The sequence below is a fragment of the Neoarius graeffei genome, chromosome 22, assembly GCF_027579695.1.
Source record: "Neoarius graeffei isolate fNeoGra1 chromosome 22, fNeoGra1.pri, whole genome shotgun sequence".
NCBI classification, from domain to species: Eukaryota; Metazoa; Chordata; class Actinopteri; order Siluriformes; family Ariidae; genus Neoarius; species Neoarius graeffei.
Window position 1 is genome coordinate 35,216,305 of NC_083590.1, and position 243,793 is coordinate 35,460,097.

General features: G+C 42.3%; 5 protein-coding genes across 10 annotated transcripts in view; 2 read left to right on the forward strand and 3 right to left on the reverse strand.

The window, feature by feature from the left end:
• The window catches only part of thrb (thyroid hormone receptor beta), a 395,543-nt gene extending 380,285 nt beyond the window's left edge, over positions 1-15,258 (forward strand). For all 4 annotated transcript variants that reach the window (XM_060904763.1, XM_060904762.1, XM_060904765.1 and 1 more), the window contains 2 exons: positions 6,175-6,433; positions 10,456-15,258. In XM_060904763.1, coding sequence (XP_060760746.1) covers positions 6,175-6,433; positions 10,456-10,697 — 501 coding nt within the window. In that variant the 3' untranslated portion in view covers positions 10,698-15,258. The remainder of the gene's footprint in view (positions 1-6,174; positions 6,434-10,455) is intronic.
• A 17,695-nt stretch (positions 15,259-32,953) lies between these two features.
• nr1d2b (nuclear receptor subfamily 1, group D, member 2b) lies at positions 32,954-89,204 on the reverse strand. 3 transcript variants are annotated; one of them, XM_060904766.1, is made up of 9 exons: positions 88,821-89,204; positions 68,766-68,990; positions 66,748-66,836; positions 64,078-64,107; positions 56,892-57,036; positions 47,082-47,764; positions 46,740-46,925; positions 42,601-42,811; positions 32,954-35,114 (listed from the first exon to the last, which is right to left on the reverse strand). In XM_060904766.1, the coding sequence occupies exons 1-9, from the start codon at positions 88,837-88,839 to the stop codon at positions 34,918-34,920; spliced, it is 1,785 nt and encodes a 594-aa protein (XP_060760749.1). In that variant the 5' UTR covers positions 88,840-89,204; the 3' UTR covers positions 32,954-34,917. The 3 variants fall into 3 exon arrangements, with proteins under 3 accessions (XP_060760749.1, XP_060760751.1, XP_060760750.1); XM_060904768.1 differs by lacking the exon at positions 88,821-89,204 and adding an exon at positions 85,903-85,949; XM_060904767.1 differs by lacking the exon at positions 64,078-64,107.
• A 13,664-nt stretch (positions 89,205-102,868) lies between these two features.
• rpl15 (ribosomal protein L15) lies at positions 102,869-119,218 on the reverse strand. Its single transcript, XM_060904769.1, has 4 exons — positions 119,156-119,218; positions 111,431-111,612; positions 108,397-108,533; positions 102,869-103,230 (listed from the first exon to the last, which is right to left on the reverse strand). Exons 2-4 carry the CDS (start codon positions 111,600-111,602, stop codon positions 102,925-102,927), a joined length of 615 nt encoding a protein of 204 aa, XP_060760752.1. The 5' UTR covers positions 111,603-111,612; positions 119,156-119,218; the 3' UTR covers positions 102,869-102,924.
• Positions 119,219-119,284: 66 nt separating this feature from the next.
• Positions 119,285-170,963, forward strand: nkiras1 (NFKB inhibitor interacting Ras-like 1). Its single transcript, XM_060904770.1, has 4 exons — positions 119,285-119,531; positions 143,606-143,711; positions 147,420-147,661; positions 167,444-170,963. The coding sequence occupies exons 2-4, from the start codon at positions 143,618-143,620 to the stop codon at positions 167,684-167,686; spliced, it is 579 nt and encodes a 192-aa protein (XP_060760753.1). The 5' UTR covers positions 119,285-119,531; positions 143,606-143,617; the 3' UTR covers positions 167,687-170,963.
• Positions 170,964-176,660: 5,697 nt separating this feature from the next.
• On the reverse strand, positions 176,661-243,291 carry ube2e1 (ubiquitin-conjugating enzyme E2E 1). The gene is made up of 6 exons (XM_060904772.1): positions 243,119-243,291; positions 242,238-242,434; positions 234,149-234,199; positions 193,620-193,752; positions 183,339-183,486; positions 176,661-176,834 (listed from the first exon to the last, which is right to left on the reverse strand). Exons 2-6 carry the CDS (start codon positions 242,423-242,425, stop codon positions 176,737-176,739), a joined length of 618 nt encoding a protein of 205 aa, XP_060760755.1. The 5' UTR covers positions 242,426-242,434; positions 243,119-243,291; the 3' UTR covers positions 176,661-176,736.
• Between the last annotated feature and the right edge of the window lie 502 nt (positions 243,292-243,793).

The following is a 243,793-nucleotide window of genomic DNA, read 5'->3' on the forward strand; positions in this document are numbered from 1 at the left end:
GTCGCACATCGACTTCCTGTTTAACGACTGAATGTATTTACGAAACATATAGCGTGGATTTACAAAATTTTCGTAACATTTTTCTCAGCAACTACAAACCACAACTGTTTGATATTTGGTACTGAACTTCAGCTTGGGGTTCTATACCATGTATACCATTTTCAGGTCTGTCGCACATCGACTTCCTGTTTACCGACTGAATGTATTCACAAAACATATAGGGTGGATTTACAAAATTTTCGTAACACTTTTCTCAGCAACTATAAATCACAACTGCTTGATATTTGGTAACAAGCTTCAGCTTGGGGTTCTATACCGTGTGTACCGTTTTCAGGTCTGTCGCACATCGACTTCCTGTTTACCGACTGAATGTATTCACAAAACATATAGGGTGGATTTACAAAATTTTCGTAACATTTTTCTCAGCAACTACAAATCACAACTGCTTGATATTTGGTACTGAACTTCAGCTTGGGGTTCTATACCGTGTTTACCGTTTTCAGGTCTGTCGCACATCGACTTCCTGTCTACCGACTGAATGTATTTACTATACTTATAGCATGGATTTACAACATTTTCATAACATTTTTCTCAGCAACTACAAACCACAACTGTTTGATATTTGGTACAAAACTTCAGCTTGGGGTTCTATACCATGTATACCATTTTCAGGTCTGTCGCACATCGACTTCCTGTTTACCGACTGAATGTATTCACAAAACATATAGGGTGGATTTACAAAATTTTCGTAACATTTTTCTCAGGAACTACAAATCAAAACTGTTTGATATTTGGTATCAAAGTTCAGCTTGGGGTTCTATACCGTGTATACCATTTTCAGGTCTGTCGCACATCGACTTCCTGTTTACCGACTGAATGTATTTACAAAACATATAGGGTGGATTTTGACACTATTTCAAGAAGCAAAATGCTATTTCAAAATGGTAGTTTACCAGGATGCTATTTGAAATCCCTGGGGAGAGACACTGCTCTTTACTTACTTGTTTCAGGGTTAATTATTGTTGAAGTCAACATTCATAATAAGTGTCCTATTCCTTCGATTGCTTGCATTCTGATATAAGTGAGAGCAGGGAGATACATAAGTGAGCAGAAGCTCACAGTTGATCTTGTTTTTTTCCAGATAGAGTGGTTCTCATAGGTACAGGTTTTGATACTGATACTAAAATGAGTAACCTACTCAATATTAATCAATTTGCGGTGTCATGGAACACATTAGCTTCTGCTGTGTGCTGCACACAAACAAGGAACTCCTCATGCTGAGCTTTACATTTAAGATGAGCACAGACTGCTATAGACCCTGGCTAAAGAAGCCCACGTGTCTCAGTGCTCACAGAGCTGAAGTGCTCACCCAACAGTTTCTTGCACACTCGCGTCACTGTGCCACACTCAAGATCCCAATACTTTTGTGCATATTAGATCCCGAATGATAAATCGGCGTATGAATATTTTCAGCCGATATGAGCTACTTGCAGATAAATCGGTATCAGCGTTTACGTTGGCTGATAAACGACAATTAAAAAAGAAATGGCGAGACAGAAGATGGATCTTTCAATGACGTTATGAGTGTTGTCTTTGCATGGTTTGTCCACCAGAGGGCACACTGAGTCTTGAATCTGCACTGTTGACAACATGAATGTTTCGAATGCCACAAATCGCAACAATCAGCTGACCCAAGCAAGAGTCAAGCAGAGCTGAGTAGCGTCATAAGCCAAGAAGAGTAGCACACTACGGAGGTCATATAGACTGAATCGGGTGTTTTTATACATTTGACTCTTATTTATCAAAACTTTAATATACAGTACCAGTCAAAAGTTTGTACACCCTGACTTATTCATGGTTTTTTTCTGTATTTCGTATTTTCTACGTTGTAGAACAATACTGAAGACACCAAAACGACATCCATCATTTCTTTGACATGACGTGACTTTTAATTCATAAAAATAAAGTAAAAACATTGAATTCGAAGGTGTGTCCAAACTTTTGATCGGTATTGTACTTTGTTGAAAATAAGTTCATGTTTGATGTTATCTTGGAAAATCTTGATTTATGTTATGTTTAAAAAAATAAAATTAAAAAAACATTATCGGTCATAAAAACTCCTATATCAGTCAGGCTCTACCCTATCAGAAATATGGGTACAGTAGGAGTCCATTTCTGTCCCCCAAGGTACAAGCTACACTAATGTACCCCCTAGGGCTCATTATTGGACCTCAAGATAATTGTGTACCTTTTTAGGGTCAAAATGGTACTTATATGTTCCTAAGTGGTATATAATGGGTGCAAATAAATAAGTACCTTAGAGCACTGTTTCTCAACCACTGGGCCGCGAAGCACCATCTGGTGGGCAACAATTTTTTTTTTCAAGTTTGAAGCCAAATACTAAATAGTTAAGGATGTCAGAGTGTCCCGAATCCGGTAGCTGGTTTGCCGAAAACTTTTTGAGTGGAATAAATACATTTGTGGGTCAATTAAGACAAGCAAGCCTTTATTTTGTCTACATTCCTCCTCTACATTTAACCCGCACATGTGCGCACGCACATACACACACACACAGAGTGAGAGCGCTATAAATAAATACGTTTGTGAGTAAATTCTATGGATCTGTGATGCCTGCTGGAAGAGAAGAGCAGGGAGGATTGAGAATTGAACAGCTGTGGTTTGTTTACACCCGATACTAAAACTTCTAGCATCCTAGCAACCATCGCAAAGACACGTACAAAAAGCCTAGAAATTCCTCCTTACCTGGGCAAAAATGATACAAGATTTATCTTGTAGTGTCCGGATCCCCAGATCTTTAACCAGCCACATATAAAAAGTTGTTCTCCTCCATGCTCTTCCAGGTTTTCATCTGTGTGTCCGTGTATAACGATGTCTGCAGCACCAGGTAGTTTGAGATGTCGGGGAACTCAACGGATGGATCATTTTCCAGCTCATGATGAATGAATGAATGAATGAATGAATGAATTACTTTATTTAAACATGATAAGTTGATCAGCAGAGCTGGTGGGGTCGTGCATGTACAGATACAAATAATTACAAATACAAAAGACTAAAAATAAACAATCTTTAACAAAAACTTAAATCTGTTAATTATCTTCACATTAAGTTAATTAATAGTATGCATAACTATAGTCTTTGTATTTAATTACGGCTACAATAGGATCAAAATTTATTCTGCTAATGTCAAATTTAGATAGTAAATTTTCCTTTCCAAGGAAAAATCCTTCTTTGTTAGCGTGTAAGGATCTGATCCCATTGAGCGGTTTCTATATCCACTTCTTTTGAGTGAACAACTTGGTTTTAATAACTTGCTTGTTTTCTGAACACAAACATGGCAATAAGTTCTTGTGTTAATGGACCAGACTCCACTTTTGGATCATTAATCCCTTTTGACTGAGAATGACCTGCATGCTTCTGGGACATCCGTACAGTTTTAAATACAAATACCTACAATAAAAACAGTTTGTTTATTGCATTTATTTAATTCCCATCTGTAACAGGGAGTGATGTTGTATCCCATTAATACACTTTACAATAGATTATTAGATTCTAATAGAATAGATGAGCCAAAATAATTGGGGATCTTTTTTAATGGGCCCCGACTCGTTACAAGTATGGATAGGTGGGCCTTGAAGCAGAAAAGGTTGAGAACCCCTGACTTAGAGGGTTCTGCCCCAGTGACAAGCCATTAGTACCCCTAAAGCTACAATAATGTACTTTATTTTCTGAGAGTGTAGTGTGTATGTAATACACGGTATGTTGCGCTCATTTTAAAGAACTATGCTCGTTGATACTGGTCTGAACGCTCATGACACCGGCCCTCACACCATCTATTAAAGATGCTGTTTAAACAGATGAAGAAATTTTGTCAGGTTACTTCTACTGTAGGAAAATACTTATATTTTCAGAAATCTGTGCACAGTGCATCAATTGTTGATGAGCTTATGCTGCACTCTGAAACACTGGATCAGATGTTAGTATTGGATCGGGGGGGGTTACAAGTAAAAGATAACAGTATCCGTATCAATGCATCTATTGTTATATTGGATTTCTACTTTTTACTGTTCATTAGAGCAGGGATGGGCAATTATTTTTTCCATAGGGCCACATGAGAAACAGAAAATTTTGTGGAGGGCCGGACCATAAGGCTGAACTAAATTCTGCATAATATTAATTGTATTTCTTTATATAAAGCAATAAATATCATTGTTTTTACAAGCTGCTAAGACTGGTAAGAGTATGGAAAAAACGAGTTTGCCTTACAAAAAACGTCATTTATTCAATCAAATTTCCCAAAACAATGGTTAACAAAATGTAAACGTTTGTACCATTTTTTTTCAGTCACATTCACCCCAAAACACAATAAAGACATCACAATATTGTCTTTCTACTCCAAATATCAAACAAGATACATCATATTATAATAATGATGTCCACATTTGTAGTCTAATCACCTCATTTGGTGTTTTTTATTTGTTCAGCGAGAGAAATCTAGTCTCTGTTGGTGTTTAACGAGTGCATCAGAGTCAGGTTGAATGTCTGAGGTGGAGATGCGAAGCACAGCTGACAGATGATCATCAGTCGATTCGGTGTAGGAATCAGATCTACAGATCGGCTCGGGCTCCGGCGCCTGCTGGTGACGTCACACTATGTGATTGGCTGGACCGTTTGAAGGATGACGTACAAGTTTGTGGTTGGTCTGGACAAATTACGGAAGTAGTTATCGCGGGATTAGGTTTCGTGGGATTTCATGTCATGTTCATGTCGCGCGCATTGCGTTTTTGTTGAACACAACTTCAAAATAAAAGCAATCCACATTCAGTCCATGCATGAGGTAAAATTAGAAAATACGTTTATTTTGTAATTTCTAATTAACCTTACGCGGGCCGGTCAGAATGAACCAAAGGGCCGGATGTGGCCCGTGGGCCGGAAAATGCCCAGGTCTGCATTAGAGTAATGGAAGTGCTGTAGAGTGGATACCTCCACCAAGCCACATATTTGGATTTGCATCAAAATCTGATCAATCGTTCCTTGGCCCGTGCCTCACCTTTCCTCCAAATTTCATCAAAATCCATTCACTACTTTTTGAGTTACATTGGGACAAACAAACGGAAGCAAAAACATAACCTCCTCCAAGAAATATGGCGGAGATAATAAAAATGTTCTCCAGGTTGTATGATTCCTGTAAGTTGTTCATGCTTTTTCATGAAAAGCTAAACAGTAGTGTCTCAGGTGGATAAGGCGCCATACCATAAATCTGGGGACCCAGGTTCGATTCTGACCCGAGGTCATTTCCCAATCCCTCCCCGTCTCTCTCTCTCCCGCTCATTTCCTGTCTCTACACTGTCCTATCCAATAAAGGTGCAAAAAGCCCAAAAAAATATCTTTAAAAAAAAAACAGTAGTGGTTCATTATTTTGTGTAGAATGTCACTTATCACTCACAAAACTCATGCAAAATATTTAAAAGCAGTGAATTATTTGAGGAAGATTTCAGCTCATAAACGACGTCCTTGCTAATAATAAATAATCTTTTTTTAGTAGTATGGGAGGGCGGTACGGTGGTGTAGTGGTTAGCACTGTTGCGTCACAGCAAGAAGGTCCGGGTTCGAGCCCCGTGGCCGATGGCAGCCTTTCTGTGTGGAGTTTGCATGTTCTCCCCGTGTCCGCATGGGTTTCCTCTGGGTGCTCCGGTTTCCCCCACAGTCCAAAGACATGCAGGTTAGGTTAACTGGTGACTGTGAGTGTGAATGGTTGTCTGTGTCTGTGTGTCAGCCCTGTGATGACCTGGCGACTTGTCCAGGGTGTACCCCGCCTCTCGCCCGTAGTCAGATGGGATAGGCTCCAGCTTGGTTGCAACCCTGTACAGGATAAGTGGCTATGGATAATGGATGGATGGATGGATGGATGGATGGATAGTAGTGTGGGATTGAGCTACGAGACGTTAGCCTACACACTTACAATGAATGAACTGTGAATTTAATTAATTGAGGTATTAAAATGTTACTAGAGACAGCTTCTGGGAGGTAACTTTGGGACTAAACTTTTAATGTTTAGTATTATTTTATCTTTAAAAAACACACACACACACTCAAAGATTAATGAGTGGTGTATGTGATGTGTGGTATAACCCTAATGCCAGTTTTGTGCTCCAGCTGCCTTGTGAAGATCAGATCATCCTGCTGAAAGGCTGCTGTATGGAGATCATGTCTCTGCGTGCGGCAGTGCGTTATGACGCCGAGAGCGAGACGCTCACACTCAACGGCGAGATGGCAGTGACGCGCGGCCAGCTAAAGAATGGCGGCCTGGGTGTGGTCTCGGATGCCATCTTTGACCTTGGGGTTTCTCTGTCATCCTTCAACCTAGACGACTCAGAGGTGGCGCTGCTACAAGCTGTCATTCTGCTCTCTTCAGGTACGTATTAAGTCAAGTGACTTTAAAAAACAGCTCGCTGGTGTTTTACTGAGTATTGGAGAGGTAAAGAAGTAGCAGAGACTAAACTGAAACTTACATTTAGTGTTTTAAGCTGCTTCAGGGGTCATTATTTTTGGCTGTAAAGGGACAGAGGACCATACAGTTCAACAAGCATGTTTTCCAAACCTGGTAATTAACCGGAAAGTTGAATCAAGTGACCATGAGTTAGGAAATTAACAAACTGATGACTCATAATGTTACAACACTTTTTTTCTTTTTCTTTTTTTATTACACTCAACCGAAACTTAGTCACTCAAGTTTCCTTTACTTCAAGGGGAGTTTGTAAAGTAGCTATTTTTGCCATGAAAAAAAACCCTGAAGGGCTGCACGGTGGTGTAGTGGTAAGCGCTGTCGCCTCACAGCAAGAAGGTCCGGGTTCGAGCCCCGTGGCTGGCGAGGGCCTTTCTGTGCGGAGTTTGCATGTTCTCCCCGTGTCCGCATGGGTTTCCTCCGGGTGCTCCGGTTTCCCCCACAGTCCAAAGATATGCAGTTAGGTTAACTGGCTACTCTAAATTGTCCATAGGTATGATTGGTTGTTTCCCAAGCCCAGAAAAGGGAGGGTTGCGTCAGGAAGGGCATTTGGCGTACCACCAGGCATTTGGTGTGTCACCAGAGAGTCCAGCTTCATGCCGACCACAGAGCCGGCCTGCCTGATCAGTTTGTCCAGCCTGGATGTGCTGCCCCCCCAGCACACCACGGTGTAAAACAGGACACTGGCGACCACAGACTGATAGAACATCCACAGGAGTTTCCTGCAGATGTTAAAGGACTGCAGCCTCCTAAGGAAGTATAGCCTGCTCTGTCCCTTCCTGTAAAAGTGTTTGGTGTTGCAAGTCCAGTCCAGCTTGCTGTCCAGCCACAGCCCGAGGTACTTGTAGGAATCCACAACCTCCACCTCGACTCCCTCGATCAGAACTGGTCGTGACCTTGGTCTGGACCTCCCAAAGTCAATGACCAGCTCCTTGGTCTTCGAGGTGTTGAGCTGCAGATGGTTCCTGTTGCACCACACAGCAAAGTCCCTCACCAGACTCCTACACTCCTCTCTGTTGTCACTGATACACCCAACGATGGCTGTGTCATCGGCAAACTTCTGAATGTGACACAGCTCCGAGTTGTAGCAGCTTGTAATGCGACAAAACAGGACAAACACCAAGGGGGATGAATACTTTTTGCAAGACACTGTATACTCCATCTTGCTCCTACTGACTTTCATTTCCCTTCTCTCTGGTGCACATCTCTATCATGTCTCTCAGTTTTGCAAGCAGTAGAGGGATCGAAAATTCTAAACCCCCACGTGAAAATGAAAAATTTTTTTTAATTGAATTGAAAGTCATCAAATGAAAACTAAGAATATTTGTCCAAATTGTGAACTCAGATTGTTCATAATCCCTTCACTCAAGACTAGTTGAGCTGTGTATGATGACACTAACTGTTACTAAAATATAATCCCTCTATAATCCCTATATAATCCGTGTTTTTCCATATAGCTTTGGACTTGTACTGGGAATGTATTTAAGAGTTATTAGATCAGCTATGGCAGAGCTTCCCAGCAGTGATTACCCCGTATTACACAGGTCACTCAAGGGAAACCACTCAGAGACTCAGATTAAAATGTGATTACGCTTCAGCCACAATAATCACAATCAATAGTTCAGATCAAGATTGCAGCGTCAGTCTCTCTCTCTCTCTCTCTCTCTCTCTCTCTCACACACACACACACACACACACACACAAACAGCTACTATTTTATCTAGTTTCATATGAACAGATGTCCCATGTGGACAACTAAATCAATGACAATCAAGTTACTTAGGCTGCTGTGCTTTTTAAGTCCTTAACAAATTAGTTTCCTTCAATAATAGTGGGGCTTTAAAGGAACAGTCCACCGTACTTCCATAATGAAATATGCTCTTCTCTGAATTGAGACGAGCTGCTCCGTACCTATCCGAGCTTTGCGCGACCTCCCAGTCAGTCAGACGCAGTCAGACGCGCTGTCACTCCTGTTAGCAATGTAGCTAGGCTCAGTATGGCCAATGGTATTTTTGGGGGCTGTAGTTAGAAGGCGTACTAACACCTTCTGCGTGCTTCGGCAGCGCATTGATATCTGAGCTCCGTATCAATGCGCTGCCGAAGCACGCACAAGGTGTTAGTACGCCTGTCATTATAGTGCGGACTTTCCATAGCATAGAAAATCGCTACATTTCAATTTGTGTAACTGAACTTGTTTCATATCACTGGTCATATAAACCTATGTAAACAGGAAAAACGCGGAAGAGTTTGGTCGCATCTAACTACAGCCCCAAAAAATACCATTGGCCATGCTGAGCCTAGCTACATTGCTAACAGGAGTGACAGCGCGTCTGACTGACTGGGAGGTCGCGCAAAGCTCGGAGAGGTACGGAGCAGCTCGTCTCAATTCAGATAAGAGCATATTTCATTATGGAAGTACGGTGGACTGTTCCTTTAATCCTTCTGTATTGCTTACAGTCAGCTCACTCCAGAGTCACTGGGACCTTAACGAACATGAACGAAACGTCAATCTAAAATGAAATGAGTGATTTTGCAGTTGCACTACCGTTCAAAAGTTTGGGGTCACCCAGACAATTCTGTGTTTTCCATGAAAAGTCGCACTTTTATTTACCACCATAAGTTGTAAAATGAATAGAAAATATAGTCAAGACATTTTTCTGGCCATTTTGAGCATTTAATCGACCCCACAAATGTGATGCTCCAGAAACTCAATCTGCTCAAAGGAAGGTCAGTTTTATAGCTTCTCTAAAGAGCTCAACTGTTTTCAGCTGTGCTAACATGATTGTACAAGGGTTTTCTAATCATCCATTAGCCTTCTGAGGCAATGAGCAAACACATTGTACCATTAGAACACTGGAGTGAGAGTTGCTGGAAATGGGCCTCTATACACCTATGGAGATATTGCACCAAAAACCAGACATTTGCAGCTAGAATAGTCATTTACCACATTAGCAATGTATAGAGTGGATTTCTGATTAGTTTAAAGTGATCTTCATTGAAAAGAACAGTGCTTTTCTTTCAAAAATAAGGACATTTCAAAGTGACCCCAAACTTTTGAACGGTAGTGTAAACGAACTGCTCTTTGATGCAAGTTTGTAAAATGTTCTGTGTTGAGATAAATCCTAAAAATGTTTAAGTGTTCGCCCAATTCATCAAAAGATCGCAAGTTCGAATCCCGTTGATGCCACAGCCATGAGTCTGAGAGAGTAAAATTGGCTCTCCAGGTGGGAGGGATGGTCAATCACAGCCACACAAGTCAGTCATGGGCGTCTGTGAATTCATACCTGCGGAAGGAGGCTGATCATGCTCTTCTGTGAGTGTGTTCAAGATGAAAAAATGTGGTTGACTGGATTCACACAGCTGTTAGCTGGTAGAGGAGCGCTAACTGGTGGGTTGGGGTAGCACGGTGGTGTAGTGGTTAGCACTGTCACTTCACAGCAAGAAGGTTCTGGGTTCGAGCCCAGTAGCCGACAGGGGCCTTTCTGTATGGAGTTTGCATGTTCTCCCCGTGTCTGCGTGGGTTTCCTCCGGGTGCCCCGGTTTCCTCCACAGTCCAAAGACATGCAGTTAGGTTAACTGGCTACTCTAAATTGTCCATAAGTATGATTGGTTGTTTCCCAAGCCCAGAAAAGGGAGGGTTGCGTCAGGAAGGGCATTTGGCGTAAAACTCTGCTCCAGTTAATATGACCTGTGGATCAATAGAGTCCACATGGACCCCGACCTGCTGGACAAAGGAGATGATGATGATGATAACTGGTGGGTTGCCAAAAACACAATTAGGGAGAAAATTTGCGAATGTAATTCATTTTCTCTATCGTTTTGCTTCATTGATGATAACAATTCTGGAGTTGACCATTTAAGCAAATGCAAATGTTTCACCACCCTGATGGATTTCATATTTTCAGACTGTTCCTATTCTACGCCCTTTGCAGATCGTCCAGGACTAACAAGTGTGGACCGGATTGAGCGCTGCCAGGAGGAGTTCCTGCTGGCCTTCGAGCACTACGTCAACTATCGCAAACACAAGGTGGCGCACTTCTGGCCCAAGCTGCTGATGAAGGTGACAGACCTGCGCATGATCGGTGCGTGCCACGCCAGCCGCTTCCTGCACATGAAGGTGGAGTGTCCCACCGAGCTGTTTCCTCCCCTCTTCCTTGAGGTGTTTGAGGACTGACCAAACCCGCCCATCATCATGCGACCCCACATGCCAGTGGCTCGTAACTACACCCAGCCCTCTTCGGACATATTCGCTGAACTCCGTTTTCTCACTACTGAGTGCCGTTGCATTCCACAGATTGAAAAGTAGCTCTCGGCCCTCGTTTCTAGACGGACCATTCCTTTTACGATGCGGGTACATGTGAATAGCATTTTTTTTCCTCTTCCTCTTTCTCTCTCTCTGTCTTGTACATTGTTGTTCTCAGTTACTCGAGGTGTATTTTTGTTGTACAGTTTGGTGAGTGAGTATATCTACTCGTCGCTGGCGTTGGCTCATCACGCACTCGGTTGTGTGGTCTATGCATTTGTATCATGCAACATTCCACATCTAGTAGAAGTCAGATCTGCGTCCCACTTGGGGAAAGATATTAAAAAAAAAACAAGCACACAAGAGGAACCTCTGCTCCTTAAGGTTTTCACACTATCTATATGAACTCGGATCAAAAAAAACGATTTGAGAAAATACAGTAGTTTCATTCATTCACAAGTTTACACACACAAAAGTGAGTTCTCATGCACTGTTCACAAAACATCAGAACACGTAAAGGATGTAATGTAAGATGTAAGTGTAATTTCCCACAAAACTGAGACAGATCAAAGCACCGGAGCTTATCTAGATGCCAAAATCAGCTTTCATTGAAGATTGCCACTGTTTAGGTGCCAAAAAAATTTTGAGGATTACAACAACGTGTTCCCGAAGACATGTTTTTCCTGCTCCATGCCCATCCAACTTCAACTTCAGATCCATCACTCTGCCGGACTGTCTGTGACTGTCTCTTTTACCTCGTAGGAACTCTTATCCGTTTTATATATTTTAACAAGTTAGACAAAGGTGATGCCTCCGCTTGGACTTGTTGGTGCTATGATATGAGTTTGTCTATTTATACCTCTTTTCAGTCAGCCTCAGAATTTGGATGGTTCACACACACACACACACACACACACACACACACACACACACACACACGTACAGCAGTGAGTGGTCAGGCATGCTTCATAACACAATGTGACCTCTGAGGTATAGGGGATATGTCGAGGAGACACTTTCAGTTTGTCTTTTTCTTTGTTTTGTTTTATGTTCTTTTATTTCCTACGTGACATCATCCTCTGACATCATCCTCTGATGTCATATTGTACTGCGAAACATTTTTCACGTCACATACCTCTACCGTTCATTAGGAAATAATGATAACTGGTCATTTTGTATAAAAAAAAAAAAAGCAACCGCAACAATTTGCCTCAAGCTTGATTTTCTCTGTAAAAAGTGATGCCTTTCGTAAGCAATAGATTTGCTCCAGTGTTTCAGCTTATTTATGATTTTACACACACACACACACACACACACACACACACACACACACACACACACTAGTATGTGCACACGAAGCACAGACTCAGAGGAAATGCACAGACAATCAGTATGTGAGGTGAGGGACAGAGAGAAAGGTGCAAAAGCTGAAGATCTCAGCTGGTATTCAATGAATAGTTCAGTCAGAAATCTTAATGCTTATAACAGTGAATGGACCCAAGTAGCTACCTGTTAGCATTATGCACATGACATCATGCTATTAGGTCACGACCATTCACCGTTAGCCGTGTTAACGTGATTGTATGAACACTTCCAATAAGGTCATATATTCAACTCTCATGCTCCACATAGTACTGTACTGCATAGTGTGTCGAAAAAGAATGACAACGCAGGCAGTCTACGAGTTTTGCGCACTGTTTAAGTATGGTAGTATGTGGTTTAAGACAGAACCAAATGTCATCCCTGGCTGCAGCCCCATCCGTCTGGATGTACAGAGAGAGAGAGCGAGAGAGAGAGATAGAAAATATGTCCATTTACAGAGTTACAGTGAAAAGGTGAAAATGAATTATTTTACAGTATAAAAGTTGTATATTTTTTGCAGATATTTTTACAGATTTGCATATAATGCTAAATTTCCCCATTTCACCAACAATGATAAAGTTCTATTCTCAGAAGCCTAGCAAAATCTCTTACTGTCGATAAGGTGGTTAAATGTGTTAGAGTTATTTGTGAATTCTTTCCAGTGTTACTTCTCACCATTCCAAAATGAACAAGCCAGTTAGCGTCACAAAGCAACTCGTCCTGAACGACTGTGCCAGAATAGAGGTGTGTATCGGGACTGGGATCTCATGGGGCCCAAAAAAAATGGCTCAGGGACTCTGATATGAAACTTGTAGGATAAATAAAGGCCATGTTCTTTAACATGGAAGTGTATTTTTAATCACATTTATCACATTCATTCATCCATCCATCCATCCATCCATCTTTCAGTACCTGTTTTATTCTGGTCAGGGTCGTGGCGGTTAAAGAAATATTTAAACTTGTTTATATTTTGGGAAACACAACCAGTTTAAAAGAATCAACCAGGAAGCAAGGGGTATTGGTCCAAATTTCTGCAGGAAAACACTGGATAGATCAAACATTCTGCAGGAGCAGGTAGGATTCGTCATAATTTCTGCAGGAGCCAGGGGATTAGTCATACTACAGGAGCTGATGGGATTAATCAGATTTTTTTTTTTGCAGGAACAGGCGCAATTAGTCAAACTTTCTGGAGGAGCAGGTGGGGCTGGTCAAACTTTTTACAAGAGTCAGTGGGATTGGTCACACTTTCTTCAGGAGCAGGTGTGCGATTTGTCATGAATTCTACAGGAACCAGGGGATTAGGTCATACTGTAGAAGCTTGTGGGATTAGTCAAACTTTTTGTAGGAACAGGTGAAATTAGTCGACCTTTCTGCGGGAGCAGGTGGGGCTGGTCAGACTTTCTACGAGAATGAGTGGGATTGGTCAAACTTTGCAGGAACGGGTGCGATTTGTCAACATTTCTACAGGAGCTGGTGGGGTTAATCAAATTTTCCATAGGACCAATTGGGATTAGTCAAACTTTCATCAGAAGAAGATGGGCTTCGTCATAATTTTTGCAGGAGCCAGGGAGAATTCGTCAGACTGCATGAGCAGCTGGGATTAGTCTGACGTTCTGCATGCTCGTGTGGGATTAGTCAAAATGTTCTGCAAGAGCAGGTGTGATTAGCCAAAATCTCTGCAGGAGTAGTTGGGATTGGTCCAGCTTTCTGCAAGAGTGAGCAGGAATTGTCAAACTTTCTGCAGGAGCAGGTGGGGCTGGTCAAATTTTCTGCAGGAGTGAACAGAGTTGGTTAAACCTTCTGCAGGAGTGAGGGGGATTAGTGAAACTTTATGTGAGAGCAGGTGAGATGACTCAAACTTTCTTCAGGAGCAGACAGGACTGGTCAAACTCTGTAGGAGCATGTGGGACTAGTCAGACTTTCCGCAGGAGCAGGTGGGATTAGTCCCACTCTCCACACGAGATTGTGGGATTAGTCACACTTTCCCCACACCTGTTGATTAGTCTGACTCACGTACTAGTTTGTGGGGTTAGTCTTATTTTACATATGAGCGAGTGACATTGGTCAAACTTGTCACATAATAAATTGGGATTAGTCTTACTTTTCATCTGATTATGCGGAAGTAGTCCCACTCACCATATACATATATGGGATTAGTCCCACTTTCCACATGACTATGTGAGATTAATCTCACTTTTCACATGAATAGGTGGGATAAGTCCCACTTTCCATGTGATTGAGAGGGATTAGTCCCACTTTCCACATGAGTAGGTGGGATTTGTCATACTTTCCACTGGAGCAGGTGGGATTAGTTATACTTACTGAAAGAGCAAGCCAGATTGGTCAAACTTCATAAGGAGCAGACGGAATTAGTCAAACTACCTATAGGAGCAGGCAGGATTGGTCAGAATTTGTTTGGGGCAGGATTAACAACAGTCCCGTGCACACCTCTACCCCTGTAATTCCATGTCCTTTATAGTAAAATACAGCACTTACCTCCCTCTTCAACTGTTTAGACTAAATTCAGGAGAGGGACCATTAAGAACAGCGTCAGATAATGCATTCTGTTTATCCTGCATCTTATTGCTTCGGCAACACATTTTATTTGATATCATGTAGATTCCAGAGTGTACAGTGAAGCTGGTTTACAAGGTGAATGAGCTGGCTGTGGATTCGATTTAACGGCGCGCTAAACTAAGCTGAGCAGCGTAACCTAAATGAGTGTCCCATGTGATCCTGGGTATTTTTCCTAAAGTGTCTGTTAGCTCACAAACCCATAGACATATAGCTTCATGGTAAATCCTCCTGTCTAACTGTGAACATGAGTGAGAAAAAAGGTGAGTGTAAATGTAAAGGTTGAGCTTTTTAAACTGCATTTAATGTGTCACACAAGGCCACTGTGAGACAGTGAAGCCAGGAAATAAAGTTGAATTTTGCAGGTTTATGCAATGATGCAATTTGGGTACCCTGGAAGAAAAGTTGCACTAAAGAACACAATTCTGTATCTGATGGTGAATGTAAAAATAACAGCGAAAGAACTGACAATGAATGAGAACAACGACGATGGTAATGTTTGTATTTAAAATAAACTGGCTCTGGGAATAAAGATGGTTTGAGAAAATGCTTGAAAGATGTGGTGTTTTTGCATAGACCTGGCTTTCTACGTAAATGTTATCCATCTCCCTGAATATTCAGCAGGCTAAAGAATCTCTACAAGAGCCCACTATTAGGACTACAGACAAGAAAACTTCTCGAAGAGTTTTGCCATTGGACATTTTGACTTCTTGTTGCTGATGCCAGCTCTGAGGCCTTTTATTGTACGGTGTTTATAGCAAGTGCTGCCGAATGATTTGTAGCACTTGTGGGTCAGTCGTCCATATTTGCTGTTCCATTATTTTTACTTAAACAATACTCACAATCAGGGCGGCACGGTGGTGTAGTGGTTAGCGCTGTCGCCTCACAGCAGGAAGGTTCTGGGTTTGAGCCCCGTGGCCGGCGAGGGGCTTTCTGTGTGGAGTTTGCATGTTCTCCCCGTGTCCGCGTGGGTTTCCTCCGGGTGCTCTGGTTTCCCCCACAGTCCAAAGACATGCAGGTTAGGTTAACTGGTGACTCTAAATTGACCGTAGGTGTGAATGTGAGTGTGAATGGTTGTCTGTGTCTATGTGTCAGCCCTGTGATGACCTGGCGACTTGTCCAGGGTGTACCCCGCCTTTCGCCCGTAGTCAGCTGGGATAGGCTCCAGCTTGCCTGCGACCCTGTAGAACAGGATAAAGCGGCTAGAGATAATGAGATGAGATGAATACTCACAATCAGACAGCAACTGGAGTTAGAAATCAAGTACAACTGTACATATTGTCAAGTGAAAATTAACATTTAACATCCAGAAAGGGTAGGCAGTGGACAAAACCTGAAAATAACTCACACACACACACACACACACCTTAAGAAAAGGTCTCTGGAAATTGACCTTAATAGGTACAGTGGGGCAAAAAAGTATTTAGTCAGCCACCAATTGTGCAAGTTCTCCCACTTAAAAAGATGAGAGAGGTCTGTCATTTTCATCATAGGTACACTTCAACTATGAGAGACAGAATGGGGGAAAAGAATCCAGGAAATCACATTGTAGGATTTTTAATGAATTAATTGGTAAATTCCTTGGTAAAATAAGTATTTGGTCACCTACAAACAAGCAAGATTTCTGGCTCTCACAGACCTGTAACTACTTCTTTAAGAGGCTCCTCTGTCCTCCACTCATTATCTGTATTAATGGCACCTATTTGAACTCGTTATCAGTATAAAAGACACCTGTCCACAACCTCAAACAGTCACACTCCAAACTCCACTATGGCCAAGACCAAAGAGCTGTCAAAGGACATCAGAAACAAAATTGTAGACCTGCACCAGGCTGGGAAGACTGAATCTGCAATAGGTAAGCAGCTTGGTGTGAAGAAATCAACTGTGGGAGCAATTATTAGAAAATGGAAGACATACAAGACCACTGATAATCTCCCTCGATCTGGGGCTCCACGCAAGATCTCACCCCGTGGGGTCAAAATGATCACAAGAACGGTGAGCAAAAATCCCAGAACCACACGGGGGGACCTAGTGAATGACCTGCAGAGAGCTGGGACCAAAGTAACAAAGGCTACCATCAATAACACACTACGCCGCCAGGGACTCAAATCCTGCAGTGCCAGACGTGTCCCCCTGCTTAAGCCAGTACATGTCCAGGCCCATCTGAAGTTTGTTAGAGAGCATTTGGATGATCCAGAAGAGGATTGGGAGAATGTCATATAGTCAGATGAAACCAAAATAGAACTTTTTGGTAAAAACTCAACTTGTCGTGTTTGGAGGAGAAAGAATGCTGAGTTGCATCCAAAGAACACCATACCTACTGTGAAGCATGGGGGTGGAAACATCATGCTTTGGGGCTGTTTTTCTGCAAAGGGACCAGGACGACTGATCCGTGTAAAGGAAAGAATGAATGGGGCCATGTATCGTGAGATTTTGAGTGAAAACCTCCTTCCATCAGCAAGGGCATTGAAGATGAAACGTGGCTGGGTCTTTCAGCATGACAATGATCCCAAACACACCGTCCGGGCAACGAAGGAGTGGCTTCGTAAGAAGCATTTCAAGGTCCTGGAGTGGCCTAGCCAGTCTCCAGATCTCAACCCCATAGAAAATCTTTGGAGGGAGTTGAAAGTCCGTGTTGCCCAGCGACAGCCCCAAAACATCACTGCTCTAGAGGAGATCTGCATGGAGGAATGGGCCAAAATACCAGCAACAGTGTGTGAAAACCTTGTGAAGACTTACAGAAAACATTTGACCTCTGTCATTGCCAACAAAGGGTATATAACAAAGTATTGAGATGAACTTTTGTTATTGACCAAATACTTATTTTCCACCATAATTTGCAAATAAATTCATTAAAAATCAGACAGACAATGTGATTTTCTGGATTTTTTTTTTCTCATTTTGTCTCTCATAGTTGAGGTATACCTATGATGAAAATTACAGGCCTCTCTCATCTTTTTAAGTGGGAGAACTTGCACAATTGGTGACTGACTAAATACTTTTTTGCCCCACTGTATACTATGTTGGAAAACGTTTGTGGTTCTTCCCCAAACTGTTGCCACAAAGTTGAAGAAGAAGAAGAAACCTTTATTTGTCACATGCACACTTCAAGCACAGTGAGATTCATCCTCTGCATTTAACCCATCTGAAGCAGTGAACACACACACACAGAGCAGTGGGCAGCCATACTACAGCACCCGGGGAGCAGTTAGGGGTTAGGTACCTTGCTCAAAGGCACTTAAGCCCAAGGCCGCCCCATGTTAACCTCACTGCATCTCTTTGGACTGTGGGGGAGCACCTGGAGGAAACCCATGCTGACATGGGGAGTACATGCAAACTCCACACAGAAAGGCCCTTGTCGGCCACTGGGCTTGAACCCAGAACCTTCTTGCTGTGAGGCGACAGTACTAACCACTACACCACCGTGGATGTATTTGTATTCTATAGCACTGCAATTTCCTTTCATTGGAACCAAGAAGCCCAAACCTGTTCTAGCATGACAATGCCCCTGTGCACAAAGCAAGCTCCATGAAGACATGGTGTGTTAAGGTTGGAGTGGAAGAACTCGAGTGTCCTTCACCTTAACCTCACTGAACACCTTTTTAGGATTAACTGGAACACTGACTGCATCCTCAACCAATAACAGTTCCTGATCTCACTAATGCTCTTGGAGCTGAATGAACACAAATCCCCACAGCCATGCCCCAAAATCTAGTGGAAAGCCTTCCCGGAAGAGTGGAGCTTATTAGAACTCCAAAGAGAGGCCAATTCTGGAGTAGGATGTTCAACAAGCACATACGGGTGTGATGGTCAGGTGTCCACATATATGTGAGTTCAGGTGTATATTTAACATAATGTAATTTCCATGAAGGGGAGCCCAACGCTTCAGAGCAAAGCAGCTGAACATTGTGTATGCTCCAGACTAATAGTTTAATATAATCAAGATACAGTTAGGTCCATATATATTTGGACACTGACACAAATTTTGTTTTTTTACCTGTTTACTGAAACATATTCAAGTTATAGTTATATAATGGACATGGACATAAAGTCCAGACTTTCAGCTTTCATTTGAGGGTATCCACATTCAAATTGGATGAAGGGTTTAGGAGTTTCAGCTCCTTAACATGTGCCACCCTGTTTTTAAAGGGACCAAAAGTAATTGGACAATTGACTCAAAGGCTATTTCATGGGCAGGTGTGGGCAATTCCTTCGTTATGTCATTCTCAATTAAGCAGATAAAAGGCCTGGAGTTGATTTGAGGTGTGGTGCTTGCATTTGGAAGATTTTGCTGTGAAGAAAACATGCGGTCAAAGGAGCTCTCCATGCAGGTGGAACAAGCCATCCTTAAGCTGCGAAAACAGAAAAAACCCATCTGAGAAATTGCTACAATATTAGGAGTGGCAAAATCTACAGTTTGGTACATCCTGAGAAAGAAAGAAAAAGAAAGAAAGAAAGAAAGAAAGAAAGAAAGAAAGAAAGCACTGGTGAACTCATCAATGCAAAAAGACCTGGACACTCACAGAAGACAACAGTGGTGGATGATCGCAGAATAATTTCCATGGTGAAGAGAAACCCCTTCACAACAGCCAACCAAGTGAACAACACTCTCCAGGAAGTAGGCGCATCAATATCCAAATCTACCATAAAGAGAAGACTGCATGAAAGTAAATACAGAGGGTTCACTGCACGGTGCAAGCCACTCATAAGCCTCAAGAATAAAAAGGCTAGATTGGACTTTGCTAAAAAAGCATCTAAAAAAGCCAGCACAGTTCTGGAAGAACATTCTTTGGACAGATGAAACCAAGATCAACCTCTACCAGAATGATGGCAAGAAAAAAGTATGGCGAAGGCGTGGTACAGCTCATGATCCAAAGCATACCACATCATCTGTAAAACATGGTGGAGGCAGTGTGATGGCTTGGGCATGCATGGCTGCCAGTGGCACTGGGTCACTAGTGTTTATTGATGATGTGACATAGGACAGAAGCAGCCGGATGAATTCTGAGGTATTCAGAGACATACTGTGTGCTCAAATGCAGCCAAACTGATTGGTCGGCGTTTCATAATACAGATGGACAATGACCCAAAACATAAAGCCAAAGCAACCCAGGAGTTTATTAAAGCAAAGAAGTGGAATATTCTTGAATGGCCAAGTCAGTCACCTGATCTCAACCCAATTGAGCATGCATTTCACTTGTTAAAGACTAAACTTCAGACAGAAAGGCCCACAAACAAACAGCAACTGAAAACCGCTGCAGTAAAGGCCTGGCAGAGCATTAAAAAGGAGGAAACACAGCGTCTGGTGATGTCCATGAGTTCAAGACTTCAGGCAGTCATTGCCAACAAAGGGTTTTCAACCAAGTATTAGAAATTAACATTTTATTTACAATTATTTAATTTGTCCAATTACTTTTGAGCCCCTGAAATGAAGGGATTGTGTTTAAAAAATGCTTTAGTTCCTCACATTTGTATGCAATCATTTTGTTCAACCCACTGAATTAAAGCTGAAAGTCTGAACTTCAACTGCATCTGAATTGTTTTGTTCACAATTCATTGTGGTAATGTACAGAACCAAAATTAGAAAAATGTTGCCTCTGTCCAAATATTTATGGACCTAACTGTATCTCCATCAAGGCAGTCCAACTTACAGGTTCTTTCCTTAAGCAACATTCTGTTTCCCCTCTTATCCTTATCTGGTTAATATTATAATCATGAATTAGAAATAGCCCTGTAAATAGATTGGCAACGTGCCCAGCGTGTACCCTGCTTCTTGCCTGAAGCTAGCTGGGATCGGCTCCAACTTCTACCGCTGGCCTCAAACCCAGAACCTCCTTGCTGTGAGGCGACAGTGCTAACTACTACACCAGTGTGGATGTATTTGTATTCTATAACGCTGCAATTTCCTGACCCTGATGGATAAGCTGGATGGATGGATTGATTAGAAATAGTACATTATGTAAACTGTGAAGAATAAATCTAAAATAATGTAGCAAGCCATCTAAAAAGTGTGATCTCATTTTTTTACTGACTGTAATATCTTTTCAAAATATTGTGTTTATAGGAAAAGATGAGCAAGGGAAGGATGTGGCTGAGGGGCTGACCTCATTTCACACAAAAAGCTGCTTTAACACTGTTTATACACTTCTGCCATCTTTCGGTCACACATGGCAATTGCATAGTTCTGTAATTCAGTGATTTCAGTGTAATCCTCCGAAAATTACAGATTACACTGGCCACCAAAAAAACCTCACACAATGCAAGATACAGTGCCTTGCAAAAGTATTCATCCCCCTTGGTGTTTGTCCTGTTTTGTCGCATTACAAGCTGGAATTAAAATGGATTGTTGGAGGGTTAGCACCATTTGATTTACACAACAGGCCTACAACTTTAAAAGGTGCACATTTTTTTTTTATTTATTGTGACACAAACAATAATTAAGATGAAAAAACAGGAATCTGGAGTGTGCATAGGTATTCACCCCCTTTCCTGTGAAACCCCTAAATAAGAGCTGGTCCAACCGATTCACTTCATAAGTCACATAATTAGTTGATTAAGATCCACCTGTGTGCAATCAAAGTGTTACATGATCTGTCACATGATGTCTGTATAAATCAACCTGTTCTGGAAGGACCCTGACTCTGCAACACTACTAAGCAAGCAACATGAAAACCAAGGAGCCTCCAAACAGGTCAGAGACAAAGTTGTGGAGAAGTATAGATCAGGGTTGGGTTATAAACAAATATCCCAAACTTTGAATATCCCAGGGAGCAACATTAAATCCATTATAGCAAAATGGAAAGAATATGGCACCACTACAAACCTGACAATAGAAGGCCCCGCCCACCAAAACTCACAGACCGGGCAAGGAGGGCATTAATCAGAGATGCAACAAAGACACCAAAGATAACACTGAAGGAGCTGCAAAGATCCACAGCGGAGATGGGAGTATCTGTCCATAGGACCACTTTAAGCCGTACACGCCACAGAGTGGGGCTTTATGGAAAAGTGGCCAGAAAAAAGCCATTGCTTAAGAAAACACGTTTGGAGTTTGCCCAACAGCATGTGGCAGACTCCCCAAACACATGGAAGAAGATTCTCTGGTCAAATGAGACTAAAATTGAACTTTTTGTCCATCATGGGAAATGCCACATGTGGTGCAAACCCAACACCCTGAGAACACCATTCCTACAGTGAAGCATGGTGGTGGCAGCATCATGCTGTGGGGATGTTTTTCATCTGCAGGGACAGGAAAGCTGGTCAGGACAGAAGGAAAGATGGATGGCACTAAATACAGGGCAATTCTGGAGGAAAACCTGTTTGAGTCGGCCAGAGGTTTGAGACTAGGACGAAGGTTCACGTTCCAGCAGGACAATGACCCTAAACATACTGCTAAAGCTACACTGGAATGGTTTAAATGGAAACATTTAAATGTCTTGGAATGGTCTAATCAAAGCTCAGACCTCAGTCCAACTGAGAATCTGTGGCATAACACCAACGCAACCCATCTAACTTGAAGGAGTTGGAGCAGTTTTGCCTTGAGGAATGGGCAAAAATCCCAGTGGCTAGATGTGTTAAGCTAATAGAGACATAGCCCAAGAGACTTGCAGCTGTAATTGCAGCAAAAGGTGGCTCTATAATGTATTGACTTTGAGGGGCATGAATACCTATGCAAACTCCAGATTTCTGTTTCTTCATCTTAATTATTGTTTGTGTCACAATTAAAAAAAAGTGCACCTTTAAAGTGGTCGGCATGTTGTGTAAATCAAATGGTGCTAACCCCCCAAAAATCCATTTTAATACCAGCTTGTAATGCAACAAAACAGGACAAACACCAAGGGGGATGAATACTTTTGCAAGGCACTGTATCCAATGGACCCAAGATTCCTGTACATCTTGCCCATAAGAGCCCCACATGTAACTCCATCATTCTAATAATATAAGGGGCGTATATGGGGCTTAGGGATGGTGAGTCCACCTGTAGCCCACCTAGGCCTCACTAATGGCCCACACGTTCTAACAAAAATGGGGTTCATATGATACCCACAGTCAAATTTTTGTGGGCCTTATTTGGGTGGTCTAGCTGGAGGCAAGTGGGGCCCACATGGAAATGTTGGCTAGGAACATAAACAATAAGAATTAAATCTACTTTAATTCAATCCATATCTAAATCAGGATTGCCAGATTGACTCGACTATTCAAGCAAATCATGGTTTAAACCTCTCTCATTTAATGACAAACTATTTATAATATGGCCACTTCTAAACTAATTACCAGCACAATAATATCTTTTCCAGATCAGCTGGATTAAGAAAACTGTCCCACATTTGTGAGATATGATCTGGTAATCTTGAGAGAAACACAATTTCTATCAGTAAGACAGTATTTAATGAGCCAGCATGACAACATTCATTACATTACAGGCATTTAACAGAGACGCTCTCATTCAGAGCGACATACAACATACCCAGAGCAGCCTGGGGAGCATTTGGGGTTAGGTGCCTTGCTCAAGGGCACTTCAGCCATTCCTGCTGGTCCAGGGAATCGAACTGGCAACCTTTTAGTCACAAAGCTGCGTCTCTAACCATTAAGCCATGCCTTCCTTCAGAAACTGTAAAGCAAACTTCCACTCACAGGCCACTTTATTGTGGACATCTGTACATTTTTGCAATTATCCAAATCAGCCAATCATATGGCAGCAGCACAACGCATACAAATCCTGCTGCAGTTAAGAGCTTCAGTTAATGTTTATATCAAACATCAAAATGGGGGAAATGTCTTGTTGATCAGTGAGATCAGAGGAGAATGACCCGAGTGAAATTGACGTCAAGGACCAACTAAAAGGAACACAAATAGGAATAACAAAACTGATTTTGGAAAGGGAGTAAAGTCATTCTGATAGATTTCACTGAACTGGTGAAACCTCAGATGATTGGAAATGGGGCAGTTTCCAGCAATCCTGCTGTTCTGAGAACCTGACTCAGTTCACTGTGTTCGCTTCCATCTGCTACCAGCTTTCACAAAAGATCAGTGCTCCAGCCTTACAGGCTTTTTGACTTTGCTCCTTAGAAATGGCTGTAAAAACTAAATACAGGTTATTAAGACGTTTTTCAATATTCTTCTTTAATTTTAGAAGGTATCTGTAGTTTGTTTCACCCTAGCTGTACAGACACAGGCGGATTGGGGCGGCGTCAGCAGTAATGCGGGCGTTGTACCGGACCATCATGGTGAAGACGGAGCTCAACCGGAAGGCAAAGCTTTCAATTTACCAGTCAATCTACGTTCCAACCCTCACCTATGGTCATGAGCTTTGGGTAGTGACCAAAAGGATGAGATCGTGGATACAGGCAGTTGAAATGAGCTTTCTCCGTAGGGTAGCTGGGCTCACCCTTAGAGATAGGGTGAGGAACTCCGACATCCTGAGGGATCTTGGAGTCGAGCCGCTGCTCCTTCAGGTCGAAAGGAGTCGGCTGAGGTGGTTCGGGCATCTGATTAGGATGCCTCCTGGGCGCTTTCCTTTGGAGGTTTTCTGGGCACGTCCAACTGGGAGGAGACCTTGGCTCAGGGTAGACCCAGAACACGCTGGAGAGATTATACAGAATATCTCATCTGGCCTGGGAGCGCCTTGGGATCCTCCAGGAGGAACTGGAAAGCATTGCTGCGGAGAAGGACGCCTGGGATACCCTGCTTAGCCTGCTGCCGCCGCGACCCGACTTCAGATAAGAGGAAGAAAACGGATGGATAAATGGATGTACGGCCACTTTAATTGAAAAAGTGATGTAATATAAAAACATTGTACATTTTTGGTTGAGTCTAAGTGCAAACTGTGAATAAAGCAGTGGGATGAAAAAAGTGAAGCCACAGGTTACAAATAATTGGAATTTGAATTTAACCAGGAAACATGTTTCAGTTACTATGTGCTCACAATATCATCCAGGGGCACTAATAATTGCCGCACGTGTTTTTGTTTAAAATAATTATTTCTTGATGAGGGATTTGTTTTTCTCTGAATAAATTTATTTCAATTAAAAGGTTGGATTTTTCGCATTTTTTCAGTGCGAGATGAAGCGACTTCACCAAAAGGTGGAATTTTTCTAACCCTTTTTACTCATTTTTACAAGAGGTGAGGCACAGTGGTGTAGTAGTTAGCACTGTCACCTCACAGCAAGAAGGTTCTGGGTTCGAGCCCAGCGGCCGGCGAGGGCCTTTCTGTGCGGAGTTTGCATGTTCTCCCCGTGGGTTTCCTCCAGGTGCTCCGGTTTCCCCCACAGTCCAAAGACATGCAGGTTAGGTTAACTGGTGACTCTAAATTGACCGTAGGTATGAATGTGAATGGTTGTTTGTCTCTATGTGTCAGCCCTGTGATGATCTCGTGACTTGTCCAGGGTGTACCCCACCTGTCAGCCGGGACAGACTCCAGCTTGACAGTGACCCTGCACAGGATAAGCGGCTACAGATAATGGATGGATGGATTTACAAGCGGTGCCAGTAATCATGGAGGAAACTGTATTAACAACATTACCTACAAAACAATCAATTTTTTTTTAAGTACACTACCGTTCAAAAGTTTGGGGTCACCCAGACAGTTTTGTGTTTTCCATGAAAAGTCACACTTTTATTTCCCACCATAAGTTGTAAAATGAATAGAAAATATAGTCGAGACATTTTTCTGGCCATTTTGAGCATTTAATTGACCCCACAAATGTGATGCTCCAGAAACTCAATCTGCTCAAAGGAAGGTCAGTTTTATAGCTTCTCTAAAGAGCTCAACTGTTTTCAGCTGTGCTAACATGATTGTACAAGGGTTTTCTAATCATCCATTAGCCTTCTGAGGCAATGAGCAAACACATTGTACCATTAGAACACTGGAGTGAGAGTTGCTGGAAATGGGCCTCTATACACCTATGGAGATATTGCACCAAAAACCAGACATTTGCAGCTAGAATAGTCATTTACCACATTAGCAATGTATAGAGTGGATTTCTGATTAGTTTAAAGTGATCTTCATTGAAAAGAACAGTGCTTTTCTTTCAAAAATAAGGACATTTCAAAGTGACCCCAAACTTTTGAACGGTAGTGTATACATTTCCAAAAATGTAAAAATCATTCAGCTTTGAGAAGATATCCTAAAGCCCGCACCGCACCAAGTTCCTACTCGTATTGTTTGAGGTTTCACCTATGAACATCAATTCCTTGAATTTTGTTTTTGAAATTAACTCAAAATGTTTGATCCTTGTCAAAATGCTGCACAGTGTACCAAAACCTTAAGTGATGAAGCAAATACTGCCTTCAAATCCAGTTATACCAGAGTATACAGTGCCCCCAGGGCCAAGAACACTTACACACAGCAGATTGAAGATCGCTTCAAGAATACAGACAGATGACACATATGGCAAGACATTTAGGTCATCACAGAAGGAAAGATGCCTCCCCACCAGGCATGGATATCTCACTCGGCAAAAAACTCAACAGCTCCTTTGCTTGCTTAGAAAAATATGGAAACGCCAACAAACACTCCACATCAGATAGATGACCGAATACTCACAACATGCCCCAATCAGTCAAACAGTCCAGCAGTCAGCACTGCATTCGGACTTCAGCAATCAGCTATTACGCTGGGACTTAAGTGAACAGTTAGTGCTGTTAGAATTTCAGCAAACAGATCAGCAGTGTGTACTGCATTAGGCCTTCAGCAAACAGTTCAGAAATCGGTGCCGCATAATATATTCGCAACCAATCCAGCTGTTGGCACTGTATTAGGATTTCAGCAAACAGCCCAGTAGTTGGCGCTGTATATATAATCTATCCTTGACTTGCAAGTGACGTCAAAGCAAAATAGAAACCTGGATGTCAGCCATGTTGGTGGATATACAAATGCAGGGTCAAGCGACATTCCATACAAAACAGTAACGCGTGCGCAACTCTCTTTGTTTTTCCACTGCTTTAAGCGTTCTTTTCGCTCTGCCATATCTTTGTGCCGTATATGGTTGTGGTCACAACAGTCCTCGTGACCATGGCACGTTCTGATTTTTTAGAATCCCGTCCGTGATGAAAGAGGGTGAGGAAACTCTGAGGCTTAGTACGGAGAGGAGGCGAGCATGGTTGAACAACATTGACAGGGCTGATCTAACAGAGGATAAACCCAAAACCGCTCGTGTTTGCAGTGATCATTTCATCTCAGGTGAGATTCACAAGCTCCCTCGATAATATCATGGAAGATTTTTATTTCGTGTTGCTAGAATTTTGCTAGAAAATGAGCGTTCTCTTGTCATGGTTTACTTGGTCATTATTCTAATTTTAACACGTGTATTACCATTTCACTTCGAGGAGCGCCAGCAAAATTATATGATAGAAACAATCCAGACTGGGCACCCACTCAGAAAACGGGCTACGTTTCGTCCAAGGTCGGACTTGATTCTTCAGCAGCCGAACCAGATAGAACGTGATATCTGGGTACTCGATGGTCAGTAGAAGCGTCTTATCTTCAGAAAAGTCTGACTTTTTTAAATAATATGGGTCAAAACCACACATATCTATCTTCTCTTTGTATCGAATCTTCGCTCGACTGTTCAAATCGTCCTAATACTGAAAAAATTCAGCATTGTTTACAGACACGCTTTCAGCAGCTGCCGTCCTAGTTGCTTTGTAGATCCACCATCATAGCGGACGCTCATGACGTAGCACGTTTTGATCACGTGGTTGCACGTCATCTATTAGCAAACAGTTCAAACTTCCACAAACAGTCTAGCAGTCAGTGCTGCGGAATCTATCAGCAGAGTCCAGTAAAGCATATTACGCAGTCAGGGCTGCATATTAATGAAAACATATTCAGACTCACTAATGAGGACATTTAAAAGGACTTTAAAAGTAGACCGCCTTTCAGATTTTTCAAGTGTAGGTCATAAAAAGAATTTTCCCCGACACCCAGTTATTTTTGTTCAGTGGACTGAAAGCTACTAAATTCGAATCAGACTTCCAATTTTATTCGTTTTTTTTTTTTTTAAACAGAACAATTAATGAATTTAAGGCCATGTGGCCCTAAATTCTCTGCTATTTTTTTCCTGCTTCACCATGACCCAATTCAAGATACTATGTCATGCATGACGTGGTGGGCTTTCCCCGTTTGCGCAAGGCATTGTGGGATACAAATTTGAAACAGGAGAGAAAAATAGAGGACGTGAGTGTGCGAATGAAACGTGAAAGACCGACTACAGTAACGGAAAGAAAGTGAGAAGAAAGGACGTTATGTTATATACGAAGGAAAGGAAACACAGGACCAAATTAATAAATATCGGCGCTCAGCGAGCACCTCGGTGTGATCAGCTGTTCGTTTAGCGACAGAATGATGGAACTGTCAGTGCACGCTCAAAGGTAAACCTGCGCATGCGCGGCACACGGACTTCCTCTGTCTTCTTGACTGCGCGAAGAAGCAAGCGATTTCATGCACATTATATGCTTTAATCCACTCAAATTAAATAACTTCGCAGCCACAGAATGGCCTAATATTTTGTGAGATATTACAGAAATAAACATAGATCACAATGACCAAATTTCAGAGGGAACTAAATTTCACCGATTTTATGAAATCGAAAGGCCATCTAGCTTTAACATTTTGTATTTGGGTTGTTAAGATATACAGTACCAGTCAACACCTGTTTGGAACATTCTCCATGTAAACAGGTTAACTGGTAATTGGACAGACTCACCCAAGTCATTCACAAGCAAGGATGGGCTGAGGTTCACCGCTGTGTGAAAAATTGTGTGGGCAAAAAGTCAAACAGTTTAAGAACAACATTTATCAGTGTACAATTGCAAGGAATTTAGGGATTTCTCCATCAACATCCATTATATCATCAAAAGGTTCAGAGAATCCAGGGAAATCTCTGCACGTAAGGAGCAAGGCCAAAAACAGACATTGAACGCCTGTGACCTTCGATCCCTCAGGTGGCACTGCATTAAAAACCAATAGGATTGTACAAAGCATATTACTACATGGGCTTGGGAACATTTCAGAAAACCATGGTCCAGTGGCAATTGTAGTTTGTATGGCACCCTGAGCAAACCCCCTCCTTTCAGCACCCATGCCCCCAAATTATGAGTCTGACATCCTAAATACATTTGTTGCACAATTCATCAAACTTTCAGAATAGGAACCAAATGAACCACACAACCTTCTTGTCTAATTCTTGGCACAAGATATGCAAAATACTCAATATATCACAAAAGATACAAACTATATAGGGCGGCACGGTGGTGTAGTGGTTCGCACTGTCGCCTCACAGCAAGAAGGTCCTGGGTTCAAGCCCAGTGGCCGGCGAGGGCCTTTCTGTGCGGAGTTTGCATGTTCTCCCCGTGTCCGTGTGGGTTTCCTCCGGGTGCTCCGGTTTCCCCCACAGTCCAAAGACATGAAGGTTAGGTTAATTAGTGGCTCTAAATTGACCGTAGGTGTGAATGTGAATGGTTGTTTGTCTCTATGTGTTAGCCCTGCGATAACCTGGCGACTTGTCCAGGGTGTACCCTGCCTCTCACCCATAGTCAGCTGGGATAGGCTCCAGCTTGCCTGCGACCCTGTAGAACAGGATAAGTGGCTACAGATAATGGATGGATATAAAATATCAGCATAATATAGACATTAGTTTGACAGGTGAATTCACCCACACTGTGAAATGATGACATGACATGCAAATGAGCAATAGCAAACTTATCGCACAAATATCAGCCTTACGACCAACATCCAGAACCACCGCCAAATTCTCTGGGCCCAAGCTCATTTGAGACGGACTGACATGAACTGGAAAACTGTGCTGTGGTCTGACAAGTCCAAGTTTAAATTTTTTTTTAGAAATCATGAGCATTATGTCCTCCGAATTAAAGAGGAAAAGGACCATCCAGATTGTTACAAGCAAAACATTCAAAGGCCAGCATCTGTGATAGCATGGGGGTGTTCGTGCCCAAGGCAGGGGTTACTTGCACATCTGTCAAGGCTCCATTAATGCTGAAGGATTGGGAGCAGGATTGGGAGCAACATATGCTGCCATCCGGATGACATCTTTTTCAGGAATGTCACTGCTTATTCCAGCAAGACGATGCCAAGACACATTCTATAGTACTCAGCGTAAATGAGTACACCCCCTTTGAAAAGTAACATTTTAAACGATATCTCAATGAACACAATTTCCAAAATGTTGACAAGACAAAGTTTAATATAACATCTGTTTAACTTATAACGTGAAAGTAAGGTTAATAATATAACTTAGATTACACATTTTTTCAATTTTACTCAAATTAGGGTGGTGCAAAAATGAGTATTTATCTGCTTGCCTAGAGTTTGCCAGGGCCCATGCTGACAAAGATGAAGACTACTGGGACTCTATACTCTGGAGTGATGAGACCAAGATAAATGTTTTTGGAACTGATGGCTTCAAAACTGTATGGCATCGCAAAGGTGAGGAATACAAAGAAAAATGCATGGTGCCTACAGTGAAACATGGTGGTGGCAGTGTCCTTATGTGGGGCTGCATGAGTGCTGCTGGTGTCGGGGAGCTGCATTTCATTGATGGCATCATGAATTCACAGATGTATTGCTCTATACTGAAAGAGAAGATGCTACCATCACTCCGTGCCCTTGGTCGTCGTGCACTTTTCCAACATGACTAAACACACATCTAAGGCCACTGTTGGATTTCTGAAGAAGAACAGGGTGAAAGTGATTCAGTGGCCAAGTATGTCTCCTGATCTGAACCCAGTCGAACACCTATGGGGAATTCTGAAGAGACAAGTTGAGCATCACTCTCCATCCAGCATCCAGTCACTAAAAGAGGTCGTTGTTGAAGAATGGAAAAAGATTGATGTTGCAAAATGTCGCCAGCTTGTTCATTCCATGCCTAGAAGACTTGGTGCTGTCATTAAAAATCATGGAGGCCGTACAAAGTACTAGATGTAGTAGTTTTTGTTGTGGGGTGTACTCATTTTTGCACCACCCTAATTTGAGTAAAACTGAAAAATGTGTAATCTAAGTTTATATTATTAACCTTACTTTCACATTATAAGTTAAACAGATGTTATATTAAACTGTGTCTTGTCAACATTTTGGAAATTGTGTTCATTGAGATATTGTTTAAAATGTTACTTTTCAAAGGGGGTGGACTCATTTACACTGAGCACTGTACATGTTATAACAGCATGGCTTCATAGTAAAAGAGGGCAGGTGCTAAACAGGCCTGCCAGCCTCCCATTTAAAATGCGTGGTGCATTATGAAGTGCAAAATATAACAGACCCTGAACTGTTGAGCAACTTTAGTATTATATCAAACAAGAATGGGAAAGCATTTCACATTCAAAATTTTAACAATTAGTGTCATCAGTTCCCAAATGCTTACGGGGTGTTGTTTTTAAAAAAAAAAGAAAAAAGAAAAAAAAAGGGTGATGTAACAGTGGTAAACATGCCCATCCCAACTTTTCTGGAACATGTTGCAGGCATCAAATTCAGAATAGTATTTGTTTGCTTTTAAATAAACACTCAATGTTTATCAGTTTGGACATTAAATATCTTGTCTTTGTATTGTATTCGATTGAATAAAGGTAAAAAAAAATAAAAAGGATTTGCGAATCATTGTATTCGGTTTTCATTTACGTTTTACACAGATTCTCTTTTTTTGGAACTCGGGGTTAAAAATAGGATTGCATATAGATAGAACAGCTCTGACCTCTTGAGGCATGGACTCCACAAAACCTCTGATGGTGTGATCTTTTATTTAAATTATTTTACCAATTCACTGTGTCAGTTAACCAATGTACGGAGGAGTTGGGTATTCAGTGAATCTAGCCTCAGGCCGTTTGGTCCACTTCTGTATTCAGGCCACACAGTTCACCATGAGGCTCGATTCACGGATAATGTTTGCCCAATGTACTGTGGATAATATTATGCTCGGAAATCAGATTTGGCCAGCCCCCCCATGTGCAGTATTGGCATGTGTCGACAAAACTAGGACTCTTAGCAGTGATCGCGCTAAACTTGTTGGCACTTTGGGCATTTCAGAAATGGGTGATGAGCTGGACCCCAAATGATGTGTGCAAAAACTTGTGAAATGAACACAACAGATGGAAGAGTTTTATATATAGTTTTTATTTTATATGCAATATATATATTATCTGTATGTATGTGTGTGTGTGTAATACCAGCTTTTGCCAATCCAGTGCTGACAGATGTTCAAAATGGATACTGAGAGGAAGCTTAAATGCAGTCAGTACCTTAGGACACAAACTACAAGGAAATTTAAATGTAAATCAACACTACTATGACTGAAAACTACATCTTCACTGCCACTGCTATTCTCTTCACTGCAGATACAATCAAGTGTCAACAGCACTACAATCATTATGAGGTAAGTTTGATATTTCAGTCAAACCAAAAATCAGATTAAAATATTTTCATCTTACACATTCTTATCAGTCTTGAAGTGAAAGCACAAGTCAGAAATTGGAATATGTGCTCCAGCACCTCGTTTGCCTCCTGTGATCACTCCAAGTTCCCTCTCGGTCGGTCTTGTGATATGCTTGCGTGTTGCACAACTGATTGAAAAATGAGCCAAAAATAACTCTACAGGGTTTGCACTGAACATACTTGGCCAGAAAAAAAAAAAAAGATAACCAAACTGAAATACAGGTGGGTGACAAACTAAAAGGAAACAACAACGCCGCCTTTGGTGCTGGGTGAAACAAGCTCAAGAGCAGCTTCAACAAAACTTGACATAGGTTGTACAAGTCTCTGGAAACATACTGGAAGGATGGACAGTGTCCTTCCAACAGGTGGAGCGTGATAACACGCAGGTTTAAAAAAAAAAACTCCCAGTGGTGTTTAATTGAGCCAAGACGTGGTAAAGGCATGTTATTTACATAATTTTCATCCTCATCAAACCATTCAGTGGTGTGAATCAGTGTTGTAGTCAAGTCACTAAACCTCGAATCCGAGGCCAGTCTCGAGTCCCCAGTGTTCAAGTCCAAGTCTCATCTCATTATCTCTCGCCGCTTTATCCTGTTCTACAGGGTCGCAGGCAAGCTGGAGCCTATCCCAGCTGACTACGGGCGAAAGGCGGGGTACACCCTGGACAAGTCGCCAGGGCATCACAGGGCTGACACATAGACACAGACAACCATTCACACTCACATTCACACCTACGGTCAATTTAGAGTCACCAGTTAACCTAACCTGCATGTCTTTGGACTGTGGGGGAAACCGGAGCACCCGGAGGAAACCCACGCGGACACGGGGAGAACATGCAAACTCCGCACAGAAAGGCCCTCGCCGGCCACGGGGCTCGAACCCGGACCTTCTTGCTGTGAGGCAACAGCGCTAACCACTACACCACCGTGCCGCTCCCATTTAAAAAAATAAATAAATAAATTTGAGTCAAGTCCACTACTGATCCAAGTCAAGTCTGAGTCCAAGACTCCGTCTGCACCGTGAGACGGTGGCTGTTTTACTGCCGTTAACATTAGTTTGTTCCTGAACAGGTGAATGTGCTTCTCTTTATCAGGGAGTGTGAAGTATTCCGTCAGAGATGGTTGGGAAAAACAGGCGATAGGTCGAGCAAAACAAGGCCTGTTTATCTCAGCAGAATCAAAGACAAGAAACAGAAAATCAGGAAACCAAACAATGAAATAAGGCTCGGTAATGTATCAGCAACGCAACTCAATACCTCGCAAAGTAAGTGTGTTTTCACAGTTTTTATATAGCCGTGCTGATCGTGCCTTAATCCTGTGCAGGTGCGAGTTGTTTACGGCACGTGCCAAGGTGCGCAGGTGTGACACTCTTGCACGAAATTACTACAAAAATTAATGTAGATATAAATATATCTTATGCCAAATTATTATGGCACGTTATAAAAAATAAAAAATCCGAGTCCTTGTTTCCAATTTATGAATCCGAATGCAGTTAACGCACGAGTGTGAGTCCAAGCCATCAGTGCTCAAGTCCAAGTCGAGTCCTTAAAATCGGCACGAGTCGGACTGGAGTCCGAGTCCTGGACCTGAGTACGACAAGCCTGGTGTGTAGATGGGGCAGGGTCATCCTCCAAAGAACCACTCTGAATTAAGGTGATCAGTCAGAAGACTTTGTATTGATTGGAAATGACCCTTCCCCTCAGCGGACATGTGAAACCATGCCAGCAAAATGGTCCAATAGCGCAACAGTGCTACTGTTTTGTTTTGTTCCCTTAATTTGTCACCCATCTGTCCAGAATAGAAATCACTACTCCCAAAAAAAAAAAAAGTCAGGACTAACATCTCATTCTAGTTTTCAAACCCACCACTTCAGTGAAAAGACAAAAATGTTTTATAATTTTTAAACACATTAAATCCTGCCGTTGCATACTGTATACGATCCAACAGTGTCAGCCATCAGTTGAGTGTTTGACTCGTAAGGGTTTTCAGAATATTTTGATTGGGTCCCATTGCTGATCATTGGACAGTGCATGCAGGCTACCAACTTCTCAAGTCTGTTTCTACTGTAAATCTCTGTAAATATAGAAACACTGCCAGAGTGTTTTTATTCAATTCTACCAAATATAGTCCTATAGTTCACAAAACATATACACAGCTGCGCCATTATGATAAACTAAAAATGAGCATCGTTTTACTCGGCTAGGAAAAAATACATATATATTTTATATAAGCTTTAATTGAGCAGCTTCTTCCACATTCATCTCATCTCTGGTACTAGCTATCCTTTACTTGTGTTCAGCGTAACAGAGGATGTATGGAAATATCTTTCCATTACCATACTCCAAAAAATATATATCGGTTTATGTTAGGCACCAACTACTTAAATGAAAGAAACATTCTCCTATGGTAACAACATCGCAGTATGTAGACAGCAGCATCTCTCAAACCAAAACATGAACGGTAAACACGAATCACATATTGCACAGACAGTTAAACAGTTGAAGTCTAAAATGAAATTCAAGAAGGTGCCTCTGAAAGAGGACTGCATACACACACAGTCTCGCAAGAATTACAGGCCCTCTGTATTCCGTCTCCTTTACCACAAAAGTCACACCGTACACCTTTACAGTACACCGAACTCAACTTGTTGCTCCCTTCTAGATCAGGCCTCCAATTTGTAAAGTGGAAAGATTCGATTCGATAAAAAGTACCGAATCTGGAGGTTCTGGTGGTGAAAGCAGTCGCACAGTTACAGGACGAGAAGAACTGCTGTTCATGGTTGGACCTTGAAAGCCAAGAGCTGCTCCGAGTGCATATTGTTGAGTGAGCGTAGCTCAGGCAGTTTGAGAAGCAGTTTGGTGAAGACGGCGCTCTCGTTCGGGTGGCTCTGCATGATGAGGCTGCGCAAGGCGCGGATCAGCGACTCCTGGAGCGCTTCTACCGACTTTGCGTTCTCCAAGCCTGAACGGTCTGAGGAAACACCAGCATGTTGAGGTCAGTTTCTTAAACCCTTGTTAGCAAAAATACTGTATTTTGAATATGGACAATTTCAACTAATTATTAGATTATAAGGCTAGTAAGCCTATTTGTACAACCCAGATTCCAAAAAAGTTGGGACAAAGTACAAACTGTAAATAAAAACGGAATGCAATGATGTGGAAGTTTCAAAATTCCATATTTTATTCAGAATAGAACATAGATGACATATCAAATGTTTAAACTGAGAAAATGTATCATTTAAAGAGAAAATTAGGTGATTTTAAATTTCATGACAACACCACATCTCAAAAAAGTTGGGACAAGGCCATGTTTACCACTGTGAGACATCCCCTTTTCTCTTTACAACAGTCTGTAAACGTCTGGGGACTGAGGAGACAAGTTGCTCAAGTTTAGGGATAGGAATGGTAACCCATTCTTGTCTAATGTAGGATTCTAGTTGCTCAACTGTCTTAGGTCTTTTTTGTCGTATCTTCCGTTTTATGATGCGCCAAATGTTTTCTATGGGTGAAAGATCTGGACTGCAGGCTGGCCAGTTCAGTACCCGGACCCTTCTTCTACGCAGCCATGATGCTGTAATTGATGCAGTATGTGGTTTGGCATTGTCATGTTGGAAAATGCAAGGTCTTCCCTGAAAGAGACGTCGTCTGGATGGGAGCATATGTTGCTCTAGAACCTGGATATACCTTTCAGTATTGATGGTGTCTTTCCAGATGTGTAAGCTGCCCATGCCACACGCACTAATGCAACCCCATACCATCAGAGATGCAGGCTTCTGAACTGAGCGCTGATAACAACTTGGGTCATCCTTCTCCTCTTTAGTCCGAATGACACGGCGTCCCTGATTTCCATAAAGAACTTCAAATTTTGATTCGTCTGACCACAGAACAGTTTTCCACTTTGCCACAGTCCATTTTAAATGAGCCTTGGCCCAGAGAAGACGTCTGCGCTTCTGGATCATGTTTAGATACGGCTTCTTCTTTGAACTATAGAGTTTTAGCTGGCAACGGCGGATGGCACGGTGAATTGTGTTCACAGATAATGTTCTCTGGAAATATTCCTGAGCCCATTTTGTGATTTCCAATACAGAAGCATGCCTGTATGTGATGCAGTGCCGTCTAAGGGCCCGAAGATCATGGGCACCCAGTATGGTTTTCCGGCCTTGACCCTTACGCACAGAGATTCTTCCAGATTCTCTGAATCTTTTGATGATGTTATGCACTGTAGATGATGATATGTTCAAACTCTTTGCAATTTTACACTGTCGAACTCCTTTCTGATATTGCTCCACTATTTGTCGGCGCAGAATTAGGGGGATTGGTGATTCTCTTCACATCTTTACTTCTGAGAGCCGCTGCCACTCCAAGATGCTCTTTTTATACCCAGTCATGTTAATGACCTATTGCCAATTGACCTAATGAGTTGCAATTTGGTCCTCCAGCTGTTCCTTTTTTGTACCTTTAACTTTTCCAGCCTCTTATTGCCCCTGTCCCAACTTTTTTGAGATGTGTTGCTGTCATGAAATTTCAAATGAGCCAATATTTGGCATGAAATTTCAAAATGTCTCACTTTCGACATTTGATATGTTGTCTATGTTCTATTGTGAATACAATATCAGTTTTTGAGATTTGTAAATTATTGCATTCCGTTTTTATTTACAATTTGTACTTTGGCCCAACTTTTTTGGAATCGGGGTTGTATTTGTTTCAAGCTTTAAAACGGTCATATCCTATCGGCAGATAATTTCACTCATTTTAAGCACCGATTTCTAGAAAGAAGAAAATTATCTGCCTATAGATGAAAACCATTTTAAGCCTGAAATTAGCAAATGTGTAGAAAGATAATGAATATGTTATCTTTTATATATATATATATATATATATATATATATAAAATGAGAAATATTAGATGACTTCACTCGCATCATTTTTGCACGTATAACTATTCCCTCTGCCACAGTAGGATTTGCTCGTGTGAGCAAGCCTAAGCAAGACTGCACCAAAACTACTCACCTGATTTCCATGAAACTTGGTGGAAAGGTGTAACATGGGCCAAGGAAGGACCCAATAAATTTTGGAGTAGATCTAATTTACGGATCTATGAATTTAGTTTCACTTTTGCTCTCGGAAGTCAAGGGCAACAATGCCATACATATCAAAATCAAATCAAGTAGATGGCAATACAGTTCACATTCAGGGGTACCAGTAATGCTCTGAGATACAGATGTAGGCTAGTTGCTCAAAAAAAAAAAAAAAAGATAAAGAAAGCAGTCATCATGGAGCACTCGGGGACAGTGGGTTCAAAATGTGTCCAACTGTGAAACATACAGGTGGATGTGATTGTAGATCAGTCAACTATTTTCCTTGGCAGAGGTCCGAGATCTCCGGGTGCCCTTCTGGTTTTTTGTTCTTTTTATTTGATTGCATTTACTGTACCAACCATGTACTGCATTTATTTCCTTTTTAAAGTGCCATTTATTTATGTCCTTGATGGCTGGAGCCCAGTACAGAGGGAAGTTTCCCAAAAGCCTCTTAAAGTGTATGCAATGCCTTATTGTAATGCTTTAAAATTAATATACATCACTAGTAACGACCAAAATTAATTAATAAAGCAGGGGGGGAAATAATATGAATTATTTATTTTATTATCAAGCACAAAACTATCAATAAATCGTGGTGTCAGGATCCCGGAAAAAGGCAGCCTTGCCCCAGGGCTAATCTCGCAAGATGTCACGCGTAGAACCCCGGGTACCTGGGTCATTTCGGTTCATCTGACTCCGTGCTTGTTTACTCGCTGAAATTGGATATTGTTGTTGGAATCTTACAAAAATAACGATGGGAAAGCGCTGAGTTGTGTTTGGATGTTCAAATCCATATACAGCAGGACATTCAGTTCACAAATTTCCGAGAAATAACTAATCTAAAGCGACAGTGGGTGGGGTTTGTGCAAACGAAGCAGGCAGACTTTGTATCGCCTTCTAATAATAAATCTGATTCATCAAGTGTTCATCACCACCAGAACGACCACATGGGAATTATTGGAGCAAAAAAAGAAACCCATTTATTTAATAAATGACATTTGATCTGACATTTGGACAGTTCATCGATTCCCCTATTATCACCCACTTCATATTTTCTTTCAGTGATTACACTGAATAAGTGTACGTTTCTGCATTTATTGAGGTACATGCAAATATTTTCCGTATATTTTGCAGCAGCCAGCTTAGAATAAAAATCCACAAACCAATCTGTGTTCCCAATTCTCTCTGGCTGGTGGTGCGCTATCGGCGGTGAGCGGGACTGTCCTGAACTGAGTGAACTGGCATCTGTTTCTTGTCTTGGGGGCTCGAAAAGAACCATTTACTCCAGAATATCCTTGATAATCATCTGCCCCTTCATCCAACGTATAAGAATCCCAATCACTGTCAGAATTCTCTCCAAAACGTGATTCCATACCGAGACTGGTCTAACCACTGCTGCGCACGGGAACGAAATTGATACCTGGATTGTTACACGTGACGTCACGCACTCCTTCGGGATCTTCCAGTTAAATCTCAGCAGATTCCGTGAAAATCAGCTGATTTTATTGATTTTCCATTAATTTATGGTCTTTTGGATCAGCTATGGTTCGAAAACACGATCAGATCAACATAATGATTGGTGCTTTGTACAAGGAAAAAGTGGGGTTTAGGGACATTTAATTCACTTTAACGCTAAGAGCGTCTTAAAATAGGAGAAAGAGCATTCATTGTGCTGCTCGCTCTACTATTTAACGATAAATTCAGGTCAGTTTGGTAATTTCCTTGCTTTTAAAAGAAAAACAAACAAACAAACAAACAAACACTGACCACACCTACCTACCGTACCTGATAACTAGGACTTTGAATCAGGTGTCTGATAACTTTTTTTTTTTCATCTCACTGTGCACAGAAATTGTACTTTATCTTAAAAACACTGACACCATCTTACAGTGTCACGTGTCACTGGAACGTTTTACATTTCCTAAACTAAGAATATTTACTGCATCAATAAATACACTACCGTTCAAAAGTTTGGGGTCGCCCAGACAATTTTGTGTTTTCCATGAAAAGTCGCACTTTTATTTACCACCATAAGTTGTAAAATGAATAGAAAATATAGTCAAGACATTTTTCTGGCCATTTTGAGCATTTAATCGACCCCACAAATGTGATGCTCCAGAAACTCAATCTGCTCAAAGGAAGGTCAGTTTTATAGCTTCTCTAAAGAGCTCAACTGTTTTCAGCTGTGCTAACATGATTGTACAAGGGTTTTCTAATCATCCATTAGCCTTCTGAGGCAATGAGCAAACACATTGTACCATTAGAACACTGGAGTGAGAGTTGCTGGAAATGGGCCTCTATACACCTATGGAGATATTGCACCAAAAACCAGACATTTGCAGCTAGAATAGTCATTTAGCACATTAGCAATGTATAGAGTGGATTTCTGATTAGTTTAAAGTGATCTTCATTGAAAAGAACAGTGCTTTTCTTTCAAAAATAAGGACATTTCAAAGTGACCCCAAACTTTTGAACAGTAGTGTAAATCATGGATTTTTCATTAATAAGCTATTAGTAAAGGTTTAACAAAAAGTTATGCGTTATTTAATTGACATTTGTAAAAATTTACATAAATACAACATGTTTATAAATGATGACGACGACATGCTCAACTTTGGTCTCCAGGTTTAATAAATATTGTGCGTTGCTTTTCAGCCTCAATTCTTAATTTTACCAATTACCAACTACGAACATGTTCATTAAGTTGTTGCCTCATATCAGCCATTGTATCCTTAATTTTATGTACAGACTGGATAAATGTTGGTTTACGCAGATGTTGATTATATGGCTTACTTGTTTGTTGTTATTAAAAAAAAATGGACACTGAATAAATGTTTTAACTAGTGCTGTCAAAAATGTCGCGTTATTAACGCGTTAACTTGATTCAATTTTAACGGCGATAATTTTATCGCGAGATTAACGCTCTGTGACATGATGTAGGTTTTTCCATAAGCTTTTGAAACTGCCAGGAACTTGCAACAGAGACAAACGATAGCAGCTAGACTGTAATGCCCCGCACAGCCAGAGTCCTCTGTCCTCCTCCCAAATAACCAACGCGGGCAGGGCGCGCTAGTAGAGATGGGATTTATGGCTCTTTGATGGGATCCGCATCTTTGTGATCCGTTCTTTGAAAAGAGCCGTTCAAAAGACTGGCTCATTTGGCTCTTTTTAAATATTTATTCAGTTTTAAGAAGACAGCGTCTAAAGAAGCCAGATCCCTCTGCACTGTAAACTCAATGCTATCCCAGAAATCCTTCCTGTAATATGCAAATTTGGCCGCCTCTGATTGGACAGCGCGACGCATCAACAGGCAGAAAGTGTAAAAGTACAAAATGTGTTAAGTGAGCTGAAACAGTAAAGATCAGATTCAATGCAATATTTATCAACGAACAACTTAAAGTTAATATAATAGTGTACTTTATATTATAATCAAGCATGTCAAGCCTACCGTCACTGTGTAACCTGTCTCTCTGAGTTGTAGACTAACTCAAGCAGTAGATCACTTCACTCATGGTTCTTTTGCCAGCCCCGGTGTTCGGCTTAGGTTTCACTTTGCAGTGGCTGTGTCAAGACATGTTATGCTTTGCAATACAAAGCAAGCCCATTCACGTTTTTATGCTGATAAGAGAATTACAATGGTTTTTCATGTGACAAAAATGTGCGATTAAATTGCGATTAATCGCGAGTTAACTATGACAGTCGCGACATTAATCGCGATTAAATATTTTAATCGCTTGACAGCACTAGTTTTAACATTATTTATGGTGTATTAATACAAAAGTGCACGGTTTGTTCATGTTCACTAATGTGTGAAATAATGCGAGTTAAGGGAAACCTATGTAATATAACTATACAGACTAACGTATTATAGCACTATAATTATGTAAACAGAGTGTGCCGTTTAAAAAGAAAAAACAAAAACACTATTCCCATTGTGCTTTCATTGATATTTTTGGAATGGGAAGTTAGTTATGCTGTCATAGTTAGTTGCCGGAGTCCCTGCTTGTACTCAGTGCAATATGTATACTGTTCCTACTTATTCAGGTGACATTGGGCATACCTAACAACCCGTGTTTTCTTTCCCTCTCTCTCTCTCTCTCCCCCCCAAAAAAAATCTGTCCCTCTGAGTTACATGGAGTCAACAGGAAATCTTTTGGTGGAGAGGGTGGAGACCTCGACTGGCTATCGTAGCCTGCAGGGAATCGGCCGTCAGACATTCTGTCGCATGTCCCAGACCCGGTGAAATGTAACTGAATTGTCTTGGCCAGCCCTAAGGGTCCTATCTGCATCTCATCATTGCTGAGGAGTGTGCTCCCATCACCCAATCAAGCATCCAGCCAGAGCAGGTCATGATATTTTTTTAACCATATTAACACGCCATTGTTGTGTATTATACCTGAGGTCAAGACTCTCGTCTCTGCGAGCCTACCACACAGATTTAATACTTGTGTCATTTTTAGGGCATACCTAACAACCTGTGTTTTCTCTCTCTCCTCCCCCCCCCCCAAATCTGTCCCTCTGAGTTACATGTTGGTCCTGAGATTGAGATGCTGGCCTCTTCTGCCCCTCGGACCTGCTTGATCCATCCTGATGCCCTGTGTCTGGTCGGAGTTTTATCGCATCGCTCCTGTGAAGGACGGCCCCATGAGGACAGTTGAGGGTTATACCTGGAGGACGCTCTGGACTCTTACAGTAATGCTTTTATGGCTGAGGACTACAGTTGACTTGCTAACTTTAGGACTGCAGTTGTCATGAACAGTTTTGCACTCAAGTTTCCATCAATGAAGAGTTTATAACATCAACGAAACTGACTTCATGTTAAAACTGTTAATGTTATAGTCAGGCTGTCTGTTGTTGCCCAAATGAGGCTGGGTTCCCTTTTGAGTCTGGTTCCTCTCGAGGTTTCTTCCTCATGTCGTCTGAGGGAGTTTTTCCTTGCCACCATCGCCACAGGCTTGCTCATTGGGGATAGATTAGGGACAAAATTAGCTCATGTTTTAAGTCGTTCAAATTCTGTAAAGCTGCTTTGCGACAATGTTTATTGTTAAAAGCGCTATACAAATAAACTTGACTTGACTAAGAACAGGAAATCACATGATCGTATGATTTTTTTTTTTTTTTTAGTGAAACCTGTTCAGTCCAGTGTGAAAGTGTTGAAGCGGCGATACAAACATAATGAGCAAATGCATTCATTTGTAGAGGAGAGGGAAGGGTGTAGGATTTATTACTGGCTGTTGATCACTACTCGGACTATAACGCTGTAAGAGTGGTATTTTCCTATAAGGATAAGTGATGTGTGTGTGTGTACGTGGATGCAGGCATGCATTATCTGTCTGCCAGATTGTGGGGGGAAATGACAAAACAGGATGGAAATAGTACCTGCAGAGACAAGTACAACAGCAGTAAAGAGGCTCATCTCCTCCTCACTGAGGTCCAGGGCACGCAGCTTCTCGCTGAAATCCAGCATCGAGTTGAGCAGGTCACCAGCACCCATAGAGCACAGCGTCTCCACACTGTACTTCTTCCCACTCAGAAAGGTCACGGTGCGTTCCTTCACATCAAACAATGATGCAAAACGGACCACCAGCACCTGCCGCGGGAACACAAAGCATCACATTTTTATTCAGAACAAACTCACGTCATGCGCTCACACACATACAGTGGTGCTTGAAAGTTTGTGAACCCTTGAGAATTTTCTATATTTCTGCATAAATATGACCTAAAACAACATCAGATTTTCACACAAGTCCTAAAAGTAGATAAAGAGAACCCAGTTAAACAAATGAGACAAGAATATTATACTTGATCACTTATTTATTGAGGAAAATGATCCAATATTACATATCTGTCAGTGGCAAAAGTATGTGAACCTCTAGGATTAGCAGTTAATTTGAAGGTGAAATTAGAGTCAGGTGTTTTCAATCAATGGGATGACAATCAGGTGTGAGTGGGCACCCTGTTTTATTTAAAGAACAGGGATCTATCAAAGTCTGATCTTCACAACACATGTTTGTGGAAGTGTATCATGACACGAACAAAGGAGATTTCTGAGGACCTCAGAAAAAGCGTTGTTGAGGCTCATCAGGCTGGAAAAGGTTACAAAACCATCTCTAAAGAGTTTGGACTCCACCAATCCACAGTCAGACAGATTGTGTACAAATGGAGGAAATTCAAGACCATCGTTACCCTCCCCAGGAGTGGTCGACCAACAAAGATCACTCCAAGAGCAAGACGTGCAATAGTCGGTGAGGTCACAAAGGACCCCAGGGTAACTTCTAAGCAACTGAAGGCCTCTCTCACATTGGCTAATGTTCATGAGTCCACCATCAGGAGGACACTGAACAACAATGGTGTGCATGGCAGGGTTGCAAGGAGAAAGACACTGCTCTCCAGAAAGAACATTGTTGCTCGTCTGCAGTTTGCTAAAGATCATGTGGACAAGCCAGAAGGCTATTGGAAAAATGTTTTGTGGATGGATGAGACCAAAATAGAACTTTTTTTTGGTTTAAATGAGAAGCGTTATGTTTGGAGAAAGGAAAACACTCTATTCCAGCATAAGAACCTTATTCCATCTGTGAAACATGGTGGTGGTAGTATCATGGTTTGGGCCTGTTTTGCTGGGCCAGGATGGCTTGCCATCACTGATGGAACAATGAATTCTGAATTATACCAGCAAATTCTAAAGGAAAATGTCAGGACATCTGTCCATGAACTGAATCTCAAGAGAAGGTGGGTCATGCAGCAAGACAACGACCCTAAGCACACAAGTTGTTCTACCAAAGAATGGTTAAAGAAGAATAAAGTTAATGTTTTGGAATGGCCAAGTCAAAGTCCTGACCTTAATCCAATCCAAATGTTGTGGAAGGACCTGAAGCGAGCAGCTCATGTGAGGAAACCCACCAACATCCCAGAGTTGAAGCTGTTCTGTACGGAGGAATGGGCTAAAATTCCTCCAAGCCGGTGTGCAGGACTGATCAACAGTTACCGCAAACGTTTAGTTGCAGTTATTGCTGCACAAGGGGGTCACACCAGATACTGAAAGCAAAGGTTCACATACTTTTGCCACTCACAGATATGTAATATTGAATCATTTTCCTCAATAAATAAATGACCAAGTATAATATTTTTGTCTAATTTGTTTAACTGGGTTCTCTTTATCTACTTTTAGGACTTGTGTGAAAATCTGATGTTGTTTTAGGTCATATTTATGCAGAAATATAGAAAATTCTAAAGGGTTCACAAACTTTCAAGCACCACTGTATATGGTGTATATTATAGGATTATATCTTCGCACAACTGTATAATGTTGTTTATATCGATACAGCCACCAAAACCACACACAAGTTAGTCAAAAGAATTTTAAGTTTGAACCAGTTTGCCATGTTGACAACACGCCTCTAGTCAGCAGGAAAAAACATTAGGAGTGATGTCATCGGAGTGAAATATCAGGAATTATTATACATACGGGCCACTTTTTCCATGGAATAAAAAGCATATGTTCTATTCCCTTCTAGCGGGTTTATTGATAGCATGCAATATTGTTATCATATCGCTTATTCTCCATGTATTACGCCACTCTTCCCAATGGAGAATGAGTGTGCAATATTGTTATAATATTGCACGTTGTCAAGACAAGAAGTCACACATCAGAGCTCATGTGAAGATCCAATGACAAAATTTTTCTGCTGCACATGTGCACAATCATTTCTTTGTCGGCCGGGAAAGAGAGAAAGAGAGAGAGAGAGAGAGAGAGAGAGAGAGAACACAAGGCTAATCCAGTGCTACTGCTAAGATTAGCCATGCTATAATTCAGGACTAAATAAATAAACTGAAGATGCGCTGAACATGTGAAGGGCTACCAAAACTTCATTAGATATCCTTCACACATATTTACAAGAGAAAAACATACCAACAGACATCGAAAAACTGGAAAAGACACACATCGGAGACATAAAACTTCCGCACTAGCAAGTGATTGTGGCAGTTTGTAAACAAACATGGCCGCCAGATTTGTTCTGTTAAAAACAGAAGATTTTGAGAGAATTTTGGCTGCCAGATCGCTATATAATAATAATAATAATAATGCTATTATTATATAGCCAGATCGCTAATAATAATAATAATAATAATAATAATAATATTATTTGACTTGACTGCGCTAGCATTGGCCTTCGCTAACACTACAGTGGCTAGAAGGTAACTGCACTGCCACGCTAACAGCACCGAGTCGCAGGTAAGCTAGAGTTGGCCTTTGAGAATACTGATATGAAGAGAGTATGTATAATAATAATATTGGCTGGCTTCTTTTTGTGTTCTCTCAGATATATTCCATTCAGCTACTCGTCTTTGACTCATTCAGTATCATGCTAGCTGAATGGAATATATCTGATAGACCACTCAAAGCCAACCAATATTATTTAAATACATGTCACTCAGAGCCGCAATGTAATTTGTATAAAAAAAATGCATATTTTTCAACACGAGAAGATAAACTTCATATCTTCCAGCCAGCATGTGATTTTCTTTTTATTATATCGACACATTCACAGATGAAAAGTACCCAAATTTATCAAAAGAATAATAATAATTAATCGATTTCCTCACGAGTGAAATATATATATATTATTTACCAGCTGGGAGGTCCATATCGTGAAATATCATGACGGAGGTCCTGAAAGTACTGAGCGAGGCCCTCTGGGCCGAGGTCAGTATTCAAGGCCGAGGTCACGGTATTTCACCATACGGACTGACCTTAAGCTGGTAAATAATATATTTATTTTTTTCTTTACCAAATTCTAACAGAAAACGAGAGCGCCCGAAAGGGAAAACCGAGCTGAGCTGCCATTTTGAATCCTCATTCACGGCTGTAATGCAAATTGCTTCCTCCTCGGTATACAAGTGCACTTCCATGGCAGGAAAAAAACTACATTTTGCCACCTATGTAGTCCCCTATTTATACAAAAATTGAGTCATTCAGGATTCAGCCATGTTTTTGCTCGGCGTTAGCAACAGTTAGTGGTTTTTCGCTTTCTCCTGAAATGTTTTCTTTTATTTCTTCTTCCTCAGGGTAGTAAAACTCGCTTTCGCTGTGAACACTGTTGTTATTGCTATCCATGCTGTAAAATTAATGCTATTCTCCTGAGAAATGCTGGCAAAAATTTATAAGATTTTTGATAATCTTATAAATAAATCTTATAAAAAAAAAAAAGATAAATGTTGACAAAAAATGCTACTATGTTTGTTGTTGTTGTGAACGAGCGAGTTGCCAGAGGTCCGTAACCAGGGTCCGCTCGCCAGCCAATCAGAGCGCGGGATTTGATGGAAACCGGACCGCGAAAAAAAATAAAGAGATTTATGTCTCGGTTTTGGTTCTCCATGTCCCGGATGTAGCGTGTATGAAAAATACGAGTGGCGTATTTCCCAGTAAAATGCTCGTGTCCATATAATATAAATCAGGTAGTAAACAAAAACTAGTTAAATAAATAATAAACTTAATGAAATGTTTGAGAAGCACACACCTCAAAAGTACCAGCTTTGAGGAGACTAATCTGGTCGTGCTGCGACAGTTCCCTGAATCCGGGGATGCGTTTGGCAAACTCTACCACCTCCCTTACAGCAGGAGTGAAGCTCATGGAGAACTCTTCCCAGATAGCGTGGCCAGATTTATGTGGGTCCACATAGGGAGAAGTGTTCATGGGACACACCTGGTACAGGAAGCAGCAGACATTTTGGAATATAATGCATCAAATGCAGGAATGTAAATCTTATTGCAAAAATTGCATGATACATTTTGAAAGAAAAAAAAAAAGAGAAAAAGTCTACGGTGCTTACATTTTCTTTAAGAAGTCAGATATACTCACCAGATGCATCCTATTGCCTCCGTTCCATGCTGGACCAGCATAGCTCCCATTGGCTCGGGTTCCGTTGGAGTTGTGCGCCTGGAGTGACTGGCCAATGACAGACCCAGAGGCAGAACACGAGTGACTCAGGTCAGCATTGGCGAGCAGCTGGACATGGCCCTGACCACTGGAGACATCGCTGTTCGCTCTAACAGGACACCGGCTGAGAGAATTATTTTCCTGTGGTGATTCGCGAGGAGCCTGAGGAGTGCAGTGTAACCGTGTGTGCTGGTGCGTTACTGTAGCTATGTTGTTATGATAGTTCCAGACCTCTTGCGTGTCCTCCATGACGCGTTCAGGTCCGTGGCCTGGCCTCGTTCCTGTGCCAAGGACCTCTTCTTCTCCACTGTCTATGGCACTGGATGAGTCAGAGCTTGGGCTTGTGTCCATTGCAAGAGAAGGCTCAGGATCGTTGCTCAACTCTGATTGGCTGCTTTGAGGGGAAGAAGCAGGAGAGAAGGAAGGAGGAGCAAGGGGTGTGGCCCCAGAGGCGAGCTTTACCGGACAAGGCTGAGTCTGGCTGCTGGAAACTGGTGGACTGCTGCCATGCAGCTGGCTGTTGTTCATCATGTTGCTCATGGCGCTCTGCATCTCCAGCAGCATGCGCTGTTTCTCTCGTTTGGGGATTCGCCCGAAACGCACAGCTGGGGAGCACAGAAAATGTTCTTAGCAAACTTCCTATACATTTAGCGTCCTGGGGAAACTCTTCACAAGGGCAAATTCCTTTGTGACATTTTCTACCGTATATATAGTTCTGAAGCTGACACGTGTTAGACCAGGGGTTCTCAACCTTTTCTGCTTTAAAGCCCACCTATTCAGAAAAGTTATTCATTCATTCATTCATTCATTATGAGTTGGAAAATTATCCATCTGTTGAGTTCCCCGACATCTCAAACTACCTGGTGCTGCAGACATCATTCTACACGGACACACAGATGAAAACCTGGAAGAGCATGGAGGAGAACAACTTTTTATATGTGGCTGGGTTAAAGATCTGGGGATCAGGACACTACATGATAAATCCTGTATCGTTTTTGCCCGGGTAAGGAGGAGTTTCTGGGCTTTTTGTACGTGTCTTTGCGATGGTTGCTAGGACGCTAGAAATTTTAGTATCGGGTGTAAACAAAGCACAGCTGTTCGATTTTCAATCCTCCCTGCTCTTCTCTTCCAGCAGGCATCACAGATCCATAGAATTTACCCACAAATGTATTTATTTAGGCGGCATGGTGGTGTAGTGGTTAGCGCTGTCGCCTCACAGCAAGAAGGTCCGGGTTCGAGCCCCGTAGCCGGCGAGGGCCTTTCTGTGCGGAGTTTGCATGTTCTCCCCGTGTCCGCATGGGTTTCCTCCGGGTGCTCCGGTTTCCCCCACAGTCCAAAGACATGCAGGTTAGGTTAACTGGTGGCTCTAAATTGACCGTAGGTGTGAATGTGAGTGTGAATGGTTGTCTGTGTCTATGTGTCAGCCCTGTGATGACCTGGCGACTTGTCCAGGGTGTACCCCGCCTTTCGCCCGTAGTCAGCTGGGATAGGCTCCAGCTTGCCTGCGACCCTGTAGAAGGATAAAGCGGCTAGAGATAATGAGATGTATTTATTTACTCAGCCTACTGTGTGCGCACACTCTCTCTCTCCATGTGTGCGCGTGCACATGTGGGTTAAATGTAGAGGAGGAATGTGACAAAAATAAAGGCTTATTCTTCTTAATTTAACCACAAATGCATGTATTCCACTTGAGAAGTTTTCAGCAAACTAGCTACCGGATTTGGGACACCACAACATCCTGAACTATTTAGTATTCGGCTTCAAACTTGAAAAAAAAAAACTTGAGGGCCACTAGATGGTGCTTTGCGGCCCACGGCCCAGTGGTTGAGAAACAGTGTATTAGAATATATTAAACTTCTATAAAATGTCATATTAAATAAAAATCCCTTTATACTGTGTTGTATTTAATACATTCATATTTTAGTATGATTGTATGGTCATGTTTTCCATTGTTTTGAGCTTACATGGGGTAAGACCTAATTTACATAAATTATATTCTTTGAGGGCGGTACGGTGGTGTAGTGGTTAGCGCTGTCGCCTCACAGCAAGAAGGTCCTGGGTTCAAGCCCAGCATGTGGAGTTTGCATGCTCTCCCTGTGTTCGTGTGGGTTTCCTCAGGGTGCTCCGGTTTTCCCCACAGTCCAAAGACATGCAGGTTAGGTTAACTGGTGACTCTAAATTGACCGTAGGTGTGAATGTGAGTGTGAATGGTTGTCTGTGTCTATGTGTCAGCCCTGCGATGACCTGGCGGCTTGTCCAGGGTGTACCCCGCCTTTCGCCTGTAGTCAGCTGGGATAGGCTCCAGCTTGCCCGTGACTATGTAGGACAGGATAAAGCGGCTACAGATAATGAGACGAGATGAGATTCAGTGTTTGATCCCCCCCCCCCCCCCCCAAAAAAAAAACACCCATAACTACGGAAGCCGCGAGAGGCCCTTCATATAATCTTTTTTTTATTCACCTTGTTATCCCGAGATAACGACATAATTCAGGATGTCGAGAAAACACAACTAATTCGAGATCTCGAGAAAACAAGACAGTTATTCCGTGATCTAGAAAACACAGCTGAGATTTCTAGCAGAGCTGCGCCCCCCTGTGGGTCAGACAACAAAGACTTAGAAATTGGCGGACATGTAACAGAGCAAGCCCTGTGATGACCTGGCGACTTGTCCAGGGTGTACCCCGCCTTTCGCCCGTAGTCAGCTGGGATAGGCTCCAGCTTGCCTGCGACCCTGTAGAACAGGATAAAGCGGCTAGAGATAATGAGATGGGATGAGATGTAACAGAGCAGAAATGGCTTTTTATGATGCCTTGAGAGAGAGGGGGGCCAGTCTTCTGCGGACGTGCCGCGGACTAATTTTGAAATTATCCCTTATTAAAAGGCTTAATGCAATCTCTCCCTGTGTCAACCCCTGATCAAAATATTGCTTTATTAGGTGATCGATTATTCCAGACATTCTAATGACCAAAGTTGCGTCTATACAGAATGAGAAATAGCCCCAAAGTCAGCATATCACAAGTCTCTTGGCGCACCTGAATGAACCATTTCTCAGCTGTTTACTCGAGATCACGGAATAATTGTTTTGTTTTCTCGAGATCTCGAAATAACGGTTTTGTTTTCTTGAGATCTCGAATTAGTTGTGTTGTTTTCTCGAGATCCTGAATTAATTATGTCGTTATCTCGGGATAACAAGGTGAATAAAAAAAAGGATTATATGAAGGGCCTCTCTCGGCTTCCGTATATAACCTATATTTTTAGACTTTATGTTTCTAAAGGCAAATTTTAGCCTTGGGAACGTCACAGCAACGAAAAAGACAAAAAACATTTGCAAAAATGCAAATTTATTAAATACGCCACAGAAAAGATGTGAATATATTTAAAAAAACAAAATTACAAGAACTAAATTAAATATTCACATACATTTGCCAGAATCCAAGCTCCATATTAAAAGTAAAGGCTTTTTCCAAACCGAAACTTGCTTCTCTTTTGCGTGTAGCGCAATCACAAGTAATGTTTCAACACCTGCTTAAGTCCAAAGGTGAAAAAGGGAATTAATGCAGTTAAAAATATTTCATTCTGACTGCAGCACTGAGCGTCACAGACATTTTCACAGCCGGTATACGATTATAAAAGGAACTGATCAGGCTTATGTCTGTTTGCGACACTTGTGACATTGACTGTGCGAGAAAAATCACACTGCACGAACAAACTTTTAGACATCTGACGGATTTTACTGCTGTGTTTTTTTGAACTGGATCCTTATACAGCATGATCAACATGAGGAAAATAACCTAGACAAGATTTAAATGAATTAATGATTCGCCACATCATTAATTTCTTAAAGAAGAGCCGTCCAAATTATGTTCAGACACAGGTTTCCTTTTCTTTGTCTTTTTTACAGGAATTCAATCAGTGACATCTGATGGGTTTTCCAGACCGCCACACAATTAAAAAAAAAAAACCACCCCAGGATGTCACTGACATCACAACTGCTTCACAATAAAACTTATAACATACTGGTGCGCACACAAGACTACCAGTCAAAGGTTTGTACACCCCTACTCATTCATAGGTTTTTCTGTATTTTCTACATTGTAGAACAAAACTGAAGACATCAAAACTATGAAATAACATCTGGAACATGTATGGAATCAAGTGGTTGAAAAAAAAAAAAGTTTGATATTTTAGATTTCTTCAAAAGTGGTCATCGTTTACCTTGATGACGCTTCGCACACTATTGGCATCATCTTAACCAACTTCATGACGTCGTCACCTGGAACGCTTTTCAATTAACAGGTGCCTCGTCAAAAGTTAATTAGTGCAATTTCTTGCCTTCTTAAAGGAGAACTGAAGGCAAATTTATCATCAAAATTCTATTTCTCTTATTTTATTAAATATCGGAATGCATTTTTGATCGCTATTTTGTCGCTGCTATAGCAAGTTATGAGTGTTTGAAATATGCTGTGTAATATATCAGTCCATATGTCAAAGCGATGCCCGTAAACAAGATTCGTTGAGACCTGTGCGAGACATCGTAGGACGGAAGTAAAACGTACAGCGGAAATCAAAGTCACCAACATCTGCCGACGTTGTCAAAAGACGCGCGCGCCCTCTTTCGAATGCTGACGTAATCAAGCCGGAAGTTTTGTTTGTTTTGATAGCAATCAGGAAAGTTTGAAAAAAGTCGGCAGTAATCGTCATTTAAACTCGTTTTTGTGCAATACTTCGTTTGGAAAACCGTTTTCAAAATGGCAGCACTGACACCTGGCTGACACTTGACGTTTCGAAGTCTCACACAAGTCTCGTGAAGATCGCGCGGATAAGCGACGCCTGCCGTGGACCAAACGAACTAAATTCAACACGGCTAAAAACCAAACAGGCCGATAAGTATAATATTTAAATCGCAGTTAGTTGCCAATACGAGTCACGACATAAGGTTACTAAAACTGAAAACGTAATTGAATAACACGTTAAGAAATAAAGCAAGTTTAAAAATGACTTCAGTTCTCCTTTAATGCGTCTGAGATCAAACAGTAAATATTAAATAATAAAAATACTATAAGTAAATAGCCCTATTCAACACCACAACTGTAATAATCCATATTACGTCAAGAAGCGCTCGACTAAGTAAAGAGAAACGACATCCATCATTACTTTAAGACATGCGGTGTCTTTTAATTCATAAAAATAAAGAAAAAAAAAACATTGTATTAGAAGGTGTCCAAACTTTTGATTGGTACTGTACAAATCTTAAACTATTCATTTCACAGCCAGATTTAATAAATGTTCCAGAGTCGAATTGAGCAAAACAAGATCACAGCTCACGTCTCGTCACTGTTTCTCCTTAACCCTCGTCCTTCACCATGGAAGATACGGTCATGAAGCCTTCATCCCAGCATGTGGTGTGGTTCACAGCGTTACATCATCATCATGTGCTTTTGTTTATGTCATGAGCTCGTGTCTGAACATGTCTGTTTTGCATTGATTCTGACTCTTCTCTGCACCAGTGCTGTGATATCGCGGTATGTTCCCTAACTGTACCCACCCGTTCTCTGTTTCAGCCCTTGATTACTTTATCCGTTTAATCCCTCTTGTATCCTTGACCCTCACTTATGTTTTCTCAGTTTTGATTGTTATTTGCCTGTCTTGGTGGGGTGTTCTGGGTTTTTTTTGGCATGGTTAGCTACTCGGCATGCCAAAACCATACTGATGACATGCCCTGACATGGTCCATACTAGGGCTGCGTACCTAAATGTAACATCAGGTACAGAGGTTTAGGTACAGGTCCGGACCTGTACCTGAACATCTCATCTCATCTCATCTCATTATTTCTAGCCGCTTTATCCTGTTCTACAGGGTCGCAGGCAAGCTGGAGCCTATCCCAGCTGGCTACGGGCGAAAGGCGGGGTACACCCTGGACAAGTCGCCAGGTCATCACAGGGCTGACACATAGACACAGACAACCATTCACACTCACATTCACACCTACGCTCAATTTAGAGTCACCAGTTAACCTAACCTGCATGTCTTTGGGGAAAACCGGAGCACCCGGAGGAAACCCACACGGACACGGGGAGAACATGCAAACTCCACACAGAAAAGCCCTCGCCGGCCACGGGGCTCGAACCCGGACCTTCTTGCTGTGAGGCGACAGCGCTAACCACTACACCACCGTGCCGCCCCTGTGCCTGAACAATTTGACAAATTCTTCTGAACTTCTTTAATAATGACAAACATTAATAAACTGTTGACAACTTGTCAGTATCTTTATTCAAAGAAAACCGAACATAACTAGGTTTCCTACCTCACTTCTCAGTCACCCTCTCAGTCTCACACTATAGTTAACTTGGGACAAAAAGTCATAAGTTGTCTCACAGCGAGAAGTGACTACACTAGAGTACTATAGACTACGCGCAGTCCGCGGCCTTTAACTTGCACGGCAAAATTACACAAAGCAGCAAAGGCCGCCAATGCCAGCAAAGGAAAAATGGCTGACCTTATTTTGAGTCTTTTTGACCAATCAGAACGCTGGATCAGCCAAGCTCTCGCAATGTCTCGTGAGACTACGGCGAGAGGATCTCAAATCAAAGATGGCTCTGATTTCAAGTTTCAGCGTAGCATTTTACGTCTTTTCCAGTGCTAAATTTTCGTCTTTGTGGTAGGATTTACGCATCTTCAGTCACAAAATAAGCAGATACTTGGTGTAAATTTATATCGGTACAGTACCGGTACTTCATGATCCGGTATTTTGGACCTGTACCGAATCGATTTTCACGGTACAGTACCGGTACACAGCCCTAGTCCATACATAGTAGTGGGTATTAATGCTCTCTGAGTGCGCCTTAAAAATGTAAACACTTGCTTCGGTTAACATTTGGAGCGACGGTAAAATTCAAGAGCCAGACAGCATTCTTAAATAAACAGTTTAGTTTTACTGTGAATGAGAATCTGTACACCAATCATTCAGCCATGTAGATACAGTGTACACACCCCATTAAAATGATTGGTTTTTCTGATGTAAAAGAAACCACGATAAATAACTTCAAAACTTTTCCCACCTATAATGTGACCTATAACTTGTACAATTCAATTGGAAAACAAAAATCTGTTAGGTTGAAAAACATAAAAAAAAAAAAAAACATACAATAAGCTGGTTGTGTAAGTGTGCACACCGTTAAACTAATACCTTGTTGAAGCACCTTTTGATTTAATTACAGCATTCGGTCTTTTTGGGTCGGAGTCTATCAGCCTGCCACAGCTAGACTTGGCAGTATTTGCCCACTCTTCCTTGTAAAAGCGCTCCAGATCTGTCAGATTGCGAGGGCGTCTTGTGCACAGCCCTCTTCAGGTCACCCTACAGATTTTCAATTGGATTTAGGTCTGGGCTCTGGCTGAGCCGTTCCTAAACTGTTTTGGAAAATTTCATTGTCGTGCTGAAAGATGAAATTCCTCTTCATCTTCAGCTTCCTAGCAGACACCTGAAGGTTTTGGGCCAAAACTGACTGGTGTTTAGAACTGTTCATAATTCCCTCCACCTTGACTAAAGCCCCTGTTCCAGCTGAAGAAAAACAACCCCACAGCATGATGCTGCCACCACCATGCTTCACCGTGGGGATGGTGTTCTTTTGGTGATGCGCAGTGGTGTTTTTGCGCCAAACATACCTTTTGGAATTGAGGCCAAAAAGTTCAACCTTGGTTTCATCAGACCATTACACATTTTCCCACATGCTTTTGGGAGAGTTGATGATTTTTTTTTTTTGCAAAATTTAGCCGGGCCTGGATGTTTTTCTTTGACCCTACATCATAGTCCAGACATACGGAGAATACAGGAGGTCACGTAGTACACAACCAGTACTTGGCAGAAATTCCTGCAGCTCCTTCAGTGTTGCTGTCGGCCTCTCGGCAGCCTCCCTGACCAGTTTTCGTCTTGTCTTTTCATCAATCTTGGAGGGACGTCCAGTTCTCAGTAATGTCACTGTCGTCCCATATTTTCTCCACTTCTTGATGACGGTCTTCACTGTGCTCCATGGTGTCTCTAATGCCGTGGAAATGTTTTTGCACCCTTCTCCTGACTTTCAACAATGAGATCCTTTTGATGCTTTGTAAGCTCACGTGGCTTTTGCTGGAGGAGGCAACTGAGTAAATGTCTGAACTTTATTTGGGGTTAATCAGAGTCATTTTAATTGATGGCTGGTGTGAACCCAAAAAGACCGAATGCTGTAATTAAATCAAAAGGTGTTTCAACAAAGGATTGGTTTAAGGGTGCGCACACTTACACAACCGACTTATTGTACTTTTGTTTTTCCTCATAACAGATTTGTTTATTTTTCAATTGAATTGTACAGGTTATAGGTCACATTAAAGGTGGGAAAAGTTTTTAAATTATTTATCGTGGTCTCATTTTTTTTTTTTACATCAGAAAAACCTATTATTTTAACGGGGTATGTACACTTTTTATATCCACTGTAAACACTACCCCACAAGAATGCTTAGGAAGTATATGAAGTGTAAAATTAAATATCTACAGTATTAGCATTAGCTAATAAAATGTTATTGGACCATCTGGTGCTCAGATTGGTTGCTAAAAAAGGTATAGTATGAACAGTCAACATCATATAGTACGACAATTTAGGTTTAGTCTGTACGAATGCATGACGAGGCTAATAATAATTCTCTAAATAAATAAATAAAAATTCTTACCATCAAATATTTTTATTCCAAATTTTGTTGCTTTTTTTTGTATTTTTGGGGGGTTTTTTTCGAGTAGATTTTTTATTTCATCCTCAGTTGGTTCAGCAACACGCGCTGCCATTTTGTTTTTCTCTACTCACGATATATGAGCTGATAGCTGATGAGATGCGTTGTGCTGAGTTGGCTATAAGTCATGTACGATGAGATTGAGTGGAATAACTGTTTTATTATTTCCACATTCACTGGATTTTGAGAAACAGAGCGTTTTTATTTTTAGCAAATTCGATAAATAAAAACTTTATACAAAATGTCCGACAAAATCATTTCCGCTTAGAATGTAAACAAACTGGCAAAATGACAGGAGCAATTTGTATTTAAAAAAAAAAAAACAATAATAAATTCTTGAAAAAAAAAAGATACCTTCTTACCATCAAATATTTTTATTCCATATTTTGCTGCTTTTTTTTGTATTTTTGAGGTTTTGAGTTTTTACTTCTTCCTCAGCTGGTTCAGCAACACGCTCCGCCATTTTGTTTTTCTCTACTAACGGTATATGAGCTGATTGGCTACTCTACTACTAGGCTACCAGAGTGCGCATTTGCTCATATCCAGTGAACGTGGATAGAATAACCAGAAGTACAGCAAAGGCTCGCCTACTCAGAATAAAGCAAACATAATTTCACGTTGCATTAAGACAAAAGCTCAAAGTTCACATTAAAAAAAAAAACCCGGGGGAGAAGGCCTTGTTTGGGTGGATGTTAAAATGTGGTCTTCATTACGTACAGTTCATTACTTTTGGAGATGTCTGAAAACATTGAAGTTTTTTGTCAAATTTTTCGTCAAAGGTAGAAATTAAAAAAAAAAAAAACTCCTCATGGCGAATACACGTATGCAGTATGGGCACGGGATCGCCTTTACTTTTGGAGATGTTTGAAAATGTCTAAGTTTTTACAGACAGACGGAAAAGTGACCTCTACGTCTCGCAAAACTGCTGCGCAGGCGAGACAACAAAGACTTGTACGACAAACTGAGTGTGCTCACCATCTCTAGACATGCCGACGAGGAGACACTTCTTAAAGCGACACTGCTGGCATCGGTTCCTGTTGATGCGCATGATGGGGCAGTTCTCGTTCTTAAGGCACTTCTTATACTGGATGTTCTGCTGGATGCTCCTCCGGAAGAAACCCTGGTTGAAAGCGAGACAGACAAGAGAGGAGATGAGCAAACCAGCCAGGGACGTATGAGGTGGTCTCCTACACCCCAAAACAGCAGACCTTTGGGATTAAAAAAAAAAATTAGCCCACAACTACACTACCGTTCAAAAGTTTGGGGTCGCCCAGACAATTTTGTGTTTTCCATGAAAAGTCACACTTTTATTTACCACCATAAGTTGTAAAATGAATAGAAAATATAGTCGAGACATTTTTCTGGCCATTTTGAGCATTTAATCGACCCCACAAATGTGATGCTCCAGAAACTCAATCTGCTCAAAGGAAGGTCAGTTTTATAGCTTCTCTAAAGAGCTCAACTGTTTTCAGCTGTGCTAACATGATTGTACAAGGGTTTTCTAATCATCCATTAGCCTTCTGAGGCAATGAGCAAACACATTGTACCATTAGAACACTGGAGTGAGAGTTGCTGGAAATGGGCCTCTATACACCTATGGAGATATTGCACCAAAAACCAGACATTTGCAGCTAGAATAGTCATTTACCACATTAGCAATGTATAGAGTGGATTTCTGATTAGTTTAAAGTGATCTGCATTGAAAAGAACAGGGCTTTTCTTTCAAAAATAAGGACATTTCAAAGTGACCCCAAACTTTTGAACGGTAGTGTATTTTGTCAGAAACTGGCATCTCCTGGAGTTAAGACTGCTATGAGAAGCAGGTTGATCTTTTCAGTCGTGGACAAATTTTACAGAAGTGCTGACACTGGAGACTCCTTCCATAAATATGAGATAAATACCTCTTAATATCAGTGACTGTTAAATAACACTTTTTTTTTTTTTTTGTTAAATGTTTACTGGGCACCCACTGAGCTGCTCATTTCCTCTAAAAAGTACAATTTATATAGCGCCTTTCTCAAAACCCAAGGTCGCTTTACAATTATAGAGGGGGAAAAAATAGTTGTTGTTTTTTTTAATTAAAAAAAAAAAAACAACTCTATACAACATCCATATGAAGACTTGGCTTAACGCATCTCATTGCTGTGTGTGTAACTGGGAATACTGTGAAATGAGATTATTTTGTTAAATCCGTCTGGTTTTTTGGGGGTTTTTTTTTTAGTTCATTGCATTGATGATGGAAAAACATTCTGTATTTTTGTATGGATGGACATTAAAAACAGAGGTGGGTAGTAACGCTTTACATTTACTCCGTTATATGGACTTAAGTAAAGTTTTCCAGTAAATTGTACTGATAGGAGCAGCTTTAATGCATAATACTTTTCATTCTTACTCAAGTACATTTAGGATTTAAAAATAATAATAAAACATATCATTACATTTGACGACACACGTCTTGCTACTTTTATTTAATTTATTAAATTGTTTTTATTCACATGGGTACAGCTTCTATGACGTCGACTGCTTTGATACACAGGGTCTGAACACACAAATGGACAAACGGAAATAAAGACCAGGACTGTGTTAAGTTTTATGAGTTTAAACAGTGGTGTGACTTTGGTTATTGGTTTAAAAAAAAAGACGTGCTTTATTTTCGTTCATTTATCAGCAATTTTAGTTTATTCAGCACACACACACACACGTTGCTCCGTGGCTCCCGTCTCTCTCCTCTTTACTCGAGACGATTTATGAAACAAACCTGTGACAAAATTATCTTAATTTATATTATTTGGTAAACATATAACTTATCATAATTATGTATTTTTAAAATTATAGTACTTGAATGAGCGGATTTTATGTTGTGTTTATTAGACAAGCAGTTGAAATTTTTATTTTGAACTTAACAGATATTCTGATACTTTTGAACTTAATACAGTAGAGATGGAAGAAATCATCATATGAACTTACCCGCCATTTGAGAAATTATTTAATGAGATTCTTTGTTCATTCATACTCAAGTCATTATTTTGATGAGTGCTTTTACTTCAACAAGAGTCATTGTGATTATATAAAATCAGTGGAGGAAATAATTATTTGATCCCTTGCTGATTTTGTAAGTTTGCCGACTGGCAAAGATATGAACAGTCTATAATTTTAAAGGTAGGTTTATTTTAACAGTGAGAGATAGAATATCAAAAAGAAAATCCAGAAAATCACATTTTGTAAAATATATAAATTGATTTGCATTTCGTTGAGTGAAATAAGTATTTGATCCCCTACCAACCATTAAGAGTTCTGGCTCCCACAGACCAGTTAGACACTCCTAATCAACTCATTACCTGCATTAAAGACACCTGTCCACAGAATCAATCAATCAATCAATCAATCAATCAGACTCCAACCTCTCCAACATGGGCAAGACCACAGAGCTGTCTAAGGATGTCAGGGACAAGATTGTAGAGCTGCATGAGGCTGGACTGGGCTACAAAACCATAAGCAAGAAGCTGGGTGAGAAGGAGACGACTGTTGGTGCAATAGTTCGAAAATGGAAGAAATACAAAATGATCATCAATCGACCTCGGTCTGGGGCCCCACGCAAGATCTCACCTCGTGGGGTATCAATGATCACGAGAAAGCTGAGAGATCAGCCTAGAACTACACGGGAGGAGCTTGTTAATGATCTAAAGGCAGCTGGGACCACAATCACCAAGAAAACCATAGGTAATGCATTATGCCGTAATGGATTAAAATCCTGCAGTGCCCGCAAGGTCCCCCTGCTCAAGAAGGCACGTGTGCAGGCCCGTCTGAAGTTTGCCAATGAACACCTGAATGATTCTGAGAGTGACTGGGAGAAGGTGCTGTGGTCAGATGAGACCAAAATCGAGCTCTTTGGCATTAACTCAACTCGCCGTGTTTGGAGGAAGAAAAATGCTGACTAGGACCCGAAGAACACCATCCCCACTGTCAAGCATGGAGGTGGAAACATTATGCTTTGGGGGTGTTTCTCTGCTAAGGGCACAGGACTACTTCACCGCATCAACGGAAGAATGGACGCGGCCATGTAGCGTAAAATCCTGAGTGACAACCTCCTTCCCTCTGCCATGACACTGAAAATGGGTCGTGGATAGGTCTTCCAGCACGACAACGACCCAAAACATACAGCCAAGGCAACAAAGGAGTGGCTCAAGAAGAAGCACATTAAGGTCATGGAGTGGCCTAGGCAGTCTCCGGACTTTAATCCCATAGAAAACCTATGGAGGGAGCTGAAGCTCCGAGTTGCAAAGCGACAGCCTCAAAACCTTAATGATCTAGAGATGATCTGCAAAGAGGAGTGGACCAAAATTCCTCCTGACATGTGAGCAAACCTGGTCATCAACTACAAGAAGCATCTGACCGCTGTGCTTGCCAACAAGGGTTTTGCCACCAAATACTAAGTCATGTTTGCTAGAGGGTTCAAATACCTATTTCACTCAAAGAAATGCAAATCAGTTTATATCTTTTATATGAAGTTATTTTCTGGATTTTCTTTTTGATGTTTTGTCTCTCACAGTTAAAATAAACCTACCATTAAAATTATAGAATGCTCATTTCTTTGCCAGTGGACAAACTTACAAAAATCAGCAAGGGATCAAATAATTATTTCCTCCACTGTATAAATTTGAGGGGCCTACAAAGCCTTTACACCACATACCCAGCCATGACCTACTGTAGGTGTTAGATCATCTCTGCCTCATATCTGAAGATATACAGATCACCTGCAACCACCAACCCTGTGTCTGAAATCGCTCACTCAGTCACTACTCCCTATACAGTGGGGCAAAAAAGTATTTAGTCAGCCACCAATTGTGCAAGTTCTCCCACTTAAAAAGATGAGAGAGGCCTGTAATTTTCATCATAGGTACACTTCAACTATGAGAGACAGAATGGGGGGAAAGAATCCAGGAAATCACATTGTAGGATTTTTAATGAATTAATTGGTAAATTCCTCGGTAAAATAAGTATTTGGTCACCTACAAACAAGCAAGATTTCTGGCTCTCACAGACCTGTAACTACTTCTTTAAGAGGCTCCTCTGTCCTCCACTCGTTACCTGTATTAATGGCACCTGTTTGAACTCGTTATCAGTATAAAAGACACCTGTCCACAACCTCAATCAGTCACACTCCAAACTCCACTATGGCCAAGACCAAAGAGCTGTCAAAGGACACCAGAAACAAAATTGTAGACCTGCACCAGGCTGGGAAGACTGAATCTGCAATAGGTAAGCAGCTTGGTGTGAAGAAATCAACTGTGGGAGCAATTATTAGAAAATGGAAGACATACAAGACCACTGATAATCTCCCTCGATCTGGGGCTCCACGCAAGATCTCACCCCGTGGGGTCAAAATGATCACAAGAACGGTGAGCAAAAATCCCAGAACCACACGGGGGACCTAGTGAATGACCTGCAGAGAGCTGGGACCAAAGTAACAAAGGCTACCATCAATAACACACTACACCGCCAGGGACTCAAATCCTGCAGTGCCAGACGTGTCCCCCTGCTTAAGCCAGTACATGTCCAGGCCCGTCTGAAGTTTGATAGAGAGCATTTGGATGATCCAGAAGAGGATTGGGAGAATGTCATATGAAACCAAAATAGAACTTTTTGGTAAAAACTCAACTTGTGTTTGGAGGAGAAAGAATGCCGAGTTGCATCCAAAGAACACCATACCTACTGTGAAGCATGGGGGTGGAAACATCATGCTTTGGGGCTGTTTTTCTGCAAAGGGACCAGGACGACTGATCCATGTAAAGGAAAGAATGAATGGGGCCATGTATCGTGAGATTTTGAGTGAAAACCTCCTTCCATCAGCAAGGGCATTGAAGATGAAACATGGCTGGGTCTTCCAGCATGACGATGATCCCAAACACACCGCCCGGGCAACGAAGGAGTGGCTTCGTAAGAAGCATTTCAAGGTCCTGGAGTGGCCTAGCCAGTCTCCAGATCTCAACCCCATAGAAAATCTTTGGAGGGAGTTGAAAGTCCGTGTTGCCCAGCGACAGCCCCAAAACATCACTGCTCTAGAGGAGATCTGCATGGAGGAATGGGCCAAAATACCAGCAACAGTGTGTGAAAACCTTGTGAAGACTTACAGAAAACGTTTGACCTCTGTCATTGCCAACAAAGGGTATATAACAAAGTATTGAGATGAACTTTTGTTATTGACCAAATACTTATTTTCCACCATAATTTGCAAATAAATTCTTTAAAAATCAGACAGACAATGTGATTTTCTGGATTTTTTTTTTCCTCATTGTCTCTCATAGTTGAGGTATACCTATGATGAAAATTACAGGCCTCTCTCATCTTTTTAAGTGGGAGAACTTGCACAATTGGTGACTGACTAAATACTTTTTTGCCCCACTGTATAGGGAATTACTATATAGTAAGCTCATTGGTAAAATGAGAAAACGCTTTCGGACGCTACTCCGTCGCGCTGGTATTTACGTCATTACTGTCGCACAATTAAACCGTGCCAGATCAGTCGGCTGGTGGGTTTTCATCCAAAATAATAAATACATGCATGTATTTTTGTGATAAATCCATATTATACTGAGCGCATTTCCTACATTAATCAATACAGAGTTCCTGCAGCTTTCCGTTCTTTTAAATCAAGGCTGAATCCTTTCTTTCTTCTTCGCCGCTGCATTTTATTAAATCAAATTTGAGGCTTTCGATTAATTCCTCGATCTACACTGTAACTTTTATTCTTGTATTTTATCCGTCTTATTCGATTTTAGATTTTTTTTCTATTATCTTACTATTTTTAAATTGTACCTGAATGTCTGTTTAATGTGTCTCTTCCTCCGTCCGTTCACCCCAAGACACTTTTTTTTCCCCTCTCTCCGCAATGCATGATGGGATATATTGCTTGGTTGTACACTACTTTTCACGGTGCATTGTGGGATACTTTGAGTGCACTATATAGGGTGTAATAATTCTCAGTGTATATTCAGACAGCACTAGAAAATGCCGAACTCACTATATAGTCCACTATACAGTGAGTAGGGAGTGATTTCGGACACAGGGCACGACAGTTTAGAACCAGTGCCTAATGGCAAACCAGTTCTTCACGTTTCGACGGCCAAAGAACTGTGTCTCGGCCAGGAAAACTGGTCTGAGAGCGGCACCAATGCTTTACTGGTCTAGAACCAAGAACCAATTACATCAGAGGCTGGAGGCGGGAGTATCATGACCAACTAAAACTTTGTGGCCACCATTTTTATGCGTTGGACCAGTCAATGTAGGCAAAGCCAGGAGCAACACTTGTACAGAGACGATGTAGCGAGCTATTGTAAGTGACACTAGAATTGCTTGGAACTTGGAGATGTATACAGACGTAAACAGCAATGTAATGACGTGACTCTCTAGTCCGCGGAAAAGCAAACAGTTTCTTAGAAGGTTCGCAAGTTTAGCCAACTCAAAACCAGCACCAGAACCAGTCCACAATGAGCACCTAGTTCATGTTGGTAGAAAGAAGGTAAAAGATAGATAGAAACTGTTTAAATCTTAGATCACGCCATTAAATAGTATTTTTCCATCATCTTTTGGAGAATCGACTGCCAAAAGCCATTGACAGAATGACGTGTTTAAGAACATGGCATTTATGCCAATGTTAACGCCACAAAATAGTGCATCATAGGAATTGGTTCCATGTAACATCGAAAGAAGCCTGGATTGCAAAGTGCTGTACAATAAACAAAATGACAGGAGACGGACATAAAGGAATACAAGAGACTATAAAACAGGTGATGAAAAGGGTACGAGGAAGCCGTCATTCAAGGAAGTCTCTCTCTCTCTCTCACACACACACACACACACACACACACACACAAAAAAAAAAAAAAAAATTCTGAAATGCAATTCAGGCTACACCGGTCCACAATGTCATTAATACTTGATTTGAGCTTAATTTTATTTTCCTGGATTGTTCGGCTACAGAATACGCTTCACGTGATCCTTCGTCCAATCAGAAAAGAGTGGGAATAATTTCACTGATTTATAAGCTGACCAATTTTAAATCAAATGTTATTTTGCCAGTTGGTCTGAATGCTGGAGCAAACTGTTATACAACATTCATTCATTCATTCTCACAAGTGTAGTGTATATTTAGTTCACTTACAGTTTTTTGCTTTTTCCCCTCTTGTAAACACTAAAAGTACAAAGTAAATAAATACATCAATATATAATCCATGACATTTATATTCAGTTTTCATTGTGACATTGCCATAGCTGTTTCCACACCTGATCAGCGCAGGATGAAAAGGTTTCTTTAGGGATGATCCATTTTACAGACGAGCGTAAAGAGCTGTCGGACGTTCAGGATTTTTGTCTGCGTGTTCGGGTATTTTAGAAAAAAAAAATATATATATATATATATGTGTGTTTAAGCAATTAAGAAAGAATGTGTCTTTAAAATGAGGGACAGAATTTCATTCAGTATTTTGGCAGTTTAAGTCCATGTGCTGTTCTGGATAGGATCAAAGGATGGAGGGAAATGATGGGGAGATGAAGAGATTGGAAACTGCAGAGCTGGAGAAAGTATGGCATTTGTGTACATTCCTTTCATACACACACACACACAGACATATACATACATACACGTGTGTGTGTGTGTATATATATATATATATATATATATATATATATATATATATATATAGACACGAGTGTTTACTGGGAAATACAGCACTCGTATTTTTCATATGAGCTCCATCCGGGACATGTGCCCCTTTTCCACCAAAGCAGTTCCAGGGCTGGTTCGGGGCCAGTGCTTAGTTTGGAACCGGGTTTTCTGTTTCCACTGACAAAGAACTGGCTCTGGGGCCAGAAAAACCGGTTCCAGGCTAGCACCAACTCTCTGCTGGGCCAGAGGAAAGAACCGCTTACGTCAGCGGGGGGGCGGAGTTGTTAAGACCAACAACAATAAGACCGCGAAAGATCGCCATTTTTAAGCGACGAGAAGCAGCAGCTGTACAAACGCGAAGTCATCCATTATTAATTGTTGTTGTTGTTGCTGCTGCTGCTTCTTCTTCCGTGTTGTTTTTGCTTCGATATTCGCACCAAGGTTTATGCAAACGTAGCGACGTAACTGACGCATACAGCGACGTAATGACGTGGCTTCCCTTAGCACCGCGAGCTATGGAAAAGCAAACTGGTTCTCAGCTGGTTCGCAAGTTGAACGAGTTGTGAACCAGCACCAGCACTGGCCCCGAACCAGCCCTGGAACTGATTTGGTGGAAAAGGGGTAATGGAGAACTAAAACCGTGACATAACTATCTCTATATCTCACTTGAGAGGAAATCGATGAATTTTTTTGATAAATTTGGGTACTTTTTGTTTGTTAAAAAGAAAAATCACATGCTGGCTTGAAGATATTAAGTTTATCTTCTCGTGTTGAAAAAAAAAAAAACCCTCACGTTTTTCCGTATGAAATACATCGCGGCTCTGAGTCACATAATTAAATAATATTGGCTGGCTTTTTTTTCATGGTCTATCAGATATATTCCATTCAGCTAACATGATACTGAACGAGTTGAAGACGAGTAGCTGAATGGAATATATCTGATAGACCACGAAAAAAAAGCCAGCCAATATTATTATTATTATACATACACACTTCATATCAGCATTCTCGAAGGCCAAAGCTAGCTTACCTGCGACTCGGTGGTGTTAGCGCTGCAATCCAATTACCTTCTAGCCAGTGTAGTGTTAGCAAATGCCAATGCTAGCACAGTCAAGCCAAATATTATTATTATTATTATTATTCCTGTATAATTTACTTAGTTACTTTTAAAATCAACATCGATAACTACACACAACGGAGCGACCTGGCAGCCAAAATTCTCTCAAAATCTTCCGTTTTTAACGAAGCAAACCTCGCAGCCATGTTTGTTTACAAACTGCCACAGTCACTCGCTAACACCGAAGTTTTACATCTCCGACTTGTCTCTCTTCCAGTTTTTCAATGCTCGTTGATATGTTTTTCTCTTGTAAATATGCATAAAGAATATCTAATGAAGTTTTGGGAGCCTTTCGGGTGTTCAGCGCATCTTCAGTTTTTAGTTTATTCATTTAGTGTTGGATTACAGCATAGCTAATCCTAGCAGTAGCACTGGATTAGCCTCGTCTTCTCTCATGCGCAGCAGAAAAGTTCTGTCATCGACTCTTCGCATCAGCTCTGACATCGTGTTGTCTTGGCAACATGCAATATTGTAACAATATTGCACGCTCGTTCTCCATTGGGGAGAGCGGCGTAATACATGGAGGATAAGCGATATGATAATATTGCATGCCATCAATAAACCTGCTAGAAGGGAATAGAACACGTGTTTTTATTCCATGGAAAAAGTGGCCTGGATGTATAATAATAACAACCAATATTTCACGCCTAGTGTTTTCCTGCTGATTAGACGGGCGTCGTAAAAATGGCAAACCGGTTCACAATTAAAATTCTTTTGATTAACTTGCATATTTTTTGTGGATGTGTCTGTATAATAGAAAGACGATTACACGGTGGTGCAAAGATATGAAGTTTATCTTCTCGTGTTGAAAAATATTTCACTCGTGGATATGTTTACCACTCGAAGATAAACTTCATATCTTCACACAACCGTGTAATATCTTCCATATGAGAGAGAGAGAGAGAGAGAGAGAGAGAGAGACACATGGTTTTCATAGGCAATACAATTTGAGAACTGATTCATCATCTCATTTGCACAGAAAACATCAAGCTCGTGATTTGTGGTCGGAAACATCACACGTTCAGGTTTCTTTAGATACGTTTTCTCACCTTGCAGCCTTCGCAGGCGTGAACACCATAATGAAATCCTGAAGCCACGTCTCCACACACTTTACACAGCAACACCAGGCCACTGATCTCTGCAAGAGCATCAAAATCAATCAGAGTCATGGAGCACGAGGCTGCAATAATGCACGAAGCACGGTTTTTCACAGTGAGTTAGTACAACCCCGATTCCAAAAAAGTTGGGACAAAGTACAAATTGTAAATAAAAACGGAATGCAATAATTTACAAATCTCAAAAACTGATATTGTATTCACAATCGAACATAGACAACATATCAAATGCTGAAAGTGAGACATTTTGAAATTTCATGCCAAATATTGGCTCATTTGAAATTTCATGACAGCAACACATCTCAAAAAAGTTGGGACGGGGCAATAAGAGGCTGGAAAAGTTAAAGGTACAAAAAAGGAACAGCTGGAGGACCAAATTGCAACTCATTAGGTCAATTGGCAATAGGTCATTAACATGACTGGGTATAAAAAGAGCATCTTGGAGTGGCAGTGGCTCTCAGAAGTAAAGATGGGAAGAGGATCACCAATCCCCCTAATTCTGCGCCGACAAATAGTGGAGCAATATCAGAAAGGAGTTCGACAGTGTAAAACTGCAAAGAGTTTGAACATATCATCATCTACAGTGCATAATATCATCAAAAGATTCAGAGAATCTGGAAGAATCTCTGTGCGTAAGGGTCAAGGCCGGAAAACCATACTGGGTGCCCGTGATCTTCGGGCCCTTAGACGGCACTGCATCACATACAGGCATGCTTCTGTACTGGAAATCACAAAATGGGCTCAGGAATATTTCCAGAGAACATTATCTGTGAACACAATTCACTGTGCCATCCGCCGTTGCCAGCTAAAACTCTATAGTTCAAAGAAGAAGCCGTATCTAAACATGATCCAGAAGCGCAGACGTCTTCTCTGGGCCAAGGCTCATTTAAAATGGACTGTGGCAAAGTGGAAAACTGTTCTGTGGTCAGACGAATCAAAATTTGAAGTTCTTTATGGAAATCAGGGACGCCGTGTCATTCGGACTAAAGAGGAGAAGGACGACCCAAGTTGTTATCAGCGCTCAGTTCAGAAGCCTGCATCTCTGATGGTATGGGGTTGCATTAGTGCATGTGGCATGGGCAGCTTACACATCTGGAAAGACACCATCAATGCTGAAAGGTATATCCAGGTTCTAGAGCAACATATGCTCCCATCCAGACGACGTCTCTTTCAGGGAAGACCTTGCATTTTCCAACATGACAATGCCAAACCACATACTGCATCAATTACAGCATCATGGCTGCGTAGAAGAAGGGTCCGGGTACTGAACTGGCCAGCCTGCAGTCCAGATCTTTCACCCATAGAAAACATTTGGCGCATCATAAAACGGAAGATACGACAAAAAAGACCTAAGACAGTTGAGCAACTAGAATCCTACATTAGACAAGAATGGGTGAACATTCCTATCCCTAAACTTGAGCAACTTGTCTCCTCAGTCCCCAGATGTTTACAGACTGTTGTAAAGAGAAAAGGGGATGTCTCACAGTGGGAAACATGGCCTTGTCCCAACTTTTTTGAGATGTGTTGTTGTCATGAAATTTAAAATCACCTCATTTTTCTCTTTAAATGATACATTTTCTCAGTTTAAACATTTGATATGTCATCTATGTTCTATTCTGAATAAAATATGGAATTTTGAAACTTCCACATCATTGCATTCCGTTTTTATTTACAATTTGTACTTTGTCCCAACTTTTTTGGAATCAGGGTTGTACATTCATCTGCTAACGCAGGCTTTCCTGACAGAGTTCACTGTTGACATCTCTTAATAACCAAAACCTGACAAAGTTCTTGGCTGTGGGTGCAAATGTCTGGATTTAAGCATCTCTCATTGTCTCTTATTCAGTCAGATTATACTTGCATTCAGAAGGCAGAAAAGAAATGAGAGGTCGTTACTACGTGTTAACAAAGACCACGGCTTTTTAAAAGTGACATTTCGTCAGCGTACTCACTGGTGATCCCAGATTTGGCAGTAGACGGCGAGCGCGTCTTGGTCGTGCTGTGACTCTGAGGCTGGGAGAAGTTGGCCGCATCCATCTGCTGTCCGTTGTGGCGGTTGGAAAAGGACGCACTCGGTGAAGAGGATGAAAACTGGTAGCTGCTGTTGGAGCTGTCGCTGTGGCATGACTCGGGGCTGGAGGCCGAACTCGAGGAGCTGATGTAGGCTATAACGCCCCCTGGTGGAGAATCACATTGGTGACGAGAGCTCTTTTGAAACTGAAATGCGCCCAGTTGTGCTTCCGAATTAAAATCTGAACACACAACCGAGGCTGCGTATGTTGCATTCATTCAGTTTTTATTTTCAAATGAAAATGGGAAAACAATGAAACGGCTTTTTATTTTGTTTTTCTTGGCACGCAGTAAAATAGGAAATTAAAATAATCAACTCGTAACTAATTATTTCTACTTTTTTTTTTTAAATCACAGTCTAGAAATCACTCACTCATCAATCTAAATATGAAACATTCACACTGCTGTACATCTCAGCATGAAATATGAGTCAACCTGGAAATAGCCTAAAAACGAAGCTATGCTACAGGCCACTCAAGGTTCCTCTCAGCAAGTTTCAGCTCACTACCTCAAACTCTCTAGCGCCACCAACAGCTCAAACTTCCAAATTTTGATTGCGAATAACTCAATAACCGTACATCGTACGCGGGCAAGCAATATATCAAAACGTGCGGCTCGATCGGGCTCGGTGAGCTATTACTTTGTATGTTATTGTGTGAGTTTTTTGCGCCGTAGGCGCGAAAGAATCACCCGAGATTTCCCATTCATTTCCATGGAGTTTTTGGAAAAACTCCACACAGTCGTCTGAAACTTGGCACACTGTCTCTTGACAAACTCAAGGTTCCTCTCAGCAAGTTTCAGCTCATTACCTTAAACTCTCTAGCGCCACCAGCAGCTCAAACTCGCAGGTGCATTTCTGCTTGCAACTTTTGAACCGTTCGCCCGCCCTTTGGCGTGTCTTCACAAAGCCTGGCTAAGTGCGCTGCATCACTCTCACAGTTTCCCCCAGGGGAACTGTTGTCTCTGGTTACCTCGCCCGGGACGGCATCCACCAGGGGGCGAGGTATTGTTTTCAAGTTTCTTTGTTTATGATATTACAGGAAAACGGCTGGATCAATCTTCATGAAACTTTCAGGATAGATGCGCATTGGTCTCAAATAGAACCTCCAACATTTTGAGGGTCATCCAGTCAAGGTCACCAAAAAGGTCAAATTCGTTTTTGTTGTGTCTACTGCCTCATATAGAGGCGCTAGCCACTACGTCATCGTACTGTAAGAATGTAACGATCGCACACTGCGCATACACGTGTTCCGATTAAAATGGACAGTGAGTATATACAATTCGGTTCACCATTTGAAATAAATGGACTAGACTAAAGAAATCGCTTTCAGACACGTTTATGCTTATTACGGAGGGAAAGTGTGTTCCACTGAGCTCTAGCGCCGGGCCATTTCCGGGAAATAAGAGCTTGGGTCATGGCGACAACGTGTGTATGTCAGCCTCAGTTTCGAAAACTGTAAGAGTAGAATAATATAAAGTACAGACACTTGGTATATTTTACTTCTGTGGTTTTTAAATTGTTCATTTTTGGATTACGCTTCATTTTTGTGGCTACTGCCTCATAGAGTAAATATATATGCTATATTTACTGTATGGACATGGGATCGGAAAACTATTTTATTTATAAATATTTTTATTTTATTTATACGGGTCCCCACATGGACCCATAGGGTACCTATTTTTTTTCGCCATATCTTCCTTCATATTCATCATAAGTGCTACTGGGCGAGGTTTGTTTTGCCTGGCAACACTTGTTAAGATGTGCACTCTGGAACATTATTATTATTATTATTATCTTTTTTTTTTTAAATTAAAAAAATATGCAATAAATGGGATCGACAAATCCATGGATCGATTTTGGGAGATTAAAACTGCAGCACCTTGAAAATCCTGCTGGTATTTTCAGCCACAGTGTCGTCCTCCTTTACTGCCAACCTCATGCTATTTTTAAAAAGCGCACAGTGACGCATATTAGCCGTACATCAGGCCCTGTCTAATCTACCCTTCTTGTTACCCAGTTATACACACACATCCAGGTCATTCACGATCATTCATTTACTTTAGCCTCAGTATGAATCTCACTTGAAATGGTGAGAAAACAACAAAGGAGAAATACGAGCATTACTATTATTATGCACCTTTTTCTATATTAAAACCAAAAACTGAACTTTTCTTTCCCGTTTAGAAACAGAAAACAAATTAATTTAAAACACAGACCCAAGTAAGCAACTGGTGCAATAATGTAGGCATAATCAGGTGAAAATACAAATTCAATCCAAGCTGTGTGAAACTGCTCTCACTGAATTCAGAATTAAATGCTGAACAACATAGTTTTTACAGAAAAAAAAAAAAACAGCCGTAATATTCTGTATGAGGATCACATGGTCCAAAATGGGCCTCATTAACCATCTCATCTCATCTCATCTCATTATCTGTAGCCGCTTTATCCTGTTCTACAGGGTCGCAGGCAAGCTGGAGCCTATCCCAGCTGACTATGGGCGAAAGGCGGGGTACACCCTGGACAAGTCGCCAGGTCATCACAGGGCTGACACATAGACACAGACAACCATTCACACTCACATTCACACCTACGCTCAATTTAGAGTCACCAGTTAACCTAACCTGCATGTCTTTGGACTGTGGGGGTAACCGGAGCACCCGGAGGAAACCCACGCGGACACGGGGAGAACATGCAAACTCCGCACAGAAAGGCCCTCGCCGGCCCCGGGGCTCAAACCTGGACTTTCTTGCTGTGAGGCAACAGCGCTAACCACTACACCACCGTGCCGCCTTAATAACAATTGATTAGTACTAAATATAACTCGGCCATACATAGAAATCTCTACATGCAAAACGAACATGGACTCCACAAGACCTCTGAAGGTGTTCTGTGGTATCTGGCACCTAAGACTTTCGCAGCAGATCCTTTAAGTCGTGTAAGCTGCGGGGTGGGGCTTCCACATTTCAGACTTGTTTGTCCATCACATCTCATGTTACTCTGCTGAAAGAGGCCACTGCAATGAGGGAATACCGTTGCCGTGAAGGGCGGTACTTGGTCTGCAACTGTGTTTAGGTACATGTCAAAGTAACATCCACATGAAGGCCAGAACTCAAGGTTTCAGAGCATCACGCTTCCTCCGCCGGCTTATCTTCTTCCCATAGTGCACCCTGGTGTCATCTCTTCCCCAGGTAAGTGACACACACACCCGTTCCACGTGATATAAAAGAAAATGTGAGTCATCAGACTAGGCCACCTTTTTCCACTGCTCTACAGAACTGCTTATGCTCACACGCCCTTTGTAGGCACTCCAATCCTTATACTCACCCATTTTTCCTTCTTCCAGCACATCAACTTTGAGAACTGACTGTTCTCTTGCTGCCGGATATAGCCCAGCCTTTAACAGGTGCTACTGTAATGAGATAATATTATTCACCTCACCCGTCAGTGGTTTTAATCTTCCCGCCGATTGGTGTACATATAACGCTTGTTGATATGTCTCGTCTCGTCTTCTTCCGCTTATCCGGGACCGGGTCGCGGAGGCAGCAGTCTAAGCATGGAAGCCCAAACTTCCCTTTCCCCAGACACCTCGGCCAGCTCCTCGGGAAGAACACCGAGGCGTTCCCCGGCCAGCCGAGAGACATAGTCTCTCCAGCGTGTCCTGGGTCTTCCCCGGGGCCTCCTCCTGGGGGGACATGCCTGGAACACCTCCCCAGGGAGGCGTCCAGGAGGCATCCGAAAAAGATGCCCGAGCCACCTCAGCTGGTTCCTCTCGATGTGGAGGAGCAGCGGCTCTACTCCGAGCTCCTCCCGAGTGACTGTGCTTCTCACCCTATCTCTAAGGGAGCGCCCAGCCACCCTGCGAAGGAAACTCATTTCAGCCGCTTGTATCCGCGATCTTGTTCTTTCGGTCATTACCCAAAGCTCATGACCATAGGTGAGAGTCGGAACGTAGATCGACCGGTAAATTGAGAGCTTCGCCTTTTGGCTCAGCTCCTTCTTCACCACGACGGACCGGTAAAGCGACCGCATCACTGCGGAGGCTGCACTGATCCGCCTGTCGATCTCACGCTCCATCCTTCCCTCACTCGTGAACAAGATCCCGAGATACTTAAACTCCTCCACTTGAGGCAGGACTTCTCCACCAACCTGGAGAGGGCAAGCCACCCTTTTCCGGTCGAGAACCATGGCCTCGGACTTGGAGGTGCTGATTCTCATCCCAGCTGCTTCACACTCGACTGCAAACCGCCCCAGTGCATGCTGAAGGTCCTGGTTTGAAGAAGCCAACAGGACAACATCATCCGCAAAAAGCAGAGATGAAATCCTGTGGTTCCCAAACAGGATTCCTTCCGGCCCCTGGCTGTGCCTAGAAATTCTGTCCATAAAAATTATGAACAGAACCGGTGACAAAGGGCAGCCCTGCCGGAGTCCAACATGCACTGGGAACAGGTCTGACTTACTGCTCCGTTCGTACAGGGACCGGACAGCCCTTAGCAAAGAGCCCCAAACCCCATACTCCCGAAGCACCCCCCACAGAATACCATGGGGGACACGGTCGAATGCCTTCTCCAGATCCACAAAGCACATGTGGACTGGTTGGGCAAACTCCCATGAACCCTCGAGCACCCTATGAAGGGTATAGAGCTGGTCCAGCGTTCCGCGACCAGGACGAAAAACCTGCTTGTTGATATGTGATTTTATTTATTTATTTATTTATTTATTTAAACCTGTACTGAAGAGGTGTGTGGAATTTATTCCTAACAGTTCAAAAAGTCCCTGACTGCAAAATATTGAAGAACGTCTGGTTAAATAATTGCATTGTGCTAGTACTGTATATTGTAACGCGACATACTGTACCAGTGAAAAAAAGTTTGTACACCCGTACTCATCCTATATAGTAGAACAATACTGAAGACCTCAAAACTGGGAAACTCGAAGGGTGCCCGGTAGAGTAGATACCGCCGCCAAGCCGCATATTCAGATTTGCATTGAAACCTAAAATCAATTGTTCCTTGTCCCACAGCTCACATTTCCTCCAAATTCCATCAAAATCCATTCACTACTTTTCGAGTTACATTGAAAACAGACAAACAAAGGCAAAAACATAATGAGGTAATAATGTATTAGACCATATATGGAATTACGTCGGAAAGAAAAAAGCGTCAAAAAACAAAAAAAAAAAGACTTCATATTCAAGATTCTTGAAAGCAGCCACCGTTTACCTTGACACTTTGCACACTATTGGCGTTATCTTAACCACCTTCATGAGGTAGTCACCTGGAATCCTTTCTGTTTAACAGGTGTGTCTCGTCAAAAGTTAATTAGCGCAATATATCTTACTTCCTTAAAGCTAGAATGCCTTTCAGATTTTTCAAGTGTAAGTCATAAAAAGAATTTTCCCCGACACACAGTTATTTGTGTTCAGTGGACCGAAAGCTACTGAATTCGAATCACAGACTTCCAGTTTTATTATTTTTTTTAAAAAAATAGAACAATTAATGAATTTATCTCCACATGGCCTTAAATTCTCCACTATTTTTTCCTGCTTCACCATGACGCGATACAAGATACTACATCATGCATGACGTGGTGGGCTTTCCCCGTTCGCGCAAGGCATTGTGGGATACAAATTTGAAACAGGAGAGAAAAATGGAGGACGCGAGTGTGCGAATGAAACGTGAAAGACCGACTACAGTAACAGAAAGAAAGCGAGAAGAAAAGACGTTATGTTATATACGAAGGAAAGGAAACGCAGGAAATATCAAACTAATAAAGACCGGCGCTCAGTGAGCACCTCGGTGTGATCAGCTGTTCGTTTAGTGACAGAATGATGGAACTGTCGGTGCACGCTCAAAGGTAAACCTGTAGATGCGCAGCACACGGACTTCCTCTGTCTGCTTGACTGTGCGAAGAAGTGAGCGATTTCATGAGCATTATTTGCTTTAATCCCCTCAAATTAAATAACTTCCCAGCCACTGAATAATGGCCTGTTTTTGTTTTTTTGTGTGAGAGAGAGATTACTGTACAGAAATAAACCCATCACAATGACCAAATTTCAGACGGAACAAAATTTCACCGATTTTATGAAATCGAAAGGTTGTCTAGCTTTAACGCGTTTGAGATCAAACAGTGAACAGCCCTCTTCCACAACTGCAGTAATCCATATTACGTCAAGAACCGCTCGACTAAGTAAAGAGAAACGACACCCATCGTTACTTTAAGCCATGAAGTGTTTTTTAATTAATCAAAATAAAGAAAAAAACATCTAATTCCAGTACTTTTCACAGGTACTGGACACAAAAGAAAGTTCAGTTTAAAGAAAATCTGGGACTCCTTTGAGGAAGAAATGACATAAATTAGACTCGAGTGTGTCTGCTTCCATTCTCCATCGTTATATAATAATAACTAGAAAAGCACTCGGAGAGCGCAGACCTCCGCCAAGAATCCTTTAAAAAATTCCGGGATCCAGAAGGTGATCCGGATCACCGCCAAAATTTAATGGCTTGTTACTTGTGCCCAGTCACACCTCTGGAAAAAATTTCAGAGCAATCCGTTCATAGCTTTTTCTGAAATGTTGCTAACAGACAAACCAACAAACAAACAAACCAACGCTACCGAAAACATAACCTCGTTGGCGGAGGTAATAAATTTCATAATGGCGCTTTCAGAAGGGTGCAGCTGAACAGACTACAATTATTACAAGTTGAAAAATACCTGAGAAACATGCGTCAGTGATGTCGTTTGTGCGGAGGGGTTTGCTTCAACCACGTGATGAAAAACGTGGCTAAAAAGGTGTGACAGATTTTCTATTTCGAGTATCCATCCATCATCGGTAGCCGCTTATCCTGTTCTACAGGTTCATGGGCAAGCTGGAGCCTATCCCAGCTGACTACGGGCGAAAGGCGGGGTACACCCTGGACAAGTCACCTGGTCATCGCAGGGCTGATGCAGACAACCATTCACACCCACATTCACACCTACGGTCAATTTAGAGTCACCAGTTAACCTAACCTGCATGTCTTTGGACTGTGGGGGAAACCGGAGCACCCGGAGGAAACCCACGCGGACACGGGGAGAACATGCGAACCTAGAACCTTCTTGCTGTGAGGCGACAGTGCTAACCACTACACCACCGTGTTATTTCGAGTATAGTTATTGTACATAAATATTTAATAGCTAGATAATGTGACCATAGCTACTTTAAAATGAGAGTTAAATGAGACGTAATGCTACAATAGACCCCTTCGCAGTAAACGTCATTCATACGTAAGCGGAAATTGCGCGTGCAGCCTGGACCCAAAAAAGACTCAGAAATGCCTAGTTGTTGTGTTGTCGGGTGTCAGAATCGTAGCAGTGATGGGGTTAAAATGTTCAGAATTCCAGCAGGATCTCACCCATTCCAAAAAAAAAAAATCGCCGACGTCTATGGCTACAAGCCATCAAACGTGTAGACTGGGATGAAAGCACCATCAAAAATGCGCGGGTTTGCAGCGCCCACTTCATCACAGGTAAGATCAGGCTATTTATTAAATCTTTTTTATTCTTTCTAGTCTTCGTTTATTGATGTAGCAAAATACTTTGGTAACGTTTGTCTGATTAGCTGGGTCATAGTTACACAATGTAATGAATATTGTTAGCATGTTAACTTAGCTTTGCATGCAGTTTTGTTTGTAGGAGAGGTCTCGCTTGACTCAAGCAGTCCAGATTTTGTGCCATCATTATTTGTGTATGCCGAAAATCACAATTTTAAAGCAAGGATGGAAAGGTAAAATTGTGTGCCCTCGCTCTAAATGCCAACTTACGCTGACTGCTCTAACCGAGCTCCCGCCCCGTTCAGTTTCATTTCTGCTCTCTGCCTCTCGCTTTTTACGCAGCTCTGATTTCTCTTAGCTGCACTCTTTACACTATCATTCCTTTCATGCCATTACCTCCTGCAAATTGCTGTTTAGTGTTGGGATTTGCTGTTGTAGCTAAAGCCACATTGCCATCACATCACTGGCATAATTTGATTAAAACAAAATGAATATGAATGTCCCATTGTTAATCAAGTTGTACATGCCCGCACATAACAATCATATGCGTCTAAAGACTTGTAGGCACGAAGTTTTTTGTGGGTGTACACTGAAGTCTTGTCAATAAGGTACGAGTATATATCTGGCCATTGTATACCAGGGAACTTACTAACATCGTCCGTCCACTCTTTAATTAAATGCGGATCCGGTAGGCGATGTCCACTTGTTAGAGTTAACTTATTCATGTAGCAGTCTCGATCTTGTAACGACAATTGTTTGGCATAATCTGACAGCTCATAATGCCGGGCTATGGGCAGCGCCATTGTTTCTGGGTCCAGGCTGCGTGCGCATCCTGGCAACAGTCGGTTTGTTTACAAACATGCAAAGGGGTCGATACACACACACACACACACACGTATACAGTAAGGCGGGATGGTGGTGTAGTGGTTAGCGCTGTCGCCTCACAGCAAGAAGGTTCTGGGTTCGAGCCTCGTGGCCGGCGAGGGCCTTTCTGTGTGGAGTTTGCATGTTCTCCCCGTGTCCGCGTGGGTTTCCTCCGGGTGCTCCGGTTTCCCCCACAGTCCAAAGACATGCAGGTTAGGTTAACTGGTGACTCTAAATTGAGCGTAGGTGTGAATGTGAGTGTGAATGGTTGTCTGTGTCTATGTGTCAGCCCTGTGATGACCTGGCGACTTGTCCAGGGTGTACCCCGCCTTTCACCCGTAGTCAGCTGGGATAGGCTCCCAGGATAAGAGGCTACAGATAATGGATGAATGGAGATGAGATTATGGGTCCGTCTCAGAAACTGGACATTATGGTCAAAAAAATACATTTTCTAATTTTACTTTTTTTTTTTTGCACTTACCTAACATTCAATGTTTATTCTTATTAAACATGACAAAAGAAAGATAGCATCTTGCTTTATCTGGCCTCCACTGTGGAAAATTTTGATTGCAATTCAAATGCTTTTGTAAAATTGATTTCCATATAAAATAACTCCATCATGAAGAATTAAAGCCCCTCCTTCACAGAGGAGTGAAAATATTGAATAAATTTCCTCTTTTTGATTGCTTGGGTTAAAAATGCCAAATAATGAATTGATTATTCACTTAAATATGAATAATATGATACATTTTGGGTATTTGATATGGCGAAATAGGACACGATGGAAAAATCAAGAACACACGGGAAAGATGAGAATAACGGCGGTGGTAAAAGAACAGCGACTGTACCGGCTGAAGGTCGCGCGGGTCTCTGCTGCGGCGCGCGAGCAACAGGACATCACTACTGCACTGGACGGAGCGCGAGGCGGGGGCGGGGCAAAATGACTGGCCGTAGATTCTATCAAAAGTTCCATCTAAATTGACCATGGTTGCAAAATATTGGCCAAAAATACGCAAACGTTACGAAATATGAAAGTAAGATGAAAAAGAAACATTGTTGCCTTATACTGCAAGACTAAAACAAAATAAAACCGTCAAAACTCACCTTTTCAGTGATAACGTCCGAACAGATCACCCGCGTAACAGAAAGACCGCAAATGGAAGCACGATCAGCTTCTAACTGTTGGAGTGGAAAATTCCATTCTACACATGCAAATTGTTAATGTGTGTCCTTCCCCGCACACAAATAACACGCTACGGTAAAAAATAGACCACAACTCATTTTATAGCTCAGAAATTCATACAAGACCAGCTACCATCGTAACATATTCTGTAAGAAACGTATTCTATACCTAACTTTCAGCTTTCGTTTTAAAAAACAAAATCGCAGATTTATAACTAAAATCACTACGCCGTATAAAAATTTAAGTTCCTACTTTTGGTGAGGTAGTGACCTCGACCCTGAGGCTTTCCGTTTAGATCAAAACGGACAATCGTATTGGTTTGCGGAAAATGGAGTTACGACGGTGATGAAATATTTTGCATGATGTTTTATTACGGTTATGATTATTCTGTGAGCGCACCAATCCTTAGGTGGATAAAGTTACAACTTAAAATACAATTAGTGATAACTGTAGACTTTTCAGTGGACTACAACCTTTTTAAGGGAATGCAATATCAAGTCAAGTTTATTTGTATAGTGCTTTTAACAATAAACATTGTCGCAAAGCAGCTTTACAGAATTTGAACGACTTAAAACATGAGCTAATTTTATCCCTAATCTATCCCCAATGAGCAAGCCTGTGGCGACGGTGGCAAGGAAAAACTCCCTCAGACGACATGAGGAAGAAACCTCGAGAGGAACCAGACTCAAAAGGGAACCCATCCTCATTTGGGCAACAACAGACAGCATTACCAACATTAACAGTCCTAACATAAAGTCAGCTTCGTTGATGCTATAAACCCCCCACCGACGGAAACCCGAGCGCAAAACTGTTACGACAACCGCAGTCCCAAAGTCAGCAACTCAACTGCAGTTGACTGCGATGTAGTCAACCATTTATCATGTCCCAGATCAAGCCGCCATTTTTCCACAAATTCTGAATAGAGTATTCACATCAAAGATTTAGTTTTATCTGTATTATTTCTTTCATCATTTTATTTCAAATTAAAACCAACATCACCATTCAAAACCGTATAGTTTATTGACCGAGTATATTTAGTGGGCGACCCCCACAGTACCCAGTTTCTGAGATAGACATATATATAAAATCATCATTATCTCTAGCCGCTTTATCCTGTTCTACAGGGTCGCAGGCAAGCTGGAGCCTATCCCAGCTGACTACGGGCGAAAGGCGGGGTACACCCTGGACAAGTCACCAGGTCATCACAGGGCTGACACATAGACACAGACAACCATTCACACTCACATTCACACCTACGGTCAATTTAGAGTCACCAGTTAACCTAACCTGCATGTCTTTGGACTGTGGGGGAAACCAGAGCACCCGGAGGAAACCCACGCGGACACGGGGAGAACATGCAAACTCCGCACAAAAAGGCCGTTGCCGGCCACGGGGCTCGAACCCGGACCTTCTTGCTGTGAGGCGACAGTGCTAACCACTACACCACCGTGCCGCCCCATATTATTTATTTGTATTATACAGAATGGTATTGTTTAAGACATTATTTAGTATTCAGTGAGTAAATGTTCAACATAGAAAGAAAACTACTATGGGACTGGGGGGCGGGGGGGGGGGGGGGGGGGGGGGGGGGGGGTTAGACCAAAAAATTTTTTCTACCCCCTCCAAAATATGGAGATGATCTATCCAAGTATGGAAATACCAATATTTGGCCAACTGAAAAATGCTAACCCCCCTGTACATACCCTCTGAAGTTAATAACCCCTCCAAATAGTCAAAAACTGCCTTTTTCACCAACATAAGCGTTCCTTAACGGAAATAACTCTTAAATATAACATCAAAAATCACAGTAATAGCATTTATTTCTCACAAAAAGAGTTGTTAGAAACCCTCATTTTGTCTCTGTTTACGGGTTTGAATCAGAGTAACAAATTCTCCATAAAGTTTCAAGATATGCTTCTTTATATGTCTGGTGTGGACGGTGTACAAGTTACAAAATAACCAGTGCTCTTGAACAATATCTGCCAGCAACCGAGCAGCAGCATCCCTGGATCTCTGTGCTTGACCAGCACGCTTCGGCCGCAGCAGATCGAGCATATTCTGAATGATGTCCTTCCCTGTTGGAAGCATCCCAGAAGGGAACTCAGCCTGCTCTATGTACTCTACTACACCTAGTATCTTCTTAGCTTTTGACCGTGTTGCAACAGAAGCCATAATTTACCTGCAAGAATACAAATAATGACTAATACATTGGGAGATATAATTCAGATATGAATCATTTGTGCATAAAACTAAATTAGTAACCTTAAGTAATGATCCTCTGTGCTTAAAGGGCTGATGACACGAACATGACTCTATGCAATTTCTTAAATAAACTATACAACATGGCAAACATGTTAGATTTCTGTTATAATTACGTGAAAAGAAGCTGTTGTTATGCAAATATCCAACTTTTAATTGCACAGCGCAAGAAAACTGGGTCCGTGGCTCGCGGCCATGTTGTGATGTCAGCGGGAGAACACGCTGCGGTTCACTGGCTGTTCTACTCAATGTAAATGGCGCATGAAAACGCCGGTGAACTCTCTAGCTCCTCCTCTTCTGGGAGTCTAGAATTGTGTTGTGAGTGGGATAGATCGGAAGAATCAAGTGATGACGAACACGGGTGCATCCAACCGTACAGGTTTGAACCTGTTACTGTGCAATCTGAGAGCGACTCCGACTCCGAGATGGACAGCGGACAGGCAGACAGCCCAGCATTGAACACCACAAGGTCGGATAACAAGGATTGGCAGGTCAACCCGTATTTGTTCAAAATGTTACGGAATCAATATTTTAATATTGTGTATTGTTGTCTTGCATGTGTAAACACTGCTTATATCATGTAAGCCGTATGCTACACTGAATACATAGTTCCTAATGGAGCATGCAAACGGCTAACATAATAAGCTTACGACTATGCCTGATCCGTGATACATTTAGGATAATATTGGCAGGCACGTCTTCTAGTTTATGGCTTCTTAGTTTTATCCTTGAATGAAGCAAAATATTTGATAACCTACATCAGCGTAAGCAAATGACAATCTGTAGCCTACTTGTCTGGCTAAGTTAGCTTTCCCTCAGTGTTTGCTTTGAGAAACAAGCTTTCACAAGCAAATACATGACTGATATCACGCCGACTTTATGATTACATTTATGATTATCATGAATGTGTACTCTATGATGTGTACTCTATGAGCGCTCTGGAGCGAGTCACTTCCAAGATGGCCGCGCAGACCGCATGGTTACTATTTTTAGCATCATGTCGGAGCACTCTATAGCTCTACGTACCTTTATCTTATGTTGTTTCTCAACACGTGTTCTGACAGTTGGACTGTCTTTGGAGGAGTCGCCTTGTCCCAGGCGACTGCTGGATCCGGCATAGCTACTAGTAGACCCCCTCCGGAATACTGTAGGCACTGCTGATGGTAGTAACACACGTTTGTGCTGAACTGAACACCCAAGAGATTCTTTTAAGCTGGGAAGGGTGTCAAAACAATCCAAATCGAAGTGTTCAGAGCACAGGACGGATGTTGGTGAGGGCTCCCACTTGTCACGAGTGCGCCTGACTTGCTTCACCCACTTCGCATGCAGCTCGGGATCTCTGGGAAACTTGAATAAACTTACCCCATCCTTGTGGGTTTTGGAGCAAAAGCCGGCAACACAACGCGAAGGCATAATAATATTATATAAAATAATGTATAATAATAATAATAATAATAATGATAAACTGAACACCTCTCGCATCAACAACAAACTGGTAAGTTAGGAGGAAGGTTCTTTCGCTGACGTCATATAGCTCCTCCTCCTCCTTTGTCTCCTGGGTACTGCAGCCCCGTCAAATTTGCCCAAATAGCCGCGTTTTTTATCATAACTTGTAAAATAGGCGCCTTCGTGAATTAATATATGGATCATCGGGAATTACTTTTTATGTTATAAAACATCGCCAAAGATGTCAAAAACGTGTCATCAGCCCTTTAAAAATAGTTCATATTTGAGGTATTACTGAAGTGTGTGACATTCATCAATAACTTTAAAACTTGCTGAAAAAGAGCAGAATTACCATACGCTTAATTTACTTGAATGTAAAGTTAATTACCACCAGGGGCGTCACTAGGCCTTTTTTACTGGGGCACGTGCCCCAGTAAAAATCAGCTGTGCCCCAGTAAGAAAATGTTGAAAGATTTTCGTAACAAACTAGTTTCTTTGGCAGATCATTTATCTACTGTAAGTTGTAGGACAGAGTGTGTTTCAAACTTCTATCGCCTCTTCTTTCTAACTAATTTTCTGATTGGTCTGGGAGATTCTCACTGTAAACATAGCGTGCGTGGGGCGTGCCATGAGTCCATTTAGCCTACTGGAGAGATGAGTCTACTCTTTGGATGAGTCAGAGAACGGGCTCTGGATGAGTTAAGGTAGCGCGAAGTTTTTGCAACAAAACTAATCAAACCATATTCTAACAAACTCATTAAACTACATCGAATTAAACGATGTTAAAGTACTTTTCCAGATGGAGATCAGACAATTCTTCTCACGAAGCAGAGACGGGGCAGGGAAACAGTGACAGATGAGGAGGAGGGTGAGAGAGGTACGATTAAGGTTGGAGGCTATGTGCTAGTCAGTCATAACTAACCAGCTAAATTCGTGAATCGTGAGAGTCGAGGTGACACGTTTAGCATCAGCATGCATTAAAAGCCCAAATGCCAACAATGAATTTTTTGGGGACTGGGATGTGTTTTCCGTCTCGTTGACCTATTCCTCGCATTTTCATCCACAAGAGCATGAGAATTATCCACTTTGCATAGGTTGGGGACAGGAACGTTAAGGTGCATTGTGCGGGGGGGCATTTTGTGTGTGTGTCGGGGGGGCAGTGCCCCAGTAAAGCTTAATTCCTAGTGACGCCCCTGCTTACCACTAAGCTCTTAAAATAATGATCATCTGCACTGAAACTTTGTCGCCTGGTGCGACCTGAACCACCTGCGCATCAACGCCAGCAAGACAAAGGAGGTGGTGATCGATTTCAGAAGGACGGTTCCTCAAATTGCACCAGTGAACATCCAGGGTTTGGATATTGAGATCGTGGAGGAGTACAAATACCTGGGTGTTCACCTCAACAACAAACTGGACTGGACTAACAACATAGATGTCCTGTACAAGAAGGGCCAAAGTCGTCTCCACCTCTTGAGAAGACTGAGGTCTTTTGGTGTGTGCAGGACACTGCTTAGGACTTTTTATGACTCTGTGGTAGCATCAGCGATTTTCTACGCTGTGGTCTGCTGGGGCTGTGGAAGTTCAGAGAGGGACAGGAAGAAACTTAAACTGGTCAGAAGGGCTGGCTCAGTCTTGGACTGTCCTCTGGACTCCATTGAGGTGGTGGGTGAGAGGAGGATGTTAGCCAAGCTGACCTCAATCATGGATAACCCCTCTCACCCCCTACATGAGGCTGTGGGGGCTTTAAGCAGCTCGTTTAGTAGTAGACTGCTACACCCACGGTGTAAGAAGGAGAGATACCGCAGGTCATTCATACCTGCTGCTGTCAGACTGTATAACATCCACAACTTGTAACGTAGCACCAGTAACCTGTTTGTCGTTATATTTGCACTACTTCACCACTACTACCTCTGCCATCTCTCATCGATGCAATTATTATGTGCAATAATATAGGCCCTAAACTATTTTTATGCATACTTATATTATATATGTGTGTGTATATATATACACACACACAGAGTCTACCTGTAATGTGCAATTTTTCCGAGCCTCTCAATAAGGCAATTTTTCAATACTTTTTCATGGTAGATAATGCAAATAGTCCTCTGTATTCAAGCCTTTGTTTGTCTAATTTTTATTTCCGTTTTATTTGTTATCTGTTTGACATTTTCTTGCTACTGTAACACGTGAATTTCCCTGATGTGAGATGAATAAAATGAATCTAATCTAATCTAATCTAATCTAATCTAATCTAATCTAAAATGTTGTAGTCGTACCTAGTGGCATACCTGAAGAGGTTCGCATTCATTTCATCGATAACTTTAAAACACATTTTAAAAAAAGCAGCATTCTAATATCAAACAGCATTGTAATCTCATCTCATTATCTCTAGCCGCTTTATCCTGTTCTACAGGGTCGCAGGCAAGCTGGAGCCTATCCCAGCTGACTACGGGCGAAAGGCGGGGTACACCCTGGACAAGTCGCCAGGTCATCACAGGGCTGACACATATGCCGCTTTTCCACTACAAACGCGGCTGAGCCGTGCCGTGCCGAGTCGAGCTGAGCGGGGCTGTTGGAGTTGCATTTCGACTACAACCGCGCTGAACCGTGCTGGCTGGAAGTGGGTGGACACATTGGGTGGAGTTAGCGAAAGTGGGTGGACGTCACGTGATGTCGTTAAGCAGCGCAAACAGTGACATCAGTGACAGTGGCGGAACAAGTCAGAGCCGGGCCGGGGGCGGGGCAAATGACCGGGCCCTTTATTAAAGCTTATCATAACATCATTTTAGGCTACAAAATGTCCGCAACTGCGGTGTTTACCAATTTCAACACTACCGGGTGCAACTATGTTATTTAGTACATCAAGTCCTTCAAACGAACATGTAACTCAGAAACAAAAAAACATTAGGCGACATACTGTACATGGCTCATAATAAAACATCAATAGCCTACTGCGCGCATTATTTGAAGGGCATACGACGAGCCTTGCGCTCCGCGAACTCGTCCACGATGCTCTGTATGTCACTGATTCAGTGATCTTTTAAGCGGTAGTCTCACGACCCGAATAGTAAACAATAAACATGGAGGACATGGAGTCGTTAGTGTTGCTGGTCTTGGTGCTGTGGCTTGTTGTCACCGACAACGCGGACAGATACTGGCAAGAGCGTATAGATGAGGCGAGGCGCATAAGGCTTCAGAAATTCTCGTAATTCGTAATTCTTCTCCTTCCGGGTTTGCGGTGTTTACAGATCCCAGCGCGCTCGCGGGGCGTGTGTGGGCATGTGAGGACACGCCTCCTCACCAATCAGTGCACAGGGGAGTGTCTGCTCACGCCTCCAGCCTCACTCGGCACGGTTTGGCTTGCTTCAGCCCCACTCCAAAACCGTGCGAGTTTTAGGGGCTAAGCAGGGCTGAAACGAGCTGAGTCGTGCTGGTTTTTGGTAGTCGAAACGCGAGCCGTGTCGGGCTGAAGTGAGCTGAAGCGAGCTGAAGTGAGCTGAAAAAGGGTAGTGGAAAAGGGCCAATAGAGTGCGTTTACATGCACATAGAGAAAATCGAATTTCTGCCGTAGCTCGACTGAAATTGAAGTTCTAAATGCCATGGAAACACCTTAGCTAGGTTGAAATTGAACCGAACTTGATTTCTCGTAATCGAGCTACACGACCTAGTTTATGCGATTTTTGCCGAGCTACTTAGTGCATGTAAACCCTATCGAGCTACATAGTCGAGTTACTTACTTCAGCACTGCCCCTTCCGGAAGTGACGAGTCCACAAGCGGGAAACACGACAGCCTCGGTCGGCATGACAACAGTAGTAGCGAGCAGCAGAAGAGGTCAGGAGGAACAAACGAAGAAGAGAAAATGGCGAGCAGAAACGTGCACTTCTGGAGCAGTGAGGAGACAGAGTTCATGCTCATTCAGCTTAAGGAGTTGAATATATTAAAATTCATGGACGGGAGAAAAACGCGCAATGGAGAACACGGAACTGATAACTTTGTTTACACTCTTGAATAGCTCTTCTTCATGACGACAACCGGAAGTGTACCAACACGATGGGGCATGTAGCGCCACCTGTGGCTCGGGTGCACAATGTACCTCACACAATAGCTCGATTTCCTTGTGTGCATGTAGGATTGGATTTCTCTGGCACCCCTGCTGGGACCCTTTGCTCGATTACCGGCAGTAGCTCGATTTGGATCTGCATGTAAACGTACTGATAGACACAGACAACCATTCACACTCACATTCACAGCTACGGTCAATTAAGGCCCTGTTTACATTATTTCGAATCAGCGGCTCATCAGATTAACGTTTTTAAAACGATTCGCGTACACACACAAAATTTCTGTGCCCGCAACAAAACCGTTCCCCGTGCACACAGCAACACCAATACACAGATACGCTAATCACATGACTAATTAGACAGCACATCACATGATCCCAGTGCATATCGGGCATGCGCAAGTCACTCACCACTTGCAAGTGGAAGGATGGCAAGCCTAAAGACCATTTTTTCATGGACAGACGACGAGGTCCAATTGTTACTAAACGTAACATTGGATTATAAAACAACGTGGCATGACCAACGCCAGCGAATCAGGAAGGTGGATGTCACAGTGACGTTGTCCAATGACGACGTCAGCTAGAGCTCAGCACTGCGTATCCTCGTTCCTCAATGTTTACACAGCACCGGATCAGATACGTACTGGGTTGAATGGAGCACTTGCATGTGACGTCACAGCCGATCCAGATTGTGACAGACGCCATCTTGTCGGTCAAACGCCATATTCCGCCTTCTACTTCTGCTTTTACTTCTACCTTTTCTTCTGGAAAAACCTACTATATACAATTCTACTACAACGGCTGTGGCTACAAGCTCTCCCTACCTGTGCACGGTTTTTATGTTTTTTGTATTTTTGCGTGTTGTTCGTCTGTATCGGACTTCAATATCCACTACAACCGTATGGACTTACTGGACATTGGTTTCCAGCAGAAAATGACGGTTTGTAGCGATTTCCATCGCATGCACAACATTCCAGACGAGAAAAAAAAAAAAAACATTCCGGACGAGATAGCTAGACCAGCGGGGTCTCCATGGATTGTTATCGGAAGCAAAGCGAAGGAGGCGGCGCTGGGAGTGGAAGCAAAAGCGAGGCTACAGGCAGAGCCGGCCTGTTGACTAAGCTCAGAAAACAGCTACTCAAATCTCCACTGCCAAGCCTCTACCTCTCCAACGCCAGATCCATGTAAACAATTACAGCTGGAATTACCTTATTCTATTCTATAATCGGCTGGTCAGTGTCACTCAATACTTAAGTGACTTACCCGTCCAATGAGGATTCTTGTTTACAAGATGCCACATCTGAGTCACTGACAAATCCTGAATTTCTGTAAAGATAACTGCCCAGAGATTTATAAGCACGCAGTGCTTCACCACTGAACAGCGAGGGAAAGTTAATGAGGTAATTATACACGTCCGGGTATTCCGCTGGCAGTTCAAAATCCGGTCGTGAAAACTCCGTCCGGTAAGCCATAAGGGTCACAAATCTGTAGATTGTTTATTTTAGACATATATCTAGTTATCTGTTCATTAGAAAAACGAGCCGTGTAGTCCGTCGGTTGAAATTGATCCATTCTGTACACGAGTGCAGCAGTATTCAGCGGTGTTTTTGACCGACAAGATGGCGGTTGTGTACTTTCCGGTCACGTGACTGCAAGATCTCTATACGTGGGCCCTGGCGGATTCAAATTGTTCCGCCTGTGGAGTCGTTTCCCGGCGTTTTAATGTGCACGGACAGTGCATCCGCAACGACAACGATACGGATACGGTCTAATGTAAACACCACCTTAGAGTCACCAGTTAGCCTAACCTGCATGTCTTTGGACTGTGGGGGAAACCGGAGCACCCGGAGGAAACCCACGCGGACACGGGGAGAACATGCAAACTCCACACAGAAAGGCCCTCGCCGGCCACAGGGCTCGAACCCGGACCTTCTTGCTGTGAGGCGACAGCGCTAACCACTACAAGCAAGGTTCAATTTAATAAAATTTGACATTTTCCCACATACATGGACCATCTCCATATTTCTAGACGGGTAAAACATGGAAAAGTCAATACTGTGAGGTGAAGCTTCACTGTCTGAAAGTTAGAAATGACCTAAATGCATATATTAAGTGGAGAGAGAGAGAGGTGACCTACTTCTGAAGTGTGTTCAACAACCTCTCTCTCTCTCTCTCTCTCTCTCTCAGACCTGTACTGTAGTCACCTCACGTGTCAGAGCTGCACCACTTCGCCTTGCCAAATTATGCAATAATTACGTCACGGCGCTTTTGGACCAATCAGAGAGCACGCACAGGCAACGTAAACACACTTGCACATGGCTAGGGCGAAGTGTCCATGTGAATGAAGCAACTGCAATGCTGTCCAACAGGACACGGTATGTCTTCATGTCCTGCTTAAAACTACAGGACATGAAGACACCTAGTTAGGTTTATTAACGCCGAAAAGGAAACAAACAAAAGCTAGAGAACAGTGTTTACACCTGCGCCAGCTCGAATAAGCCTTCATGCATATTCTGAATTGGTTGCGATGGCAACAGGAACCGGAAGTAAAATAACAAAGTCTTTATTTTTGTAAAAAATTATAAATATCTTACCACCCTTTGTAGACTCCATATCTTCTGGAAACAGAACTGTTTGCGTTCAGATCGCTTTCTTTGTGTAAAATGAAAAAAAAAAAACTTGTTTTAAACGCTGTACATTTTAATTCCTGCTTGTGGAAAAAATATCCCAGTCTAAAACTCTTCTCTTTCAGCTTTGTTCCATCTGTTGAAGCTCCAGAGTAGCTCCGAAACCATTCGAAACACTTGCTCGTGAACGCTGCACGACTGCTGTATAAACCAGCACTCAAATCCAAAAACAGCCCTGAATTAAATATCCCTGAGAAACGGGACCGGCGGCACTAACCAGCTGAGTCTGAGGCTCTGTGCTGACTGTTGTGTTTCTAGTAAAAGTGCTCATTGCGGCCCATGTGACCCAGTTCAACCGGCTCCTCCTTCCTGGCGAGTTTGCATTGGTGTCAATGTAACCCAGTGACACACTTTCAGAGCGCTAAGGAACGCTGCACGCTCAGGGCTGCTGAACAGGAGTGCGCATGCGAGATAAGAAAAATGAGAGCATGCATATAGGACAGGAAAAGATTTAACCTGGCCTATAAACGTTACATATGGATGAGTAAGCTTCGAGCACATTTTACAGCAAAGTTTGCATGCCTTATGGGCTTGTCTCATCTCATCTCATTATCTCTAGCCGCTTTATCCTGTCCTACAGGGTCGCAGGCAAGCTGGAGCCTATCCCGGCTGACTATGGGCGAGAGGTGAGGTACACCCTGGACAAGTCGCTAGGTTATCGCAGGGCTGACACATAGAGACAATCACATTCACAGTCAATTTAGAGCCACCGATTAGCCTAACCTGCATGTCTTTGGACTGTCAGGGAAACCGGAGCACCCAGAGGAAACCCACACAGACACGGCGAGAATATGCAAACTCCATACAGAAAGGCCCTTGCTGGCTACTAGGCTCGAACCCAGAACCTTCTTGCTATAAGGCGACCGTGCTAACCATCCATTATCTGTAGCTGCTTATTCTGTACGGCAGGGGTCTTCAATCCTATCCTCAAAGGGCCGGTGTAGCTTCAGGCTTTCATTACAGCCAAATTGGAGGCTCACTTGATTGTTGACTGGAGACGAGGGTGAAATGATTAAACAAGTGAAATCAGGTGTAGCTCCTGCTTGGTTGGAATGAAAGTCTGCAGCCACACTGGCCCTTTGTGGATAGGATTGAAGACCCCTGCTGTACGGGGTTGTGGGCAAGCTGGAGCCTATCCCGGCTGACTACGGGCGAGAGGCGAGGTACACCCTGGACAAGTCGCCAGGTCATCACAGGGCTGACACATAGAGACAATCACATTCACACCTACGGTCAATTTAGAGCCACTGACTAGCCTAACCTGCATGTCTTTGGACTGTCAAGGAAACCGGAGCACCCGGAGGAAACCCACACAGACACGGCGAGAATATGCAAACTCCTTACAGAAAGGCCCTTGCTGGCTACTAGGCTCAAACCCAGAACCTTCTTGCTATAAGGCAACCGTGCTAACCATCCATTATCTGTAGCTGCTTATTCTGTACGGGGTTGCGGGCAAGCTGGAGCCTATCCCGGCTGACTATGGGCAAGAGGCGAGGTACACCCTGGACAAGTCGCTAGGTTATCGCAGGGCTGACACATAGAGACAATCACATTCACAGTCAATTTAGAGCCACCGATTAGCCTAACCTGCTTGTCTTTGGACTGTCAAGGAAACCGGAGCACCCGGAGGAAACCCACACAGACACGGCGAGAATATGCAAACTCCTTACAGAAAGGCCCTTGCTGGCTACTAGGCTCAAACCCAGAACCTTCTTGCTATAAGGCGACCGTGCTAACCATCCATTATCTGTAGCTGCTTATTCTGTACGAGGTTGCGGGCAAGCTGGAGCCTATCCCGGCTGACTATGGGCGAGAGGCGAGGTACACCCTGGACAAGTCGCTAGGTTATCACAGGGCTGACACATAGAGACAATCACATTCACGGTCAATTTAGAGCCACCAATTAGCCTAACCTGCATGTCTTTGGACTGTGGGGGAAACCGGAGCACCCGGAGGAAACCCACACAGACATGGCGAGAATATGCAAACTCCATACAGAAAGGCCCTTGCTGGCTACTAGGCTCGAACCCAGAACCTTCTTGCTATAAGGCGACCGTGCTAACCATCCATTATCTGTAGCTGCTTATTCTGTACGGGGTTGCGGGCAAGCTGGAGCCTATCCCAGTTGACTACGGGCGAAAGGAGGGGTACACCCTGGACAAGTCGCTAGGTTATTGCAGCGCTGACACATAGAGACAGACAACAATTCACACTCACATTCACACCTACGGTCAATTTAGAGTCACCGATTAGCCTAACCTGCATGTCTTTGGACTGTCAGGGAAACCAGAGCACCCAGAGGAAACCCACACAGACACGGGGAGAACGTGCAAACTCCACACAGAAAGGCCCCTGTCAGCCGCTGGGCTTGAACCCAGAACCTTCTTGCTGTGAGGCGATAGTGCTAACCACTACACTACCAATCAGAGTAGAGTAGCCAATCAGAGTGCGCGATTGTTCATATCCAGTGGATGTGGATAGAATAATATTTAATGCAACAAGCCTACGTGAAATATACATATAGTATAATACATAAAAGTGTTTGCATATTTTAGAGATGGAAATGCAAGATCCATCCATCCATTATCTGTAGCCGCTTATCCTGTACAGGGTCACGGGCAAGCTGGAGCCTATCCCAGCTGACTATGGGCGAGAGGCAGGGTACACCCTGGACAAGTCACCAGATCACTGCAGGGCTGACAAACAACCATTCACACTCACATTCACACCTTTGGTCAATTTAGAGCCACCAGTTAACCTAACCTGCATGTCTTTGGACTGTGGGGGAAACCGGAGCACCCGGAGGAAACCCACGCAGATACGGGGAGAACATGCAAACTCCACACAGAAAGGCCTCTGTCAGCAGCTGGGCTTGAACCCAGAACCTTCTTGCTGTGAGGTGACAGTGCTAACCACTACACCACCGTGCCACCCAGAATGGGAAAATTTGTGATCTCAAATTGTGACTTTCTTTCACTGTGGTATGGGTGTTGGTTTGAGCCAGATGGACTGGTTTGCATATTTCAGAAACTGCTGATCTCCTGGGGGTTTCACACACAACAGTCTCTCGAGTCTACACAGACAGAATGGTTCAAAAAAGATCATTGAGTGAGTGAGCGACAGTTCTGTGGGTGGAAACAAATGCCTTGTTGATAAAAGAGGTCAGAGGAAAATGGCCAAATTGGTTCGGGCTTTTTGGCCAGGAAGGATTCACTCTTTACAACCGTGGTGAGCAGAAAAGCATCTCAGCATGCAACAAGAGTCTTAGAATGAAGAACAAGTTCCTATTAAAGTGGCCGGTGAGTGTATAACATAATATAAAGTGTATGTTATTAAAAGGGCGGTATGGTGGTGTAGTGGTTAGCACGGTCGCCTCACAGCAAGAAGGTTCTGGGTTCGAACCCAGCGGCCATTGAGGGCCTTTCTGTGTGGAGTTTGCATGTTCTCCCTGTGTCTGTGTGGGTTTCCCCTACAGTCCAAAAACATGCGGTTAGGTTAATATGGGACGGCCTTGGGCTGAAGTGGCCTTGAGCGAGGCACCTAACTCCCAATTGCTCCCCGGGCGCTGTTAGCATGGCTGCCCACTGCTCTGGGTACGTATGTGTGTGTGTTCACTGCTTCAGATGGGTTAAATGCAGAGAGGAAATTTCACAAGTGTGTGATGAATAAAGTTGTGCTTTAAGTGTGAGACCAGATTGAAAAATTGGGATTTTATTTTTATTTAAAAATGGAACTATGAAAAAGGGAGCATGGTAGTGCAGTGGTTAGCACTATCGCTTCACAGCATGAAGGTTCTGGGTTTGAACCTGCCAGTTGACCAGGGCCTTTCTGTGTAGAGTTTGCATGTTCTCCTTGTGCCTGTGTGGGTTTCCTCCGGGTGTTCTGGTTTCCTCCCACAGTCCAAAGACATACGGATTTGGTGAACTGGCTACTCTAAATTTCCCACTGGTGTGAATGTGAGTGTGAATGGTTATCTGTCTCTCTGTGATCGCCCTGCAACAGACTGAAGACCTTTCCAGGGTGAACCCCACCTCTCACCTGAAGTCAGCTGGCATTGGATCTCGCTCACCCGTAATGGTCAAACACCACAGAAAATGGATGGAATGCTAGAAATAAACAAAGAATTTTTGGAATTCTCAAAAAAAAGTGCAACATTTTGATTAAAGAATGCAACGATTTTAAATATTTGCACAATTTAATTTAAATGCAAGCAAACGTGTGATATTGATCATCTTAACTGCTTTGTACAAAAGGTCAGAGTTTCCTCACATCTAATCTCTTCTACTAAGAAAGTTTTCAGACGACTCTCTGGTGGATTTGATCTAAAATGGATCATAAGGTTTGGTATAAACGTGCGGAGTCCATGCAGCTCGACTGCACACTCTCATTAAAGTGCACATCATGGGTAAATTCAGGAGCAAGATCAATGTAATTCTCTTATTTTATATTAAACTTTGGTCAAATATCTGTCACATTTTGCATTTTGTGCAATTTTTTTACCTTGCGCAATACCAGAAAAATTCAGTTGAAATCAAGCCGTTTGAGGCGAATTGGTCCGCCTCTGAAAAAACTTGCCATTTGGATTTCCCAGGAAACATTGATTTTCGTGACGTCACGTGCGGGACGCCTCCCTCTGAATCCTACGTCAGCGCTGGTTTGTTTATGAGAAAACGACCTGGTGGTTTTCTGCAAATTTCTTCAACGTTATCGCATAATTATTAAAATGGTTAACAGATGTATCGTAGGAGGGTGTAGCAACACCAATCTTGATGGGATTAGTACTCATCGTTTCCCAAAAGACCGGACAATGAGAGAGAAATGGGAGCGCTTGGTCTACACAGGCTGTGCACTGAAACCGTGCAAAGCTCGCGCAGCCTGCTGGCGCTTCCGCAGGTGACGTCACGAATCTGGCTCCAGACTCCCTTGGGATTTTTCCAGACGCGTTTTGTTATTTTATTTTTTTCTGCTGTAGACAGATGGCCTTGCGCAAAATTACCCTTCTGGATGAGTGTGTAAAGGGAAATTCTTTCATATTAAAAAAAACACTAAATTGGTCCAGGATATGCACTTTAAAGCAAAAAGGAGACACAGCAAATCCTAAGAAACTCTGAAATTCATGTAAATATTTTTAAGATTTTACTTTTCACTCAAGTTATTACTGATAATATCATTTGTAATGAAAAGCAGGGCGGCACGGTGGTGTAGTGGTTAGCGCTGTCGCCTCACAGCAAGAAGGTCCGGGTTCGAGCCCCGTGGCCGGCGAGGGCCTTTCTGTGCGGAGTTTGCATGTTCTCCCCGTGTCTGCGTGGGTTTCCTCCGGGTGCTCCGGTTTCCCCCACAGTCCAAAGACATGCAGGTTAGGTTAACTGGTGACTCTAAATTGACCGTAGGTGTGAATGTGAGTGTGAATGGTTGTCTGTGTCTATGTGTCAGCCCTGTGATGACCTGGCGACTTGTCCAGGGTGTACCCCGCCTTTCGCCCGTAGTCAGCTGGGATAGGCTCCGGCTTGCCTGCGACCCTGTAGAACAGGATAAAGCGGCTAGAGATAATGAGATGAGATGAGATATAGTGATGATTCCTCCTCTTTCTGGCCAGGAATGTTCACTATTCCCATTTCTCCAACGATCCTGCTAACTGCTATCCATTTCCTCACAGTGATCCATTTTACTTTTGAACTAAAATGTAATCAGCTAGACTGTGAAATACAACATTTTCCAATTGAGGACACACGTGTATGTGTTTTCCTGATATGTGAGCTTATGCTCATGGTAGGTTTTCATACTGACGGCACCTGCCTGATTCATCCTGATGCAGTATTTCTACAAGGCACGTCTGCATTTGTGACTCATTCTGTACTCTTCTTTCTGGTCCCTCACTGGATACCCTCAATATTTAAACCGCTGATGTCTCTTGTATCTTGTTTCAGTGGATAGTTTGGTAACACTGTGGTGAATGTGCTGTTCCTGCACATTCAATACATTCCTGTCTTTTTTTTTTTTAGATTAGCTTTTCTTCTTGGTCCATGATTTAAAAAAAAAAGGAATACAGGAATATGTAAGCTTAGTATTAAAAAGTATATACCATGTGTTTAAAATGTCTACATGCCCCAGTTAAAGTCGCAGGTTTTTGTGATGTAAAATAAATAAATATGATAAACCAAGATACAAGCCCAATTCCATAAAGTTGGGGTACCATGTAAAACATAAATAAAAAACAAAATATGATGATCTGCAAATCACGGAAACCCTATAATCCATTGAAAATCGTGAACCCTGTTGCCGGTTCACCGGTTGTCCTTTGGATCCTTGGACCACTTTTGGTCGGTACTAACCACTGCATACCGGGAACACCCCACAAGATGTACCATTTTTGAGATGCTCAGTCCCAGTCATCTCGCCATCACAATTTGGCCCTTGTCAGAGTTGCTCAGATCCTTACACTTGCCCGTTTTTCCTGCTTCCAACACATCAACCTCAAGAACTGACAACTTCAATCAACTTCCAGCCCTCGACAGGTGCCACTGTAATGAGATAATCAATGTAATTCACTTCACTTGTCAGTATTTTCAGCCCCAAAGGCTGAGGAAAACCAATCTCCCATCCTCACAGTTTTGTATAGAAGGACTACTGAGAGCGTTCTGAATAGCTGCATCATGGTCTGGTTTGGGAATTGGACCGTCTCGGATCGCAAGACCCTACAGCGGATAGTGAGGACAGCTGAGATGATCATCAGAGTCTCTCTTTCGTCCATCAAGGACATTTACACCACATGCTGCATCCAGAAAGCCACCAGCATTGTGGACGACCCCACACCCCTCACCATTCTGCTGTCTGGAAAAAGGTACCGAAGCATTCGGACCTTCACAGCCAGGCTCTGGAAGGTTCTTTCCACATGCCATCAGACTCCTCAACTCCAAGAGACTGGACTGAGTCACACGGACTGTTGATCACACCATTCCCACTGCAGTCTTTACACAGTGAACACTTTTACAATGTTCAAATCCATTTCTTTTTACATATACCAAGCTTGGAGTACTTGAGTCAAACTCTCACCCTAATTTTCAGGACTCATGATTTTTTCTTTATTTTTTGTAACACATCTTAATAATTTGGCATAAAAGATATTTATATCGGGCAGCACGGTGGTGTAGTGGTTAGCGCTGTCGCCTCACAGCAAGAAGGTCCTGGGTTCGAGCCCCAGGGCCGGCGAGGGCCTTTCTGTGTGGAGTTTGCATGTTCTCCCCGTGTCCGCGTGGGTTTCCTCCGGGTGCTCCGGTTTCCCCCACAGTCCAAAGACATGCAGGTTAGGTTAACTGGTGACTCTAAATTGACCGTGAATGTGAATGGTTGTCTGTGTCTATGTGTCAGCCCTGTGATGACCTGGCGACTTGTCCAGGGTGTACCCCGCCTTTCGCCTGTAGTCAGCTGGGATAGGCTCCAGCTTGCCTGCGACCCTGTAGAAGGATAAAGCGGCTAGAGATAATGAGATGAGATGAGATATTTATATCTACACTAATTTTGTCCAAGACAATGCACATTCACCTGTTCAGGAACAAACTAACGTTAATGGCGCTAAAATGCCTGGACAGAAGCCGCTAGGATTGTCTGCTTTGCTTATACAGACTTCTCATGCAGTGGGAAAAAAACCCCGCACTGCTATGTGTTCCATACGTAGAAGAACTATCGAGGAGATGATGGGGACAACCTCAAACTTCGTCATTTGGTGAGACTCGACCCAGAGAAGGAAGTGACATGCTATATTCATTGCTCTGTTGATAGTGGGCGGGGCTTGCTGAGCAATGAACTAACTCGTGTTAAGCCTCTCATGTTATTTGCCCTGTTGATAGTAGGCGGGGCTTGTGTGGGACTCAACTCAATTTTCTTTAAGGATTTGAACACTGGGGACTCGAGACGGTCCTCGGACTTGAGTTTTAGTGACTCGACTACAAACACTGACGTATCCTACCTCAAGACGCACTCAACTTTCCACACAAACAGTAACTGGCTAGTGATGTACTGCGTGTGCGCTAATTGTTTTTGCACGGCCCTTGTTGTATGCACCATTTGCACTCTTAGTCCTGCAGAAATGTTCTTTCGTTTTCATTGTGTACTGTACCAACTGGTTGAAATGACAAAAGCCTTGACCTTGACCACTGCTAGGTAGCTCAGATCCTAACCAAACACATCCCATATTGTAGAAAACCTTGTTCCTGAGAAATATCCAGTTAATTTAGCAAACACCCAGTACGATTGTATGACTTAATTTGGCAATCCTACAAAACGGAAGTCGACTGCGCATGAACGCCTACTTGGCAGCACTTTTTGGCGCTCCATGATTTTGTACTTTTTTGTACAATTTTTCACTTTATTTTAATTCTTTCATCATACAGCGGCTTTAGAATGATATTGAGGTATTCTGGCAGTGCTTCGAGAGCAATTTCAACTAATTGTTCAGTCGGAACTCGCATCAGTCAGAACTTATGGAGAACCCTTTATTATCTTGGGATATCGAACGCCAAACCAACTCGGCAGGGTTGCAGAGCTGGACAACACAAGAAACTTATGCTACTGCAACAACATCGTAAATCAAGCCCAACTCCTTCCATCCTTAGTGATTTATTCTCTGTTACACCGGTTTCTGGACGGGTTTCAACTGTTCCTGGCCATTTGCATAATCCTACTTCGACGATATTAAATATTCAGACCAACACCTCTGATGCAGTCACGCATAGGCAACACCTTTGCGAGTCGCCCATCCGTGAAGGGATAAATATACCTGTCAGAATATCACGCAATAGCGCGATTCGCAATGGAAATCAAACACAGATGCATCCAATAATTAGAAGACCGTGTTTGGATTCGTTCCCTTGGAATACTGGTGAGCCTCATCATCCTTGCACCACCAAACGTTTTATGCATGGACTGAGTTTGATCCTCGCTAACACCATGTCCTTAGCACCTAAAATAGATGAAGTGCGGTCAGTTATTTTGGAATTGAAACCTCATTTAGGTTTCTTCACGGAAACGTGGCTTAGGGACAGTTTACCTGCTGACCACATAAAAATCCCAGGATACAACTTTTTGCAACGGAATCGGACCACGGACTATCATGGTGGAGTGGGACTTTATATCGAAAACTCGATCAAGTTCAAATGTCTTGATCACTTGAGGTCCTTTGGGTGTGGTTTAGGCCTACTAGACTTCCACGGGGAATTCCTTGCGTTATCGCAGGCACTGTATACCACCCACACTTCAACGACAGCACTAGCGATTCTACTCTATTGGACTACCTGTGCAAATCTCTTACCGTACGTCCATTGAAGGAGAGTATCCTGGTTGCTGTTTGCTGTTATGCGGGGACTTCAACAGATTGGATATTTGACACCTTACTTCTCAGTTTAAACTTAAGCAGATTGTTAACAAACCAACAAGAGGCGATCAGATTTTGGACCTGGTGATTACCAACATGCCCCAATTGTACGATAACAACGCCGTACAGATACTGCCTTCGTTCGGCCTATCCGACCACAATGTAGTCACCGTTCGCCCCAAAGCCAGACCACCGAAAACGGGCTCAAGTAGGAGATCAGTCTTGAGACGCGATCTGCGCACCAGTCGCAAGTCCGAGCTAGGTCGATATCTCTCTCGTATTGACTGGTCTCTGGTCGACGATGCCGAATCCTGTGATGATAAACTTAAGTTTCTGATCGATACCATCAACATCGGCCAAGACATCATTATGCTGGTGAAGCAATTCAAGGTCCACACTGATGACCCACTTTAGGTCACCGCCGAGTTCAAACAGCTCATCAAATTTCATCAGGAAGTGTTTATTAAAGGAGATGCCGATCGCCTTCGTCACCTACGTAATGTCATAAATCGCAAACGGAAATCGCTACGCAGTAATTATTACGCATCGAAAGTCAGTAGTCTAAGGCAGGGGTTCCCAAACTTTTCCATGCCAAGGCCCCCCAAACAGCATTAGCTTCTGGCCGGGGACCCCCTTTGCAAACCAACAGACAATGCTACAAAATATGTAAAGAAACATCAACTTTTAGAATGTTTTCTCTTACTTTTATTCAGTATTCAATAATTGTTACATTTGTTTAGCATAAGAATATTATTAACTAACATGTTTTCAACACAAATATTTTCGCACTGAACAATAAACTGTATAACCTCCTGTAGTACCTGATTCAACTCATTATCCATCCTTTTTGCGACCAGTGCCTCGCGATGGAGCATGCAGTGTGTGGCCACTATATGCGGGTCCTTCTGCTTAATGAGAGCGGTCACTCCACTGATCTTTCCGGTCATTGCCGCAGCTCCGTCCGAACACACCCCCACACAACGGGTCCAGTCCAATCCGTTAGACTCGATGTAATCGTCCAAAACTTGAAAAATGTCTTTCCCAGTAGTTCTTCACAAAATAGTATTTCCTCCACAAATCTTTCCTGTGAAATAAATCTGATGTACACAAGCAGTTGGGCCTCATTGGATAAATCTGTGCTCTCATCCAGCTGAAGTGCGAAGTATTCGCTGGCTCTCATCTGCTCCAACAGCTGAGCAGATACGTCTTGAGCCATGTCACCAATCCGTCGGCTCACGGTGTTATCAGAGAGTGGGACAGCATCGATTTTTTTGGCAGCATCCTCACCAAGCAATTCTCAGACAATGTCTTTGGTGGCTGGTAAAATCAAATCTTCTCCAATTGAATGAGGTTTTTTAGCACGAGCAATGTGGTATGAGGCTAAAAATGATGCCTTCAGGGCCCGCTCGGGGACAGTAGCTTGCTGGGTGAATGCAGCAGATTGCCTGACCAAATGCTCTTCTTTGCGTCTGAAGAAAGCTACTGTTTTTTCGGCATCTGTCGGATGTTTTTGTACCAAGTGATGCTGAAGTTTCGAAGGTTTTAAGCACTCGTTTGACAGGGTCTCCAGACAGAGGACGCATTTTGGGCAATCATGGCCATTTTTCTGTATGGCTGTAAAGCCATACTTAATGTATGCTGCCTCATATTTTCGGATTTTAGTTGGCCAGGACTTCTTTTTTAAGATATTTTTTGGGCTTTTTTCACCTCCATTGGATAGGACAGTGCAGAGACAGGGAGGGATCGGGAAACGACCTCGGGTCGGAATCAAACCCGGGTCCCCGGATCCATGGCATGGCACCCCATCCACCTGAGCCACGACGCCCCCGGCCAGGACTTCTTAGTTTTTTTCGCAGCAGTGTCCTCCACAGCAGGGCTGTTGGTTTGTTCCTTCGGTCTCTTCTTCAAAAGCCTGTCCATTTTGCGCTAGCAATACGCTAGCTTGAGGAGCAAAGCAGCTTGATAAATGGTGCAAACCGCAACGTCACAGGCAATTGGAGAGATGAGCATGGCAAACAACGTTTCGATATGATGTATTATTAATAATTATATTTTATAATAATGATTAAAAAACTAATTACAATATATTTAATAATTATTTTAAAAAAGTATTTTTTTTGGCAATTTTTTCTTATCGTCCCTCCAACTTTCTGAGGCCCCCCTAGCGGCCCCCACTTTGAAAGCCACTGGTCTAAGGGACACTAAGCCCAGTCATTGGTGGTCAGCAGTGAAGTGTATTGCAGGGATGGTTCCAGCTTCTGGATCAACATCTTTATTCTTGGACTTGCAACTGGAGGGTTTGAATGACAACTCTAGCAATCTCGAGTTAGCCAACGCCATTAACGCCGCCTTTCTCAAGCCTATGGAGTCCTTTGTTCCTCTTGATGAGACGTTACGCCACCCTGATGACCATACTTCCTTTACTGTCACCGAGGCTGCGGTTCTAAAGGCTCTCAAGAAGCTCAACCCTCGTAAGGCTGCAGGTCCTGATCTCGTTCCTAATTGGCTACTACGAGACTATGCTGAAATCCTTGTCCAGCCGATCACCTCAATCCTGAACAGCAGCTTCAAAGAACAAAAACTCCCATCTTCATGGAAACTTGCTGACGTCGTACCCCTGCCCAAGCAGAAACCTGTAGTAGATGCTTCCAAACACCTCCGCCCAATTTCTCTGACACCTGCCATATCTAAGCTAGCCGAGGAATTTGTTGTTTCTGCCCATGTGGGTCCAGCAGTCTTAAACATCATCGACCCCAACCAACATGACAGTATCCCGAAATCCTCTACGCTCTTCGCATTGACGTTGATGCTACACCACTGGTCCAAGGCCACTGATGGATCTGGTGCAGCTGTCAGGGTAGTACTTTTTGACTACCGAAAAGTGTTTGATTTGATTGATCACAATTTACTGGTTCAAAAGATCCTTGCTATAGACATCCCCGGGTGTGTTACTAATTGGGTGATCGATTTTCTGTGCAATCGGAAACAGCGTGCCAAACTATCTTCAGATTGTCTGTCTGAGTGGGGGCCAGTCCCAGCCGGAGTACCCCAGGGTACCAAGCTTGGGCCTTGGCTTTTCATACTCATGATCAAATGACCTGAAGGTAGACTCTCTGATTTGGAAGTACATGGACGGTAGCTGAGATTGTACCTCGCGGTGATGTTGGGAACCGCACAGAAGGCCGTGTCAACAGTCGCTGATTGGACACTGAAGAACAACACGCAGCTAAACGCTGATAAGTGTAAAGAGTTATTGGTTTTAAGAACACTACTTATGATTTCTCCCCTCTTGTGATCAAAGGTAATCAACTCCCTGTTGTAACATCTGCTAAGATTCTTGGAGTTACCATTTCAGACAATCTCAGATGGAACGATCACATTCAAGAATGCATCAAGAAAGCGAATAAACGGTTGTTTTTCATTGTTTCACTGAAAAGGGCCAATATTCCCGTTAAAGACATTCTGGATTTTTACTCTTGTACCATCAGGCCCATATTAGAATACTGTGCACCGGTTTACCATCATGCGCTTCCAATATACCTAAGTGAGGAACTTGAACAGGTGCAGAAACACGTAATTAAAATTCCTGCCCCACACTCGTCGTATAGCGAAGGTATCGCCAACCTCGGTCTCACTACATTCAAGGAGAGATGTTCCAACATCTGTGCTAAGTTCTTCACTGCCATCACCAGTGATCCTACTCACAAGCTAAACTGCCTCTTGCCACCAGTTAACTGCTCAAAGTATACGCCAAGACAAAATAGGAACTTCTGCTTGCTGCGGTTTAAAACGGACAGGCATAGAAACACCTTTATACCTGCTGTGCAATGCAGTTTTCGTAATAGAGAACATCTTATAGAAATTTTAGTTAATCAAACTACTTTCTAAATTTTATAAATTATTCAAATGTATTTACAAAGTTGTATGTATACACTACCGTTCAAAAGTTTGGGGTCACCCAGACAATTTTGTGTTTCCCATGAAAAGTCGCACTTTTATTTCCCACCATAAGTTGTAAAATGAATAGAAAATATAGTCAAGACATTTTTCTGGCCATTTTGAGCATTTAATCGACCCCACAAACGTGATGCTCCAGAAACTCAATCTGCTCAAAGGAAGGTCAGTTTTATAGCTTCTCTAAAGAGCTCAACTGTTTTCAGCTGTGCTAACATGATTGTACAAGGGTTTTCTAATCATCCATTAGCCTTCTGAGGCAATGAGCAAACACATTGTACCATTAGAACACTGGAGTGAGAGTTGCTGGAAATGGGCCTCTATACACCTATGGAGATATTGCACCAAAAACCAGACATTTGCAGCTAGAATAGTCATTTACCACATTAGCAATGTATAGAGTGGATTTCTGATTAGTTTAAAGTGATCTTCATTGAAAAGAACAGTGCTTTTCTTTCAAAAATAAGCACATTTCAAAGTGACCCCAAACTTTTGAACAGTAGTGTATTTATATATATTTTTTCAGTTGTGTACATATGTGACGCAATTCAGTCATGTGACTGCTGTGAGAGTTTTTTAATAAACTATCTAAAACGCTAAACTTTCAAAAGACAAGACACTGGACAGGAAGTGGACCATATAAAGGGTACTTTATTCTGATGAATGTACAGATGTGCGACACACTCTTTAGCGGTAACGGTGCAGCTGTAGAGTGTTGCGTCTCCTCCAGGCCGCACGGCGAGAACCACCGATGGTGAGGTGGAACTTGTGGCCCTTGCCCAAACCACGGCTCTTCTTGCCGGCTGACGTGAGGCCGCGCATTTCCCTGTGCTTGTGCACAGCCTTTGTGATCCACTGTGTGTCGGGGTTGCGTCTGATGGCCTTGTGGAAGGTGTCGACCAGGATCACCTCGAAGAATTTGTACGTGGAGTCTTCGCCCACCCAGTAGGAGTTCAGCACACGGAGACCGCCGCAGTGACGCCCAGCACGCTCCTGAGAGAGAGGGGAAAATAAATAGTTAGTTAATGACCCACTTTATTAACTAGCCCCTTCAAATCTATAAAAGAATTAGAACACATACAAGTTTTCACTCAAGTTATCAACCTCCAATGAAATATGAAGGAGCGTCAGGCCTTGAGTGCATTTTGACCTCTGTGCAAGGTCAAATAGGGTTTTAAAATAACTGGTCTACATAAACAGAATAAAAGCAGTTTCAGCTGATTATGACCTCCAGCTTATAGTTACAATTAATCTCTCTTTCACACACACACACACACACACACACACACTACATCCAAAGTTTGGTAGCAGCAAAATGAGAAACAAGAGGGGTGTTCACACGGCAACTTTTACTCCGGTGTAGCACCAGGGCTGCCCCGGTAGAGCGTTCACACGGTACGAAGTTATACCGGTGTAGCCCCTGAAAGCTGCTTAAACCGGTGCAAATCTAACCCTGCTCGGGAGGTGGTTTAAGAAATTTACTCCGGAGTAAATGCTAGTTTGCGGGGCAGCACCGATATAAAATGGGACGTCTGAACGCTACAGGGGTAGACTCGCTACACGTCAGGAGAGTTGATTACATACGGGCATTGCATAATTTGCATCCTGGTATTTTGCGCTTCCAAAATGGCGAATATCAACAACAACAGAACTGCGTGTCTTCCAGTGTTGCCAGATTGGGGGGTTTTAAGTGCATTTTGGCGGATTTGAACATATTTTGGGCTGGAAAACGTCAGCAGTATCTGGCAACACTGGTGTCTTCATCCACGCTGTTTTCCCGGCGCTTGGTGATGCCATGACAACCGGGAAAAGGAAGTACATTTTCACGCATGCGCATATTTCATTTCCGCATTATTACTATCGTATAGCACGGTCGCAAAAACTGCCGTGTGAACGCAAGTGGGGCTGCACCGGTGCTAACATGCTTCTCTCTAGTAAGCAGGTTTGTGACGTGTGAACGCTCCACAAAATTTACACCAGTGTAAGATATATCGCAACAAAATACATCGGTGCAGCATCGATGCAAATATGTGCCGTGAGAACGCCCCTAAGAAAATGATGCCTTTCTGCTTACTGAAGGGGGAGAAGAGAAAGGCTGTCTGAAATCACTCACTCGTTCGTTCACTACTTCCTACTCACTATCTCAGGAATTCTATCGAGGACTATATACAGAGCTCATTCGTAAAAATGGAGGAAAAGGGGAAAAAACAAACAAACAAAAAGTCCCCCCCCACCATTATTGACATCATTACTGTCGCACAATTAAAACGTGCCAGATCAGTCGGCTGGCGGGTTTTCATTATAATAAATCCATATTATACTGAGTGTATTTCCTACATCAATAAATACAAAGTACTTTGTGTCTGCTGCGTCTTTCAGTTCTTTTAAATCAAGCCTGAATACTTTCTTCTTCGCCGCTGCCTTTTATTAAATCAAATACGAGGCTTTTGATTAATTCCTCGCTCTGAACTGCAACTTAAAGAAACCTTTATTTGTCACATGCACACTTCAAGCACAGTGAGATTCATCCTCTGCATTTAACCCGTCTGAAGCAGTGAACACACGCACACACACATCAAGAGCAGTGGGCGGCCACACTACAGCTCCCGGGGAGCAGTCAGGGGTTCAGTACCTTGCTCAAGGGCACTTCAGCCCAAGGCCGCCCCACGTTAACCTCACTGCACGTCTTTGGACTGTCTGGGAAACCCACGCAGACACGGGGAGAACATGCAAACTCCACACAGAAAGCCAGCCACTGGGCTTGAACCCAGAACCTTCTTGTTGTGAGGTGACGGTGCTAACCGGTCTTATTCTGCTTTAGCGTAAGAGAATAGGAAATACTATTTGTAATTGTACTCGAAGGTCCATTTATAATGTGTTTCTTCCTCCGTCCGTTCACCCCAACACTCCCCCCCCCCTTCAGCGTGACCACAATGCATGATGGGATATATTGCTTGGTTAGTGCCCATCAGCTGTACACGACTTCTCACAATGCATTCTGGGATACTTTGAGTGCACTATATAGGGTGCAATAATTCTACATTCAGACAGCACGACAAAATGGCGAACCCACTATACAGTGAGTAGTGAATGATTTCGGACCCAGGGACGCCATTTTATTTATTTATTTTCCTGGCAGCAGTTACTTCATGTTGACCATCTGATCCGAGATTCACAAGCCTCAGTCTTGAGCCAACAGAAACCCAAGAGACAGAACTGCAGCCCTGTTTGGTTGAAAATTTGGAGGAAACGCTAATAATTATGTTGCGGTCACAACAGACCTCTGCCTTGCACAACCAAGATCACAACGGGCAATCGACACGCTGCTGATCAGCGCTACCGTATTCCCAACGTAAAAAAGGTGGAATGCGTCGTTTACATTTAAAAAAAAAAAAAAAAAAAAATCACCTGTATTATCAAGTTAACATGAACGCTGCATTCGGTTCACGAGTTAGAACGATGTCGTTTTCCACCTCAGCACATTTAGCTTGCAAAGCTGAGAAACATCAAACACCTCCACGCTCATCTATGGTTAGCAAAAAGCGAGCCAGCCTACTGTGACCGAGTGCTGCATATTCTCCTCAAAACCATGAGCTGTACAGCCAACGTTAAATTAAACATTTCGTTTTTTATATATATATGAAAGAATGTCCCTTTACACACTCATCCAGAAGGGTAATTTTGCACAAGGCCATCTGTCTACAGCAGAAAAAAATAAAATAAAACGCGTCTGGAAAAATCTCAAGGGAGTCTGGAGCCAGATTCGTGACGTTACCTGCGGAAGCGCCAGCAGGCTGCGCGAGCTTTGCACGGTTTCAGTGCACAGCCTGTGTAGACCAAGCGCTCCCATTTCTCTCTCATTGTCCGGTCTTTTGGGAAACGATGAGTACTAATCCCATCAAGATTGGTGTTGCTACACCCTCCTACGATACATCTGTTAACCATTTTAATAATTACGCAATAACGTTGAAGAAATTTGCAGAAAACCACCAGGTCGTTTTCTCATAAACAAACCAGCGCTGACGTAGGATTCAGAGGGAGGCGTCCCGCACGCGACGTCACGAAAATCAATGTTTCCCGGGAAATCCAAATGGCAAGTTTTTTCAGAGGCGGACCAATTCGCCTCAAATGGCTTGATTTCAACTGAATTTTTCTGGTATTGCGCAAGGGGAAAAAAAATTGCAGAGAATGCAGAATGTGACAGATATTTGACCAAAGTTTAATATAAAATAGGAGAATTTCATTGATCTTGCTCCTGAATTTACCCGTGATATGCACTTTAAAGCAGTTTCAAGACCCCAAGTTCAAGAGAAGGAATTTCAAGTCGAGAAAGTTTTTGGGTTTCACAGGTTGGAAATTACAAAACAGAATCCAGCACAGCATTAAAGCGAGACTGCCTTTCAGATTTTTCAAGTGTAGGTCATAAAAAGAATTTTCCCCCCAACACCTAAATATTTTGTTTAGTGGAGCGAACGCTACCGAATTTGAATCACAGACTTCAATTTTTTTTTTTTTTAAAAACAGAACAATTAAGGGTTGTTTTACAAATCAGGATACAAAATTTGTGTCACAGGGGTCCAAAATTCAAATTTCCAATGATATGGAACCAAATATGTGTTTTATGGTATAAAGAATGATGTAAGTGCATCCCTTTTGGAGCTACCTGTGGTCAAAAAAGCACTTTTTCTAAATGACACGAGTAATTTTGCTAAATATGACATATATTGCCATACATTCACCAAAAATAACGTTATCACCACATTGTTTTTTGCATGGTAAATCGAGCGATCACAGGGCTACAATAAACAACCAAGTTTATTTAGTCAAGCCTTTTGATATTGAAGATAATAAGTGTTAAATGTGATTTTTAGCTTGCGGACCCTGATTGTAAAACAACCCTCAATGAATTTATCTCCACATGGCCCAAAATTCTCCGTTATTTTTTTCCTGCTTCACCATGACGCAATACAAGATACTACATCATGAATGATCACGTGGTGGGCTTTCCCTGTTCGCGCGAGGCATTGTGGGATACAAACTTGAAACCGGAGAGAAAAATGTGCGAATGAACCGTGAAAGACCGACTACAGTAACGGAAAGAAAGCGAGAAGAAGAAAAGACGTCATGTTATATACGAAGGAAAGGAAACACAGGAAAAATCAAACTAATAAATAAATCGGCGCTCAGCGAGCACCTCGGTGTGATCAGCTGTTCGTTTAGCGACAGAATGATGGAACTGTCAGTGCACGCTCAAAGGGAAACCTGCGCAGCACATGGACTTCCTCTGTCTGCTTGGCTGCACGAAGCAAGCGAGCGATTTCATGAGCATTATTTGCTTTAATCCCATCAAATTAAATTCCCAGCCACTGAATAATGGCCTGATTTGAGATTACAGAAATAAACACATCACAAAGACCAAATTTCAGACGGAACTAAATTTCGCTGATTTCATGAAATCGAAAGGCCGTCTCATTGTGTAAAGAAAAACGTTCATATCTATAAAGGAGTCTGTTTGTACAGAGTTTCCTGTATGGACGCAGAGCAGACTAGCCCTCGCATTCATTTTCTCATATACACAGTTGCTTAGAAACCCAACGCTGTCTGCAGTTAATTAGTATAACCGTGTTCTAGTATTTCTACTGCTAGTATGGAGCTACACTACGCAGCTTATTCAATCTCTGCCTGCTAGCAAGGCTGGCACAGCTGCATTTTATATTCAATAATGCTTTAATAAAAAAATAAGAATAAAAAAATAAACCCCAATACTTTCATGAACGATTCGAGAGGAGCTATTACTTAACTACTGCTGCCATGACGGTTTGTTAGTGCAGCAGTTGAGTGTATTATAAAATCTTAAGGCTTAGTAATAATATAATCCAGTACAATGTGGAGAGAAAAAATTAAATAAAATAAATAAACCTACAGTAGACGCATCTTACTCTTGAACTTCAGTGGAACCCCGACACTCTGCTCCGGCAGCAAAGTCAAAGGACTGAAAAACGTTCATGAGGTTTGGTCTTGACATACACGTGCCATGTTTAAGATCCTCGGAGCCCTATTTCTTCTTGAGACGTACGAAAATTACATACATGCGTATGTTTAGGATTGTGCACAAACACTGAAAACACAAGTCTGAGCAGCTCATGATGAGGAACGTACCTCGGCGACGGACTGCAGGCTGCGAGCAAACTTCAGCTGGTTGACGCCATGATGCACGGGCTTGCCGTACGTGGCACCTTTGGGCACGGGGCGTTTGCGGCCACCACGGCGCACGCGAATCCGGTAGATGACGTAACCTGCAAACAAAATGCACGCGCGTGAGAAATGGGAAGGATTTTAAACCAAATGGCAGCAGCAGCAAAAAACAGAGCATTTGATCACAACATGAGCAGCTCTCCAAGTTGACACTCACTGAACAAACACCATGTCCCTGAAAATGACACCATGGAGGAGAATTTCCCAAAGCAACACGAGTCTACATCCGACCCTAATTTCAAAAAAAGTTGGGGTACTGTGTAAACTGTAAATAAAAACAATGAAGATTTGCAAATTATGGAAACCTTGTATTTCATTGAAAATCGTCCAAAGGCAACATATCAAATGCTGAAACTGAGAAGTTTTATGGTTTTTCGAAAAGAAATATGCTCATTTTGAATTTGATGCCAGGATCATGTTTCAAAAAAGTTGGGATGTGGCAACAAAAGACTGAAAAAGTTGTGTAATGCTTAAAAAAAAAAAAACCAGCTAATTTGGTTAACTGGCAACAGGTCAGTAAGATGCTTGGGTATAAAAAGAGCATCCCAGAGAGGCGGAGTCTCTCAGAAGTAAAGATAAGGCGGGGTTCACCACTCTGTCAAAGACTGCATGGGCAAACAGTGCAACAATTTAAGAATAACGTTCTTCAATGTAAAATTGCAAAGAATTTGTGGATCACATCATCTACGGTCCATAATATTCAGAGAATCTGGAGAAATCTCTGCGTGCAAGAGACAAGGCTGAAAACTGACATTGGATGCCTGTGATCTTCAGGCCCTCAGGAGACACTGCATTAAAAGCCGACACGTGTCTGTAGTGGAAATCACTGTACGGGCTCAGGAACACTTCAGAAAACCATCGTCTGGGAAAACAGTTTATTACTGCATCCACAAATGCAAGTTAAAACCAGATATAAACAATATCCAGAAACACCGCCACCTTCTCTGGGCCCGAGCTCTTTTACGATGGACTGAGGCGAAGTGGAAAATTGTCCCGAGGCCTGACGAATCAAAAGTCGAAATTCTTTTCAGAAATCATGGACACCACATCCTCTAGGCTAAAGAGCAGAGGGACCATCCAGCTTGTCATCAGTGCACAGTTCAAAAACCAGCATCTGTGATGGTATGAAGGTGCATTACTGCACATGACATGGGTGGCTTGTACATCTGGGAAGGCATCATTAATGCTGAACGATATATACACGTTTCAGAGCAATACGCTGCCATCCAGAAAAAAATCTTTTTCAGGGAAGGCCTTCCTTCTTTCAGCAAGACAATACCAAACCGCTTTCTGCACATATTAAAACTGCACGGCTCCAGAGTAAGAGAGTCCGGGTGCTAAACTGGCCTGCCTGCAGTCTAGACCTGTCTCCAATTTAAAACATTTGGCGCATTATGAAGTGCAAAACATGACAAAGATGTGAGACTCCGAACTGCTGAGCAACTGAAATTGTATATCAGGCAAGAATGGGACAACATTTCTCTTTCAAAACTACAGCAATTGTTCTCCTCAGTTCCCAAATGTTTACAGAGTGGCGTTAAAAGTAGAGGTGATGCAACACAGTGGTAAACACGCCCCGTCCCAACTTTTCTGAAACGTGTTGCTGACATAAAAAAAAAAATCTCAGGTTCAACATTTGTCTTTGTAATATTTTCAATGAAATACTGGGTTTCCATGATTTGCAAATCATACTCTATTTATTTACAGTTTACACAGCATCCCAACTTTTTTGGAATTGCGGTTGTCACACACAGGATCACACAAATGACGGATTTACTTTTCACGCCGTACACGAGCCCGATAAAATCTTTATCATACAGTGATGTACAATGACAGACTTGAGATTGAACGACGCTCTGCTTGCATCAGGCCAAACAAAATAATATACGTGTTTCCTGGGTTTTCAAAATAGGGTAGGTAGATAGGGGGAAAAAAAATTTGTTTATCCCAAAAGTTTACGACAAATTTTCTAGGGTAGGTAGGAAAGTGAGAAGTTTCCTTTGAAAACTTTTTTTTTGCAAAATACTCGTTAAACGTTTGCAACTGATCCCAGAATGTCAGAACTGTGTGATTTGTTGTAGGAAACAATGTTGTAGTTACTCTATAGTTCTTCATTTGGAAATATTTTTAATTGTTGTGAACATCTTTCGCATTGCAATAGGCTGATCTGACAAGCAAACATTTCTGTCCACTGTGTCGCTTTTTGTTCCGACGCGAACCTCCATTTTATAGGCACCCGGAAGAATCGATGAAATATACTGCGCATGTACAAGCAGTCATTTACATCCGACCCTTCGAGGCATGAACACAAGGGTGGCCAGTTTTTCTACTTAAAAATCTAAGATAATCATCATTGTAACACTAGCAAGAATACGCAGCATTGTTCAGCTATGTATTCGATTGCATCTAACGGTGACCCCTGTCTAGAAATGCCTACGAAATTTGGCTTTGCTGCGACCTTCGGTGTCCGAGTTATAAACGTTTAAAGGTGGGCTAGAGCCAAGGATCAAATCAAAACTGAAGTCGCTGAGCAGCGCTTGCACAGTGGCGAATGACTGGGCGAGGCACCGTCCTACCAGGCCAGAGCGATTTCGGACACAGGGAAAACTTCATCCGGCTTGATTACATCAGCGTTTGAAAGAGGGCGCGCGCGTCTTTTGACAACGTTGGCAGACGTCCGTCACTTTGATTTCCGCTGTACGTTTTACTTCCGTCCTACGATGTCTCACACAGGTCTCAGCGAACCTTGTGTACGGCCATTGCTTTGACATACAGACTGATATATTACAGAGCATGTTTCAAACACTCATAACTTGCTATAGCAGCGACAAAATAGCGATCAAAAATGCATTCCGATATTTAATAAAATGAGAAATAGAATATATTTTAAATTGCCTTCGGTTCCCCTTTAAACCTGGCTCGTTGTGGGCGTGCTCACCTTGCTTGGCCTTGTAGCCCAGTCTTCGTGCCTTGTCAGGTCTGGTGGGTCTGGGAGCGCGATGCAGGGCGGAGAGCTGACGGTACTGCCAGCAACGGACACGCAACAGAAAGCGCATCACATCTGACTGCTTCTTCCTCCATAACTCCTGCATGTACTTGTACGCACCCATGATGCCTCAACTGCACAAAGAAAAAAAAAATTTTATACATCACGGGCGATTGCTCTAAGACAACAAGGGAGGCTCAGCCTCCTCTAAAAATGAACATCGTGTAGGATGAATTGCGCTAGGCTTATGTTATAGCCGACCTTATAACATTGCTATTTCAGATCCAGAATCATAGAAATATATGTGCTCAACCCAACTACAGTGCGAAATCATTCCGTTATAACTTTCCCCAGTTCGCCTAATGTGCGCGTGAGTTTTTCCCCCTCGTGACAGCGCGATGCAGCCCAGCCTCAGCGGATTGGGAGCGATGTGCTTGTCAATCTCAAAATGCAAGACGATTATTGGACAAATACTGCGAAAATGCCCGCCCACGGACTCCCAGCCTCAATGGACTTCAACGGCATTTGGGGAGCTATGCGCTTTTCAATCTCAAAATGCAAGACGGCTATTGGACAAATACTGCGAAAATGCCCGCCCACGGACTCCGAGCCTCACATGGGAGGGACATGGCAGTTTCCGCGAGGAGACTGATGAAAGCGGGCAGATATTTTCTTTGATTGACAGCTTGTTTCAACTATAGACAGGCAGCGGTACAGTGTTACCAGACTGGGCGGTTTCCCGCCCAATTGGGCGGTTTTAAGTGCATTTTGGCGGGTTTTGAACATATTTTGGGCTGGATAACGTCAGCAGTATCTGGCAAGATCAGTTCCGTCCCATGCGGATTCGCAAGTGCTGTGGTGTATTGTAAGAGATCGGCTTACATTTCCATTTCATTCATTACATACGGTTTCTACCAGCTTTTTTAGTTTGTATATATTTTCATTGTAAATAAAGTGTAAATATAGTGTTGTCAAGTTTGCTATCTTAGTTCCAGAAATTTCATTTATTTGAGTGACTGAACTTGAGGGGGCTAGTCAGCTAGCAAGAAAGCTGCACACGGATGGCAAGCATTGCTGATTTAATTTTGGTGAAGCCATTTGCCAGTCTTCCTTTCGAGGAAAAAATTAAAATTAAAGAGCAGGGTAGACCAACACCTCAAACTGACTTGGTGAAAAAAGTAGGGAATAATACTCGTTCCTTTCAGCTCTCCTGGTACGAGAAAGTGAATTGGCTAACAGCAAGTGACCCACATCAACAACAGTAAATAGGCTACTTTAGTAATATGTCATGGATGGACCAAAAATATAGAATCTATTTAAAATGTTTATGCTGAGTATATTATATTGGAATACATGTTTTTCTGGATATGAATTAAACACAGCTACAATTTGGAAAACATTTTTAAACAAAAACACAACCGAGGTCAATTTTTAAACAGCATGCCACAATTTTAAAATATAAAATGTTAAAAATATTAACCCCCCCCCAATCATGTATATTGGACAGTAGGCTAATGGGCCAAAAGAACCTGTTATTTCACAGTTTGTGACCCTGCCAACAATCAGCCAGATCAGAGGCAAGAGTATGGGCAAAATTGATGTGTTTTTTCTTTTAAAATCTGGAAATATTGTAACCAACCAGCCTCCCGTTTGAAAGACTACCAGCCGCCACTGAGATATATATATATCTTGACAAGCATCAACAGAAACATCTTTACACAACCTTTCCAAGGATCACACAATGATTTTTTTTTTTTTTGGCGTGTATTATTTCACGATGACCAACATGTCGGATTAGACAATCACAGTGCTGTAAGTTCTTGGTCAGGAGACTGGACAAGAACCATTCATTCAGGGTCAAACCATTCGATCATCGTTCGTCATTCACGTCCTTACACTTCATCAGACAGGACGGTCAAGAAAGCGTCAGTCACGGCTGTCAAGGGACACACAGGTGGTGGTGTGATCAAGACCTCGCATCGCCGCTCAACGTCCATTATGTCACACCACAACGATTATTCATAGTTCCTGATGATGGGCTGGAAGTTTGTCAGCCAGAAATCATGAAAATCATACTGAATTCATATCGTCTGATCGCGGCATGACTTCCTCGGCACCATGTACAGGACTACTGTTAAATTTGTTTAAAAAAAAAGACATCCATTGAGCATTTTACAGGATGAGGTAAGGAAGTGTGATGATATAAAAACTCCAATCCTTTCTAAAGTAAACACACCAACTCCACTAACTCCATATTTATATCAGTTCAGTGATGCACGGACGCTTGTTTAGACAGGAGCAATGCATTTTCAACAATAATGACATACACAGTCAAGCCCAAAATTATTCACACCCCCGGCAAATTTTGACTTAAAGTTACTTTTATTCAACCAGCAAGGTCTTTTTTGACCGGAAACGAGACAGGCGTCGACGATATACAAGAGGCATCATTGTGGAAAAAAATTCTCTTAGCTTTTATTTACATTTGAACAAAAAGTGGCATGTCCAAAATTATTCATAACCTTCGCAAACTGTCACAGTCTATGGGAAAATCCAAAGTTCTATACCATTCCAAATAGCCCAAGCCGTTCTAAAGCATCCTAACGACCCTGATTAATTGGGAACAGCTGTTTTAATCAACTCAACAGGTGAAAAACAGCAGCTGGTTTGTGGACACTCATGGCTAAGACAAAGGAGCTCACTGAGGACCTGCGGCTGCTCGCAAGTCAGGACAGGGCTACAAGGCCATATCTAAATGTTTACGTTCCAGTGGCTACAGTGCAGAGTAATATTAAAAAACACAAGACGTTCCGCACTGTGGAAAATCTCAGAGGACGCGGCCAGGAGGATAGTGAGAGAGGTGAAAAAGAATCCAAGCATCACCACCAAGGCCATCCTGGTGAATCTGGGCTCTGCTGGTGGCAAGATCTCAAGGCAGACAGTCCAACGGACACTGCACACTGCTGGCTTCCACGGACGCGGACCAAGGAGGACGCCACTTCTCCAGATAAGGCACACAAAAGCCCGCTTGGCCTTTGCAAACGCTCATCTGGACAAAGATGATGACTTCTGGTCTTCTGTTTTATGGTCAGATGAAACAAAAATTGAATTGTTTGGCCACAATGATGTGTCCTTCATGTGGCGTTAAAAAAAAAAGAAAAAAAAAGCGAAGCCTTCAACCCTAAGAACATGGTGGTGGGAACGTAATGCTTTGCAGGTGTTTTTCAGCCAGTGGACCAGGGAACCGAATCACAGTCAACAGCACCATGGAAGAAGAGAGAAAAAAAAAAAGAAGCAGTACATCAGGATTCTCAACATCACTGAAACTTGGCCTTGGGCACCAGTGGACATTTCAGCCCAACAACTACTCAAAACACAAAGCAAAAGAAGAGAAGATGAAACCTTTGTCACATGCACACTTCAAGCACAGTGAAATTCATCCTCTGCATTTAACCCATCTGAAGCAGTGAACACACACACACACACCCAGAGCAGTGGGCGGCCACACCAGAGCGCCCGGGGAGCAGTCAGGGGTTCAGTACCTTGCTCAAGGGCACTTCAGCCCAAGGCCGCCCCATGTTAACCTAACTGCATGCCGTAGACACGGGGAGAACATGCAAACTCCATGCAGAAAGGCCCTCGCCGGCCGCTGGGTTCAAACCTGGAACCTTCTTGCTGCGACGCAACCGTGCTGACCACTACACCACCCAAAAGTGGTGAAGAAATGGTTAGCGGACAAAAACATGACCGTTTTGCAGTGGCCCAGCCAGAGTCGTGACTTAAATCCAATTGAGAATCTGTGGAGGAAGCAAAAGATCAGGGTGATGGCAAGGAGAACCTCCAACCGGAAAGAGTTGGAGCTCATCCACGGCTCGAAATTCACGGCGGTCCGGTCGCCCGAGGCGACTTAATTTGTCATTTGGCAGGTAACTCCTGTCACTCGGCAGCCTGGCTGGCTAGTTGAAAATAAAAAATATATATGAAGCGAAGATTCAGACACACCGTCAACTAAAGCCGCCACATATTAAGTGCGTGCCGTGTCTGTGTTAATCGATGTGTTAATCGGCAGGATGGAAACTCATCTCATCGTCTCTAGCCGCTTTATCCTGTTCTACAGGGTCGCAGGCAAGCTGGAGCCTATCCCAGCTGACTATGGGTGAAAGGCGGGGTACACCCTGGACAAGTCGCCAGGTCATCACAGGGCTGACACATAGACACAGACAACCATTCACACTCACATTCACACCTACGGTCAATTTGGAGTCACCAGTTAACCTAACCTGCATGTCTTTGGACTGTGGGGGAAACTGGAGCACCCGGAGGAAACCCACGCGGACACGGGGAGAACATGCAAACTCCGCACAGAAAGGCCCTCGCCGGCCACGGGGCTCGAACCCGGACCTCCTTGCTGTGAGGCGACAGCGCTAACCACTACACCACCGTGCCGCCCGCAGGACGGAAACTACCGAAGAATTCCGAATCATATTGTGTACGAGTCAGGCTGTCGGTTTTTTCACTACTGTGCATGCATATAGCGCATCTCGTTGAATATTGCGGTAATCACGTCATCAAATTCAATAGACGTGGCTGCATTATCGCCCATTTAAACGCGTGTTTTTTTTGTCGTTTACATCTACATCTGCCAAAGCTACGTTGCGATGTGGAATTTTCTGAAAGGCGTACAGAAACCGCCAGAGACGGGGACAAAGTGACCTCGGTCTGAAGAGGAGAAACGACACAGGACTTATAAGCAAATGTGGGAGCAGGGTAGGCCTCGGCTGCGATACGATTTTTATAGAATAATTAATTTTTTTCAAGTTGATTCCTAGTCAATATGAAGCTCCTAATGCTTTCTCTCTCATAGAAAGCACGTTGGACATATTTTGGGTGCTATAGTCATGATAGTAAGTATATTTGTTTTCAATACTCGTACACCAAGTTGCCAAGTTTTCCAATATATTTGTTGATATTATATTATGGTGCTCTGTGTTGTTCTCGTGTATGTATTTAACAACAGTATCAAAATACTCCGGTCTTGAAATAAATGCACATTAGTCATGAACAATGGGAACTACTCTCGTGTTATTTTTGACAGAAGTAAAATTCATACAACAAATTTTGGCGAGTTGATTTTCTGTTTGGCGAGTTACTTTGGAAGGGAACTAGTCCGGCTGGCTGGTGGAAAAAAAAGATATGAAGTTCTAGGCCTGCCATAGCTAAAGATGAACGGACAAAAACCCAGTGGAGACCTGCAAGAAGCTGGTCAGCAATTATAGGAAGCGTTTGATGGCTGGAATAGCCAATAACAGGGATCCCAGACGTCCGCTATTTAGAGGAATTCCGCTATTTTCTAGCGAAAGTGTTTTTTTTTTTTAAATCTCTTGTATATCCATTAAAAATATGTTTAAGTAAAATGACCAGCAGAATACGTTCTGATCTGGTTTGCTTGTTTAGCGATGTTTTCGTTGGCTTCGTTTGTTCTTGTTGACATTCGGGAACACTCCTTCTTCTGTCGATTTAGGCCAAGTTTACATTAGACCGTAGCTGTCTCGTTTTCTTCGCGGATGCACTGTCCGTTTACATTAAAACGCCTGGAAACGGGAATCCGCCAGGGTCCACGTATTCAATCCAGATCGTGTCTGGTCCGGTGCTGTGTAAACATTGAGAATACGCGGATACGCTGTGCTGAGCTCTAGCTGGCGTCGTCATTGGACAACGTCACTGTGACATCCACCTTCCTGATTCGCTGGCGTTTGTCATGTGACACGACTGCTGAAAAACGGCGCGGACTTCCGCCTTGTATCACCTTTCATTAAAGAGTATAAAAGTATGAAAATACTGCAAATACTGATGCAAATACTGCCCATTGTGTAGTTATGATTGTCTTTAGGCTTGCCATCCTTCCACTTGCAAGTGGTGAGTGACTTGCGCACAGCGGCTCAGTCCCGAATCACTGCTAGTGCGCTTCACTCGCACGCTCTGTGAGCTGCGCAGGGCCGGAGTGCGCACCCTCCAGAGGGCACTCGCTGTTCAGGGCGGAGTGATTTGGAGCGCAGCCGCTGAGGAGGAAGCGATGAGCCGCACTGACACATTTCAACTTGCGTGCCGAATTAGTCATGTGATTAGCGTATCCGTGTATTGGCGTTGCTGTGTGCACGCGAATCGTTTTAAAAACGTTAATCTGATGATCCGCTGATACGGTCTAATGTAAACCCCACCTTATTGGCGGTTAACAATCGATGTGTATTACCGCCATCTACCAGGCTGATCGGGAACACTCGGAAGTTAAAATGATGTAAATACTGTGCGAGACTGTACGCGATAGAACGAGAAAACAATATGGCTGCGCCCATTTGCTAGAAAACATGTTTTAACTCCGTTCGTGCTTTTGTTTCTAATGCGTTGAACTTAATTCAGAGCACTGCAGGAACATCAGAAAAGCAGAAGAAAAGATCGGAGAAACAAAAGCAGAGAAAACTGGAGGAAAGACAGAATGCACCCCAGAAAAGAGCATTAAATTCCTTTGCAGTGAAACCTTTCAAAAAGAGAAAGGTTTAAATCAAATATCTCCAGTATTTGCTGTACATATGTATATATCTAATATTACTGAATCATTGATTTCTGCTCATATTCATGATTTTTTTAAAATGAATGTGGCTTATATTAGACTAGTTTTGACATTAACTTGAAACAAAAAAAATAAACAAATGAGATGAACTATGGATGCTATTGTTATAACAAAATCAGTGGAATATTTAGGCAAGTATATTCTTCAAAGCTACATTTTCGCCTAATTTTTTTTTTTGCCACTTATGTCATTGATTACAAAATATGGCATCAAATAGATACACATTATGGTTAAATTCTGTTGCTTTTCTATGTTAAATCTACGTAAAAAATGTGTTCTGTAGCATCTTTAAATGTTAAAATCTCAACAGCTTCAGGCAGCCCCCTTGACCCCTGCTGATAGTTTCTTACATTCCTCTATTTTTTTTTTTCAATTACTGCTGGGATCCCTGCAATAAAGGCTTTTCTATTGATTATCGAGAAGGGTATGAATAATTAAACATGCCACTTTTTGTTCAACTGTAAATAAAAGCTGAGAAATATAGTCTTTTTCCACAATGATGCCTCTTGTACATCATCTTATCTTCTAGGAGACACCTGTGTCATTTCCAAATCAAGAAAACAAACTTGCTGGCTGAATAAAAGGAACTTGAAGTCGAAATCTGCCAGGAGTATGAATAATTTCAGGCTTGACTGTATGTACTTTGTTAGAAATGAACTCATGCTCAAGCTGCTTGTTTTCTGAGCATCTCATGAGCTACTCTTCACCCTGCTACAGCCATGCAAGGACCAACACTCAGCTTTATTAGTTAACTCGAGCAAAAAAATAAAAAATAAATTAACACTGGAATGTATTCACTATAAACACTAACAGTCCTCAATCTACATAAACCAGCTGTACACGGCTAGAACAGCACTGCTAGCAGAGCTAACAAACCTCTAAAGTCGAAATATCACATAAAATCCGTCTCATAGCAGGAAAATACAAACATGGCGGACATCAATAAAGTCTCCGGGACAAATATAATTAAGAATGAATCGTGATGGCGTTATTTAATATCAGATTTATAACGGATTCTGAAGTGAGAAAAATGCAAAAGTCTTTCTTACATGATGGCGGACAAACCGGAAAGAGCGAGCTGGCTACCCAGAATGCCTTAAGAAAAGATCCTGAATGCACTTCCGGTGCATGGGTCGATGGGAAATGTAGTTTATAATCGTGTAGTGTTTGTACAGCAATGAAAGGCAAATTAAATCAACAGGAAACAAACAAACAAACATTAATTAATTAATTTCGTGTCAGTGAGAAAGATTTATGATGTTTGTGTAGGATTTATTTTGATTATTTTCCCTATTAGACGGACAAACAGGAACCCGGAAGTGCTCGATTAATTTGATGGAATGTTATAAAGTCGGTAACAATAACACATTCGGCTTTTGATTAAACACAGAGTCGCACAGAATTGACGTCATCACTGTGAGAAAGGTATGTTTACCTTTTTTCATGATCGATTTAGATCTGTTACAGCTCGAATAAGACGTTTCTGTTTCAATGAATGAGTTGGTTTTATTATTATTATTATTATTTTAATATCATGTTCATTCTCTCTCTCTCTCTCTCTCTCTCTCTCTCTGGATTTCGCCTTTATAACACAATACTGCAGATATTGTCGATGCTTCAGTATGGACTGACCCCTGGGTAGTTGTGTTTATGACAAGAAAATAGCTCCATTATTAAATTACAGTCAGGTCCATAAGTATTTGGACAGGGGATTCGAAATAAAGCCCTCACGAGATTGAGAAAAAGCCAGATGAATGGAGAAAGACTGTGCTAGTCCCATACAAGAATTGATTGAATTAGTTTTGTCATAGCAAGATAGGGTGGTTGGTGTAGTAGTTAGCGCTGTCGCCTCACAGCAAGAAGGTCTTGGGTTCGAGCCCCGTGGCCAGCGAGGGCCTTTCTGTGTGGAGTTTGCATGTTCTCCCCGTGTCCGCATGGGTTTCCTCCGGGTGCTCCGGTTTCCTCCACAGTCCAAAGACATGCAGGTTAGGTTAACTGGTGACTCTAAATTGACCGTAGGTGTGAATGTGATGATCTGGTGACTTGTCCAGGGTGTACCCTGCCTCTCAGCCATAGTCAGCTGGGATAGGCTCCAGCTTGCCTGCGACCCTGTAGAACAGGATAAAGCGGCTAGAGATAAGGCCAAAAAAAAAAAAAAAGATAGTGTGTTTCAGATAACATGAAGTACTAAAATAAGGTCGGTCGGTAGGTAGGAAAAAGGGTTTTTTTTTTTTTTGTTTGAAAAAATTAACACAAGTAAACATCTTACAAAATAGTATTTTGGCACAGAATCCTTTATACCACACATCATAATAAAATAAAAGTGTTTTAAATCTTTAAGTGAATAAAAAAAAAATATCGCAAGAGTTCGAGTTATGATCTACGGAAGCGTATTGCTGCCACACAAAAAAAATTGGCTTAGAATCAAGTAATTACGTGAAAAGATATTGTTAACAAAGTTATCACGTTTTTACAATATATTTATCATGTAATAACATAACATCACGTAATTTCATGATACGAAATTATCACGTTATTTCATGATATTTTCATGTAATAACATGAAAACACCTTATCAAGAAATAAAGTGAAAATAGCGTCCTAGGCTAGGTTCCTTCCATTAAAAGCAGACGGCCTAGCCTAGCCTACTGTAGAACTTGGGTCGAGCAAAAACACAGAGCAAAAACATGGCTGAATCCTGAATGACTCCTATTTGTATAAACAGGGGACTACATAGGCGGCAAAATGTAGTGTTTTTCCCTGCCATGGAAGTGCACTTGTATACTGAAGAGGAAGCAATTTGCATTACAGCCTTGAATGAGGATTCAAAATGGCGCCTCGGCTCAGTTTTCCTTCCTCCTTCAGTATACAAGTGCGCTTCCATGTTTATGCGGGAGGGCTGATAGAAGTAGCGAAACATTTTACTTTTTATCGTTTCTTTCACAACTTGAATGCGTTGAAACAAAAAATTATGACAAACTAACGCCGCTTGCACTAAAATATCGAGGGAAATTTGTAATAAAAACTTTACGGTCGGCAATTTCGACGCCGAAATTCTCGGTCGTTCGGGTTACCGGAAACGCACTATTTTATTTGGCCTAATGGATGGTTAGCATGGTTGCCTTATAGCAAGAAGGTCCTGGGTTCAAGCCTAGTAGCCAGCAAGGGCCTCCCTATGTCCGGGTGCTCTGGTTTCCCTGACATTCCAAAGACATGCAGGTTAGGTTAACTGGTGACTCTAAATTGACCGTAGGTGTGAATGTGAGTGTGAATGGTTGTCTGTGTCTATGTGTCAACCCTGTGATGACCTGGCGACTTGTCCAGGGTGTACCCCGCCTTTCACCCGTAGTCAGCTGGGATAGGCTCCAGCTTGCCTGCGACCCTGTAGAAGTGGCTACAGATAATGGATGGTTAGTGCTGTCGCCTCACAGCAAGAAGGTTCTGGATTCGAGCCCCGTGGCCAGCGAGGGCCTTTCTGTGCGGAGTTTGCATGTTCTCCCCATGTCCGTGTGGGTTTCCTCCGGGTGCTCCGGTTTCCCCGACAATCCAAAGACATGCAGGTTAGGTTAACTGGTGACTCTAAATTGACCGTAGGTGTGAATGGTTGTCTGTCTGCATCAGCCCTGTGATGACCTGGCGACTTGTCCAGGGTGTACCCTGCCTCTCACTCATAGTCAGCTGGGATAGGCTCCAGCTTGCTTGTGACCCTGTAGAACAGGATAAAGCGGCTAGAGATAATGGATGGTTAGCACGGTTGCCTTATAGCAAGAAGGTCCTGGGTTCAAGCCTAGCAGTCAGCAAGGGCCTTTCTGTGTGGAGTTTGCATGTTCTCCCTGTGTCCAGGTGCTCTGGTTTCCCCGACATTCCAAAGACATGCAGGTTAGATTAATTGGTGGCTCTAAATTGACTGTAGGTGTGAATGTGAGTGTGAATGGTTGTCTACGTATCAGCCCTGTGATGATCTGGTGACTTGTCCAGGGTGTACCCCGCCTCTCACCCATAGTCAGCTGGGATAGGCTCCAGCTTGCCCGCAACCCTGTAGAACAGTATAAGCGGCTACAGATAATGGATGGATGGATATATGTACATACATTATGGCTGGGAAACCACTACAGCTTGCGCCAATTACAGTGGCCCCATTGTACCGAATCTGCATGTCTTTTGGGAGAAGCTGGAGCACCTGGAGGAAACCCACGCAGACAAGGGAAGAACATGCAAACTCGACACAGAAAGGCCCCTGTTGGCTGCGAGGTTCAAACCCAGAACCTTCTTGCTGTGAGGTGACAGTGATGACCATTACACCACCGTGTCACCAAAGAATAAGTGAGATGTACAGAGCTGCCGTAATTACAGAGGGATAAAACTGATAAGCCACACCATGAAGCTATGGGAAAGGGTATTGGAGGCGAGATTGAGAAGAGAGGTAGCAATCTGTGAACAGCAGTGCGGGTTTATGCCAAGGAAGAGCACGTCAAATGCAATTTTTGCTTTTATGGAGAAGTACAGGGAAGGCCAGAGAAAGCTACATTGTGTGTTTGTAGACCTGGAGAAGGCATACGATAGAGTGCCGAGAGATGAGTTATGGTATTGTCTGAGAAAGAGTGGAGTGAATGAGAAGTATATCAGAGTGGTGCAAGTCATGTATGAGAACAGTGAAACAGCAGTGAGGTGTGCAGTTGGAACGACTGAATGGTTCAAGGTGAAGGTGGGACTCCATCAAAGATCTGCTTTGAGTCCTTTCTTGTTTGCCATAGTGATGGATAGCTTGACAGATGAAGTGAGGCAAGAGTCACCATGGAACATGATGTTTGTGGATGATATTGTGATATGTGGTGAAAGTAGAAAGGAGGTTGAGTTGGGTTTGGAGAGATGGAGGTATTCATTGGAATGAAGAGGAATGAAGGTGATCACGAGCAAAACAGAATACATGTGCATCAATGGGGAGAATGGGGATGAGAGTGTAGTGAAGATGCAAGGAGTAGACGTAAAGAAAGTTGGTGAATTCAAGTACCTGGGGTCAACTGTGCAGGAAAATGGGGGCTGCGATAGTGAGGTGAGAAAGCGAGTGCAGGCAGGGTGGAGCAGTTGGAGAAGGATTTCGGGAGTCATTTGTGATAGGAAAGTCCCAGCAAAAGTGAAAGGTAAGATGTATAAGACAGTAGTGAGACCAGCTGTGACGTATGGATTGGAGACCGTACCCTTAACGAAGAGACAGGAGGCAAAGTTGGAGGTGGCGGAGTTGAGGATGTTAAGGTTTGCGATGGGAGGTTGGACAGGATAAGGAACGAGCGCATCAGAGGGACAGCACATGTGGAGAGCTTGGGAATTAAGCTAAGAGAGATGAGACTGAGATGGTATGGGCACACCCTGAGAAGAGATGCAGAGCATGTTGGAAGGAGAATGTTGAGGATGGAGCTGCCAGGCACACGAAAACGAAGAGATACATGGATGTGGTGAGAGAGGACATGAAAGTGGCAGGTGTGGTAGAGAAGGATGCGGAAGACAGGGAGCAACGGAGACGAAAGATCCGCTGTGGCGACCCCTAATCGGGAGCAGCCAAAAGATGATTTGAAATGAAACCCATCAGATGCGATTGACATAGACTTTCAGCTTTATTTCAAGACGTTTAACATAAATATTGCATGAACTCTTTCGGAATTACAGCTATTTTTTTAAACAAAGGCCCTCCATTTTGACCGTCTCAAAAGTAATTGGACAAACTAGCAATACAGTATCAGCATCATATTTAAAGGAATGGAAAATGCAATGTAAATACATGCATGGGTTAGTAGCTTGTAATATTGAGAGGCTGTAAGAAAAGTTTCAGGCGTGTTTGACCATTTATCAGAAAGTTGGGAGCGTTTTTGTATCGCAGCTCTAATGCCACCAAGTAGGCTGCCATGTTTCCTGTTGGAAGGGCGATGCATGACGTCATTTGGGTGCAAGGCTGAGTGTATACTTCAGTACTGAAGGGGCAAAGCGAAAGGTTTACTAAGGCCACACCAATTTAATTAGTTGGTTCTCGGATTTTTTCAGGAAAAATATGAAGCGAGCGGGCGAAATAAAATTTAAAAAGTGCTCTGATGGTAAAATTAGCGGTGGAAATAGACCAAACAATACAGGCAAACCAGTAAACAGAATTTCAACACCTGTCAAAGATTTTACGCTTCTGTTCGCTGAATATCCTAACAATCACAAACACAGGCTTTGCAGGACTTCCCTCCACAGGCATGTTTCTTCCACAAGTCTTTATTGAAAGTGAAAGGGGCGATTTGATTGGTTTTCAACATCACGTGCAGCGGTCTCAAAAGTAGCCGGTCACCGGCGGCAAATCGCCGGCTATGGCTTGTTATGCCGCCGGCTATTGTCAGTCGAGTCACAAAATTTAATATTAAATATTTCTGACGGCAAAAAAAGTTGTGAACGTAAATTACATCCACTATGTCATGTATGTCCGTTGCCGTGTCAACTTTGTTTACATCCTCGACATGAGTGCAGCCATTAGCTGTGTTGCCAGATTGGGCGGTTTTAAGTGCATTTTGGCGGGTTTTGAACATATTTTGGGCTGTAAAACGTCAGCAGTATCTGGCAACATATTTTTTTACTTAATACAAGAAATTAATGGATGCCAACGTTTTTGCCAAAATGGTATTTTATTTTCCATTGTTTAGGCAGCTTCAGCATCATACTGTGAGATTCTGTTCAAATTGTTTTTTTGTTCTATGAAGCCTGAGCCATTTATTTTATTAGTTTATAATTATTGTTTAATTTAGTCTTCAGGAGAGACTGCCTGCACACAGTACTAGTATTAATAGTTTTTTTTTTTTCTTACATGAAAGCTGAGGCATTTATATTATATTTTAAGGTAACTTCATGTTGTGCTGTGAGGTTCTCTGCACTTTAACTTTTGAACCAACAGGTGCATTTGGATAAGTAAAGCCTATTTTTCTGCATTTTTGTAGTCCTGGTAATCTTTTATATTGGTAAAGTTGTTTATAGCATCATTTCTCAGTGTCTTTGTTTTTTTTAATCAATAGTTTTTCAGTAAGCCCTGTGATGACCTGGCGACTTGTCCAGGGTGTACCCCGCCTTTCGCCCGTAGTCAGCTGGGATAGGCTCCAGCTTGCCTGCGACCCTGTAGAAGGATAAAGCGGCTAGAGATAATGAGATGAGGAGTTTTTCAGTAATAACTTAATATTTAACATATCACTCAACACCCCCCCCCCCCCCCCCCCCCCCATGGGCTGACCCCATAGTCTCCAAAATTTCTGTGGGAAACACTGGCGTGCGTAACAACGCTAATCAAGCTTAAGCTAGACGATCAAATACCCGTCCCGGGTAAATGTTATCCCAATTTTAGATGACCTGTTCCAAACCATCCCGCCCCATGAAAAATTCGTACTTGCATCTCTCTCTCTCTCTCTCTCTCTCTCTCTCTCTATATATATATATATATATATATATATATATATATAATTAGTGCTGTCAAGCGATTAAAATATTTAATCGCGATTAATGTCGTGACAGTCATAGTTAACTCGCGATTAATCGCAATTTAATCGCACATTTTTGTCACATAAAAAAACCATTGTAATTCTCTTATCAGCATAAAAAAGTGAATGGGCTTGCTTTGTACCAATTTTTTTTTTTTTTATTGCAAAGCATAACATGTCTTGACACAGCCACTGCAAAGTAAAACCTAAGCCGAGCACCGGCGCGGGGCTAGCAAGAGAACCATGAGTGAAATGATCTACTGTTTGAGTTAGTCTGCAACTAAAGAGAGACAGGTTACACAGTGACGGTAGGCTTGACATGCTTGATTATAATATAAAGTACACTATTATATTAACTAAGTTGTTCGTTGATAAATATTGCATTGAATCTGATCTTTACTGTTTCAGCTCACTTAACACATTTTGTACTTTTACACTTTCTGCCTGTTGATGCGTCGCGCTGTCCAATCAGAGGCGGCCAAATTTGCATATTACAGGAAGGATTTCTGGGATAGCATTGAGTTTACAGTTCAGAGGGATCTGGCTTCTTTAGACGCTGTCTTCTTAAAACTGAATAAATATTTAAAAAGAGCCAAATTAGCCAGTCTTTTGAACGGCTCTTTTCAAAGAACGGATCACAAAGATGCGGATCCCATCAAAGAGCCATAAATCCCATCTCTACTAGCGCGCCCTGCCCGCGCTGGTTCTTGGGGGGGGGGAGAGACTCTGGCTGTGCGGGGCGTGGCATTACAGTCTAGCTGCTATCGGTTTTCTAACCAAAGTCTCTGTTCCAAGTTCCTGGCAGTTTCAAAAGCTTATGAAAAACCTACATCATGCCACAGAGCGTTAATCTCGCGATAAAAAAATTATCGCCGTTAAAATTGAGTCAAGTTAACGCGTTAATAACGCGACATTTTTGACAGCACTTATATTGCGTGCATTATGTCTGCCGCTGGCAGACATTTTACCATTTTGCACCCTGCTGTAAATTATTTGTACCCTGCTGTTCTCCCAAACTTTGAAGCCCCTGCACGTGACCTTTTCTGCTGGTGGGAGTTTGATTTCGATTTTATTTTATTTTTTTTCATTTTCTTCAAGCGGCGATTCCGAGAACCAACTAATTGAATTGGTGTGGCCTAAGGTGACAATTTTGATTTTTTTTTTTCCTTTTTCACTATACATCTGAAATGGTGTATTAATGAGCTGCAACCCTGACTTGTAGACAAACTTGAACCCTTTTTACCTGTAAAACAAGGCTGAAACTATGCGTTATATCACACTTGTATGGAAAAAGGCGGAAATACTGCCAGGAACGCCCGATCTGCTTTCCGTAAAGTGTGATGTCACACTTTACGGTACACGGACATATTGAACAATGGACCCCAACGACATTGCTTCACTGATTTCCTCAAGTATTTCGGACAATGACACAAATGGCGATGATAAACAAGCATTACCATGTCAATTAGTTACACACAAGTGAACAATATTTACAGGGTTGTTTTAGTCATTACAGAGGCTTTTTTGACAGCACTGAATCAAAGCAAGACACTCAAACGTCAAGCCGCTTAGCTGCATCAGCAATTATTACGTTTCTGCCCAAAGGAATTCAAAATAACATCACGCTTGATAAAAACTTAGGGAAGCTCTTTTGTGGACTACTGACCGTGTTGTCTCGTTTGTCTTGTCCACTTTTTGGCCGAGGATTGTCGGAACCACATCTGGATTCAGCACTGGTGTGTACGGTATTCCTAATGCCCGGTGCATAGAGCTGGGAATCGATTCAAATTTCAAGAATCGATCCGATTCCGATTCTGAAGATTAAGAATCGATTCTTTTCGATTTTTTTTGGATTAAGAATCGATTCTTTTCGATTCTTTAAAATTCTATCCGATCCGATTCAGGTTAGTGTTCTTTAAAAAAAAAAAATCTTTAATTTCATGACTATGTCGCAGTGGCGTGCAGCCAAGTTTTTTTTTTTTCAGGGACGCCAGAAATAAAGAACTATCTATTTATTTTCTATTTTTGTTAACTACTTTTAACTTTTAAAACATTCAGGGGATGAACGAATGCATTGTGACTTCAAACAATATTGTTGCCAACCTACATACGCAGAATGGACGAGGAACGCAAAAATTTTAACAGCAAATCATAAGTATTTGTATTTACTGATGGCTGTAAGACTGGTTAAAATGGTAAGGGTCAATCCACCTCCAGCTGGGACACCAACCAATGCATTATTTGACAATAAGAATTCACCCAAAAGCTGTTGCAACCAAATGCATTATTTTTATTAATCAATATAAAAAAGACCTCTCAATCAATGTAACATGAAACATAAGAAACTGTAAATAAGAACATAAATAACCTGTAAAGGGGCAATTCCATGTAAATGTCAACCTCACCATGCAAAAATAAAGCAACATGTAATACATCAAAACCACTCCCAGAGATATCACCTAGGCCTGTATTTTACAGATGTGAATAAGTTGAACCAATTTGTAACCAACCTAATGTGTCACTGTCAGTCTTTCTTTCTTATAATGTAAACCCCAAGCTAAAATCAACTTTGATCATGTACAATTCTATATTATTGCCACAAGCCACAGAAATGTATGCTAAAATCCACAAAACAGCAAAACAATAGCCATCCTAAATATTATTTAAGAACTTTGATAGTTTTAGCTGATATTTAGAGAGTTTTTCAAAGGGTTATGGTGGTTAAATTGCTGATTTTCTAAACATATGCCATGTCTATTTCAGACGCGTCACATCCATAACGGAATTTCGTCACATCCATAACGCTGACTTTTCCTTCCGAAACTCTGCATGAAATACAAAATATTTTAAACAAAGATTTTTTAATATTCACCTTGGACCCCTCTATCAAATGGATATCTCCATTTCGACATTAGGTTTACAATTTCACAGAGTTTGATAAAAATGTACAGTCACCCAAGAAAAGTGATACTTTTCCTGTCACATCCATAACGCATCTTTTATTGGCGTTTTCTGGCATGCCCTAGATGTACTATGGGAATTGTTCTTGTTCTATCACTTCTCCAGTATGGTACAGCCTTAAAATATGCAACACCTGTTTAAATACTGGGAGACAATAAGACATGCACTGGGTCATTTGTTGCCATTTTGAGTTCAAGTGTCACGTCCATAACGCTGGAATTGCTCAAATACAAAAGAACATAACATAAATAAGAACATAAGAGCCTGTAAACAAAGTATAACACTTTCACTTGTCTCACCATAGACTCGCCATAGCATAATGTGGTTCCACGACATTCATAAGCCGCCTGAAGCCCTCATTTTCAACGACGGAGTACGGCCGCATGTCTTTACAGACAAATTCCGCAATCGCCATGGTTATGCTATGAGATCGTGCTGAATTGGCTGGCAGTGTTAAACTTTCTTTCAGCTTCATTTGCTGTCCTGTTTGTCCTGTGGACGGCTTGATCCCCCGGTGATGTCGTTGCAAGTGCTTGTTCAAGTTCGTCGTATTTCCAAAATACTTCACTTCGATTTGACACAACTTGCAAACGGCATTGGTTTTGTCGAGCGCATCTGTGTCTTTTTCTTTTCAGAACCCGAAATATCTCCAGACTGGAGCCTTGAGAGATGGTGTTTTTAGAAAGTTTTCGCTAACTCTATCACTACTCTCCGACGCCATGTTTGTTTGAGGTCATACACTGCGGGGTCACACACCGAGTGCGCCTGCGAGAATTCGATGACGTGACGGGGGTCACTGGGGGAAATGTTCGTTCGTGGTGGAAAAAATGTACTAAAAATAAAAATTAAAATAAAAAAATCGATCTTTGAACGTACGAATCGATCCTAAGTAATTAATATGCGAATCGATCCAGAATCGGAAAATCGATTTTTTGAACACAGGCCTACCGGTGCATCCGAGTTGTTTGAAACATTTTGAAGAAAATTGTTCTGAGCACACGAGCTGTGTAAAGCAGTGTTCGTTTACCCTCGTTCTGCGTTGCCGCAGGGGTTAGACTGTCTACCACGGTAATTGCGGTAGGCTAGCCTGGTGACGTCTTGATGAAGTTTTTCATGAATGAGTTGAGAGCATGCTAAACATGCTAACAAGTGCTTATGCTGCCAGGAACATGTAAAAACTCGCACACTTGCCTCTTCGACAGATTTAGGTAAGTCAGATTGTATGCAGATCTGTTTGTAGGTAGTCTAGCAAGGTTGCAGTCTACAGAATGAGGCCATCACGGCAGCACTACTTGTACCGGGGATATAAATACTCCATGTGGAGCTTCCATGTGCATCAGAGAGTTGCCGCAAACGATTGGGGGGGGATTTTTCTGATTGGTTAAAATATTTTCGATGGCGGCATTCGATGATGGGGGAATTCTGCATAGAAACTGACTTTCGGAGATGGATATCTTAGTAGTTTGAGCTCCTTATTTTCAATTATTTGCATGAATCATTAGTTTATATCATAATCCATTTTCATAACTGTATTTTCACCATGTGCTTTCTTTGCCTTTAATCCTTGGATGCAAATCCTTTGCAGTCCGTGACCACCTGAGGTCTGGAACCCATCAACATCACCAAATACTGAGTTTCCTCCCGTGAGAGGCTTTGCCAGGCTTTTACTGCAGCCGCTTTCAGTTTTGTCTTCAGGAAATGAAAAGCCAGGTGGCATGGTGGTGTAGTGGTTTACACTGTCACCTCACAGCGAGAAGGTTCTGGGTTTGGGCCCAGTGGCTGACGGGGGCCTTTTTATGTAGCGTTTGCATGTTCTCCCAGTGTCTGCATGGGTTTCCTCCCGGTGCTCTGGTTTCCCCCACAGTCCAAAGACATGCAGTTAGGTTAACTGGCTTGTCTGTTGATCAAGCTTTGAGAGGGATGGGCTCCACCAAGTTTAAATGCCCTAGACACTCCAGTGATGGACTGTTAAAATGTCATCATCGGTGGCCCTTGCTGGCTATGGGATGAAGAAGAAATGAAAAGCAACTCAATTGAGTTGACTGACTCGGCCATTTAAGAACATTCCGTTTCTTTGCCTTAAAAAGCTCTTGGGTTGGTTTTGTGGTATATTTTGGGTCCATCTGTACTGTGAAGCAACTGTGAAGAAAGAACCGCTCTATGAACTTTAGAATTCATCCTGCTACTTCTATCAGCAGTCACATCAATAAACACCAGTGACCCAGTTCCAGCTGTACATGTCCACCAAGTTGGACAGATGTTGTGGTATGCTTTGGATCATTCATCAAGCTTGGAGAGGTTGATCAATGATCCTTTCGTTTCTTTCTCCATATTCTTCTCTTCCCATCATTCCCATCAATCTATCCAAAGAATCTTGTTTCCAAACTGGGCAGGCTTTCTTGCAAAGCCTAATCTGGCCTTTCAGTGCTTGAGTGACCAGTGGTTTGCATATTGAGGTAAACTTTCTGTATTTACATTCATGAAGGTGTCTCTTGATTGTAGACTTTCACAATGGTACACCCATTTCCCGGCACGGTGGTGTAGTGGTTAGTGCTGTCGCCTCACAGCAAGAAGGTCCGGGTTCGAGCCCCGTGGCCAGCGAGGGCCTTTCTGTGCAGAGTTTGCATGTTCTCCCCGTGTCCGCGTGGGTTTCCTCCGGGTGCTCCGGTTTCCCCCACAGTCCAAAGACATGCAGGTTAGGTTAACTGGTGGCTCTAAATTGACCGTAGGTGTGAATGTGAGTGTGAATGGTTGTCTGTGTCTGTGTCAGCCCTGTGATGACCTGGCGACTTGTCCAGGGTGTACCCCGCCTTTCGCCCGTAGTCAGCTGGGATAGGCTCCAGCTTGCCTGCGACCCTGTAGAAGGATAAAGCGGCTAGAGATAATGAGAATGAGATGAGACACCCGTTTCCTCAAGTCTGTTCTTGACATGAATAGACGTTGTGAAGGAGATTCTTCTTCACCAAGGAAAGAATTCTATGATCATCCACTTTAGTTGGTTTCCAGGCATTTTGGTGTTGCTCAGCTCGACAGCGCATTCCTTCTTTTTCAGAATGTAGCATATTGTTGAGCCAATCCTAAAGTTTGTGCTGCCTCTCAGATCGGAAGGTTTTGTTTTTTCAGCTTAACGATGGCCTCCTCCATTTGCATCAAGACCTCTTTGGACCATATATTGAGAGTTCCCAAGAACAGCTGCCAAATTCAAACTCCACACTTGGAATAACCTCCAGACCTTTCACTTCCTGAATCTGTCATGAAGTAAGAAGGAAACTGGCAACACCTGGCTATGAAACTGCTCATCAGTCAATTGTCCGTTTACTTTTGAGCCTGCGAAAATGTTAGGAGTATGTTTAAAAAAAAAAAAAAAAAGCTGTAATTTTTAAATGGTTAATGTGATATTTTTGTCGAATGCCTTGAATTAAAGCTGAGGGTCGACACTTCAATCACATCTTCATGGCTTCATTTCAGATCCATTGTGGTGGCGTACAGAGGCAAAATTACAGAACTGTCCGAATACTTATGGACCTGGCTGTATATAAAGAAGCATGAATACGTGGACAGTCGATCACGCTTAATATAGGAGGGAGGGGGTGGGTGGGGGTTAATTAACATGGTGGTTTAATGCACCAAAATACCAAATCTCTCTCACACAAACATTATTTGACAGAGTCTGCAAATAGAGGCTTTATTTAATTTTTTTGTTTGTCCCACCATACATTTTTATTTCATAAGAATACATGCACAGGGTCTTAAAAATACTATTTATATAAATTGTCCTATTACAAAATACAAATCTCATCTCGCGGGGCCGGCGAGGGCCTTTCTGTGCGGAGTTTGCATGTTCTCCCCGTGTCCGTGTGGGTTTCCTCCGGGTGCTCCGGTTTCCCCCACAGTCCAAAGACATGCAGGTTAGGTTAACTGGTGACTCTAAATTGACCGTAGGTGTGAATGTGAGTGTGAATGGTTGTCTGTGTCTATGTGTCAGCCCTGTGATGACCTGGCGACTTGTCCAGGGTGTACCCCGCCTTTCGCCCGTAGTCAGCTGGGATAGGCTCCAGCTTGCCTGCAACCCTGTAGAACAGGATAAAGCGGCTAGAGATAATGAGATGAGATGAGACAAAATACAAATAAATCTACAAAATGTGGTTAAAAAATCAATTATAAACAGGCAGCTGATAGTAATTTTGCCAAATATCATTATAAAAATATTTTGTTTGAGCATTTTTATGGTCAAATTGTTCCACGTCATCGAAGGTTAAAAACATTCATTTGCATTATTAACCCTCTTAAGTAATACTGTTATTTTATTACTTCGTCTCCTGAACTATTTGCCTTTTTTTTTTCTCAATATCGTCAGCATTGCTTGACTCGTGCATGAAAATCCCTCACCTTTCAGCGAAATTCGCCGTTTTGAAACCAAAATGCGTGACCTACTCGAATCGTGTAGATCCGATGAGAGAAAAAAGTGTGTAGGGGGGGAGGTTTGATATTGACCCAAAAGGCAAGGAGGTCGCTTCGCACCCATAGACAGTTCGTGCCGGTTTGCGCCTCCTCCTCCTGCTTTGATATTGACACCATAGCGACAAGTGCATCTCACTGCGAAGGGCAAGCAGCATCATTTCGCGCCTCTTCTCCTGCTGGCCAGAGCGTGCACACATCAGTCAGAGTGCAGATCAGACCACCAGAAGCTGGAAGCTGGATTGAGTCATCGGACTGAATTTTCTACTTTTTTCAAACTTTCCTGATTTGCTATCAAAACAAACAAAACTTCTGGCTTGATTACGTCAGCATTCGAAAGAGGGCGCGTGCGTCTTTTGACAATCCCTGTGTCCGAAATTGCCCACTACTCACTATATAAGGCACTGTACAGTGGAGACGCCATTTTGTAGTGCTGTCTGTGCTGAAAGAAATCAAATTAAAAGTCTCAAATTTGATTTAATAAAAGACAGCAGCAAAGAAGAAAGTATTCAGCCTTGATTTAAAAAGAGCTGAAAGCTGCAGGTACTTCCATATCTTGGCAGGATGAGTGGTATGCTGGGGCACCTCTTGCCAGCAGACCAGGATATCCAGAGGGAACTTGTGCAGTTCAGTGTTGACCTGACCATCCCCAGCTTCAAGGAGGGAGAGAGCATCGTGGAGTGGTGGGGTCATGTCTTCGACAAACCAGACAAGTACCCCTCCCTGGGTGCACTGGTTAAGTGTTGCCTCTCCATCTTTCATGGACCGAGAGTCGAGTCCTCATTTAGTCTGATGAATGATGTAATTGATCAAAGGAGTGGCAAAGAAGTGGACAGAACATTGTGCAAGAACATTAACTCTGCAGCAGCCACATACAAACACCAGCAGAGGGTGAACAAGGAGGAAAAGCAGCAGAGCAAGTATGGCTCTCAAGCAACTTGCAGTGCTCAGCAGGCCAAGAAGCCGACTGCTGAAGGAGAGAAGCGGGCAAGGCTGAAACGTGGCAACTCGGCGAAAGCAGGCCATGGAGACACTGGTGGTCCAGGCAAATAAAAGGAAAAAATGATCACTATTCCTTGTGTGTTCTCCACTTTCTTCGTTCTATTATTCGCATTTTTTCCCAGGGTGTAATTTCACTATAACTACATGTATTTGAATTTGTATTTGTACTGTATGTCCTTGTGCAAATGTCAATACAGTATACTTAGTAAGGAGGCTATAATATTTATTCTGGGGGAGGACCCCCCCAAACAAAATAAAACAACACCAGAGGCCACGTCACCACTCGCGCACCCTTCTCACCTTTTTCACCCCGACCCGTTTTCATGCCTGTTGACTTCATCCAGCTCAACAACACTGTTACTAAGGTTACAGCTACAAAGAGTATCGATTAAAATAATTTCTTTATTTCTCATAAAAATGTGTTTGTCGTGACGTTGAAAGTTGGTATCATTCACTGAAATATGGCTAATGTTAGATTGGATCTTCAACTCTGTTACCAAACAAGCTGGTTTTTGAAGATTGCTGATGCCTCAGTGATCCTCATGCTGGAACGTTCCATCGACTGCTCAAAGAACAAAACTTTTTTTCTTCTTCTTTTGGCTGCTCCCGATTAGGGGTCGCCACAGCGGATCTTTCGTCTCCGTTGCTCCCTGTCTTCTGCATCCTTCTCTACCAAACCTGCCACTTTCATGTCCTCTCTCACCACATCCATACATCTCTTCATTTTCGTGTGCCTGGCAGCTCCGTCCTCAACATTCTCCTTCCAACATGCTCTGCATCTCTTCTCAGGATGTGCCCATACCATCTCAGTCTCATCTCTCTTAGCTTCATTCCCAAGCTCTCTACATGTCCTGTCCCTCTGATGTGGTCGTTCCTTATCCTGTCCAACCTCCCATCGCAAACCTTAACATCCTCAACTCCGCCACCTCCAACTTTGCCTCCTGTCTCTTCGTTAAGGGTACGGTCTCCAATCCATACATCACAGCTGGTCTCACTACCGTCTTATACATCTTACCTTTCACTTTTGCTGGGACTTTCCGATCACAAATGACTCCCGAAATCCTTCTCCAACTGCTCCACCCTGCCTGCACTCTCTTTCTCACCTCACTATCGCAGCCCCCATTTTCCTGCACAGTTGACCCCAGGTACTTGAATTCACCAACTTTCTTTACGTCTACTCCTTGCATCTTCACTACACTCTCATCCCCATTCTCACTGATGCACATGTATTCTGTTTTGCTCCTGCTCACCTTCATTCCTCTTCGTTCCAATGAATACCTCCATCTCTCCAAACCCAACTCAACCTCCTTTCTACTTTCACCACATATCACAATATCATCTGCAAAACATCATGTTCCATGGTGACTCTTGCCTCACTTCGTCCGTCAAGCTATCCATCACTATGGCAAACAAGAAAGGACTCAAAGGCAGTCATAATAAAAAAAATCTAAAGTATCTGGATGTTTCATTTTTTTTAATAAATCATGCACGAAAAGGTAGATTACAATGACGAAGGTTATATGACGTGGCCCTGAAATGATCCTTTTCTGATTGCTGCTCATTATCTGATTCCGTTCTCGTAGAAGTCATTGCCGGACTTTATATTCGATAACAATTCCATCAGAAAATGAACAGCATAAAGACACGTTTTAAGCCAGGCGTCATGTCCACCAGTTAAGTTTGGCCCTATAGACTATCACAAAGGATTTGCATATGTAAAGGACATGGAAATTACTTTATATTACATGGCATTTAGCAGACGCTGTTATCCAGAGCGACGTACAACGAGTGCAAAAGTCAGGTACATGATGTGCTGAACTTCTAGATAAGGAAGTTCTAGTGCCAACTGAACAAGTAACAACAAGATTTAATGTAATATTCTGTTGAAGTATCAACACTCAGCAAACAGCCAAGGAAACAAACCAACCATATAAAGTACAAGTAAATGGAGAACTCGAACAGCTAACCCCAGGCTAGACAGTACACGGCCTGGGTTGGTCTCGACCGATACGCAGTTACACAGTGGGCAGGGAAGCAAATGTAACTCGCCGTTTTCTTGTTCCGTAAGAAAATTTTACTCCGATTTGAGCTAAATTACACAAATAAAACAAGTAAATCAAACTTTTGTTCCTTCGCTTTAAAAACATCTTCAGTCCTGTGCAGAAGTCTGAGGCACATGTAAAGAAAAGCTGTCGACCAAAAATGGCTCAAAAATAATGAAATGATTTCCAAGCTCTCTACATGTGCTGTCCCTCTGATGTGCTCGTTCCTTATCCTGTCCAACCTCCCATCGCAAACCTTAACATCCTCAACTCCGCCACCTCCGACTTTGCCTCCTGTCTCTTCGTTAAGGGTACGGTCTCCAATCCATACATCACAGCTGGTCTCACTACTGTCTTATACATCTTACCTTTCACTTTCGCTGGGACTTTCCTATCACAAATGACTCCCGAAATCCTTCTCCAACTGCTCCACCCTGCCTGCACTCTCTTTCTCACCTCACTATCGCAGCCCCCATTTTCCTGCACAGTTGACCCCAGGTACTTGAATTCACCAACTTTCTTTACGTCTACTCCTTGCATCTTCACTACACTCTCATCCCCAATCTCACTGATGCACATGTATTCTGTTTTGCTCCTGCTCACCTTCATTCCTCTTCGTTCCAATGCATACCTCCATCTCTCCAAACCCAGCTCAACCTCCTTTCTACTTTCACCACATATCACAATATCATCCACAAACATCATGTTCCATGGTGACTCTTGCCTCACTTCGTCCGTCAAGCTATCCATCACTATGGCAAACAAGAAAGGACTCAAAGCAGATCCTTGATGGAGTCCAACCTTCACCTTGAACCATTCAGTCGTTCCAACTGCACACCTCACTGCTGTTTCACTGTTCTCATACATGTCTTGCACCACTCTGATATACTTCTCATTCACTCCACTCTTTCTCATACAATACCATAACTCATCTCTCAGCACTCTATCGTATGCCTTCTCCAGGTCTACAAACACACAATGTAGCTTTCTCTGGCCTTCCCTGTACTTCTCCATAAAAGCAAAAACTTCATCCGACGTGCTCTTCCTTGGCATAAACCCGTACTGCTGTTCACAGATTGCTACCTCTCTTCTCAATCTCGCCTCCAATACCCTTTCCCATAGCTTCATGGTGTGGCTCATCAATTTTATCCCTCTTGTACATCTTACCTTTCACTTTTGCTGGGACTTTCCTATCACAAATGTTTTGCTCAAAGAACAAAACATTAAAGGGGAACAGAGGGCAATATATAGAGTAAATATAACAATAAAACACACATTAACGAACCTTATTCAAGACTTACAAAAGTTTTTTGTTCTAAGGTTGGAAAGTTATAGTGTTTTGAAAGTAGCTCGAGCAAACTATTTCCGCAGTTTGAACAGCCCGCCATGATATTAATTTTATCCAATCAGAATGCACGTTCATTTTCTCTGCGTAACACTCATGATGTATGTACGTGCCCAGTTGTGTTGGCTCATTGAGGTTGGGACTAGCACGTGTGAATCGGAAAGTAGGATGAATTGTAAGTGATCGGCTACACAATGCCACAGTGTGTTGCTTTCGGGTGTAATAACAGGACCGATGGAAAGCATAACGATTCTCCAGACGTGTCTTTTGCAGGATCTCTTCGTATGATTCGACAGAGCTGTCGCTTTCACTTGATGCGCCCGACGCCATGATTACACGCTTCTCTCCTAGTGCAGTGGGTAGGGCTGACGTCACGGTCTTTTAAAAATGGCGACTCTTGTGCCGTTTAGCGTACCGACTATTATATTTACAATTACCAAGATATTTCGTTGTTTTCTAGTATATAAATTTGATAGAATACTTAAGAATACGTTACTTTGTCACATCAGCAACTGTATATATTATATTTGGTACCCCTTTAATAAAATAAGAATGAATACAATCATTTTCAGTGCTATAGAAAGCCATAATGAGAAAAAAAAAACAGCAAACTAGAAAGCACTAACATGTCTCTCAATGTAACTCCATCGTAACTGCTGTTTATTATTAGTTTGTAACGAAGAAAAGCTTCTTCTGATAGGAAACAGTAGTTTATTAGAGAAATTTGGTGTCTCTAGGTCACCATTTTTCCTTAATCTATAGTGGGTGGTGGGGTTTTTTTTTTGGGTCCTTTAGGAAGTAGATATGGTTTGGAACAGGCTTGTAGTACTCGAGTCCTGACTTGACTCGGATTTTGTCTTTTTATTTTTTGTAACATGCCGTAATAACTTGGCATAAGATATTTATATCTACATTAATTTTTATACTAATTTAATGCAACAGTGTCACGGCTTGGCGTGTGCATCAGATAGACTCTCGGGTGTGCTCCGGACAGCGCACGCACCAAGCGGACTCTCGCGCGCGCGCTCCGTAAATGACTCGCACCTGCACAGGATTAAAGCGCAATCAGCGTGCCGATATAGAAACTGTGAAATCTCACTTACTTTGTGAAGTATTGAGTTGCATTGCTGATACATTACCGAGCCTTATTTGGTTTCCTGATCCCTGATATCCTGTTTCTCGTCTTTTGATTCTGCCGAGTCTACGATAGCCTGTTTGTGCCTCGCTTGACCTATTGCCTGTTTCACCATTTTACGATTTTGCCTGCCGTTCTGGATTGTTTACCGTCTTCACTTGTATTAATAAACACACCTTCTGCACTTACATCCGTCTCCCAACCGTCTGACAGAATACTTCACACTCCCTGATAAAGAGAAGCACATTCACCTGTTCAGGAACAAACTAATGTTAATGGCGCTAAAACAGCCACCGTCATATGGTGCAGATTGAGTCTTGGACTCAACTTGGACTTGAACACTGGGGACTCGAGACTGGACTCTGATTAGTGACTCGACGACAACACTGGTTTGTAATAAGGCAAATGTTAGAGATTTGTTGTCGCTGGGCATTGTTTTTGTACATAAGCCATATTAAATGCCCCTGAACCCAGACATCAATCCATGTTTAATGCCCCCCAACTGATTTTCTAGTTTAATTTTATAGACCTTTTATTTTGGGAAGGATAATTCATCCTGTACTCCTCATGTTTGTCCAAAAAAAGATCTAAACTCAAGAAACTGTGTCCCACCCCAAAGTGGCAGCAAATATGGCTCTTCTGTGTGTTTTTTGGGACTCTATTCCCACTTTCTAACCATCACTTGGTTGAGAACAAAATGGTTGGAGTTTATTCATCTTCAAGAGGGTGGAATTTGTGCAAGCTGACATTAAGTGACCGAAACGTTCCAGAGGAGCGTTTTTCAGATGACGTGTCCAGTACCTGAATGTCAGGCTGATGGAGAACATGATCATCTTTCTACAACATCAGGGCTTCTCCATCCATCTATTCAGAGAGGTCAAATAAATCTCAGTAATGACCCTGTAGTACTCTGGCACCATCACCACTGATGTTCAACCTTGACTTAAAAACACATGGGATAACTTCAAGAACTCATGGCATCTTGTGATCAAGGATATTGTCCTCGTGAAGTCAAAATACGAGAGTGAAATACAGTACCTATCTAGAGCAGCGGCTACAATTATCGACACCTTAACGATCTTTTGGCCATTGCAAAAGTAGAAAAGACGTTCGATACGTAAATTGTGCATGAATAATTACTCAAACTTCCACTGGAAAAAGAGTTGATTCCTGATTACTTAGCATATCCGATCACGTGACCCCGTTCCACAATTATCGACACCGTTCCACAATTATCGACATCCAGATGATTATTTATTAAAAAAACAAACAAAACGGTATGTGGTATTAACAAAACAGTTTTTATTTAAAATTTGTTTTACACAGACTTGTATTTCCTACAAAATATCTTTTTTATATAAATATACAGTTAGGTCCATAAATATTTGGACAGAGGCAACATGTTTCTAATTTTGGTTCTGTACATTACCACAATGAATTTTGAACAAAACAATTCAGATGCAGTTGAAGTTCAGACTTTCAGCTTTAATTCAGTGGGTTGAACAAAATGATTGCATACAAATGTGAGGAACTAAAGCATTTTTTAAACACAATCCCTTCATTTCAGGGGCTCAAAAGTAATTGGACAAATTAAATAATTGTAAATAAAATGTTCATTTCTAATACTTGGTTGAAAACCCTTTGTTGGCAATGACTGCCTGAAGTCTTGAACTCATGGACATCACCAGACGATGTGTTTCCTCCTTTTTAATGCTCTGCCAGGCCTTTACTGCAGCAGTTTTCAGTTGCTGTTTCTTTGTGGGCCTTTCTGTCTGAAGTTTAGTCTTTAACAAGTGAAATGCATGCTCAATTGGGTTGAGATCAGGTGACTGACTTGGCCATTCAAGAATATTCCACTTCTTTGCTTTAATAAACTCCTGGGTTGCTTTGGCTTTATGTTTTGGGTCATTGTCCATCTGTATTATGAAACGCCGACCAATCCGTTTGGCTGGATTTGAGCACACAGTATGTCTCTGAATACCTCAGAATTCATCCAGCTGCTTCTGTCCTGTGTCACATCAATAAACACTAGTGACCCAGTGCCACTGGCAGCCATGCATGCCCAAGCCATCACACTGCCTCCGCCGTGTTTTACAGATGATGTGGTATGCTTTGGATCATGAGCTGTACCACGCCTTCGCCATACTTTTTTCTTGCCATCATTCTGGTAGAGGTTGATCTTGGTTTCATCTGTCCAAAGAATGTTCTTCCAGAACTGTGCTGGCTTTTTTCGATGTTTTTTAGCAAAGTCCAATCTAGCCTTTTTATTCTTGAGGCTTATGAGTGGCTTGCACCGTGCAGTGAACCCTCTGTATTTACTTTCATGCGGTCTTCTCTTTATGGTAGATTTGGATATTGATACACCTACCTCCTGGAGAGTGTTGTTCACTTGGTTGGCTGTTGTGAAGGGGTTTCTCTTCACCATGGAAATTATTCTGTGATCATCCACCACTGTTGTCTTCTGTGGGCGTCCAGGTCTTTTTGCATTGATGAGTTCACCAGTGCTTTCTTTCTTTCTCAGGATGTACCAAACTGTAGATTTTGCCACTCCTAATATTGTAGCAAGTTCTCGGATGGGTTTTTTCTGTTTTCGCAGCTTAAGGATGGCTTGTTTCACCTGCATGGAGAGCTCCTTTGACCGCATGTTTTCTTCACAGCAAAATCTTCCAAATGCAAGCACCACACATCAAATCCACTCCAGGCCTTTTATCTGCTTAATTGAGAATGACATAACGAAGGAATTGCCCGCACCTGCCCATGAAATAGCCTTTGAGTCAATTGTCCAATTACTTTTGGTCCCTTTAAAAACAGGGTGGCACATGTTAAGGAGCTGAAACTCCTAAACCCTTCATCCAGTTTTAATGTGGATACCCTCAAATGAAAGCTGAAAGTCTGGACTTTATGTCCATGTCCATTATATAACTATAACCTGAATATGTTTCAGTAAACAGGTAAAAAAAAACCAATTTGTGTCAGTGTCCAAATATATATGGACCTAACTGTATCTTTGTCGGTGTTTACGTAAGTGAGGAAGTAATTCTCATGTTTGTAAACAAATGAACTGATAATGTTTAACCTGCTTCAGAAAATCTTTTTGTTCCACTTTCTAAGTATTTCCAAAGATCACGTTTTGCTAATCATTTGTTGTTTGTATTAATTTCTAGTTTTGTCGTTTACCAATAAACGTCAACAGGCAATTGAGATTGTAACCACATGAACATCCAGGTCAAAGGTCACATGTCATTCCTCGAACCAAAATATAAAATGTCTCCTGATGTTGTAAATATCTACCACGTTACAATAAACTGCAAAAAATATTTTCTGAATGGAATAGAAAAATCTAAATATTTCAAGCATGTAATTTTTTTTTATTTTTTTATATGCTCGGAATTTAACTCTGCTCTAATTCTATTTATTGCAATCGGATTCCAAATACTCTATAAACATTCCATTCTGTTATGAATCAGAAAAAAAATTTAGATCACAGCACTTATTTTTTAAAGTACTTCATCGACTTCAACAATGTTACACAAAGATCGATCCATAACAGTTGTAAATGTCCCTTAATTCCACAGGGTGTCGATAATGGTGGACACCGGTGAAAGTGATCACTATTATCGACACCTCACGTGACTCTCAAACGCGCGTTTAGATACAAAATGGCGGCTGTCAAATGAAAAAGTAAGAAACAAAGTAGGTTTCGACGAGGAGATCATGAAATATCGGTGAATTTGATCAATAAAAACATGTCCACGATCTTTCCACCATGCTTACCTGCGATGATAACGTCCCGGGTTTTCTGAAAAATTGCTGATCACGCTGAAAAAAAATTCCATCTCGGGTAACAAGCTGCATCATCAGACGACAAGATCAAAGGGCGAGGGGGCGGGTCTTCCGGTTGATTGATTAACCAATAACTGTTGGAACAGAAACTTGGCTTTGTAAAATTTTTTTATTGATGAATCTGAAAAGGTGTCGATAATTATGGACTGTTGATAATTGTAGCTGCCGGTCTAGTTCACTAAGCTACTGTCAGGTTTGTTTAGATTCAGTGGGGGCGTGGTATTCAGGTTTGTTTAGATTCAGTGGGGGCGTCGCACACTATTGGTCGTTGTGTAAATCTGTCAAACGTTTCAAGATGCTGTCACTTTGATTTCCTGTTTTAAAAGGAAACACATCAACCTAGTAAATGAAATCATGGCTCTCCGACCATTTCGTGAGACCTTTTTGAGACCAGGTTAAAGGAACAGTCCACCGTACTTCCAGAATGAAATATGCTCTTATCTGAATTGAGACGAGCTGCTCCGTACCTCTCCGAGCTTTGCGCGACCTCCCAGTCAGTCAGACGCAGTCAGACGCGCTGTCACTCCTGTTAGCAATGTAGCTAGGCTCAGTATGGCCAACGGTATTTTTTGGGGCTGTAGTTAGATGCGACCAAACTCTTCCGCGTTTTTCCTGTTTACACAGGTTTATATGACCAGTGATATGAAACAAGTTCAGTTACACAAATTGAAACGTAGTGATTTTCTATGCTATGGAAAGTGCGCACTATAATGACAGGCGTACTAACACCTTCTGCGCGCTTCGGCAGCGCATTGATATCTGAGCTCCGTATCAATGCGCTGCCGAAGCGCGCACAAGGTGTTAGTACGCCTGTCATTATAGTGCGGACTTTCCATAGCATAGAAAATCGCTACGTTTCAATTTGCATAACTGAACTTGTTTCATATCACTGGTCATATAAACCTATGTAAACAGGAAAAACGCGGAAGAGTTTGGTCGCATCTAACTACAGCCCCAAAAAATACCATTGGCCATACTGAGCCTAGCTACATTGCTAACAGGAGTGACAGCGCGTCTGACTGACTGGGAGGTCGCGCAAAGCTCGGAGAGGTACGGAGCAGCTCGTCTCAATTCAGATAAGAGCATATTTCATTATGGAAGTACGGTGGACTGTTCCTTTAAGCTTTGTACAATGTTCGTTAGTTCCATCTTGTTGCTGTTTGAGATGTGCTGGTTGTCGCTAAGAAATGTTTAACCATTTATTCTTGGTTTCTCTGTAGGTGAAGGGCACTATGGGTAAAGGCTGTAAGGTGGTGGTCTGTGGCTTGGCCTCTGTTGGTAAAACGGCGATTCTTGAGCAGTTGCTGTACGGAAACCATACCGTTGGTTAGTACTGAAGTTTACACACACACACAGTGAAACAGCTGATAACTCTTTCCAACTCAATTTTAATACTAAATAAATATTTATCAGAAAGTTTAAATCATATATTGGTTTATAAATACTAATATCCGAGTCGTGCAGGGGTGAATTCTTGAATCGCATGCAAATACACCGATCATTATGACCACTGACAGGTGAAGTGAGGTAACGTATTTTGATTATTCGATCCACCTTCAATGGATATGAGCAATCGTGCGCTCTGATTGGCTACTCTACCACTAGGATATCAGCTCATATACCGTGAGGAGAGAAAAACAAAATGGCGGCGCGTGTCGCTGAACCAACCGAGGACGAAATAAAAACTCTACTCGAAAACAAAACCCCCAAAAAAGGGCAACAATATATGGAATGAAAAAGTATTTGATGGTAAGAAATTTTTTTTTTTTCAAGAATTATCATCGCATTTTTCACAAATCATTACTGTCGTTTTGTATAAAGTTTGTATTCAGCGGATTTGCAAAAAATAAAAACGCTCCGTTTCTCAAAATCCAGTGAATGTGGATAGAATTAAACCGTTATTCCACTCACTCTCGTACATGGCTTATAGCCAACTTGGTGCTACTGTAACAGAGTTATTTGTTGTTGAAGTTCACCAAAATTAACATTTGAATTCATTTCGAAAATTATTTTGTAAACAAGGTATTGTGCTGTTTACATTTCATATTTCTTGAGGAAATATGTCAATATATGTTTATCTATGCAAGGCTCCTTTTATTTGTTTTACTTGAGCGCCCTCTTGTGGTGGGTGGTGTCAGCTATAGAGACCGGAAGTCGGGAGCTCGCCCCTTTTGCCGCTTTCGACTTCCACTGTGGGAAGTGACTTCCACTGTTCTCCTGAATAGTGCTGTGTGTGACATTAAAAGCCATGAACCTGACTGAAATCTCGGAGTCATCTCTACCAGCCTGCTGAGTATTTCATGAACAAATGCCAGGGGTTACACTACGCGCCTCATCGGCTGTCAGCTCATGTACGGCTCGATTTCATGGAATAACTGTTGATTATCTCATTACAGTGGTTCCTGTCAATGGGTGGGATAGATTATGCAGTAAGGGACTGACGAGGGCCAAATTGTGATGGCTAGCCCATATGGTCCAGTCCTACAGAAGAGCTGCTGTAGCACAAACTGCTGAACTGCATGAACTTTCAGCAGTTTGTGCTACAGTAGCTCTTCTGTGGGATTGGACCATACGTCAAGTCAAGATAAGTTTATTTGTATAGCGCTTTTAACAGCAGACATTGTCGCAAAGCAGCTTTTCAGAAATTTAAAGACTTGAACTAATTTTATCCCTGATGAGCGAGCCTGTGGTGACGGTGGCAAGGAAAAACTCCCTCAGACGACATGAGGAAGGAACCTCAAGAGGAACCAGACTCCAAAGGGAACCCATCCTCGTTTAGTGTGATTCTAAAGAAGTCTCTTCTATAACTGTGTCCTATAAAGTCAGAGTATAACTGTGTAACCAGGAAATTTATTATAGTTTTAACATGAAGTCTGTTTTGTTAGTTATAAACTGTTTATTGATGGAAACTTGAGTGCAAAACTGTTCATGACAGAGCTGGGCTAGCGTTCGTGCCCCATACGAATCAATGAGCCTTCGACACCCATGACCCTGTCGCCGGTTCACCGGTTGTCCTTTGGATCCTTGGACCACTTTTGTAGGTACCAGTCATCTCGCCATCACAATTTGGCCCTTGTCAAAGTCGCTCACTTGCGCTCGCCTATTTTTCCTGCTTTCAGCACATCAACTTCAAGAACTCCCTGTTCTCTTGCTGCCTAATACATCCTCAGAGGTGGACAGTAACGAAGTATATTTACTTAAGTACACTTTTTTTGAGTATCTGTACTTTACTTGAGTATTATTTTTTTGGAAACTTATGACTAACTTCACCATAGCTCATGACCATGCTATGGTCATGAGCTTTGGGTAATGACCGAAAGGACAAGATCGCGGATACAAGCGGCCGAAATGAGTTTCCTTCGCAGGGTGGCTGGGCACTCCCTTAGAGATAGGGTGAGAAGCACAGTCACTCGGGAGGAGCTCGGAGTAGAGCCGCTGCTGCTCCACATCGAGAGGAATCAGCTGAGGTGGCTCGGGCATCTTTTTCGGATGCCTCCTGGACGCCTCCCTGGGGAGGTGTTCCAGGCATGTCCCCCCGGGAGGAGGCCTCGGGGAAGACCCAGGACACGCTGGAGGGACTATGTCTCTCGGCTGGCCTGGGAACGCCTCGGTGTTCTTCCCGAGGAGCTGGCCGAGGTGTCTGGGGAGAGGGAAGTTTGGGCTTCCCTGCTTAGACTGCTGCCTCCGCGACCCGGTCCCGGATAAAGCGGAAGAAGACGAGACGAGACTAACTTCACTACATTTGAAAGGCAAATATCGTACTTTTCACTCCACTACATTTCTATCAAGCTCCTCGTTACTATGAAGCAGCTTTGAAAGTGGATGTTTTTTCTTTTCTTTTCTAAAACGTGATGGTTTTTTCGCAGGTGACACTGAGACAGTCTATCAGTAATCACTAGGGTCACGTCACGTCCATAGACTGTATAAAATCAAGTTCAGTGATTTCTCAGCAGCGTTATTTAACACGATCAGTTGATGGCAGAATGGAAGGAGGCGGTTCTTCTGGAGAATGCACGCACTCATGGCCCATGAACCCATGTTTCAGTTTTCTGAAAGGATTAAAGATTCATTTCGTTTTAAATGTTTGCTTTGCTTGCCGAAAACGAACCACATCACGGCCTACAAAAACTCACCGTCCAACCTGCGGAAGCATATTGAGGGATATAAACGTTTTATTCCAAGAGAAAGCTTGCAGTGAAGTTGTCTGTGCTTTTAGAGCTAGCGATAACGTTGCAATAGCTATGCAGTCTGGTTAGTCAAATGACTTTCTATGGATTTTCCCGCCAAGTTGCCGTCGCCTTGGCCACGGCTAACGTTTACACATAGCTAGTTAACTTGACACTGTTAGTTAGCATGTAAAAACGGAGTTACGCTAACATGAATAACGTTAACTTATCTGAAGTCCTTTCAGAAATATGTTTTAGCATAGTTATTTTCTGAGCAAGCTGTTTTTACAGCTATTCCACTGTCTTCCTGATTAATATACACATACATGTGTGCACACACTGCCAGAGCTGGGTCAGAACACTACCATGCTGCTTTGTGGGGGTGGGGAGGAGTGTTATAATAATAAAAAAAAAAAAAAGGAGAAAATGACTGGCTTTTTTTTTTTGTCAGTTCAGTTGTTTCACTTTGTAATGTTCTACGAGTTAGTCAGTAAATCCAGTCGGTTGCTTCAGAGGCATTAGGTTTTGTAAGCGTTGTAGCAATAATACAACGATGCGTTGACAGAAAATGTACTTTTAATACTTCAGTATTTTTAAAAGCGAGTACTTCAGTACTTTAACTTAAGTAAAAATTTGACTGGACAACTTTCACTTGTATCGGAGTAACATTTGACCAGCGGGATCTGTACTTTGACTTAAGTAATGAAGTTGGGTACTTTGTCCACCTCTGTTTATCCTTAACAGGTGCCATTGTCATGAGAATCAGTGTTCTTCACGTCACCTGTCAGTGGTCATCATGTTATGGCTGATCGGTGTATATACTTTATTATTATTTTGTCAAGCTATATTTAACATTTTTACTGTGTAGGTGCCGAAACAAATGAAACCCAGGAAGACATCTATGTGGCCTCTGTCGAGACGGACCGTGGCGTGAGAGAACAGTTGCGTTTATACGACACCAGGGGGCTCCAAGATGGACAGGAGCTGCCAAAACACTACTACTCAGTGGCTGATGGCTTTGTTCTGGTGTACGCCGTGGACAGTATGGAGTCCTTCAAGAAAGTTGACCTCCTGAAGAAGGAAATCGACAAATCCAGGGACAAAAAAGAGGTACAAAAAGACAAGAACATGTCCGTGACATTTAAACCACCAAGCACACGATGGAAGTCAAGGTTGTACAGTTGGCTTTAACGTTCATATAAATAGTTTTTCCTTTATGATTTGTTGCTGTTTATTTCAGATTACAGGTCTTGTATCATGGGCTATCATCAACAGTGTGTAAGAAAAACTGGAAAGAATCCTTTTAATATACACTATATTGCCAAAAGTATTTGCTCACCCATCCAAATTATCGGAATCAGGTGTTCCAATCACTTCCATGGCCACAGGTGTATAAACTCAGGCACCTAGACATGCAGACTGTTTTTACAGTTTGGAGCTGGCCCCTTCCTCTTCCAACATGACTGTGCACCAGTGCACAAAGCAAGGTCCATAAAGACATGGATGACGGAGTCTGGTGTGGATGAACTTGACTGGCCTGCACAGAGTCCTGACCTCAACCCGATAGAACACCTTTGGGATGAATTAGAGTGGAGACTGAGAGCCAGGCCTTCTCGTCCAACATCAGTGTGTGACCTCACAAATGCGCTTCTGGAAGAATGGTCAAAAATTCCCATAAACACACTCCTAAACCTTGTGGACAGCCTTCCCAGAAGAGTTGAAGCTGTTCTAGCTGCAAAGGGTGGACCGACGTCATATTGAACCCTATGGATTAGGAATGGGGTGTCACTTAAGCTCATATGTGAGTCAAGGCAGGTGAGTAAATACTTTTGGCAATATAGTGTATCTGTGTATCATTCGTACATATTCACAAAGGTCATTATTTTCCATAAAGGCAAAATAAACTACCGGTTTCTGGCAGTCCTTTGTGTCATGTAGGTAGACGAATGGCAAAACGAACCAGAATCCTGGAGTACCATCAGGAACACCGTGACTGCAGCATGTGATATTTGACAAAGGGCTGATTAATAGTTATTCCACGAAATCGATTCGTACATGAGCTGATGGTCTATAAGCCGTGTACGATGACGAGATTGAGTGGAATCACGGTTTTATTCTATCCACGTTCGCTGGATTTTGAGAAACGGTGGGTTTTTTTTTTGCAAATCCAATAAATAAAAACTTTATATGAAACGTCTGACAAAATCATTTCTGCTTAGAATGTAAAAAAAAAAAACGGTGAAACGACAGGAGCAATTTGTGAAAAATGCAATGATAATTCTTGGGGGGGGTACAGTAGGTTCTTACCATCAGATACTTCCATTCCGTATTTTGTTGCTTGTTTTTGTATTTTGTGGGGTTTGGTTTTCGAGTTTAGAGACAGTTACTCCGAGATACTACTTCTGTTTCCTGCTTCTCTGGAGACAAAGATGGAATCAACAAATTCAGCCAACAGGCTGCAGCCCTGCTACCAGTCCTACAAGATAGACTAGTCTCTACTGAAGTTAAGAGAACAATCAACACCATCTTACAACCAATCCTTTTGTACGGCTCGGAGTCATGGGTACTGACCAAAAGCGACATCAGCAGACTGCAAGCAGCGGAGATGAAGGTCGTTCGTACCATCCTAGGCAAGAACAGAATGGATAGAATTCAGAACATCGATCTAAGGAAGATGTTCGACTCCACCTCAGTTGCAGAGGACATCGAGAGGTCATCTCTCAAGTGGTTGGGGCACGTAGAGAGAATAAAGGATGACCGAATTCCTAAGACGGCCTTCAACTTCAAACCAGCAGGAAAACGCCCACCTGGAAGACCCAGGGAGGGATGGCAGGGCTCGACATTAGCACTTGCCCGATGGCCCGGCGGTGTTTTTTACGTCTTTCGGGCCACTAAATTTGACCAAACAGTGGCCTGGGCGGGCCAGTACGTTTTCGACATAAATTTTATTACTCCTATTTTACCCAGAATTGTGAAGAAATTGTTCGTAAAATGCACCTTTTCAATACGAGGTCCGTCATCTTTGTTTTCGTCACGCTCCGCTCCGCGGCAGGAGTGTCGTCTTTGTGCATCTTCGGAGATGTTCGGCGCTGTTCGGAAACATCATTTTGGCAGGAAAATAGCATCTTGTAGACGAAGACGGTTGCGGCAAGGAAACCATCAGAACGGTGAAATTCAAATATGCCGAGTTTACCAAAGTCTCAGATGACCATCAAGACACACTTAGTGACACTATGGCAGCAGGATGTGCACGCATTTTAGATGAGTGTGGAAGAGGAAAGCTATTGCACTAAACTATAAACCTTAAATTGACTTTATTGCTATTTCAGTGCAGTGCACATTTTCAGAAGCAAAAACGTACATCTCATCTCATTATCTGTAGCCGCTTTATCCTGTTCTACAGGGTCGCAGGCAAGCTGGAGCCTATCCCAGCTGACTACGGGCGAAAGGCGGGGTACACCCTGGACAAGTCGCCAGGTCATCACAGGGCTGACACATAAACACAGACAACCATTCACACTCACATTCACACCTACGCTCAATTTAGAGTCACCAGTTAACCTAACCTGCATGTCTTTGGACTGTGGGGGAAACCGGAGCACCCGGAGGAAACCCACGTGGACACGGGGAGAACATGCAAACTCTGCACAGAAAGGCCCTCGCCGGCCACGGGGCTCGAACCCGGACCTTCTTGCTGTGAGGCGACAGCGCTAACCACTACACCACCGTGCCACCCCCAAAAACATATATATTTATTTCAATTTGATTTGACTGTTTTTGAGTCCATTGCTGGTAATTTGGACTGAGTTACTGTCTTTTGTCAGTATTGTTTTCAGGTACAAAATCAAAATATAAGTTGTGATAATCTTGAGAAGGCTCTTTTTAATTTTAGGGGGCGGTCATTATTTATGGGGGAGGGGGGGGGTCATGAAAAAATGACACTACTTGATGGGGAGGGGGTCATGAAAATGTGACCCTACTTTGTATGGAGATGAGGAGATTATTGCCTACTACAATCATGTGGCTTGGGGATATTCTGCAAAAATTTTCAGTCTCGCTGCACTCGGCAACAACATGTACCCCTAAAGTCTACTTTTCTAGCCAAAAATCAATGATCATAGTGTATTATGAACTGTATGAAATGTGGTGGCCCGAATGCGGGTACCGCGTGCATTCAGGCCACCACATTTTCCATTTGAGCCAGTAACTTTTCAATTCCACTGGCCCAATGGGCCACCAGTGGTAAATGCTTAATGTCTAGGCCTGGCTGGGATCCAGGAAATGCTCTGGAAGTACAGGCTGGGGAGGATTGATCGACTGGAGGAAGAGGAGGGTGTCTTCCTGGACCGGGCTGCATGGCGCAACAAATGCTCTCGACTGACAGGCCTTCAGGCCTAACTGGGGAAGATGGTTTTCGAGTAGAGTTTTTATTTCGTCCTCGGTTGGTTCAGTAAGACGTGCCGCTATTTTGTTTTTCTCTACTCACGGTATATGAGCTGATATCTTAGTAGTAGAGTAGCCAATCCGAGCGCACGGTTGCTCATATCCAGTGAATGTGGATGGAATCAAATAAAAACTAATCCATCAATAGTATGATGATGAAACTAAAGCTTGAGCAGCGTATTATATCTGTGTCAATTATGTAATAAGAATACGCACTTAAAAATGCAGATAGGCATTTTAGATATCTGTTTGTGTGTTTTCAAGTCCGTGATGCTTGGTTCATACCTTGTACTTTGATGCAACCTTTTACAACCCTGATTCCAAAAAAGTTGGGACAAAGTACAAATTGTAAATAAAAACGGAATGCAATGATGTGGAAATTTCAAAATTCCATATTTTATTCAGAATAGAACATAGATGACATATCAAATGTTTAAACTGAGAAAATGTATCATTTAAAGAGAAAAATTAGGTAATTAAATTTCTTGACAACAACACATCTCAAAGTTGGGACAAGGCCATGTTTCCCACTGTGAGACATCCCCTTTTCTCTTTACAACAGTCTGTAAACGTCTGGGGACTGAGGAGACAAGTTGCTCAAGTTTAGGGATAGGAATGTTAACCCATTCTTGTCTAATGTAGGATTCTAGTTGCTCAACTGTCTTAGGTCTTTTTTGTCGTATCTTCCGTTTTATGATGCGCCAAATGTTTTCTATGGGTGAAAGATCTGGACTGCAGGCTGGCCAGTTCAGTACCCGGACCCTTCTTCTACGCAGCCATGATGCTGTAATTGATGCAGTATGTGGTTTGGCATTGTCATGTTGGAAAATGCAAGATCTTCCCTGAAAGAGACGTCGTCTGGATGGGAGCATATGTTGCTCTAGGACCTGGATATACCTTTCAGCATTGATGGTGTCTTTCCAGATGTGTAAGCTGCCCATGCCACACGCACTAATGCAACCCCATACCATCAGAGATGCAGGCTTCTGAACTGAGCGCTGATAACAACTTGGGTCATCCTTCTCCTCTTTAGTCCGAATGACATGGCGTCCCTGATTTCCATAAAGAACTTCAAATTTTGATTCGTCTGACCACAGAACAGTTTTCCACTTTACCACAGTCCATTTTAAATGAGCCTTGGCCCAGAGAAGACGTCTGCGCTTCTGGATCATGTTTAGATATGGCTTCTTTGAACTATAGAGTTTTAGCTGGCAACGGCGGATGGCACGGTGAACTGTGTTCACAGATAATGTTCTCTGGAAATATTCCTGAGCCCATTTTGTGATTTCCAATACAGAAGCATGCCTGCATGTGATGCAGTGCCGTCTAAGGGCCCGAAGATCACGGGCACCCAGTATGGTTTTCCGGCCTTGACCCTTACGCACAGAGATTCTTCCAGATTCTCTGAATCTTTTGATGATATTATGCACTGTAGATGATGATATGTTCAAACTCTTTGCAATTTTACACTGTCGAACTCCTTTCTGATATTGCTCCACTATTTGTCGGCGCAGAATTAGGGGGATTGGTGATCCTCTTCCCAACTTTACTTCTGAGAGCTGCTGCCACTCCAAGATGCTCTTTTTATACCCAGTCATGTTAATGACCTATTGCCAATTGACCTAATGAGTTGCAATTTGGTCCTCCAGCTGTTCCTTTTTTGTACCTTTAACTTTTCCAGCCTCTTATTGCCCCTGTCCCAACTTTTTTGAGATGTGTTGCTGTCATGAAATTTCAAATGAGCCAATATTTGGCATGAAATTTCAAAATGTCTCACTTTCGACATTTGATATGTTGTCTATGGTCTATTGTGAATACAATATCAGTTTTTGAGATTTTGTAAATTATTGCATTCCGTTTTTATTTACAATTTGTACTTTGTCCTAACTTTTTTGGAATCGGGGTTGTATATTCAAGTCTTTTTATCTTTGAAAGATGGGCAGATCTATGCCTGCTGTCCAATCAGCTGCCCTTGTGTATCACGACCGAGTCTGAGAATCAGACCTATATTACATTTGCATATCATCTCCATGGTATTCTGTTTATCAGTCACATTCAGGACTCCTTTCAGTGTCCCCTTTTTCACATGACATCAAAACACAGAAGGGCTTTTTAAACGAGGAGTTCTCGTGTCAAAACGATAGCCGACAACGTCGGATTGTTGCCTTCACTTAGAAGGAGGCATGTAATTCCGTCTTCGGTTTTACCCAAAGGACCCTTCGAAAGACGTCCATCTTTATTTTGCTTTCTGATTGGCACACGGTCTTTCCTTTCTTAGGAGTGCATTTTAAAGAGGAAAAAAAGCCCGTCTATGCAGCTTCCTCTCGAAATCAATATTTGGCGTGTCCGCAACACGTCACTCGTAAAGATTGCATGCAAATGAACCGAGGACTGGGAGGAAGAATCGCTGAGCTTTCAGACTCCACTGTTGAGCGAGTAAATACGCAGAATGAGGACGTTTAAGGGAATCCTATACATTATTCAGGTACACATCTGCATAATATGTGGGTAATATTGTATACTGCTATGAAGGGTTAGGGAATTATCATATGAAACTGGAGCATATCTAGTAGGGTGGTCCCCCAATTTTTTTTTTTAGGATTTTGTTACGACCACCTTACCTTTTTTTTTTTTTTTTTTTTTTTTTTTTTTTACATTGCTTAAAAGAAGTTATTGTGCGAAATTTGGTTAAGATTGAACAATGTTTAGAGGTGCCACAAAGCCATTAAAGTTTTCACTCAAGACACAATATAAAATAATGTGGCTTATTAACTGTTTCATATTAATACAAACAATACAGTAATATAACTTCCTGTGTTCACAGTAACAATAGATATTACTTGTCTGTGATTTTCTAAACCCTTCGGTATTATGGTATCTTGTGGAGATAAAAGAACACACGAAGGACTTCCCTAGCAGAAGGAAGCTTTCTCCCAGACAGTTCCTTGGAAGTGGGACCAATTAACCAAACGTAATTGTCCTTTCTGGTTTTGTGCTTTGCACCACCGGTACTACTTGTATTACTGTTGCTAGCCGTCTGAAAAACATAGAAAGAAAAACATTCACAACTTCATCAGCATATTACGATCAGTGCTCATTGTTTAAGAACCCCTTAGTGCATGAAAGTTAACCTTCTATCAGTCTATAAACTCTTCCTGCCTCTTCTTTTTCATAGAAGTGGCATATTCCCTCTAGAACTGTGACTTTTTGGGGGTTTGAGATCTTCTCTGCAACAGTCTACGCACCCACTAATGTTAATGGCTTAACCCAGGGCTTTTCAAAGTGTGGGGCGCACCTCCCCTAGGGGGCGCCAGAGTTCTTCGGGGGGGGGCGCAACGTGAGGAAAAATAAACCAGAATAAGTTACTATTGCGGACATTTAGCGAACTTCAGCTAGCCTTTGCCAGAGACAAAATGGATCGATTTTTAGTACCTAAAGCTACAGTGAGTGAGGAGACAGAGTCTGGGCCAAGCAAAAAAAACCAGAGCCTCCAGGATTTCGCGATGTTGCGATTCAACCAATCCCCGCGAATTCAGGGCGGTGTTGCAATTATATCCAATCACCGCAACCTTCCGGCAAATTTGACCAATCATTGGTGTCGTCTTGAGGTGACGTCGACAAACTACCTTCCGCCTTACTTCCGTGTATACGTTCAAGAGAAGCAGCATGCGCGCAGTGTTGCCAGATTGGGCGGTTTTAAGTGCATTTTGGCGGATTTTGAACATGTTTTGGACTGGAAAACATCAGTATCTGGCACCCACGTGCAATGAACCGGTGCTACAGGTGCTCTAGCCCCTGCCCCTTTTCTGTTTGCTGTCCAAAGTGCCCTTTTCATAGGGACGGTTTTGTTTTTTTTAATATTTGTAAAAGATAAGTTAGCTCCAACATCAATATTCTCTACAATTTGACAATAATATATGAAATTATAGATTTATAAAATAACGTTTTTCTATGTAAATGCGGGCATCAATCCGTGACGTCATGCATTCAGTGAGCCTCCATGCAGAAAGCGCATGCAGGTGGTTGACAGTGGGAGACAGTGCGAGGAACAGCATGGTAAGGTCACACTGAAAGTCTCCTTTCATTTCTTATCTGAACATGCAATACTGTGCAGCTTAGAACACAACAGTAAATGCGTAGGGTTGTTTATCATTTAATGAAGCCGCCTAGGCTATATTTAAACCGTTTGCTCCATCCATTTCATTAACGTGGCAGATTCGGAAACTTTAGTTTGAACGACGGCGTTAATAACATTCTAGCAGCTTCGAAAACTTAAGGCTGAATGACGACGTCCACAACATATTCTATCAAGACTATTATGTTATAAGTAGCTTAGGTTAGTTGAGTTAAAACATCTCATCTCATTATCTCTAGCCGCTTTATCCTGTTCTACAGGGTCGCAGGCAAGCTGGAGCCTATCCCAGCTGACTACGGGTGAAAGGCGGGGTACACCCTGGACAAGTCGCCAGGTCATCACAGGGCTGACACATAGACACAGACAACCATTCACACTCACATTCACACCTACGCTCAATTTAGAGTCACCAGTTAACCTAACCTGCATGTCTTTGGACTGTGGGGGAAACCGGAGCACCCGGAGGAAACCCACGCGGACACGGGGAGAACATGCAAACTCCACACAGAAAGGCCCTCGCCGGCCACGGGGCTCAAACCCGGACCTTCTTGCTGTGAGGCGACAGCGCTAACCACTACACCACCGTGCCGCCTGAGTTAAAACATAAGGAAACGTTTTCTAAATAAGTGAAAGCCTGCATTATGCAAAGATGCCAAGGAAAGAGAGGATAAAGAAGCAGAAAGAGAAGGAGCTGCGGGAGGCAGCAAAAGGCAGTGGATCTCTGTCCAGTTGGATCAGAAAGAAAACTACAGGTCAGACTAATCTTCACTTGGTGAAGATATCCATATTGAATACAGTGTTGTCATAGACATTTTCAAGAACATGGCAAACCAAAGACTGCTGCTTTGAAGAATACTGCAGCATTTAGATGGATCTCACACACACACACACACACACACACACACACACACACACACACACACACACACACACACACAATGTTCAGTTGCAATTGAAATTTAGTTTTGAATAAAGTTAACTTGTGTGAAAATTTTGTTCCAAGTGCCCTTTTTTGAATGTTGAGCCCCTGCCCCTCCAAAGGTCTTTGCACGGCCCTGGTATCTGGCAACACTGCATGTGCGAGTCAGTGTTTCTTTAGGCTTAAATTCTGTTACTGAAAGTGTGTTATGTTTACAGTGAAGGACTGTGTGCACTTGACATTATTTTTTTACTTAATACAAGAAATTAATGGATGCCAACATTTTTGCCAAAATGGTATTTTATTTTACATTGTTTAGGCAGCTTCAGCATCATACTGTGAGATTCTGTTCAAATTGTTTTTTTCTTCTATGAAGCCTGAGCCATTTATTTTATTAGTTTATAATTATTGTTTAATTTAGTCTTCAGGAGAGACTGCCTGCACACAGTACTAGTATTAATAGTTTTTTTTCTTACATGAAAGCTGAGGCATTTATATTATATTTTAAGGTAACTTCATGTTGTGCTGTGAGGTTCTCTGCACTTGAACTTTTGAACCAACAGGTGCATTTGGATAAGTAAAGCCTATTTTTCTGCATTTTTGTAGTCCTGGTAATCTTTTATATTGGTAAAGTTGTTTATAGGACCATTTCTCAGTGTCTTTTGTTTTTTTTTTAATCAATAGTTTTTCGGTAATAACTTAATATTTAACATATCACTCAATTTTAATCACAAAAAGAGAAAATTGCAACAATTTCTCGCAACTTTCACTTCCTCCCGCAATGTAATCGCAACAAAAACCTAAGAAACACCGCAACTGTCATCGCAATTTTTTGGAAAACCCCCCGCAACATCAGACATTTTAGCCGCAACAATCACAAAAAAGGCCCGCGGAATCCTGAGGGGACTGAAAAAAGAAGGAAGTATGACCATGATTATTTAAAGTTTGGATTTTCATGGACTGGATCTGAAGATGCTCCACTGCCACAGTGTGTTGTCTGCCAAGAGGTGCTCGCTAACGATGCTATGAGATGTTTAAAATGTGTAAAACAAGATGTTTTAAAAAGAAAAGCACAGATGTTTAAAATGTGTAAAAGAAAAAAATGTGTACAACAACCATTTTTTTTTAAAATACGAATGGAACATTAAAGGTGGGGTATGAGATTTTTTTCAGGAGTATTTTTTACCATATTGCTTGAAAAGCTCCTCACACCCATGTTGCAAGCAGTACAATAGAAGGTTTGACCCAAAACCGAAATATTTTAATCCAGTCTACAGTGTAAAATAAAGGAAAAATGCCATCCAATCCTATCGAGGTACCACCTCAAAATGATTGGATACTGACACGTCAATCAGACTGAAGCCCGAGCAGCCCGGCCCTTCTGTGTGTGTGTGTGTGTGTGTGTGTGTGTGAGAGAGCAAGCGAGCACAGAGAGACAGAAATGCATAGAAAAAGGTCCCTCCAAACAACGGGGATTTACACGAAAACGGAAGGAGATATTCACAAAATTCTTTCACAGTGAGCGCCACAAGGCTCCCCTGAACACACTGATGTAATTTTTTGTCTGTAGTGTAAAAAATAAGGTCACTCGAGCGAGTTAAACTTTTCTGGCAAGTTTATAATGGCAGTCTATGGGGCTGAGCGCCTGTTCTCTCCTTACTTTCAGGCTTCTCATTCAAAAACTGCAAGTCCTATCGTGTAGGTAGACACATTGTGTGAATCAGGACAAGTGTGGCTACTACTTTTTGAGAAAATTGTGTGTGGAGTGAACATTGCGGCTGAAAACACAGTTTAAATGAGAAAGTTTGAGCTATTTTTCCAAGCTCTCTACACTCTAACTTAATGAGACGCGGGGGGTGGGAGCATGGCGAGGGCGGGCTTGTTTCTTTTCAAAATATGGCTTGCGGGAACCGTTATTCCAAAATCTCGTACCCCACCTTTAAATATAGCAACAAAAATTGTAAGGGGGGGCGCTGTTGTTTATTTGCTCTCTGAGGGGGAGCTGACTCTCCCACACTTTTTGAAAACCCCTGGCTTAACCCGATTTGCAACCTCGTGTGGCACCTCTAAATATTAACCAATTTTTCTGAAATCTTGCTTGTTGCCTTCTTTTAGCCTATGTAAAAAAATGGTAGGGTGGTCGGAATGTTTTGGTAAAAAAAAAAATTTTTTCCCATACATTTCGGGACCACCCTAATATCTAGTTGTGGTGCTCAGGTGCTTCAGAGAAGAAGTTCTGCATTGGAACGTGACCTGCAGTAGGACTCGTGCTTTCTTTCAGTTCGGGATGAGTGAAAATAAACATCTCCTTGAGGAAGACCAAAGCAGTATGAATATATTAAAAAGGATAGATTTTTAATATTAGTTTGTACCACAGTGGTGTCGAGTTTTCAAATCTGATTAACTTTCTAAAGCAGCATGACTTGGACAGTAGTTCCAGCTGTTTATTAATGCTGTCTTTCTAATACTTTGTTGTATCTACAGTAATAACATTCATGGGGACTTGGGAGATGAACATTAAACAATTGTTGATACAGTGGAGATTCCCCCACTTACGGAAGGAGTCTCCAGCGTCCAAGCTTTGTAATATAGTCGTAAGTTTTCCACCATGGGGAAAGTCTGTAGGTGTTTTGTGTAATATGAGTTGCGTTTGGGAACGGAACACCGGTTTAGATCCTCTCTTCCCATGTGGCATGTGAATGGTCTTGGGGCGTGCCATTGGAAAACGATGTTCCAATCCTTGACTTGCAAGTGACGGAAAAGCAAAATGGAAACCCGGACGTCGGCCATGTTGGTGGATTAGTACGGAGAGGAGACGAGGGGATCAGGACACTTCGTCCAATGACCATTCCGTCAAAGCCGTTTTCAGACGCACGATCCGTTTTATATTTCAGGTGTTCGCAAACAAAAGCCCTGTGAGAGTGCTGTTCCGCGACTAAAGATTTAACACGATCCAGTCGGCTTTAAAAATTAATAACTCGGCCAATGGAGCTCACAGCGAAGCCAAGTTTTACAGGCGCCTCCCCTTTTAAAAGAGCACGGTCTCAGGTCGGTAGGACCGCGCGGGCCTTGGTCCAGGATTCACGAACGAAACCTTGGCGAGAGCACTGCTCGGCACCTAAAGATTTAATATGATCCGTACTATGGCACTCATTTGCTTTACAAAAATGTCTTGCTTCGGTCAATTCCATTGAGAATTCCTCCTTTGTTCGAACAAACACCTGAAATATCAAACAACTGACGGTGCGAATGAAAGGCTTTGGACGAAATGTCGTAACTATTGGATGAAATGACGTGCAGTCGTACTTGATGGTCAGTAGAAGCGTCTTATCTTCAGAAAAGTCTGACTTTTTAAATAATATGGGTCAAAACCACACACTTCTATCTTCGCTCGACCGTTCAAATCGTGGTAATACTGAAAATTCAGTATTGTTGGCAGCCGCTGAAAGCGTGTCTGTAGTCCTAGTTGCTTTGTATATCCACCATCATGGCGGACGCTCATGACGTAGCGCATTCTGATCACATGGTTGCACATCATCTCCAGTGCTGAGCGTAAATGAGTGCACCCCCTTTGAAAAGTAACATTTTAAATGAGATCTCAACGAACAAACAATTTCCAAAATGTTGACAAGACAAAGTTTAATATAACGTGTTTAACTTATAATGTGAAAGTAAGGTTAATAATGTAACTTAGATTACACATTTTTCAGTTTTACTCAAATTAGGGTGGTGCAAAAATGAGTACACCCCACAACAAAAACTACTGCATCTAGTACTTTGTACGGCCTCCATGATTTTTAATGACGGCACCAAGTCTTCTAGGCATGGAATGAACAAGTTGGTGACATTTTGCAACATCAATCTTTTTCCGTTCTTCAACAATGACCTCTTTTAGTGACTGGATCTAATACAAAGTACTAGATGTAGTAGTTTTTGTTGTGGGGTGTACTCATTTTTGCACCACCCTAATTTGAGTAAAACTGAAAAATGTGTAATCTAAGTTGATATTAACCTTTACTTTCCCGTTATAAGTTAAACAGATGTTATATTGAACTGTCTTGTCAACATTTTGGAAATTGTTTGTGTTCATTGAGATACACTGCAAAAAATAAAAATCTTAGGAAGTTTGTCTATTTTCAAGTCAAAACATCTAGCCACCCTTATAAGACATAATTGCCCAATAAGCAAAACCTCATTTAGCAGGGATGAGAATTTTCCGCAGATCCGCGGAATTCCGAGTTTTTCCCGCTGAAAATGTCATTTTTGTGAAACGTGTAAATCCGTTGAGAAAATTTCGGGGGTAGGGTTCCCGCAGGTCCTTAAAAAGTCTTTAAATACAACTTTCGGTTTTCAAGGCCTAAGAACGTCTTAAATTGTTTGGAATGACTGGAATTTTCGAAAGGGCGATATTAAATTTAATATTGGACCGAACGAGTGAAATGTCTCCATCCGGTTTGGGGTATTTTTTTAACCATAATTTTAGAAGTGACCAGCGTAGCTTTTGGGGGCAGCATTGGTTCTGTGCGTTCAGTAGATCAAGAGCTAACGTTAGGAGGCTACTGGTGTGATGTGGTGGTTGTGAAGAGTGAGAGATGCGCAGGTAGCTACGCGGGCGCTAGAAAGCGTTGATAATTATGGGAAGATGTCCGTTTAACAAGTGGTTGGGGGATGACAAATACCCCCAAAATAAGGAGGAGAATCGTTTGCGATAAAAAGCGCTGGATCGCACAAATGTGTTTAAAGACGGTAGCGCAGCGCGGGGGACACGCCCACTGGGAAACTGGCTTTTCACGGACACGAGGCGCGCGCGTGTGTTAGAGGTCAAGCGCTCCGGAGTGAAACGCAGGGGGGTTCGCGCATGCGCACAAGAGTCAGGTGGAAAATGGGGCTTATAGGAAATAATAATGATGATTAGCATCATTTTTTTACATAATTAACATTTGTTTATTGTACCAAGTTTAATATAAATATATAAACAACCTTTATTTCAAAAATCAATTAAAAAGAACTCCAGAAAATACAATAATTCTAAATAAAGTACAATATAAATAATTTGTACAAGTTTTTTAGTTTTATTACTTATCGTCTACAACAGTGTTGTTAATATAATAAGAATAATATTAACAACCACTAATAATAATTAGTAGTAATAGTAATTATTATTGATTATTAATCATTACTACTTATGAATTAGTGATTAAGTACTAGGGATTATTAAATGTTATAAAAGTAAGTTTATAAACGTTTTAAACCATCACTGAATTTGAAAACATTTTATATATATATATATATAAAATGTGTATGTGTGGGAAAGTTGGGAGACATTTCAGAGTTTTTTTTTTAAATGTCCCATTCTCATCCCTGATTTAGCTAGAAAGGCTAGTTTTTAGACAGTCCATCTTGAAAATCTTGTATAGACAAAATGTCTTGAAAGTGTCTTATTTGGAGCACCTTTGAAAATAAAACAAGTTTTTTTTTTTTTTTTTTTTTTTTTTAAAACAAGTACGTACATTTTGGACATTTGTCAAATGCGGTTCATCTTGTTTCAAGAAAAAAAAACAAAGTATGCTTGTTTTGGGAATAAATGAACTTTACTGAAATCTTTGAATCTTTCATTACAATTCAACTCCACCTTACAGATCCTAAGTTTACTGCGACTGTTTTCTCAGTCATTCAGAGTGAGCTCCTTCTAGATGCTGTACAGACTCTAGACCAGACAAGTGCCTTCAAAAAGCCTATGAGTGAGTGGAGGGCGTTTTAGTGAGGGCTTTTTGGAATGCTGTGAGTTAAGTTCAGTGGTTTTTGGGGTTTTTTTTGTGCCTGATCTTGTAAACCCCTCGTACACATGAATAGTCAGTGCCCCCAAAATGCACTGTTGCTTTGGCGTTGTGTAAGCACTGTAAGTCAAAATGCGTAGACTTTTTTTTTTTGGTGCCTGAGGTCCTGGGGAAGTGGAATCTTAAGAGATGTTTTAATGTTTGAATGTTGAAATGGAAAAAAAATAAACTTGTTGCAATGCTACACGTGTCGTCAACTTGATTCGAGATAGTCTCTGGTCTCATATCTCGAGTATTTTACTAATTACAGGTCACAAAAGGAGAATCTTTTAAGCTAGCGATGCTTAGTTGTAGAATTTAACAATCCTAATATTAGTCTATTTATCTTAAATTCAGTTTTTACTGCTCAGACTTTGTCATGAATTTAAGTGAAATACCCTTAAAATGAAATAAATAAAAATGACTTGAATGGCTAAATGTAAGAAGTACGATCTTGTTATAAGAACTATTTGGATTATTTTGAGTTAATCAGATCTCGCATAATAAGTTCCCCAATCTTATTTTGGAATTATTTCATCTAAAAACAGGTTAGATTTTTCATCTTACTTTAAGAAATCTTACCAAGTCAAATTTGACTCGTTCCATTGGCAGATTTTTTTCACCTGATTCAAGCAAATATGCTTTGTTTTAATCTTTAATTTTTTATTTTTGAAAGGCCATTTTTTGCAGTGTATTGTTTAAAATGTTACTTTTCAAAGGGGGTGCACTCATTTACGCTCAGCACTGTATAGACACAAGGTTCTTTTTGTCCATCATGGTCTTTCATGCCTGCTGCTGTTCTACTCCGAACAGGTCTCCTACTTTTCTCCAGGTCTTGTTTGACGTGCGTTTATCAAACAATTCTTGTTTCTGTAGTGCGTCATTTTCCATTCGGCAAACGCGAGTCAAGTATTTAAGGAACTGTACAGGGATGAGAGTTTTCCGCTTTTCGGCGGATTTCCACTTTTTCTGAGTAAAAAACGAGCTTTTTATATTATGCCAAATCTGTTGAATTTTTTTTTAATTAATTTCGGGGGGTTGGGGTATGCTCCTTCATTCTGTTCAAACTTTATTAACTCCAACGATGTTTACACATTATTTGTAAGTCGCCATCTTTAATCTCGTTGAATGTGATGTAAAATTCATGTTATCTACATTGTTATTGGTCAAAACATCGACGTCGAGACCATAATAGCCAATCAAAACAGTTTTTACAAAGACACCCACATCCGTTTTCTTTTATCAAAACTTGCACATGTTCGTGAGCCGCATATCAAAAATGCTTTCCTCTAATCGGCGTTTTTTCTCAAGCTGCCGAATACTAGTGACAAGCGAGATGAAGGGAAGGTACGTGAAATTGATGCTGGTATAAAAAACAAGTTTAGCAAAGCAAAAGGAAAGCAAGAGAGGAGTGTGTGCGAGCAGAAGAGAGCCAGGTTAGAGCATGTAAAAACACAGGAGGCGCTGGCTAATGAAAGAAAAAGGAAAAAAGAGAGGACTGATGAGCTTTTGGCTTTGGCCAAGAAGCTGAAGTCTAAATTATTAAATGAAAATGTTTCAAAAATAACTGGGAACTGTAAATAACTGTAAAAAGTGTAAATAGACATTTTCCTTTTGAAGAAAACATACAAGTGATGTGGACAGTAAGATAAAGACAGTCCCTGTAAAATATGCATTTGTTTGATTCAATACATTGAATATATGATAACTTGAATTATAGCTGACAGTGTTCATAACTGTATAACTTTAAAGTTTAAATAGACATTGTGAAGAAATCATACACTAGTGCATCTCAAAAAATTAGAATCTTGTGAAAAAGTTCAATATTTTCCATCAGTTATTTAAGAAAGTGAAAATGTTATATATTATAGACTCATTACACAAACTAAAATGTTTCAAGCATTTTTCTATTTTAATTTTAATCAGTATGGCATACAGTACAAAAACATAAAAAAAAAACCATCTCAAAATATTAGAATTTCATTTCGAGTTTGAGTAAAACAGTATGAACACAGTGTATCTCTCGGTCTAGTTCAGTACACACAACCACAATCATGGGGAAGACTGCTGACTTGACTGTTGTCCAGAAGATGATCACTGATGCCCTCCACAAGGAGGGTAAGCCACAAAAGGTCATTGCTGAAAAGGGTGGCTGGAAAAGGTGCACAAGCAACAGGGATGGCCGCAGTCTTGAGAGGATTGTCAAGAAAAGTCGATTCAAGAACTTGGGAGAGCTTCACAAGGAGTGGACTGAGGCTGGTGTCAGTGTATCAAGACCCATCACGAACAGACATCTTCAAGAAAGGGGATACAACTTTCACATTCCTAATATCAAGCTACTCCTGAGCCAGAGACAATGTCAGAAGTGTCTTATCTGGGCTAAGGAGAGAAAGAAATGGACTGTTGCTCAGTGGTCCAAAGTCCTCTTTTCAGATGAAAGTACATTTTTGCATTTAATTTGGAAATCACGGTTCTAGAGTCTGGAGGAAGAGTGGAGAGGCACAGAATCCAAGGTGTTTGAAGGCCAGTGTGAAGTTTCCACAGTCTGTGATGATTTGGGGTGCCATGTCATCTGCTGGTGTTGGTCCACTGTATTTTATCAAGTCCAAAGTCAACACAGCCATCTACCAGGAGATTTTAAGCACTTCATGCTTCCATCTGCTGACGAGCTTTTTGGAGATGCTGATTTCCTTTTCCAGCAGGACTTCGCACCTACCCACAGTGCCAAACCTACTACCAGATGGTTTGCTGACCATGATATTACTGTGTTTGATTGGCCAGCCAACTCGCCTGACCTGAACCCCATAGAGAATCTACGGGGGATTGTCAAGAGGAAGATGAGAAACACCCGACCCAAAAATACAGATACGCTGAAGGCCACTATCAAAGCAACCTGGGCTTCAATAACACCTCAGCAGTGCCACAGACTGATCACCTCCATGCCACACCGCATTCATACAGTAATTCATGGTAAAGGAGCCCCAACCAAGTATTGAGTGTATAAATGAATATACTTTTCAGAAGTTGGACATTTCTGTATTGTAAATCCTTTTTTTGATTGATCTTAGGGAATATTCTAATAATTTGAGATACTGGATTTCTGATTTTCATGAGCTATAAGCCAGAATCATCAAAATTAAAACAAAAAAGGCTTTAAATATTTCACTTTACATGTAATGAATATAGAATATATGAAAGTTTACCTTTTTGAATTAAATTATGAAAAAAAGGAACTTTTTCATGGTATTCTAGTTTTTTGAGATGCACTAGTATAAGTAATGTGGACATTAGGAAAAGGTCAGTTTCCATAAGATATGAATGTTTTTATTTAATTCAATATACTGAATATATGAAAATTTGAATTATTAATGGAACTGTAAATAACTGAATTTTAATCGACTTTTTTTTTTTTAGAACAAGTGATGTTGACAAGTAATAACCAGTCCCCATAAAATGTAGATATTATTTTGAATTAATGCAATACACATTGATTTTGATACATTGTTCTATATAATAGTGTTTATTTCAGTAAGTATTAAAATAGGCATGAGGTGTTTTAATTAACTACAGCTCAGATTGCAGGAAATGGGGTGTGTAAGGTCTCATTTTGAAAAAAAATTCCCGGGGGGTGTCCCCCTCGAACCCCCTTATTACAGATTTTCTGCTTTTTTTTTTCGTCAGCACCCACTCTCATCCCTGAACTGGAAATGGCAGAAATCTTGAATGGGCTGTGATTTCATACAGTTGTTGGTTTTGAGATCCTGAAAGTCCAGTTGAGCTGGATTTTGACTCGAGTTGCTGGGTTTATTCCCTTCTTCATATCTTCGCATGTGGGGACGTTCTTGTGAGCATATCCTTAGGGCTGCTACAGCATTAAATGGATAGTCATTCTTTAATTAATACAAAATTAGTCGGCAAGTTGGTGTGGCGCAAGAGGAATTAAACTTCGGGATATGCTGTTATTGGAAAACAAACGACTCAACAACGAATTCCATGAAGTTGACACGTGATTAATGCATAGAAGAAGAAACCTTTATTTGTCACATGCACACTTCAAGCACAGTGAGATTCATCCTCTGCATTTAACCCATCTGAAGCAGTGAACACACACACACAGGGCAGCGGGCGGCCACACTACAGCACCCGGGGAGCAGTCAGGGGTTCGGTACCTTGCTCAAGGGCACTTCAGCCCAAGGCCGCCCCACATTAACCTCACTGCACGTCTTTGGACTGTCTGGGAAACCCACGCGGACACGGGGAGAACATGCAAACTCCACACAGAAAGGCCCTTGCCGGCCTCGAACCCAGGACCTTCTTGCTGTGAGGCGACAGCGCTACCCACTACACCACCGTGCATGCATGTTCTGTGCCCCTGTCTCATAGTTTGGGAAATCAGGAAGTGATGTAGTGCACTCGTGTACAGAATCAACTTAGTGTTGCACTCTGACTGTTTACATAAAACGTGTGTATTTTTATATGCTTTTGATGGTCCAGAGGGGAGAAAACAAGACGTGTTAATGTCTATGCACGCAGGCTGCTCACTGGAGCGAATGTGAGAGTTTTTACTTTATTCTGAGAAATCTGTGAGTTGTGTAAAAGTATTTTATAAATGGTGGGGGTTTTTTTGCGCTCATGAATGTTCTGTATATTTACCAGCAAGTTGTTTCATTTTACTGGAAAGCATCATTATGGGGGCGGCACGGTGGTGTAGTGGTTAGCGCTGTCGCCTCACAGCAAGAAGGTCCGGGTTCGAGCATTGTGGCCGGCGAGGGCCTTTCTGTGCGGAGTTTGCATGTTCTCCCCGTGTCCACGTGGGTTTCCTCCGGGTGCTCCGGTTTCCCCCACAGTCCAAAGACATGCAGGTTAGGTTAACTGGTGACTCTAAATTGAGCGTAGGTGTGAATGTGAGTGTGAATGGTTGTCTGTGTCTATGTGTCAGCCCTGTGATGACCTGGCGACTTGTCCAGGGTGTACCCCGCCTTTCGCCCGTAGTCAGCTGGGATAGGCTCCAGCTTGCCTGCGACCCTGTAGAAGGATAAAGCGGCTAGAGATATGAGATTGAGGCTGGAAGTTAAGGACCAAACGAGAGGAAAATGTTTTGTTCACAATGAATTGTGCGAAACCCTCAATTATAAAGTTAACGCTGCTTTTTTTTTTTTTTTTTAAATGCCCTCCATGCCATAAGATGTGAATATTTTGCAAGTGATTAAAAAAAATTATATTTATTAGTTGATCTTGTATTTTTTTTCATAGGTTTTTAAGATGCACTTTTTTTGCACCAAGGATTGCATTTTAATTTCGTTGTATTTATTTATTTACAATGATATATTCTATTCTCCTTGTCCTTCCTGACCTGGCTACATATATTTGCATAAAGCAAGCAGATTTGTCTACTCGTACTCCCCAGAAAACTGAAAAATACCCCTTTACGGTACACTTAGAACAGATAAAAACGGCGATTAATGGTGAGTTAACTATGGACAATGTGATTTTAATCAATTGACAGTCCTACTGTAAACGTTAAGTCAATTATGAGTAAGATCCTTCAGCTGTGTTGCTTGTTGTCTGTACACGAACAGGTGATGGTGATCGTACTGGGTAACAAGGCAGACCTGCACGAGCAGCGTCAAGTGGAACAGGAAGTGGCTCAGCAGTGGGCTCGGGCTGAGAAAGTGAAGCTGTGGGAGGTGAGCGTGTCTGAACGCAGCTCACTCATCGAACCCTTCACCACTCTCACCAGCCGCCTCACGCAGCCTCAGAGCAAATCGGCTTTCCCCCTGCCTGGCCGCAAGAGCAAGGGAACTCCCGCTAACGACATCTGAGCCAAGCACATCTGGATTACCAATAGTCATTAACATGCTTCAGTCCAGTGGTGTAGATTTCAGTAATTAAAATTAGGAGCATGCTATTCTTAGCCAATCAGTCTGAAAGCTTATTTCAGAACAATTGAGTGTTTTCATGAGGTAAAATAGAACTCTATAATGCTTCCAGAACAGTAAAATAAGCTGTTTTTGCAGTCGGGGGTCTATACTGTACAAAACTGCCATAAGTGCTTTAATTTCAGCCGGGGAGGGGAGGGAGTAGAGGTTGAACAGCTCTTCCAAAAGTATTTAACAAAAAAACACGGAGCTTTAAAGGAAAAGGCAACTTTTGTACAAAACCAGGTGTGTAATAGGAGAAAAACATACGCGTAATCAATGCCGTTAATTATTTCCATTATATATCGAACATGAAAAAATATTTTTAACTTTGAAATCATGAATTGACACAGAGGAGTCGAAGTTGGAGGAGGCAGCCATTTTGAGATTGTGGGCAACTATAGAGATCTTGCAGTCACGTGACCGGAAAGTACACAGCCGCCATCTTGTCGGTCAAAAACACCGCTGAATACTGCTGCACTCGTGTACAGAATGGATCAATTTCAACCGACGGACTACACGGCTCATTTTTCTAATGAACAGATAACTAGATGTGTCTAAAATAAACGATCTACAGATTTGTGACCCTTATGGCTTACCGGACGGAGTTTTCACAACCGGATTTTGAACTGCCAGCGGAATACCCGGACGTGTATAATTACCTTGTTAACTTTCCCTCGCTGTTCAGTGGTGAAGCACTGCGTGCTTATAAATCTCTGGACAGTTTTCTTTACAGAAATTCAGGATTTGTCAGCAACTCAGATGTGGCATCTTGTAAACAAGAATCCTCACTGGATGGGTAAGTCACTTAAGTATTGAGTATAGCACTGACCAGCTGATTATAGAATAGAATAAGGTAATTCCAGCTGTAATTCCAAATCGTCCGTCTTGTTTACATGGATCTGGCGTTGGAGAGGTAGAGGCTTAGCAGTGGAGGTTTGAGTGGCTGGTTTCTGAGCTTAGTCAACAGGCCGCTCTGCAGCCTCGCTTTTGCTTCTGCTCCCGGCGCCGCCTCCTTCGCTTTGCTTCCGATAACAATCCACGGAGACCCCGCTGGTCTCGCCATCTCATCCGGAATGTTGTGCATGCGATGGAAATCGCTACAAACCGTCATTTTCTGCTGGAAACCAATGTCCAGTAAGTCCATACGGTTGTAGTGGATATTGAAGTCCGGTACAGACGAACAACACGCAAAAATACACACAAAAAACATAAAAACCGTGCACAGGTAAGGAGAGAGCTTGTAGCCGCAGCCGTTGTAGTAGAATTGTATATAGTAGGGTTTTCCAGAAGAAAAGGTAGAAGTAAAAGCAGAAGTAGAACCAGAAGGCGGAAATATGGCGTTTGACCTACAAGATGGCGTCTGTCACAATCTGGATCGGCTGTGACGTCACATGCAAGTGCTCCATAAACCAATCAGAATCTTTTGTTAATGCGCCTCCCTCTGATCTGTGACATCACTGGGCCCATGAAAACAGTGTTTACAAGCAGATCACTGTGATTAGGAGTCCCAGCGCGTGGCTTGTATTCGATTCGTTTATATCCCGACCTTGTCAGCTGTCAGATTTATGTTCATGGACCCGGTAAGCTGGTAAATAATTATTTTTTTCTTTCTTTCCCAAATTCTAACAGAAAACAAGAGCGCCCGAAAGGGAAAACCGAGCCGAGCCGCTTCACACATGCGCAGTAGGCTTGGTAGGACAAATCCAAATAGGAGTCATTCAGGATTCAGCCATGTTTTTGCTCCGTGTTTTTACTCAACCAAAGTTATACAGTATTATGAGCTTTAAGTTGCATAAATAAAACCATTTGGTGAAACTTTGAAGAAGCGATTGTACTGGTTTTTTACTTTATTACCATGAAGCACTGAAGAGTTCTTTTCAGTGGTGGGCCGCATGACGTCACGCAGTAGATCAATATGGCGGAACGCATCTTCGCTGAGCTCAGCGCAAGCCCATATTATTAAAAGTTAAGATACTGTTATGCGGCCTGTTCTTTCTCTATAAATTCCATGATCGATTACTTTATATATTTATCTATCTATTTGTGGTGATTTTGTACAAAAGTTGCCTTATCCTTTAATGAAGCTTCACACAGCTTGTGTATTTTACAGTTTAGCATTACAAGGCACAGATTTGAGGTATTACTTTACTTTGATAATTTTATAGTAATAGGTTTTTAAAAATAAAAAAAAAGTATTTTGTTTACGGAGCTGCTCAAGTCGTGAAGCCGAGTTGAGGTTTTTTGTAGAAATGATTACTGTATTGCACAACTTTGTGACTTGGCACTTGTATGTAATGTGAATAAGTGTTTAGGAAATCATTTCTTAAACACCAAGGAAAAGCAGGATAATTAATGTAATGTAATAAAGGGGACTTTTCACAGTAGAATGTTACGGTGCTGTACAGATACTGGTTTGATTTAAAAGCAGTGATTCAAGAACCTTTTGTCTGTAAAAAATTCCACACTCCCTCAATGCAGATTCATTTTATTTCAGGAACATTATTTTGACGTGTATAATAAAATAATGTTTCAATTCCTGGACTAACAGCAGCACATTAGAACCAAGTTGACTTTTTTTTTTTTTTAAATTGAGGCTTGGATTAAACCCATTCAATCCAAGATGACCAGTCTAATTACGAGGGATGCATTAATATGGATACTGACCCAAACAAGATTAACTGTGAGCTACTGCACACTTACATCAGAACGCAAGCAATTGAAAGAATGACACTTTTTATGAATGTTAACTTCAACAAATAATTAACCCTGGAACAAGTAAATAAAGAGCAGTGTGTCTCCCCAGGGATTTCAAACCGCATCCTGGTAAACTGGCAGTTTGAAATAGCATCAAAATCCACCCTTTGTTTCAAAAATACATTCGGTAAACAGGAAGTCGATGTAGGTCAGACCTGAAAACGGTATAGAACCCCAAGCTGGAGCTCGGTACCAAATATCAAGCAGCTGTGATTTGTAGTTGCTGAGAAAAAAAAAAAGTGTTACGAAAGTTTTGTAAATCCACACTATAAGTTTCGTAAATGGGTCTGTCTCAGAAACCGGTCTCTCATTTGGGATATTATGGTCAAAAAATAAATTCTCTAATTTTACTTTTTTTTTTTGCATTTACCTAACACTCAATGTATGTGATGTTTAATAAGAATAAAGATAGCATCTTGCTTTATCTGGCCTCCACTGTGGAAAATTGATTGCAATTCAGATGCTTTTGTATGCATTTTGTACATAATGTTTTTTACGTATCAAATATCATCATGAAGAATTAAAGCCCCTCCTTCACAGATGAGTGAAAATATTGAATAAATTTCCTCTTTTTGATTGCTTGGGTTAAAAATGCCAAATTATGATGACTGAATTGATTATTCACTTAAATATGAATAATATGATACACTTTGGGTATTTGATATGGCGAAATGGGACACAATGAAAAATCAAGAACACACCGGAAAGATGAGAATAACGGCGGTGGTAAAAGAACAGCGACTGTACCGGCTGAAGGTCGCGCGGGTCTCTGCTGTGGCGCGCGAGCAACGGGATGGAGCAAAATGACTGGCTGTAGATTCTATCAAAAGTTCGATCTAAATTGACCATGGTTGCAAAATATCGGCCAAAAAAACGCAGATGCTACGAAATATGAAAGTAAGATGAAAAAGAAACATTCTATTGCCTTATACTGCAAAACTAAAACAAACAAAAAAAAAAACTGTCAAAACTCACCTTTTCAGTGATAACGTCCGAACAGATCACCCGCGTAACAGAAAGACCGCAAATGGAAGCACGGTCAACTTCTAACTGTTGGAGTGGAAAATTCCATTCTACACATGCAAATTGTTAATGTGTGTCCTTCCCCGCACACAAATAACACGCTACAGTAAAAAATACACCACAACTCATTTTATAGCTCAGAAATTCATACAAGACCAGCTACCATCGTAACATATTCTGTAAGAAATATTCTATACCTAACTTTCAGCTTTCATTTTAAAAAACAAAATCGCAGATTTATAACTAAATTTTTATACGGCGTAGTGATTTTAAGTTCCTACTTTTGGTGAGGTAGTGACCTCGACCCTGAGGCTTTCCGTTTAGATCGAAACACACGATCGTATTGTTTGCGGAAAATGGAGTTACAACGGTGATGAAATGTTTTGCATGATGTTTTATTACGGTTATGATTATTCTGTGAGCGCACCAATCCTTAGGTGGATAAAGTTACAACTTAAAATACAATTAGTGATAACTGTAGACTTTTCAGTGGACTACAACCTTTAAGGGAATGCGATGTAGTCAACCGTTTATCATGTCCCAGATCAAGCCGCCATTTTTCCACAAATTTGCAGAATTTTTGCCAAATTCTGAATAGAGTATTCACATCAGAGATTTAGTTTTATCTGTATTATTTCTTTCATCATTTTATTTCAAATTAAAACCAACATCACCATTCAAAACCGTATAGTTTATTGACTGAGTATAGTTTGTGGGGTTCCCCCACAGCACCAGGTTTCTGAGACAGACCCGTATACAGTCAGTAAACAGGAAGTCGATGTGCGACAGACCTGAAAAACGGTATACGTGGTATAGAACCCCAATCTGAAGTTTCGTACCAAGCGGCTATGATTTGTGGTTGCTGAGAAAAAGTGTGTTTCGGATGGACGTAAACCAGTATCTCTCCACCCCCCCCACCCCCCCCCCCCCCATACACCTTCGGAGTGGGGGTATTTTTTAAAAAAAATAAATAAAATAATAAAGCTTTGATACACCAGTATCCACTCCCACATGATGCTCTGTGAAGTAAACCTACTATATATTGACAGCAATGTGGATCTGCATTTCACAGTCAAAGCAAAAACAGACTAAACTGTGCTCTGTTGAGAAGATCAAGAGGAGGAACTACGTCTTCCTATAATACATGTAACCTAAAATCTCTGAAAGCAAAACTGCAGGAGGAGTTCACTGCTCGAAGCAAAAACTAGCCAGGGAGGATAATGTTTTCGTACAAGCCAAGGCCAGTGAAAATAACCACTCCACTTCATTTAACCCTTTCATACATAGTGTCTCCACTATAGTCAGTCAACTTAATACTTGCACGTATATATGATAGTGTATATGTAATATAAAATTTGTTGTTCTCAAACTATTCCAAAAAAGTTGGGACGCTGTGTAAAACAAACAGAATGCAATGACCTGCAAAACCCTTTTTGACCTTTATTCAATTGAACACAAAGGCAAGATGTTTAATATTCAAACTGATAAACTTGGCTTTTTGAAAATAGGCACCCATTCTGAATTTGATGCCTGCAACACGTTCCAATAAAGTTGGGACCAGGGTGCGTTTACCACTGCGTTACCTCAACTTTTCCTTTAACAACATTCAGCAAGTGTTTGGGAAATCAGGATACTAACTGAAGTTTTGAAAAAGTGAACTCTCATTCTTGCTTGACATAATACTTTCAGGTGCTCAACAGTTCAGCGTCTCTTGTATTTTGCACTTCATAATGCACCATGCATTTTAAACAGGAGGCCAGCAGGCCAGTTTAGCACCCATACTTTTTTTTTCTTTTAAAACTATGAAGCCATGCTGCTGTAACATGCAGAATGTGTGTCTTGGCATAGTCTTGCTGGAATAAGCAGCGACATTTCTGAAAGAGACATCTGGACGGCAGCACATGCTGCCCCAAATCCTGCATTAATGGAGTCTTCACAGATGTGCAAGTTACCCCTGCTATGGGTACTAAACACACTCCAATAACGTCACAAATGCTGGCTTTTGAACTTTGATACCAGGACAATCTAGATGGTCCTTTTCCTCTTTAGCCCAGAAGGCATAACATCCATGATTTCTTTAAAAAAAAAAAAAAGTGGATGCGTCAGACCACAGCACACCGTCGATGTATGATTTTTGCTTTGCATGACAGATACAGCGATGAACTGCATTTACCAACAACAGTTTTCAGAAGTGTTCCTGAGCTCATGTAGTGATCATTCATACATACCCCTTTTCCACCAAATCAGTTCCAGGGCTGGTTCGGGGCCAGTGCTGGTGCTGGTTCACAACTCGTTCAACTTGCGAGCCAGCTGAGAACCAGTTTGCTTTTCCATAGCTCGCGGTGCTAAGGGAAGCCACGTCATTACATCGCTGTATACGTCAGTTACGTCGCTACGTTTGCATAAACCTTGGCGCGAATATCGAAGCAAAAACACGGAAGAAGCAACAGCAACAACAGACGACTTCGCGTTTGTACAGCTGCTGCTTCTCGTCGCTTAAAAATGGCCATCTTTCGCGGTCTTATTGTTGTTGGTCTTAACAACTCCGCCCCCCCGCTGACGTAAGCAGTTCTTTCCTCTGGCCCAGCAGAGAGTTGGTGCTAGCCTGGAACTGGTTTTTCTGGCCCCAGAGCCAGTTCTTTGTCAGTGGAAACAGAAAACCCGGTTCCAAACTAAGCACTGGCCCCGAACCAGCCTTGGAACTGCTTTGGTGGAAAAGGGGCAACAGTCATGTCTGTTTTTAAATGCAGTGCCACTTCAGGGATCAAAGGTCACAGGCGTTCAGTGCTGGTTTTCAGCCTTGTACCTTATATGCAGAGATTTCCCTGGATTTTCTGAACCAGACGATGATATGGCTCAATGGTGAAATCCCTACATTCCAAAACATTGTTAAACTTTTGGACAATTTTCCCATGCAGTTTTCCACACAATGGGGAATCTCAGCCAATCTTTGCTTGTGGACAATAGAGCCTTTCCAGTTAACTTCTTTACCTGAAGAATGTCCCAAACAAGTTTTTTTTTTTTTTTGAGCATTCCACAACTTCAGTCTTTTGTTGCCGTTGGAACATGCCGCAGGCATCAAATTCAGGACGTGTGTATATTTACAAAAAAAAGTTTAACAGTTTGAGCAGTAAATACCTGGTCTTTATTGTATTTACAATTTTTTTTTTGAAAATGGGGTTATACATTTTATTTTAAAATGTTTTGTACCAGTTTCCACTGAACACCTTAGATTTATTTAAAAAACAAACCAAAAAACACCCCACCTCCAACCAACTTTAAACAGAGCAGAGGCTTTTTTTAACCTCTGAATAATGCACAAGTCCTAAACCTGTGTCCATTTTGTATGTCCAGAAATGCCATTTTTCTAAAATATAATTTTTAGACCTTGACATGAGGCCACACCAATTTAATTAGTTGGTTCTCGGAACCGCCTCTTGGGGGGGGGGGATGCAAAATGAAAAAAAATATTTCGAAATCAAACTCCTGCCAACAGAAAAGGTCACGTGATGTGAGGTCACGTGATGCCAAAACCAATCAAATCGCCCCTTTCACTTTTGATAAAGACTTGTGGAAGAAACATGCCTGTGGAGGGGACTCCAACAAAGCCTGTGATTGTTAGGATATTCAGCGAACAGAAGCGTAAAATCTTTGACAGGTGTTGAAATTCTGTTTACTGGTTTGCCTGTATTGTTTGGTCTATTTCCACCGCTAATTTTACCATCAGAGCATTTTTTTTTTTTAAATTTTATTTCGCCCGCTCGCTTCATATTTTTCCTGAAAAAAATCCGAGAACCAACTAATTAAATTGGTGTGGCCTTAAATAAAAAAAAAAAACAAACAAACAAAAAAAAACACACAACAGCTTTTAAAACAAACACCCCACCCCTCATTAATTTTATTTATTTATTTTTTTTTTTTGGGGGGGGGGGGGGGACAACGACAAAGATTTGGATTTTTATTTATTTAGGGGGGTGGGAGTGTTAAAATCCCCCGAATGATGCACAAGTCCTAAACTGTGTCCATTTTGCATGTCCAGAAATGCCATTTTCTAAGATATATAACTTTTAGACTTTGACATTAATTTAAAACAAAAGTTTTTTTGTTTTTTTTTTTGTTTGTTTTTTTTGGGCGGGTGGGGTGTATAAAACCACCGAATGATGCACAAGTCCTAAACTGTATCCATTTTGTATGTCCAGAAATATTTTCTAAAACTGTACATTTTAGACCTTGATATTAATAAAAACTTTTCATCCGTGGTGTCAACCATGAAAACAAACGCTCCATGATGCTCCTGATTGCTCGATAGGAAGGTGGTTGGATCAGTACTGGCATCAAAAACATGAGGTGGGAAAAGGGGAGGGGGGGGAAAAAAAAAAAAAAAGCAAGCTCACTAATAACCATTTAAAAATAAATAACCCTCAGTATTAAATACAATAATGTGACAAATGGTGGATTATGTTCATTATAATGAATCCTGGACCCCTGGCTCTGCTTCACAGACCCTCGAGTGAGAAGAACTAAAGCCAAAGAGAGCTTTTCCATCCGATATGATCCGGCATAGCAGAATAATACAGGACCCTTGTGGGTGAAACCAACAACTACGTTACTCAAGTAGAGAAATGCAAGCACGTCATTTTACAAACGTTTGTGGCCGATTTAGTTATGCGGCTGTGAGTAATCATTGCTGACAAAGAGAGAGAGTGTGTATGTCGAATGGAACTTTAATAAGCAGAGGGAGAGAAATACATTGTACAGGTCAGACATTGTACCAGATGTCAATTTTTTTTTTTTCTTAAACAAGCAATCAGAATTTATAACGAAGGCAATTTTGAAGCCTTAACTAAAATCCATTTACAAGAGTGGAAACAAAAAACAAAAAAAAACAAACAAACAAAAAAAGACGACGCGTTAAGATCTATTATTGCCAAAGTAGGATTCTACATGCGTCAAATGGGGGAGAAGAAAGGGTCACGTTAAATGACAATGTCAGGAAATAAGACTTTAATTCCACCATAAAACACTTCTTGTACACTCTATCCTACAGCTGAATTCCCCTCCATTCCCCCCCCCCCCCCACCCTAAACCACCCACTTACCCTCCCCTCTCCAGTATACATCCTTCTCCCCCGAGCCACCCCTCCATCAGTAGCACTCTTCCCTCGCGGTGTGGGATTATGTGGCGTAGCGTTTGGTCCACTGTTTGGCTATCCTGTCGTGCTCCGGTCTGTTGTTTGTGTACTGAGTGGCGATGCTTCCCACCAGAGGGTCGGCTTTCAGAGAGAGAGAGAGAGAGAGAGAGAGAGAGAGAGAGAAAGCACAGTCTTGGTTTAAAGATGAAAAATTAAACCAAAAAACACTTAGGAATCTAAAAAGGTGATGATTAAACCCATCCATGGCCTGTCTCTCAAACCACATCCTGCACTAAACAGTTCATATCTGGAAACTTCCATTAGATACCTCAACACCACCACATTTTCCTCTGAAGAGATAACGAAGTAAAAAAATCACTTTCAAATCAAACTGAATCAAAACAGTGTCTGCAGCAGCATACATGAGCATTAAACAGCTGGATGAATGCTCACACCTGTAGCTGCCAGAGCTGTGTAGCCTGCTATATTCTAGGTCTTATTATGGGCGGAGCCTCAGCATACAGCCATAACTGGCAACGCTGCAACTTCAGCCCAAGACCATATGAGAATTATTCCTGGGTTTTTATCCCATCGTGCTCCAAGGAGTCAAAAGGTCACTAGCGTCGGTTTACAGTTCATTAAGGCTTGTGGTAGCTCAGGCTCAGCCGTTACGCTCCTGTGCTCATGACTAAAAAGGTTACGAGCTTAAAATCCCAGGACGACCGGAGAACAAACGAGCAAGATCAATCATCACCAGCATCAACTGTGTGCTCGGACTAGATTCTGTTTCACCTCGGTCACTTTGGAGAAGAAAAGCAGCTGGTTTTAATTAAACAAACAATCCATTGATTTAGAGAACAAGGTTCTCAACCCTGGTCTTGGAGAGCCACCGGTCTTGCACACACCAAGATGTTTTCACACCCGTGTGTGGGTTTGGCTTTTTTTTTTTTTGTATGTTTGGTGAAGTGTGAAAGCTGTTTTTCCTCCCTCCCCCAGAAAAACAAAACCTCGGGTCCTCAGTGGTCCGAGGCCTCGGTGTGGTCCACATTACTTCCTGTTTCAATTTTTCAGGATAAGGGGAAAAGGGTTGTTCTGGTAAGTGGAGTACAACCCCGATTCCCAAGAAGTTGGGACAAAGTACAAATTGTCAATAAAAACGGAATGCAATGATGTGGAAGTTTCAAAATTCCATATTTTATTCAGAATAGAACATAGAGGACACATCAAATGTTTAAACTGAGAAAATGTATCATTTAAAGAGAAAAATTAGGTGATTTTAAATTTCATGACAACACCACATCTCAAAAAAAGTTGGGACAAGGCCATGTTTACCACTGTGAGACATCCCCTTTTCTCTTTACAACAGTCTGTAAACGTCTGGGGACTGAGGAGACAAGTTGCTCAAGTTTAGGGATAGGAATGTTAACCCATTCTTGTCTAATGTAGGATTCTAGTTGCTCAACTGTCTTAGGTCTTTTTTGTCGTATCTTCCGTTTTATGATGCGCCAAATGTTTTCTATGGGTGAAAGATCTGGACTGCAGGCTGGCCAGTTCAGTACCCGGACCCTTCTTCTACGCAGCCATGATGCTGTAATTGATGCAGTATGTGGTTTGGCATTGTCATGTTGGAAAATGCAAGGTCTTCCCTGAAAGAGACGTCGTCTGGATGGGAGCATATGTTGCTCTAGAACCTGGATATACCTTTCAGCATTGATGGTGTCTTTCCAGATGTGTAAGCTGCCCATGCCACACGCACTAATGCAACCCCATACCATCAGAGATGCAGGCTTCTGAACTGAGCGCTGATAACAACTTGGGTCGTCCTTCTCCTCTTTAGTCCGAATGACACGGCGTCCCTGATTTCCATAAAGAACTTCACATTTTGATTCGTCTGACCACAGAACAGTTTTCCACTTTGCCACAGTCCATTTTAAATGAGCCTTGGCCCAGAGAAGACGTCTGCGCTTCTGGATCATGTTTAGATACGGCTTCTTCTTTGAACTGTAGAGTTTTAGCTGGCAACGGCGGATGGCACGGTGAATTGTGTTCACAGATAATGTTCTCTGGAAATATTCCTGAGCCCATTTTGTGATTTCCAATACAGAAGCATGCCTGTATGTGATGCAGTGCCGTCTAAGGGCCCGAAGATCACGGGCACCCAGTATGGTTTTCCGGCCTTGACCCTTACGCACAGAAATTCTTTCAGATTCTCTGAATCTTTTGATGATATTATGCACTGTAGATGATGATATGTTCAAACTCTTTGCAATTTTACACTGTCGAACTCCTTTCTGATATTGCTCCACTATTTGTCGGCGCAGAATTAGGGGGATTGGTGATCCTCTTCCCATCTTTACTTCTGAGAGCCGCTGCCACTCCAAGATGCTCTTTTTATACCCAGTCATGTTAATGACCTATTGCCAATTGACCTAATGAGTTGCAATTTGGTCCTCCAGCTGTTCCTTTTTTGTACCTTTAACTTTTCCAGCCTCTTATTGCCCCTGTCCCAACTTTTTTGAGATGTGTTGCTGTCATGAAATTTCAAATGAGCCAATATTTGGCATGAAATTTCAAAATGTCTCACTTTCGACATTTGATATGTTGTCTATGTTCTATTGTGAATACAATATCAGTTTGAGATTTGTAAATTATTGCATTCCGTTTTTATTTACAATTTCTCCCAACTTTTTTGGAATCGGGGTTGTAGACTGAATGATCCATATATATAATTTAAAAAAAAAAAAAAAAAAAACCCTTTCTGACTGGCCCACTGTAATTAGCTTCCATTTGTGGTGCGACTACTTGCACGAAGAGCATTGTGAAGAATGCACACACACCAAGCTGCGTGGCTAAAATAATTCTAATCCGAATATGGATCCTCGTTTGTAGGTTTTCGTGCATGATGGCATACTGTGCAACCAAAAACCTTGCACCAGTGTCATAGTTGAGTCACTAAACCTTGAGTCAGAGTTCAGTCTCAAGTCCCCAAGTCATTAAAGAAAGTTTCGAGTCAACTGCACCATGTGACGGTGGCTGTTTTAGCGCCATTAACATTAGTTTGTTCCTGAACAGGTGAATGTGCTTCTCTTTATCAGGGAGTGTGAAGTATTCAGTCAGAGACGGTTGGGAGACGGATGCAAGTGCAGAAGGTGTGTTTATTAATACAAGTGAAGACAGTAAACAATCCAGAACAGCAGGCAACAGGTCAAGCGAGGCACAAAACAGGCTATCGTAGACTTGGCAGAATCAAAGACGAGAAACAGGAAATCAGGCTCGGTAATGCATCAGCGATGCAACTCAATACTTCGCAAAGTGTGTTTTCACATCGGCGCGCTGATTGCGCCTTAATCCTGTGCAGGCGCGAGTCGTTCACGGCGCGTACACGAGTCTCTGCTTAGCGTGCACGCTGTCCAGAGTGTCTCTCTGATCAGGTGTGACACTTACATGAGATTAGTACAAAAATTAATGTACCGTATTTTTCGGACTATAAGTCGCACTTTTTTTCATGGTTCGGCTAGCCATGTGACTTATACTCCGGTGCGACGTATATATGGTTTTTTTTTTTCACTGCGGAATAACTGGAGCTGATGCCGAGTCTGACGACAGCCACGCAGAAGAGGAAACGGCGCTTCGTCTGCCGCTGGAGTTGGCAGAGTTGTTCAGAAGCGACACCGAGGATGAGGAATTCAATGGATTTGCTGATTTGGAGTGAAATCGCCAGCTTGATAAACTTGATTGACCTGTGTTTTATTATTAATGATAGGCCTATAGTTATTTAAATAAGTTATGTAATGATTTTAGGCAGTGCTTAATTTGTGAAGTGGGAGGTCCCGGAACGCAGGAGGTGGGTGGGTCCGGCGACTCAAAAAAAAAAAAAAAAAAAAAAAAAAAAGGTGGGGGGTGGTTTACTATAACTTTACGCACACGCGCTTATTGTGTGTAAAAAAAAAAATCAGACATTATGATCTTAGAAAACGCTTTAGTGACGAACAGTTACAGACAGTAATATGTCGTGATATGTTATAAAATATTTTTATTAGGCTATATATTAAATTATATATTAAATTTATCTTCTAAAATAACAGACTACTCATATCACAACCGGTTTATTTCACCATTGGAGATCAGATCACACAAGACATGAGTTAAATTACTCTTTTTAAGGATTTAAGTAGGGTATTTAAAAGCGGTTGTTTTTTTTTTTTTTCACTAGACGGTTGTCTTTGGAGATGATATACCTATAGCCTACTTGACCTCTGATTTAATGAAATAAAATTCGACAAAAATGAAGAATGACACTCCTCGATTTTGACTACAGCTTTAATAACAAAAGATGAAAGAGCCATGGGGCGATAAGCCCCACCGGTAAAAATAATCTAAAAGCAAACTGATTAATGCATCAGTAATAGGCTACTAATATTAGTTATAATAATAATAATAATAATAATATAGGCTATTAGTAATAACGATAGTGATAGTATTAAAGATAGTAGTAGATATTTAAAATAATCAAACTAGGCTACTTACAGGGCAAAGGGCACGTTATCACTGCTCAGCTGTTCGGTTATTAAATAAACAATGCAGTCGCGCAGTAACCACGCGCCGCTTATCAGATACAATCACAGATTCTATGGATAGAATAACCCTTCAAAAAAGTGCGACTTATAGTCCGGTGCGACGTATATATGTTTTTTTCGTCTTCATAATGCATTTTTTGGCTGATGCGACTTAAACTCCGGAGCGACGTATAGTCCGGAAAATACGGTAGATATAAATATATCTTATGACAAGTTACAACAAATATAAAAAGCGGGAAAAAAAGTCCAAATACAGTTAACGCACGAATCATCAGTGCTCAAGTCAGGGGGTCCTTAAAATTAGGGCGCGAGTCGGACTCGAGTACTACAAGCCTGATTTGTACCAAAGAAAAACAAGAGACAGTTGAACATGATGGTTATTACTGTATAAACCTGCACGCACAAAAAAGTGACACATGGAACTGCACAATTGGTCCATGGTTTAGGAGCAATTCTATGCGAAGGCAAAGATCTAAACGAGCTCAGAATCAGTTCAGAGTGCTGATTCGAGGATCCGGATCTGCTCCAACACACCCAGAGCAGGGAAAAGCTTTTTTTTTTAAATTTAAAGACAAACTAGATAGAACTCCACGCCAACGGCGTCGATGGGGATGCCTCTGCCTGGCAGACTACACGCCTTAAGTTGTGATTTGGGGATAGACATTAGACCTCACAGTAATCTTGACCTGTGGCCTTTTAACCTCAAAATCTAAGGCCAAAAAAAAAAAGTGTTTCCGGTAACCCAACCGATCGAGAATTTCCGCGTCGAAATTGCCGACCGTAAAGTTATTACAAATTTCCCTCGATATTTTAGTGCAAGCGGCGTTAGTTTGTCATAATTTTTTGTTTCAACGCATTCAAGTTGTGAAAGAAACGATAAAAAGTAAAAAACGTTTATCACTTCTATCAGCCCTCCTGCATAAACATGGAAGCGCACTTGTATACTGAAGGAGGAAGGAAAACTGAGCCAAGCCGCCATTTTGAATCTTCATTCACGGCTGTAATGCAAATTGCTTCCTTTTCAGTATACAAGTGCACTTCCATGGCAGGGAAAAACACTACATTTTGCCGCCTATGTAGTCCCCTATTTATACAAATAGGAGTCATTCAGGATTCAGCCATGTTTTTGCTCGACCCAAGTTCTACAGTAGGCTAGGCCGTCTGCTTTTCATGGAAGTAGCCTAGGACGTTATTTTCACGTTATTTCTTGATAAGGTGTTTTCACGTTATTACATGAAAATATCATGAAATATCGCTTCCGTAGATTATAACTCGAACTCTCGCGATATTTTTTTTATTCGTTTAAAGATTTAAAACACTTATTTTATTATTATGATGTGTGGTATAAAGGATTCTGTGCCAAAATACTATTTTGTAAGATGTTTACTTGTGTTAATTTTTTCGATCAAAAAAAAAAAAAAAAAAAAAAAAAAAAAAAACACCCTTTCCTACCTACCGACCTTATTTTAGTATTTCATGTTACCGGAAACACACTATTTTTTTTTGGCCTAATCAGTTCATGTTTGTCCCAAAGCACACAAATGGTGAACGTTTGGTGAAATTCCTTTCATTAGCCTTGGAGATATCATGTTCACAAGGTTTTGGGATGGACGCACGCACGGACGCCCCGAAAAAACAATGCCTCCTGCACCTTAAGGTGGCGGAGGCATAAAAAAACCCCAAAGTGTGTACAGCAGGTACTCCAGGACCAGGGTTGGGAAACTGTGCTTTAGATTTTTCTGTTGCAGTTACAAAAAGGAGAATTTCTCCCACTCTTACATGAGAGTGGTTTTATTTGCATTGTCTCACAAGCCAAGAGAGGCCTAAACCCTGGATTATACACTTTTCTGTACCCAAAGCATGCAATTTTGAACACTGCCACTACTCGCACATTCAGACTGCATCATCGTGCTGCACTCTTGAACAAACCCACAACACTTGGACATTATTACACTGATTTAAGTCCAATTCCCCCCCCATAGACTTAAAACTGTAAACCAGACCTTGCCTTCTGTAGGTTTCCCAAGATTAAGGAATTAAACTAACAGGAGGTTAGCAGATTTCTTACCAGGGTTGCAGTCTGTGAGGAGAGAGCAGATGGACAGCAGAACCTTCGAGATGGTGAGCGCTGGGCTCCAGTTGTCCTTCAGGATGTCCAGGCAGATCACTCCCTGACTGTTAATGTTGCAGTGGTAGATTCTGGTACGAAACGTCACCTGAGAGAAGACCAGACACACCTCGAGTTAGGGTTTCCCCAAGAGCAAAAGAGGGTCGCTGCCCAGGCTGTTAAACTCCAGAAGATGATTTCCATTTTAATCATTATTAAAACACTAAGGGCTGCATAGATGAGCCAACTTCTACGTTCGTTAATCCCTGCTGTGAGCGTTCAAGTGGTTGACAAAACAGTGGCGAGGCCAAGAGGATTAAAATGCAAATTAACTGTACCTCATTAGTAATGTATTTCAGACTAAATTAAAAAAAAAAAAAAAATTTCTACACACATTGTGCAAGGAGAAGCACTTTTAACGAGTCATCATTTTCATATCCCTTTTATGGTTTTAGAAGTGTGCGCAATTTTTAAAACAACGATCCCATTTGCTCCTGCAGCTACACTACGTGCCCAAAAGTTTGTGGACACCTGACCATCTCTCTCGCACGTGCCTTATCCAAACCGTTACCACAATGGTCATACATACTTTGTATGCTTAAAGCATATACGCAGAGCCACGGCCTCACTTTCATTTACAAATGCCTTAAGACCTCAAGACTGGCACAGGGATAGTTGAGCGTTAACAATAAATCTAAGGGCCCGTTTACACGAGGACGCTGTCGGGTAAAAACGACTAAATATTTTATCGGAAGCGCCTTTCGTCTACACGGGCACGGCGTTTCCGAGGCTGAAAAACGGAAAAAATTGAAAATGCCTTCCAGAGTGGATAAGTTAAAAACAGCCCCCGTTGCATATCCGTCTAAACTACCCAATACACGAAACTCTGCTCGGATCTGCTCACGTCGGGTACGCGTTTACGTCATACATATGTCATATACTGTACATGCCAGCCCGGGAAGTAAGAAAGTAAGTAAAAAAGTAAGAGCATGTCCGATTACATCGATCCAACAGACCTTCAAGCTGCTCTGGCAGCTTTAATAAACGTCCAGGAGTCCTTCGAACATCTATACCGAATCTGCACATATACCGTTAATGAACAGAGGCGGGTATAGTATGCGCTTACTTTTTTACTTACTTACCATAGCCAGAGTAGTCAAAGTTTTCGCGGCACAGATGTGCAGATCAGACAAGACGGAAGACGTTGCGCATGCGTGCAGACATAGCGGAGGTCTTTCACAGCACCACCTAGCCGCCTGGCATGCACATCCAGTTGAATTCCACACATTTGTGCGTCACCGTATAGACACAGATTTCCTCCTTGAAAACGGTCGTGTAGACGCGGAAAAAAGCGAGAACGAAAACGGACTTTTGCGTTTTTGTTTCAGACCGTCCCCGTGTAAAGTGGGCCTAATATAGCAATTTTTACGATTCAAGTGATTTTATATAGGTAGCGGTTTGAGTGAACGACCTTGACGTCCGTAACGTCACAGCAGGAAGTCTATCAGTCTCAACACTTCCGCTATACTAAAACACAGAGCTGACTGCAACTCCGATCCTCCATTTTGAGCTAACTTCTTTCCATGCCACGTAGATGTGTTGCTGGTGGGTGCAGCAACATGACAGAAGGTGGATTTATGTTGTATTCATGGCCCAAGAATGTTCAAACTGCAAAGATTTGGACGCATTTTGCGAGAGGTTCACGGGCACATTGGGCGCCTACGAAGTGGTCTCTCCTCTGCACATTTTACTGAAGACTCGTACGAGACCTCTGATCTGTTGAGGAGCGTTGGCTATAAGCCCGTATTGAAAGAGGGTGCAGTATCAACAATTAAAGGAAAAAGAAAAACTACAAGAAAAGGAAAGCAAGCTCAGTTGCACCAATTCTCCCGGAGTGCGAGCCGAGGGTTGTTGCTAAAACTCAGGACGGGATGTGACTTATCGCTCGGGCAGTGACCTCCCGGGTTTTAGTAATTGCTTGAGCCGAGCAGTAATGGCGGAGTACTCCATATGGAGAATGAGTGGAGTCTGATTTCTCCGCTGGATATGCTCGCCTCAGGAGCAACAGCTCGCCCTTACATGGAAGCGAATGAACGGAGAACTGAAAGTCAGATTGTTTTGAAACAATCTGGCACAAGCTCAGCCTTCAAGAAGCAAGAACACAGACGGGTAAGATGCGAAGATCATTTGGATACAAAAACACTACTTGTTTACCTGCATTTAGATTAATCCATGTAACTTGTATTGTGTGTTTAAGTTAGCGGTATAAGATTATTTAATTTGCTTCAGAATGTGATCGTCTCAGTTCATCTGATTTAATGAGCCTTTTACGTTTTATCAGTGAAAATGCATGCATGTACATGTATGCTGCATAAGTTATAACACCCATCCTGTTTTAATGAGAGTCAACCCACAATCAATGAAGTCAAATCAGTCTTTAGTTGAGTGAGTCGGTAACGGGATTTCTCACTTTCACCATAAATTTTTTATTTATATATGATTTTGGTCTATAGCTGTCAAAGCCCTCGGCCTTAAAACCGGTTACCGCTGTGACGTCACGCACTCAGGGCTGGCTGGCTCAGCAGGGCAGCTCCAATGCCAACTTGGCGGTCAATTTTAACTCTCAAAAATATACATTTTAGGGGTTGAAATTAACTTTTGAATGTACTTGCCCTCAGGGCAACCAACCCCAAAAATTGACTTGCCCGCATGCATGCATCAGTTGCCCTACTTTTTTGCAGGTTGACTGGGTAAATAATTTGCATAAAAAGCAATCTGGATGTATATTATAGAGTATGCAATAAAATATTTCAACTTGTTTTGCCATTGTTTGATTACTGATAGAAAAAGTTAACACTCGTGTGTTTGGTGTTTATTTCATCATGATGAACAGTAAAACAACGAGGTATAACTACTAGCATCTTCTATTAAACATGTTAAACAGTCAGAAAACATCATGTCATCATGGTCAAGTGTAACTGATCAAATCAGAATTAAAAATCAGTCCAAAAAGACGCTTCGTTCGTTCTAGCCTACGTGACAGTGGCGCCTTGTGTGAATAATCATAATATCATGTAGCGCCATCTCGCGAATGGAAGCGTCGACTACCACAACGAACCAAAGTCAAGGACAAACGAAAGAGAAGACGGGAAAAATAAAGTTTTCGTTCTGTTTCTGTTAGGAATCACAACAACTTAATTTTTCTTGGTAAAATAGACATTCAAACACAGTTGTCCGACGGACAACTAGTGATAATTTTATTGTTGCCCGAGTACGAGAATGACTTGCCCATGTCCATCGGTAAATGCTTAATTTCGACCCCTGCGATTTTTAAATTCCCATTTATGCAGCATACAAGAGTCAAGGATAGGGATGTTAACCGATGGCCGTTTGACCGGTGGTTGACTGAATCAATGTCAACCGGTTACATTTTTTTTTTGGTTGTCGGTTAAAAAAAATAAATAAATCGTTTTGAAGCTGCCGATTTTGGAGCAGAGAACCTGGAATTCTGTGTTGTAAACGCTTGGGGCATGCCATGCGGTGTAAGGACGACAGCTGACAAATCAGAAACACCCATTCAGTCATGTCCCGCCCAAGTTGAAGACAGTGATGTGAGTGGAGGGCAGCGACTGGGACTGAATGTGCGGATGCTCGCGGTTAGATTTAGAATAGATTCTAATAATTCCAATTCTAGAATTTTAAACAGGGATGCAAACGGCGCGCCTTTCGGCGGATGCCGCCTTTTTCACGGCTGAATCGTGCAGATCCGATTTTTTTTTTTAAGGGGGGGGCGTTGGAGTGTCTGAATAATTTCATCAGAGCAAATTGTGTTAAAATTACTAAATAAGCCGTTACAGTCCATGAAACCTAGGAAGTATGAGAAGAAAACAGTAAATCAGAAAGCTGCGCACATTTGCGCAGCTTCCGCGAAAACGTGCGCAGCTTTCTGATTTACTGTTTTCTTCTCATACTTATACTTCCTATGTTTCATGGACTGTAACAGTATTTGCTGATTGAATAATTTCATCAAAGTAAATTCTGTATTAAAATTACTAAGACACTCCAACGCGCCCCCCCCCCAAAAAAAACGGATCTGCACGATTCAGCCATGAAAAAGGCGGCATCCGCCAAAAGGCGCGCCGTTTGCATCCCTGTTTAAACTCATAGGTCAACCGACTTTAACCGGCTAATGAGGCTCGGTGGTCGGTCAAGATGTTTTTTTTTTAGTTTTCGCCATCCCTAGTCAAGGATGGAGATACTGTCCACTCAAATTTATTTAAAAATAAAAAGTAAAGCAGATGTGCAGAAAGCACTACATTTTCCCTTCACTGGAACCAAGCGGCCCAAGCCTGTTCCAGCATGACTATGCCTCTAAATTGATCTAAATCAATTACCTCTATTTATTAAAAAAAAAGGGGTTTGCCAAGGTTGGAGTGGAGGAACTCGAGTGTCCTGTACAGAAACCAGACCTCAACCCCACTCAACACCTTTGGGATGAACTGCAACACTGACTGCACGCCAGACCTCCTCGCCCAACATCAGCACCTGACTCCTTATAGCTGAATAATCGCAAATCCCCACAGCTACACTCAAAACCCAGTGGAAAGCCTTCCCAGAAGGGTAGCGCTAATACCAGCAAAGGAGAGTAAATGTGCTTATTGAACATCCCATTCCACATGACTGATGGTCAGGTGTCCACACGTTTGACTAGAGGGTTTTTTTTTTTACTAAAATAACCAAAACAGCCATTTTACACTACAGTAACCCTGACCAGGATGAAGCAATTACTAATGATGAATGAACAGATTATACGAGCGCTGTTAATCAACATGGCTTTACTCTTTCCCATTAGCACCAGTGTCATGAAAGTAAAAACCTTTCAACTTGTTGGGTCCAATAGGACCCCAGTCCCAATGCACACCTCTAATTAAGAGTTCCATGTTGGCGTGTGTAATGATTTTGAAGCCATGCAATTCCACCAATTATTTTTTTAATTATAGAAAAAGCTGGAAATTTAGGGGATTTATAGCCTGTGAAGAGCTGTTAATTGAAGTGCGGCTTCACACACTTTCTAATAAAACACGTGTCCAAATTTGGTCTTCACATTAAACTAAACTGCCTTTCAGTTTCATTAAAAAAAAAGAGGAAAAAAAAATATTTCACACCACAGGTCATTCTGTGGCTGGAAAGTTATTTAATTCGAGGAAATTTAAGCAAATAACATGCACGAAATCGCTCGCTTCTTCGTGCAGTCAAGCAGACAGAGGAAGTCCATGTGTGTGCGCGCGCAGGTTTCCCTTTGACCGTGCACTGACCATTCCATCATCCTGTCGCTAAACGAACAGCTGATCACACAGAAGTGCTCATTTCCTTTCCTTCGTACATAACGTCTTTTTTTTTTTTTTCGCGGTGCGGTTTCCATCAAACCCTGCGCTCTAATTGGCTGGCGAGCGGGTCTGTATCCTACGATACGGACCCCAGTTACGGACCTCTGGCGACTCGCTCGCTCACAACAAACATCATCTTTTTCATAAGATGATCAAAAATCACATTTTTGCCAGCATTTCTCAGGAGAATAGCATTAATTTTACAGCATGGATAGCGATAACGACAGTGTTCACAGCGAAAGCGAGTTTTACCACCCTGAGGAAGAAGAAATAAAAGAAAACATTTCAGGAGAAAGATAAAAACCTCTAACTGTTGCTAACGCCGAGCAAAAACATGGCTGAATCCTGAATGACTCCCATTTGTATAAATAGGGGACTACATAGGCGGCAAAATGTAGTTTTTTTTCCTGCCATGGAAGTGCACTTGTATACCGAGGAGAAAGCAATTTGCATTACAGCCGTGAATGAGGATTCAAAATGGCGGCTCGGTTTTCCCTTTCGGGCGCTCTCGTTTTCTGTTAGAATTTGGTAAAGAAAAAAAATAAAATATATTATTTACCAGCTTAAGGTCGGTCTGTATGGTGAAATACCGTGACCTCGGCCTTGAATACTGACCTCGGCCCAGAGGGCCTCGCTCAGTACTTTCAAGACCTCGGTCACGGTATTTCACCATATGGACCTCCCAGATGGTAAATAACATTTCTTCTCGCTTTCTTTCCGTTACTGTATTCACTCTTTCACGTTTCATTCAAATTTGTATCCCACAATGCCTTGTGCAAACAGGGAAAGCCCACCACCACGTGATCATGCATGACGTAATATCTTGTATTGCATCATGGTGAAGCAGGAGAAAAAAAAAAAAAAAGTGGAGAATTTAGGGCCAAGTCATTAATTGTTCCGTTTAAAAACAAACTAAACCATCTAAACAACTTTTTTCTAAATGTACAAGTCGAGTAGTGAACATTCATAGTCCTAAAACCTCTGATATATTTATGGAAAAACGACAAAAATCTCTTGACTGCAAAAAATGATATCTTAGCAAGTGAAAATATCTTGAATAGTTGAAACGATCTAGTATTTGCTATTAGAAAGATATGAGACACCAATTCTGAGATCATTAAACCTAGTTCTAGATCGCAACCAGCTTATTCTAAGACGTCTTATCGAGTAAAAATATGTCCATGCAGCACTAGTATTAAGCAATTTTCTCCTCAAATTCAGTTTTCAGATGTTTGGGAATCCTGTTCGTGGCCATGTTTAGTTTGGTACATCTGTTTGTGCGCGCACAGTCATTTAACATGCATTTCCCCTTGTTATATTCTTAGGTTTAAAGGAGCTGCATGATAATTACAAAGGTTTCAAACAGTGTGCTCCGGGTTCATTATGAAAACTGAGTGGAGCACACTGTCAATTTTGGAAGCAAAGAGAGAGAGAGAAAAAAAAAAAAAAAGTAATTTCAGACAGTTTTGTGACTCTAACAGCAACACCACAGAGGATGCTTTAACTGAATGGCTGCAGAATGAAGAGAGGACGATATAGATCAAGTGATCACACTAGAGTAGATTGGGGGGGGGGGGGGATTAAAAACATCAAACGCAGAGCTGCTTCAACTCCTTTATAAAACGGGCATCGGTCCATCACTGAAATCAGAAAAAAAAAAAAATTCTTCCCAAGCTCAGACTATGGATTAGTACCAGCAAGTGGGAAAACTGTAAGAAAGTGTCCATCCATCATCTCTACCGTTTATCCATCAGGGTCACGGGGCCATTATTAAAAAGTGTTCTGTTTCCGGTCCACCGGCCGGGTGAGTGCCGTTTGTGCAGGTGAAATTTTTTTTTTTTAACGCCGGTTTTTCGAAAAAATTTTTCGGATTCGTAAATCTAAAATCGAACTTGACATTTCCGCATTCCCAGGGCTTTCCACTAAGGCTCATACTAGCCAGCCATGACAAATAAGTAGCCGGGGGGGGGGGACGACAAAAACTCCTGTGCACACAGTTCCCAGGATTAAATGTATTTTCCACAGACCATTTATTTATTCACTTTACTCAAATACAAAGTAAAATGGCAGTATATCTTCTTTTCTTGCGTATTGCATCATGAGGCGTTCCTGGCTTGTAAATCTCATTTTCGCTGCATGACACATTCATGCAGCTGAGCGCGCGCGCACACCGCATGCCGGGGCGCGGATGAGTTAAGGCCTCTGCATGCTCTTGCGACAAGGCTTTCGCAGATAGCTTTTCGCAGACAGTTGTAATTTATCGTTGAGCGGGGAGTAATAGGCGTGCGCGATGTTATTCACCGCCACAACGCAAGGGGGCGCGAAGTCGCGAAATCGCTAGGAGTAGTTGGTGGGTGTGGTTAGTGGAGTGTTTATCCTCCGGTTACTTATAATGACTAGAACTGGAGTCGTATAGATGTACGTACTTCCTCACTTCCTCGATCAACCGCTCTTCGTGCTGCTCCATCTTCGCTCGTGTTTTTAAAAATGGCGGTCGTGAAAACAAACCAAACCGGGAAAGTAGGGAAGCGGAAGTGCGTGTACAGCGGATGTAGAGTGGACCAATCGGAGCCCTCTTGTCTGCGACGGTGTCTGCAAGGCTTCTGCGGTGGTCACAATTTTTGGGAGGTGCGCGCAGAGCGTCTGCGAAGGTGGGGGGGCTACGCAGACGCTATCTGCGACACCGTCTGCGAGGACTGGGTTGTCAGCATAAATTGGCCTTTACTCTCCCTTGATCAACGGTTCAGTTTGACATTGTCAGTCCGTTAGATAAACATTTAATTTTATTAAAATCGAAAATTAATATTTAGAGCCTGTGGGCTACAAAAATAGTCATTAAAGTAGCCGGCTGGACTGAATTGTGTGGCCGGCAGCCGGCGCTTGTGGAAAGCCCTGTCGAATCAGCTCTGCGCATGCGCCGTGCGGCACAAAAAAAAAAAAAAAAAAAAAAAAAGTCAGCCACCATGAAGGAAGGAGATCCGGAGTTTTCAAACATTTGCTTAAGTGTGAAATCGCAAAATGGTATTCTAGCAAACAACAAAATAGTAAAGATTCAGAAAAACAAATCATTCAGTGATCATTTTAATAGTGTAATTTCATCCGAACTAGGCCTAACGCTCGATTTAGAACTACAAAAAGTCCGTGTGTCGGACATTTTAAGTACCTTTGTAAAAGTTTTGCAAATGTTGCAGTCAGCATTTAAAATGCTAACTTAGTTTTTGTACAAGTTTCAGTTGATTTAACTGTCATTTTATTAAATGTGTCTGCTTTTGTAATTAAAAAAAAAAGTACTGAAAGAAAAAGCAAACAGCATTGCGATTTCTCATCCATCCATATATAATAAAAAAAAAAAAAAAACCACCTCCCTCCCGACTGAAATTTTTTTTGCCCACCCGGTGGACAGGAAACGGATTTTTTTTTAAGGATGGCCCGGGGAGGAAGCTGGAGCCAATCCCTAGGCCGGAACACACTGCCAATGAAAACCTCCTACAAATAACAGGTCTACAGAAGCGACACAATAGGCTCATCATCGCCACGAAAATATCCAGTGACCTCATGGCTGTGTGAGAATGTGGCAGCAGTGTTATTTTTCTCCTTCTGATCCCTCTGCTATAATCATCAGCGCAGCTTTACGATACGCTGTCATTACGGCCAGTCTGGCGCATCACCGATTTAAAACCCGTGTTGACAGATTGCACGAGCACGTATTAAACCGGGCTTAGCTGGAGCTTACTGTTTTCATGATCAATTTTCTGCAGCGTGTGCTGAATAATGCTCTGTACGAATAAACGCTTTTGCCGTAATGGTAGCACGGAGCTCGACGCGTTTTTGCTCCTCCAGAACCGGCAGAGATGATCATCCGCTCTTGCCAGAAGAGAAGCCCACCGGTTTTCTCCATTTCTTGTAACCGCAAATCACTGAGCAGCAGGAGTTTGGTATTACCTTAAAGGGGTACCAAATATAATATATACAGTTGCTGATGTGACAAAGTATTCTATCAAATTTATATACTAGAAAACAACGAAATTTCTTGGTAATTGTAAATATAATCGTCGATATGCTAAACGGCACAAGAGTCGCCATTTTTAAAAGCCCGTGACGTCAGCCCTACCCACTGCACTAGGAGAGAAGCGTGTAATCATGGCGTCGGGCGCATCAAGTGAAAGCGACAGCTCTGTCGAATCATACGAAGAGATCCCACAAGACACGCTGCAAGCAGGCTATGGCTTAGAAGGGTACCAGTTTGAACCTAGGAGAGGTACTCTCGACTCCGGTGATGACGAAAGAAGAGAAGAAAGCTCGAACTCGCTTGGTGTTTTTCAGCGGAAACGAGTGAAAAGACACGTCTGGAGGATCGTTATGCTTTCCATCGGTCCCGTTATTACACCCGAAAGCAACACACCGTGGCATTGTGTAGCCGATCACTTACAATTCATCCTACTTTCCGATTCACACGTGCTATTCCCAACCTCAATGAGCCGACACAACTGGGCACGTACATACGTCATGAGTGTTACGCAGAGAAAATGAACGTGCATTCTGATTGGATAAAATTAATATCATGGCGGGCTGTTCAAACTGCGGAAATAGTTTGCTCGAGCTACTTTCAAAACTTTCCAACCTTAGAACAAAAAACTTTTGTAAGTCTTGAATAAGGTTCGTTAATGTGTGTTTGTTATATTTACTCTATATATTGCCCTCTGTTCCCCTTTAAAAAGAGAAAAAAAAAAAAAAAGATGCACGATGGACCTGCGGTCTAAAGCGCACAGTGAGAGGTCTGCATGAAGGCACTTCCTCACCGTCGTGTGCTTGTTACCCAGAGCAGAACATTTGCTTTTCATGGGAACCGTCTCACCTTGGGCGGCTTGAAGGGGTAGTCTGGAGTGAAGGCGATGTCGAGGAAGAAGACTCCTCCCTCGTACACGGAGCCTGGAGGACCCAGGATGGTGGACCTCCACTCGTAGATGTTGTCTCCTTTTGGGCCGGCGCTGAAAACACAAGCATGGATTTTAAGATTATGTTTCTTGAACATCAGCAAGTTTACAAGATCTAATTTTAGCCTCGAAATCAGGAGGAGGTGAGAGGTTTCGTTTCTGTAGAGAGAAGGAAAAATATATATATTTAGACGTGTAATCATACAAATTTGATCGATGCTTCAATTTGAAAGCACATTTCTCTAAATTCAAAGATGTCAAGCTCTCAGACGTCCACTGACTAAAAAGCTGAATTTCCATGACCTATAACGAACAGGAAAAAAAACAACACGGGCCACCTTTATGCTGAGCAGACAAAAACCAGCCACGGTATTTTAAACTCCTTGCTTTGCAAGCTAGATTTACTAATTCAGATGTTTCCAGTAGAAAAATTAGTTCTTACACCTAGTGAAATACTGCATGGAAAATACTGACAGTGTGCCAAAATGGCAGCTAAAATTTAAGACATGCTACAAACAATTCTCTGATATTCCATGACTCGAAATCATATGATCAAATCCCCTGACTTTCTATTAGCAATAACAGGCTTTTTTTTTTTAAAGTGGTTATCATAGTGTTATGCAACATATGGGTTGTTTTACAATCAGGGTCCGCAAGCTAAAAATCACATTTAACACTTATCTTCAATATCAAAAGGCTTGACTAAAACTTGGTTGTTTATTGTAGCCTTGTGATCGCTCTATTTACCATGCAAAAAAAAAAAAAAAAAGTGTGGTGATGTTATTTTTGGTGAATGTATGGCAATGTGTGTCATATTTAGCAAAATTACTCGTGTCATTTAGAAAGTGCTTTTTTGACCACAGGTAGCTCCAAAAGGGATGCACTTACATCATTCTTTATACCATAAAACACATATTTGGTTCCATATCAGTGGAAACATAATTAAGTCTTAATGTTGAATGCCAGTAAGTTTTCAGACTATTTTTGATCAAATTAGTATGGAATTGTGTCCAAAAAAAAAAAAAAAAGTCCTCTCCAAGACAGCTAATTTTTCAATATAAAATAACATATCTAAAATGTGGTCAAGATATTGGGACATAAACATTAGAGACAACAAACACAAAGCTTCCAGCCTTAAGGCCTCTGCATGCTCTTGCGACAAGGCTTTCGCAGATAGCTTTTCGCAGACAGTTGTAATTTATCGTTGAGCGGGGAGTAATAGGCGTGCGCGATGTTATTCACCACCACAACGCAAGGGGGCGCGAAGTCGCTAGGAGTAGTTGGTGGGTGTGGTTAGTGGAGTGTTTATCCTCCGGTTACTTATAATGACTAGAACTGGAGTCGTATAGATGTACGTACTTCCTCACTTCCTCGGTCAACCGCTCTTCGTGCTGCTCCATCTTCGCTCGTGTTTTTAAAAATGGCGGTCGTGAAAACAAAACAAACCGGGGAAGTAGGGAAGCGGAAGTGCGTGTACAGCAGATGTAGAGTGGACCAATCAGAGCCCTCATCTGCGGTGGTCACAATTTTTGGGAGGTGCGTGCAGAGCGTCTGCGAGGGGGGGGGGGGCTTCGCAGACACCATCTGTGACACCATCTGCGAGGACTGCGTTGTCAGCATAAACTGGCCTTTATATTTAAAAGCACTATAGAAGTAGTGGATTCTGAATTGTCCAAAAAAAAAAAAAAAAAAAAAAGTCCTCTCCGAGAATCACTTCATTTGTTTCTCCCATCTTATAGCAGATTACACAAAACTACCATACACACACGTCAAAAAATTATCTGAAATCTGTTCATTAACTCGTCCTTCACTTAAAAACTGGTACAAGAACCAGTTTGAATCCATTTGAATTTTGGAGCCCTGTGTGACAAACTTGGTACCCTGATTGTAAAACAACCCCTATCAAAAAAAAAAAAAAAAAGTGACCATCTGAATTGAAAACTTGCTTAATTTTGTAAATAAGTTAAGAACATTTGAAAATCCAGCGTTTGATAAAATTTCCATTTCAGTCTGTTGCCCCGGTTACAAACCAGCAATCATTTTCCATTTGTAAGGGGAAAAAAAAAAAAAACCCTCAAATTGGAAATTAGACCAAAGAGTCAAAAATGGAGAGATGTATAATTGAGTATCAGGGTGAGAGTTGCAGCTAAAAGCTTCTTCTTGTAGATCACAATTATCCACCTCAAAAGGTTTAAAAGTAATAAATCAATGAAATTGGTCCATCCTTTGGGTTTAACACAAAAGCCAGACTTCAGCAGGTACGCTCACGTTAAAACTGGGCACCGAGCAACGGTGGTGCTTGAATGTGCGGTGTACAAGAGGGACAAGCTTTCGTTCATTCTCTCCAAAAAACACACAGTATTACTGACACTTATACACCTCATTTTTTTCTCCAGAAGGAGGGGGAATAAAAAAATAATAATAAAAAAAAATAAATCATTGAAGGATACAAAATTTCTCAGGGATCCGATCTTTCACAGGCACTAGACAGCAAAAAGTGTTCGGGCAATTTTATTGGAAAAACAAGTCAAACATGAGAGATTCGACCACTAGGTGGGAATAATGAGTTTCAAGCTGATTATCACTTCCAGCTCGCTCACTGTTAGTTCAACACACACACAACGAATAACACTAAAAACTAGGGCTGTAACGATACACCCAACTCACGATTCGATTCGTATCGCGATTTTTGACCCACGATTCAATACACCCACGATTTTTTTAAAATGTATTTTTAAAGTAGTAAATTTGACTTAACATTTACTTACTTACATTATTTAATAACACATAATTCAGACCACTGCAGAGAATGAGTAATATGTATGCAAAAATGAACAAATGTATATCCAAAGATTGTTTTATTTCTCAAAATAATACTGTTGAGCCGGAAGCTCTGTTTTTTTCGGTTCTGAAAAAGTCATTTTTCCAAATCGTGTAAATCCGTTAAGATTTTTTTTTGGGGGGGGTGGCTCTCTCACTCTCATAGGGCCAATGATTTTCTGTGATCGCGGAAAACAGATGGAAATTATGGAATTTTTATGGTGAACCATTGCTCGCGTGTCAAAATGTAACTGCCGCAGAAGGCTTCCGCCCAAGCAGACATGCCTTCAGTGTTGCCAGATATTGCTAACGTTTTCCCACCCCCAAAATATGTTCAAAACCAGCCAAAAAGCACCTAAACCTGCCCAATCTGGCAACACTGCATGCCTTTCCAGTCAAGTGATTGTGATTGGCTTGTGGCACACCTAGCCAGCCAATGAGCTGCTTGTTTACAGATTCGCTCCCCGCATCGCAACCAGAATGGCGACCGCTTAAAAGAAATGAATGCTCTGCCAGTGGCGAGTGTGGACGCTGCGTGACTCGCAGAAGATTGTCGCAGGTCGGCGAAAAAACGACTTACTAATAGATATAAAAAAATAAAAGTAATTTAAGTAAGTTTAAAATGTAACTTAAATATAAAGTAAAGTATTCATAAATTGAAGTTTGGAAGCGCCTCTGTTTTTGGGCTGAGGAGAAGTTTGAAAGGGTGTACCGCGATTCTGCCTTCTTGTATCGCGACACGGATCGTGGCTCTGTGTATCGCGATTTCGATACGCATATTGTTACAGCCCTACTAAAAACCCCAAGATGACGGCATCTGTGAATTAAGGCTACCATCACACGGTCTCATATCTTGCCATATAAGCGGCGTATGGGTCAAACGGCATGAAATGAGGCGCATTTTCTCCAAAATTAAATTCCTGTGACGTTTCTGGGGTTCAAGGGACGTAAAGTTATGGCGTACTGAGGCGTATGATGCGTTGCCGTGGCATAACCATTTCATTGGCGTGGCGTTTCGTTCTTACGTTGCTGCTGCTGCATTCACAGGCGAGTATAAAAAGGGGGCCCTACGCTGCGTTCGTCAGTCAAGAAAGCATCGTGCCAGCACCTAAGAAGAGCAAAAGGAAGAGGGAGGACATCAGCTGCATCCACCCAGCCAGCCCTGGAGCCACCTTCATCAGACAGACACGTCAACTAAAACGCTCGTACGGTGCAATAGGTGTTCGAGCAACGTTCCAGCTGCGTAGCTTTCATTTCTACGGCGAACACGTGACGTATGTGCTACAGATTTAAAAAGTGTGGACTTAAAAAAAAAAATAAAAAATACGCTGCACCCTGGCATACAAGGAGATCATGTTACGCATCCTAGAGTATGAGCTACGCAAGCTGGCGATGCCATGACGTTCCTTTCTTACTGCCACATATCCCGATACGCCAATATGTGAACCAAGCATTTAAAAACTAGACGCCAACTGCGTCGATGGGGATGCCTCCGCCTGGTAGACTACACGACTCAAGTTGTGATTTGGGGATGGACCTTTGACCTCACAGTAATCTTGACCTGTGACCTCATCTCATTATCTGTAGCCGCTTTATCCTGTTCTACAGGGTCGCGGGCAAGCTGGAGCCTATCCCAGCTGACTACGGGCGAGAGGCGGGGTACACCCTGGACAAGTCGCCAGGTCATCACAGGGCTGACACATAGACACAGACAACCATTCACACTCACATTCACACCTACGCTCAATTTAGAGTCACCAGTTAACCTAACCTGCATGTCTTTGGACTGTGGGGGAAACCGGAGCACCCGGAGGAAACCCATGCAGACACAGGGAGAACATGCAAACTCCACACAGAAAGGCCCTCGCCGGCCACGGGGCTCGAACCCGGACCTTCTTGCTGTGAGGCGACAGCGCTAGACCTGTGACCTTTTAACCTCAAAATCTAATCAGTTCATGTTTGTCCCAAAGCCATACATGTCAACCTTTGGTCAATCAAACCTGTATAACCAGCCTCCAAAATCCGTATTTCCCTTATAAAATCTGTATAAGATGCAAATTAAAATAATTTACCTAAAATTTGAATGATAATTAACAATGATATATCCCAGTTACTTTTTATTCAATATTAATAACAATAAACCTTCAGAATGAATACAAAGCTCCAATGTTTGACAAAAACACAAAGTGTTATCAGCGTAGTTACGAAGGAAATACTTCGTTGTTTGGAGACAGGTTTCAGCGAGCGGCTATTATGCGCGAGACTTCATATTCGCCACAAAGTCAGGAAAATCTGTTGGTAAAATTACGTTATAATGACCAAATAAAATGAAAAGTATTTTTCCAGTCTCACCTGTGAAAGGTAATCCCATGTGATCTCGTTTGGACGGTAAACCTGTTGGTACAGTTAAACGCAGCACATGAATGAGGCATCTTTATTCTCGGCTACTGTCTAGACGCTATACCAGAGACGGCTGAAGAATCTCCACTTTGCCACATCCAATACGGCGGCGAGGATGACGTACGATTCTACGCAGAAGGCGGCGTCTATGTTTATATGTCTATGACTTCCCGGTTGGCGGGATTCTCGCAATGTGGTGTGCGCATGATCAAAAGTGGAACGGAGTCTCGCTACCACAAGATAACACGCGATTTCATAAGACTCTTTACTGGCTGTCTGTGGTGTACAGTACGTTTGTAAATGTTATGCGCTCTTATCATCGTGGGAATTGATTATAGCTCTAAATAAATATTGAAGTTTTTTTAAAAGAATCCGTATAACTTTATTTATACACCCGTATACTACGTTTATTGAATCAAATCCGTACAAAATACGGACATTCCGTATAGGTTGACATGTATGCACACACAAAATGGTCAAAGTTTGGTGAAATTCCTTTCATGTGCCTTGGAGATATTGTGTTCACAAGGTTTCGGGACGGACGCACGCATGGACGCATGCATGTACGGACAACCCGAAAACAATGCTTCCTGCACCTTACGGTGGCAGAGGCATTTATATTTAAAAAAAAAAAAAAAAAAAAAAAAGTTATTTATTCCTGATTGACACTAGTTTTATGTAGATTAAAGACATTTAAACATTGTTAAAAGGCCAAACAAAAACATGCTCTCCTATACAAATGTATGGGAGGTTCATCAGCGCAGACAAGCCTACTTCGATGTCTGGATCAGACTTTTTTTTTTTAATTTAAAAAAAAAAAAATGGCCTGAGGGACCCCTGTGAAAAGTGATGATTGAAGTGAATCAAAAACAGCAGCAAACTGATTATGGAAGAAACACTTGTGTGTAAAAGCTTTCGCATAAATAATTTAATAGAACAGCAAAGTGATTTGCCAGGAATACTCATACTTAAGCTTCTCTAGTCAGGTCAGACCAGAACAAAAGCTCGTCAGATAAACAGATCAGAGGTTAATTAAAACTGCAACACCACCAAATCGTGCGAGACTCCGGCCCTGTCCACACGGCAACGGATTCAGGTGACTCCGATACAATTGCTTATCGTTTAGGCCTGGCGTCCACACGGCACCGGCGTTTTGGGTGCCCAAAACGCAATCTTTTTGAGAACGGGTTCCAGAGTGGAAAGATCTGGCAACGTTGCCGTTGTGAAGTCGTCTGGATGAGTAGAATGGATTTGTTTACGATGACGTCACAACCACATGACTGTGAGTGCTTCACGCCAGGTAGAAGTGTAACGAACTCGATGCGAGTTGTCAAATCCTATAACTTGGTTCATGAAACGCGCTTACAAAATATTTTCACTGTGAATATTTATTGTGTAATGGTGCAAAGTGAGCGAGTGAGTGAGTGTGAGAGAGAGAGAGAGAGAGAGAGAGAGAGAGAGAGAGAGACTGACTCTGCCCTTAGGGCAGAGTCAATCCCGCCAGCAAAAATAGGGGGGGGGGGGGGGGGGGGGAGCGATCTCACCTCTTCAGTTGTTGGTTCAAGTCCGACAATACATTCCTCAAAAAGGGCGTAGAACAACAAATTAATCCATCAACGTGTAGCATTCAATTTATTCCGGACCATTAAAGACGCCGCCTTCCGCGTAGAATCATACGTCATCCTCGCCGCCATATTGGATAGGTCAAAGCGGAGAATAAAGATTAGCTGCGTTTAACTGTACCAACAGGTTTACCGTCCAAACGAGATCACATGGGATTACCTTTCACAGGTGAGACTGGAAAAATACTTTTCATTGTATTTGGTCATTATAATGTAATTTTACGAACAGATTTTCCTGACTTTGTGGCTAATATGAAGTCTCGCGCATAATAGTTTATGCGCATGCGTCCTTACTTCTATTGTTCTGGTGTCTCCGAAGGGACCGTCTTGCAGCGCCCCTAGAGGTGTGGCATGTGTATTGCATCGTTTTCAGCAAGCGTTGCGTTGCCATATGGACCTGATATTTTACTGATCGTTGCCCATTTGGACGCGATATATTTTTAAATAACATCTCGTTGCCGTTGTCGTGTGGATGTAGCCTCAGTCACGTCTTCAAATGCTGACTTGTCGCCTTTAAAACTGAAATTGTATCAATCACACTGCATGGAAGCCAGAGCTTTACGTTCCTTGTACGGAGTTCGACATTAAGAGGACGACCTCGCTTTGGTTTCAACTAGAACGACTAATTTGGCAATCCATCGCAATCCTCTTTTCACACTATACATTACAGGCCTTTATTCAGCCACAATACCACCGCGCCATCTCTAAAGCTGACCAGACATCGAAAATAAACCTCAAGATGTTGAGAAGTTGTTTCACGATATTTACTGAAGAGTGGGGAAGTCCCGACTATTTAAACCTGCATGAGTCACGATATTTAAGGTCATAAGCCTGGTGGTGTGAAACTGCTGTGGCGGATGCTCAGATGTTAGGAAGTGCGAAGGCAAAAATTCATCACAGAAGAACTGCACAGCATTTAGTGAGAGAATGTTGCTGAGGCTTCTGTTGAAGAAAATGCCACATTTGCTGATTTTTTTTTTTGCCTCTAGTGGAGGCAGAGCTGTTCGAGAAACCGGTTTGGAAAGCAGACTGGAATGTGAAAAATGCCTGCAACATAATGACATCAAATTATTTTTAATATACGGCTGTTCCTCATTTCATATTCCTTCAGATAATCATATGTTCAATTTGTATAGCGCCTTTCTCAAAACCCAAGGTTGCTTTACAATAATAGGCAGAAAAAAAAAAAAAGTCCACCAAAGAGGTCAGGATAGCATTCCAGTGGTGTAGCAGCCACAGTCCCACCAAAAGGTGCATGAAAACAAGTCCCACATCTCCAGCACAACCACCGCGCCATGGATCCACAAAGCGAGCACAGAAGAACCGCCATGCAGAGCGCTGGTGTGTCCCAAACCGCCTGCACAGCTGCCATGACACCACCAAGCAACGTCGCTCGGAACATCACGCCAAGCATTAAAGCACAGAGCGCTGGACAACCACGATGTTAAAATGAGCAACGAGCTCACTGCAGTCCATAGCTGGAAGCACAGGCATCACCCACAGCGAACCAAGGCCTGGAGGGAACCGACACCCAAAACTGGGTCCGGAGCTACACCACAACCGGCGGACAAAAACACTCAAACACAGAAAAAGGAAAAAAATTAAAATAAAAAAAAAAAATAAATTTTAAAAAAGCTCTGGTAAGAAGCAGCAGCCAGAACGCACACAACGTACTCTCAACCAGAAACGGGCGGAGGGGGCGAAAAAAGCTAACTTATGACAATGCCTCTAGTGACTGGCAAGTCCAATTTTTGCATGAAACAAACAAACATTCTCCCATACAGTCTGCACTGGATCTCTGGTGGTGAACATGGTAAAAGCCTGGCTCATCTTCAGTGATGGGAATAACGGTGTTAGAAATAAACGGCGTTACTTTTTTTTTTTAGGAACGAGTAATCTAACTAATTACTTTTTACATCGTTATAACCAGGGCTTTGAACCGGTTCAAGGAACGAAAACCGGGAACTTTTTCTATTTCACATGGAACAGAAACGAAACCAGAAACTTTATTTTTTATGTTCCGGAACAGAAACGCTTATTAAAAATAATAGTAACTGGTTAATACCGGTTTTTATTTCGTTCTTCAAAGTTTCCGTAGCCTACAAATAAAAAATTCATTCTTCTCCTGCCCAAGTTTCTATGACCCGCTGGGGTTCACTTCCTGTGTGACGTTCGCTGACTGAATGGAGAGAGCGGGAGGGTGGACTACTATCACGTCTCCACATCTTAAATAAGAGGTAAATATTGCAGTCTATCGTTATTCAAAAACGTCAATTTCAAACACGATATCAGTATATTTGTCCACGTTAATGAGAGGCTCGCGAACATTAAATGACGTTAACCTCTGTTAGCCTATCAATGCATACAGGGCTTTTCACTAAGGCTCATACTAGCCAGCCATGACAAATAAGTAGCCAGCCGGGGGGTGTGTGTGTGTGTGTGTGTGTGTGGGGGGGGGGGGGGGGGGGGGGGGGTGTTTAAACACAAAATAAACTCCGCCGAGTGCGCGCACACTGCATGTCGGGGGCCGCGGATCAGTGAAGTCAGCGGGGAATGTGTGGTTATTATCAGTACAAACAGCACGAATCACAACTTAAATGAGTGCGGTTCAGTTCGACATTGTCAGTCCGTTAGATAAACATTTAATTTTATTAAAATCGAAAATTAATATTTAGAACCTGTGGGCTACAAAAATAGTCATTAAAGTAGCCGGCTGGACTTAAGGCCAATTTATGCTGACAACCCAGTCCTCGCAGATAGCGTCGCAGACAGTGTCTGCGTAGCCCCCCCACCTTCGCAGACGCTCTGCGCACACCTCCCAAAAATTGTGACCACCGCAGAAGCCTCGCAGACAGCGCCGCAGACAAGAGGGCTCTGATTGGTCCACTCTACATCCGCTGTACACGCACTTCCGCTTCCCTACTTTCCCAGTTTGGTTTGTTTTCACGACCGGCATTTTTAAAAACACGAGCGAAGATGGAGCAGCATGAAGAGCGGTTGATTGAGGAATTACGTACATCTATACGACTCCAGTTCTAGTCATTATAAGTAACCGGAGGATAAACACTCCACTAACCACACCCACCAACTACTCCTAGCGACTTCGCCCCCCCCCTCCCCTTGCGTTGTGCCGGTGAATAACATCGCACACGCCTATTATCCCCGCTCAACAATAAATTACATCTGTCTGCGAAAAGCTATCTGCGAAAGCCTTGTCGCACGAGCATGCAGAGACCTTTAATTGTGTGCCGGCTGTATGGCCGGCAGCCGGCGCTTGTGGAAAGCCCTGTATAGGGCCTGACTAGCCTTTGGTAACACACTAAATGAATTCTCTTTCATTTTTGGCACTTTTTCTGTTTGTGTAGATGGGAAGACATACTGAGAATCCAAATTGCCAACATTTGAAATAATTGTTTTGAATTATTTCTTGTCTTATTTAATGAAGGTTGTAATAGAATTAGCCTACATTTGGCTTAAGCTGGATGAGACAGACATAATTTTATAGCCATTTGTTAAACAGCTGACAGGGAACGTAATTAACCGTTCCGGGAACGAAATTTTTTTGTTCTAACCGGTTCGGGAACGTCTATTTAATGGTGGAACCCAAAACCGGAAACGTTAAAATTCCGTTTCTGTTCAGAACGAACCAACAGGAAAAAAAAATTCTGGTTCAAAGCCCTGGTTATAACGCCGTTCCCGTTACTTACAATAAAATACTATGCGTTACTTTATTAAAGCTGTTCTCATCTGGCACGCTGCTCGCTCAGCCTTTCTTTCCTCTGCTTTAGTGTGGGGCGCGGAGATGCGAGACAACGGCATAGTTAGCCAATCGGAGTAGATTTGGACAGCATACGTAGGTAGGCCACGCCTACTGCACTACTGCGCACACTTTCAATGAGAAGACCCAGCGATGGCGAGCGGTCAGCCCAGCACTGCGCTTTCACATTGGAAATACAGCCATTGCTTTTCATTACTTGAAATAAAAAGGCAAAAATGTCTACGTCCAATGCACATTATGTCGAGGAACAAAGCGTTTGTCCTCGTCAGTGGCCAGTAATTAGTAACAATTTTAATAACTACAAAAATATATTAAATTTGATAGAGGTCTTCTCACATTGTCCCACAAAAATATTAATATAGTGTAGATAACGTTATTAATTGGTTCTGTTAAGTGTCCATTTCAGTCATTAAACACATTTAACATTCACTTATTATGATTACACTAATTGAATTTGATTTTTTTTTTTGGGGGGGGGGGGGGGGGGGGGGGGGGACACGACAAAATGTAACGGAATAATTACTTTCCCTGGTAATTAGTTACTTTTATGACAAAGTAACTCCGTTACTAACTCCGTTACTTTTTGGGAAAAGTAACTATAATTACTTTTTGAAAGTAGCGTGCCCAACACTGCTCATCTTTCTTCTCTTACGTTTCTCTTCTACATTGTGGTGTCGGTCAGCTTCAAACAGCTTGGCAGCAGTTGCCTGCCGCTGGATTTTGCGATCTTGAGCAAGGTCTTCCAAGGACTTTGCGGTTGAAGAAAGCATCTGTAGGCATGAATTTGATTAAGGTGGATCACAACTTGCTAGGGAGTGACCCACAGACTTTATTCCGTGCCATCCTACGGTATGCAGCCCATGTGGTATGGGACATGCAGGTTCATGTCACGAAACTGCAGCGGACTGCTGCTCTTCATCGCGCCTTCCTAGCCAGTCCACCTGGTACGACTGCTTGTTCCACCGTTGGGGTCTTGGTTGCATTTGGTCTGGGTCCTCGTCTTTGACCTTACCACCAAGGGTGGCCCTACCAGGAGTACAAGACTCCCAATGTCACCGGACCGCTCAAGCCCTCCACCACGACAAGGAGCAACTAGGGCTGGATATCACCGTCAATTTCCTAGATTGATTCGATTTCGATTCTTAGGGTTTCAAGTTGATTAATCACGATTCGATTCAATCTGAATCAATTCAATCTGCTCTTAAATAATGAAAATATCTCCATACAATACATTGCAAAATACACGCCTTTATTTTGTAAATTTGACAGTTCACACAACTGTAAACAAAACTGTCTTATCTTCCTGTAATTAAAAAAGTGCAAATGAACGTTGCAGCAAATTGTATTGTTTAAGTGAAAAAATATTAAAAGTATTAATATTAAAACGAAGACAGTAAACTTAAACTGTCTCACTTAAGAGACAGATTCTTATTGAGGAAAAGGAGCTCATTGACTAGGACTGCGTTGACAGCGATGTCCAGGTGTCACACGTGATGGCGACTGTTTGCTGACTGCATTTTCATTCGTATCGCGTCTTTCACAGATGTATACAGTGAGAGTAAAAAGTATTTGATCCCTTGCTGATTTTGTTGGTTTGCCCACTAATAAAGACATGATCATTCTATACTTTTAATGGTAAATGTATTCTAACATGGAGAGACGGAATATCAAAAAAGAAAATCCAGAAAATAACTTTAAAGAATATATTTTAATTGATTTGTATTTCATTGAGGGAAATAAGTATTTGAGCCTCTAGCCAAAAGCACTTAATACTTGGTGGCAAAGCCTTTGTTTGCAAGCACAGCGGACAGACGTTTGTTGTAGTTAACCACAAGGTTAGCACACATATCAGGGGGAATTTTGGCCCCACCTCTTCTTTGCAGATCCTCTCTAAATCATTAAGGTTGGTGGGCTGTCGCTTGGCAACTCGGACCTTCAGCTCCCTCCATAGATTTTCGATTGGACTGAGGTCCGGAGACTGGCTGGGCCACTCCACGACCTTAATGTGGTTCTTCTTGAGCCACTCCTTTGTTGCCTTTGCTGTATGCTTCGGTTGTTGTCATGTTGGAAGACCCAACCACGGCCCATTTTCAACTTCCTGGCAGAGGGGAGGAGGTTGTCCCTCACGACTGCACGGTACATGGCTCCATCCATCTTCCCACTGATGCGGTGAAGTAGCCCTGTGCCCTTGGCAGAGAAACACCCCCAAAACATAATGCTTCCACCTCCGTGCTTGACAGTGGGCACAATGTTCCTGGGGTCATACGCAGCATTTTTCTTCCTCCACACATGACGAGTAGAGTTTAGGCCAAATAGTTCAATTTTGGTCTCGTCTGACCACAGAACCTTCTCCCAATCACTTTGTACATCTTTGAGGTGATCATTGGCATACTTTAGGCGGGCCTCCACATGTGCCTTCTTAAGCAGGGGTACCTTTCGGGCACTGCAGGATTTTAATCCATTGCGGCTCAAAGTGTTGCCAATTGTTTTCCTGGTGACTGTGGTCCCAGCTGCCTTGAGGTCATTCACTAACTCCCGCTGTGTGGTTGCAGGCCGATTTCTCACAGTTCTCATGATCATTGCCACCCCACGAGGTGAAATCTTCTGTGGAGCACCAGACCGAGGTCTATTGATGGTCATGTTATACTTCTTAAATTTTCTCACGATTGCACCAATGGTTGTTACTTTAATACCCAGCATCTTGCTAATGTTTTTGTAGCCCATTCCAGATTTGTGCAGGTCAACAATCCTGTCTCTGAGGTCCTGAGAGAGTTCTTTGGTCTTCCCCATGTTGGAGAGTTTGGAATCTGTCTGATTGTCTGATTCTGTGAACAGGTGTCTTTCATACAGGTGATTAGTTAGAACAGGTGTCTTCAATTCAGGTAACAAGTTGATTGGGAGCGTCTAACTGGTCTGTGAAAGCCAGAACTCCTAATGCATACTAGGGGATCAAATACTTATTTCCCCTCAATGAAATACAAAATCAATTAATATATAAAGTTATTTTCTGGATTTTCTTTTTGATATTCTGTCTCTCCATGTTAGAATACATTTACCATTAAAAGTATAGAATGATCATGTCTTTATTAGTGGGCAAACCAACAAAATCAGCAAGGGATCAAATACTTTTTACTCTCACTGTACATTATGGGTATCACAGTTTCAGTCAGATGTTTACGTTGCACCATAACGTGGTGTGGTTTGAGTACCAGAATCCTTCATTTTCCACTACCGAGTATGGGCGTAAATCTCTGCAAACAAAAGTTGCGATGGCCTCTGTTATCTTTATGGCCCGCGGAGACTCTGACGGTAATGCTAGCAGGTCCTTCAGTTTCTTCCATTTTGCTCCGGGCGGCTTGTTGTTGGAAGCTAAGGTTAGCGTAGCGCGGTACTTTGTTAGGTGGTTTCTGAGGTTTGTAGTATTCCTACAATAACTGAGCTCTGCTTGGCATATCTTGCAAACTACCTTGGTTTTATCAAGCTCTTCGTCATTTTAAATTTGAAAATGATTCCACGCGTCAGATTTCATTTGAGACGGCTTGCCGAGCGGGGTTTTCCCTGCCTCAGCCATTTTGCGTGCGTGCTTGAACGTCACGACGTATGACTGCGCAGCTGCGTTATCACGCACGAGACGGCTGGGGGAACACCACTCGATCTCATGCCCTGTGAATCGATAGTGCGAAATTTAAATGAAATCGATCCAAAATCGATTAAATTGATTTTTTTTTTTACCCAGCCCTAGGAGCAACCATCAAAGGGTTTCAGTATACACACACACACTAAAAATTCTGTTTCACAATTATGCTGTTCAAAGACACTCCCACACTCCATCTGTAACCAATTTAAATGGGAAATTAATTCATTAGCATTCAATGCGCAGTAACGCACGGACACGTTTCTCAGAGAGTTATCCAGAGAGAACAGAATCAGTGTTAGAACCATGACCAAGTGGGGGTGAAATAACAATAGTACAAAAAAATAAAGAGCAAAAATGTCAGTGCTTGGAGAATAATGAAGTGGGTGAAGTAATGTAAAAAAAAATTCTCACTTCAAGATACAAAAATAACTTATATATATAAAAATAAACCTTCCACTAGCCAATTCCAACTACTAAACTAAAATTACTCATCTCTCAGGGCAAGCGTAGCCTGAGGTTTATGCTCATGACCAAAACTGACGCCTGTAGCTGAGCAATGGTGCACTTTCACCACAAACCCCCCCCACACACACATTCTCTCACCACCTTGTGCATCTGCTGAAGAAGTGAGCACAACAACAAGTCTACAGAAAAGCAAAACGCACTGTTAAGTGTGCTGGATGTTGGAGTACTACACTCGAAACGGTCCTGTAATCTGAGGCTACATCCACACAACGGCAACGAGACGTTATTAAAAAAAAAAAAAAAAAAAATGTATCACGTCCACATGGGCAACGGATCAGTAAAATATCAGGTCCATATGGCAACGCAACGCTTGCTGAAAACGATGCAATACACATGCCACACCTCTAGGTGCGCTGTAAGACAGTCCCATCGGAGATACCACAATAGAAGTAGTAAGGACGCAATGCGCATAAACTATTATGCGCGAGACTTCATATTAGCCACAAAGTCAGAAAAATCTGTTCGTAAAATTACATTATAATGACCAAATACAATGAAAAGTATTTTTCCAGTCTCACCTGTGAAAGGTAATCCCATGTGATCTTGTTTGGACGGCAAACCTGTTGGTACAGTTAAACGCAGCTAATCTTTATTCCCCGCTTTGACCTATCCAATATGGCGGCGAGGATGACGTATGATTCTATGCGGAAGGCGGCGTCTTTAATGGTCCGGAATAAATTGAATGCTACACGTTGATGGATTAATTTGCTCTTCTACGCCCTTTTTGAGGAATGTATTGTAGGACTTAAACCAACATCTGAAGAGGTGAGATCGCTCCTTTTTTTCCCTATTTTTGCTGGCGGGATTGACTCTGCCCTAAGGGCTATTCTCTCTCTCTCACTTTGCACCATTACACAATAAATATTCACAGTGAAAATATTTTGTAAGCGCGTTTCATGAACCAAGTTATAGGATTTGTTGACAACTCGCATCGAGTTCGTTACACTTCTACCCGGCGTGAAGCGCATGTGGTTGTGACGTCATCGTAAACAAATCCGTTCTACTCATCCAGACGACTTCGCAACGGCGCCGTTGCCAGATCTTTCCACTCTGGAACCCGTTCTCAAAAGACTTCGTTTTGGGGCACCCAAAACGCCGGTGCCGTGTGGACGCCAGCCGAAACGATAAACAATTTTATCAGATTCACCTGAATCCCTTGCCGTGTGGACAGGGCCTGAGGCTGCAGTTTGAACAGAACGTCACAATACAGCTTCACGGAAAGATGTAGATTTAGATCCCTAGTGAACAAGACGGTGGCGACAACATGAGGACGAAAAGAAAACCCCAGGCTCAAAAGTGACACCAGGCCGTGGGATTAAAATCAGTACACTTGTACAATCATCTATACTATAAAAATCACAGCACGAATGTGCAGTAAGAGGACAAAGCACGAGCACATCCTGTTCTGGAATATTATCAGGAGAGCTCATGTGTCAGAGAAGCTGATAAATTACTGGAAGAGACGTGCAAAAATATCACGGCGTACGATTTAGAAATAGCAGCAACTACGGGGGGGGGGGGGGGGGGAAGAAAAAAAAAACCTAAAGATTATGCAAAAACTTCCAATGTAATTTTCAGCCTAACCAAATAAAACCACCACTTAACTTCATTAAACACCAACGTGACCAATTTACTCAAAGTATACAAGATCAAGCAAATAAACAGAACAACTTTATTCATCATAGGTACACTTGTGAAATTCCCCTCGCGTTTAATTCATCTGAACCAGTGAAACACATGCATGTGCACACACCCCAGTGGGCAGCTATGCTACAGTGCCCGGTTGCAAGTTAGGTGCCCTTGAGTAAGGGCACTTCAGCCTAAGGCTGCCCCATGTTAGCCTAGTCCTGAAATCAGACATTTGGTTTAATGCTAACTTGGTTGGTTGTTTGGGAAACGCACCCCCTGAACGTGAGCGGTAGATATTTATGCTCAAATCCACTCAAAGTAGGGGGCGGGGCACCATCACGCTGTGTCTAAGTTATATTAATTTCTTATAGGCCTACTTGTATTTCCTAGAATGTAAACATGAGGAGTGACATAAGCTATGTGCAATGTACAATATTCTTAATATCCACTGTAGATTTTGGTAGGTGTGTTGGGTATCTCTGTAAAGCCTCAGCTGTGCATGCCGCCTGGCAACGCGCACCCTCGCTACGTGTGCTAAGTGAAGGATCGGTCAGTGGAGAACTCAGCTAAGCTCAGCATATTTAATTCCCCAAGCCAATGACAAGAACTTTCGTGAGAAATAACGCGACCGGGGGCGTCGTGGCTCAGGTGGTTAAGGCGCCATACCATGAATGCGGGCGACCCGGGTTCGATTCCGGCCCGAGGTCATTTCCCGATCCCTTCCCGTCTCTCTCTCTCCCGCTCATTTCCTGTCTCTACACTGTCCTATCCAATAAAGGTGCAAAAAGCCCAAAAAAATATCAAAAAAAAAAAAAGAAATAACGCGACCGTCTGCATCATGCGGGATTTACGGGTGGGAGCGGGACAAAATATGGCAGGCGCGGGCGGGACTGCACAATGCGGGAGCGGGACTAAAAAATTCTGTCCCGCGCAGACCTCTAGTTTGAGAACCATACCTGGAGGCTACTTTCTAGAATCTCATGTATTGGAGAAAAGACCAAATCCATTCCATTTGTTAAAAACACCACATGTTTCATCTCACAGGACGTTCAAATCTGGTGTGAATGTTCATGTCCCATTTGTGTCTTGAGTTGAGTGAGGAAACTAAAATGCAGGACACTTCTAGACATGATCTCTATAACCATTCAGACATGTTAATACACTACTATAGTAATTACTTACACTAACGGTTGGTGAGAATGGAGGGAAGTGGAGTCAGTAATACGGCTGTGTAACAGAGCAGAAGCTGTGGGAAGCAGCTGTTGGTACATCATGAGGTTTTGAGGAGTTATCAGATCTTGAGACGCTAGCAAAGCATGTAAAGGATAGCCTGGGAAATCCCATGCTGCTTCGCACAATCGTTCCGATCTGAAAAGACAGCATGGAAACTATGGTCTAAAGGCTCGCCTGAGTTAGGGAGCCAATCAGAGAGTGGGGAGGGGTGGAAAGACGGTGACGCGTACTACTTGACAAACGGAAGCTTGTAGTTTATTTGGGACTGTTTACGGATCACATTTAACATGGCGGCGAGCGATACGAACCAAACTTTCGATCAAGCTTTAGACACTGTTCTGAATAGTTTAGAGCGAAAGTTTGTTTTAAAACGGCAGGAATCGTTCGGTGCCATTGTTTTCCTGTTTTTGTTTTGCCTTCTCTTTCCTTCTCTTCTTCGTCGCTCTAACTACGTCACCGGGTACAACTGCCATGATTGGCCATACGCCAAACGATAGACATTCGCAACGTCCAATAAACGGCCGTTGACAATTGTAAACCGCACCTCCCCTACGAGAAATTCAACAGGCGGATTCCAGACCATATTTCACTTGTGATATGATCTGGTGTTAACCAGACTATGTAAAGGAGAGTGTGTAAAGCTGTTTCAACAAACGATCGAATGAACAATCCACAAAAACGGTCTTTACATTAACTGCTACTTTCATAGTCAGTCGTGAAAATAAAAGCCGCAAGGGATATAGTCCACGTGTTGCAGCTTAAATTTCCTTAGAAGGTTTCGCAGTAGGGTTTCTTTGATGAGTAACACTTCATCAGGTGCAGTGAGACACTCCAGGTGCCAATCATCCACCCATGACTGACTCCAGCTCTCAAAAAACACATTTAACATGCAACCACACAACCTCTTGTCTGATTACGATGGAATTTCTGAGGCAACCCTGTTGAATTTCAAGCAGCAGGGCAAAAAGGCTGCCTGGATAAACAGCTCCAGAGAACTGAATCAGAGAAATCTGCGTTACAAAAGGGGAAATCCACATTAGCTCAGATTTCACCCACATGTCTTTCAGCTCCAGCGTCAGTGATCTGCTGCTGCTTTGAAGGCATCTATAAACTCACTGTAGTGTTACAACGTGAAAGGTCACGACAGCCAGGGGGTTGTAATGCTTTCTCACACACCTGGACAACAAGCAGCCCATCAAGCTGTTCACCCCTAAGGAGGAGCAATAACCGGAAAGGCCTATGAAACATCCCTGAGCTCAGTGGCACAGAGCACAAGCTGGGCAATTAGATCAGCACACTTTAATTTCAGCCCTGGTCTCCTGAGTCAGCCCGCGGCACTGGAATGTGAGGAATCCCAAACGTGTGACAGACACCCATCGGCCAAAACCCACATGAGAAGGGAGGGGGATGGAGGGACAGGCGAGATACCAGGGAAAAACTCATGCCCCTTTTCCACCAAAGCAGTTCCAGGGCTGGTTCGGGGCCAGTGCTTAGTTTGGAACCGGGTTTTCCGTTTCCACTGACAAAGAACTGGCTCTGGGGCCAGAAAAACCGGTTCCAGGCTAGCACCAACTCTCTGCTGGGCCAGAGGAAAGAACCGTTTATGTCAGCGGGGGGGGCGGAGTTGTTAAGACCAACAACAAGACCGCGAAAGGTCGCCATTTTTAAGCAATGAGAAGCAGCAGCTGTACAAACGAAGTCGTCCATTATTATTGTTGTTGCTGCTTCTTCTGTATTGTTTTCGCTTCGATATTCGCGCCAAGGTTTATGCAAACGTAGCAACGTAACTGACGTATACAGCGACGTAACGATGTGGCTTCCTTTAGCACCGCGAGCTATGGAAAAGCAAACTGGTTCTCAGCTGGCTCGCAAGTTGAACGAGTTGTGAACCAGCACCAGCCCCGAACCAGCCCTGGAACTGATTTGGTGGAAAAGAGGTAAAAGAGGAGCAAATGAGACATCAGTAGGATCAAAAGGAAAGAAAGCAGAAAGACAAGAAATTAAGTGATTAAATTGGGGGGGGGGGGGGGGGGGGGGGGGAAGCACAGAGGGAAGAGAAGTGATAAATTAAGGAAGGAAATACAGGTAGAAAGGAAAAGTAAAAACGGAACGGGGGGGGGGGGATGGTGTCCATCACCACTTGTTCAGGGACCAGCACTAGGTGCAAGTAAATAAATAAAAATTTATCTTCCAACTGATTTTGAAAAACCATTAGGTACATGGTGTTTAAAGGAGACACGCCAAACCTTTATTTTTAAAAATACATTTGAGTGGATAGCATCTCCAATCTTGACTCTTGTATGCTGCATAAATGGGAATTTGTGTGACGTCACTGTGGTAACCGGTTTTAAGGCCGAGGCCTTTGACAGCTATAGACCAAAGTCATATAAATAAAAATTTATGGTGAAAGTGAGAAATCCCATTACCGACTTGCTCAACTAAGACTGATTTGACTTCACTGATTGTAGGTTGACTCTCATTAAAACAGGATGGGTGTTATAACTTATGCAGCATACATGTACATGCATGCATTTTTCACTGATGAAACGTAAAAGGCTCATTAAATAAATCAGATGAACTGAGACGATCACATTCTGAAGCAAATTAAATAATCTTATACCGGTAACTTAAACACACAATACAAGTTACATGGATTAATCTAAATGCAGGTAAACAACGAGTAGTGTTTTTTTTTTTGTATCCAAATGATCTTCGCATCTTACCAGTCTGTGTTCTTGCGGCCAATTGTTCAGTTCATTCACTCCTTCCGTGTAAGGGCGAGATATTGCTGCTGAGGTGAGTATATCCAGCGGAGAAATCAGACAGCTGCTCCACTCATTCTCTATACCAAGTACTCCGCCATTACTGCTCAGCTCAGGCAATTACTAAAAACCCGGGATGGGACGTCACCGATTTGAGCAACAACTGCGGGGAGGTCACTGCCCGAGCGATAAGTCACATCCCGTCCTGGGTTTTAGCAACAACCCTCAGCTCACACTCCAGGAGAACTGGTGCAACTGAACTTACTTTCCTTTTCTTGTAGTTTTCTTTTTCCTTTAAATTTTTAGTACTGCACCCTCTTTCAATATGGGCTTATAGCCAATGCTCCTCAACAGATCAGAGGTCTCGTACGAGTCTTCAGTAAAATGTGCAGAGCGGAGGAGAGACCACTTCATAGGCACCCAATGTGCCCGTGAACCTCTCGCAAAACGCGTCCAAATCTTTGCAGTTTGAACATTCTTGGGCCATGAATGCAACGTAAATCCACCTTCTGTCGTGTTGCTGCACCCGCCAGCAACACATCTACGTGGCATGGCGATAAGCTAGCTCAAAATGGAGGATCGGAGTTGCAGTCAGCTCTGTTTTTTAAGCATAGCGGAAGTGTTGAGACCAATAGACTTCCTGCTGTGACGTTACGGACGTTCACTCAAACCGCTACCTATATAAAAATCGCTTTAATCGTAAAAATTACTACATTAGATTTGTTAACGCTCAACTATTCCTGTGCCATTCTTGAGGTCTCAAGGCATTTATAAACAAAAAGTGAGGCCATGGTTCTGCGCATCTCCTTTAAATGGAACACTTTATGCAATGTACATCAATACAGTAACTACAGCACTCCCCTCCAAATCCCACCTCCTGCTGCACTACACACATCAGTCGACGAGTAAGCCACAGACCACATTTCCTGACCGTTTTCACCCCAAATATTTCAGTAGTGCAGCATCCTTAATAAATATATAAGCAACTAATGTTAACTTTATACTTGAAAGTAAAACACCTTGACAAAAAGTTAGGATGCCCCAGGAGTCCTGAGAGCATGAGAAATGGAGGAAGGAGGCAGAGTTTCCAGGCTCAGCGTTATCTAGAGACGTGTCGACTCATCTTTTCAATGGACAATACTAGAAGTCGTCGACAGGTAATTTTCTGCAATGATGGGTTTCAAAATTCCTATTAGAGAAAATTATGATCTAACAAAAACAAGCAACATTAGTTCAGGGGTGATAGCGTTCCGGCGCCGCGCCGGATTTCTGGCGTACCGTGGCTGGGGGAAAAAAAAAAAACCTAGTTCGCCCATTGTCCTGTGTCATTCTGTGAATTCCCTTTACTGTCTATCTGCGCATCTCAGAATGACACAGGACAATGGGCGAACTAGGTTTTTTTTTTTTTCCCCCCAGCCACGGTACGCCGGAAATCCGGCACGGCGCCGGAACGCTATCACCCGTTAGTTGCACTGGCAGATCAAAATAAACGCCAGTCCACCCCAAACCACACAGTAAATCTGTATCCTACATGCATGTTCCTCCAAATATAATATACGTTTGCTCTCCCTTATTTCTGAAGTGGGATGTGATTTGCTGCTCAGAACCAAACAGCGTAGTCCCATTGGCCAGCACATGGCACGACAACCAACCATAGTCCTCATTTCATACCACAGCCAGGTTCAGCTGTAGCAACAGAATAAAGGTTGGCCTCCACAACCAACTTAGCACCTGTACCCTGGACTGCCTTGTTCACCGAAGCTCAGAGGTGGACAAAGTACAGATCCCCCTGGTCAAATGTTACACTGATACAAGTGAAAGTTGTCCAGTCAAATTTTTACTTAAGTATTTTTAAATACTTAAAGTACATTTTCTGTCAACACGTTGTATTCTTGCCACAACGCTTACAAAACCTAATGCTGTTACCAAAGACAGAAATGTGAATTCACGCCTTGCAATCATGGTGGTTTAACATTAAGCTAGCTAGTCAGCGAAACTCCACCTGACATGCTAGCAAACTTGAAATCATATTGGGTAGCTAACGCTACTAGAAAAGAAAGATTTCTACATTTGGCAAGATTATGCTAAAACATATTTCTGAAAGGACTCCAGGTAAGTTAACGCTATTCATGTTAGTGTAACTCCGTTTTTACATGCTAACTGTGTCCAAGTTAACTAGCTATGTGTAAACTTTAGCCGTGGACAAGTCGATGGCAACTTGGCGGGAAAATCCATAGAAAGTCATTTGACTAACCAGACTGCATAGCTATTGCAACGTTATCGCTAGCTCTAAAAGCACAGACAACTTCACTGCAAGCTTTCTCTTGGAATAAAACGTTTATATCCCTCAATATGCTTCCGCAGGTCGGACGGCGAGTTTTTGTAGGCCGTGATGTGGCTCGTTTTTGGCAAACAAAGCAAACGACTCTTTAATCCTTTCAGAAAACTGAAACATGGGTTCATGGGCCATGAGTGCGTGCATTCTCCAGAAGAACCGCCTCCTTCCATTCTGCCATCAACTGATCGTGTTAAATAACGCTGCTGAGAAATCACTGAACTTGATTTTATACAGCCTATGGACGTGACGTGACCCTAGTGATTACTGATAGACTGTCTCAGTGGCACCTGCAAGAAAACCATCACGTTTTAGAAAAGAAAAAACATCCACTTTCAAAGCTGCTTCATAGTAACGAGGAGCTTGATCGAAATGCAGTGGAGTGAAAAGTACGATATTTGCCTTTCAAATGTAGTGAAGTTAAAATCATAAGTTTCCAAATGTACTACATTACTGTCCACCTCTGTCTAAGCTACACCACCAGCGACCAGCAGTTTTCTCTGGTTACACAGGTGATCTGCACAGTTACTCCAGCCCAGAAAGATAAATAAACAAACTTGCCTCTCAATGTTCAAGTGATTTACATGGTCTCTGCTGCCCATCATTTGCTGCAAATCCAATTAATTTCACCACGAAATTGTCTGATTCAGGTCATGACTGGAAACAACGCTATATTTGTTGCTCGATTCTCACGCTCGGATTGGCTGAGCTGGACCACGTGACCACACCATAGCACATGTAGTTATGTTACAGAGCCAGGCAGCGTACTACAGAGGGTAACTGAGAAAGCCAAGCACACATGTATGAAATTTCCCTCCAGATATATATTTTACAAGTATTTTATAGGGAAATTGTTAGAAATTTATTAGCCAAGAAATTTATTAGCCAAGAATGAACCAGAAGGCATGTAAATTTCAAGTTACCCCCTTAGCATTAGCCACCTACGACTACAGATTTTCTGGAGAACCCTGTCTAATGTCTACACACTCAACATGTAAAGGTTCGCTTCTGTGGTTGGGACAGCCATTAGCAATTTACCACACCACGCTAATAAAGACTGAGCATTGCAAAATTGGGCACAAAGGCTACATGGGCTATAAAATAAAGAATATTCTGATTCCTCCCCAGAAAATTCACTACCTAAAAATAAATTTAAAAAAAAAATGCCATTGTTTAAGAGCTTCTCCCAACTGCCATTTCATACCAAGATTGCACCAAAGGGCCCCAAATTTGCTTCAATATTTCAAATTTTCCCAGCAGAGAATGCCCCCACACCCTCCAGCAGCTCTTCGCTTGGCCATCAGACACCCAGGGGCTTCAAAGTTTGGGAGAATAGCAGGGTACAAATAATTTACAGCAGGGTGCAAAATGGTAAAATGTCTGCCAGCGGCAGACATAATGCACACAAAGCGTGCATGGAGATTTTATATATATATATAAAAAGTGATTCCACACTTATGGGTACTGAAATGGGGACATTAACTTATTCACCTAAAACCATTTCTTTTTTTACCATCAGGTCACAAAACATGTAATCTTTAATGAATGATATGTTAAAAGATAACTTTAATTTTCTGAGATGTAATAAAAACATATATGCCAAAGTCAAGCCTATGAGTTCCAAAATGATGTCTGTTACATTACTTCTGTTACGATTGTCTATCTCGCATCTGTTACAAATTACAATCTAGCTCTATACCATGTTAATCTTATTGAAAGAATGTGTATGTTTATTCTACTACACGTTTATTAATTATATTTGCTAAAACCTCACCTTCCTATGTTTCAAAAAGTAATTCTACATTGTTAAAATTGAGAATATATATGTCCACAACACTTCTGTTACGTTCTGACTTTGGCATATAAATATGTTATTACATCTCAGAAAATTAAAGTTATCTTTTAACATATCATTCATTAAAGATTACATGTTTTGTGACCTGATGGTAAAAAAAAAAAGAAATGGTTTTAGGTGAATTTTTAAAAATAAGTTCATGTCCCCATAAGCGTGGAATGCATGCATGCATACATACATTTTTCATGGGGCGGGATGGTTTGGAACAGGCCATCTAAAATTGGGATAACATTTACCCGGGACGGGTATCTGAGGCGGGTCATCTAGCTTAAGCTTGATTAGCGTTGTTACGCACGCCAGTGTTTCCCACAGAAATTTGAGACACTATGGGGGCAGCCCATGGGGGGGGTTGTTTAAAATTGAGTGATATGTTAAATATTAAGTTATTACTGAAAAACTATTGATTAAAAAAAACAGACACTGATAAATGGTCCTATAAACAGCTTTACCAATATAAAAGATTACCAGGACTACAAAAATGCAGAAAAATAGGCTTTACTTATCCAAATGCACCTGTTGGTTCTAAAGTTAAAGTGCAGAGAACCTCACAGCACAACATGAAGTTATCTTAAAATATAATATAAACGGGGGCGTCGTGGCTCAGGTGGTTAAGGCGCCATACCATGAATGCGGGCGACCCGGGTTCGATTCCGGCCCGAGGTCATTTCCCGATCCCTTCCCGTCTCTCTCTCTCCCGCTCATTTCCTGTCTCTGCACTGTCCTATCCAATAAAGGTGCAAAAAGCCCAAAAAAATATCTTTAAAAAAAAAAATATATATATATATAATATAAATGCCTCAGCTTTCATGTAAGAAAAAAAAAAACCTATTAATACTAGTACTGTGTGCAGGCAGTCTCTCCTGAAGACTAAATTAAACAATAATTATAAACTAATAAAATAAATGGCTCAGGCTTCATAGAAGAAAAAAAAAAAAAATTTGAACAGAATGATGCTGAAGCTGCCTAAACAATGGAAAATAAAATACCATTTTGGCAAAAACGTTGGCATTAATTAATTTCTTAAGTAAAAAAAAAAAATACATGTTGCCAGATACTGCTGACGTTTTACAGCCCAAAATATGTTCAAAACCCACCAAAATGCACTTAAAACCACCCAGATTGGGCGGGAAACCTTCCAATCTGGCAACACAGGCGGCAGTAATGGCTGCACTCGTGTCGAGGATGTAAACACAGTTGACGCGGCAACGGACATACATGACATAGTGAATGTAATTTACGTTCACAACTTTTTTTGCTGTCAGAAATATTTAATATTAAATTTTGTGACTCGACTGACAATAGCCGGCGGCATAACAAGACATAGCCGGCAATTTGCCGCCGGTGACCGGCTACTTTTGAGGCCGCTGGACACCAGTCTCAATTTCTAGATAATACCTGGCTTCCGGGCTGTGTTGGTTCATATTTGAGTTTTCAAAATGCCCATGCTAAAGGATCATCAGCTGGCTCATAGTTTTCCAATGATGCCCGTACAAGTGACTCCGATGTTAAATTATGGAGTGTCTACGTAAAAACACGTAAAGGTTGGGAGATCAGAAAACATGATTGGAGTAAACATCTATGGAAACTATAGCAGTCTAAAGCCCTATTTGGGTTGGATGGGTTTATCAGCGGGACGACTAAAATTTCAGTGAGAGAACCCTCGCATCCGGACAGCGATAAGTTGACCAAAAGGAGGAGCAAGTATCTAGTGGGTTATATTTTCGATGTAGGGGTCACACGCCGTTCACGACCTTAGCGTCCAAGTGGTCTTTGGCTCACTGGAGTAGAGAACAGACACGGACTTATTTTAGTTTGGGCAAAATCAAAAAAAGTTCCGGCAACAATTTCAAAATCAAAGTACATGAGAAGCATCCCTTTAAGTTTCAGGAAGCTGGCAGTTTAATATCCAAGGGCAGGTTACAGATATGTACGCTAATCGACTAAATACAGCAAGGAGCAGCAGGCACCAAACATCTCCAAGGCAATGCCTACACAGAAGAAAAAAAAACCCAAAGCCAGACACATGCAGCTGAGGTTGGTGAAAACCAGAAGCTAATTCTGCTATTAATTTGACGTCAAAAAACGCCGATCTGGATGAATATAAAGTCACAAAGGAGAACCTGTAAAATAAGAACTGATGCCAGGACTCCATGTAAATTTACTCCTACCCAAACAAGGTTTAAGATTTAATTGTGAAGGGACAATTAGATCGTTATAATCGCACAGCGGTTTTTACGAGGTGGATTAAATAGCATGTACATGAAAATACTGATAAAACCCAAGTGCAAGCCTGAGTAATGCGAGCGGCTTGAGAGAAGCACAAGCGAAGAAGGAACCTGAACAGCAGCAGAGCTAAAAGAGCTGAAAAGGATTTTAGAAAGATGCGTCTTGAGAGGAATAATGTTAACGCAATAAAGCTGCGATGTGTCGTGATGCATTAAAGGAAGCACATGAGGGGAAAATAAATACGTGCTCCTGCTGTGCATCATTATCCAACTCCCCACCTGCACAGGCTGCACCATCGAATCGTCCATGGCCAAAAAAATTCAAAAACACTTTAATCCGGCAGACTGATTGAGTCAACACTGCGCGCACATGAACCATCACCAAGATTTCTGTGAACAGGAAACCAATCATTTCCACAAAACTGGGTAAACGGCTCTGCACAGGATACGATCAAAGACGAGAGCGTGGGGTGAAGCTTGCAAGAATCAGCGCCTTAAGTGCACGTGAGGTCAAGACCACCAGCGCTCAAAAACAAACTTTACCCGCTAATCACCACCTCTGACCTACCTGTCTAAACTGCAGGCGTGTTTGTGCCTTATAACTCAGTAAAGCCTCAAAGGATTAACCACACCAGACCGACATCGGCATCTCCAGTACTGAAGTGGTCGTGCTGAATTTTACACCCATCTGCACACAAACTCCAAACACTGGCAGGGTTAAATATACTGTAGTCTCCCCCAGAGTGAACGAACGTGGCTACATGACAAAACAAATCCATGTCTTATCTTGATTATGGTTTGTGCGTGCATGTAGCACATTATTACTTAGCAACTACACATCCTGTACACAGCAAGGTATGATGCCCAAAAATAACAAAAAAAGAGTGAGTGCACTAGAGGTGGGCAATACTGATGAAAACAGTGCAAATATTTCACTGCAAGAGTGGGGGGGGGGGGGGGGGGGGGGGGGGGAAGCACCAAATCTTCAAAGTATTTAAAAAATCTTAAAATAAATTTAACCCTCTGGGGTCTGAGGGCATTTTCTGGCACTCATGACTATCAATTTCGACAAATCTAAGCAGCATTTTCAGTCATACGACTTTGTATTCAGCACAAGTTTAGCTACAATAATATCTCTGTAGTACGCATGTAATTTTTTTTCTTTTTTAAAGAAAGTACAGTGTTGTAAAAAGCAGTTTTAGAATGTTGCTGGAATGTGTGGGGGAAAAAAAAAATATACAAGTGCTGTCAAGCGATTAAAATATTTAATCGCGATTAATGTTGCGACTGTCATAGTTAACTCGCAATTAATCGCAATTTAATCGCACATTTTTGTCACATGAAAAACCATTGTAATTCTCTTATCAGCATAAAAACGTGAATGGGCTTGCTTTGTACCAATTTTTTTTTAATTGCAGAGCATAACACGTCTTGTCACAGCCACTGCAAAGTCGGGCTGGAGCCACTGATGGGAAAACGAAACCCAAGCCGAGCACCGTGGCTCTTCGTCCCGAGGCGTGGGGCTAGCGCGCCCTGCCCGCGCTGGTTCTTTGGGGAGAGGGCAGAGGACTCTGGCTGTGCGGGGCGTGGCATTACAGTCTAGCTGCTATCGTTTTTCTAAGCAAAGTCTCTGTTCCAAGTTCCTGGCAGTTTCAAAAGCTTATGAAAAACCTACATCATGTCACAGAGTGTTAATCTTGCGATTAAAAAAAAAAAAAAAAAAAAAATCGCCGTTAAAATTGAGTCACGTTAACACGACATTTTTGACAGCACTTATATACATATAAAAACTTGAAGTGATTCTGTTCAGTCTTAGGAATGGATCAAACAAACTTATTCCCTGTCCACACTAGGGATTTTGTACCGATACGATACTACTTTCGTACCGCAACACCTGTCCACACTAGCAACTATACCGGTATAACTGTATCGGTACGAAACCCACAAATGTATGGGTTTTGTACCGGTACAGTAGCGCTTCGCTGTAGTGTGGACAGATGAAGCGGTTCTGTATCGATACAAATATAATGCGCATGCACAAAGTCACACACCTCAATCGACGTCTTCGCTGAATAAAATAGTGAAGGAGATTCATTTTCTTTGTTTCTTTCTGAACTGCCTCGCGCGTTTTACACGATTCGACTGAATAAATGACCACCAGAAATACAGACTGTACATTGACGACAAAAAGCGCACACACGTCGTTTCATCCGCCATATTCTCGGAAGGAAGTTACTCGGTAACCACGGAAACATTTCGCGCACGCGCATTTCAACTACCGTGAAAGAAAACCGCAAACATTTCTCGCTAGTAGCCCTGCGATGACCTGGCGACTTGTCCAGGGTGTACCCCGCCTTTCGCCCATAGTTAGCTGGGATGGGCTCCAGCTTGCCTGCGACCCTGTAGAAGGATAAAGCAGCTACAGATAATGAGATGAGATTTCTCGCTAGTGTGGACAGATGCACTAAACCGTACTGGTATACTTTGTATCGATACAGTTATACCACTATCGTACCGGTATATATGTGAACACAGCTTTAATCTGCTCCACTGACTTGGACAGTTAACTGGCCATCCCCCCCCCAAAAAAGTCCTATTGTTTCAGGATAAAGGATTGGGGACATTCCACCAAATGGGTGCCATTTGCTTGTTGTACCACTCCCAAATTAAACTTAATTTGTTACATCTTTTCAACACTGATTATAATAACACATTTAACTATTCAAAATGTGTATTGGTCAACCTCAGGCTACATTATTTTTTTTTACAAGGTTTTTTTTTTTTTACACAAGGTTTGGAAGTCAAAGATGGCTGCATACTCTTTATATGAGTAACAGGACTGAGTTTTTAGCCTAGGATTAGCTAATACATGGAATTAAGCCACATGGCTTCATCGCCAACAGCATGACCACACTTCACACATTCTAGTGATTTACCAAAAATCTGTATTTTTAAAATAATGCATTTTCAAAAATCTGTATCATCCAAGAAATAATTTAAGTAACAGGACAGTATGTTGACATTGACCTTAGTCAAAATTAAAAACTTCAAGTATACCGAAAAGTAAATGAGAGAACTAACTTTTGGTCTTCCCATGGCCTTCAGAAGACACAACTGATGTAACTTCCTGTTGAGCATGTGATTTATGGAAATGTTCCAAATTTGTCAGATGGGGTAATATGTTTGGGTAACAGGACTGAGTGAAAACCCAGGGACAGGACTAAAATGTGTATTTTAACCAAGATATTGTGGACTGCTTATGAGAGAAAAAATTTTATTTATATATATATATATATATATATATATATATATATATATATATATATATATATAAAATAAATAAAAAAAGCCATGGCTAGGATTTGGAGTCACAACAGTGCAAAAGAAATACTGTTTCTGAAGGATTCTAATCATAATATTTCACAGTTAAGTATAGAGTGCGGGGACAGGTAACATATGCTATTTTTCAGTGTTCTAGGTAGTTTTTATTAATCCTTACAATTATATATCTTAAATTTGAAATCAAATCAATGTGCAGGACATTCTGCGTAATAAGGAAATGTATTTTAAAGTACATTTTTATGTGCATTTATACATATAATTTTCTAAGGATGGAAATGGCACCGATTCGGTGGAATGGCTCATTGGCAGTGGGAGGGGTATTCAATGAGAAGGGTAAAAATTTCCACTCCACTTCAATGAGAAGAGTGAAAACCCCTCCCACTGCCAAATCTTAATCCCATCAGGTCAAGTCCCAATGGGTAAGGTCATGTTTCCCCCCCCACACCAACAGTTCTAAAACTTATTTTTACAGCATCTTCATTTATCTGGTATTTGACTCGACTCAGAGTCTTGAAATTTACTCTTGTACCATTTTACTCAGTTCAGAGCCACAACCAACTCTGTTAAATCACTAATTTTACTCCAACTCCAAATTTTACTCTCTGAACTCAAATGGTTTATTTTGCTCTATTTTAGGAAAATACTTTTAACTCTTGGGGGGGGGGGGGGGGGGGGGGGGATTGCTCAGTCGTTTTTCCTGTGTACGCGCTACAGCGCACGCATATCAACCGATCTGCTCATCAGAAGTCAAAAAAAATATTTACACTTACTCGAGTTGATCTTTGGCTGGATCGAGTTGAAGTTTTTAAAGGAAAGGGGGGGAAAAACTGCTCAGTCACAGTTAATAATATTGAATCGCAGTCCTGAAATCATCTAAAGCGCAAAAAAAAAAAAAAATCCATGTGCCACCTCACAACAAGTTTTACTTCCAAATAGCCTAAACTATGGCTGAAAGATTTTATCCTGTTTATGGTGGGTGCTCCCACCCTGAAAGAGAAACCAAATCAAAACCAAATGAGATAAAATCATGCCATTACCATGTGAATAGTCTTATGAACGCAAGTGCGTGCTCAGCAGTCCAACTCCAGTGTGACTGAGTAAGGTGACCAGTATTACGTTTCGTCTAGTTTAGGTAATTTAAAATAAATAAGTTATATAAATAATATTTGGCAGCGGGCACATAGGAAAGTATACAGTTTTCAATATGTTTATCATGCTTGTATGATAAATATCTATCAAATCCATGACCCAACTCATTCTAAACCTGCCGAGCTTCGCTGGTGAAGCTCTCAACCCCAGTGTGTTAAATATACGACAATACTCATGATCAAGTGTATCGTGATGCAATTCATTACAACATTGATTAGTTCAAATCATCCAGCCCTAGATAGCACCAATTTGATACATAACCATTTTGCTGCTTGTTTCAGACACTGGACGGGGGGGAAGACACCCCTTAAAAAGAACATTTTACAAGCTAAAAGTGGTTTTACTCTGTAAGCATAGTCATGGCTACTCGTAAAACATGTCCATTAAAAAAAGGCTGGCAAATAGATCCCAAGTCAAGATACAGGCAGGCAATGATCAACTGAGACAGAGAGGATATCAAAGGTGGGGACAAAGGGCAAAATCCAGAACATCAACACAGTGCTACAAAAGGGTTGGTAATGTGAGACACCGGGTACAGCACGAACACGTTGCAAAGTCCGTGTGTTTAGAGAGTCCTTATAAGCCCATGCTGTGACTGAGCTCTAATATGGAACAAGTGCATGGTAATTAGTCCTAATGACGCTACACACGTGTAACAGTTCAAGGCAGGCCGTTGCACATGGACATGATGAACTTCATATCCAAGATAGTCTAAAGTGTGGTGAGAAAGCAAATTTTTCTAAAGGATATGGCATCCCGAAAAAAAGTCAATTTTACCTTTTCAAGCAAAAGAACTTCGTCCATAACTACAAAATCAACATGCTGGGCTGAAATGAAAGCTGTGGCAAGCAAACGACAGTGACATTTCCTTTACCTTGTAAATAGGTCAATGAATTAAGCACAAATATAAATTAAAAACACAGTTGGTCCAAGAGCTAGTGTTCGATGCGACTAATGGGTCCGTTTCAGTGTTATGAACTTTTCTGTAGAACAAAACATCTAGACATCGCTCATGGAGTTCGGTCTATATACCATAGCATGGTTACAATATATTATCCCTTAGACTTATTTAGAACATAAGCCTAACATTTATGTGAGGTGCGTCAAACAGTTAATTTTTTTTTTTTTAAATGTGGTTTTCTACATGTTTAGCAACGCATTAGTTTCTTTACATATATTGCTTTAGTTAAAAATAATTTTGAATTAAAAAAAAAAAAAAAATCAGCTGGGTATTGAAATCAGCTGATTCGCCAGGTTTCAGTATCAGTTTCAGAAAGAGTATTTGTTTCAGCTCTAGTTTTCTGTATACTCGGCATATAGTAGTCTTTATTTATCGCATTTACGGACTTGTGCCGTGTTGCTCATCCTTTTGTCTGAGATCTCATCCTACATTTTGTTCCTAATGTTACAGCTGTACATGACGCGAGCCAACTTGACTTGAAAGTCACATACGTATGCACGCACCTAGAGGTTTAAGAAGCTGCAGCTAAACACCTAATCAATTTTCATCATCTCGCACATAGCTCGAGTCAACAGCATGCAGACTGCACAGCACTCCTCACATACCCGATTAAAAGACTTCACATGGACCACATGACCGACAAATGATTCACAGAGAGCACCAAGTCCGATTCACTTAGAATTGATTTTAAAAATTAATAATTTACAATAATAATTTCACTCGCAGTGTTCTAAGGGGGAAGAAAAAGAGAATTTTCTTCTTCATGAGCTCAGAGAAATTCAGATTATGCAGAATTGTGGTGTTCAGTGAATGAAAGCAAGTAAAGTTTACGCTTTTTAAAACAACCCATCATTCAGGACTTTTGGGAAAAAGTGTTTTGTGCACTAGATGTTAAAAAGGTCTTTACTAGCCTGGGCCCGCCCATCCTAAGCGTGACGCAACACGAGGGCCTGTTGCGAGCTTAGTCTGGCAAGGCAAGCTATCTCCAGCTCTTCCAAGCTCCCGAAAAATCGGGAGTCAATCAACTTTGAGCATCTCCAACGACCTTGGGTAGAGGCGTGTTCAAGGCACTGACGTAGTAGAACTGCGACCGGAAGCCATAAATTGTTTACAGAATCTATGCCGGAAGTGCTTCATTTCACTAGAAACATTACCAACATGGAGCAGCGGCAAGCCTTTGACACAGCGGTAGATGCTGTATTGAAAGCATTCAACGGGAAGTTCTCACTGAAAACGGAGCAAAGAGCAACCCTGGAGGTATTTATCTTCTTCCTGTTACTCAAGCAGTTTCCGTCGCGTCACATACGTCAGAGGAAAGAGTGATGTGATTGGTTTAAGCTTCGTCACAGCCTTTTCTGGCTTCGACCAGTAGCAAACTGAGGCATTTCAGGGAGGCGGGTCAACCACGCGCTTTGGGAAACAGTTGGGCTTAATATCTTTGCCAGACCAAATGCTCGCAGAGCTTTGAAGTCATGTTAGCCAGACTAGGTCTTTACACTTTAGCGCAACATATATGATTTTCAAATCATTTTATTGATTGCATCTCAAAGCGTCATCGTGGACTGGGACAGAACCAGTACACTGCAGAAAGGCTTGATCCGATGTGATCAGAAACACGCAGAGGCTGGTTATAAAGACATGGGTGGTGTTATTTATACACACACAAAGCGTACACCCCGTTAAAACAATTTTTTTTTTTTTTTTTTAAACAGAAAAACCTGAGACCACGATAAATAAACTTTTCCCACCTTTAATGTGACCTATAACCTGTACAAGTCAACTGAAAAACAAATCTATTAGGAGGAAAAACAAAAATACAACAAGCCAGTTGCGCAAGTGTGCACACCCTTAAACTAATCCTTTGTTGAAGCACCTTTTGATGTAATTACAGCATTCGGTCTTTTTGGGTTCACACCTGCCATCAATTAAAATGATTAACCCCAAATAAAGTTCAGACATTTACTCAGTTGCCTCCTCCAGCAAAAGCCACGTGAGCTTACAAAGCATCAAAAGGATCTCATTGTTGAAAGTCAGGAGAAGGGTGCAAAAACATTTCCACGGTATTAGACACCATGGAGCACAGTGAAGACCGTCATCAAGAAGTGGAGAAAATACAGGACATTACCGAGAACTGGACGTCCCTCCAAAATTAAGGAAAAAAAAGACGAAAACTGGTCAGGGAGGCTGCCGAGAGGCCGACAGCAACACTGAAGGAGCTGCAGGAATTTCTGCCAAGTACTGGTTGTGTACTACATGTGATCTCCTGTATTCTCCGTATGTCTGGACTATGAGGTAGGGTCAAAGAAAAACATCCAGGCCCGGCTAAATTTTGCAAAAAAAATACATCAACTCTCCCAAAAGCATGTGGGAAAATGTGTAATGGTCTGATGAAACCAAGGTTGAACTTTTTGGCCACAATTCCAGAAGGTACGTTTGGTGCAAAAACACCACTGCGCATCACCAAAAGAACACCATCCCCACGGTGAAGCATGGTGGTGGCAGCATCATGCTGTGGGGTTGTTTTTCTTCAGCTGGAACAAGGGCTTTAGTCAAGGTGGAGGGAATTATGAACAGTTCTAAACACCAGTCAGTTTTGGCCCAAAACCTTCAGGTGTCTGCTAGGAAGATGAAAATTACTTTCACCTTTCGGCACGACAATGAAACTTTCCAAGAAAGTTTAGGAACGGCCCAGCCAGAGCCCAGACCTAAATCCAATTGAAAATCTGTAGGGTGACCTGAAGAGGGCTGTGCACAAGACACGCCTTCGCAATCTGACAGATCTGGAGCGCTTTCACAAGGAAGAGTGGGCAAATACCGCCAAGTCTAGATGTGGCAGGCTGATAGACTCCGACCCAAAAAGACCGAATGCTGTAATTAAATCAAAAGGTGCTTCAACAAAGTATTAGTTTAAGAGTGCGCACACTTACACAACCAGCTTATTGTACATCTTATGTCCCCCCTCAACAGATTCGTTTATTTTTCAATTGAATTGTACAGGTTATAGGTCACATTAAAGGTGGGAAAAGCTTTGAAATTATTTATTGTGGTCTCATTTCTTTACATCAGGAAAAACCCATCATTTTAACAGGGCGTGTACACTTTATATCCATTGTGTGCGCACACAAGACATCTCTATATAAAAAACATACCAGCAGAACCAGAATGGCACCCTGATTGTGGACGACTCGCCCTTAAAAGCCCTGAGCAAGCGATCATCTAAAAACACACGGTCCATCTCAGCAGCACCACTTGTGTTTATCATCAGGTGTATAAAGGACAAGTTTAAGCTAGAAGTGGTGTAGCGCAAAGGCATGAACAAGAGGCAGCAAAATCTATCAACCTCACAGCTGTTAAAGCCCTTCACGGCTAATGGCCCTTTTCCACTACCCTTTTTCAGCTCACTTCAGCTCGCTTCAGCCCGACACGGCTCGCGTTTCGACTACCTTAGAACAGCACGACTCAGCTCGCTTCAGCCCTGCTCAGCCCCCAAAACTCGCACGGTTTTGGAGTAGGGCTGAAGTGAGCCAAACCGAGCCGAGTGGGGCTAGGGGCGTGAGCAGACACTTCCCTGTGCACTGATTGGTGAGGAGGAGTGTCCTCACATGCCCACACACGCCCCGCGAGCACGCTGGGATCTGTAAACACCGTAAACCCGGAAGAAGAAGAATTACGAATTACGAGAATTTCTGAAGCCTTATGCGCCTCGCCTCATCTATACGTTCTTGCCAGTATCTGTTGGCGTTGTCGGTGACAACAAGGCACAGCACCAAGACCAGCAACACTAACGACTCCATGTTTATTGTTTACTATCTGGGTTGTGAGACTACCGCTTAAAAGATCACTGATGTCACCGTTTGCGCCACCTAACGACATCACGTGACGTCCACCCACTTTCGCTAACTCCACCCAATGTGTCCACCCACTTCCAGCCAGCACGGTTCAGCGCGGTTGTAGTCGAAATGCAACTCCAACAGCCCCACTCAGCTCGACTCAGCACGGCACGGCTCAGCCCAACTCAGCCGCGTTGGTAGTGGAAAAGCGGCATAATTTACAGTCAGTAGAGACAAAGTGAACCAAGTTCTAATGAGCTGAAAACGGGGCCAAGAGAGGGGGACAAAAAGCCACTATAAAAATAAACACTGCAAAAGGTGTCTGCCTGCGTATAAAGGATTTTGGCTCAGCATGATCTAAACAGACGACACACATGACACAGCATGGCAGGTTTCAACACAACAAGCAGCCAGCAAACAGGAAACCCGGCGCACTTCTACACGGCTCCTTGAGCTCATTGTTAATTCAGGGTGGGAACAAACACAGGAAGTCATTTCGGAGAGTAGTGACATGTCTGCTCTCTCCTAATTGCCAGAGTGCTGATGCTCGATACAGACGTCACAAGTTACTGATGACTCTCAGCAAGGTCAAAGCTCCAAAGCCACAAAAAAATAAATAAATAAAAAATTTAAAAAAAACCACCCCACCAGGAAGAACAAGCACTTCAGTTTGTGGACCAGAACGTCCTGGTCACTCTTCCTCATCTCCCAGAGGTTAATCCTTTCATAATCCAGTCAAACTACATTCGTATTAAAAAGCTGAAGTAGCACAATCGGATTTTTTTTTTCTTCGTTTATTTACACTGCGTTAACCACCAAATCAGATTTGACCCAATTGCATAAGTCATCCTTGATCAGATAAAGGTCTGAAACGCTCTCGGAATCCAGCTCCTTTCGCACGCCTTCCAGCAAATTCTGCTAATACAGTGAAAGCTATGCATCTGCACTCTCCCCCCAAAACACTTTAATCACAAACAGCTGACGGGCTACCAGCAAATATTCAAAGGAAAGGATTAGTCTTTAACTGCAACATTAAGATTTAAAGGCAGACTGGTGTTCGGATTTCAAGCGTAGGTCATAAAAAGAATTCCCCCCCAGACTATTTTTGCTTAATGGACAGAAAGCTACTGAATTCAAAAAAAAAAAAAAAAAAAAAAAATCACAGACTTCCAATTTTATTAGAACAATTAATGATCTCCACGTGGCCCTAAATTCTCTAGTATTTTTTCCTGCTTCACCATGATGCAATACAAGATACTACGTTTACACAAACTCGTTTCCGGTTCAGAGTACGTCGTGCGCCCTTTTTTTTTTTTTTTTGTGTAGCCTGATGTTTGAGTGTTTTGTACGCTGTTGTGGTGTAGCTCCGGACCAAGTTTTGGGAGTCAGTTCGCCGTGGGTGATGCCTGTGTTCCTCGCTATGGACTACAGTGAGCTCGTTGCTCATTTTAACATCGTGGTTGTCCAGCGGTGCTTTAGTGCTTGGCGGCGGCGCGGTGGCTGGGGACACACCAGCGCTCTGCGTGGTGGTGTGTCTGTGCTTGCTTTGGTGTTCCGAATGATGTTGCCTGGAGGCGTCGCAGGACTGGCTTTTGTGCGCCTTTTTGCAGGACTGTGGCTGCTACACCATTGGAACAACATCCTGACTTCCATTTGGTAGACTCCCCCCCCCCCCAATAATCAAAGCGACTTTGGGTTTTGAGAAAGGCGCTATACAAATTAAACTTATTACATCATGCATGGGGCGGCACGGTGGTGTAGTGGTTAGCGCTGTCGCCTCACAGCAAGAAGGTTCTGGGTTCGAGCCCCGTGGCCGGCGAGGGCCTTTCTGTGTGGAGTTTGCATGTTCTCCCCGTGTCCGCGTGGGTTTCCTCCGGGTGCTCCGGTTTCCCCCACAGTCCAAAGACATGCAGGTTAGGTTAACTGGTGACTCTAAATTGAGTGTAGGTGTGAATGTGAGTGTGAATGGTTGTCTGTGTCTATGTGTCAGCCCTGTGATGACCTGGCGACTTGTCCAGGGTGTACCCCGCCTTTCACCCGTAGTCAGCTGGGATAGGCTCCAGCTTGCCTGCGACCCTGTAGAACAGGATAAAGCCGCTACAGATAATGAGATGACATGAGACGAGACATCATGCGTGACCTGGTGGGCTTTCCCTGTTCATACAAGGCATACAAATTTGAAACATAAGAGAAAAATGGAGGACACCGATGAAACGTGAAAGACCGACTACAGTAACAAAAGCGAGAAGACAACACAGGACCAAACTAATAGATAGATATCGGCAGTCAGCGAGCACCTCGGTGTGATCAGCTGTTTGTTTAGCGGCAGAATGATGGAATTGTCAGTGCACGCTCAAAGGTAAACCTGCGCATGCGTACACCGACTTCCTCTGTCTGCTTGACCGCGCAAAGAAGTGAGCGATTTCACACACATTTGCTTTAATCCCGTCAAATTAAATAAACTTCCCAGCCACAGAACGGGCTGCTGGGTGTTTTAGATATTACAGAAATAAACATCTCACAACGACCAAATTTCAGACGGAACTACATTTCACTGGTTTTATGAAATCAAAAGGGCGCCCAATTTAAAAAAAATAAATTTATATATATCACATGTCCCACAGAACAGTTTAAAGTGCATATTCTGGACCAATTTCGTTTATGTTATATATATATATATATATATATATATATATAAAAACGCACACACACACACAGTAACTTTAAAAACGCACATTGATAAAACTTGCTGAATTCGTGCTGAGTTTCTCTCAAGAAGCAAAGAAATATATCACAATGGAAAAATAACTTCGTTCTGCCCAAATAAAGTTCCAAATCTGTGCTCAAATCAGAATTTAAGGGAGTTGTACTCAATAACGTACAATATATAATGTACACTGTACACACACAATCTTGCCTATAAATACCCGGGGGAAATGACGGGAAAATTGTCATTATTGAAGCTGCCACGCCTAAGCCAAAATCAACGTGAACAGGCCATCGGGATGTTGCGTGCCGGAAGTACACAGACAGAGGTCGCCCGGCACTTCGGTGTTCATCATTCGACCATTTCCCGTTTGAGTCAGCGTTACAGACAGACAGGGAGCACCAGGGATCGTCCACGCCCTGGTCAGCCTCGAGTCACGACGCCAGTTCAGGATCAGCACATCAGGCTAGCTCACCTCCGTGACAGATTCCTGACCCCCTCAGTCACTGCTGCTGAGACCCCTGGACGACACAGACCCAGAATCTCCAGCATGACGGTCTGAACATGGACCAACGGTCACTTTGAATTTTTTTATTGTGAATTAATTCTTGAGTTTGACAATAAATGTCCTTTATCGAGGTTTCAAGATGTGTGCGCATGACATACAATATCATAAATTTCAAATATATGCATGGATCTAAACTTTAGATTCTAAAGTGATATCGTGTTGAATTCCACTGTGCGTTTTTAAAGTTACACATTATATATAAAAATATATAAAAGTATGCCCCCTTTACACACTCATCCAGAAGGGTAATTTCACACAAGGCCATCTGTCTACAGCAGAAAAAAATAAATAAATAAAACACATCTGGAAAAATCCCAAGGGAGTCTGGAGCCAGATTCGTGACGTCACCTGCGGAAGCGCCAGCAGGCTGCGCGAGCTTTGCACGGTTTCAGTGCACAGCCTGTGTAGACCAAGCGCTCCCATTTCTCTCTCATTGTCCGGTCTTTTGGGAAACGATGAGTACTAATCCCATCAAGATTGGTGTTGCTACACCCTCCTACGATACATCTGTTAACCATTTTAATAATTACGCGATAACGAAGAAATCTGCAGAAAACCACCAGGTCGTTTTCTCATAAACAAACCAGCGCTGACGTAGGATTCAGAAGGAGGCGTCCCGCACGCGACGCCACGAAAATCAACATTTCCCAGGAAATCCAAATGCTGAGTTTTTTCAGAGGCAGACCAATTCGCCTCAAATGGCTTGATCTCAACTGAATTTCTCTGGTATTGCGCAAGGAAAAAAAAAAAAATGCACAAAATGCAACATATTTGACCAAAGTTTAATATAAAATAGGAGAATTACATTGATCTCGCTCCTGAATTTACCCGTGATACGCACTTTAAGGTCAACTGATTTCTCTCCCTCCCAAAGATCTTCGTGACGCTTCAAATGTTAGAGGTTTCTAACAGTAACGACACTTGGCAAAATGTTTCTAGAACGAGTGTTGGATTTTATCCTTGTTTACTAACTACCCAAAGGATGCATAAGAACGCTTGTGTCCCGTTTAGGAAGGATAAAGCGGTGAAACAGACAGAGGATTCACAGCCACCCCATAAACGTTTCACTTACCTGCAGTTTGGTGGAGGATCCAACATGATATCAGCGAGCTCTTTCTGAATCCTGTAAGAAAGAGGGGGGAAAAAAAAAAAGCCAGGTTAAATAAATGATTAAAAACCGTACAACGAGATCCTGTAATATTTTGATCTCCACTCATGATGTGTGTAGATGGTGCTCCGTGTTCTTTATACACCAAAGCCATTAATCCAGCATGAATCCTGATTGACTTTCGACAGCGTCGCATGAACTTTTAATGATCGTGATGGCAGGAGAATGCTGTGCTGGTAATGCGCAGCCCTGCTCAGCGCTCATTAGAAACCTGCGAGTCGGTCTACGGTTGCCATTTTAGAGGTTTCTTTTCTCCCTCATGCCTTTTTCTGGTCTGATCTGGTCAGCGTTCTCTCTCTGGGCCTGAAACATGTTAAAGGACAAATTGATCCTGAACAACCTGCATATTAACGTTTAAAATTAACACATGCTTTTAACTCAAAGTTAAGCCGAGGAGTATTTTTCACTTTAGTGCTATTCTACGTTACCCACAATGCCATTTGACTATCCATCGTCTGATCTCCATGCCACATGGTTCATTTGTACTTAAAGTGCTGCTGCATCGCTCGCTTTAAGTGCTTTCGTCTGTCCGGCTCTCGCAAATGGATCGGCTTTCAAAGCCGTCGTGCTCGTCATTAACCAGTCGAGCAAACCCTCTGTTATAACTCAGCACAATTGTGTCGTATTTAAAGGGATCCTCCAGCGGATTTATTCTCAAGCTTATTTCAAGTAGTCGCAGATTTCAAAAGTCAAACTTCCATTTTCAGACACCAAATAGTGTTGGAGAAAAGTTAATTTCCTTTAAAAAGCGAGACTGAGCATGCAGCCCCCACACACACACACACTTTCTGTAAGTCATGTGAGGGAAGGGGAGACACCTTTTTGCAGTGTGAGGTCTCATGTCTGATCCAGTTTCTGTCAGCGAGACACTGCCACAGCTGAGCAAGCACACTTTGCATTTTCTCAGCTTGGGATCTCTTTTTAGCATCACTGCAGCATTTATATGCTACACAAATAAGGCATACTTTTTTTTTTTTTTTTTTGGTAAAATGCTCGCAAAGCCATGATGCAAGTAGCTGAGTCACTCCAAGAGACCCCTACCGGACATCACCACCACAGGAAGCCCATCTGACATTTTAAAGAAAACAGGGCTCGACATTAAGGACTGCCCGATCGCCCGGGGCAAGTGAAACATGCCTTCAGGAGAGTGGGATATGTCCCTGACAGGGCAAGTTGGAATGAGCATATATTACAAACTAGTGCCACAAAAATTAGGCTTTTTGATCCTTCATTTCAGTTCCTAAAAGCGTCCCTCACTACGTATCCGCCATTATGTCTTGGCTGTTTTCTTAGTCTCGGTTTCATTTACTGATTTGCAAGTTATTTTATATCTCCCCCCCGGTATAGTATGGTACGCGTACTGTTTATAGACCCCTTGTGCATGACATCACGCGATAATTACAGCTGGGGTCAGACAGACGCCGGCTTTCATGCAAGCAAGGCTTCATCTGTCTTCAATATGGTTAATTTTTGCGCCATTTTTGCTTCGTCAAGCAGAGAAATAAATAAAAGGCATTACCGTCTCCCCGCTATCAAGAAAAATGTTAACAAGCCGAAGCAAATGCTTCAAGAACGAGGAAGTGAGTGGTTAAGAATACGAGGAGAGGAGCTCAGCCTGAAAACTCCAGAGAAATTCACAATTGTATTTAAAATGTATTTTACAAAAACAAAAAAGTCAGAAGTGAGGATGGAAGAGTTTGCTTAAGAATCTTGTTTTGTTTCTGCTTGCATTCGAATTAGCGCCTTCATGCAAGTGTTTGATTTTCTTTCAGGTGAAGCCGCTTTCTTATTCGACACAGAAAACCCAGATTGGTTTCAAACAACTCGGGCGTAAAAAACTCTACAAGGAGCGACATGTGCGATAAATCCTCAAACAGAACAGATTAAGAGCAGAGAGCGCTGGAGCTTTGTTTCTGTTAGAGGAACACAGTCCTGTGCAAAATATTTATATATTGGAGGGGGTTTTTGGTAGCTTTTTTAAATTTTGGATAAAATTGTTATTGTCCGTTAAAGTGCTGATGACACGTTTTTGACATCTTTGGCGATGTTTTATAACAAAAGGTAATTCCCGATGATCCATATATTAATTCACGAAGGCGCCTATTTTTACAAGTTATGATAAAAAAACGCGGCTATTTGGGCAAATTTGACGGGGCTGCAGCACCCAGGAGACGAAGGAGGAGGAGTGGCTATATGACGTCAGCGAAAGAACCTTCCTCCTAACTTACCAGTTTGTATCTGTTGCCAGATACCGCTGACGTTTTCTAGCCAAAAGTATGTTCAAAACCCACCAAAATGCACTTGAAACCCCCCAACTGGGCAGGAAACCTCCCAATCTGGCAACACTGCCAGTATTCCGGAGGGGGTCTACTCGTAGCTATGCCGGATCCAAAGACAGTCCTCCTGTCAGAACATGTGTTGTGAAACGACATAAGATAAAGGTACGTAGAGCTATAGATTCTACATGATAAATCATAAAGTCGGCGTGATATCAGTCATGTATTTGCTTGTGAAAGCTTGCGGCTTTCATGTAACTGCCGCCTAGCAACGAGAGGCAAAGGGTAAAGAGGGTAGGCTATCAGATTCTATTCGGAAGAGATCAACACAATTCTAGACTCCCAGAAGAGGAAGAGCTAGCACTAGAGAGTTCACCGGCGTTTTCATGCACCATTTCCATTGAGTAGAACCAGAGTAGAACAGCCAGTGAACCGCAGCGTGTTCTCCCGCTGACGTCACAACATGGCCGCGAGCCACGGACCCAGTTTTCTTGCGCTGTGCAATTAAAAGTTGGATATTCGCATAACAGCTTCTTTTCACGTAATTATAACAGAAATCTAACATGTTAGCAATGTTGTATAGTTTATTTAAGAAATTGCATAGAGTCATGTTCGTGTCATCAGCACTTTAAAAGTAACCAATAAACGTGATCATTTTATATTGTAATTCAAAAAAAAAAAAAAAAAAACCCACTCGCAAAACAGGGGGCAAGTTGAAATTAAAAGTTAATGTCGGGCTCTGGAAAATTCATTTTTCCTTTCTCGAACACTACTTGGTCTACGAAAATTGAAAGTCTGATTTTTGAAATCTGCAACTACTTTTACTTAAATAAGTTTGAGAATAAATCCACTGGAGGATCACTAAGCGAAAATGCACAAAAAGTTATAGTTAACGTTAGCAGGTAAGTCACAGCTGTGCCTTGTACATTCAGCAGAACCGTATGACTGCCAGCATGACGCTGCTGCTTTTATGCAAACAAAGTAGTGAATATCGAGCTCCTGATACTTCAGGCACAATATGGCCAAACCCTGCGTTTAATTCTGCTCCATTCAAAAAAAAAAAAAAAAAAAAGGGGGTGGGGGGGTGATCCCAAAGCCACAGGAGGCTCAAGCCTTGCACGTTGCCATGCCAACGAACAGACCAACACAGTAGTAACTGTTTCGGGGTCACCAATTATTACTCAAACTGGACATTTACACAACACACATAGTGAAACAAAAATGTCCCAGTGCCATTACGCTAAATACCGTATCAGCACTTTTGGAACGCTGCTTGTCTAATCAAATTGGTGGACCAGAAATAACTGTTGGAACTAAACAAACAATGCCAGAAAATGGTGAGAGTTAGAATCCAAGCTCATGCCCTCATTTTTAAGCACCAAGAATAAAACCGTACAGTCAGTAGGTCATGTTTGAAAACTTGGATTAAATTTCATCATTAAAATGCCGTACCAAAAGACTTCCTGTAATGTCAGCAGAGCAGATCGGCACCAACTTCTCACAGGAATCAAAATACAGCGTCAACCAACACAATAATACTTCCACACTTCAAGGTGGCTCGATTTAGAGCAGCTCGACACAACTCGGCTCTATAGACGATTCTGACCCAGTTCGGGTGGTTTCTACTCAATTACTGCCGTTATGACTGCTTTTGAAGTTTCCAGGTCTTGGAGAACATGGAGGAAACACCAATATGTTCCTGTCACTGTTCAGGAAGTGGGTGGTACGTTAGCAGTGTTACCGTCTCACGCGTGCATAATCACTGGTGGGTTTCCTCCCATAGGTGAACTCTAGGTGTGTGTACACACACCGTGCGCTGTGATCAAGACGGAGGTCCCATCCAGGAGGGTATTCCCGGGATAAAGGAATCCATATCCACCAAGATAAAAGCATTCAGTGACAGTACATGATACCCAGCCATCCACCAATGCAACCCGAGGGCCGGTTAGGAGTCAGGGTCTAACCTCAAACCAGTTTTTTGCGTTTCCACAGTCAAAGAATCAGCTCTCAGGCAGGAAAATGGATTCAAGAGCATCAATACTTCGCTTACTATGCAAGCAGCAAGGGTGGGATTAACAACCAAATCAGACCAACTAAAACTTTGCCATTTTCAAAAACTGAGCTGAGTCATTATCGTTACGGCGCTTGGTGTTAGCGTTAATATGAAAACGGAGACGCAAGCAAGCAAACAAGTGATGTAAGGATAGTGGTTCTGTGGTGTTTCTCCAGCCACCAGAAGAAGAAAAGAAAACACCAGTTCATCATAAAGGTTCGCAAATTGAACCAACTTGGAACCAGAACCTAGTCTACTAGCCCTTTTCCACCACAGCAGTTCCAGGGCTGGTTCGGGGCCAGGGCTTAGTTTGGAACCAGGTTTTCTGTTTCCACTGACAGAACTGGCTCTGGGCCAGAAAAACCAGTTCCAGGCTAGCACCAACTCTCTGCTGGGCCAGAGGAAAGAACCACTTACATCAGCAGGGGGGTTGGTTGGTTGTTAAGACCAACAACAATAGCAGGACCGCGAGAGGGCGCCATTTTTAAATAAGCGATGAGATATCATGGATGCAGTAAGGGTTGTTTTACAATCAGGGTACAAAGTTTGTGTCATGCCTCTTTTCCACCAAATCAGTTCCAGGGCTGGTTCGGGGCTGGTGCTGGTTCACAACTCGTTCAACTTGCGAGCCAGCTGAGAACCAGTTTGCTTTTCCATAGCTCGCAGTGCTAAGGGAAGCCACGTCATTACGTCGCTGTATACGCCAGTTACGTCGCTACGTTTGCATAAACCTTGGCGCGAATATCGAAGCAAAAACAACACTGAAGAAGCAGCAGCAACAACAATAATAATAAATGACTTCGCGTTTGTACAGCTGCTGCTTCTCGTGGCTTAAAAATGGCGATCTTTCGCAGTCTTATTGTTGTTGGTCTTAACAACTCCGCCCCCCTGCTGACGTAAGGGGTTCTTTCCTCTGGCCCAGCAGAGAGTTGGTGCTAGCCTGGAACCGTTTTTCTGGCCCAGAGCCAGTTCTTTGTCAGTGGAAACAGAAAATCCGGTTCCAAACTAAGCACTGGCCCCAAACCAGCCCTGGAACTGCTTTGGTGGAAAAGGGGCATCACAGGGGTCCAAAATTCAAATTGATTCAAACTGGTTTAAAAAAAATAAAAAAAACCTATCAAATCTGCACTTTTGGAAATTAATACACATATGAACATAGGCATGTGTAATAGTTTGTATTATAACAAGATTAAGTGTAGCTTTAAGCAGGGCTGGGAGAAACAAATGAAGTGATTCTCGGAGAGGACTTTTTTTTTTTTTTTTGACAATTCAGAATCCACTACTTCCATAGTGCTTTTAAATATAAGGCTGTAAGCTTTGTGTTAGTTATCTCTAATATTTATGTCCCAATATCTTGACCACATTTTAGGATGAAAATAATCATTTTAGATGTGTTATTTTATATCGAAAAATTAACTGTCTCAGAGAGGACTTTTTTTGACACAATTCCATACTCATTTGATCAAAATAGTCTGAAAACTTACTGGCATTCAACATTAAAACTTAACTATGTTTCCAATGACATGGAACCAAATGTGTGTTTTATGGTATAAAGAATGATTTAAGTGCATCCCTTTTGGAGCTACCTGTGGTCAAAAAAAAAAAAAAAAAAAAAGGCACTTTTTCTAAATGACACGAGTAATTTTGCTAAATGACATATTGCCATACATTCACCAAAAATAACGTTATCACCAAGGTTTTTTTGCATGGTAAATAGAGCGATCACAGGGCTACAATAAACAACCAAGTTTATTTAGTCAAGCCTTTTGATATTGAAGATAAGTGTTAAATGTGATTTTTAGCTTGCGGACCCTGATTGTAAAACAACCCGTAAAGCAGCAGTCATCTATTATTATTACTGCTGCTAGAGCCCTGCACTCCCGCAGGACCCGACGCAAAGCAGTGCGGGACAAATTTTGAAAGCTCATTGCGGGCGCGGGCGGGAGGGGGAGTGCACAATGCGGGAGAGGTGATAAGCTGCAGTCCCGCTAACTAAAAACGTGTTTAAAATAAAATTTATAAATCATATATAATTTGTGCTAGATATTTTATTTGGCATTAATAAAAACATTTTAAGATGCCTAAATTTGCAGATGCGGTCTAATCTCGCGTACGTTTCCGATTCCTTTCCGCTCTTCCGTGTTTGAGATCTCCGATCGTGGCAGAAGAGCAGACTCTCTCTGTAAAGCCTCAGCTGCGCTGCATGCCGCCTGGCAACGCGCACCCTCGCTACGTGCGCTAGGTGAAGGATCGGTCAGTGGAGAGCTCAGCTAAGCTCAGCATGTTTAATTCCCCAAGCCAATGACAAGAACTTTCTTGAGAAATAACGCGAACGTCTGCATCACGCGGATTTGCGGGCGGGAGTGGGACAAAATATGGCAGGCGCGTGCGGGAGCGGGACTACACAATGCGGGAGCGGGCCTGAAAATTCTGTCCCGCGCAGACCTCTAGTTGCTGCTTTGATGTTCGCGCCAAGGTTTATGCAAACGCAGCGGCGTAACTGACGTATACAGTGAAGTAACGATGTGGCTCCCCTTAGCACCCCGAGCTATGGAAAAGCAAACTGGTTCACGAGTTGTGAACCAGCCCTGGTGGAAAAGTAGCCTGGGAAATCCCATGCTGCTTTGCACAATCGTTCCGATCTGAAAAGACAGCATGGAAACTATGGTCTAAAGGCTCGCCTGAGTTAGGGAGCCAATCAGAGAGTGGGGAGGGGTGGAAAGACGGTGACGCGTACTACTCGACAAACGGAAGTTTGTAGTTTATTTGGGACTGTTTACGGATCACATTTAACATGGTGGCGAGCGATCCAAACCAAACTTTCGATCAAGCTTTAGACACTGTTCTGAATAGTTTAGAGCGAAAGTTTGTTTTAAAAAAAGAACAGTGTTTGGTGTTACAGTCTTTCTTCGCCTCTTCGTCGCTCTAACTACGTCACCGGGTACAACTGCCATGATTGGCCATGGGCTACGTATACGCCAAATGATAGACATTCGCAACGTCCAATAAACGGCCGTTGACAATCACAAACCACACCTCCCCTACGAGAAATTCAATAGGCGGATTCCAGACCATATTTCACTTGTGATATGGTCTGGTGTTAACCAGACTAGTGGAAAAGGGGTATACGTTGATGGAAGGACGTGTAAGTGCCTCTGCATGCTCTTGCGACAAGGCTTTCACAGATAGCTTTTCGCAGACAGTTGTAATTTATCGTTGAGCGGTGAGTAATAGGTGTGCGCGATGTTATTCACCGCCACAACGCAAGGGGGCGCGAAGTCACGAAATCGCTAGGAGTAGCTGGTGGGTGTGGTTAGTGGAGTGTTTATCCTCCGGTTACTTATAATGACTAGAACTGGAGTCGTATAGATGTACGTACTTCCTCGATCAACCGCTCTTCGTGCTGCTCCATCTTCGCTCGTGTTTTTAAAAATGGCGGTCGTGAAAACAAAACAAACCGGGAAAGTAGGGAAGCGGAAGTGCGTGTACAGCGGATGTAGAGTGGACCAATCAGAGCCCTCCTGTCTGCGACGCTTCTGCGGTGGTCACAATTTTTGGGAGGTGCGCGCAGAGCGTCTGCGAAGGTGGGGGGGCTACGCAGACGCCATCTGCGAGGACTGCGTTGTCAGCATAAGGAGTTCAGGAGATCTACATACATACTGACCTTTTAGCGCTGGTTGACAAGAGTTTGGAGTTTTTATTGACGCTGGCTTTGCTCTCTCGTTTCTTGCTAGGTGTGTCTTTCTCCGACTGCTGCCGGACAGAGGACGATGAGGACAACGACGACGATGAGGATGAAGATGATGAAGAGGAGGAAGAACTGGAGCCGGCACGTGAATCCTCATCCGACATCCTCGCGACCTTGACAAGATGGAAAAACAAAAAACACATTGATAAGACTAGTAGAAGGGTGCGGAGTTAGTTAGTGTGTGCAAAAGGAGAACAATGGTGACAAGAGAGTTTCCCAGAACACAATGGGACTGGAACCTCTGTCAGGACAGGCTGAGGAGGAGAAGGAGTTTGAACACAGCCCTGTTATCTAAGACTTGGTGATTCATTTCATAACCCAGTAGTCTAAACCGAGATTAGCCTACTGACCCTTGAGTTGAATTGAGTAGAGTTTCTGTAATGAAAGCTGGGGTTTATTATGAATTGACACAAAACAAAAACAAATAAAAAACAAACAAACAAATAAACAAGAACACCACCATGACCAGGAAAGACAGCAGGCTGCTGAGGCGAATAACCGACACCGCGCGCACACACACAATCCACACTTCACCTTCCTCGGTTCCTGAGTTCGAGAAACTTTTTACTGCACCGACGACAAACAAGTAAACAAACAAACAAACAAGCAAGCAAACAAACAACGTCGAATGGACCGAGCGTTCGGTTTCTTCACGGCGTCTCGTGCTCAAGCACGCGACTATCCAACAACAACAGACCCTGTGTGTGTGTGTGAGATAAACCGTGTAGCAATTACCGATAAAACAACAACAACAAGCTTATTTATTAAAAAACACAACCATTTCCGGCTTCCGCTACCTTTCTTTGTGTCTGCGCGAGCCTCTTCTCTTCTCTTCGCTTCCGTCGCCTGGACGCGCGTGCTTGTAATCGCCCTCGCGCCGAGCGGAAGTGCCGTGGCGATCCGGCGCGAGCCCACAGCGGCAGCACGGAAGCGGTTGTGTCCTCGTGCAGGCCGTGTCACAGCCCAATAAAACGCTTATAAGCGCTTATGTCACGTTACCAGCTCACCTCTGACGTAGAATATGGAAAGCAAACCTTGTTTTTGTTTTGGTTAGCCTCGCAATTAGCTTGTCTAGTGACAAAATATTTATATATATATATCATATTTGACCAAATATGTGGCCAAAAGTTTGTGTGATCATCAACTCATCTCATCTCAACTCATCTCATCTCATCCAGGTCATCAGTTAGCCTAACCTGCATGTCTTTGGACTGTGGGGGAAACCGGAGCACCCGGAGGAAACCCACGCGGACAACATGCAAACTCCGCACAGAAAGGCCCTCGCCGGCCACGGGGCTCGAACCCGGACCTTCTTGCTGTGAGGCGACGGCGCTAACCACTACACTACCATACCATCATTATCTGTAGCCGCTTTATCCTGTTCTACAGGGTCGCAGGCAAGCTGGAGCCTATCCCAGCTGATTACTGTATGTCTGAGAGGCGGGGTACACCCTGGACAAGTTGCCAGGTCA

Excerpts from the sequence above, each read along its gene's own strand:
- nr1d2b (XM_060904766.1), bottom strand. Across the intron at positions 64,108-66,747 it reads ACGCCTGCGAAGGCTGCAAG|TGTTTACAAGAGGGGAAAAA; the intron begins GTGAGAAAACGT and ends TTGTACTTTTAG. Across the intron at positions 47,765-56,891 it reads CGTCGGCATGTCTAGAGATG|CTGTGCGTTTCGGGCGAATC; the intron begins GTGAGCACACTC and ends TGTGCTCCCCAG.
- rpl15 (XM_060904769.1), bottom strand. The coding sequence starts at position 111,602 with ATGGGTGCGTACAAGTACATGCAGGAGTTATGGAGGAAGAAGCAGTCA. Across the intron at positions 108,534-111,430 it reads GGGCTACAAGGCCAAGCAAG|GTTACGTCATCTACCGGATT; the intron begins GTGAGCACGCCC and ends TTTTGTTTGCAG. Across the intron at positions 103,231-108,396 it reads GCCTGCAGTCCGTCGCCGAG|GAGCGTGCTGGGCGTCACTG; the intron begins GTACGTTCCTCA and ends CCTCTCTCTCAG.
- nkiras1 (XM_060904770.1), top strand. The coding sequence starts at position 143,618 with ATGGGTAAAGGCTGTAAGGTGGTGGTCTGTGGCTTGGCCTCTGTTGGT. Across the intron at positions 143,712-147,419 it reads GTACGGAAACCATACCGTTG|GTGCCGAAACAAATGAAACC; the intron begins GTTAGTACTGAA and ends TTTACTGTGTAG. Across the intron at positions 147,662-167,443 it reads AATCCAGGGACAAAAAAGAG|GTGATGGTGATCGTACTGGG; the intron begins GTACAAAAAGAC and ends GTACACGAACAG.
- ube2e1 (XM_060904772.1), bottom strand. The coding sequence starts at position 242,425 with ATGTCGGATGAGGATTCACGTGCCGGCTCCAGTTCTTCCTCCTCTTCA. Across the intron at positions 183,487-193,619 it reads ACCCCTTCAAGCCGCCCAAG|GTGACGTTTCGTACCAGAAT; the intron begins GTGAGACGGTTC and ends GTCTTCTCTCAG. Across the intron at positions 176,835-183,338 it reads CCTCACAGACTGCAACCCTG|CCGACCCTCTGGTGGGAAGC; the intron begins GTAAGAAATCTG and ends TCTCTCTGAAAG.